This window comes from Rhinichthys klamathensis, unplaced genomic scaffold, assembly GCF_029890125.1.
Source record: "Rhinichthys klamathensis goyatoka isolate OS25496 unplaced genomic scaffold, OSU_Roscu_1.1 h1tg000262l_1, whole genome shotgun sequence".
Taxonomy (NCBI): Eukaryota; Metazoa; Chordata; class Actinopteri; order Cypriniformes; family Leuciscidae; genus Rhinichthys; species Rhinichthys klamathensis.
In genome coordinates, this window is record NW_026606783.1 from 2550777 (window position 1) to 2817766 (window position 266990).

At 39.6% G+C, this 266990-nt stretch overlaps 9 protein-coding genes and 1 pseudogene across 20 annotated transcripts; 7 read left to right on the forward strand and 3 right to left on the reverse strand.

Annotated features, from left to right (window-relative positions):
* The first annotated feature begins 17334 nt into the window (after positions 1 to 17334).
* Positions 17335 to 64782, forward strand: si:dkey-246i14.3 (ephrin A4). Of its 2 annotated transcripts, XR_008809067.1 has the most exons (6): positions 17335 to 17943; positions 46201 to 46496; positions 55788 to 55856; positions 57408 to 57513; positions 62670 to 62696; positions 64139 to 64179. XR_008809067.1 is itself a non-coding variant. In XM_056267754.1 (5 exons), the coding sequence occupies exons 1-5, from the start codon at positions 17825 to 17827 to the stop codon at positions 64234 to 64236; spliced, it is 609 nt and encodes a 202-aa protein (XP_056123729.1). In that variant the 5' UTR covers positions 17335 to 17824; the 3' UTR covers positions 64237 to 64782. The 2 variants fall into 2 exon arrangements, 1 of the variants encoding a protein (XP_056123729.1); XM_056267754.1 differs by lacking the exon at positions 57408 to 57513 and having other exon boundaries at positions 64139 to 64782.
* Positions 64783 to 75453: 10671 nt separating this feature from the next.
* flad1 (flavin adenine dinucleotide synthetase 1) lies at positions 75454 to 89501 on the reverse strand. Of its 4 annotated transcripts, none has more exons than XM_056267712.1 (8): positions 89100 to 89501; positions 86666 to 86815; positions 85681 to 86440; positions 85377 to 85524; positions 82032 to 82130; positions 81365 to 81554; positions 76699 to 76772; positions 75454 to 75802 (listed from the first exon to the last, which is right to left on the reverse strand). In XM_056267712.1, the coding sequence occupies exons 1-8, from the start codon at positions 89400 to 89402 to the stop codon at positions 75667 to 75669; spliced, it is 1860 nt and encodes a 619-aa protein (XP_056123687.1). In that variant the 5' UTR covers positions 89403 to 89501; the 3' UTR covers positions 75454 to 75666. The 4 variants fall into 4 exon arrangements, with proteins under 4 accessions (XP_056123687.1, XP_056123689.1, XP_056123690.1 ...); XM_056267714.1 differs by having other exon boundaries at positions 86666 to 86888; positions 89100 to 89240; XM_056267715.1 differs by lacking the exon at positions 89100 to 89501 and adding an exon at positions 88176 to 88493.
* Positions 89502 to 90883: 1382 nt separating this feature from the next.
* Positions 90884 to 135162, forward strand: shc1 (SHC (Src homology 2 domain containing) transforming protein 1). Of its 5 annotated transcripts, XM_056267826.1 has the most exons (14): positions 90884 to 91123; positions 104841 to 104882; positions 116969 to 117133; positions 118777 to 118847; positions 120781 to 120844; positions 122157 to 122276; positions 124298 to 124351; positions 129558 to 129609; positions 129883 to 130009; positions 131241 to 131400; positions 132016 to 132073; positions 132431 to 132553; positions 134551 to 134786; positions 134883 to 135162. In XM_056267826.1, the coding sequence occupies exons 2-14, from the start codon at positions 104871 to 104873 to the stop codon at positions 135009 to 135011; spliced, it is 1371 nt and encodes a 456-aa protein (XP_056123801.1). In that variant the 5' UTR covers positions 90884 to 91123; positions 104841 to 104870; the 3' UTR covers positions 135012 to 135162. The 5 variants fall into 5 exon arrangements, with proteins under 5 accessions (XP_056123801.1, XP_056123802.1, XP_056123798.1 ...); XM_056267827.1 differs by lacking the exon at positions 104841 to 104882 and having other exon boundaries at positions 90886 to 91123; XM_056267823.1 differs by lacking the exons at positions 90884 to 91123; positions 104841 to 104882 and having other exon boundaries at positions 116361 to 117133.
* A 3080-nt stretch (positions 135163 to 138242) lies between these two features.
* On the forward strand, positions 138243 to 139735 carry lenep (lens epithelial protein). Its single transcript, XM_056267784.1, has 2 exons — positions 138243 to 138829; positions 139507 to 139735. The coding sequence occupies exon 1, from the start codon at positions 138629 to 138631 to the stop codon at positions 138818 to 138820; it is 192 nt and encodes a 63-aa protein (XP_056123759.1). The 5' UTR covers positions 138243 to 138628; the 3' UTR covers positions 138821 to 138829; positions 139507 to 139735.
* Positions 139736 to 140035: 300 nt separating this feature from the next.
* Positions 140036 to 180303, forward strand: si:ch211-105c13.3 (uncharacterized protein LOC325758 homolog). 2 transcript variants are annotated; one of them, XM_056267687.1, is made up of 4 exons: positions 140036 to 140047; positions 173226 to 173270; positions 178706 to 178827; positions 179956 to 180301. In XM_056267687.1, the coding sequence occupies exons 3-4, from the start codon at positions 178708 to 178710 to the stop codon at positions 180121 to 180123; spliced, it is 288 nt and encodes a 95-aa protein (XP_056123662.1). In that variant the 5' UTR covers positions 140036 to 140047; positions 173226 to 173270; positions 178706 to 178707; the 3' UTR covers positions 180124 to 180301. The 2 variants fall into 2 exon arrangements, with proteins under 2 accessions (XP_056123662.1, XP_056123663.1); XM_056267688.1 differs by lacking the exon at positions 140036 to 140047 and having other exon boundaries at positions 173168 to 173270; positions 178700 to 178827; positions 179956 to 180303.
* Positions 140987 to 153658, forward strand: pbxip1b (pre-B-cell leukemia homeobox interacting protein 1b). 3 transcript variants are annotated; one of them, XM_056267680.1, is made up of 10 exons: positions 140987 to 141145; positions 142911 to 142999; positions 144476 to 144688; positions 144868 to 145147; positions 148266 to 148490; positions 149361 to 149384; positions 150788 to 150831; positions 150941 to 151057; positions 151477 to 151741; positions 151914 to 153658. In XM_056267680.1, exons 2-10 carry the CDS (start codon positions 142937 to 142939, stop codon positions 153257 to 153259), a joined length of 2577 nt encoding a protein of 858 aa, XP_056123655.1. In that variant the 5' UTR covers positions 140987 to 141145; positions 142911 to 142936; the 3' UTR covers positions 153260 to 153658. The 3 variants fall into 3 exon arrangements, with proteins under 3 accessions (XP_056123655.1, XP_056123654.1, XP_056123656.1); XM_056267679.1 differs by having other exon boundaries at positions 151474 to 151741; positions 151914 to 153657; XM_056267681.1 differs by lacking the exon at positions 149361 to 149384 and having other exon boundaries at positions 151474 to 151741; positions 151914 to 153657.
* LOC130101825 (toll-like receptor 13) lies at positions 161511 to 165775 on the forward strand (annotated as a pseudogene).
* Positions 180304 to 183396: 3093 nt separating the features above from the next.
* s100t (S100 calcium binding protein T) lies at positions 183397 to 185121 on the forward strand. Its single transcript, XM_056267686.1, has 3 exons — positions 183397 to 183536; positions 184483 to 184645; positions 184720 to 185121. Exons 1-3 carry the CDS (start codon positions 183457 to 183459, stop codon positions 184894 to 184896), a joined length of 420 nt encoding a protein of 139 aa, XP_056123661.1. The 5' UTR covers positions 183397 to 183456; the 3' UTR covers positions 184897 to 185121.
* A 12074-nt stretch (positions 185122 to 197195) lies between these two features.
* Positions 197196 to 240288, reverse strand: chrnb2 (cholinergic receptor, nicotinic, beta 2). Its single transcript, XM_056267682.1, has 6 exons — positions 239949 to 240288; positions 211676 to 211821; positions 209525 to 209569; positions 204873 to 204982; positions 202684 to 203827; positions 197196 to 198064 (listed from the first exon to the last, which is right to left on the reverse strand). Exons 1-6 carry the CDS (start codon positions 239992 to 239994, stop codon positions 197912 to 197914), a joined length of 1644 nt encoding a protein of 547 aa, XP_056123657.1. The 5' UTR covers positions 239995 to 240288; the 3' UTR covers positions 197196 to 197911.
* Positions 240289 to 245662: 5374 nt separating this feature from the next.
* she (Src homology 2 domain containing E) lies at positions 245663 to 264775 on the reverse strand. The gene is made up of 6 exons (XM_056267683.1): positions 263807 to 264775; positions 261196 to 261319; positions 249049 to 249267; positions 247389 to 247590; positions 246087 to 246206; positions 245663 to 245975 (listed from the first exon to the last, which is right to left on the reverse strand). The coding sequence occupies exons 1-6, from the start codon at positions 264281 to 264283 to the stop codon at positions 245792 to 245794; spliced, it is 1326 nt and encodes a 441-aa protein (XP_056123658.1). The 5' UTR covers positions 264284 to 264775; the 3' UTR covers positions 245663 to 245791.
* Between the last annotated feature and the right edge of the window lie 2215 nt (positions 264776 to 266990).

The window sequence follows — 266990 nt, forward strand, 5'->3', positions numbered from 1 at the left end:
GCATGTCCCGGGCGTCCAGAATGTGGGCGCGGATATGCTCTCAAGGGGCAACACTCCCCTAGGCGAGTGGTCCCTGAACCCTCAGACGGTCAAACTAATATGGGAGAGGTTCGGCGAGGCCGAAGTAGAACTTTTCGCCTCGAGAGCCAACACCCACTGCAGGGTGTTCTTCTCGAAAAACAGGGATGCGCTGGCTCATCTCTGGCCCAGCCGCCCCCTTTACGCGTTTCCCCCCGTCTCGATGATCCCACAGGTTATCGAGCGGGTCAGGGAGAGCGGATGCCCAGTCCTTCTGGTGGCTCCTCTCTGGAAATCCAGACCATGGTTTCCGGAACTGGTTCAGTTGTCGGACACGACCCCCTGGCCTGTTCCGATGAGGAAGGATCACCTCACACAGGCCAACGGAACGATGTGGCATCCCCGACCCGATTTATGGGCCCTCCATGTGTGGCCCCTAAACGGGTATCCGGGGACCTGCCTGACAGGGTCTTAAGCACTATCTCTGAAGCAAGGGCCCCGTCTACTCGGCGCCTTTATGCTTTAAAGTGGTCGGGTTTTTCCAGCTGGTGCTCGAGAAATCGTATTGACCCAGAGTCATGTGAGGTTTCAGTGGTGCTCGCCTTCCTGCAGGAGCTACTGGACGCGGGCCGCACCCCGTCCACGCTCAAAGTGTATGTGGCAGCCATCGCAGCGCACCATGCTCTGGTGGCTGGCCAATCACTGGGAAGGAATGACCTGGTGGTAAAGTTTCTGAAGGGTGCTAGGAGGATTAACCCCTCCAGGCCCCCTTCGGTGCCGCCTTGGGACCTCTCCAAGGTCCTTAGGGCCCTGAGGGGACCACCTTTTGAGCCGCTCCAGTCGGTTGATCTAAAACCACTTTCGCTAAAGACTGCTCTCCTGTTGGCATTGGCATCTATCAAGCGAGTGGGAGATCTGCAGGCCCTCTCAGTGAGTCCTGCATGTTTGGAGTTTGGATTGGATGACTCCAGAGTCATTCTCAAACCCAGGCATGGTTATGTGTCCAAGGTGCTCTCAACGCCGTTTAGAGCACAAGTTATTACGCTATTAGCCCTTCCCCCTTCTGCTGAGGATGGGGAGGTTAATCTTCTCTGCCCTGTCAGGGCGTTGAGAATCTATTTGGAGCGTTCTGCATCTTTTAGACAATCAGAACAGCTGTTTGTCTGCTTTGGGGGCCGATCTAAGGGTGATCCAGTCACTAAGCAAAGACGGTCTAGATGGATAGTGGATGCCATCTCTTTGGCTTACACCGCAGTGGGTCAGGTTTGCCCCATAGGTGTCAAGGCCCATTCGACCAGAGGTATGGCCTCGTCGTGGGCTTGGTCTTCTGGTTTTCCCATTCAAGATATTTGTGATGCGGCCGGCTGGTCCTCGCCTTCCACATTTATGAAGTTCTATAATATGGAGGTACCTTCCCTGCAGGCGAAGGTGCTTTCGGTATGATTGAGACCTGACAGTGGCTGGTCTTGTCTACAAAAATTACTGTGCATAATCACATACATATTATATAAACCCGCTTCGGCCGGTAATAAAGTTATACTAATAATCCCGACGGGGTCTGGTTTTGTTAGTATATTCTGTTAGTGGTGACTGACTTTATTATGTATATTATTCAGACCCGACTGTGTCTGGTCTGTTATATATACATGTATATGCATATGTTATTGGGTTCTGGCTTGTTCTGTTAGCTCAGGGGTCCTGAGTGGCAGGACAACCAGTTACTCAGGGTGCGGCGTTTTGCATGGTGTCCCCACTGCGTATAGCTACGCAATACGAAGTGACCGTTCGAAAGGGAACTACTCGGTTACTATCGTAACCTCAGTTCCCTGAGATAGGGAACGAGTATTGCGTAGCCGGCCGCACTATGGTAACTGGTGAAGTTGTCGCTTCGGTCGTATAAACCTGCTATAATGGCGAATTCGGGGGTCTATATAGGCGGGGCACGCCCCCTCGACGGGCTCTGACGTTGGGCTAGCTTATTGGTCGTGCGTCAGATTCACCCGCGCCATTGGATGTGCAGTTGCTGCAGCACAGCCTATGAGCGGGTCAGACGCTCAGGGGGCTGGCTGTGCAGCTGCAAATGCGTTTTACATATAGGCTTCAGTAAATCGAGGAAAGGGAGTTTCCCCACTGCGTATAGCTACGCAATACTCGTTCCCTATCTCAGGGAACTGAGGTTACGATAGTAACCGAGTAGTTTTTGAAGCTCCAAAAAGTGCATCCATCCATCATAAAAGAAATCCATACGGATCCAGGGGGTTAATAAAGGCCTTCTGAAGCAAAGCGATGTGTTTTGTAAGAAAAATATCCACATTTATAACTGAGCCTAGTTCCGGCTGAAAAGTGACCTCTGACCATCAATATGACAAAACAATCAACCTGAATATGACAATATGGCAATCAACCAGACTAAATTACAGAAACCAAAAAAAAGTTAAGGCAATTATAATTAGTTCTTTAAAGTAACTTTGTGAAATGTGATGGGTTAAAGTAGATCATGAAGGCCTATGGACTTTTCAGTGCTTTTTAAGTTGAAAGCAGTCAAATACCAAACGTGTTTTCACGGCACAGTACACCTGCAAAAGTGTGGGTGCATGTGATCTTGCATGTTTGTATTTAATTATTCCTCTAAACCCTCAATCGCTAATAAACAGCATTAAGGCCTATGAAAGGAGAACCATCCTCATAAAGGGCTAATGGATAAAAAGAGGAAATAATGAAAGGATAGAGTGGGAGAAAAGCGAGAGTGATTTCCAACACTAAAGGAAGACTTTATATAGAGGCCGATTATTCACACTGATCATTAGAGAGAGATATCACTTTCACTCATTTACTGAAAAGAGCGAGAGAGTGGGGGAGAGGAGAAAAGGGTAATCATTAGAATGATATCACTTTCCCTCTGTCTCTAATGAGCGACGGAGCGAAAGAGAGAGAGACAGAGAGAGAGCGAGAGAGAGCGAGAGAGAGAGAGTGTGTGTGAGAGAGAGAAAGCAGACAGACAAATAGAGAGAAAAACAGCCTGGGTGAATAGATGGACGAACGAAGCGAAAGGGAGAGAGAGCGAGAGAGAGAGAGAGAGAGAGAGAGAGAGAGAGAGAGAGAGCGCGAGAGAGAGAGAGAGAGAGAGAGAGAGAGAGAGACAGAGAGAGAGAGAGAGAGAGAGAGAAGCAGACAGACAAATAGAAAGAAAAACAGCCTGGGTGAATAGATGGACGAACGAATGGACAGACAGACAGAGTACATACTCAAACTCCTGCCTTTATTTTAATCTGTTTGAGTTGATGGATGTAGGCTATATATTATCTACATCATGACATGTAAACAAATAAGTGGAGTCGTATTATTATGTATCATCCCATTATACCAATCAACCGCCTTTATGACAGCATAATAATATTCTCTCTGCCCACACACCTCTGTGTCAACCAAAATGCAAATGTTTTTTACAGACACACACGCAAACAGACACAATCAAACACTGTGATTATGCATATAAGCCTAAATCAATCCGACTGCCTCGCATATTTACATATGCGTGAGCAATTAACAAAGCTTGAGGAGACAGACTTAATTACAATACATAAATTGGGATTAACAGAAACACAGCGTATTAGAGTTTTAATTAAACATATTTATTATTTATTTCACAAACACAGGAACAGGAATCAGCAGAGGAGACTGGGGTGAAGGGAACGAAATGAAGGAGGAAGAAATCTGCACCATCATCTCGAGCCTATCCCGTCCTCCAACTCTGCATGTGCCTTTGGGGAACAATTAACTTTTACTTCCCATCAGCACGAGCCGCCCATGCTCCCTAAACCCACTTTAATACATACAGCCACACCTACAAAAGATGTCTATCGCAATTTAACCATCCAAAATGATGTCTTCTATAAACATATGCCTTTTTCAAATCTCAAAAGACCGAAGATTCTAGTCGTTATGCAGTCTAATATATGTCCACCCTTAAAACCCTGGCCCTGATAAAGCTCTAAACCCCCCGCGGACCACTCATTTTCAGGGAAGACACAGCAAGATGAAAGAAGAGTCTAAATTAATTGCCTGAACACTACACTGGACTATGTGCTGACAATGCTTCCCAGCACTGCATGAACAGGATAGGGCTGAGAAAGACATTGAGTAGTTACTCTGTAGGAATCAGAGACTCCTGGGTAATAAACAATATGCCAGGCCTCCATATATACACAGAGTCTGGATGCTAACAACTGGTTCTCAACTGGTGGGTGGCGGACCTGTTCTGGGAATTAAGGAATGTAGGGAAAACAAAACGCAATTTTAAAATATAACCAGGTATATAATCATATTGGACTGCAAAGTAAATAGGCTTGTCAACATTTGGTAAAATACGCACCCATAGGTTTTTGTTGGTGTCAAGGCAGTGTATCCAATCAAATCATGGTCATGCTGAATATGGCCCAGCGTATTTACATGCGTTCACACAGGTTCACACACAATGTGTTTTTGCGTTTATCTGCGCTATTAGTAAATTGTTTTCTATGTAAATACACCCTAGATGTACATTACCCGCTTCCTTGTCTTCTCATTGTCTCGCGCATGTATCCACGTTTTTAAAGGTGCGTTTACACCATGTTGTAATTACCTTAATTACGAGATTTCAACTTGTAAAAAGCGTTTACGTTGCAGCTTGTAAGATGGGATTTTTTTGAGAGCTCCTACTTATACCACCTGACTGCTGCATATTCATTTAGGCATTGATAGTGTCGCCATAGAAATGCATCATTTCTGTTCCCACAACTTGAACAGCTTGTCGAACATTATATGCAGGGTTGTGACTTTTTTCTCTCGCAATTCCTAAGTCATAGCATAAAGCATAAAGTCAGAATTCCATAATATAAAGTCGCAATTAGGTGTTATAAAGTCAGAAATGCGTGATATAAACTTATAAACTCGCAATTGCGTGTTATAATGTCAGAATTGCGAGTTTACATCTCGGAATTCTGAGAAAAAAAGACTTGCAATTGCCAGTTTTATAAAAACAAGTCAGAATTGCGAGATAAAAAGTCGCAATTATCTTTTAAAATGTTTTATTCTGTGGAGAAAACAAGCTTCCAAAACACAGTATGCCACTTCCACACCTAAGATACATATTTTACGGTCACCATTATGCTTAATACACAATTTCAACTTCAACAGTCTGTTTTCATTAATGAGCTAAAAGGCAAGAATATGTCAAACCTCTAAACCACAGGTAAAATCAAACAGCGGCAAGAGTTTACAATTCCACAGTAAAACCGTGTACTTGGCAACACTAGTCATGTGTTGACATCTCGAAATTACGGTAATTACGTCATGGCACGTTTTTTGACGCTGTGTCGTGGGTCGAGAGCTTGCGTTTGTTTACATTCTTCAGTCTAGCATTTTTTAAATCGCATGTGCAGTACGTGTTCTTATGTTTAAAGGCAGCGGAGCCGAGAAAGCATCGAAGCGTGGTGCAACGGTCAAATGAAAAACAATTTAAAAGCGTAGCGGAATGCAAAAATTCAAGACAACAGCAGAAAAGAACTCTGGCTCTCGAGACGTGTTTCTAAGAATTTAACAACTTGACACAGTGTCTTTAAATCAAGTGTGTCATGCGTGAGATAAATATGTTAAAGACTTCTATAATTAACACATGTTTTAAAACAATTAAAAAGCGTTCTTTGTGAACTGGCCCTCGAAATTGCACTTATACTGTATAGGCTATATCTCGTGACATGCCATGCTTATTTTACATATTGTGTTAGGGCTTTTGAATGATAAACAATTTTGCTGCTGTTTGGGTAACCTTTTGTTGTCCAATGTAAAATCCAGGTCCTGTAGCAAAAACAGTTTAGAACCGTTGCTTCAAATGCTGTGCTATACTCGTGTGAATCACAAACTTTCTCTCTCAGGTTGTGTACTGTACTCTCAAGCTGCCATTATGGTGCACTTTTATTGTCTAAGCGCTGTCATATTTGAACAGCTCTGGCAGAAGTCAATCCCTGCCTGAAAAGTAAATGCCCAAAGAGGGAGCAAGAGAGAGAGATGAGATAGAATAGGAGTAGATCACCAAGGCAGCAAAGTGGAGCGATGAGAAGGAATTTAACAGGGGGGAAAAGGCAAGAAACATCCTCTGAATACACTGGGTACCACTAGGTTGGCAAAAACAAGTGTGTGGGAAAGACAAGTGTAACCTTGAAACAAACAGAGAAAGGAAGAGTTGAGCAAGGACAAGATAAGATGTGCAAGTAACATGATAATGGTTTCGATTCCCAGGGAAAACACACAACTAACATGGATTCCAGGAATACGCCACATCTTTGATTCAACTTTTTTTTTTTTTTATCAAGATTTTTGTTTAAAATGTATTAATTACGGTGGCCCAGTAGTGCACAACACAACGACATTTAAAAAGCAAACATATGTTCACAACACAACGAAAATAAGCCACAACACAACGGAAATAAGCCACAACACAACGGAAAATCTACAACACAACGAAATAAAGCCGCAACACAACGGAAATAAGCCACAACACAACGGAAAATCTACAACACAACGAAATAAAGCCGCAACACAACGGAAATGCTCCCGACCACTAGAGGGCTCTCGGGCGGGATAAAGTTAGTTTTCCTAGCCATTGTTCAATAGAGTCAGCAGTCTACATATATCAATACCACAATTAGTTTTAACAGTGTAACCATTGTATATCGATATAAAATATTACTTGAAAATAACCTACATGAATTACGTATTTATACACGAGAATGCTTGGACGCGCTTCCATAGCGCATGATCCCCAAGGGAACGTCTGCCAATTCCATCAAGTGGTTAAAACGTATAATTTATTATAATATAATTTACAAATAAATAAATAAAAACCATTTGCCGAATTGCAGAATTACAGGAAAGTAATGGCACAATTCCACCTGTAATAAGTCAGTCTGGTCACTATAGAAACCACACGCTTTGTGACATTTATTTTATTTATTTTTATTTACAGTAGGCCTAATGTGTATATATAAATATTGTACTGTGCATCCAGGGAGCTATTGGCACAATTTCACCTGTTGTAATTCAGTCTGATTAATAAGAACTACAACCGTTGAAACATGATAAAAGAAAAGAAAAACTTTTACAGAAATCTCCTAAAAAATAATTGTTTACTGTAAATACATAAGGTGTTGGAAAAAAGTCACCTGTATTAAGTCAGTCTACTATCAAATACAATCAAGCTTTGGATTTTGAACATGTCTGTTTTTGAATGTTAAAAGTAATTTTAATGAATACAAATTATAGCCTACGTTTTTAACAACTTGGAGGAATTGACAGACGTTCCCGTAGGGATCATGCGCTGTGGTCGCGCGTCAAAGCGTTCTATAAATATAAAATAAATATGCAGCTATAATGCATGTAGGTGTTTTTGAATTAATAAATGTCGATATACAGTGGTTAGCTACTGTTAAAACTAATCGTGGTGTTGATTTTTATTTTTTTTTAGACTGCTGACTCTATTGAACAATGGCAAGGAAAACTAATTTTACAGCGCTCCGAGAGCCCTCTAGTGGTCGGGAGTATTTCCGTTGTGTTGCGGCTTTATTTCGTTGTGTTGTAGATTTTCCGTTGTGTTGTAGATTTTCCGTTGTGTTGTGGCTTAATTCTATTGTGTTGTAGATTTTCCGTTGTGTTGCGGCTTAATTCTATTGTGTTGTAGATTTTCCGTTGTGTTGCGGCTTAATTCTATTGTGTTGTAGATTTTCCGTTGTGTTGTGGCTTATTTCCATTGTGTTGTAGATTTTCCGTTGTGTTGCGGCTTTATTTCGTTGTGTTGTAGATTTTCCGTTGTGTTGTGGCTTAATTCCGTTGTGTTGTATATTTTCCGTTGTGTTGTGGCTTATTTCCATTGTGTTGTAGATTTTCCGTTGTGTTGCGGCTTAATTCCGTTGTGTTGTAGATTTTCCGTTGTGTTGCGGCTAATTTCCATTGTGTTGTAGATTTTCCGTTGTGTTGTGGCTTATTTCCATTGTGTTGTAGATTTTCCGTTGTGTTGTGGCTTATTTCCGTTGTGTTGTAGATTTTCCGTTGTGTTGCGGCTTAATTCCGTTGTGTTGTAGATTTTCCGTTGTGTTGTGGCTTATTTCCGTTGTGTTGTAGATTTTCCGTTGTGTTGTGGCTTATTTCCATTGTGTTGTAGATTTTCCGTTGTGTTGTGGCTTATTTCCGTTGTGTTGTAGATTTTCCGTTGTGTTGTGGCTTATTTCCATTGTGTTGTAGATTTTCCGTTGTGTTGTGGCTTAATTCCATTGTGTTGTAGATTTTCCGTTGTGTTGTGGCTTATTTCCATTGTGTTGTAGATTTTCCGTTGTGTTGTGGCTTATTTCCGTTGTGTTGTAGATTTTCCGTTGTGTTGCGGCTTAATTCCATTGTGTTGTAGATTTTCCGTTGTGTTGTGGCTTATTTCCATTGTGTTGTAGATTTTCCGTTGTGTTGTGGCTTATTTCCATTGTGTTGTAGATTTTCCGTTGTGTTGTGGCTTATTTCCGTTGTGTTGTAGATTTTCCGTTGTGTTGCGGCTTAATTCCGTTGTGTTGTAGATTTTCCGTTGTGTTGTGGCTTATTTCCGTTGTGTTGTAGATTTTCCGTTGTGTTGTGGCTTATTTCCATTGTGTTGTAGATTTTCCGTTGTGTTGTGGCTTATTTCCGTTGTGTTGTAGATTTTCCGTTGTGTTGTGGCTTATTTCCATTGTGTTGTAGATTTTCCGTTGTGTTGTGGCTTAATTCCATTGTGTTGTAGATTTTCCGTTGTGTTGTGGCTTATTTCCATTGTGTTGTAGATTTTCCGTTGTGTTGCGGCTTAATTCCATTGTGTTGTAGATTTTCCGTTGTGTTGTGGCTTATTTCCGTTGTGTTGTAGATTTTCCGTTGTGTTGTGGCTTATTTCCATTGTGTTGTAGATTTTCCGTTGTGTTGTGGCTTAATTCCATTGTGTTGTAGATTTTCCGTTGTGTTGTGGCTTATTTCCATTGTGTTGTAGATTTTCCGTTGTGTTGCGGCTTAATTCCATTGTGTTGTAGATTTTCCGTTGTGTTGTGGCTTATTTCCGTTGTGTTGTAGATTTTCCGTTGTGTTGTGGCTTATTTCCGTTGTGTTGTAGATTTTCCGTTGTGTTGCGGCTTAATTCCATTGTGTTGTAGATTTTCCGTTGTGTTGTGGCTTATTTCCGTTGTGTTGTGGCTCATTCCCGTTCTGTTGTGGATTAATTTCGTTGTGTTGTGGCTTAATTCCGTTGTGTTGTGAACTTATGTTTGCTTTTTAAATGTCGTTGTGTTTTGCACTACTGGGCCACCGTAATTAATACAGTCTAAAAGCACAATGGGTTATATGTAACTGTCTATAGATTTAACAATTATATGTAAAGGATAATTTACATCTAAATTTAAAAAACAGAAAAACATTACCATGTAAAATATATAATAAACATTTAAGATTCTGAAATAGTTCTAGGTCCCCAATCAAACAAGCCAATTTGCCACATCAAATTATGTAAATAATGTTTTTTATGCTACTAATATTGGTAAATAAAACATTTTGCGTTAAATAATTTAATTTTCACCATTTTTTTAGAAATTTAAAATAGGTTTCAAATCAATTTTAGATCAAATATAGCATGTCAGAGCAGGACGCCACTGTTACTGCTTGAAGATTCATGTCAACTAAATGCATAAACGTAATATTTATACCACGATGGGTCTGTATACTGATTTTGAAATTGCACAACATTAGAATAACATAATGAAGAGAAATATGTTTCTTTTACACCTTTATTAAAAAAGACATTCATCATTTATGTCTCACACAGACAGCCGTTCAATATATACGCAATCCAATCATATTTTCATATAATTCACGCTCTTGTGTGCAAGTGTGTGTTGTGCAGTTGGGCATAGAGACAGCAGGCAAGAGACTAAGAAAGAAATAAAGAGGACAGGCGGATGAAGGCATCAGTCAGTACATAAGGAGACACACTGAGTTTGAGGGAGCGGCAGAAAATTGAAGGGAAAAATGGAGCGAGAGAGGGCAGAGGGGGGAGGAAAGAAAAAGGCAAAAAGAACATTTTGTAAACAGGTCTCTATAGTAACCAGTGCATAATTTGCTTGGTGGGAGCGAAAGAGGAAAAGAGAAGCGTTTACCGACTCGGCTTGAGCCCACCACTGTAATTACCCCTGAGAGAGAAAGAGAGAGAGAGCTTGAGAAAGAGAAACTGTGTGAAAAACAAAGGCTACAGCTCAACCTGAATGCCTGCGAGTGACGTGTCTTCCTGCTTGTGTGTGTCTGTGTGCTTTGTTTTGGCAGGGCAGTTTTCTTGGCTAGTTTTTTTACCTCGTTTGGCACTTTCCCTTTCATTTACATGAACAAAAGCTCATGCGTTCTCACCTACACACATAAACTGAACCTGAATGGATGCATTCAGTCACATTGTCTTTAGCTGTTAAGAGCCAACAATATGCACCATGTTAGGCCAAAAATAAAGCTAAGCATAAATGCATCAATCCCGGGTCTCAAATGTCCTTGCTATCACACTTTCTTCATTGAATTTATTATGCAGCGGGGCAGTTTAGAGTGAAAAGCGAAAGGGAACCGGTCTCTCTCTCTCACTCCCTTCGAGTTTGCATGTGGGCAGCCTAATTAATTGAGCAGTGAGTCTGTGTGTGTGTTACACTCCGGTTGAGAGGAAAGTTAATTATAGAGGGGAGAGTGGTGTGTACAGCCTGGTTGATTACAGTACGGTGGATTGGGAAAATGTGTGTTTGTGTATGTGTGTGAGACTGTCAGTCTGCGCCTGTACAGATAACAGGATTAACTCTCCCCTGACAGCTGGAGTACAACAGGGACGGAGAGAGAGAAACAAGAGAGAAATGAGGGAGGCAAGGAGGACATAAGTGACACTGATAGGGTTGAGGGATTTATGGAGAGAGAGAAAGACCCACTGCTGTCGTTTCTAAGAACACTTACTAACCCTATAAAAAGAGCTGTTCATAAAACTTCAAAAAGGAAGGGAAAAGTTTGCATCAAATTCTTCTACTTACTTCAAGTAAATGTTTGATTAAAAAAAAAACAGCCATAATTATAACAATAATCCATCTAAAGAAAATAGCTCTGGGACGATGTCAAAACTCAACTTGAGTTCTATGAAAATTGGTCCTATTTATACTGTTCATTTGTTTTTGGCGAGTACGATTTTTACTAATGCTAATATTAAGCAGCACAAATGTTTTCAACATTGATAACGAAATATTTCTGGAGTACCAAATCAGCATATTAGAATGATTTTTGAAGGATCATGTGACACTGAAGACTGACGTAATGATGCTGACGAAAATTCACAGGAATAAATTACATTTCAAAATATTTTTAAAAAGAAAACATTGTAATAATATTTCACAATATTACTGCTTTGCAGCCTTGGCCCTTGGTGAGCATAAGAGACTTCTTTAAAAACAAATCTTACTGACCCTAAACTTTTGAACAGTAGTGTACATAATTTTAAATTGTCCAATATTATGAACTTCATTTTGCATTGTCTTTGATAAAAGTGGATTTATGGAGAGCTAAGTGCTTAACGTTTAAAGGTTTTCAACCTTAACAGACCCATGGGCCCCCCAAAAAGGATTTTTCTGTAAAACATTAAAGGGACAGTTTTAAAACTATCGCTTTTACTACCATCTTTAATGCCATCATTTATCATACCATCATTTATAATGTTAGAAATTAGTTAGAAATGTAGTGAAAATTTAAAGGTACACTTAAGGAGGATTTCTTGTTAGTTTTTTTTTTTAGAAATGAAATGTGCAGATGTTATTGCCAGACTACAGTAAGCCTACACAAAAGATTTACATACATCTTCTGTCATTCGTGCATGCGTGTTTTGAAAAAAAGAAAGAAAAGAAGGCCTGACTTACTTGCACAGATGACATCTTTCATATGTCTCGTAGGACTTTCTTAGGTGACGCTATTTATATCCGCTCTGATATGCTGATCACAGGAAACCACAGGTATACCCCAAACCGTCAGATTTAACCAAGCCGAAGAGCAGCGCTAAAGCTAAAGGGAAAAACAAATAAATAAAACAATGTTCCTGCCCAAGAAACCATTTTATGTTTTCAAAGTCAATAGAGAGCTTTCAAAACGTATATCTTCTCCATAGTTCCATCAGAGACCCTAGTTTTAAATTAGACATCGCATAAATACGAATCACATGAACACTAATCACATGAACAGACAAAACCATGAATGACACCTCTTTAAACACACCACAAACAGACAACACTTGGTACGCGAAATACAAATATAACAATTAACGAATCAATCATTTTAATAAAGAAACAAACACATCCTGGCGTTACGATACAAAGACGCAAATAAGGCCGCAAACATTCAAAATGTTTCATTAATGTGTTGCATTTTCAGCATTGCCTCAAGGGGCGCTATAGCAAGGTTGTGTGTCTGACTACTTACGGTCAGTTTTGTCTGTCAGGTCAACTACTGTGTCATAGCAGAGATAAAGTTTATTAATATAGAGTTTATTAAATAGCGTAGAAAGCCATGGGTCTCATAATTACTAATAATTACACTCAAGAATGTCTCATGAAAAATGTCAGCACAATTCACAACATGTGCATACGCACATGAAGTTGTTCTTAACCTCTGATGTTAATGATTTAGATTGTTCTAAAAGAGCGGCCGCATGCCCAAGGTTAATCATTTGCATAAAACACGCCCAAACCATCTCTATATGTGAGCGTTCCACACAAACTTTCCTTTACAGGCTTTTGTCACTCTCTCAGCCAGGGCTGTCGCTAAAGAGGAGAATGGTGGTGATGATACTCGGGGGGGATTTCAACCGAGAGGGTCCCACAGCAAACCTGCACCGGGGCCCAGATACCATAGCTGCGGCCCTGCTCTCAGCAGCAAACATATGCACTCTCTAAAGACACACTCTCACCTGAGAACATGTAGGCCTACAGAAAGATTCTTGAGCAATCCTACGTTTGCTTTCCTCAAAACCAGTCCAAACACAATACACACTCTTTATACAGACATCTCATTAGCCAGCTGTAACATACACGTATCTGCGTTTGAATACAGAGAACTGTAAAGTTTGAGCTATTTTCTTGATGAAATGTTTAAGTCAAAATATCTATGTAAAGTTTCATCCTAACACAACTATAAGGCCAGAGTAAATGATTTTTGTGGACGTGTGGTTTTAGTTGTTCCAACATTTTCTTTCATATATTTAGAATACATTTTAGTACATAATTATTGGTGAATCATGATTTGTATGTGAAAATTTGGACAAACCCAACTGCTGGGTTTAAAAATTAATTTTAAAAAAATTAAACCAACAGTTGGGTTTGTCCGTATTTGACCAAACAACCAAGCTTTTTTAGAGTGTGTAACTGATGGTAACAAAAATATCAGACATGTTATTTATGGCTTAGCATCAATGTGTTCATCATTCTTATAGATGTACTGTTAAATAGTTAGATTGTTGTAGATGTTTTGGAAATACAAAGCATAATCTAATTAAATATCATTAAACTGTCATTTTTATGTGTAAGGGGATACTGCAGTGCTCTATTTAAGTATATAGCACAATTCACACATATGAGTGTTATACTGTATACATAATAAACAGTATGTTTTCTATCAGTGAGTATTATTGTACACTAATTAAAAGAAAAAGAAAAAGAAAGAGTGATAAATAGCGTGGATCACGGGATGATGGCAAAGGGCCCCTCACACACTGTCTTTGCATAGGGCCCAAGATTTGGTGCTACAACCCTGCCCTGGAGTACTGACGTTTGTTACCGGCAAGACCACTGCAAGAGTGTACGTTAACTATTGCGTACTTGCATAAACAATGTAAAAGTTTCTAGCCTAAAACAAGCACACGGGCTGTGTCCGATCATTTTCAAATGCATGATGGCTGCGCTCTTGTTCAGCTTGGTAAAACTACATAAAACAGGAGCAGGGTCAGGTGGGGACGCAAGTTTTGGAACAACACCTGATTGCAGGAGCAGGAAACACACTTTAGAGCGGGTCCTGGAGGAGCACAAGGTGACTGTTCCCCGTTTAGCCCCAATTCTTAATTACCACAGCACTGCTGAGACTCCCACACAATAGCCCAGACCCGGCCCACATGGACCACTGGCACCCAGATCTTCATTTATATAAATCAAAGCTCTGCTGTGCTGCAGATATGACCTCCACAAGGGCTCTAAGCTGCACTACACCGCCACAAAGACCTGAAAATATCCTGTTAATTCCGAGACAGGACAAAATCTGCGGTCAGGAAGCGACACGAGTCAGATATGAAGGCCCAGGCGTGAATATCTCTCTCTGGTGTATGTGCTGCCCATTATCACACTGCTTTATTAATTAGATAATAACTGAGGAGACCAATTCGGGCCTCAGTGGGTGAGACCTTTTGTGTAATTATCCCACGTTTCGTGAGAGCGAGGGAACGAGGAACTTCTGCTTTGTTGTCGGGGGACTGTGAATCCTCCAGAGGGACAAATCACACAGGGGAAGACGCCGGCGCACAATCATGTGATATTAATGAGAAGAGGACAGGGGAATTAATAGGTTGTGCCATAGCGAGGGGAAGACTTGGAAGAATTAGCCACCGAATATACCCACCGCCGCGCTTCCCAACGTCATTGGTGAATACTCTCCACCTGCCGCTAAGAGTGATGGGCCTGCCGCACCATTGGTCGTACCTGCCTCGCATTACTCACATCTTGGGCCAGTAATTTAACACGCGCAGATAATAACAAGGGACCACCGACTGTTGCCGCACATGGTGGCCACGTTATTGCTGCCTGAACACGTACTCTCCCGGGATCTCTGTCGTCAGCAAGGTGAATTAATTCTGCTTCTCCCTTACCTATCAACACATTCACACATACAAACACAAAACATGTAGACTCCCACAGAGATTAGCAGAACTAGAGCCAAAGTCTCCAGTCCAGAAGCTGTCGTGTACTTCAAAACAACTTTAAGGATACATCATCATGCACTACTACTAATGAGTGGAATAATGTCAGAATGATACTTCACTGGCTTGGGATTCTGAAGGAAGCAAAAAAGGAAACAATAAAATGAACAAACACATAAAAAGAAAGTATGCGGAAACAACACATTGAGCAGGACAAAAGACAGAAGTCCTTTCAGAAGTCTTATGGCTAATGCTGATAAACATGCTTAATTCAATCCCCAATGGTGAAAACAGCCATTTTTATGAATAACCAGTTTGAGGAGGAGAATTAGGGCGTGTAATAACTGTGGAGATTTCTCTGCCAAACAAATGTCCTTTATGTTCAGTGGGTTTTAAATGGATCTGCTTAAGTGTTGTTACTGAGCTAGTTATTCTGGTTAATCAAACAGCCCATTAATATCTTAACAAAAACAGGATTATTAAAGTGAAAAAGCAGATAATATTTCAAATACACACACACACACACACAACTCCATTCAAATATAACTATTTTCTATTGTAAACAGTCATTTATTTCTATAATGGCAAAGCTGAATTTTTAGCAGCCATTACTCCAGTCTTGAGTGTCACATGATCCTTCAGAAATCGTGGTGCGTTCAAGTCGGAAAGATCTTATTTGCCAGTTGAACGCCCAATGAACACCACCACAATGTCGTAAATATGAGTGGGAAGGAGTTGTTTGACCATATATGAGGGTGTTTCAGTGAAACATGGCGGAATACCACTATACTTAAATGTATTTTGCAATGTTTTCTATTTGCAACGAAGCTAATTGCCTGCACAAAATATGAAAGCATTGTAATATATCAACATAATATGTAACGTTTTACAGTGGCTTAATAAAATAATTACAAACAAAAAAGCAAAACACACCTGATGCACATTTTTTGTTCTTCATTTTCTAGAAGTAGATTTAAAAACATTGCTGTTTTTTTTGTTAATTAAGAGAAAGTACACCGCCATCTTACTTATGAACATGACTGAATGCACCTGACGTCGTAAACACAACTTCCTACCTCGTAAATCATTCTAATATGCCGATTTGCCACTCAAGAAACATTTCCTGTTATTGGCAATGTTGAAAACCGTTATGCTGCTTAATATTTTTTTTCATAATTAATAGAATGTGAAAAAGAATAGCATTTAATTGAAATTGAAACCTTTTGTAATAATGTAAAAGTATTTACTGTCAATTTTGTGGAATTAATCCTTGTGGAATAAAACCATTAATTTCTTAAAATAAATATAAAATGTATAATATATATATATATATTTTATAATCGGGCCCAGAATGGATCACTGCTGTGGATACTTAAGGTATAATTTGGAACACAGTAGGCATATACAGTTAAAATCTATTATGACTTTTTCAGTAGAATACAAAGGTAATTTTAGGCAGAATGACATCTCGTCACCACAATTTTTCAAACTTTTTACTGTAACAACAACAATAACATGGGGAAAGATGCCCCCCGGGGTAAGATAGCCTAACCCCACCTTAATTTTCAGTACCTGTACTTTTGATGAATGGCTGTGATATTTTAAATTTTGTCATTTCATCTGAATATCAACATTTGTGAGATTTAGTCAGCCAAAACAATTTTGTGTCTCTGCAAAATAGTGATCTATCACATTGTATTATGTTGAATACGTTTTTTGTGTCTATTTCTTAATGAGTGATTTGAAATTGGACATATTAATGTTTTTAGATTTGTGGAGTAAAAGTTGTTTTTTATTTTCAAGTAAAAAGATAAATTTAGACCCTTGGGGTAAGATGACCACATCTTAGACCCCCTGAGGAATGTTGTGTAGTCCCTACTACCAACCGTTTGTTGTAGTCCATAAAAAGCTATTTATTTAAAAGAAAATATTTCCCTTTGCTTTGAACTTTGAGCGTTGTAACTTTGCAGATGTTGTTTATGCTCAAACAGCAACATTACACACTAACTAAAGTTAAAAAAGTGACATCATAATCAACCACCCCTTTAACGGGGGCATCTTTCCCCATGTTCTTTCCCCCCTATAAAATGTTTAATTTGAAGAAAAATGGCTGCACGAGCCAAAAGTTCACGAGGAAGAAACTTACTTGAAAGACTTTTGTCCCATATGCAGCGAAAGTGGAGCTGTCAGGGCACTGTGTGTGCAGCACACCTTCAAAAGCTATGGAATGTTGGTCCCGCCCCTTAGATCATTGATTGGCTCAAAGTTTCAACGCTCACGCACCCGTGTCCTCCGCCCTGCCCAGAAACGCACTCCAGTCACTCCTAATCACTGTCAACTATCAACGGCCGTGATTGAGAGCGTCCCGCGACTACAAACAATTGTCTCCTCTTTACATGAGAAGTTTGGAGTTGCTGTCAAGCTTGGACCTTATAAACCAACACTGGATTTAGCCTACATTTGAAGAAAAAGAAGTTATTTTTATGTCAGCGTAAAGTGGAATGACTACTTATCAAATCTTCACAAGGAAATACTAAACGTCACAAAGAATCGCAAGGATGTTTCTTTATGAACTTGTCGCACACGTCAACATATGTTTTGTGACTTTATAAACTAAAACGTGCAACTTCTTGTTGCATTTAGTAAGCAGAATATGTCTCTCTTGTAAAAGAGTTCCTAACGACTTGGGAATTCTGTTTCTCTTCTAGCCCAGTAAAGTTCTTCTGCTGGGTTTTACTCAAAACTGAATCTCACCTCAGTTTAAACTCGTTTCATAAGCGGCCCACAAGGGCTTGGACGATTTCAGTCATGAACGTGCCAAGGTGCTCTGGAGTTTGCGCTATGATGAGACTTCTGGCGCTGGTTATACATGTTTTGTCAACCACAGCAAAGAGACACGTTGTATACTGGAACACTACAAACACACGGTAAGTTTACAATTACCTTTAATTCATACTCCTCGTGTTGATGGTTTCCAATGAACCTCATTACGCAGGATTGCGGTTGCCTTCCCTGTGCGTAATTCAGCGCGCGGTGCTCTTCGGGAGCTCAGCCCAGTGAATGTGAGGTGACTAAGCCCAAAAACGCTCCCAGATTTGTGTTGCTTCATGTCTGCAGCCTAAAACACACCTGCAGTTATTAAAGGGTTTAAATGTTGTAACGTGTCCTCCCATGCCTCACCGTTTCCACCATCCAAACTTTGGTGTATTAATCCTTAAAGGTACACTCAGTATTTTTTTCTAATTAAAGTTTTATGCATAAAGAAAAAAATGAACAGCGTTTCTACAAGTTAACGCAAATTATGTACAATCACATGAGATGAGAAGATTAAGAAAACATGGGGTGGTTTGCCACTAAATGGGCGCTGCCATTTTTAAATCACATGACCATGGAAGTTTTGATTATAACATTATTATTATTATTATTATTATTATATGTTTAATGTATGTGCTTTCATTCATTTTACAAAGCCTCAGTTAATAAATGTTGCAGCATTAAAGGCACAGTAAGCTATTTCTGAGAATCATTGTTGAACACTGTTGATATTTGAGGGTACCTTTACACGACAACGATATGATTAAAACGGAGAAGTTTTTCATTTGTATGTTTCGCATACGGACGACACCATTGTCAAACGATCCCCATTCAAAATCTGCATAAAATGACTTAAAAACTCTGTATTCTGCCAGGCCGTTAGATGGCGATGAAAAACACTATAGACTGAAAACATAATACGCATGACGTCATCGTCTTCAGCAATTCGCGTTTTTGTTTACACGGAGACCGTTTTCAAAAATTTGCACTTTGAAACCTGTTTTTAAAGGTTTGTGTTTTGTCGTGTAAATGAACGGCCAAAACGCATACGTGCATGTTTTACGTTTTTAGTTGAAAACGGTATCGTGTAAACAGCCCCTTAAATCAACCCCAAAAAAACTTTGCGCTGGAAAGCTTTTCTAATATTAACGTCTTAAAGCTCTTGACTGATCATAACCCTTCTTTTTCCATTGATATTCATCTGATCTTTTCTCTTTTAATGTCTCTCAGGCATCTCTTTTTCAACAGTCTTTCTTCAAATCTCCCTCTCACTCACTCTATCTCCTCTCCCATCATGAGTGGACACGCCCCCTATTGCTGATTGGCTACAAGTTTGTTGTGGTGCTCGGTCTAATCCACTTTCAACAGCGTTTTTCAGAAATCACTTACTGCACCTTTAAGTGTGGAAACTGTTCCCCCTGCAACGCTATCTCACGACCAATTTGTACAAATTCGTACGAGTGATTAAAAGGTGGCTAATTCGTACTAATTCATACGACCTCACTCGTACGAATTTGTACGATTTGTCTAAACCCACTTGATGGGTAGGTTTAGGGGCGGGGTCGGGGGTAGGTCATTCGTACGAATTCATACGAATTTGGTAACTCGTAAAATATGTACGAATTAACAAAAATCGTACGAATTTGTACGAGTGAGGTCGTATGATGAATTGGTACGAATTAGCCACCTCGTAAAATTTGTACGAATTGCCGTGAGATCGGGCTGGTTCCCCACATCTGAATATGCCTACTTCCCTATTATATGGTTGTCAAATGATTAGTAGTTTTGAATTCGCAATACTTATAAATCGGTATGCAAAAAAAATCTCAGATGGCTGAGATTCTGAAGTGCTAATCCATCGGACAATTTCTATCCTAAATGAGGCCATGGAAGAGGGTTGTCATATTTATTAATGACAGGGAATGACGATGCAGCTGAGGTTGTAGGTTAGATGGCATGACGGATGTCCAGATTGTATTCATACTTCATGCATACTTACTGTATAAAACATACTTTTAGTTTTAAAATGGTCAAAGAAGTTCTTCATCAAATGCGGAGTACTCTCACAGTGTGCAATTCCCAGTGGTTTTATTAACTAAAACTAATAAAAATAACTTTTTTAATTGAAATAAAATACAAATATTAGATGAGAAACGTTAAGTTTAATAACTAAAAAGAAAATTAGAAATGTTGCATTGGTAACTAACTGAAATAACATGAGTTTATTATTTTAAAACTGAATATATAATAATAATAATAATAATAATAAATTAAACTAAGACTAAACTAAAAAATTACTAAAATGTACTAAAATTGAAAATATAAAAATAAAGACTAATTCAAAAACAGTAATAAATACTAGAATAGTAATAATACGAAATTAACTGGCGATTTCGGACTCTGAAAATTTGATTGGGGAAAACAAACAAAGAGGATCAAAACAAAAGATAAACAAACAGCTTTGGTGTGAAGCGGCAGCAGTTAGTAATTATCGTGTGTATCTGTGTTCCAATTTCATTAATTGGGATCAAGGGTCCGAGCTTTTGTATCTCAGCTATATGCTGTAAAATCCAATGCCCTCCGGCTCCTTACAGTCTGGTGAACATTTTCTCCAGGTTTGATCAATTAGTGCTGAACGTAGCACTAATTAAATAAATCAATGTTAATGATGTGTGCTAATCAGCTCTCTTCCTGTAGTGCCACATATCTGTCCTCTGTCTTGCTCTATAATAGTTTAATTGGTGTCATTTGTTAGACTGATGGCACGTTCACCTGCCACTCCAGGTGTTATCTCGGTCTGGATTGGCTGTGCGAGTTTAGGACAGCCTGGAGGGACAGCTGTGCTCCGCCCCTCTCGGAACAACTCGGACATGGCAAGCTCTCCATATGGACATGTTTTTCAGCGACAGGCCTCATGTAGTGACACGCAAATAGTTAAACTTGAATCTGGTTTCTTTGTCATAGCTCATTAATTTCTCATCAGAGAAAGAGTTAAAACAAATAGGCATGCAGTTTATTATTCATATGATTGAGAGATTAATTTTCTTTTAGCTTGTGGTCTCACTGACGTACACAAACCGACACTTGCAGTCAAGGTTGGTGTGTAGTCGTGTTTAGTCTTGTTACGCATGATGTGGTTTATTAACACAGATTTAGGTAAAGGCATCTGCAGACTAAACTTCAACTCCTTTGCTTCAAGGTTCTCCAGCGCTTCAAACAATGAACACATTGCACAGACATTGATTTGCTGTTTACACCAAATAGTGCAATATAACCAGATTAATGAGGCTCGGTTCTGGATACATGAGCGCTGCAAGGTAGTCATGTAATGTTTCATCACATCAATACTAGAAAGAGTGGGAGAAATGAAAGACTTTTGGGTTTGTCTAGCTGTTGGTTTGGTGTGTATGTGTGATAAATATATATGTTTTTTATATTTTTCCTCCTCCTTAATCTCCACTCCTGCCTTTCAGTTGTAACTGAGCTGTGAACTGCTAAGAAACTTGTTGCTTTTCGTTTATCAGTTGACGTTTTAGATGGCCTGCCAGCCAGGTGGATAAAGCTTATAACGTGTGCTTTGCTCTTATCTGTCACGCTCTCTCTGCTCGCCCTTTTATTTCCTCATGTTTTCTTATGATCGTAACCAAAAAGTTTGAAACCTGATGCAACGACTTAACTCACACACACACTTTTTTTTTGTGCACCCACTCAATTTTTTCTTCTCTGGAAAAAAAACAAAAAGACCAAAAAGAGATATTCCAACGCTATCTCACGACCAATTCGTATACGAGTGAGTAAAAGGTGGCTAATTCGTACAACCACACTCGTACGATCTGTCTAAACCCACGTGATGGGTAGGTTTAGGGGCGGGGTCAGGTGTAGGTCATTCGTATGAATTCGTGCGAATTAGCCACCTCGTGAGATCGGGTTGGATATTCTGAAGACTGTTCTGGTCACTCTTACAATTCTATTGAATGACTGAAGCGTTCAAACTTCAAAAATGCATCATAAAGTAGTATTTAAGATGACTCATGCACTAATCTTTGTGAGAGATTCAGACCAAATATTTATTAATCACAGTTTTGTTGTTCTGTAGGGTATATATACAATTATTATTAGATGGAAAAACTTAAAAATAAGAAATGTTGCCTTGGCCACTAACTGAAACAAGACAAGTTTAAGTTGAACTCAAATGACTGAAATAAAAATAAAGATAAGTAGAAATATGAATAAAAGTAATAATAATGATAAATAAATAAAAATTACAAATTTTTTAATTAATATGAAAACTGGAAATGTGACAATCTAATTCTGAATATTAATAAATGCTGTAATAGTATATAAATATTAGCACTGCTTCATTGATCTTCCCCTCTAATGGGCTGTTAATCACTGTGACTCAATCGTAGAGTCAGTGAACAGAACACTAGGACTGAACGAATCTTTCAGACCTGTTTCGTGAACTGGATCAGCTACTGTAATTCATTGAAAAGATCCAACTCAAAGGAAAGATTTCTTCATGAATTGCTGCACTGATGAGATTTTCAGTGAATAAGTCTATTTTTTCCACACAATGTATTGTATGTCTTCAGAAGCCTGGAATATAGTATGGCCCACTTTTGTGATGCTTTTGCTGCATTTTTGAAACCTGAAAACTTCAATCAACTGTATGGAAAAGTGTGACCGGTGCATTCTTCAGAATATCTCCAGAGAAGAAAGTCAGGCAGATTTTAGAGTAAATAACGACAGAACCTTCATACATCAGTGATATTAAACCCCTGCATTGTACAAATTCAACTTACCTTTTACATCTGTAATGTGAGTGTATTCGTCTTTTGTGTGTGTGAGTCACTTACTCAACAAGTTCGAGCACATTTCTAATACTCTCGAAATACAGAGTGCCACGTTTTCAACATCTCCCTTTTATCTCTCATGGCTATGTGTTTTACTGCAACAAAAAAACAGTATTTATTTTAATTGCTCATCTTGAAATAAACCATCAATTAATACCCAAGGAACTTTGAATAATTTCAAACGCGTTTGTGCATAATGAAGGATTGTGTGTTTGCGTGAGTGTTAATTCATGCATACAAGCGCACATCAACCCCCCATACACACATCCCAAATACAACATAGTACGTTTTCTCCGTGTTTCAACAGCGAGAGGCGGGATCGGACCTCTCAGGCAGCACGGGGGCGGACGCACCCATGCGCATGCAAATTTAAATTAAAGCTTGAAGATCAACTGTAATTTTGCTCAATCAGGGCTGCCGTGATTGGACCCCTAAGCACGTCTGTGCTTGGCGAGGACTTCCACAGTTTTCGGATAATCTCCCTACTACTTCTATAAATCATTAGCTACGAGAACCTGTGAACTGTAATCAACAAACCTACTCAGAAATAATCACACTCAGGCTCGTATTCAGAAGGAAGTAAGAAAGTGAACTCCCTGCTGCTTTCGCTCGCTCGCTGGTTATTATGTGGTTGACTGTATAGCTTAATGCATCGTAGTGGATTATATAATTATCCATATGAGTGGAGCTATATTTACTGCATGTTTGTTTTCGTCTGTCCTGCCCAGCGCCTGCCCGTAACCTTCAGCAATCTGCAACGCATTGTCATGAACAGGCATTTCCCGATAATGTAGATGACCTAAGAAATAGTTAGGTTGCATAAATCAAAAGAAAATGTTGCGAAAACAGGAAATATTCCTCAACCTTGTACTCGACAGCCTCAACTATGTGCTTATCACATTTTTCCCTGCTGTGTAATTATGAAATATGTTCCGAGAAACATGCCCTCGCACTGCTAGATATAGCCTCTGCTTTTTAATTCGCATGTAACTTTTTTCCCATGGCACATTTTTCTCTCTTTGTATCGCAATATTTTTCTTGGCTTACATATGTGACTGAAAACTTACTTTTGAAATTGCTAAATTTGTAACTGTGCATCTTTCAGGAGATGTTCCTTTTTCTTCAGTGGTCTCCTATCAGCCTGTACTGTAAAGGCCACCTGGCCCAGTGGGTATGAAGAGATTTTGGCGCTTCATAGAGGGACTTTACACACAGACTCTGTCCTATGGCTTGTTCCCGATTCGCTGAGGTCCAATCGGCTTCTTTGAAGAAGTCCCAGCCGATATAAGTTGATGGACTGAGCATGAAACGGATATAATCTTATAAAACGGGTCTTGAGCGGTGGAATTTGGCCAGACCTGGTAGGGATAACCTTTCAGTCTACCTGGGAGAAAGTCATATTCTGTCATCTGTTTAATATTGTAATTTAGTGATTATATGAGTTTCAGATTTCTCTGTGTGATTGCGCAGGACCGGCTTCCCAGCCGTCCCGCTGCACACAGCGAAGAGAGAGTTTCTATATTTTCTGCCTTGCCTGGATATTTGGCTAATACCCACCGTACAGATGTTATCAGCAAATGCACTCCATTATCTCACACCTCCATATTGGCCAATAGCGCTTCTCTCAGCGTGACCACATCAGTATCACTCACCAGTTCCCTATCCTTTACATGCCTGGTTTTGTGCACAGATGTATGCGCATGCATGCTCCGTTCCGTTATTAGAGGCCGAGTATGTTGCCAGTCTGTATGCCAGCCAGTGGCCTGAATGTGGCTTTTGGGAGATAAAATGAAGTTTTAAGTTCAATGTGTAAATTCAAATTCCTGATGTCTAAAGAAATGGGTTCATATTTGTTAAAGGATTTTTGGAGCCACACAGAGTATTCTGCCGACTTGCAAGCAAATTGTGTTCTTGTGCCAAGACAAAACAGCCACTTGCTCCATAAATGAAACATTTAGGAGCTAAATTACTTTTTAGTTGCCAAATTATAGAATTGGTTTTGAAATACTTGGTGGTTGAAAAACTCTTCAGGTCATTGATTGCTTCTTATTGTATCTTCTAACAATGTTAATATCTGTTAAGTGCTGTGATAAAGGGACATTGTAATATAAAGACTAGACTATGATGATTTAACTTAACTAAAATGGTTTGTAGTTGTAGTGTACTTTTTCCAATTTGATGTCTCTCTTGTGATCCTGATTGTATTTGCCTTATTAAAATAAAAAAACATATTTTGTAAAACTATTTCTGACTTGATGGTTGTAATGATGTCCTTGTGCTAAAATATTAATGTTTTTGTAAATATATATATATATATATATATATATATATATATAATTTTTTTTTTTTTTTTTTTTTTTTTTTTATCATGTTTCAGTTGTGAACTTGATGGCTCTGAGGGATTCACTAATTGAGTGAGTTTCATTCAAATCTGTTTGAAAACTAGTTCATAACAGTCATTTGTTTGTTCATTGTTGGGTACAGAAAACACTGGAGGTGATATGAGCCACAAAGGGTTTTAAATGGTAAAGAATATTTTTTTTTTTTGGTTGCTTTTGACAAAAGCCCTGACAAAAGCAGTCTCCTTGCTTTTATAGGCCTATGTATAAAATATATTTTATTATGCACAGTAAGCAGCTCAACTGGTTCTCCTCCCTAATGCTATTGAAGCGTAAAGACACAGCATGTGGTGATTGCAATGCATGCATATTTTCACTAGGACAGGTTTTTGTAGTCATATTGTTGGGGAGTTGTTCACTCCGGTTAGTGTTTGATGAGGAATGCAGGGGTGAATATGGCCATGGTTGAGGATTCATAACTGAGAACAGTGTTCTTCTTTTTCCACGGAACTTAACCTCAGGGTGCCCTCTTGAAAATACCTCCAACTCAGTACCTGCGCCAACACTTCAGCAAGCAAACTGAATTATTGCGGGATATGTGGGTTTTACTGTGTTTGTGCAATCGTATTAGCCTGGCTGGGAGATATTGCGTTTCTAGCATTGCTTGTTGTGAGGCATCAAATGTGGACCGGAAATCTTATTGTTTTGGCTTTCAATATTACACATGCAGAATTGTTTAATGGAAAAGCTACTTTCTCTAGGGAAACACACACACACACACACACACACACACACACACACACACACACAGCTTCTTTCCTGTGTAGGATGTAAAGGATGCTCTGTCTCTTTGAGACTTTGATCTTGTGTGGTGTCCCCTTTTTGCTGCAAATGGACATGTATTATCTGAGAGACAAGGAGAGAAGTGCCCTGGCCTGATATACTGTTTAAGCTAGACCTTATATAGACCCCTGCAGGCTTGTGATGTCTGTCTGTGAAATTCCGACACTTTCTATTTCTCTTTTTCCTCCTCCACCATTCCATGACCATCATTTACTCATTTTCCATTTTCATTTTCTTTGTGTTGTTTTAGTTGTATCGGCATGAGCATATTTAAATTGTACATAATCGTTCAAAAGTTTTAGATCAGTCATTTTTTTAAAAAGTACTTTTATTCAGAAAGGATGCTAGCCTGATGTCGTCAGACTCAGATTCTAGTCAGAATATCTGATACTGCTCCATTGGGCTGTGATTATGGGGCGTTTCAACCGAACCAGGAAAGAAAATGCCTCTGCACTCAATTGGATCGACAAATGCCTTGATTGCGGTTTTCTGTTCCTCTTTTAAAATGAATGCGCTGTCTACATCTTCTATAACAGACGCACGCGATGGCTGAATCTACACATCTAAATTCTCCAGTGGCTGCCATTCTTTGTTATAAACGAATTCAACCCAAGCGCTCTTTGGTGACGTGGATGATTACGTTACGGTTGATCATCTGTCCATCATCGTATAAAGCCCGCTCTGACAATTTGATTGGTCCGAACAGCTTTGGTTCGGGCATACTTTCTTCACAACGGATCAAGTCCAGACCGAACTTCCCACCCTTAAATGTTGTGGGCGGCGTAGGTTTGATTTTGAAATTGGTGGGGACGGGGACATCAATATTTAATATATTTAAAGTTTTGATCGAAAATATTGCTAGGGATATATCAGTGTCACTGGATATTGGTAGGGACACGTCCCTAGCGTCCCTACTAAATTCTACGCCCCTGGGCGGGGCTAAGTTCTGCTGGCATCCAGGCTAATAGGATTAAAATGATAAAAAGTGATCGTGAAGACTTTCACATTGTTACAAACAAATGATGTCCTTTTGAACTTTCTATTTATAATTTCCACAAAAATATCAAGTCTTTTCAGACTTGATAATAATAAGAAATGTTACTTGAGCAACAAATCAGCATATTAGAATGATTTCTGAAGGATCATGTGACACTGAAGACCGAAGTAATGGCTGCTGAAAATTCTGCTTTGCCATCACAGGAATAAATTACATTTTAATTTCCCATTATTATGTTTTTTAACTATATTTTGGAATTATTATTATTATTTATAAATGCATCCTTGGTGAGCATTAGAGACTTATTTCTGAAACATTAAGTCTTACTGACCCCAAACTTTTGAACAGTATTGTATTTTGTATTTTTGGGTAATCTATAATACATACTCTATATTCTGAAAGAGAAGGCAATGAATGTGAAAATGAGTACATTTATATATCAGGTTTGTTGTGCTTTAAATACAGATGAATTGATAAAACAAACCTTTAAAAGGAATCATGTGTATTCTGTGAGTTTCCATTTTATAATAAACAAAATATTTATTGCAGGCAAGAATAGTTTTTGTTGTTTTCAATGTGAAAACTAAAGGGCCAATGATTGTTCACAAGATATTTCCGTAAAGTAGCCTTTTAGCAATAGAAAAAGTGAATCATATACCAACCAATAGTCCAGCCTTTTTAATTAGCCTTCTTAGTTACTCATTACCAGAAAGCAAAACATATCACTATTTTATTAGCTGTTATTCTGTCTCAATATACCCGAGTAGGCTGTTAAATGTAGATATGACTGAAGAATAGGACAGTGTAGTGTCCTAACCCAATTGATTCAATATTTTGTTTGTGAACAAACCAAGTGGACCTCTAGCTGTCATGTTTGAGTGTTTTTTTTTTTTTTTTTTTTTTTTTGGCTTTGTGTTGTGACCTCGCATGCATAATAGTTTATGAAGAGCGATTTGTGTCGGTGAACACATTAACATTTGTGGTTGACTAAAGGGTAGCAGTGTGTGTAAAGTGGCCGTGCGTGTTGATTTGTGGTTCAGACTCTTATCTTCCTGTCAAACCACTTCTTTATTCTTATCATAGTGTTTACGCTCCACGCTTTATCTTGCAACTTGAAAAGTAGCTATTTACTTATCTGATTCCTGCATCACCCCTTTAAAGTCAACATGAAATCAAAATTGACCCTGTTTTCTTAATCAATTCATGTTCATGGTCTTATTGTAAATGATTCATCAGTGCATGTTCTTCCAAACAAAAAAAACTAACTTGTCTTCATAATCATGTTCTTCCTCTGAAACTACTTTCCTTGCTAATGTCACTGAGGCCTTAGTTCCAGTCAATTCCCGATGGATAAAGTCTCACCCTAATTTCAATCTTGTTGAATACTGTCAGACATTACAAAAGAAAGATGGAACAACATTTCACGTTGGCTTGAAATGGGTACATTGTTAACTCCTATTTTATTCTACAATTTAATCATTCCTCCTCCTTTTTATAGTCCACACACTGGACATCCTGCTAATCCAACCTTCCCTGCATCATTTCGATCTGTCTTACCTCTCTCTGCTGAGAAGGAAAAAAACATTTATGCCCATTCTGAATGAGCAGAAAGGAGGCAAGCACATTATGTAGGGATGTCAGGAAGAGAATCAACAGTTTTCAGCGCCTGCATCGGTTGGGGAGCCCCTCTGGGGAAGAAGGGGTGAGGTGAGAGGAGGAGAGGGAGAGAGGAAGGCAGGGAGGAAGAGATGTCAGCAGGTATTACTATCACTGTCACTGTGCAGTCGTGGAAAGAAACACACTCGTCATGCTGCTTACCCTAAAGGGAGGACATTTCGGGAATAGTGTGTATCATAAAATTACCATATTGTGAGTTTGTAAGATTTGTGTGTACATTTCTTTTCAGTAAATAGGTGTAAATGTGAGCGGGTTTGGTTCGTTGTAGGTAAATTAGTGATCTTTAGATCCAGTATATATTTATCCATATATTGTAGATGGCACACGTACGTCTCCAAGATGTCTTTTAGGGGGTGTTCACACTTGGCATGTTTGGTTAGATTAAAACGAACCCTGGTGCGATTGCTCTGGTAGTGCGGTTCATTTGAATAAGTGTGAACACTGCCATCCGAACCCTGGTGCTCACCAAACAAGCGGACCGAGGCCGCTAAAAAGATGGGTCTCGGTCCGCTTCCAAACGAACTCTGGCGCGGTTCGAATGAAATATGAACGCAACACGGACCAAAGACATGTAAACGAACCAAAAATGGGACGTGATGTCACAAGATGCGACCCTAAAAGTATGCTCACGAATACCTGTTTTTTCTCGTCAGAGTCGGGATGTTGCCCATCACAGTTCGGTACAGGCATCAGAACCGCGTCTTCTCGCATTAGATCGTTTGTGTGTGTGATGGAGGGATTCCTGTCCAAAACAATGCCGACTGCTGATTGGTCAGAGAGAATCGTCACTATTCACTGCATCATCATTGCACGCGCCAGATGGAGTATCCAGAATAACCCCGCCATTTTTAAATAGTTTGGCCAGAGATAGTTACTAAACTTACTACTATTATTGTGGCAACTCAGAATACGCCGTGGTCAAACGAGGAGTTGCAGACATTCCTTTGTTTGGTTGCCGAAGAGAGGATCCAGCGAGAGCTTGATGGGGCAACGAGGAACGAAAGGCGTCGCTATGACGACCGGGTACTATTTGTGGCGGTACTTTCTGCAATGGAAAACGGAGCGAAAAGCGAGCCGAGGCGAGCCAAGGCGAGTCGAGCTGGCACTGGTAATGGAAAAGCGCCATTAGCCCAGAACACAGCATTGTTTTGGATGTTCGGTAAGTTCCGTCGTGAAATATACTCCATAAAAGCAGATCAGGTTATGAACATATCCATATGCCTTTAGGTTCGGTGTAAAAAAAATGCCAATCTGAACGCTAAGCGGACCAGGACGAAATTTATTTTTACTTTTTTTGGCCCGGACCAAACTAACCAAGAGTACTGAACTACTGAAAACATCTGTTGTGTACAAACATCTTTAAAAGAGCAGTTTTACACACATTCTAAATCATAAACATCTTAACAACATTTTCTAAATGTCTGGTTAACATCTGACAGGAATGACGTACTACGGTACTAGAGATGTATTGCAGATGAGCAAACAATCTTAAAAATACATCTTCCAGATGAAAACGCATCTAATAGACAATTCCGTGATGTGTGTGTCTGTGTGTGCGCTCAGCTGTTGATCAATTACAAAATTGTAATGACATTCCAATTTATTAGAGAAATTGATTTGAACTTGCTGTATATATGACTCTTTTTACTGTATATAGGTGTGAACTTTGTGTGTTGGAATGTTTGTTATTGTTTGATTATACATGTGGGAGGATGACTTGTAATGTTCTTTATATATTGGGGCGTGTGTGGGGTGTCTCTTCTTTCTCTGATTTTGAGTGCAGTAGGAGTTTAGGAGATACCTGTACAAGTGTCTAGAGTGGCATGCATGGAATGCTGGTTTCTTGCGCATTGCTCTAACGCTCGCTGTGGCGACGCCATGTGTGCCAGGGTTCAGCTTGTGTGCACGTGCTATTCTGGGTGTGTCCTTCTGATAGAAGTGTTTTGATAACCGTTTCAGTTCCTCAAACCGGCAGCTCACGATTCTCCGGTTATTAAACAGATTTGTCCTCTCTGTGTTGAAGCAGAGCACAATCAAAACAACCAGTGCTGATGATAACTGGGTCCAATTCATCCAGCAGGTCTGGTGGTTAGTGTCTGGAACACACTGAACAGATTTTCTGCAGAGCCCCCCGTACCGTTTCTCATATGGTTGGCAGCTTTGCCATCATTATTGTGCAGACTATGGGGTCAAATGTGCTTTTTTCCCTTGAAATTAAATTTATAGACATGTATCTGAGACTTTAAATATACTTCCACTACCAGCCGAGATTAGGTAGTTTTGGAAGAATTAATGTAATCTGCAAATTCTTTATCATTGTTATGATGCTTGTAAGATGGGGCATAGCATTATACTTAAAAGTATATTCATCCCACCACACTATTATTAGAAAACTATCGATTCCCATGCATCAATGTGTCACACGATTTGAATCCTTCTTACGCCCCCGCTTATAAGTATGAGGTGGCAGCTGTATTGAAGATCCCCCTTTGGATGAGTTTTGTAATGTTATCTGAAAAGACGGCATCATTGTTCTAGCAGTAGCTGCTTGTCTGTAATCCTAAATTAAGTGGATAATTCGCTCTCTGCATGGGGCATGGGAGAAGCCATGGCTACACAACATGTGTTCTCCTTGAACCCACCCTCGCCCTGCCTCCCCCACGGCTCGGCTGTTGTTCAGTATTGTGTGGGCTGTTTAAAAGAGTTTTGTACTTGAAGTGCGTCCTCCTGTATACAGACAGCTAATGGTGGCCTTGGTGCTTCACTTCAGCCAACTGATTCTGGATGAGTTTAAGTTCTTCTAATGTATATATATATATGATGAATAAAACAGTGCAGTAAACAGTAAAACTACTTGTGCTATAAACAATTGTTTAAATTAAAATAATATGATAAATGTCACTTTGCGATATCTAGCAGCTTAACAAAATGTTTTTGTAAATAGCTAAAACAACTGGAAGCGATGACACTGAGAACTTTGCTTTTACAATAAAAATAAGGTGGGTTATTTTAAATGTATTTATAATTTAGTTTTTTTTAGTTGTAACATTAATATTTGATTCATTATTTTTCATTACACTTTTTATATTTATTATTTTTTGTTTTATTATTTTCATTTTATCATTGTGATTTATTATTTATAGTTGTATTATTAATAATATTTTTAATTATGCTTTATATATTTTTTTTAATTTATTTCTTTTTAAATTTATTTGTATTTGATTTTAATTTTAATTTATTTATTTTATTATTGTCATTTAAATTCGGTTTATTGTTCTACTTATTTTATACCTTTTATTAGATCTTTTAAGGTAACGCTTTGCCTTTTTTGTTCATTGTTTTCATTTTCTTCTTTGTTTTACAGAAGAGTAATGTGTGGTTTGGGTTCTTGGGTTTTGTGTGGGGCGTTTTTGAGCCTTTTGTACCATGTGTGCCTAATGCAGGCTGTGGATATGCTGCTTTTTGTATGGAGTGAGTTCTGCTCTTTGTGCGGCTGAGGCCTTTGTGACCTGATCATGTTCAGAGGTGCTTGGCTCTCCTCGGGCTCTCCGCCTGGCCACCGCACCACAAAGCTCAAGGCTGCCAAGTACCAGCACTCTTTCATGCCCTTTCAGCTCACGAAAAACCAATCTGAATTTGAATTTGAAACGTTTTGACAGAGAAAGATGGAGAGTAGGGGCTGAGGGAGAGATAGAGAAGGTTACCAGGAGAGAATAGGATGAGAGGGAAGGAGCGAGTGTGAGAGAGAGAGAAAGAGAGAAGGAGTGTAAAAGAGAAAGGGCAGTTTTGTCCCATGAGATTACAATGCAGTGACCGTGAAAGTGCTTAAATAAACATTGTGTGAGAGAGGAAGAGCCAGAGGAGGAGAGACTGGCATTGGGAAATGGAGACGAGCGAGAGGAAGGGAGGGAAGGATGGAGAGAGAGAGAGAGAGAGAGAGAGAGAGAGAGACAGAAAATTGTTGACAAGGAAATCAGTCTAGTGAGTGGGGGAGGGAAGTAGAGGGTGAAGGGAGGGACGACAGAACTTTATTAAAAAGCTACAAATTCCACAAATAAGAGAATTAGTGAGAGAGATGAGCGGACCAATGTAGATGGATCCCTCCTCCACTTCAGGATGATTATGCCTATTCTAGTCGATAGTAGTCGTTCATTTAAGCCATTAGTCGACTATTCGCATGTTTATATTAATTTAATTACTTGTATAGGAGTGGAATATATGCCATGCTATGCGTAGTTTCGGTTCATTGCTGCTGTTCAGGGAGACCGAGACGGTTTATTAAATTTCAACTGATCCACAAGTTGCCACAAGTTAAAGTCTTTTAAGTTAAACGTAATGACAATGTACGATATACCATAAATCCACCCACTAACAACCACTGAGACTTTGAAAATTCATCTGAAGCAGGAAAGACAATAGTACCAACAGAGCTCATTGTTCTTCTATACAAGAGTGCACTGCACACAATGAGAAAGATTGCAGGACTACATTTTTACAGTTTCTAAGGGAAATATGAGATACTCGTGCACGAGTCTCAGCCATGATGCTAAGCTATTTGCCAGGGCGTTGCTATGTGGTTGCTAATGTGTTTTGAGAGGTTCCTAGGGTACCGGGATAGGATCATTGCTGAGTTGTTAGTTAAAGTCAAAAGTCAAAAGAGCCCATCAAGTTTCTTGTTAAACTGGTCCCTACATATGACTCCATTCCCTCCATCAATGTCAGATTAGGGAATGTTTTAGTGCTTGCCAAACTCCACAAGCAGTTATGAAGAAGAGGAATAAAGAGCTGGAAAAGTTGTTGCTTCACTGGTGGACTGCTAGTGAGAAAATGGACCAGCAAGTGAAAGCAACATGCAGCGTTAAAAAAAGTGGGAGAGAGCAAGAGAGAGGGACGTCTGCGGAAAAGAGAGGCAGAAAGAGGCAAGAGTTCCTAGCCTATCAAAACTGTGACCCACTTTCTCAATGATGGATGCCCAAAGCCAGCTCAGATTTATCGTTATTGCTTATTTGCTTAGCAGGCGCCCTTTTCAGCGTGGAGCGAGGTTGAACACTGGAGCATGTAAACTCCGGTGGCTGCTTGCCCTAACCCACTTACCGGCGACAGCTGGGCCTGCAGACCAGAGAGGGGCTCGTGCACCGCAGACCACTACAGCAGACACCTGTCTCTGAATGCACTTTCCATTGTGTGTGCTTTCCTTTCCTCATCTTTCCAGACCTTTTAAAGAACCCCCTCTCCACATAGGAAAGGCACTGTCGGCAGTACGGTAGCTAAAGGAGGAAGTTGTATTTAAAGCGAAGGCAAAAAGGTTTTTAAAACAGTCAGAGCCATCATTAGTGTGAGGTTTGGAAGTGGTGATGGAGGAAAGGGTGGGGCGCAGAGGTCCTGGCGTAGCTCTCGGCTCCAGTTTGGCTGACTCCCAAACCACTGCACCTCTGGCCTTACATACCCCCTGACACCCACATGCACAGATTCACATATGTTCATGTGCCCATTATAGTAAATACTGTATATGTCGCCTTACATTTAGGGCCCTATGGTTTCTGGGATGCAGACGAAGCATACATCTGGCATAAATGGCGCAGAATTTGGCGACATTTATTTGATTACCACCATTTCTTAATGATAAATATGTATTGAATCATAAAACAAAATCCAGAAATATTCATTCAGATAACAGAATTTCTGAAAAATGAAAACTAATTTCATTAGGCACTATTATTGATTACAATTTTAATCAATTAAGTTGTTACATTTTTATTGGGTCCATTGTAGTTTTGTTTTGGACCCCATTAGTATCATCCTCAGACATCAAGCCCATGGACTTCCTACACTCCATTCACTGAACGCCTGATGCATATGGCACACTAAAGTGGAAACACTTTCGTGAAGGCAAAAGTCTAAATCTGATTCGCTGACTTCTACAGTCTGCCAGCCAGGAAACAAAAGCAGCGATTACAAGTTCCGGGACTTTAGCAATGAGCGCTTCAGATGAGAAAACGGTTTAACATTTGATCAAAATCAAGCTCAATTGGAGTTGCAAGTTTTTTGACCAGAGAATTTCAGACATACGCATTTTGTCCATTACAACAGCCGCTTTTGAGGCAGTAAGTGTATCGCATCACGTTTTCATCAACTTTTTGCAAGCAAGTTTACTGTGCTTTGTAGGTGCTCAGTTTTTTTGTCATTTGGCCAAAATCTCATGTAATAAAAGTTGAGGCACTTAGTTGAATTAAAAAATAAAGATGTGTTCATATGTTTATCCACAGGGTACAGGAAAAGTACTATTTTCTGAGCTTTGCCGACCTTTTAGATTTCATTTTATTAGTTGTGTCTTGGTCAGTTTTGAGCATAGCATGTTATAACTGTGTTTTAAGAACTAGTACAAACAACTAGCAGTTAGTTAGGGGTAATCAGTCTTTCTTTTCGATCTCATCTTTTAGGTCTCAGGTTTTTATTTACTTTAAGACTGGACATACATTTTTTAAGTAAAAATTTGATCACTAACTTGTAAGACTAGTCTTAGCAGTTTATGCAACTGGCCTGGTGTCTTCTCACATCTATAATTAAAATTATAATTAAAGCTCAGGTGAAGTACTTTACTGAGAATGGAATATCTGTGGCATATGCAGGAAAACATGAAAGTACCGCCGGCCTATTATTTTTTCGACATTTACACACCCCTGAACATGCCGTTGAACTACATAAAGTTGTGAAATGATCACTTTACATGTCAGTCAAACAGCCTCTTCCTGACTAAGTGGGCGGACCTTAGCCAATTGCAGCGGCAAAGTGTCACAATGTCATCAAGCAAAGATCTGGCTACACGAGAATAGGACCCCATTTACTTTCCTTGTATAACCAGAAACAGTTCAAAATATGATCGTTTGTTCCACAGAAGAAAGTTAGTCGTGCAGGTTTGAAGTGACATGAAGGTGAGTCAATTATGACATGATTGTCATTTTGAGGTGAACTATTTATATAATGTATGCACTTTCCCAAATGATACTGTCTAATTATGGCTCTGTTGGTGTTTTATTAGTCTATAATGAGAAAATACTTTTTTTTGCTCTTGGGGTTTCTTTAATAGCCTAAAGTAGGTACTAAGTTTCTTTCATGGTATTAAATTGGTAAAAAAAAAAAAAAAAAGCCTATAAAGGAGCCTTTAAATGCTTTGGGTTATTCACTGAAAAGCTATTATTTTATGTAGGTATTAGCTTTATCTGTATTCAGCAAGAAAACCAGCCAGTGTCCACTTCAATAGTAAAGCATCAGCACCGAGGTTCGCACCGAGGCTGAGAAGGCCATTGCTAATCTTCCCCTTTCAGATCCTGACTTATGCACGCACATACCCGTGCGCACACACACACACCATGCTAAAGTCACCCCCTCCTGTTCTTTGTAGTACTGTGGGTCCTGCTGACTCTTGGTGAAAGGGGCGCTGTGCTAACAGGCAGAAAATAGACCCGGCTCTCTGTTTGAGCTCCGGCCTCAAGAGCCCCGGGCCGCACCGTTGCCCAGTGATAAACGCATTTGAAAACAGGGGGCACACAAAGTCTTCCAGTGCCTGGCTAAATGCTAAACACCCCCCTCATTCATCCACATACACACGGTGAATTCCTTTTTAGACGCCTTCACAAACCTATCTCCAGCAGCTCTGCTGAAGAGCAGCCAACCTCTGTGCCCCAAGCGAGCCTGAGCTTCTCTGAGCACAGAAACGGCTTTTCACACACGTTACACCGCTGCATGGTGATTACAGGAGCATGTAGGTCACTCTAAAGCATCTGCTCGTAATGTATTAGCTTGAATGGATGAACGAACAAGCCTAATGAATGAATTAATGAATTGAATTAAGGAACAAAGGGTCTCATTTGCTAACCATACGTGTGTATTTGAGCGTGAAACCTGTGTTAGAACGTTTTCATGCAGAAATCGTGATTCAATCAAGCTTGTAAACATTTCTAAATTTAAATAATTTCAGAAATGATTCAAAATGTACACAAAAAAACGAACCAATTCCTGATGCCCTTTCTAAAATGTGTATTTTTATATATTTATAAAATGTATATTGTGTCAGTACAATGACAAAATAAATGCAAAAGCAATTAAAATATTACATGGAAAATATTGTAAATATTTGCTTTTGCAAACCCAAATGCAGATTTTTAGTTCTTTCTTGGGCTGCTACAGAATAAAATATTTGGATTTGGTCTCAAAATAATTGTGATTCTTAAGTTAACAGTAACTTTGACAGATCTAAAAATGCATTGTAAATTTTCTTTGGACTTCCAGCACCCTGCAATTGTTTATTCATATTTGGCTATCTTATTATTATGTTCTTTAGTAAATATGATCTTTTTATTGTATATTTATTTTAATTCTTATAAATATAATTATGATTTATTTAGATGAGCACTGATCTTTTAACAGACCCAAGCCCACATTTACATACGCATTCATTAGGAAGCAGAAATATGGCATTTCCAGCATCATTTTTTTTTTTTTTTCACTGACCAAAAGAAATTCCCATGCGTTAGTTTTTATGAAATGCCACAGACGAACAAATACAGCTTAGCTCAGTCAGTAGCGTTAATCTTAGTCAAGTTCTCCTCCGCATAACGATAGAAATTAATTTTCTGGGGTGTAGTTACAGCTTCCCATGCCACAAAAGCCTTGTCCTGAAAAATGTTGAAATCAATATCTCGAATTGCTGCACCTGCAGAACAACCTTGTTCTGTCCTCGCAAAGGTAACTATGGGTTGGTGCTGTTCTTTTAACTGAAACTTAAGCGGTCCGTAGCTCCAAATGAACCTGCCTTATCTCACTCACAAACTTTTGTGCACCACAGTGAATAATACATTCCTAGCTTGAGTTTGTTTAGTGTGCGGAAAGCCAGCACCTCACAGGAAACAAACTAAGCCCCTAACCACATGTGGCCCCACACCTGGCGCCTTTGGAGAGATAGAAAGAGCCACGCAAAATGTTGGCACCAAAAAGGAAGCTTAAGGTCAGGAGTCCTGTTTGTTTTTGCGTGTGTGCGCGTTTCCTCCGCTACACTTTGGAATAACATCCATTAACAAAGGGTTTGGATCCTGCTTCCCCACACTTTTAGGAAAGAGAGGGAGGGAACGAGCCTTAAAGGAGACCAAGATGACCGATTCAAGAGCGTCATATAGAGTAACGCACAGGAAATGGTCAAAGAAAGAATGAGATTAAGGAGCAAACAGGGGGTACCAGATGGCCAAGGTGGGAGCCCAAGTAGGTGTTTGTCTGAAGAGCCTTAATAGTCAGGTTAGACACAACATGGCTGAATGAATAAACACGCACGCGGTCTGAAACGGTTGAACACAGAGCCGCGTGAGGAGCTTAGCGCCTGTTGGGCTAGCGCTGAGGCTAACATGGGGTTTGGGGATGCGCCACATGCTGAAGCTTAGGTGGGTTTATCGCAGGAGGGGGCAAAGGGGAAGGACATATTTGTGGCAGAGAGGTTTTTTATAGTGAGGCGGTTTGAATGTGTTTTGGGATTTGTGATGTTATGGAAAAGCTGTGCGCGGCTGCCTTCATCTGGTCCCTGAAGTCTTCCTGCTTTTCTATGCATAACTACTTTGTATTTAGTGTTTACTAATCCAAAAAGACCAAATGCACCATGAATAATTTGGTTTAATATATATATTTTTTTACATGTTTGTTTACCATGCTTTTACAATTCTCAATTTTCATTGTTAAATCACATTATAGAAAAATATTTATTCACTATTCTAGGAGTTAGTGGTTACATAAGTGTAATTGTGCCTCATGAACTTGCCAGTCAGATTGTTTCTTTGTTGATTCTGTTTCTTGTTCTATGTGACAGGCGTGCATCTTCAAATACTTAAATAATTAACCTATATCCACTGCTTTTGAAAACGTTGGGTTTACTATTAATTTCTTTAAATATAATTTTACTTTTATTCAGTAAAATGTATCAAAAGTGGCAGTGAATGCTTTTATTTTAAATCAATACTGTTTTGTTTTTTTAGCATATTCATCAAATAGTCCTGAAAAAAATAACCAGTTTCCACAAAAATATTAAGCAGCACAACTGTTTTCAACATTGATAAGACATGTTTCTTGATCAACAAATCCGCATATAAGAATGATTTTTGAAGGATCATGTGACACTGAAAACTGGAGTAATGATGCTGAAAATTCAACTTTGCCATCGCAGAATTAAATTACATTTCAAAATATATCTAATATAAATATACAAAATATATTAAAATAGAATATAGTTATTTTAAATTGTAATATTTCACAATATTACTGTTGTACTCATTTTTTTGATCAATTAAATGCAGCTTTGGTGAGCATAAGAGACTTTTCAAAAACATGAAATGCCGATTCTAAGTGGTATGGTATAATAATATATATGTGTGTGTGTGTGTGTGTGTGCCTGTGTGTTTGATAAATCATAGCATTTAAATTGTTCCGTACATGAGAGCATCTGTGACTGCTGGTCTTGAATCTTGTGGTGCTCGACTGGTTTTGCTTCAGGACCAGAATTTTTATTGGACATAATTTGGCAACCCACCACAACACCAAAATTGTTCATTATACACAATTGAATTTCAATGGTTTCATGCTTTCGGCAGCCAATAATTCACTGGAGTAGACTGGAGTAATGATGCTGAATATTCAAGTTTGCCATCGCAGAATTAAATTACATTTCATTTCAAAATATATTAAAATAGAAAATAGTGATTTTAAATTTGAATATTTCACAATATTACTGCTTTAATCTATTTTTGATCAAATCAATGCAGCTTTGGTGAGAACTTAAGAGACTTTTCAAAAACATTAAATACCGATTCCAAGTGGTAGTGTATAATAATATATATATGTGTGTGTGTGTGCCTGCGTGTGCATGCGTGAGTTTGATAAATCATAGCATTTAAATTGTTCCGTACATGAAAGCATCTGTAACTATGCTGGTTTTGAATCTTGTGGTGCAGTGGTGCTCGACTGGTTTTGCTTCAGGACCAGAATTTTTATTGGACATCATTTGGCAACCCACCACAACACCAAAATTGTTCATTATACACAATTGAATTTCAATGCTTTCATGCTTTCGGCAGCCAATAATTCACTGCACAAAACTCATTGCGGTTGTCAAAAACCATGTACCACATATTCATGTAATCTGCATCATATTTCAATTATTGGCTAGTTTTGTTCAAGCTTTTGAAGAGTAAGTGCATGTCCTGGTTGGAGACTCCATATTTTGAGTAGCTTAGCTCCCACAGTGACATATTTATTATGCGAGTTTGATTGGGCGCATGGCCTTTGGCATCATCAACAAAGCATTTTCTCCTCCTTAAAAACATATTTATTTGAACTATTAATGAATATGTCGCTAGTTGCATATTTCATTTGCATTTAGCAAAACCGGTCACGTCCGTGACCTTTAGAAAAGACCTGCGAGACAAGAACCTCTGGTGAAAGGTGTGGATGCGTAAACCCTTCAGTGCTGTAACGTTCCACAGTTTGTAATTTCTGAGTTCTTCACTGTTGGTTTTGAAGTCCTGTTTCAAACAGGCTCTAACAGGGCTGCATCTGCAGCGTGGCTGTCAAACCCCAGAGACTAACGTGACCCGATGAGAGGGAGAGAAAGAGAGCGAGAGATTGGCGGAGAGAAGGCAGAGATAGAACATGCAAGGTAGAGGGTTAATGGTGTATATGAGGACGACTTTGATACAGGTCATATGCACGTCACATGATATATTCCTGAGTGGAAAAGGGGATGGCACCTGAAGAAAACTGGAGTGATGAAAGAGCGCCATCTAAAATGATCAGGAAAGTGATATTCTTTTCCGAAATAAAATATTTCGGTTTTTGACTGAAATCACCTCATTTGCTCTTCCTCCCGTTACTCTGCGTGATGGAGGAATGAACCATTGACTGAAAGTGCAGTGGAGCGTTGGATCCCCTTTAGGGAATGAGTACGCTCTCTTTTTCTTTTGTTCTCTCTCACTCATTCTCTATCTCACCCCTCTAGCCCCCTCGACTCCCCTTGGATGCCTCGCCTGTTGCCAAGGTCTCTGACAATTTTTTTTTTTTTACTCTTTCCATTGCTCCACATCCCTTGTTCCCATGCTGGTGTCTCCCTTGGAAGAGTTCGGCTTGGCCGAGCATGCCAACCCACCTTGAGTCCTCACCCCTCAACCAAATCCTCCAACATTCCAATAACACTACAACTTTCTCTCTCTCTCTCTCTGTTCCTGTGTCTTGGCTACATATTGTCTTCTCAAACTTTCCAAGTCCTTGTCTTCATGTATTTTTGCCATTCTCTTATCAGAGCACCTCAGATAACCCTACTGCTGCTGGCCGCCCCAGGGCAGCTCCATATAAATATGCCCTTTTCTTCATTGGTTGGCTTTAGAGTTCTTACAAAGTTCCCTCACTGCCGAGTCCATCAGGACCCCCAACTCTTCCCTTCACCAGTCATGGAGTTCGAGGAGCTGATCAGCTCACCTACTCCGACCCCTCGCACCTCCCTTTCCTTTCCCAGCATGTTTTTCTGTGGATAGCCTAGCATTGTTGATCAATTATCGGGTCCATTTAGCAATTATGTTGCGGCGTACAGTAAGACTGAAGCGAGACTGCGTAGCTCATTTGGTATGCGCGCCTTGTCGAGGCTGCTCTGTATTCTTCCGCCGTGGTTGTGAAATTGTTCATGTTTTAATTATTCTCTTTTATAAAGGGATCAAAGGTGCTGCTGGCAGGGTCGGCCTCTATTTTCATTCATGTTCGTGCTCCGGCGTGTACTCCCACACAGACTTTTTTTTTGTTTTACTATGAATATGTTCTATTATTAAAACCGTGAAGCGCCTGCTGTAATGGTATAATGACTCCAGTTTGGCTCTAGCGTTGCAGGATTTAATCAGACACAATATATGTTGTAGCTATTGTATGGATCTTGTAGGATAATTTTCTGTGTCTGTGTTTAATCACCTAATGATTTAATCATTTAAGATCTCATGCCTCTTTAGTAGTTGTTCAAGCACAGCAGGTTTGTTTAAAAAAAAAAAAATTCTTTGTTAAAGGGATGGTTCACACAGAAGTAACAATTGTCATCATTTACTCACCCTTATGTTGTTCCAAACATGCATGACTTCTGTGGATCTTCTTTGAAGAATGCTGATTTGTTTAATGTTGAATTGACTTCCATTGCATGGATGGAAAACACTGAGACATTTTTCAGATTACCTTACTTTGTTCCACAGAAGAAAGAAAGTCATACAGTTTTGGAATAACACGAGGGTGAGTAAATGGCAGAATGTTTGTTTTTGTGTGATTTTTCAATTTAATTGAATTTATCACAATTAAGCCTGATAATTTAAAGACAAAGCAGCATTGTTGCAGATGAAAACATTAAATAAATGAATAAATACATATGTAACCTTTACATTATTTTAATTTAATTTATTAATATTTAATTGTATTTATAAATGATGAATTATTTATTTGTATTCATTGTGCATGACCCCATCATGGTCTAACTATTTTGTAGTTTGTCAGTCTGTCCGAGTTAGATTTGGGTTTGCACAGGATACATTCTTTTTATTCCGCCTTTCCCATATTAACTTACTGACAAAACTGACAACCCCAGTGCATAAATCTGTGAAGTATCTATCATTCTTCTTCAGTAAACTGTGAATTCTTCTTAATTATTATTGCATTAATGCATTCGTTGAAGTGTGTCAAGCCCAAGTCCATGACAGATCTCTGTTCGAGGGAAGCATCCGCATTATCATCCTGCTGAATATGACCATGATTACCACAGTTTACAGATCCCCGCACTTGTTCTCTCTTACTCAGGGCATTTTCATTTTTCAGACTACCTGACAGAGCCCGACACTTTAACCTCTCTCTGCTGATTGCTTTGTCCTCTGTCCCTTATATATCTTTCTTCTCTCTCGCTCCCTCACCTTTTCACTCTCAGTAACCCTCTGTAAAGTAAAGTCCATTTGCCAGCTTTTAGTAATGTGTGTATGAAAGTGGAGGCAATGTACTCAACATTAGTTGTCAATTCACTAAAACTTTTATTTACGTGTGGACATGTATTTGTGAGTATGTGGGTGTGTTAATTGAGATGTGTTATGCAGCTCGGGGGTGTTGGACACAGCGCAAAATTGATCAGAAGGCCTTGTCTGAGTTACGTTTGACTGACTCCTGATCGATTGGGCCTGTCATGGAGATTGATCACCAATACTCAGTCACAGCTATTGATCAGCTCGTCGCTCGAGTCGCTGCATGTGTGGAGGAGGAGAGGGAGCAGTAAACGCATTTCCTCCACCTCTTTATTGCACTTTCATCTCCGCCACTGCAACCTCAGCTACTCATAATTATCGGTGTCTGCAAATTATAGTGGTTTGAATATTATAACTACGGTATAATGCTGTCTGATACTGTCAAAGTTCAGCTCCAGTACTCGCATTTCCAAAATGCAGTAATTACACAATTTAGTCTTGCTAACCTATTTCTCCAGAAGGTTTAAACATTAAGGGTTCAATTCCGCATGCAGACTGTGGTTTTACAGCAGCTTCATCATAATAACTTGAGTAATTACAGCATTACTCCTTGATTTGAAAACTGTCTTTTTGAAATTGGTTTGAATTGATCTAGTCATTTGTCTGGTTACACCAACACAATCTCATGGCAATCTGTAACTATTTACATTTTGGTATACATTCCTCGTTTGATCTGCTTACGCCCCAGTGATGGGTATGTTTAGGGGTGGACCTTTATGCTTGCTTTTTTCTAACGATTCTCATCATACAAATTCATACGAAATCGCCACCTCGTAACATAGTTAAGTTTTCCTGTGAGATCAGGTTGGGTTAAAACTTACTGAACACCTACAGTATATAACGGAGATGTTAAATATTTAAACGTTTTTGTAATGTTTAAAACAGCTGCTTCATATTTTTGTAGAAACTGTTATTCTTATTCTTGATGAATAGATTTTTTTTTTTTTTTAAAGCATTTATTCGAAATGTTAATTTTTGTTGCTGAATAAAAGTAATTGTTACTGACCACAATAATCCACCAAAATCGAAGTTTTATTATTTTATTAAATTTTATTAAAAGCCCATATTGCCAGCAGTAAATTCCTCCTTTTAATGATTAAGTAATATCCAATGCCACTCTTTAATGCAATTAAACATGAAAACTGATCCTGAGATTAGATTCTAAATGTATTACCCTGTGGAAAACAAGAGGAAAGAGGAAAGGTCAAACAAACTCCATTTGTGCTGGTCCAGTGTTCATTTATTCAACTGTGACACCATGTACGGTCACAACATGATGATGATCCCTTCAAATGTGCCTAATTGATGAAAATTACATTAGCTTGACAGCTAATTAGCAACTTATAGATGTCTCCTCACTGGCCAAGCTTGCAGTATTTGTAAATGACATGTGCTGTCAGATCTTGGATGGAATATGATATAATAGTGTGATGAAGAGATGATGGTTCGATATGAAAGCTCATGGAAAGATGACCTCAGCCACACCACGTCTTGTATTTTCTGGCTTCTGTAGTGAGTTTACATCACAGGAATTGAGGTAATTTCTTAACTAGGGCATAGACTGTGGGTCGGATACCTAGTTTACTCTCTAACTTTCTCAGTTTCTCCCTCTGCACTCCATCTGCCTCAATCTGTTCCAATCGGCTCCCTTGCTCTTTCTGTCTCTGGTCTGGAGTCTTTCATTAGCCTTTTTCCGTCGTCTCTCTGTCCACCCACTTAACTCAGGATAACCCCCCTCCTCATTTTTCTGCCCATGTGTGTTCTCCTCCTCCTTCCTTCTTTCCTTCTCAGACTTCCTCTGCCTCCTTCGCTCTGTCACTTCTTCACAAAAGACTCCCGGTGACAGACCTGGACCGGCCGCCTTGCTCTCACATCCTGTCTCCTCTTCTCCTCCGTGGCCTCTTCTCATCCCTCGCTCGGTTCATTCTCTGGCACACACGCACGTTTGCAGTGAAGAAAGACCAATTAAAATCCATCTTGTCTTCTAGCTGTCTCCCGCCAAACTCTCTCTAGGGCCACTAATTAAAATAGAACCCTTTCTTTACCTCCCTCCATGTGTCTGTCTCTCCTCTCTGTAACCCTTCTCTCTCTGAGCCCCTCACCTCACTTCCTGTCTCACTTCATCTCCGCTGCTCCTTTGCTCTGGTTCTCACCTGTTTTTCCACAGTCTGTAGTTCATCTGCACTTCTTCAGTACCTGTGAACTTGACTATAAACTTTTCGTTCGTTCGTTGCAATAAGCATTGTGCCTATGTTTTTAGGATTTGTAGCTTGTACTACAAGTTGGTGGAATCTCTGCCAAAATGTATAGAATTATGGGGAATAAATGAAGTATTTTTGTTTATGTAAATCATTTGTAATTGCAAGCCTTTAGTAATAATAAAGGTGAACTTGAGAAATCCTTCCTTCCTTCCTTCCTTCCTTCCTTCCTTCCTTCCTTCCTTCCTTCCTTCCTTCCTTCCTTCCTTCCTTCCTTCCTTCCTTCCTTCCTTCCTTCCTTCCTTCCTTCCTTCCTTCCTTCCTTCCTTCCTTCCTTCCTTGCTTGCTTGCTTGCTTGCTTCCTTCCTTCCTTCCTTCCTTCCTTCCTTCCTTCCTTCCTTCCTTCCTTCCTTCCTTCCTTCCTTCCTTCCTTCCTTCCTTCCTTCCTTCCTTCCTTCCTTCCTTCCTTCCTTCCTTCCTTCCTTCCTTCCTTCCTTCCTTCCTTCCTTCCTTCCTTCCTTCCTTCCTTCCTTCCTTCCTTCCTTCCTTCCTTCCTTCCTTCCTTCCTTCCTTCCTTCCTTCCTTCCTTCCTTCCTTCCTTCCTTCCTTGCTTCCTTCCTTGCTTCCTTGCTTGCTTCCTTGCTTGCTTCCTTCCTTGCTTCCTTCCTTGCTTCCTTCCTTGCTTCCTTCCTTCCTTGCTTCCTTCCTTGCTTCCTTCCTTGCTTCCTTCCTTGCTTCCTTCCTTCCTTCCTTCCTTCCTTCCTTCGGTGTCTTGTACACATTTCCTTTTAAAGTCAACAGTGTGTAAACAAATTGGAAAGGGATTTTTTTTTTAAACCAAGCCCCTAAGGGCCATTCTATGCTAATTCTTCCCCTATTAGTGCAACTTGACTTTTGACTTTGTGTGTGTGTGGAAGAAGAATGAAACTCTCACTAATTAGCATGAAGCTGTTATTGAGAGCGAATGGTCCGTATCTGGTGCTGTGTGAATGTTTTGACCTGCTGAAATCCTCAGGGTGTCTCTTTCCTTTCAGTGTTACTGCAGTATCACTCGAGTAACATAAAACTTGCTTAATTTAGCTTGCCTAGCATTAATCTTTATTTTACAATTCACATTTTCGCTACATCCTTCTATCATCAGGTACTAACTAAATTTCTGTCATGTTAAAATATTTGTTTCTCAGCAGTGACTGACTGCTAACTCTTAATAATATCCCATGAAGCGGCCAAGCGAGCACCGATCCAAGCATGATTCAGTGCAGATCTTGCTGACACATCTGAAATCTGTTTTGTGGACTTGGAAGAATGCCATTTTTAGTGATTGTGGCCATGAATTTCTCTCATGATGGAAATACACCCTCTAATATTCCCCCTCTCTTTCTCTCTCTTGCTCTCAGGTTAACAGGAGATGATTACTCTGTCCAGGTCAATCTGAGTGATTATCTGGATATACTGTGTCCCCACTATCCTGCTGACCACCAGTCGAGTGGACCTGTGGAGAGTCTGGCTCTCTACCTGGTGGCTGAGCGCCAGTTCAAGGGCTGCGTGGAGACTAAAGAGGCCATTAAGAGATGGGAGTGTAACCAGCCGTATGCTCCCTATGGCCCTGTCAGATTCTCTGAAAAGATCCAGCGCTTCACACCCTTCTCCTTGGGCTTTGAATTCCTGCCCGGACACCATTACTACTATAGCTGTAAGTGAGCTGCAGTATTGGAGAGCATACACATGTCAGTCAGGGTGACAACATAACAGTGAATAGATACATTTACACTAAATACACCTTAAACTAGGAAACATCCTAGTTTACACTACCATTCTAAAATTTGGGGCTGGTAAGACTTTAAATATTTTTGAAATAAGTCTGTGATGATCATCAAGGCTAAATTTATTTGATCAAAAATACAGTATACCCATTATTTAAAACAACTGTTTTCTATTTTTTTTCCTATTGCTGCTTAAAGGTACAATATGTAAGAATTTTGTAATAAAATATCCAAAAATCACTTGCACAGTGTGATATATTACCTGCAGTTGTGTACTTACAATATCCCAAAAGTCTCCAAAGATTTTTTATTTCAGAGAAATTCCGATTTTAAATAAGTGGCCGTCCCGGAAAAAAATGTCGCCTGTCAATGACGCAATATCCGCGCTATTCTCGGTTTCCGTTCATACTGCCATAGCCATGACGTAACCATGGCGACAGACGTGGACAACTGCGTAGTGCGTAACGTTTAGCGGCACGCAGTTCTTGTTTCTTTCAAACATAGACCATGGCAAGCAGACTTTGGGACAAACAAGGAGAACTAATATCAGGATCAATATCAGCGTGGCGTTTTTGAGGTGCCGAGAGCTCCACGTCCACGACTAACTTGGACTTGACAGAGCTTCATGAGTCACGACTTGACAGCTTTATTAGACAGGTGAGCAAATGTACATAAAACAAATCAATGTTATATAACGTTAGCTCAACATGATGAAATGTTAGAATATGGTCAGTATGTTATTCTAATGTTGATCTAGCTCACTGCTAGTTTCGTATAGCAAACGAACTAACACGTAGTATAACATAACTTTCAACACGCATTTAAATGCCGTTTAGTGTGATAGTGTAACGTTAGACCAAGTGAAGCAGCGCTGCTTTACCTCAAGTTTAATTCGTCTAATAAACTGACCTGTGTGAGTAATCCAGCACTTGCGGGTAGTTCGGTAGAATTAAATGTCCTTATTCCTTTATATCCGCGGGACTCGCGTGTGATATCTGTCTCTTTAGCAATCGCGACCTGCTTCATACCACTGTAATGTTAAAAAACATGAATGTTTGCACTCATCCATAAACATTATTAGATCCATCAGCTTGACAGCAAGTCCCATCATTCAGCTCATCACTGCGTCATAAACCTACGCCTTTGTTATTGTTGGAAACTGCGCCCTCTTGTGGTGAAAAATTCTTACATATTGTGCCTTTAAGAAGCATTTCTTATTATCAATGTTGATAACAGCTTAATATTTTAGTAGGGACCTTGATACAGTTTTTAGGGGAGTAATGAATCGTAGTTGATTCATACGGACCAGGCCCCACGGTTCGGAACGCATGTGATTCGTGGATTAAATTGCTAAGTTTAACCATCATATTGTGAAAGTTTGTATGTGTTAAGTCCTGTCAATTTAAACATACAAGCCATTTTAAACCATTCAAGCGCAAGAAGACACGAAAGACTCCATTCGGCACTCACGCACTATTTTCTGTGTGCACTTGAACAGACATATACACACAGACACATACATATTATGTCAAAATACCAGTATTGGCGAGTTTCCTCGTAAAACACAGTCTGTTATGTCTTAAGTAAACGTAAGCAATTGAGAAAAAACAGATGCGTATCATTATAGTGGAGCCGTGTATTCGGTCTTAGACAGCATCAGGTATTTATAGGCTGCTGTCACTTTAATAAAACAACAAAAGACAAATAGAAAAGCACTTTGTAGCAAAAGATTAATTATATTTATATATACATGTATATTTTATACTGTGACGCCTATGCAGTGTTTTGCGACTGAGTTTTGTGATCTGTTGCACCCCTAATTGTTTTTAAGAATTCTTTGATGAATAGAAAGTAAGCTAATACAGCATTTATTTGAAATAGAAATCTTTTGTAACATTATAAACGTATGTACTGTCACTTTTGATCAATTTAATTCATCCTTGCTGCATAAAAGCGTTTATTTCTTTAAAAAAGAAACCTACTGATCCCACAATTTTGAATGGTAGTGTATGGAATCTAAAAAAAAATATGTACACCTTTTAATCTAGTTGCTACCTGGTGAGCAGGAGTTGGTATGCGTTTTTTGTGTTTATCTGCTTGTGTATCTTTCGTGTGTGTTTTTTATTTTATTTTTTTGTATTTTTATGAATATTTATGAGAACATAAGTGAAAATGCTCCTTTTCTTACCTTTGGCTCCACCCTCATCCTTCTCGCCTCTTCTACATGAAGCCCAAAAAGGAAGGAAGATGGTCTGTGGCCATTAAATTACATGACAGTTTTCCTGTTTTTTACAGCTTTGGTTTCAGGCCAAAGCTCTTCAATTCCCTCCTCTTATTTCTTTCTTTCTCTATCTCGCTCTCTCTCTCTGGGTAGGAAATCACACAAGGCATTTTTAATGAGTATGTTGCAAAAAAAAGCCTGAAACTCTAGAATTGAAGTGAAAAATTAATAATCTATATCTTTAGTTTTTATTTATTTATTTATTACCAGTGGTCAGTGAAAGGATGTGCTTAACCTTTAGAAAATGTTGACGTTAACCTCAGGATGTCAAACTAAATATATGGGCTGTTTTTTTTTCCTATTCATTTTACATGAGATTCGCAAGTGTTGCTACACTGTTACAGTTGTAAGCATGCAGTTATGTCTTTTGTAATGCAGTAAAAAGGCTGTGCACAAAATCTTGTCTAAATTATCAGGGTTTTGGAAATGAAATGGTTATTAAAGAATAGTTTCCAGTTGATTAAAAAAATAAAATAAACATAAAAATATAGTTATGATATTATCAATTAAACATATTAGGTCAAAATTACGATGTTGGATTATTTTAATTGTTGGATGCAATCCAGAATTCTGGTCAAGACCAAATTCACAATGAGGGTATAAGTGGGATACAGACATTTGATGTGTTTTGAACTAGCTGTATTTAAAGTCCCTGTAAAGGCAATTCTAAAAAAAAATTCTAAACCCATTATAAATGTTAGACATGTATTGCTAAAACATATTACAAAGACTGTGAACTGTGAATTACTGAATTGTGGAGTTAGACCGTTAAACAGTTTTTCACCATTGCTATTTTCCGGATTTTTTGGGCGGGGCTAAAACGGGGCTCAATGACGCACTGGAGCCCCTGAGCTCCTGGACACGCCCCTACTTGATGACGCACTGAGGCCACTAAATCGCGACTTACTGTCAGTACAAACTACAGTTTGCCAGCTAGCTATGCCTTCGACACGGAAATGCGTAGGCTACTACCTGGATGCGATCATGTACAAAACAGATCGGTGTCTTTATTTAAATTTCCTAAAAACGATCACATCAAGAAGAGATGGATTAATTTTGTGAAGAGCCAACCTTGATGGAGAGCTGAGGATCACCGCCAACACCCGCCTCTGTAGCGATCATTTTACACGGGATAGTTTTATAAACTTTCGTCGGAGACAACTGGGATTCACTGATAATCCGCTGTTACTGGTGAATGGGGCCGAACCGACTATCTCCCGCCTCGGCCTTCATCTCCCCGTCCCGAAAGCAGTATCACAAATATCACCGTCGGCAGCTTTCCCGCGAGTGGGCGTGGTTTCAGCGCAGCCAGCGGACACGCCCCCAGCGTTTGAGAGCAGAGAATACTGCTCATTTTTTCAAGATTTTGATAGCTTATTTTATGTACTTGCCGGCTTTTTTTATCATTCAAATTTGTCTGGGTGGCTAATAACACATTTTTCTGTGGTGTGACAAACTCAGAACACATACTTAATTTTGACTTTACAGGGACTTTAATATGAAATTAATTTTATGTTAGATAATAGTAATAGTTTATCTAACAAAACTAATTGTTTTTACAATGTTTATTTATTTATTTTATTTTATTTTATTTTTGACATCTGTTGCTTTTAAAATAGTTACTTTGGGAATTTACCATATTCAATAAATGTGCCACAATCAGAAATGCTATTCTAAAGAAATAGCATGATACAGCCAATAATGGAAAGAGTCAATTTAGGAATGCCATAGGGGCTTTCGTTTTCATATGGTTCCTATAACTATTGTCGGAAGTGTCTGCTTTGTTGGTCGTGTTTGCACCAAAGGAACGATTTTAGTTAAAGGAACATCTTTTGGGGGGACTAAATTATCTCAACCTAACCCAGCACAGAACTACCAGTGACGTACGCTGATTAGCCGAATGCATGCCATATATACGAAACTTATGGCACCCGCCATTTTTAAAAAGCCGTGTCAACACATTTACTCCACAAACTAAAGGCAGGCATGTGATTTTAGCAAGGTTACCAACTCACACTGTATGAGTAGATTGCATGCAATGTAAAGCCAAAGCTCACGATTTATATGCTTACACAATACGGTCCGATCGTCGAGTTGCGACCTGACTGCTCACGCTATACGTGTGAAATATGCGCGATAAACCCCCATGCCGGGTTGCGCCGATAGACCATGATACCATGTATTTAGAGATATTGTCAAAAGCATCAGCTGTTGATATCAAGAGGATTAGCATAATTTATGTATTAATTTTTTTTATTATTATTATTAATACTATTATTATTATTAGGGTAGGCGTACTTTTATTATTAAAATCATATTACAATTAATTTGCCCCACAATAATTTAAAAGCTCACCACCACATAACCGACACACTGTGAGGATAATAAAAGATTAGATAGATTATCTTACTACTACATTGAATAAAAAAAAAAACCATTTAGGTCTATTATACATCTATTATACATCTATTATACATCTATTTCTATTAAAATTATTAACATACTGTATGTATATAAGCTATAATACGTCTGAACACTTATTTGAAGTAGATTTATCTCTCGTTGTCTTTGAGAGAATATGCTCCATTAATGCAGCGTCAGATGCTGAAAACTCCTTTTTTACTTTCACTTTCTGTATAGTGAATAATTGACTGGGGTTTGAGACTTCTTCACCAGCATTAAAAAAAATTCCAATATTGTGACGTGACATTTTTCTTTAGCCTATCACCAATTGCAAACTGCAACGGTTCACCTTTCCAGTGAGAATAAAATAAAATATTAAATAAATTAGTAAATAAAGTGAAAAGTGAAACCAGTAGGCTAAATTAATGACCAAGTAAATTAATAAAAGAGGTGCTGGTGGCTTGGAAGACGTGAGTAATATGGTTTATCCTTATTGCAACACGAACTGGAGGTAAGCAACAGTAAATTACGGCGAGTTTGATAGCTTGAACGTATTGATATCCCTCTTTTCATTTTCTTTCATGCTGCAATAAAGATGAAATGGTTTAACTTCTGTTTTCGCACAGGCGCAGTGAAGGAAAAAACACTGAGTTCAGGGCAATCGTTTCGTAGCTCTGGTTCAACTGTGTGATACCCTCACGAGGGGCGACCAACATTTCTGACATAGACGGGCCGACGCCGAGGTCCAGCCACTTCACAGCCAATCACGGCGTCCTCTATCTTCCAGTTGTTGAATGCTTCACTTAAATGACTTCACTGTTGGCCAGCTTACGTCACTTCAGAGTCTCTACTGGCCGTGTGAATGCAACCAGAAAACTGGCCCTGGGGAAAAAAGTTCTTCGGGGACCGTTCTGGTGGCTAGTTCCTATAACTCAGTTCCTTTAACTACCCGGTGCGAAAGCCCCTCAAGTGAACTAAGAACACGAAAGCGTGGCATGATGCAGTCTTATAAGTTGAAGTAAAAGGGAGAGAGTAGAAGAAGAGGAAAGAGTCTCCTTGAAAGAAAGAGTGGGACAACAAAGGGCTTAAGAGAGGGTGGGAAAAAGAGGAAGAGACGGAAAGGGGGGAAAAGTATCTTTACATAAATTACAGCATTGCTGACCAGGACAATAGAGCATTGTTCAAGCATGAGAGCGTATACACAGCACAGAGCCTTTGTGTCAAACTTCACGAACCCACCCCTACCCTGATACGGTGTGAGTGTGTGTGTGTTTGTCTATTGTTCACTTCAAAGAAAGCGTAACAATGTGTCTGTCTTTTTAATTGTTTAAGCTCGATCCTGTAGCTGAAAACAAGGGATCAGTGTGTCCGATCTAAATTCAAGTTGTAGTTTGAGTCGGTATGTGTGTGTGCAAGAGCATTTGTGGATGAAACAGAAGAGATAACTACTAAAGAGTCGTGCTTTTAAAACAAACTAGACTTTAATACAGGAAGTACCTTTAACACTGACCCTCTCATTGGCTGGTTTCCTTTTAGATTGATAACATGGCTCAGGTTTTGCACAAACTTGTGAAGTTTATGCAGCTTGAGTGTGACTGTCATTAAATCAACGGGTCGACGTGGGTCAATGACATGATTCTTTTATTTATTTAAAATACATAAAAAGTGTACATCAAATTCATACATTGGCTTAAAGGGTCTGCTTCTATAATGAGCATGTTTTGCTTTCTGTATTTAAAATAATGTAACTTTTAACAAATAATCTTTTATTATTTCTTAAATTATAATAGAAATATAAAAAATATTGTAACACTTTAGTTTATGTCCAATTCTCACTATTAACTAGTTGCTTATTAGCATGCATATTAATAGGATATTGGCTGTTTATTAGTACTTATAAAGCACATATTAATGCATTATTCTGCATGACCATATTCTACATCCCTTAATCCTTCCCAATACCTAAACTTAACTATACCTTACTAACTATTAATAAGCAGTAATTAGGAGTTTGAGCCAAAAGTCAGTTAATATTTGGTTAATTGCGAGAATTGAACCCTAATCTACAGTGTGACCAAAAATTATTTTAACAAAACTGTTTAAAAAATGTTGTCTGCCAAATCAATGGCACATAGTGCAAATTCTGAAATATCATGTAATGTGCCTATCCAAAAACTTGATATTTATGAATTAATAATAATATTTTTAAGCTCTAAGGAAAGTATATTTGTTTTGTTTTTTTCTTGAAGATTACGCACGTATTATAATAATGAAATGTATACTTTTCTTGAAAATTATATAAATGATTTTCAAAACCATACGAAGAGTACATTTTCTAAGAACTTGGCACATGTTTTAAACTAGATTTTTTTTTTTCTTTTGTTTATCGTAGACACTCCTATATCATCGACCCCATAGCAAATACTAAGACATTTTTCAATTAAACTTCCCACTTAAATTTCTATGCTGGTAATATAATTTTAGAAGGAATTAAATTAGCTTAAATAAGAAAAAGAGTAGCCCTTTCGCTAATGGTCTCAGACTTTTGCTTTGAAATCCAGAGTTCTGATGCCATGAACACATACCCATAAGGTACGGCACAAATGCATATGGGGTTCAGAAAACCAAAACACACACTCACACACATACAGCCCCGCTGGAGTCAGCCGTTCACATTATTGTCAATGTGAAATTACTGCGCATGCTAAATGGATGTATCTGCTGTTGTTAGACGTTCAGTTAAAAGCCTTTCTACGAGATGAAAATGGCCGCTGCTGTGGTGTGTGTTACTGAAATGGCTGTTATGGATTTATGGTTATGATTAAATGTGGAGCCAGAGACGCTCTTTAAAACGGCAGACCCACTCAAGCCTGACTTTAAGCGTCTACCTCAGACTTGCTGCTCAGATTCTGGGAAGAGATTCATAGCTTTATAGCTGTTATAACATGGCCTGATGCTTGGCTAGGTATGCGTGGCATTATAGTACACACGCTGTGTTTCAGAGTGTTCATTTGTGTATGTGTACACGTTCATGTACATAAATAATGTCTGTGTGTACAAGTTAGACTTACCCTTCTTCATTTACATAGCATGCTAAAACACTAGAACATGCTCTAGCAGTAAGAGTCATCATTTTAAAGCTGCAGTGCGTTATCTTTTCTTCCTTTTTGGTAAAAATAGGTTATATTTTTGCCAAATACATTAAGATGATATGCACTCGTGAGATAAAACCTCACCAGTAGCCTAATAAAACTGTTTTATTTTACATGGATATGGCCGTCTTGTGGTGGCTGACATGTTGAAAACAAACATTTTGGTTTGTGCATATTATCATTGCCGCATTTGAAATATGTACCAATCAAGATAGGTTATTTTCTTTATTTTGTTACATATTAGACTATATATATATATTATACAATAATTTTACAAAAAAATTAAGTATTTTATTTAAACAGGGCTGTTCATCACTGTTTTCAAGTATAATGACTATTATAGTTTTTGTAGAGTTGTCGGTGATATTTGGAGGAAACTGATCTGTTCAAATGCCTAATTGAAATCCTGAATATTTTTTGTCAGATTCATACTGCTGTTTGAAAAAAGTTAATAAAATAATATCTTGAATATAGTCAAAAAATGCAGTAACACATTTTCTCAAAATTGTGTTACGACTAAAATTGGGTCTCTTATGATCTGTCAGACAGGTTCAGCTCAACTTGATGAAAAAATTGACATCAAATGACATCAAAATTCAACCATAAAACTTTGAGGCCTTTTTTTCAGATTCAGTGTTGGCGCACACTGCATTTTGAACTACTTTTTCAAAAAGCGTCTTTGACTGCAGTTGAACTACTTTACATGAGTAGCTTGACAAGCTACAGTTTTGCGATTGCCGTAAATTAACATCATTATATGCTAGAAACCGACTTCCTAAAAGGCTTTAAAAACCGACTCGGAGAACCTTTAATTTGCAGTCAAGAATAAAGCAAAAGTGTAGCGTGATGTAAATTACACACACATTATCAACATCCAGAATGTTTCATAATCAGAACAGCAACTCTTTTTTTTTTTTTTTTTTTTTTTGCGTTTGAGCGGTTTAATGCAACAATGTTGTGGAATTTTGCTCAAAATGAATATATGCAGTCATGCTTGGATCACACTTACGAGATGAGCTGAAAGCAAATATGACCCTCCAGGTGTGTAAATAATGTTGTAACGGTGTAATCATGTAAGTTTATGAAGTGTGAATGTTTGCACCGAGCCCATCTGACTGCATCAGAGTGTCCATCATTTGTGGAACGGCTCACATTCGGTCCTGCCGAGCTCAGCATTAACAAGCCCGTTACAGCTCCTGCTTGCGCTAATGGATTAGCCATTCCATCGGAGTCAAGCAGTCTTTTTATGGCCCAGGGTTATGTGTGTATTTGTGTTGTGTGCAAGCAGTCTAAAGCATCGATTTGGTGGCAACAAATTTAGATTTCTCTTTCCCAGTGTCAAAGACATCAGTCTCCTGTTTTACTCTCTCTCTCTTTCCTTCCAGCACTATCCTCAGACGATGGACCCCCCCTCCCCTGTATGAAACTACGAGTCACTGTGTGCTGTCCACCAAGTAAGTACAGTCCTCTCTTCACCCCCTAGTTGTTTTTTTGTCCACACGTTTTTTTTTTTCCTTGGTAAAAAAAAGCATGTCACCCCCCCACACACACCCTCTCACGCAATCAGACATGCCCCTCTCTCTGCACGCAACCGCTCTCTCGCTTTCCCTCCTTCTCCCTGCCTATACCTTCTGCAGATTTGTCTCTTCTGCTAATGCATTCTTCCTTTCCCTGGCTCATCATTCCAATTTTTTCCCGTCATTTTATTCTTTCTTTCTCAGCCACAATGCTTTAAGTGCAGAATAAAATAGTAAAATTAATGTTAAAGAATGTGTAGTAATTGTCTTGCTGTAAACTGCAGTCGCCTTCTGTTGTTGGGAAATAACACAGTTATTTTATATATATATATATATATATATGTATAAACGTAAAAATTTGTCATTTTTACATTTAACTGTGTTAAAACATTGTGGGTGAGAAAGAAAGAATAAAATGACGGGGAAAAATTGGAATGATGAGCCAGGGAAAGGAAGAATGCATTAGCAGAAGAGACAAATCTGCAGAAGGTGTATATATATATAATAAAAAACAATAATAACATATTTAAATGATAGTAAACATTTATAATAAAACAAAACGTTTTTAAAAAATGTGAATATTTTGTAGATAATAATAGATAGTCACTTTTTGTAAAATCTTGAATTTTACACACACATATATATATATATATATATATATATATATAATAAAAAACTAAATAAAAGATAATGTGACTTTTTGTAAATTCTTGAATTTTACATATATATATATATATATATATATATATATATACACACACACACACACACACAACACAGACCGTTTATAATAAACATAAATTTGATTTTGTTGCAGTATAGTTTATATCAAGTTTCAAAGCATTTTTAAAATATTTATTATAATTTAAATTAAAATATGTATGTTAAATATGTTTATGTAAACAGTGTGTTTGTGTGTGTATATAAATTATAATGTTTTTTTAAATATATTTTTTAAATACAATATTTTTTGTAGATTGTAATCAAACGGCAACAAAATCTATTTACAATTTAATTCTAAAATTCATTATAAATTTAATTTGACATTTTATTTATCGGTCTAATATATTAGTGCTGTCAAAACGATTAATCGTGGTGTGTCTGTGTATATATACTGTAGATATACTGTATATATCTATATACACAAATACGTATGTATATAGATATACATGCGTATATATAAATTATATAAATACGACTACTAAATAATTTATATAAATATAATAATATATATATATATACACATAATGTAAACACAACTTTTGTTAGATGTGACTAATATATGTGTGTGTGTATATATATATATATATATATATATATATATATATATATATATACATACACATACATACATACATATACGCACACACGCGAAGGAAAAAGGAAATGTATATATATTTCCTTTTGTTATAACATTATGTGTGAAAGCTTATTTGCGTGTGTGTGTGTGCGTGTGTGTGTGTGTGCGTGTCCTGTGCGTGGAGCAAGGCTGGCTCTCAGACCCCTGCAGTTATGTTGACCTTACGCTCGGCTTGGCTGATGCTGGATCAGCAGGGAATGCCGCCCAGTAAGAGTGGGAATGGCAGTCCAGTCCGTAAGCCGTCCGACCCAATTCCACCTCCTGCTTCACACACATGCACATACACGCGCACACACACTCAGAAGCTGTCTAACCCAATATCCAAGTCCTGCCCCGGCCCCAAACCTGCCTTCTGGCCTCTCACAGTTTCTCGGACTTTTCATGGAACTATTTGTCCAATTCAGCTGTGAAAACATGTTTTATGTTTCTTACAGGTTAGTTAGTTTGACTGGAGATCAATGGCATTGTATTTACATTTCTCAGTTGCTCAGTTAAGTGGGTACCATTGCATTTGTTCCACAAAAAAGTAAATCAAACAGAAACCATGTTGTGTGAAATCAAATTCTTGAAGTCTTTAAGGAGATGCTTTGCTAAATTCTGAGAGTTGTATAACCTTCAATGAGAAATATCTAGTTTGCAGTTGGGGCAGAAAATACTTGTGCAATTGATTTGAAATATTTGTAAGAGACATATCTGTAGCAGAGAATGATCTGAGGTGCATGTTTATTTCAGGAGCAAATATTTGATAAGAGATAATGGAGTTTTTTGTTGTATTGAGGCGGCAAAATATTTGACTAAAAAAGGACTAACATTTACTTTATCCATGGAAGATGTGAATGCGTGGAATGTCCACTTCTCCCTCTCGTCTTTGCACATTTTCCTCTTCTCATGCTCCCGCTTCAGATGCTCCATCTCTTTTATCCCTCTCTCTTTCCCTTTCTCTCTATCTATTTCCCTCTTTTTCTGTTCTCTGACCGAAACTAATCCAGACTAAACTGTAGCATCCCTTCTCCCTCCCTCCTTTTTTCTTTCTCCTCCTAGTGTGTAGCCTTTCCTGGAGTGGCACTAATCTTCCCCACTCTGTTTCTTTTAGTCTTTTCCTCCCGTCCCTCATTTTTATGATCTGTCGTTACCAGAGCAAAACTAATCAGAGTCTTATCCACTACACATTCACTGAGTTTCGTCTCTCTTCAAACCCTGTCCATTTCTGGAATTCTGCTCATCTTCTATTCCATCTGTCCCTTGCATCATGTTCCTGAATACTTATAGACGCATCTATTTATATATAAATATATTCGACAATTCTTAAGCATTTTGTTTAATAACTGTGATTGACTGGCCAATTAACATAAGTATTCATTCTACTTGTGTCAGTGGATAGTGCACATTTTCAGTTTTGAGGGATTTTGAGTATGTATAGGGATATGTGATATATCGTATAATTTAATATAGAATATTTTTAAAAATATATTTTATAATTTTTCAGCATAAATCGATTTTGAGTTGCTCTTATTATTCTAAGCAGTATGCTTTTTTTTTTCTTTCCCTAGAGCATATTTCATACTGTCGTCTTGTGTTCACAAACTACTTGTTTGAGTTTTTATTTAGTTTGATTTTTTTTTTAACAATGTATAAATTCAGGAAACAAAATGATCTGCATCGGCCATTTTATCTCTGTTGTCAAAAATAAGTGTTTTAAATTCAGCATTTTTGTGTGTATTTTATTTGCCTTTTTTGTCAACCCTTCCTGGCATCAGCTAAAATGTATTTAAGCTTACTTTTCTATAAGCCATTACCGACATTCTTCCAAATATCTTCTTTTGTGTTCAGCAGAAGAAAGAAATTCATGCACGTTTGAAACAACTTGAGGGCGAGTAAATGATGACAGAAACTATTCCTCTAACCTTTCAAATGAATATCTGCGCTTATTATCCTCATTTGCTTTCAGATATCTCCGCATTCTCCACCACTTTTTCACTTTCAGCCCCTCCTCCGTCTTTTCCGCATGCCTTCTTGCACACCTTTACAACATTTTCCCCTGCACTGTTTTCCTCTGATCATTTGTATGTAAAGACCAATGAAAGGAGAAGTGTTTGACAGGACTTTGCACCAGGGCATGTTTTGCACAGCTGGTGTTTGTTCCTCCTGGTAGTGCCACGAACCGACTTTGGTTCCTTCCTGTGGCAGGTCTTTTATCTGACAGTCCTTGTTCGACAGAGGGTCCTGTCAGACCCAGGAGCGTTAGCCTCAGAACCAGAGCGGTGAAAACAACACCACAGCAGCTAAACCTGTCACGCGGCACCAGTAGCAAGCTGTATTTAAAGTTTCATTAAGTAGAGCTTGTTTCGCTAGGTCATTTGAGCCTTAATGAGACCATGGCTCATGGGGAAACAGAACAAGCTAAGAACAGCACAGAGATCAGTAATACCAGAGAGAGTCGTGTCACAACTACAGATGCAACGTACTGTCTTTTGGAAGGTTGGTTAACTCTGTAAAATAAGCTTGCAATGTACTGACCTGTATGTAGATGATTGATATATAGACAATAACTGAATGTAGTGCTCATTATAGACCATGACTGATTCTGCTGTTCATAGAGTGTTACAGTGAAATGTTTCCCCCAGAACAGCAGCAGTGCAGTCTCATGCTCGAAGGATCCCCAGTAGCTGCCACTGTGTCGCAGTTAAATCCATCCCCCTCACTCGAATATATCAATACTCATCAAATATAGCTTATGATGTTTAAACCTGGATTTTGGAAGCTGAAATCATAAAAGTGCAACCAAAACAAACTCGCCAATATTCTGTCTTTTTTGGAGCGGCTTCTGGTGGAAAACAGCTCCTGTATGCCCTCGTCTTTCATCCTATTCACTTTGCTCCGCTCCTTGCTCTTACTCAGGGCAACTTGTCAAAACATTAATTCTGCTGTTGTTTTTCCCCCCTCCTCTCCCTCATTCACGACTTACTCGGTCCTTCTGTCCCCCGCTGTGAAAAACCATTTCAGTCAGTTCTACTTTCTCTCTAATTGATCCCTGTCTTTTTCGACTCTTTTTATCTCGCTCATTCCTGCTGTGAGCACACCATTTCCTTTTCCAGTTTCTGTCCGTTTCTCAATCTTTTAAATTGTTTTAAAAAGCCGAAACTCTGTCCGTTTTGCACTGCCCACCTCAGTGGATACCTCGTCCTCCCCCTTTTATTCACCTCTCTCGCCTTGTTAGTTTTGTCATTCACCAGAGCGTTTTTTCCAAAGCGCGTAGAGGAAATTTTTTTTTATTCGGTGCCTTTACACAAGTGTAGATTTTCCCTGCAGTGAACGTTTTTTGGGGAAATATAAACACGAAAACATACGGTTACATTTTCGGAATGTCAGCCGTATTTTTCCGTTTTGCCAGATCATGTCAAATTGAAGAAATGAATGAAGCAGGGAAGCCTTCTTTTTCTTCCTTTTCTCCCTCTCGTCTGTTTTCCATCTCTCGCATCCTTTTCCTGGTCGTTCTCTGCATCATGTCATGGCATCCATGTTTTATGCAAGGAAAGCGTAACTGCAGCCATTTTGTGCTTGAAAACAAAAAAACTGCCATTTTGTTGAAGCAGACATTTTATTTAATTTCAGTAAGAGAGAAGAATAAATAGTTTGAAATTTGTCACTATAATTATCTTTTCTTCTTTTTTTTTTCTCTTTTTAGTTTAAATGTTAGGTTCCTCTTCTATTTAAAGTGACACGCATACTGGCATAAAGCTATTTTATGTACACTTATATTCCTTATAATGGTAATTATAAAAGATAAGAAAATGTTTATAATAATATAATTTCTTATTCATCTTAGTTTTATTTAATGCCTGATTATGGTCTTGTTTTATTATATTCCTAAATTTACCATTACCTTATAAATGAACGCATATTTTGTATTTGTTCATTTTTATTTTATACTTATGATATACATATGTTTTATTAGATTTATTAAATAAGTTTATTATCTATGTTTGTAATTTGTCATATATGGTTTAATTGAGATTCCACTTGGTGTTTCTAAATCAATTTGCACTGTTTAATGTGTTTTTGTAAAAAAATAAATAATAATTATTATATTAGTGATGAATCCTAAACTTAATTTGAAAATAATTTTTCATGCTTTCCAGTATTCTAAGATTTGACGTGGAAAGATTCATGTGGAAAAAATGTATACAAAGAACATGATGTATACGTGAAGCCAAACAATGTTTCATTAGTGTTTCATTGTACATGCATGTTTATAAATATTGTTACAATTTTTTTACTTTACTTATAATTTACTGTGACTTTTATGTCTCTATGTTGTTTGTTAATTCCTTTTCTATTAAGCAGTTTCCTTTTTATCTATCTTGTCTAATTTCACGACTGTCTTTATCAGAGGAAGATATATTCAAATGAAGTCTTTCATTAGGATTTTCTCTCTCTGTTTGGTCAAGTGTTGAGGGGTAAAGTTAAAATAACTTTAATGTGTGTTACCTTGATTTTGTTTTATCTTGTTATACATGCAGTTTGTATGACCAGATTAACCGAAAGAAAAGCTGTTTTACTACTTGTTCTATAGTTTTAGTATTTCTGTTCCTGTTGAGTGTACTTTCCTGTACATCTTCTCTCTCTCTCTCTCTCTCTCTCTCTCTCTCTCTCTCTCTCTCTCTCTCTCTCTCTCTCTCTCTCTCTCTCTCTCTCTCTCTCTCTCTCTCTCTCTCTCTCTCTCTCTCTCTCTCTCTGCCATCTCTCCATTCATCTTTTCTCCATTATGTTTCTCAGTCTGACCCCCTGTTGAGAGAGTGACACTCAGACACAAACTCCCTCCCTCCTTCCCACTTTCGTCTCTTTCCTTTTGCCGTCTGACCTTCTTTCAGGCTCTCGCCTTCCCTGTGCGTTCTCCCTCTGCTTTTCTCACACTTCATCCTCTCGTCTTTTCTCTTCTCTGTCTTCTCCTGTGTTTCGCTCCATCACTCTATCTTTGTTGCTTTTGTGGCCCTTCTCTGTTCAGTCTTGTATCTCTTGGTCCTTTCCCCCCTCTAAATCTTTCCATTTTCACGGTTCTTTCTCTTGTTCATCCTTCCAGTCCACTTTTTTTGTTTCTTGCAGAATCTTTCATCTCCTTCCACCTTCATTTTTTTCCTCTATCTTTCTGTGTGCGACCTTTAAGAGAATTTGCATTGAGGATGTATTTTGGGTTGCGCAGCCGTTAGTAATTTTTCAGTATGTTTCTGCCTGAGTAATGGTAAATGTGTCTCTATGTTCGGTTTTCTCCTCATTTGTTTTCAAGAACGATGTTCCAAGTTGTAGTTATTCAAAAAAAAAAAAAAAAATTAGAAAGGGCTAACACCTCACATGTCTCTCTCTTTCTCTCTCCCTCTCTTTTAATTCTCTAGCAACAGCTGGATCATCAAGACAAGAAGGTTAGTGTTTATTGCCATACACACCTTCTCAAGTCCCTTGGTTCATTGTGTAATATAAAATTACACATTAAAAACAAATATGCTATATACTTTTTATATATAAATCTATACGTTTTAAATGCATATAATTCTATAAATAAAAACGAATTATTATATATTACTAAAAATGTCACATATATTACAAAAATATATAAAATAAGATTTGGGTATATATATATGTACACGAACATCATATTTTTATATATATATATATATATATATAAAATATGATGTTCGTGTGCATGTATGTGTGTATATAATATATATATATATATATATATATATATATATACATACACGTTTTAATGAAATTATTTCACATATAAATACGTACATACATAATACATATATATGTGTATATGTATATTTATTTATTTCAGAACACCACTGCACGCCACTCTATATATATATATATATATATATATATATATATAAATAAATATATAGAGTGGCGTGCAGTGGTGTTCTGAAACAATAAATATACATACATATATGTATTTATGTACATGTGTGTATATATATATATATATATATATAGTTACACTTATTCATTCAGTCATGTTCCTGGTTAAATAAACATTACTTTACATAACATAAAAAATAGCAAGAAAAAAATAAATCAAATACAATTCTATTTTGTATTTTTACATTAACAATGTAATTAATGTTCTATTAATTAAACCCAAGTAACTCTCATTGTTAGTGTGTTTAAGTATTTTTACATGTATTCCAAATCACTAACTGAAGGCAGTAACAATTTAAACACTATATTTTATTTTTGAACTGTTCAGCTGTTCTTTTCTCTGCTCGTAAACTGGTCAAAGACACGAAGATGTACCTTTTAATTTCACCAGGCTGATTGTGATTGCTCACTAAAAAAAACACACACACACAAAAAAAAAACATTTTCAAACAAAAAACTCATCCACCATTTCTTTCTTGGCATTTCAAAATGTGAAATGAATTAACAGCTTTTTGTGGTCATGTCACACCAGGAAAAAAATATCCAATTATAATATGAAAAATGTAGTTGTGTTTTTTGTGTATATATTATTTTAAATAGTTTCTATCGTTTTTTTTTTTTTTTTTTTACCAAATCAGCGTTGTTTTTATTCATCTAAAACTGCATTCTGGGATGATGTTAGGAGCCATAAAAGGGGCCAAATGTTCCTCACCCCTGTGCAAGATGATGGTGTGGATGCTAAAATAGGCAAAAACTATTAAAAATCCAACATGGTCGATACAGATAGGTTTACAAAATCTTAGATAGGGGATTTGGTGCTGATATACCATGCATCCCAAATATTTGTGCAAACATATATTTGTGTTTTTATTTGTATTTATTTATGTATGCATATATTTATGTTTATGTGTTTGTCTGTTTACTTTTTTGATTATTATAGCCACAGAGAAACCATCACGCAGCAGTTCTGTCCATCCTGTGACAATCGGACAACTTTCTCTCCTCCTCATCCCCCTCTTCTTGCCTTATTTCCTCTAATATCTCTTCTTAAAGCATAAAACCTAAAAACAAATGCTCTGTTGCAGCATATATTCCTCCATAACAGTTTGCATTACAGTAAATGCGTGTTCTACATCTGTGGATTACACACACGCACACACACACACACTCTCTCTCTCTCTTTCTCATACTCCTTTGCTCTGTCATTTTTGTCACGCTATTAATCTCCATCCCTCTGTTTCCTCTCTGGCAGTCTCTCCGTCCTCTCACAGCAGTCCTTATGCTGTCCGCTCTGATAAAAGTTCACTCTGGAACAGAGCGACACTAATCTACCTTCAAAGAGCTTATCTTACTGTTCAGTTTCTTTTAATCCATCTGTCTTTAAGAGTCAGACATTCCTTTACAAGCCTCTGCTCCCCCTCTCCTCTGTCCTACTGTACAACAAACTGAGCCAAAGACGAGGAGGAGGATGAAGCTCCCCGGTCCTGCTGTTTGTACTACTGACTGAAAGATCAGGGACAGAGTGAACATTCATGTGTGCGATCACTAACAGATGTATTGATCAATAGCTGGGAAAATATTTTTGTACTTTTTTTTTTTCCTTAAAAAAAAAATAGACATTGAAGCCAAAGCCAGACCACAGCATTTAAAAATGATTTTGCTGTATTGACTTTATGCAACCTGGCAGAACTCTGGAATTGCCTGGAATATCCTGGATTTTTTTTGTATCTTGAATTTGTTTTGAATTTATGTTCGGAATCGTGTGCGATTCATTCGCACATCTGTATATGCTGACTGAGTGACACGTGGAAAACACAGGAAACTAAATAACTACTTCCTGTTGATCTTTTTGTGGGATGTGTATGGTAATCACCTCCATGTATGGACTCTTCTGATTGGTCTGCATGTTTCTTAACTCTCTGTAAGTGTGAAAGCTATTGGATGTTTCATTTGGCACTTAATCAGTTCCTTCTTCCTTTCCCCCCTGCTCACATAATTATTTGTGGGTATGTGAATTATGTATAATGAAAGTGTTCATTTTGAACTTAATGAGGGAATATGCAAGCAGGTTTTTTTACAGTTAGTCTGAAATAATGCATTGATTATAGAGAAAACAGTATGCTGAGTATTGTTTTGTTTTTTATATATATATATTTGTATCAGTTTTTTAGGGGGAGAGGGTTTTTTAAGATATTTTATTTGCTAGACTTTTCATTTGTACAGTGAATTATTAGTTTTAGCAGGACAATAAGAAAGACTATTCTTTAGATGCTTGTATTCAGGATAAAACATTGGTATTTAAAGAGATCAAGAAAAAATAGCCCAAAATAAGAAAAAAATTTAAATGTTTCTATTTAAATAATTTTTCAAATGCATATTTTTTTTTAGTTTATTTCTTACTTTGTTTTTTAAATAATTGTTTAAAATTAATATTTTTAACTTGTAATTCAGTTCTGATAGAGAAGCAATTATGCCCCCTTTTTAAGTTCCAGAATCGAAATGCATATTCTGTGTGAATGAGAAATGTTTTGTTTCTGTTTCTCTCGCTCTCATTTCTGATGTTTTCTGTTCATTTTAGATTTTCAGATGCAAATACGGTTTGCCAAAACAGAACAATCAGTTTACATATTTTGTTTGTTTCTTTGTTTTACATGGTATGTAGGCATGTTGTTTCTTTGTAATTTGAATGTTTCACATTTTTGTGAAGTGGTCAGTATCTTCTGTGAAGAACTTTTGTCAGCCATTTTTCTACAGAAAAATGAGCTACAGAAATAAATAATGCTTTTCAAACATCTCTGTTTTTTAGAGTTTACATTCCAGTTATTTGAAGATGATCAGGAGCCAGTTATATAAGAACTAGTTTATGAAACTCAGCTACTGTTTATTAAAAAAATTATAATAATTATCATGTGTAGCAATGCATATTTAATTTTTTTAGGAATTTAAATAATTCGCATTTGTTAAGAATGAAATTGTTATTTTTATTATTTGGGGGATCAGATTAATTTCAGCGATTAACATGTTATATACCTTAAAATGAAAAATGTGTAATTTTAAATGTTTTACAATTCAAAAAATGTTGACATTCAGTGCATATCAGGTCTGTTTGTCTCCTCTAGATGGCATCTGTTCCTCACTGAGCCGCAGAAACTCTGTTTATGGTACAGTCACAGAGAAGAGAAGGTGTGTGGTGTTATGAGTCACCATGAATCATTCTCACGAGAGCCACCGGAACCAAAAACAACGCTGTCAAGGCCAGAGGCATGTTTCACCCAGTCATAATATGCAATTAGGTATCTTTAAGTAAAAGGTAAAAAAAATAATGGTGTATCTGACTATCATCATCATGGAAGCAAACTGTTAAACTTGTTAAAAATTCGAAGTATAAATAAATTCTTCAGTGTTGCTTCATGGTATCTCTAAAGGCATACATTTGGCTTTTTGTGTCTCAGGACCTCATTCCACCCAAACTACCTAACACCACTTTTTGGAGTTAGGTCCCCTCGTCTTTATTATTACTAAACCTTTTTTTTATGAATACCCTGTAAAAAAGAAAAAAAAGTCTCTGCCTTAAAATAAGTACAATAAACTTGGATGTTTAAGTAATTGCATCTTAAATTAAATTAAACTTAAAAAAAATTAGTTGAATCTTGAAACTTATTAAAAAAGTTGAAAATTGCTTATTTTGATGCGTTAAAGTAATGTAAAAACATGTCATAACTTATTGATCATATAATACAGTGTTAAACTGTTGTAAAAAAACTATTATATAGATCTCCATGCTTATTAATTTCATGAGCACATTCATTTCAAATATGTTATTTCATATGTAAACAAGTACTGTCACAGCATGACTGCTATTTGTTCAGACAAACGAGTTGTATATTAATTTGTCTGTGCTGCATCAGTGTTTCCTGTTGTTACTATTGACTTCACATTGAACATGGCTTTGTTTTTGATGAAGTCATTTTGAAGCAAACTATATATTATAGTAAACTATTTTATCAAAGAGATCATGCAACAAATATAGAACAGGATTCATTGTTTCTGCACTTATATTTAAAACGTTCTTTTAATTGTTCAATCGCTTTACAGCAATTGTTTTAAACATTGGTTTTGTGGTTATGGGTCAATGACTAAGGTGGACTAAGATGGTAAAAAGGAGAAATCTTTTAAAAACAAGTTCTAGAAATGTCATTTTCACATTCAATTTAGTTTCATAATAAAAAAAAAATAAAAAAAAAGGTTCTGTGAATCTTATACTGTACCGACCCTAATAATACGAAGCGGGTTAACCATCAAATAAAATCACTGAAAATACTTTTCAAAAAGTTTTGAATGCAGTGCTATGAAATTGGTTTTATGCTCAATGACATTAGATCCTGTTCACAATCCCTAATCAATACACATTAGGACAATAAATGCAACCAAAATGTTGGACAGAGAAGATTCATCCATGTGTTTCTTAGCAAACATGTGACAATCTTGTGTTTTTCTGGGCAATGGTTTTTAAAATGTGGCTCCTTTCCTACAGTAGTGGTCAGAATTATTGGCACCCCTGGTAAATATGATCAAATGCGTTGTTTATCCTTTTGATCTTTCATTAAATTTTTTTTGCAAAAATCTAACCTTTCATTGAAGTAAAATAATTGAAATTGGAGAGAATCATATTATGAATTTTTTTTTTCTCCAAAACTCGTTGACCACAATTATTGGCACCCTTTTATTGAATACTTTTTGCAACCTATATATATTAAAATATTTAATATGGAGATATGGCTATAATGAGACTATGTATGGCATAAAATGTTTTTAAAATAAAAATTCCTCGATCTTTTCTGGCTAATGCATCAAGATTGCAGATCACTAGAATGAAGTGTCAGACCCAGCCTCAGTCAGATCTACAGTAGCTGGCTTCAACCTTCGTCCCCAACACAGTGTTTGTTTTAATATCCAAAATAATCAGTAATCACCACAATAATGTAATAATAACTGTGGTAACAATTTTATAAAAAGGGAAAAAGGCCTCCAGAAAAATTGCATGGGGTGGCCACAGGGGGCCAGTAAAACCCTGGAAAAGGTTTTAGGCGTACCCTCTTTGCATATCAGTATAATGAAGGAGTGTTCAAATCATAGACTGTAAAAGGTTCAAATATAAATAAATAATAAATCGGAAGTCTCGCACATTCACAGAAAACACCTTACTTCCGTGTTGAAAAATAAGGTGGATTGAATAATCTATTCTGTTTGACTTTGTGAGATGATCAGCACATTTTCAACAAGTTTTATTATACCAAAGCAAATGCAATAGACAATTTCTGCTTCACGACACATCCAGTAAAGGCCCGTTCATACCAAGAACGATTAAAGATGATTATAACCATATTAGCTTATACGCCAGGAGACGATATAGCATTATGTCATCTGCCGCTTTAAATGTTTGCGCTCTTAAAGCAGAATGTATTCTGATTGGATTTCAATGTTTTTATCATTCATCAACTGGGGAAAAAAAAGTTGTGAACTCTGCTATAGCCTATATAACGATTTTTAGAACTGTTTTTATTATTATTTTTATTTTGGCATTGGTGTGATCAGGCCTTAGATGAATAATACAAAAATTACAACAATAATAAAAAAAGTATATAAATTAGAAAAAAACACGGGACGGCATGTGTGGCCTGGAGTTGATTTCCAGAGAATAAAATTTCAACTCATCCCTCAGTTTTTAAATAATGGAATAACTGCACATAATGTATAAACTACATAAGTATTACATTGTTGTAATAAAATGTACATAATGTAATACTTTTCTCAAAACCTAATATAATAAGTTTTACATTATGAGAAATGTATTACATTATAAACTTACCAAACAGTCATATGTCATAATTGTATTAGCTTTTACAACATAAAAAATATTAGTATAGATTTAATATTAGTAGCCTGCATTTTTTTTTATCTAAATCCTGTCTTTACTTGTGAAATGCAACAATTTAAATGTTCATGCAATTATTATGATTATTGTTATATTTTAATTAAACATAAAGCATTGGTATTACTTTACAGTACATTTAAAAAAATCTAAATCCAGTCTTAACCTGCCTACTAAATTACAATATTACTACTATTACTACTACTACTACTTACTATATACATAAGGTATGCATATTGTTAAATGACAAACAGTATTAAATACCAACACTGTACGCATACATTTCTTCACGTTAATAAGTTAAAGCAAAATAAAGCCTGAATATACAATGTACAATATGCAGTACAACTTAGAATCATATACAGTGGATATAAAAAGTACACACCTGTTAAAACAGTTTGGATTTGTGATGTAAAAAAGAAAGAAAAATATAAAAAATCAGAACTTTTGCACCTTTAATGTGAAATTACAATGCAATGTACATGTTTGTAAAATATAAACAAGTTTTTAAGACATTTAAATGACTAAACCCCTGGTTTCACAGACGGGGCTTAAGCTAGTCTCAGACTAAAATGCATGTTTGATCTGTTTTAACTGAAAGCATCACATGAAAGTATCAGTGCCATTGTTTTGTCTCAAAATGCACACCAGTATGTTTGTTTTTTCCAAGGCACGATTATAAAAAGCTACTTAAATGCCCTAATTGAACTAGCACTGTAAACAGTGTTCAGTTCACTTACTTATTTTTTTTTTTGTAAACTCTTGAAAAAGAATAAGTTATGTGAACTTGACAGGTCCACGTTACTTAATTTTTTCGATTATGTTTATTTACTTAATAATTTTAAGGCAACGGGTTTCCTCAAATTTTTTAAGTTGAGTCAACTGATCACTTTTTACAGTGCTGCTTAATCTAAGCCCTGTCTGTGAAACCAGGCCTTAATGTAATAGCTTATTTTACATAAATCTATTATTACATTTTGTGCTCACATTTATTACACTGAAAGATTGATTGAATACATTGATTTACTAATGTGCTGATATTATCTTATGAACTGTGATTATATTATAAGTTTCTAAAGTGTGTTCATAATGTAATACATACAATAACCTATGACATTATGTGAAAAAAATCGTTATTACATTGAGCTCAAGATTTTATTACATTTTGACAAAAATGATTACATTATAAACATTTTCTTAAACTAATAATGTAATGCCTATTACATTATGTGCAGTTATTACATTATGATTTGTTATTACATTGAGTTGCTACAAGCTTGTTTAATAATTTAAGTAGTGTAATTTCTGAGACATAATGAAAGTAACCCAGGTTTTTTTTAAGCATATAGTAATTTGCATCATAACCATTAATCCCATGTTTCATCTCACTTCATTCCTGTTCTGGAAGATTATATAACATTAAATTGTCATGCATGTTACATGCACAACGTTACTCACACAGATATGGCATTTTATGACTTTCTCCTTTTCCAAACTGGTCCTACTTTTGGTAAAAGAGAAATCCCTGATTGCAATTGAAATCTGTTAATGTTTCGCATTAGAATGAGATACTGGTTAGCATTCATGTAGATAGTAATGCATTTTCTATGATGGCATACATCAACCACAGATTCTTTCAAATCCTTCTTTAGGACACAGGCTAGGTGTTTCAGAGCCATTGTCAGAAGAGTTGGTGTAAGTGGGCAGCCTTCTCTAAGCTCTTTATACTGGCCTGTGCTTGGAAGCAGCTTTTCCACAATCTTGAAATCACGTGGGGGTGATGGATGGATGGGCTTCAGAGATTTTAAAGCTTGCGTTAAAAAATCCCTTTTGATTTTTTTGGGAATGCTGCGAAAGCTAACAATGATGAAGAGTTTGCAGCTCATTTTCATTGTTTTGCTTTTAAATGAGGGCTGAAGAAATTTTTCCACTCGCCTAAGAAGTATTGTGGCAAGTATCATGTACTCTTCTCTAAATTGGTACCTTCCGTTTTCTTTCACACTGTCAGTGAAGCCCTTTGGAATTCCTTCTCTAATCATTTGGTTAAAAAGCTCTTTAAGTTCTTGTGATTTTTGCTCTTTGTTAATCTTTAATGTTTGCACATTTTCTCCAAGTGGGGTTTCATATTCTCCAAGCGACATTAACGCTTTCAAAACTTCAGCTTCACAAATTTCACCTGGTCTCCTCTTATAAGGCCTCTTTTTAGTGACCGTACTCTTTAGGCCACTAGAACATTCTGTCAGGTCATTTGAGAGAACCGTTGTAGAGTTATCTGGTTCTGGCAAACACAGACTCAGAAGTACAGGTTGGTGATCTGAAATATAATGCCTTTGAACCTTTGAGATTTCACAACTCTCAGCAAGCCCCACGTCATTCCGTGGCATGAAGACCATGTCTAGTCTTGATGCACCTATCTTCTTCTTTGTTTTCTTCTGACCTGATGTTTTTTTGATTTGGTGTTTGGATGTTTTCCATGGAAAACGAGTGAATGAATCTCTCTCATAAGGATTGTTTTGTCCCCAGATGTCTACAAGCATTAAAGATGAGATGAATTCCTCGAGATAAGGTCTAAGGGGCTCTGTATGTCCAGTTGGAAACTCCCGGTCAAGATCTGTGTTTAGAACAGTATTGAAATCTCCTGCAACTATCAAGACACCTTTGGCAGTCTGACAAAGATATTCAGAAAGACACTGCAAGACCTTGTGTTCTTTTGCATGGTTATATACATTAACTAGAGTGAAGCATTTACCGTATAATTTGCAGATAAGTACAAAATAGCTGCCTGTGGGGTCCACATCATGTTGTATATACTCAAAAGGCAAATCATTTTTTATCAATATCGCAACACCTTTGCTACGGGGATGATGAACACTGTAAAAAGGTTTCCAACCGCGAATGTCTTCAACATGTCTAAAATTATTGATACCTATATGTGTCTCTTGAAGAAATGCAACAGATGCTTGTTGTCCATTTAGCCACTGACCAATCTTTTCTTTTTTCTGTTGGACATCGGCAGTGTCTCTAATTCCACAAGTGTTCCATGTGATAAGTTTCAAAGATCTGGCCATAGTCTCTAGATGAAAAAAATTCAAAAAAAGAAAATGACAGTTCTTTGTTAAATTTACATAGCCAGATTGAAGCATTTCTCATAGTATTTAATCTGAAATAGTTTCCAACCGTTTGTAACATGTTCAGCATTTTTTCATTTTAAATGTATCTCTTGAAGAAATTGTTTAGTAGCCTAAGTATATATTTTTTTCATGAGTGTTTGTGACAAAATTCGTCAAAAAAAGTTTTTTACATGTATTCTCACCAGTCAACTGCTAGATGAATAAAAAAAACTTTAAAGCTCACTAAACAGTAAAACTTGAAATTAAAAGTTCACAATAAAGGTTAATTTCAGCACTATAATAATGTCCAATGCGCTGTGTTTCCATTTGAGACAATAACATGTAAACTAATCTTTTATAATAATTGAAGCATCGGAAGTACAGAGAATTTTAAACCAATTTTAACAGTTTGGGTTTTAACAGTAAATTTATTTATCATGTTTTCAATTTTACCTCAATTATCAAACTAAATCTAGATATTCTATATCATCTCTATTAAGGAGTCTATAATAAACTAAATATAAAACAGTATTATCAAACTCACCTTTATGATGTTTGGAGGTTGCGAGAAGCTCAAGATAATTTTTTGAAGGATGATGTTGTACGATGTCAGTTGTTGTCAAGAGTCAGTAATTTTTCATTCTCATTCACCTTTTAATATGAGTATCTGTTGCCACTCCTTGATGAAAGTACATGAGTCATTCTGAATACATCAGCATTCAATGTGATCTTGATAAAGGGAAAATGTGTGACGCTTTGAAATTCTGCATCATGGTTTGAATGTGTGGACACCTGCTTCTTAATAATAGATATATTCCACTCATTTCAGTAATTAAGACACATAGAGATTGATAGAGAGACCGTGTTGGATTTATTAATGGCAGAATAAGAGCAATGCATTATTAACATTGACTTCATTAACTAAAACTCATTCAACATTTGAACCTCTATGTGCATGTGAGAGAGCTCTGTAAAACATTCTTTTCGTAATGAAATATATTGTAAGTTCTTTTAAATTGTAGGCAATTTTGACATAAAATTGTAATGTTTAACTATGGCTGTAATAAAATTGGTGTCTACCTTGGTGGTGGTTGTGTAGAAATGTGGTTAGAAGGGTGGGGTGTGGTCACAAAATGGAGGAAAATGTTTTCGATTTGAATCCCATTTTCTGCATTTGCATAGCCTACATTTAGAGACTATGGTGATACAAAATCCAGCAAATAATAAAGACTCTTGTTTCTCTCCCACCACACAATTTGAAACCACACCCATGTGATGATGTGACCATGTTAACAAAATATTCTAAACATCTAAACACACACTTTGGCTCCTACAATAACATTTTATTTGATAATATTCAAACTGTATTCACTATTTATCACGTAGGCCTACACTTCTTCCGTTTTATCACCAACAAATCAAAATCACCTGGCCCTTCATACAGCACATAACCTAACGCTAAGTTAACCTACAGCTTCTCCCTGTCTCACCCTCTCTGTTCTGAAGCAGCTCCACCACATCTGTTCTCTGATATGAAAACGCCTGACTTATGATCATATTTAGTCGAACATTAACTAGCAGCCAGAGTCAGCTTGTTATTGATGACAGAAAATGTTGTGGTTTAAAGTGGACTCGTCATGGTACACAGAATTTTCCATCAACATTAAATAGTTAGCGAACAGTAGGCCTACATGAAGTTACCTAGCATGTTAACGTTTAGTCAACGTTAAGCTAGATATGAGTATCCTGACCTGAGCTAATTTACTGAATCAACCGACTCACATCTCCTTTCTTTCTTTTCATTCACGATGACAAATTCATCTGTTGCTGTTTCTGGCGTTTCATCGCTGACGGTGCTGCCGCGATACCTGTTCATTAGAACTTTCCTTGAGCTTTTTTTAGTGTGCACCAAAAGTGGTTAAAGTGGGATTTGGCAGGTGGGGGAACCCTCAAACTTTGTGTAGGTGCAACAGGGGGAAATGACTCACAGTAGGACAACATATTGAGTATCGTGGTATAGCAGTACTTTTTGGGGCAAGAGTGTCACTGTGGCACCGAGTATCACTTATTTACTTAATATTTTAATGGTTTATTTTGGTCCATCTTAGATCTACTGATACGATGATGATATTAGGCCTATATTAAAATAGCTGAACACCAGAATATGAACACAACCTTGTTTCTCACAATGTAGCCTAAATTGGGCCCAAGCTTTAACCCCTGTGCACCAACGTTTCTGGACGCGGACGCGCGCATCGACACAGGCTCCCTTCTGTGTCCTGCTAACTCGTGGCGATTAAAAAATCACAACAAACGAATTTGAAAGTGAGGGGAGACACAAACGGGATTTTGAAAAGTAGGATGTCCCGCGCCTGTCACCAATGGATTATGCCCCTGTACAGAAATACTAGATGACTTTTTCAGGCGTGAATATTTTCAATATTTGAGCGGTTTTAATAACCATCAGCAAAACTCAAAAAAATGTCTAGTCAACTTAAATTAAATGTTTGTTTATAGAACAAATTAAGATTTAACTAAGTGAACAGTCAAAATAAAATAAAATAGCTTAAAGGTAGTTCACACATCTGATTTACCAGCAGCAGCAGCACCACCATCATCATCTGTAACAAGTAGCGCATGGACTGATGATGGTGCTGCTGCTGGTAATCAGATGTGTAACAGGCCGCGCGTCCGTAAACGAGTCGCTTTATTAAATTGCACAGCATCGATTCTCGTTGCCAGACCGCTGACTGATTTCCAGGTAGGGGAGGAGATCAATATTCGTGGATTAAATCTGGCCTGGATATCGTATTTATTATTGTAAATGTACAACGTGACTATATCGCACCCGTGAGGCCGGAAACCGCCATTGCATTTCATTAACTCGGGCTGCGTTGGGCACTGCGCGTGTCAGTTATTAAGATGTCTACGCTCTAGTCTAGAGAAGACTGCTCTGTGCTCTCCAGACGTCAACAAGTAAGTCCAATCGAGTGTTCAGATGTTTGTTTGCATGAACTGAAGCACTACATAATTAAATTATTTTAACTAGTTCGTCCTGTTTTCTAACATAAAAACTCGGAGGAAGTTGCTGCCAGTGATGTGCTAAGCAAATTCCCTCGCAGACGGTTACTCTTTTCTCAAAGGTAAGTTACAAAACACAAATCATGATGGTGTCCACTGATAATACCAGAAATGATTAAAAAAAGAACAAGACACTATGATACTGTTTTAATACATCTTAAATACAGCATAGTGACATCGCTTTCCTAGAGCTACATCAGTGGACGGACACTCTATACACAAACTACAGGTTTTTCAAGAAGTCTTTATCTGAAAGAATTTCAATTCTGTTCCTTCTTCAAAATGTCTTCAGTTGTACATTGTGTCTTCTTAAAATATTAAGACGAGTTTGTTTAGAGAAGTCAGTCATGCCCTGGAGTTGCGTTCCTCCTCCTCATTTTCCAGCTTGTAGGCGGGTTTGTAGCGGGTCACACCTTTCTCATCCACCACTTTAAGAGATGAATTCCTGCATGTGTTATCCATACTGCCTAAAGAAGTGTATCTATAAGGAAGAGAGATAAGGGCATAAGCAAAACCAGGAAGATAATCCATGGGCGTCAGTTTGGTTTGAAATGTGGTGGGGACAGAGACGCATTCGGAAGGGTATTTTCAAAAGTGCTGGGTACAATGACGCATTCATTCTTTTTTTCTCTTTCGCGCAGGTCATGTTTTGAAAGACGATGTCCTGTAGCTTACTGATGTAAATAAATAAATAAATAAATAAATAAATAATGTATACAAAGATGTGATGATGTCCGACCAAAAATGTGATGGTACTTTGGGTTTAATTGATCGTACAATGAGATCTAATATATGTTGTTAGTATCGTGAATTTTTGTAGTATCGTAATGGTCCAGTGGCAGAATTTTTGCCAAGCGTGTCGGAGGTTCTGGGTTCTAATCCGCACTCGTATAGTTTTTTTCCCCTCATCAAAACCGATAATGTTTATCAGTGGTTGTATATCAAGAATCTTGATATACTTTATCACTGATAAACATTATCGGTTTTGATGAGAGAAAAAAAAACTATACGAGTGCGGATTAGAACCCAGAGAAGCAGGGACATATTTGTGTGCATTTTGATTTGTGATTTCACCGGAACGAATAGAATCTCCGCAACGGATTGAAGCGCGCATCCGAGTGAAGACAACACACTTCAGCGCTAGATCGCCTCTTATTTAACAAATGAATGAAACGAATGCTGCTAGTTAACTGGATATGTTTTATTTGTATTGGTAGGCTACATCCATGCCGCGAGATGTTTCAAAAGTGGTGGGGACAATATCGACCCTGGCAAAAAGTGGTGGGGACATGTCCCACCCATCCCCCCCGTAAATGACGCCTATGAGATAATCTCATTTTGAAGAGTGCAGACAGACTGTGAATAGAAGCATCTCACCCTTTGTCATACAGAATACAGTAGGGCACATACAGGGTTCTCAGGAACTCCCAGATGTCATGATACGTCCATTCCTACAGAAAGAGAAGAGATGGTGGATATGACGCAAACATCTAAATGTAAAATAAGTTACACCGATCCGGGGTCATTTGAAATTCTAAGAACATGCTGTACTGCCGTGTCTTTTACATAAGCATCGCTGATTAGGATGATGGAGTTGCTGCGTAATGATCTTGGAGAGCCTCATTCATCATCATTTACTATTTCTTGGCTGTTTCTGCTACCAGCTTACATGAGAGCGAGTGGAAGACATAACAGTGATTTACTGACTGTGGAGTCGGTTTAGAGACAACAGGAAAGGAGGGAAGATGGGTTAAAACCTTTCAGCTTACACTACTGTAAGCTGAAAGGTTACCGTAGTCTATACACTACTGTTCAAAAGTTAGGTATCAGTATGATTTTTTTGAAAGAAATTAAACAAACAAACAAACAAAAAAACATTAAGCAGCACAACCATTTTCAACATTGTTAATAGAGCCCGACCGATATGGATTTTTAGGGGCCGATACCGATAAATCGGCCGATATTATTTATGTGTATATTATAATACAGTAGCAATATTATGTATGTGTATTATAGTACAGTACCAGTCAAAAGTTTGGACACACTTTCCTATTGGTGTGTACAAACTTTTGATGGGTGCTGCATATAGAATACACAGTATAAACAGAATAAATATATACACGTTTTGCAATGATCACTCAAATGTGGTGATCAAACACTTGTGTGACAAAGATATGTAATGGAGACAGGGTGAATAATAGATTGAGAATGATACATTTGAGCTGTAACCAAACTAGTTTGCATTGCATGTTCTATTATGTTCTAAATACTGTTGCATAATCTTCACTAACGACTTTGTCTTTTAATTTAGTCACGTTATATAAAACATAACATATCAATAAATATACCAAAAGTGTCACTGACAAAACCTTATTATTCAATTCAATTCAAATGTATTTGTATAGCGCTTTTCACAATACATATTGTTTCAAAGCAGCTTTACAGAAAGTGCATTTCAGAAATGTACATAGAAAAAATACAGTTAGTTAATCATGTATTAATTTAATGTAAACAGGGTCCGAAATTAACACCCGCCAAGCGCCAAATGCGGGTAACGTTAGATTTTCCGTTTGGCGAGTAAATCTCAAAAGGCTATCCGCCCCACTGGCGGGTGAATATTCATACCAAAATAGTAATGTAACGAGTTAACGTTAACGAGTCCTCTTATCGATGCTCCTGCTCCAAAGCGAATTTTTTGTCCCGCCATAGTCTTATTTGATCTGTGAGTAATGTAGACGACAGTAGTGCGTGTGACAGGGCGCAACTGAAGCACGAGCAGAGAGAGAGCGCCCCGGCCGGTCGCGCGCGCGCACTCTTTCTCTTAGCGCTATCTTGCTCTCTTGCTCTCTCTCCTTGTCACATATTAATCAAAATAAATCGACACGATGGTAAAAGGTCGGAAGACCATAGTTTCATGTGGAGCATTCGGATATATTTTTTCCTGAATTACCGCTGGGTGTGAATTGTGCTAAAATACCTTATCTTCTCTGAAGCGTTCCGCACATTCAGCTGACATAAACCACACTTTAAATGAACGAAAAAACCTATCCAGTGATTAAATGTTTTCTGTGTTGACACAAATCTTGTGGGATGTCCTAGCTGCCGGGATAATCACACAACGCGAACACGTCCGATAATGACACGTCCGATTCGCGAACTAATGACTCCTTTGAACCGATTCATTTTAATGAATGGTTAAAACAACTGATATTTCCAGTCCTTCAGTTACTGATCGGATCAGTCAGAGTAAATGGAGTAAAAAAATAGGCAGAGTAAAACTAAAATTTTTTTTTTTAAATAATTAGGCTATAATATATTATTATTGCATATATTTTATTAAATATACAATACATTTAATTTGTACAGAACTATTTGCATATAGGCACCACCACAAAAATATTATTTTAATGTGTGTAAATTGTGTAATATGTGTGTAAATAAAAGTAAAAATGGAAAAGAATAGACCAGAAATATGACAAAAATGTTTAAATATAGCCTATATATAAATTAATGTATATGTGACACAAAAAGGCTGTTTATTATTTTGGCCGGTAAAAAATATGCTTGGCTGGTGGATCTCTACCAGTGGAGGAAGAACTCAGATCTTTTTACTAAAGTAAAATTAATAATATCATAATGAAAACGTTTTTAATTACATATGTACAGTACTTTTATACTATTTTTAAATAAGTAGTAAGCAAAATGTACTAAACGTGAAACAGTGTTATAATTATATAAAGTATTGCTTGTGTAATGTAGCGTTAGGCAGAATGAGCTTCAACACTGTCTACACCGGACGCGGCAGTTATTGCTCGCGTCGCAACAGCTGTTAACCCGAGACGCGGAAAAGCGCCCGTTACAAAGCAGAATGGGGCATCAGTTTACTGTCGGAGATATGACGCTCGCGCAACGCATTTTAATCAATGTTTCAACAACCAATTGCCTGGATTTAATACATAAGTAAATATAGCAGACAATATAATCAGGACTTCTCAGCTGCGCGCTTTCCCTAGTCATCACAAGCTCACACAATACGTGACAGAGGCTGGTAGCAGAGAAATCAATTCTGTGAATTACACTGCGCAAATCAAAAGTAATAGGCTACTACCCACCGGATGAAGAAGGGTTGGCTCCAGGGCCTGAAGTTAACTTTTTTGGCCACCAGCCACTGTGGCAGGTGGATATCAAAATTCACCTGCCACAGAGACTTTTTACCAGCCTTTTTTTTTTTGCCTCACAGCCTAAAGGTGAAAAACGGGAATTTCACAATATTGTTCTTTAACTTGTACACATTTAAGTGCTGTCAAGTTATTAACGAAATCAATATAAGTAATAATAACTCTTAGAATATACATTTTTAAAAAATCTTTTTATTCATTGATTTTGACACACACACGCATAACAGATCTATAGACCTATCGCAGCTCGTATGTAAACAAATCACCCGCGGCTGTGTCGATGGCTGATTTAGTCACGTAGACAGCTAGGTCCTGACAGCTTAGTTACAGCGTTCAGGTACCGTTAAGCAGAACTAAATTACTGGTAAAGTTACCGGGTCCCGGACATTTTCTCACCGGTTCCCAACTCCCAACATGTACTACAGTTGCACACGCACACATCTGTGCAACTGTCATTGTTCTGGAGCCTACGTCAGCGTTACATTATCTCATCCCATCTCACCAACAGTTTAATACTCGCACATCCAAACGTAGTCAGAAAAGGGCCTCATCTTCTTTCTGATCGCATAAACGTTACGAAACAAGAGTGGCTGTCATAAATGAGCCGCTCACGAACCTTGCCGTTGTCGCCAATTGACTTTTTTTTTTATTAAAATGTCTTCTTTTACTTTTCTTTGACTCATCCTCATCTTTTTGTTGGTTGTTTGTTTCAGCTGGCCTTTTTACCCCAGTAATGTGCCGCCACATTATAGCTAAGGTCCAACGCAATGAAAATGAAAACGTAAAAAAAAAAACCTAATGAATCACTCAATTCTCATTGGCTACCTGCCAATGTGGCAGGTAGATTGACAGTGTTACCCGCCAATAGCAAAATTCACCCGCATTTGGCAGGTGGTCGGGTGTTAATTTCAGGCCCTGGTTGGCTCTCAACAGAACATAAAATATTCATTTTATTTTATTTTTCGTGTTCGCATTTATGAGGAAAAAACAACGGATGTGACAAGCTCTCAAAGCGGCACTAAACGACTTTAAAACTTTCACAGAGCCCTCAAAACAGAAAGCACAAAGCCTTTCATTAAAGTGAATTTCGTTTTGTATTAATTGTATCCTAATTTTAATCAATGTTTCATCAACCAATTGCCTGGATTTAATACATAAGAAGTAAATATAGCAGACAATAGATAATCTTGACACGGAGGCGCCGGCCGGCGCGTGAACTGCAACTCGTCTTATAAATTAACAAATTCAGCTGAAATATATCTATATTGAAATGTCTACTTTTAAACAGAACAATTTAAAACGAAAGACAGACTGCTCTCTGCTGTAATCCGTATGAAATGTGCATTTCTCTCTGGCCTGTTCGCTGAAGATCGCGAGTCAGTGTCGTCAACTTTGCAGCGACACTGACTGAAAACACTTGTTTATTAATAAAAAATTAAAATGTCTCCTTGCTATATTTGATGTATTCGCAATCATTACTTTTGCCAGTTCTTTGTGACAGCTTTTATGTGCTTTATTGGCAGCGCCACCCTTACATGAATCACCGCACCCGCATTTTTAAAAATATTTATTTATCGGCCATTATAAAGGCCGATACCGATAGTTAGGAAAATGCCTAATATCGGCGCGCCGATATATCGGTCGGGCTCTAATTGTTAATAATAAATGTTTCTTAAGCTCCATGCTACATTGAAGTCTAGAGTAATAGCTGCTGAAAATTCAGCTTTGCCATCACAATATATTTCACAACAGAAAACATTTATTTTAAATTGTAATAACATTTCACAATAATGTTTTTACTGTTTTTGATCAAATAAATGCAGCCTCAAGGAGCACAAACTTTTGAACGGCCCCCCTCCCCTCACCAGAAGTGGGTTGACCCTCATGTAATCAGGCCAGCCCGGGTCTGTGGGACATAGGGGTGTCAGCGTCTGCGAATAAGGGTCGGTCCGTCTTGTTCCCATCAGGACGGCCCGTAAATCCGCCCTCCTTTCCCGGACCTCATTCAGAGCCTGCCGAATACTGCCCTCCACTGAGATCAGCTCCAGGTCATATCTACAGAAGAGAGAGGAAGAGATGTGCCAGATAATTACACCTATGGAGCTTTGATGGACACTGATGAATTAATGAGGTTGGATCCATGTTCAACTCATCGTGGTTAAGTAACAGCCTCTGTACTGCCGCTGAAAAACCAGTCTGTTACAGTTTGCAGGATGGCACTTCTCGCTTTAATGTCTCTCTCACAAGTGAATTGAACTTGAGACTGACAGGTGCTAGATCCCATTTTATACATGTGGATAAACAAGCTGGTGATTCTAACATCAGTAACACATATCATAAGAGCTCAAAGCCTGTTTGAAAAACATCACAATTCAGAAATTTTGTCAGAATAGATTCCAGGAGAGATGCCAGAGCCACCAGTCTGTGATTTACCTACTCAGGAGGAAAGAAAACCGTTCCAGATTTCCATTTTCTCCTTTAAATCATTGCAGTACCTATTTTATTTTATTTTCGAAAGGCACCTTGTCTTACCTTTTAATGGTATCTTGCAAAAACCTCTCCATTTCTGGAAAAGGAGAGACAATTCGAATGTACAGAGCTTTCAACCTGTCTTTACCATCTGGATACCGCCTGAGAGAGAGAGAGAGAGAGAGAGAGAGAGAGAGAGAGAGAGAGAGAGAGAGAGAGAGAGAGAGAGAGAGAGAGAGAGAGAGAGAGAGAGAGAGAGAGAGAGAGAGAGAGAGAGAGAGAGAGAGAGAGAGAGAGAGAGAGAGAAAAAAAAAGTTAAATCATATTATCTGAATTCTTCAAACTAATTTACTGACGCTTGCATGTGATATTGTAAAGCTCATGTAACCAAGGCATGAGCACAGCCTGCTGTGTCCTAGTGTGAGTCTGGTGAAAGTGCCAGTAAACAATTAAATTAGCTCAGCGTGAGCTTTGGATATCTGTGAAACTTCAGCAAGTCCATTGCTCTTTCAAAAAAAAGAGACACTTACTAATTATACTTGGACATAAAATCTAACACAGAGCATTTATAAATGTCTCTAGTGCCCCAAAAAGTATTTGGACCCTTAAGCTACACTGAATTCACTGCATGCATAGATACAAATATCAAACCACATGACATCTGCAAACAATTGATGCTAGGCCTTTGGTCATATTTTATGGTTCCGAGCGATTTTCTGTTTGTTTGGCCGGAAGCTAGAATTTTATTTTGTAACGTGTTAAATATGAATATTTTTCTTACACAAACTCATCGTTTTGCTTCAGAAAGCCTTTATTAACCCCCCGGAGCCGCATGAAGTTCGTTTATGATGGATGGATGCACGTTTTCGAGCTTTAATTTGTTGGTTACAATCCACTGCCATTATAAAGCTTGGAAGTATTTTAAAAACTTATATTTTTTAATATAACTACGATTGTATTCGTCTGAAAGAAGAAAGTCATATACACCGGCTTGAGGAGTAAATCATGGGCTAATTTTCATTTTAAAGTGAACTAATCCTTTTTAAGAAATAATTCACCCCAAAAGAAAATGAATTTGCTCAGCCTCATGTCATTCCAAAAATATTAATTTATTTCTTCTGTGGAACGCAAAATAATTTGTTTTGAAAAATGTCTATCTTTTGTGCTCAACAGTATAAAGAAAATCATACAGGTTTATAACAACAAAGTAAATTCAATTAGAATTTTTGTTTAAATTATCACTTTAAAACAAATGTAATTTGGTTTGATATTTTATTATTTATTAAAGACGGTTAATATATATGTTATTGTTCATTAATTCAATTGTACATGAAGTGTACAAATAAATTGTACAAATTAGTTAATTTTGTTAGCTATTTTTAATTCAATCTTAGTCCTTTATCAAATGTACTTTTTAATTTTTATCATTTAGTCAACCTTGTCCTGTTTTTTCAAGTTTTATTCGACTACATGTCTGGCCCTTTTAGTTGTAGTCAGTAGAAACTTTTGTCTTGCTGCATAATGGTTAAATTGATAATCCAGATTATTTTGCTAAAAATGATAAATCGCAATGATTGTTGTCATTTGAGAAATTTATTCTTACATTTAATCAGAATTATTGCATTCTTTTACATTAGCACAAACCAAGAGAATGTCAACTCATACGCATGGTTTATTTTACCTCATTTAGTTTCCTGATTTTATTATTTAAATTAAACACTCTCTATGTCAGTGGTCTTCACTATTTTTTTCATGAGAGCCACACTGATGGGACAAATTCAGTAGGAGAGCCAATTTTACAGCAAACAAGTATCAAAAGTTACATCATGTCATAAATACCATGTCTGCTTATCAATCGGTCATCCCTGAACATACAATGTAATAAATAGCATTTATTGCATTGCAATAAATAGAAAAGGGCGGGAGAAAAAAACATTATTTTATGATTTACCAGTCAAATTTGTAACTGAGACAAGATGATTTCCCTTAATGACAAAAAAAGCAGGATTTCCAGAATATAATCATCCCAGAATTTAATGACCGTGAGTCATTTTTTCTACATTAGCCCATCATATATCTAACCATTCTGATTGATGAATCTGAATGTATTGTAGTTTGTATGAACGCTAAAAACGTGATCGGGTTGATGTGAGTGTTTATATGTCACAAGCTTCAAAACGGAATGAATTTGAGTTTCCCGCTGTTTGCGCATAATAACCATCTCCTAGATTGGTTCTTTATTTGTTTTAAACAGCGGACTTAATATTTATCCATTTCTGTTCATAATTTGGAGACTATGAGCATGAACCGTTGTGCCGTGCTGCTTATATTTATTATCTTGGGCGTAAATTTATTATCTTTTACTAAAGAGTTTTAGTAAAAACGCCCAAAACCAGTCGTCTGTTGATGAGAATCTAAAACAAGGACTGGTGGGACGTTGTCCTGCTCCACTTCAGACGCTGAGTAAAAGGAGAATTTTAGAATGACGGGACACTTATTTATAAGACACTTTATTCAACAGGAATCGTTCAGCACGTCATACGTCGTCCTTTCAGTTTCAGTTTTCAATCCGATCAAGATGTTCTCTCGATCGGATTAGAAAAGGAATAAACCACCCCTTTCAATCTGATTGAAATTATTTGTAATACAGCTGACACTGAGTTTTTAATGAGTTATGTTATAGCCCTGTTTTTAATGTTTTTATGAAATATCTGTAGTGACGGCATGATCATATTGTATTATTTACCGCCGTGCGAGCCACAAATTAAAGCTTGGCGAGCCGCGCATGTTATGAAAACAGGCAAAACAAGAAACTTCTTAAAAATTAGAAAGGTGAAATTCCTAATAGTACTTCTAATAATTCAAAATTACATTAATGACTTACTTAACAGCATACAAGACTGTAATGTCACATAGACATTGCATAAGTGCATTTATTCAGCATCAACAATCGGAAGTATAGTCGAGATCCATGTTTGGATTTATTACAGTTAATCACCAAGAAGGTTTGATCGCAGATTTAGTCGCAGCAAACAGCGCAAGCGGCAACACAGACTGACTGAAAGAACGACACTTTCATTTAAGCAGTATATCTCAATGAAGATCATTGAACTCCAGCTTACTTGTTTGTCTGTTTTGTCACATCACAGAGTGAGCATGTGCGCATGGCTGCCAGATTGCAAAGATTAAGCAAAACACCTGTCAGAAAATGTTTCCTTTTAAGAGAAAAGCTCTGATTGGGGGATTTAGGCCTGTGAAATCTGGCAACCACAAGCATGAAAGCTTGTGGTAAAGGCTTGTACAGCTGTCTGTAATATTTTCTCAAATACATTTATTTTGCCAACCATAATTTAATTCAGCCCACAAGCTCCTTTTTGTCAACCCCTTGTCTTTAATTTTGCCTCTTACCGTTTTAGAGCAGCATAATATAAATGCAGTAGAGCTGTGCAGTCCTTGCCACCGTTGAAGCCAACACAGAGCTCATCAGCAGAGTATTTATCCAGCGCCATCTCAATGATCCCCAATGCTGCAGCTACTTTCTTCCCCAGCAGTGTCTCTGTCAGATATTTAATGATAGAAGATTCTCTTACAGCTAAATTCACACGTTTTAACAAGGTTATTCTCAACTGATTTAGGAGACGTAAACTGGTCAAGATTTAACACATGTAACGGACCAACAACAGTTCCTAGATATGGCTAGAAAGAAGCTTACCACTTTTTGAGAGCGAGTACACCTCTTCAGTTGCGACTGACACCGAGTCAGTGATGAGAGGAACCACAGATCCATTAGGTAGCTCTTCTATCAGTTGAGTTTGTGCCCGTTCCACCTCCTCCGCACTGTCTGAGTCCAGAACCAGTCGGACACGATGATAATTACTAAGCCAGTCTGGGTAAGAGCCCAGAGAGACACGCTTCCCCCAACCTGCCTGCAGTTTTGTGAGACTCCGGGCGATCTCAGTCTCATCCGCATCCACAAACACCTCACGGGTGTGAAAGGTGATACCAGAACCTGAAAACAGATGGGTAAGTCCATTGAACGACCGTTCCAGCAAAGAGGGGATGCCAGGAAATATGTATACGTTGCGGACACTGACTAGAGGGAAGCGATTTCGCTGGCCTGTCTGAGGGTCTATGCCAAAATTGAGTTTGGCAGAAACGGGGACCATGGCAAGTTTCATGGGGGCGCTGTCAGGAGTGACCGTGCCAAAGAATCCCTCCACTAGCTTTGTCAGTTCAGGGTGGGCATGCAGACTTTCGTCAAATGCCATAGCAACACTTTCAAAAGTGACATCGTCATGAGTGGGACCGATGCCACCAGATGTGATGAGGTGAGTGACGGAGGACGAAAGCTGGGCCACTTCTTTAGCGATGACTTCCTGGACGTCAGGTACCACAGTGATGCGCTCTATGGTGACACCAAGCTTGCGAAGTCCACGGCATAGGAAGCCACTGTTAGTGTCGACAGTGTGACCCTGCAATGTAAGCATATAAACCAAAAGTTTTTAACATACTGCTTTTTAAGTAGTTCTAAAAGTTTCATTTCTGCTTAAAACGTGGAAACCTTCCTGTATCTGTCAGAATGGTCAGAAAACAGGTAAGCAAAATCCCTATAGAGCGAATATAAAAGTCATACAAATAACAGTACATACAAGACAAAGGGTTAATTGTGACTATTATAAAAATAAATGGTCATTTACCTTGAGGATCTCATCTCCTATGATGAGAATAGCTGCTGTAACAGCACCATCTTTCTGCGTGGAGGATGCATTGCAGTTCTGAGCCATTGGGATGATTTGGGCACCGATTCGCTGAACCCTCTTAACTGCTCTCCTAATCTTAGGCAATGCCTGCAGCATTTAGTCGAAAATGATGACAGGAGAAAGGAAGTGAAAGAAAAAGGAAGAGACAGAAGGAGATGGTCTGTTGGGAACAAGCACAAAAGTCTGAGCAATAAAACTACTCTTCTGACTCTTCTGCTCTTCTGAATCCACAAATTACAGTGTTTGACTTCAGGAAAACATGAAACCGAGAGATACCTTTAATAAAAATAAATAAATAAAGTGATTTTCTGAAATAAACTTATGGCTGCACGATTAATCGAAATAAACCAAAGAAGTCACAACATGTCTTAAATGCCATTTAAATGAATATGCTCTGAATGTTTCAGAGTGAAGCACGACACTGTGTTCATTTACATGCAAGGAGCTCATGATGATCCAGCTTTTTCAGCGTCAGAGCAGCTCAGTTATTGACGCTCCACACGATCTCCTATCTGCAAGTGCTGAGTTTGGTTCGCTTTTATACCGTAAATTTGGAAAGCTAAAATGCACCAACCATCTTCACAAAGTTGTAATGATAAACGCTTACAAACCGGCTGTCGTCAACAAAAGAGAAGCTCTGAGGACTCCCTGTGGTTTTCTATCAATATAAAAGATTGATGGTTTAAAGTTACAAAAAGAAGAAAAATAAAAAGTCATGAATATTAGGATTGTAATTTAACAGTTGTTGTTGTACTATATAGAAAATTATTATTGTAATATTTTTCTTAAATGCTCAATTTGCCTATTTTACAGTGAAATATTACAATAGTACCATTATTTATATTTATTATTAATTATTATTATTATTGTTTTGCTAAATATTGTAATCACTAACAATTATTATTACTATTATTGTTGTTGTCATATTGATATATAAATTAAACACTTATGGCCAAATTCCGCAGTACTACAAACATGCACAGGAAACCTGGGTCTTTAAACAACTGTATTTTTTATTTGCAAATTGCAATTTCATCATAATAAAATTGTGCAAATCGAGCAGTCCTACCTTAGATGTCAAGAACAAAATCATTACACAATTTACACCTCATAACTGCTGTAATTCTGCTACAGTAGTGCACTTCCATTATATTTCTAATTCAACATCAGTCTAAAGCAGAAACAGCTGTCACTGCATGTTACATGTCACTGCTATATTTCAGTTAAACTAGAACTTGCTCTATTTCTGCCAGCTCTGTCTGTATTGATAAGCATGCCATGACTATAGAATTACTTCACATGCCTAATGAAGAAAAACAATACATTTTTAACGATTAAGAGTCCCACGGTTATCTACTGGTCTGACACAGCAGCTGGATATTATAGAAATATCTACTTTTTCCTATGCAGAGAAACGTTTATTAGCAAAATGGTTTACTTCCCTTACCTGTAATGCATGTAACGAGATTCTGCAGTTAGTCCGGATTGCGTGGTCACCTAAATGCTATTCAAGGAACCACTTATCTCATTCAAGACTGCGTCAAATCAATGAAAACATTACAGTCGGCCAAAATGAAGTTACAGTCTCCTCTGTCACGGTCATGCGAGTAAAGTCCCAAGTGCTCCGCAGGTTCGTTGGGTGAAGGCTATTAGCAAGTCAGCCGTGAACATTGATACTAGCTAAGGACACTAGCTAATAAAACGTGCAACTATAATGACGAATCGTGATTCTGCTTTTAAAAAGTTGCTTGATTTGTAAATACTATCGAACAAGAACTCACCCTAACCACGCGAGTTACATATCAGTAAGCAAACAAAACTTGGTTGCGCTTCTTATATCACGTGATGCTTGTTAGCCAGTTGAAACGAGGCGTTGCATTACTTCCTTAATAAACAGACCATTCAGCGCAAAGAGGGCGGGAACTTCCTCGAGAAGTGAAAGCAGACTATCTGCAGATATTCTTTATAAAATTGAATCGTTGATTCTGTTGTACATGCGGCTAGGTGTTCCTTTGAAAACAGAAGACTAAACTTTTTTTATTGTGAAAATACAACAGTTTTCGTCTGTAGTTAGTCATATGTCAAACTGAAAGCAGCTTTGACACAAAAATGTGTCTGACGGTTAAATTTTTTTGCTTTTCTGTCATTTTAATAGTATGTGTACCATATTTATACGGGCAGTCTACGCATACCGCACACTATACTAAATGTACTGCATTACTGCTGGGGATTTATGATGTAGCACCCATTGCACCAGTTAAATGTAAAGCTCTATAACGTTAATTACATATTTTTTTAAACATAAACGAAAGTCGACCCCACTTGAGATGCTCTAAATATGATTATGCTAAATCTTTATTTCCACACCTACCTTAGTTCGTTGTCGCACGAACTGCTTAGGTACAGCTGTTGATTTCAGTCGTCTTTTATTTCCTTTGGCTACACTGAAATCGTCTGGTGAAAAATGTTCGCTGCACACCCTCAATCCACGGACAGACTGAATGGGTGATCCACTATCTCGACGAAGAGCGAGTAGCCACCGATTCAATCTCTTTACATCATTTAGGGGCAATGTGTGAAAAGTCAAACTTTCCTCCTGCATCGATGCCCACTGACGGAGTCTCAGCGATTTCTCTTGATTGAAGCATCCAGGAAAAGCACACACGCGCACCATTTTTAAAAATATCTACCGCCACGGGCAACCAATAAAGTTTGCGTGCTCTTTCTTCTGTGTTGTGGAAAAGCTGTTCGGTTCCTAGTTCAGTTTGTAGTCCTCAAACCCAGAGGAGAAATAGCAGCTTCAAACCATGGGTGCCCTCTAGCGGTGGGGATTTTAAATCATTTTAGTAATTCGAATCTTTTGAATCGGTTCAACACAAAGATTCTTTGTCTGATTTATTTAGTCTGCATGTTACATCAGTAGGTGGCGACACGACACGAGTGTGTCTCATTTGACGTATTTGTTTTTATTTTTCATACCAACTATTTAAAATGCATTTAAGCAGCATATGCATTTAAAGTGCATTTTAAGCATCATATGCATTTCATAGCAACTAGCAAAACATCAGATGTCAAAAAACAAACAAAAAATCTCTCCATTTCTCCTCTAATCGAATTATCGCCCAAACCTGGCATTGTAAAGGCTATTGCAAATATTGTTGTCTCCCTGACTAATTGCTTGCTCCTCTCTTGTAGATCACTTTGAATAAAAGTGTCTGCTAAATGGATATTTTTTTTATTTATTATTTTTTTATAACTGTATGTTTTAATCTTGTCAACTGCAGGGCATGATTGATTGATTGATTGATTCCGCAAAATTTGTGAGAAAACAATGCTGAATACCCCCTGCTGAAGACCCCTGACCTAGTTTATTCAGTTTCAGTTATCAAAAAAAAAGAAGAAAAAAAAAGAAGAAGTTATAGTGCTGCTGTAAATGTGGTTCACACATCTTCAGTAGATTAAACCAATGCTCCTTCACAGCACTCACTCAAATGCTGGTATGACTTTCCATATAGCGAATGATCCTATTCCTATTGGACACTTTTATGGGCTACTTTTTTATATACAGCGATTTATCCTTTTTGAAGCTCGCCCAAGTCACCATTCATTATTGTCACTGCATTTTGAGGCATTATTAATCACACTTTTTTCTTTTTCTTTCGCAGAAAATATAAAGTCATATTGGTTGGAAAATCCGTGACTGAATAATATAACTATCATTTTTGGTTAAACAATCTCATTAATAGACTACTAAAAAATACTCGGGATTGCACATTAAATTGATATGAGATCGAAGACTATTTTCTTTTTAATAAAACATAAGAGAGACATTTAAACTGTTGTCACACTCGCTTCGTGTTTTGTAAACGGCGAACAGTAGCCTATATGTTTTATGTAGTAGCCTATTTTGTTTTATGTCCTCCGTAATTTAATTACAGCTATAGTTTCCTTGTCATTAATGAGTTAATGACCATAAACGCCCGGGAAAGTCCATGAATGAGTTCATATCCTTGTTTAGGGACATTTTAATTCTTCTTCGACTGTAAATCGCCGTCTCTGAATGTAGAAAACAGGTCAAGGGCGCGCGCTGAGAGAACCAGGTGCGGGCGCTCTCGTGGACGACAAACCACATGATACAAGCAGCAGCCATCAGATCGCGGAAGTGCGACTTTTTTTGGACCGTGGAAAAAGGGGGGTAGACTGGGTGAGGAAAGGAAGGCAGAGCCGAAAAGAAAAGTTTCATGACATTATTCGTGTAAATGAGCCTGGCGAGACCCGTTCTTATCCCGTTATCTGGACTGACTTTGTTCCTCAAATGTGATATTTTCAGGAGTTGATCTGAAAAGTGTTTCGGAGCGCAGGACCGGAATCGAGCGGCCGAGAGGAAGCGAGCGGGTAAGTTCAGGCAAAAGTTTACCACAATCATGACTGTTTTATGCGGGACAGGAATCCATACTGCTCCGTACTGGAACGAGCTCGAATGCTTGTGTCTCGTGAAATCAAGCAGTTTCAACTTGTTACGGCGTCTTAGGTTTTGAGTCAGACTTGACGCTACTTTTGTTTTAACTGTCTTTCTATTTATCGCCCGTTCTGTATCCTTCATTGAGGATAATTTTGTCTCATTATTACCCAGCGTGCTTACTGTAAGACCACATGAGAGCCTTTCAAGAATCGTTACGAGTAACGTTAGCTATAAGTTGTATCCTTACTTGAAACAAAATGCGATCAAGTACTTAATTTAGGCTTTTATGCATATTATGTTTTAGAAATACACCGATATTATGTTTTATTGTGGCTTCGAAGTTAGCTTACTCTGGTATTCAGTCTAAAATATTAATAGGCTATATGTTTTATTTTAACACCTAATCTTTATGCAAAGTTTTGGACTGTCTAATTAAGACAAATGCTACACATTTCTTAAGAATAAATGCAAGTTAGGTAAAGGTTCATTTTACTTAAGCTAAACCATGTATTAACCAGCAAATGGCATCATTAGACCAGATATATATATATAAGTTAATATCTAAAATATTGATCAAACTGATAATCCGTCTACCTCTGCTATGTTGTATTGTTACAGTGACAGACACTAATATAAATAATCTCTTGTTGTGAAAAGCAGTTGTCCTCAACATTATGGCCGTTTATCATGGACTGATCTGACCAGCTGCGAATCCTACACCAGCATGAGCTCTTATCTGCTGCATGAGCAGCTGTCGCAGACATTTGGAGCAACTGAATAATGATTCAGTCCAACACAAGGGACGATCCTATTCCTATCAGATTCAGATGTCTGACTGTGACATTAGACCGAACACTGTACACGAGATCTAGATTGTGCAGTCATTTATGAAACAATGCCTGTGATGCCAGTCTCAGGAAACTGAGTCAGTGGTTTTTTCACTGATGGAATAGTATTCGAGATGAGTCTTTTTTTGAAGGCCTCTATTTCATCTTACATCAGTATCGACAGGCCAGCTGGCCTCATTCAGTTATATTTTGCTTCATGTCCATGTGCATAACTTAGGAGGAGCTCTTTGAGCCTTTACTTTTTACGGACTGTTTTGGGCTTCAGTGAGAAAAGCTGTGGGACAGTTAAAGTTCTGATTATTTATTAACTTGTAATTTAAGAACTTAGTAATCAGAAGGTTAATTTCTTCAAAATCAGAACCAGTTAATTTTGTTTTCCCCTTCTTAGAGCATGATATTTGTAGCAGGATGAATGATGGTGGTGTCGAGCCATACAGGATTTATGATGAGCTGGCAGGCTTTCTTTGTAACTCTCTCTTTTTCTCTTGTCTTCTAAGTAGCCTAGATATGTTATCAGGTTGCCTACAGATGACACTAACTGGTGAAGGAAGCACTAGATGGCTCGCAATTTAACCTGATTAGAAGCAGGATGAACAGGCCGATAGTGAATATTATTACTGCTAAATTGACTCTTTGAGATGGCCTGATATATCAACACACACCTGCTCAATCTCAGATGAAAAAACCCTGTGCTCAGAAAAGAGTCATTTTTGTTTCATTCTGAGTAGTATTGATGTGTCTCTGAGCCAATCTATCAAAACACAGTAAATTCTTATGTTGTCCCTTTTGAGGCCTCCTCCAGACTAAATTTGTGAACTTCTGTGGAAAGTCTTCCAAAAGATGGAGCCAAACACATTAGAAATTTGCTTCTGAAATAAATAATACATACTGAATGATGTTTTGCCAGTGAATTGCATTGATGAAGTGAGAGCAGGGCAGCAGGCCAGATGAAATGGGACATTTTATGTAAGAATGTGAACAATTCATTCTGTTTTGTTATTGTATTTCATAACTAAGGCCCAATGCGTGTTTGGTTTTTGTGATGTTATTGATGTTTTCCACTGTCTGGCTTCCTCTAATTTATATCAAGTTTAGAAATACGCCACTTTGAGGCACTGTCCCAAACTTCCCATCTATTCTCTGAGGAGCACGCGACAGGATATCATGTTCCTGTGCTATCACAATGTCCCACTGAGTAGTTTATGTTTTCGATGGCCCAGATGACGCATTTGTTTGCTAGACAACAGAGAATTATAGTTTGTCTGGTCAAGTTGACTGCAAATTCCCATGTGCAGTTGTTCCCAGATCTAGTCCTTTACCCTGGGCAGGATGTCAAATGGGTTTTTCCATGGGTTTCAGATTCATCTGTGGCATATCTGAACGCAGTATTCACCACTTTCAGTGACTGCTGAAGGCAATGGCTCTGTCCCAGTCTGCCCTCCGTCTCCTATCATAAGGCTTCAGTGTTGTGATCCTGAAGGTTTCTTTGTGAAAATACCTTTGTGCACAATGTGCAGATGGTTGGTGAGAACTTTGGCCAGACCTAGAAGAACTACAGCGGCAGTGTGTAGGTGGTCAACTCTTGAGTCAACAGGATGTTGGTTTGGTTTGCAACAATGCGAGTAGTTCAGCTGTACTTAGAGCAACATGGTCAGGTACTGACGCCACATGGACGATAGACATCGATAATTCTCTACATGTGGTGTGTAGTTGAAATGTCATGCAGCATGCATTGCCTTTTGTTTCTTTATCTTTCTCTCTTTCTCACCACTTGATTGGTTGTCGTAAAAGTGGGGAGGGTGCACTTCCTGTTCAATTCTTACCATGTTCTCTATTGCCTTCAACACACACACACACACACACACACACACACACACACACACACACACACACACACACACACACACACACACACACACACACACTAGCTATGTTTCCATCCAAGTTGTAAACTTAATTTATGGCAAAATTCTTAAATCAGTTGTTTAAAAATTCTGTAATTTTAAATTATACACACAAATTTAGGCTATAATGTTCAGTATATTGTATTGATGTATTGATTTGATATTCATTTTGAAATCTGGTAAATATTACATTTACCAGTGTTCTTAGTGTCTTTTTTTAAGATGAACTTTAATTGAGCATTAGATGATGGCAAAGGTAATAAAAATATAAAAATGGAAATTAGCATACACAATTAAAATCCAATATCAATATTGGCATTTAGCTGATCTTTTTTTTTGGTTGTTAAATAAGTTAGCACTGATATATGGAGCACGCCTTGTAACATACTTTTCTGATGCACAATCACATCTAGGAATTTATTCAGTAAATGTTTTTTTATTGTAGTTTGTGGACAGAATTCGTTCACCTCAAGTAAGCATATAAGTTTTTTTTTAGTTTTTTTGGGATACATTTAGAAATTTCACTAACTGGTTTCAAATTTCTTGTTGTTTTCATCTAGCATTTTTGATTCGATATTACATTTTTAATGAAAATATTCCATTTATGACCCAAATATGTTACCCAACTTATCTACTGACACAATACAGATACAACCACGTTCTTTGTTTATAACTGAGTTATCTGGCTCTTTATGATCCACAAGCAGGTAGTAAAATAGACCAAAGGTTCTTTCCAGTCTGTCTGTCTCTCTTCATGTCTGACTGGCACATTAGTCAGCCTGTCTCTTCACAGACCAGCTTGTCTCCTCAAGTTCACACCCTGTCTCTCTCTTATTTGACATGTTTTGTCGTGGGGGTAGTGACAATATTGTCAGGTTTTTGCTAAAATTCACAAACTGTGAAATTTCACTCCAGAAAGTGAAGATCAACTGAATCTCATCTTACATGGTAGGCCTCTAAATTCCTTGTAGGGATGTCAGTTTTCATAAATTCCCATAAGCGATCATTGTTTAAAGTGATGATCAGTTAAAGGTAGGGTAGGTCGTTTTTGGTCTAAAAAACTTTTTCCCAAATTTGTTTAAACTTTCTATATATATCAATGCATAATTAAAATGTAAGTACTCTGATAAAAAGAGTATAAAAATCGAGTGACTCTAGACCGTTTAATCTGCACTAAACACAGCTCATTATTTCCTTCCGGGACGAAACAATGGATTGGCTTAGGCGACTGTCACTCTCTCGCAACCATGGCAACACCCCCGCTGCTACATGCGCTGCCCACATGCGCGCACTCGTTTGACTCGAGGAGGGCAAGAGACTAGTAAGAGACACAATTACATGCAAAACACGGCGTATATGTTATGAATCTTACACGAAATTCACCTTTATCACAGTGTAACTGATTGTAATGGGAAAACGTGTATCAATGCAACCTGTTTTTAGCTTTGCTTTATGTTACTAGCTCGTTAACGAATCAAACTCAATATATTTTAAACTTTACCAGTATCGATATGCTAGCTTGATAGTGAGTACTAACAGCCATGTTAGTTGTTTATATTCATAATGATAAAGTTAGGTATTTTATTACATGTGAGTCTGACATGATGTCACTACATGCACTGCTCCTCTCCGCTGGGCGCTGGTAAGCGCGTCCTCCAGCTGTGAGCTGTCGGCATCGCGCGTTCATGTGTTTTGGGGGCGTGGTTTTGGAAGGAGCCCAGAATGGAGGGGGTGGAAGTGAATGGAGATAAGTAGCTGTGTTTATTACAGCCCTGAGAGGACTACAGACACTCGATTTTTATACTCTCTTTTCCAGAGTACTTATATTTTAATTATGCATTGATATATATAGAAAGTTTAAACAAATTTGGCAAAAAGTTTTAAAAAGAAATTCCTACCTACAATACCTTTAATTGAATAATCATTAACCAACCTCTTAACCACTGCATATTACTTAACCAACAGAAAATAGGTGTCATTTTAAAGCTTAGAAGCTTGGCTTTACAGTTAATATACCATCACTTAACAAGTGCTTTTAAATTTGCTGTCATTAGGAGTGCTCTATTTTCATAGCTTAAAAAATGTTTTACATGAAAATGTGATCTGTAAAATCATTGTGCATAACTTGTCATATTGTTGAAAGGTCTCAACTAGCAGAATACAACAAGCATATTTGTTTCGGTTAGATACCAAACTATACCAAGTATTTGTATAAAAAATAGCCGCCAATACACATGTAAACAGTATACACATGATGCCATGTATACTCATTTTGCGCCACATTTTTTCTTGTAACTTCGCGAAACATTAGTTGACCATAGATTGCATATCATTATTTAGAGCAGGTCGTCTCGAATGAACCCAACCACAACATAAGACAATGCGTAGTGTATTCCAACATCATTTGAAAGTTCAGCTAATGGAAACTGGATCTCGGGTATGGTGGTTGGCTATAGTGGGTAGAGACCAATCAGACCCTGTTTTACAGCTGGAGCGCGCTTGGATTTGTTTGATTGCTCAGATTGACAGGACTTGATTTACCATGAGCTTAGAATAGGAGTGCACAGCTGAAACAGCGCTGGAAGATCATCGCACATCAACCAGGATCTTATTACTTGTTGTTTATTCTATGTACTTTTACTGTGGCGTCGTTTAGTTCTTATGTTCAGTAAAATCACTTGTTTGTAGGTTTTTTTGGACCCTTGGTTAACTATATTTTGAAATGAATGGCTAGCCTACCTAATCCATTGCATGGCTTGAAGACATTAGGTGTGTTCGACTTGAAGTGGCACTGCGCAGACCGATCGGTATTTGACATCAAAGTACCGCGAGAGCAATTAGAGAGCAGACGCCTTAATAGGCGACTACGGTGCACATGGTTCATTTTTCCATGTGTGTCTGCTGCACGTGTTTGCTCATGAGTTGCACGCACTAGGGCTGGGTTTCATTCAAATTTCAAGAATCGATTCGGATTCTCAAGATCTTGAATCGATTATCATTATTCGATTCGATCCGATCCGATCTGATCCGATCTTCGAGATTTAGATAAGTGTTTTCGAAAAAAGCATTTTTTTTTCCAGCTGTTACCTGAATTACAGGACTGTAGTTATGCAACATATTGATACTATTATTATAGACATTTAACTGCAAATTAATGGAGTATTGATGGTTGTAAAGAACAATCCCCCTTCCAGAGTGTTGATACAACTGCTTTCACAAACTTGCACTGGTGTAGACGACAGAGGACGCAGAGGTATATCAGCAGCAGTTAGGGCTGTCGCGATTACCGCAATCTTGTAGTACCGCGCTACTGACAAGTCAACCGCAGAGGATTGCAAATAACCGCAGCAACCGCGATATTCACGTATTTTTATAAGGCTATACCCTTCTTGTTTTGAACTTCATGCATGTGTATTGAATGTTAAACAAGTTCATAATGATAACAAACAAGACTGTTTATTATCGTGGTGATGTAGCTAGCCTACAGAGGCTTCGCACAGACAATGAGAGAGATCGGCAGAGCGCGTGCGATTACCTGCGTCTGTCTTTGAAGTCATATGTATTCGTGAAAAAGGTTGCCGTGTCAAAGGAAAGCGAAATATTTGTCGTATCATCCTTTTAACGTTCACGTCACGGGTATTTACCATAAATGCGCGTCAGCAGCAGCGCTGGTCAGGATTCCACAGCGCGAGGAAGCCGCGGGGAAATAAAATCAGCGAGTCACGCATTGAATCAATGCCATATTGGTCTCTAATAAGTGAAGCATCAGCTTCAGCGTTACCCATGCGATGCATTGCTGCTCAGCTGAGCCTTGAAAAGTGGAACTCAAAGTTAAAAATAATTAACACCTTGTGCTTGTTTCATCTCTTTTAATGAATCAGCTTTTTTGAACGTGTTCGTTGAATGAACGGTTTAATGACTCACTCAAAGCCCGTTGTCGTAACAATGTGCGCGCTGAGTGAAAGCCTTTCAATGCGCATAGGGATCTCCCAGTCGATCGCGGCAAGTTAAAGTTCACGGGGAAAATTGTAAGCCTATTATTAAATCGATCCTCTGAGTTACGGATCGATCTTTAGAAATTCATATGAAAATCGATTCAGAATTGGTGAATCGATTTTTTCAACACAGCCCTAGCACGCACCTAAAAACTATACGCACTCTAACGACGACCTTTCGATTAAATGATTATCGACAATTGATCGATCGTCGATTAAGCATTAGCATCCCTAATTTCAAAAATGTTTTACCCTGAAATTACAAATTTGTTATCATTTACACACCCCAATGTCATTCCAGCCCTTTTTTGTGGCTAGTTAGTCACACTGAAAAGTTAATATAATATCTTCTGAAGCCCTATAATTGCATTGTGAGAGGAACATACTCATATTCAAGATGTTATTCACTGATAATCTTCCAGTCTGACACAGTGCTCAAATATTTTATGAAAGAAAGAAAATAATACCAGCTCAGGGTGAATAAATGACGACGATGTTCATTTTCACCTGAACTATCCCTTTAAAATTCCCTAAGTTTGGGTGTGTGAGGAGTGTTACAATGACCCCTGACTACTTCCAGTGGTGGGATCTTCTCTGATATCACCGATATCCTGCTCAGTCCTGATGAGCTGTTTGTGGTTCCTGTGAACTTTTTTAACACAACCACCCCCTGCTGGGATGCAACAACCTTTTGTCCAAATGGTTTCGCTCTGAGTAAACCCACACGTGGCATACCCACTGTGAGAGACACACAAGCTGTTTCTCAAATCCTGCACTTGTGTCGCTGATGCTCAGGCATTTGGTAATGTGAGCTTGCAAATGTTTTTCCCAATTGAGATTTTGACAATGATCCGGGGATGACCGTGAGTTAAAATTTTGGAGATTTTTGACCTACTTTATGAAATCAGTTAATGAGAAGTTAAAAAAAAATATTATTTTTTTCAGGAAGGACACAAAATATTTCTTTTTAAAATAAATGCTGTTCTTTTGAGCTTTGTATTAATCAAAGAATCCTAAAATATTCAGATTTACATAAAAAATATTAAGCAGCACAACTGTTTTCAACATGAATAATAACTAAGAAATGTTTGTTGAGCAGTAAATCAGCATATAAAAATGATTTTTGAAGGATCATGTGACACTGAAGACTGGAGTAATACTGCTGAAAATTCAGCTTTGCCATCACAGGAATAAATTAAATTAAGTATAAAATAGTTGTTTTGAATTGTAATATTTCACAACATTACTGTTTTTCTCTATTTTTGATCAAATAAATGCAGCCTTGGTAAGCTTAAGAGACTTCTTTCTGACCCAAACTTTTGCATGGTATTGGGTAGTGTACATTATAGAGGACAGCTGATGAATTTAGGCAATAACATAAACGGGCTGATAACCAGCTGTTAGTTTGTAGAATCAATCATATGAATGAGAAGTTTTGCGTGCTTACATGTTGCCATTTCTGATACATCTAGTTTTCCTGTTCGCATACAAAAGTTTCTTGTGAAAGACTTTTTTTTTCTGCAAATGTCACTTACGGGCTCCATAGTATATTATGGAAACTGTTTTGTCCGTTTGTTTGATCACAGCGGTTTCTTTAATGAAAAGTGAAAAAGAACAAGATGTATTGTGTGGTCGAGCAGTTCTTTAAGATTGGCTAAACAGAACAGTGAGTTTTTTAGATCTATTTTCTGCTGAAAGAGAGTGGAAGTTGGTGTTTGAGGAAGCGTCAGCACTGTGTATTTAAGCAAGACAGACTGCAGTAGTAGTTGGAAAAGAGAGAAGAAGGGAGAGAGTCCTAAAATAGATAGCTCACACTTCTGTAGTCTAGAAGCCTGAGTGAATGTTAATCTATGTCCACTCAGGAAAGCCATTGACAGATTCCCACAATTCATGCCATAATGGCTTTAATCTTGTAGACTTGTAGACCGTCACATAGCTGTGCATTGATAGATGTACAGTATTTATCTTGGTAATCTTGTCAGTGTGTGACAGCGAGAACCATAGGGCTATGTGTGTTATCTGGGATTGCTAATAGTTCTGGTATGTTGTTAAAGTTGTATTACATGTCATTTTTGCTGATTTCACAGTGAACAGGACACCTGTGTGTGTGTGTGAGTGTGAGAAAGATGGGCTTTTCATATTGTATGCATGCCTGAGAGAATCAAAGATATCATAAGACCAATATGAAACCACATGTAAAAGTTCAATCGGGCTTTTTATGTTGGTTTCCTGTTTCACTTGAAAATCTTCTGTTTTTTTTAGTTGATAATTTTTCTCCTGTCATGATTTGCGTTAGATCCCGCTGAGGTCACACCTGGGTCAGAGGACTCCGGTTCGGTCTGTATGTATATGGCTGTGAGTCAGACAGAAAGTGGCATTACTTGCATCTCCAGGCCTTTACCTAATGTTTTATGACTAAGACATGCGGTTTCAAGGACATGTATGGGCTGCTAAGTCTGAAACATTGAGCCTCAGTGTACTTCAGCTCAGTCCTCCGGTCAACCCTGTTATTATGGAATGGGAAGAAAAAAACTGAGGCTATGTTGGGCCTCTGTCCACTCCCAGAAAGAGAAATGCAAACACGAACACCTTCCCCTAATATCAACAGTCCACCTCAGGCTGATGCAGAACTGTGTACTTGTGGGACTGGCAAAACAAGTTGCTTGTTGTCACTGCAGGGTTATTATAGTTTTAAATTTAGAATTTCTGTTTTATTTTTAGGTTTAGTTTGTCCTTTTCAAATAGCTAAGTTTTGGTTAGTTAGAAATATGTTTTATATTAGATTTTTTGTGTTTTTCACTCAGTTTATTTTGATTGATGCAATTGACCCTTCGCTAAGCCCCGCCCTCCCTAGTTACTGTTGCTACGCCTGTCAAGCTTTCGTGCCTGGCACGTCTATTACAGTGTGTATGCACCGGTGTCAGACATTCCCAAATGAGATAATTAGTCATTTTTGGCGAACGTGAAATATCTGAGAGAGCAAGACAAAAGGGACTGCAGTATGCATTCGAGGGATATATCCACGACATAATATGCAACCGATTAGAAAATAATTTCATAAAAATTGAAGCTAAAGCCTATAGTCCCAGCGCAAGGCCTCATACGCTGACCATTCAAATGGGAAACACACAAATTGAGGAACTGCTATGTTCGTGCACAGCAGGGAAAGTGATGTGAAAATAATCTAATAATAATAAATCAAACATGAAATAAATCTTGTGGAATAACACTGGGAGAGCCGCGTTCGGATTGGGTTATAGTTAACGTTACACAGTCAGGGGTAGTAGGCTGTCGATTAACAAAATGCTGAAATATATTTTAAAGTATGTCAGTGAGCCTCCATCTTGTCTTTAATCGTCTTATTTTACGTTAAAATATATGCATTATGAACAAAGAACCGTCATTATTTCCAACTTCCAAGCAATAGGTGTTTTTGTTAATCCTGTGGACATGTTGTTGTGAATGGGGTCTCACACACTGCTTGATCCACGCCCGGCATTTCTCCCTTCGGCCTTTAGATTTTCGGGAAGGAAAAAAATTCCACTCCCCCGTCCAAACTTTTAGGATACCGGGTATCAGATTTGCACAATCCATACGCACAACGCTTCGGCATGTTTCCCTCGCTCGAAAGCATGCCAGACCTCCAGCGCCTAGTTACGGTTGCTAAGACAAGATTGGCCAGTGGCGGTTTTCGGGTGTGGCTTAGCGAAGGGTCAATTTAAGTGAGCATCACTAAATTTGGCTCTTTGGATTTGGCTCTATAGCGATTTGAGGCGGTAAACTACAAGTTTCTTGCGGAGGAACATTGTTTTGGTGATTACTTGAGTTGGACTTCGGTTAAGCTCTTCTGCGCAAATAAATATGATGGTTTGTTGCGGCGTGACGGTGTACATGTGCTTACAGGACATGATTTTTTTTAGTGCAAATATCACCAATCACGTCAAAACTCACCCCCTTTTAAAAGAAAAGAAAAAGCAAAAAATACTGCACAAATATCTGTAACTGTCTTCCACTGTTTTTTTGACTCCCTGACTACAATAATAAATAAAAAAAAGTTAACAAAAAAGCATGCAAAAACAATTGACATCAAACTGACATTTTCTGTGAAATCCAACCCAACAGCTCAAATTATAAATCATCATTATTATTATTAGCTTACCATGGTTTTGTGCGTTCTGCAGAGCAGTATCATTGATAAGCAAAGAGTGCATTGTTACCAAAGTAACACAAAGTGTTCCAGAGGAGTTGCTATTGGTTACTTACCGCAGGAACAGTTCTATTCTGGGTGGCTGCTTTAAGAATGTTACCTGCTCTGACCAACTCCCAGCAGGCTGGAACATGTGCACACTGTCACAGATTCAATCTGCTGTGTATTGGAGACACAAGCATACATGCCCATTACCCGTCCTGCCTGGTCATTCCTTTCATTCCATGGTTTGTCTGAGGATGACCGCAGACATTCTTTAATGTGCTTTTCTCTTTTTTTGGGAGGTATATTTTAATCTTGAACCAGGGCTCAACATAAAAAAAAATCCCCACTGGCCCCCAGGGCCAGTAGATCAGAGTTTTACTGGCCCCTTCTATATTTTTACTGGCCCTGAAAGAAATAGAAGGAAAAGCACTTTTCCATTAAACTGTATTTATTGTATACATAAGGATTAATTTTTCTTGTCCCCTCACAATGACAGTAAACTAATTATTACATTACATGAGTGATGAGTAATATTACATAGGCCTATTTTCACTTCAAAATGGCGAAATTAGACAAAAGTATATTAGTTTGCCTGATTATTTTTGTCATTCGTTTAACATTTATGACCTAAAAAACTGTCAATGAAGAAAAAATGAAGAACGCGCTGAATCTGATTATAACAAGACTGAAGCGAACACAAATTTGTGTAGCTTACACTTAATCACACATTTTTAGGGGGGCTAGGCAGAAGTTTAGGGGGGAATTTGATTACACTTTAGATAGCCCGTCGGCAGGCCGGTTATGCATTTTGGTCGGCTTTTGTTGGAAATTTCCGGCAAACGAAACAGTACATGCCCTCATCGCCTTTCTCCACCCAGGTATACTGTGTTTTCCATGACACTAGGAATTAGGACTGGGCGATATGGGCAAAAAAATCATATCTCGGTATTTTTGGGTTAAATGGCGATATACGATATATATCTCGGTACTTTCTACGTTTTTCTATTTGGATAAAGAAAATCTGTATTTATTTAAACAAAAAAAATGTTATTTCACATCCTGCTCAATGATATCCAAACAATATTGATATTGAAGGATATGGAAACAAATATAGGGAATGTAATGTAGGCTATGCAACATATAATGTGCAAAAAGGTTGTTAAAATCATATTACATTCTAACATTGTAACATTACAATCTAAAAGCAAAAATAATGCTTTTGTTTTTAAAATGACTAAAGGCTAAACTAAAAATGAAAATAAAAACAAGAGCACAAACTAATTATATTAGCCTGTATTTGATTACTAATGCTCACTTTCATAAAAACATACTTGTAGGTTTAAAATTCCACATATGGCACATTTATTGTCTCCAACAACAAATATTTTAGAAATATGTATCTTTTAGTCAGAATTATTGTGCTACTCTTCTATTATGCTCGTCTGTTTGGCGCGCGTGCTCGCGCCGGCGCTCATTCACGGGAGCTTGAATATTAGCGGAGATTCACTTGCAGAAGCTCGTCCTCTCCTGACAGTGAAATGGACATATTTGTTTGACTTTCTAACATTTACAGATGGAGAATATACCTGTGAAATGTAAGTTAAGCACTGAGGAAAGCACCACGTCTCAAACGCATTAAACAGCGCAAGTATTTATCTCTCAGCAACAGTATCTGTCAAAGCATCTGACAGGGCAAGCTACTTTAAACTTGTTAACTATATCTTACCAGTATAAGCTTGTGTCATGTTTAGGACAAATTGTACTGACAAATTGTCACTGCAGGAGCTCACACTGCGTACTCCGCTATTTTTTCAGATGTGCTCGTATCAAACTACTGTATCGAAACGGTATTGCCTCATTCCATATTATCGTTTAAAAAAATCGATATACTGTAGCCTACAAACTCGATTTACCGCCCAGCCCTACTAGGAATGTCCTCTTTCTCGTATCAGCCTCATAGTTCTTTGACATTTTAACACGTTATAAATAACCTGAAGTAACATTGACACTCTTCGCGCCACTGTATATGACGTTTGTTGTTTGTTTTGCTGATGGCCAGTCGTGACTGGCCAATCAACTAGCCCGACATACTCTTTTACTGGCCCCGGGCCGCGATATTTTTTTTCACAGGATGGTAGGGGAAGACTCATGAATATTCATTAGGGAACTCATCCCTGATTGGTCTGATGACCTACCCCTAACCCCGCCCCTAAACCTACCCGTCACTGGGGGTCTGATGACTTACCCCTAACCCCGCCCCTAAACCTACCCGTCACTGGGGTTAAGACCAATCAGGGATGAGGTCCCTTAATGAATATTCATGAGTCTTCCCCTACCATCCTGTGAAAAAAAATATCGCCCCCGGGCCATCGGGCCATTGCTTATGTCGAGCCCTGCTTGAACGCACATGCATGCGTGCACAATCAAACAATATGAGTTGTAGCCAGATGCACTTGGGAATTGGCTCAAATGAATTCGGTTCACTGCCATGTGATGTTTTTCTCCCAGGTGCTACAAAGATAATAAGATAATCCTCGATTGAATCATGCATAAACGCTTACCTGACACAACTGAATGTTTTAATGCCAATATTTCTTTTATATGATTTTGCCCCTCAGGCTAATCAAAGGCTTGCTGTGATTGGTGGCTTTGCTGATGTGTCATGTGATTTCGTGTGAACATGCTAATATACGTTTACATGCACTTTCTAGGAAAAGTGGCACACAAAAGAGTGTTTTCCGATGGAGTATGTGGTAAGCGTTCCCAAACACACCTGCACGTACATATCCTGAGGCATGGAGGCTGGTCACACATTACCGAAAAACCTGACACATTTCGGCCACTTCTGAGTTTGTGTTGAAGCCAGTGGGTTAACTTATAAACCTTGCCGTATGCTATTACTTAGTCGGAGACCCAACCGACAGGAATTTTTGTCATTGAACATTTAGGCGAAATTACATTAATTTGTTGGGTGTGCCTTGATTAACTAGTTGTTAATTAGTTACAAGCCTCGTGCTGAATAATGCTGCACTTTTGCTGTGTACCATTTAGTCAATTATTGTTAAAATAGGCTTTGGTTATTTTAATCTAGGAGTCTGTTCTTTGCAGTAACATGGCAACAAAAGTTAGTTTAAAAGTTTTAGTACAGTGAGCCAGGTCAGAAGAGAACATCTAGTGCCTTCTATGAATATCTTTTACTGCATTCCGCACATGCACGCGCACTGTGCTTTATACACAACATAATGTTTCTGCAGGGAGTTGAAAATGTAGGTCATTAGATTTACCATAATGCCTGGCTCTGCATTGCTCTGTGTTAGCTCACTTCCTGTCCTTCCGTTCTGTGGGTATCTAGTAGGGCTGGGTAAAAAATATTGATTTCTCGATATTAATCGATTCTCATTTTTACGAACCGATATCGATTCTTAAATCTCAAGAATCGATTAGTCATCCTGTTTTCATTTGATGAATGAATGGAACATTGTAGCGCGCATCAATAATCTTTGTGCTTTGTGATTATTATTATGAAATAAAGTTTCAAATTTCGAATTATGTCCCTTTTCTTACGAAATTCAAAAACATAAATGGCGTTTTGTGGCTGTGGCGTGCGTGAGATCGCTCTGGATCTCATCGAAATCCATATCATGTAACGTGGTATTGCTCAATCAGTGTTTCATCCGTGGAAAGACGTCAGTTAAACAGCTTGTAAACAATGTCATGTAACGTCACATTTACCTAAGAAAAACCATGTGATCATAAACTTAGTCAGTGAGAAAAATGAACTCTAGAGAGGAGAATTTTGCTAAATATACCGTATGCACCAAATTACATATTCATTTGAATTTTTAATGCTTCAATATTTAATGCATGTTTGAATAAATCTGGCAAGATTTTATGACAGCCACCATTAAAATTTTTATATTTCATATAACTTTCTTATTATAAAAATAAATAAAAGTGTAATTTAAGTGTTTGTAGCTACAAATCAGTTCTTTTTTACCTTCGACATTATATGAAGCCTAGTAGGCTACAACGGACTCCCATAGTTTACGGCATTAGTTAAGAGATTTGTTTTCCTTGAAAAAATTTGCCATGTATTGTACCTGATATCCAAAATAATCTATATTGAATCGTAATCGAAATCGAATCGAATTGCAAGCTTGTGAATCGAAATCGAATCGAATTGTGAAATTTGTGTCAATACCCAGCCCTAGTATCTAGGAGGTAAAACGCCTTCATGTTGTCATTAATGAGAATCATCAGCCTCTATGCCAAGGGATACACTCCCAAAATGCACCAGGTGATGGGATGGGTTTCTGGGTCTTCACTTTCCCACACGTGTGCTCGCCTATTCCTTTCTTTCTTATTCTTTCTGAGGCATGAATTTGCTTTTTCATATCTGAATGTGTTAGAGATCTTCATGGCACTAGAATTGTAAATTAAAGCGGGAGTTTGTTCTTCAAGCTTGGATTTATTGTATTTCTTCTTACCTGCTCTGGGTTCCTCTTGGGAGAGATATTTAGATTTTTTTTTTTTTTTAGAAGCTTGCATTATGATTAATTTTTTTTTTAGTATGGTTCTTGTTTATCTCTCACATTTAATATTTGCAGCTCTCACAGGGCTCAACAATAAGATTTTTTTTTTTTTTTCTTACCTCACCCCAAGTGTTTTTATATATATATAAAAACCTTTTTTTGTGTCAGGAAAAAATATGTGGAAACAATGTTTTACATAGAGATTTGTAGCTTTTTGCATATAGTTCAAAACATGATTTGTTTGTAATGTTTCAACTCCTGTTATCACATTTTCACGTTGGGAATTCTGGCCAATATTGACAAGCTGTATTATCATGTTTTGGCTCATAATCGATAAATGACTGATATTAAAATTCTGTTGTAAACTAAAAATAAAACACTAAATATTAAAGTCAGTAATTTTTTTATTTATTTAGGCCTTACAACATTTAAATGTACAGTATGAAAAATGTATATTTATTTATAAATCTGCTAAAGATTTCTTTTTACATTTTTTGAATAAATTAGTGTTTTTAAATACTCATTTATTAAATGATGGCAAAGGTAAATAAATTACCTTTAAAGGGTTAGTTCACCAAAAAATGAAAGTTACTCACCCTCATGTCGTTCCAAACCTATAAAATTTTCCTTCATCTTCGGAACACAAATAGATAATATATTTTTGATGAGAGATTTCTGTTCCTCAAATGCAAACTACAACTTTGACACTTCAAAAAGTTCATAAAGATTCAAGAGATTTGTAAAATGAATCCATATGCATTTTCTGAAGAGACACGATCGCTTTATATGATGAACCGATTTAATTTATGCTTTTATTCACATATAAACATTCATCAACGAACTTACACATCTGTTATAGTAAACGAAAGCTCAAGCATGTTTGCTTAACGTGCGAGAACCAACGAGGTTTATTCTTGTGTTACGCAGCATGTTTGAGTTTCCGGAAGAACCAACGAGGTTCATTCTTGTTACGCAGCACGTGTGAGCTTCCGGAAGAACCAATGAGGGTTTTTCTCGCGCGTCAAGCAAGTTCATTTGAGCTTCTGTTTATGTCTGCTGATCAATGTTTATAAATGAATAAAAGCCTAAAGCCTCAAATCTGTTCATCATATAAAGCATTTGATACTCTTAGAAAATTTGGACTAAACGGTTTGATTCATATGGTTTTCTTTATGAACTTTTTTTAATGATCAATGTGGTAATTACATGGAAAAATCAAGAAGCCTGTCAATAAGGAAAGGCACAGTGCAAGTCCAGGACAGCTTCGTCGTAGGAGGGGAGCCCATTCCACGGCTGGACGAAAAACCACTGCGAAGCCTGGGGAGGCTTTACATGGCAGACTTGTCAGACAGGCAGATGGGAAAGACAACTAAACATCAACTCGCAGAAGGGCTGGCAAAGATCGAGCAAAGTCAACTGCCCGGGAAGCGTAAAGTGTGGTGCTATCAGCACATCCTGTACCAACGCATACTGTGGCCCCTCAAGGTCTGCGAAATCGCTTCATCACATGTCAGCAGAATGGATAGCCTAGCCAACAGCTACATCCGCAAGTGGCTAGGCTTGCCCCCATGCTTTTCAGACGCAGGTCTCTTCGGTCGAAGCGTGCTCGAGCTCCCCTTCAAATCCATCAGCTTAGGATATAAGCAGGAAAAGGCTCGCCTTGTGCTGGATCTAAAGAACTCAGCAGACCCGCTCATAAGGAGTGCGAATGTCCCCATCCGCACAGGCCGCAAATGGAAGGCGCAAGCAGAAGTGGAGCGTGCCATCTCCAGTCTGCAACACCGAGAAGTGATGGGGGTGGTCCAGACCAGTCGTGCTGGGCTGGGCTGGGGAGAAGCGCAGCAATTCTGGTCCAAAGCCACCAAGAGACAGCAGAAGACAATGGTGGTGGACGAAATCACCAGACTGGAGAAGGAGCGCTTCCATCTGAAGGCAATATCCCAGGGCACACAAGGAGCCTGGACGAGATGGGATGCTACCATCAACAGGCGTATTACCTGGGCGGATATCTGGAGGACACCTCAATCCAGGCTCAGTTTCCTGTTAAGGGCGACCTACGACACCCTTCCATGCCCCAGGAACCTCACACTGTGGTATGGTGATGAAGTGGGCTGTCATCTGTGTGGGAGCGCCAAGGCAAGTCTCCGACACACTTTGTCGGGATGCAGAGTGGCACTGACCCAGGGACGCTTCAGGTGGCGCCATGATGCAATCCTGACGAAACTGGCCGAGATTCTGGAGGGTGTTAGGGTTGCAGCAAACCAGTTACCGGCAACAGAAGAGCATGCCCTGACAGGATTTGTAAAGCCTGGCGGTATACACCAATTGCCTGCCCAGAAGAAGATCAGCATGCTCGCACCTGGTAAAGAGTGGCAGATGCTGGCAGACCTTAGGAAACAGCTGGTCTTTCCAAGAGAGATCATGACTACCACTCTCCGACCAGATATAGTCATGTGGTCAACAGTGGCGAAGCGAGCCCTCCTCATCGAGCTAACCGTCCCCTGGGAGGAGAATATGGCAGCAGCCCACGAAAGGAAGCATCAGAAGTACGCCGAGTTAGCAGCGGAGTGCAAAGACGCTGGCTGGAAAGCAACTGTACACCCGGTGGAGATCGGCTGTCGAGGCTTTGTGGGCAAAGCAGCAGTCCAGCTGCTACGTGGAGTGGGCGTAACAGGCTCAAGGCTGAGGAAAGCCACGGGGGTGCTGGGAGAGGAAGCGGAGAAAGGGAGCTACTGGCTTTGGTTGAGGAGGAAAGAGATGGGGTGGGGATCATCACCCCAGTAATGACAGCTGCAGGGGGTGGCGGGGAGACGTCCCCAGCATGCCACCGGCCCCCCCGCCTGGAGATGTACTGGTCGTGGGGGCGAAACATCTATGAACGGCGGTGTCCAGCTGATGACCCTGCAGCTGTCCCAATTGGCACCGGAGGAGGTGCGTCAGGCTTGAAAGCCAGAGCAGGTAATGCCACCTCACCTGTACAACAAACTGGACTCAGACTGTCAACGGAGGGACAGAAAGCTCTCAAGGTGATAATACATTTTGAGCAATGTTGCTGGGCAATCTTGCAGAGCGATTGTTGCTTGGGCACTTTCCCATTGAAAATGGGCAATGAATTTCTATCTGGATAATTTAGATTGGTCAATGGGCCCTGTGACTCTTCTGGTTGTCCGTTGACGGCAACATTGCCCAGCAGCATTGCTCAAAAAGTTGCCCTGTGTATCATCACCTTCAGATTTCATTTAAAATATTTTAATTTGTGTTTCGAAGATGAACGAAAGTCTTATGGGTTTGGAACGACATGAGGTTGAATAATTGATGACTGATGAGTTTTCTTTTTTTCATTTTTGCGTGAACTAACCCTTTAAAAAAAAAGACACTAATTCCAATATCGACCGATACGGTATACCTATAAAGAAATCATTTGTAATATTGGCTCATAAGATCGATATATTGTTCATCCCTAACTTTCACCAATAATTGTTGCAATTTAGACAATTCCTCATCTATGTTAGGCATCTATAAATAACTTTACCTTGGTGACCTATTTACATCAGCACAAGAACAGTTTCGAAAGCTTAAAACATGCACATCACCAATAAACGTAATATGTATTGGCTCGAGATTGCAAGTGAAAGTTCTGTTACTTGGCTTGAAACACTTCCTTATTATTGAGCCCTGCCATGTTTGTCCGTCTGTTGTCTTCAAATTTAAATGCGTGTAATTGAATCTGTTGTCCTTTTGATGTGATCATGTTTGATTACCCTGTTGTCTGCAATAATTATTTTCTTGTGATTTGTCTAGCTGTGTCTCTTTCCTATATTTGTGTTTTGCATACTCTCTCTTTCTCTTTCTCTCTCTCCCTCCCCCTCTGCCTGTCTGCTCTGAGTGTGTGTGCTTGCCAGACATGCCCATGCCCTGGAGCCAAGGACCATGATGCAACCGTGTTTAAGCTCGAATATTCCCTCCCTCCAGACGTTACTGACGGACATTTCAGCACAGAGAAGTGACAGGGAAGAAGCAGCAGAAAAAAATAAATCGATGCACCTTTGCAGCATTTGCAGTCCCCTGTGTCCTTAGAAAGCAAGAATACAAACAGAGTGCACTCTGGGATTTGTAGTTCAGCTGACTCTTCCCCATAACCCTGAATTCAGGTCACTCGACTGAATGAATAACAAATCAACCCTCTAGTTATTTGCACACATCGATTAGACACTTATTGCATGGTTGATCTGAACGTGTAAACGAGTACACTAAGATAACCTTGAGGATGTACCATATGACCTGCATTTTGTTTTTGCATTGGTTTATTGATGTGGTTGAGGTTGGTTCCCACAAACATGCAAATTCTTTCATCATTTGCTCATCCTCATGTCATTTCAAATTAATTTTGGAAAATGTTTCAGTTTTTGTTTTTCACACAATGAAAGCCAATGGGGCCCAATGTTGTTTTGTTTTGGACCCCATTGACTTATGGAGGTATGGACAAAAACGTATGGACAAAAACAGTTCTTCAGAATATGGACAAAAACAGTTCTTCAGAATATCTTCTCTTGTGTTCCACAGAAGAAAGATAGTCATACACGTTTGGAAAGACATGAGGGTGAGTAAATAATGAGGGATACATTTTTGGGGGATAAATCCTGTTAAAGTGTCATGAAGATGGGGAAAAGTGGTAGTCTCCGTTGAGGGCAGACTTTTTCCCTCCATCCGTGAATATTCTCTCTCTCTCTCTCTCTCTCTCTCTCTCTCTCTCTCTCTCTCTCTCTCTCTCTCTCTCTCTCTCTCTCTCTCTCTCTCTCTCTCTCTCTCTCAGCCCCTCTCTCTCTCTCAGCCCCTCTCTCTCTCTCAGCCCCTCTCTCTCTCTCTCTCTCTCTCTCTCTCTCAGCCCCCATGATAATTGTGTGCATTAGAGAGAGAGGTGCTCGGCTGCTTGTGCATGCATGCACACTCTCATAAATGCATAGATGACTGATGCTGCCAAGGAGAGAGAGGGAGGGAGGGAGGGAGGGGGCAGGAGTGCAAAGGGAATCAGCGCTAGCATCAGTGAGAGAGAGAGAGAGAGAGTGAGAGCGATAGACCAGACAGGGAGGAGAGGAGAATAGAGGACAGTCGGCTGCATCGCTCCTCACACACAGACGGAGGTGGAGAGAGGAGAGGATGAGAGACTGTGGGGGAAGGAGAGGACAAAAGAAGACCGCTGTGCCATTCATCACGACGTTCCACAGAAGTGAGGCTGGACGAGACTCACTCTAAACGAGGGAACTGGCGTGACTTTGTGATTTTGAAGAGAACCCAAGAAAACGGATTTGAGAAAAGAGCGTGTTTTTGTCTTTCAGGGAGGGGACTGAGACAGAAAGCGAGTGAGGGAGAAAGAGGAGAAGGAGGAGGATTGTGTGACACTGTTTAAATATTAACGTGATTATGATTTGAACATGGAGGTCATTCAGTTTTACCTAAAATGTGGCACTCTCACTCTCTTTTTATAATCCAAGGACTTGGGGGATAAAATATTACTTTTTCATTCTGCAACAACTAAACCGTGAGGACAAAAAAAGCTCTTTAAAGCTCCTTAAATTCTTTCACTTTGACTTTTTTGGATGGCAGCTCACAAACTCTTATATTTCTAATGTACATAGTGCTGTCTGTTATTAAACCAATGTTTTTGGTGTTACTTAAGAGATATGCAGACAAAAATCAGGTTTTTTTTAATGCAAAACATTTAGATGTCTTTATTTGTAGTGTATAAAAAAGGTGCTTTTGAATATATAGATAGATATTTCATAGATTTCAGGAGGACTTTTTAGTGTTTGCTAGTTGTGCTGTCTTTAACCCGGAAGCGTGCACGAGTCTGTCTTAAGTGTGTGTGTACTCTTGAGTAATATTTGATTTCCTCATTGGACTGGTGCCACAACTGCACTCTGTGCATGTTCGGATGTGTGTCTGGTTCATTTTACGTTCTGGTGTCAACACCAATCACCAGTGAGGTGTTGTTGGTGGCGGCAGCAGCTGAACTTTCCCGTCCTGTGCCAGCGATTCTCGCTGGCTCTGAGCTCTCGTGATTGGACACGGAGAGAGTCGACAGGTTTTGTGTTGGCGAAACTTGTTGGCTTTTGTTTGGGTTCTTTTATGACTCGGTCTCGCACACTTTTTCCTCAGTCTGTTACCATGGCAACAGTTTTATTGGCATGTTAAGTTCTCACGCTTTGTCTTGTGTAACTTCAGTGCAAGTGTGTTGCAGTGTCCCAAGTTACGCTTTAAATCGGACTTTAAGTTCAATCTCGTCAGTGTTAGAGTCAAAGAGTCGAACCTTCGGACCTTATGAGGGTTCAAGGTGCTTTCTCTGATACTTTTTGTTCATTCAGTCGATCTCTAAATCCGATTTGCCATATCTAACATTGGCTTTTTTCACTGACCATCAATATCATTGAACTATGATGTTATAATTTGAAAATGTTAATTGAAAATGGTGTAGTTTAACTCAGGTTTTGCCATCTGTGCTGGAGCTCAACTGCACTAATTCAACATCCGATTTACCTTTGAGATTAACCGTTTTGCTCAAATAATCATAATGTCTTAAAGACAAGGAAGCTAGTCTGTTAGCTACTGTACATCTGTGATTGACAATAGTCTCTCTATGTGGCTGGTTTACTTGCCTTTGGTTTTACTTCAGATGAACAGGAACCTCTCAACCTTTAGATACAGTTCAGCCAGTGTTTGATTTTACTGGATTCTGAAACAACTCGTCATATCAAAACAGGGATTTTGCCATATTCCTAACCGACAGGTGCTACACCTATGCTAGGTTACCATTGTGTGTTAAACTGTTACTGATATTATTTAAATGTTTATATATATATAGTCAGCTTGATTTCTACTGCTCTGTACAGGTTCTCCTAAACACTGTGCTACTTCTGTGCCATGTTGTGTTGACGTCAATAAAGTTCATGACACGATGAGCAACTCTTAAATACAGCTTGGACACTTCTGTGTAAGTGCACAAAAAAAAAAGAGACAGTGAGCTCTGCAGTGCTAAAGTACTGATTCTGTGCCATTTCGTTGTGATACAGTTTACGAACTTGCAGCACTGGCACATAACTTATTGTGCTTTGTCAATCGGGTCCGAGCGGTTCTCTTTACAGGTGCTCTGAGAAATTTCACTGCAAGAATGGCCCAATAGCACCACTAACATGATGCTTTGTAGATGAATTGCAGTGCAGTGCACATAAATCCCCCGGGTCCCTCTGGTCTTGTTGTACTTCAGCTGAGATAATAGGGACCGCCTTGTTGTCTTTGACTTCCAGTCACATCTGTTGGAACAACTTGAAAAGTGTTGCATTTGTTCATGCACATCCGAGGCAAGACACGCTTTTCCCTTTGCAGCCCTGAGGCTTCTTTGTGGTCACACACTGGTGCTAAAAAGACAAAAAATAAAAAACACCTTAACGGACAAAGTAAGCCACGACAATAGAAGTTCAAATTGTTTTGTGGTAGCTTATGTAAAATATATGCAGCAGTAAAAACCGTTGTAAAAAGAGCAAGACTGGATTTGACCAAAGTCGGCTGGACTTTGCTACAAACTGGTGTTCTTAGCAACAGTAGAAACTGTTAATGGTCTACAAATGCTAATCATTTGTGAGTTTTAGAGTTACCCTGGTGTGTTAGCTCAGACCTGTAGGAGGTTACAAGACTGTTACCTCTCTATCAGAGGTTTTTAAAGTGCTTTACACTGGGGAAGTGCATTGGTGCGGTTAAATTGGGTGTTTGACTTTGCTAAGTGACATTTAGAGGGTAGGTTTTCACTCAGGAAACAGATCTATAAAGAGCTGCTCCATCTAACACTGTTTGCCTGATTTTAAGGTGTCATTTAGGCTAATGAGCGACTGATTGATTTTCCAGTTAGCATCTAATGAGCATATCTCTGGAGGCGGTACTTCAGATTTGGCCAATCAGGTCTCATTATCATCACCCTGACAGTGCTGGAACGTGCTTGTTTTAGGAACATCATAGTTTCCTTGCAGCTGGATTGCCACACTTTAACTTCTTCACAGATCACACCAAACAATCAGTGGTTCTCTAAATGGTGCTCGAACCCATGTTGTCTTCTATACAGCCATATTTATCTTTGACTTAACCGTTTCAGGGCTTTCCAAGTCTAGTTTGTCCTTTTCTAAATCATATTTCTACAAATTGTTGTTTATCAGGGTTAATTATCTGGGTATAATATAACATTTGTTTGTCGATTCAGTGAATTATTGCAAGATTACAAAGAGGCGCAGGTGTTTTTTTTAAGGCAAAAAGGAGTAGCAGGACAGCCTGGAGAACGGGAAAGAAGACGAGGGAGGGGGCGTGGAGGAGAGAGAGATTATCTGGAAGAAGAGAGCGAGTGTGTTGGAGAGGGAGAGAGAGCTGGAGAGGCAGAAGCTGGAGGAGGAGAGGAGGAACGCTGTGCAATACACGGTGTGGAGGCTGAGGGAGGGATTCCAGGAGAGGAAGGATAGAGAGGAGGATAGACTCAAAGAGACGAGTGCAGAGGGCGCAAAAGCAGAGCAGCCTGAGGTGATCTGGAAAAAACGAGAGGAAGAGGAGGAGAAAGATAAGGATAGAGCTCGGCTTGGCGACAGAGGTCCCAAAATCATCTGGAGGAGGAGGGAAAGGGAGTGACGGGAAAAGATGGGTATGTGTCAGCGCTAAGCGTTCTTAGATGTGACAGGAAGTGAGGTGGCAGAGTTAGACTTGCGGTATAAGTAAACCTGCATGTACTCAGACTTCCTGTAATCTAGGTGTTGTATAGCACACATCAGGGGTCTTCAAACTTTTTAGGCCCTCTATTATTGTACGGAATTAAGTGTTTAATTTAAGCCTGGCCTATAATAACGTGTATAGTTTCATATTAATATACCTTGTTTATTGAAACCCATAAAAATCATCACTATTAAGGTACAGAGTAAATCAACTTGTATAGTACTTTATAGATTTACTTAATACATTTTAATGTTGAAAGAAAAATGAAACATTTAACTGCACTTTAGCTTAATATTGTATGCATATTTGCATTTTTTCCCCCCACTAAAATAGGATTGTTTCAAATCACACTATAGTTAGCGGACGTCCGCTTAGTTACTGTAGTCACGGACCCGCTGTAGAAGATCCCTAGTGTACATCTTTTTAACACCTGGACTAAATTAAGTCTTTAAACCAAACAAAGAGGATTATGTTGATCGGTGCCGGTCTAATCGTCAGTGAGCGAAGCAGTTTGAATCATCATTAAATGATCCACATTCGCTGGATCAGTACTTTAGCATTTTCCATCCATCTCTTCCCGCTCTCTTCCTCTCACTCTATCGATCCGTCTGTCTGACGGAAGCCTCCTCTCTCAAAGTCTCAGCTGCAGCTAATAGGCTTTTTATGGGACTCTGTCAGACAAGAGCTTGTAAAGTGGAGCCCAGCACATGCAAAGACAATGAACACACACATAAACACAATTGCATGCATATAAAACACAACATCTTTTGAGATGGATTGTGTCTACGACACTTTTATAAATATACCAATAACTTCATGACAATCATACTATATTTAGTGATTCATAATGTCCTAAGAAGCTCTATGCAGACTTGAGATCTGATGCAAAACCTTCTACATGCTGTGTATGACAACAGCAGAAAACTTTACTTTTCACATCCTGTTTTTGATACTTCCCGGACTAAACAGTCAGCGCACTGTCATCTCTCTGGTGCGATGATGAAGGAATCAGTGGATGCCGAGAAAAAGAGGACTATAAAAGACAAGGGAAGACAAGTTATTGATTGTAATAGAGCAACGTAGAAAGACATTTAAAGACGCTTAGTGGACACTGAGACGGCTGAGACATCATGGAGCTCGTCCCCAAAACCAAATACACGCCCTTCAGGAGCGACTCCTTCAGCTCAACAGACGAGACGGTGTCCAATCCCTCCCTCCCTTCTTCTGCTCCTCTCACTCCTCTCACCCCTCCTGGCATCCCTCCTTCTCTCTCCTCGTCCTCCCTCACCCCCATCCTCCCTCCTTCGTCTCCACGGCAGGCTGAGAACAGCCCCACCACCCTCTGCTCCTTCTTCCCCAAGATGGGAGCCCTGCGGCTGGGCGTGTCTTCCACTCTGCTCCCAGGCCTGAAGGCCTCCAGCAAGCTGGCGAGCATGCCAGGTGGTCAGGGAGGTTTGAGAGAGTTTCAGGAAGACACTAGGACCTCCGCCGCCAGCTCTTCTCTTCCTCCTCCTCTTCCTCTCCTTTCTCTAACAGCCCCATCTCCTCCTCCTCGTCCCCCACAGGATATGAACCGGCTGGGCGGGGCCTCGCGGAGGGCCCGTGTGGAAGGGGGCCAGCTCGGCGGAGACGAGTGGACACGGCACGGCTCCTTTGTCAACAAGCCCACCCGAGGTTGGCTGCACTCGGACAATGTGGTCAGCACCAGTGGGGTCTCTTACTCTGTCAGGGTAAGATGCATGTATGGGTCTTGGGTTGGGTTGGGTTTCCCTTTTTTCCCTTTTTCTATTGATTTAATTAGTGGTGAATATGCTAGAACAAACTCCTAAACTTAAGTATTAATCTTTGCCGTATAATTCATAACAAACTGTTTGTGCTACAGACACAATGTTTACCTCAAAAGCAACTTGAGGAGTGGTGTAGGGTCGCAAGTGGTTGATTATGAAACGGACAAAGAAATCTCATAGACTTACACTTAACAAGAGACTTGAGTCACATCTGGGGTACAGGATATCATAGGCTACATTTACACTGGAAGTGCTTCATTTTGATTAAAGTTTGATTTAAGTGTGAACTGGTCACAGCCCCAAACAGCTGTCCAAACAAAGATTGCACACAGCACGTAAGTCATATGTAAGTAATATGTAAGTAATCATGGAAGCAGGCTATCAAAGACAGTGTTAAGCCCCGTTCACACTACAAGTGACTTTGTCGCTGCATGTCGCCAGTGGCTGGCGATGAGGTCGCTAGTGGGAGTTCCCACTACTGGTTGCCTTTATGAATGACATCCAATGATGTGGAGAAGGATCATACGCGCTCCGCTCCTATTGGTTGTCGCTCCCGAAAGTCGCTCTCCATTTGCATAAAGTTAAACAGATCTCAACTTTGTCGCGTCGCCAGACATGCCCCATCTGGTCGCCAACGGTCGCTGTCGCGCGTGTCGCCGGAAGTCGCCCACTCACCATTGAAATGAATGGTATCGCGTCGCTTGGTCGCGTGTAGTGTGAACGGGGCTTTAGAGGGCGATTTCAGACACAGCCCAGAACATCAGAGGTTATATTTTCTTTTTATGTCTAATTTATGCTGTAATTATCTCATATTGTTATACTATTACTATTGTACTGTTAAAATCAATTCCTCCTCCTAATAATAATAATAATAAGAACAACAACAATATTAATTTATTAAAACAAATAGGAATGTAAAGTGGACTTTCGAAAAAATAAAGTGAAATAATTTGTATTTACTTAACACTTATATTGTAAACTTTTTGGTCAAAGAAAGAAGCCTAACTTGGTTCTTTTAATGATCATACAGAAATGTAAATATCTTTGAAGAGTTTGGGCAAAACATTAATTTGAAGACAAAGGGCATTGTCTTTAAGATTGTAGTTTTTGCAATTTCTCTGTGGAAATAAATTATTATTATTAATATTTTGCCTTGATGTCTAAACAGCAATGTTTTTTTTTTTATAATGCAACCCTAATTTTGACAAAGGTTGGTTAACAGCTTGTAGTTCTTTTGCTTTTTAATTTTCTCAGTGAAACAGTCTGTTTAATATGCTTAATGTATTGTTTTCTTTAATGTGTGGCATTTTTAGATGAATCCAAGTCTATGGGCAGGAACTACATTGAGAACTTCTTTATTTGATTAGTGCTTCATAATTAGAGCATCAGTTCTCATAAACTGCACACACACACACACACACTCACTTAACCACATGCAGTACAGATGTGTTGCCAAGTCAATAATCTAGACACAAGGCAACTGGGCAACACTCAACTGTATTCTGTCTGTGCTTTGAATTGTGGTTGGAGGTATTGCACAGTAAGTGCATTTAGTGAAGGTTTTGTCTTCTTTGTCTTTGCTGCAGTATATGGGCTGCGTGGAGGTGCTGCAGTCAATGAGAGCACTGGACTTCAATACCAGAACTCAGGTTACCAGGTAACACACACACACACACACACACATACACACATAATGACTGTCACCTTGCACTTCCTCTCATATTCTCTCAAATATCCAGTGTAAGTATATCCACGGCGTCCCACAGGAGTGATTTAGTCGTACATTCTCCTCATATCCTAATGCACATGTGCACGAACATACACTCTCTCGCACTGGTCCGGATGAAAGCCGCCCCTCTGATGAAAAATTAATGTCCCTCTCTCAAAGAGTGTGACAGAAAGAGAACGCAGGAGATGAATGTTAAATAATGACATACACAGCCATTTTCTTATTCTCACAACAATTCGGTTTCTTCCGTTCTCACACTTCTTTGAATAATCTGTATGTATATGGGTACACATATGGAGTGTCATGAAAGTGTTTTTAATAGTTGTTATCTGTAGGACTAAGAGGCTGCAAAACATTTGCCGTATTAAACCACATTATTTGCTAGTCCACATTGCAACATGCAACACATTCTACAATTAAATGTTGTGCTTTTGTTTGGGAGAAAGAGATCAGGGAAGAAGGGAGGCATTATAATAGCAGCAGCCCTGCTGTGTAACCACAAAGTCTTTTAATAGAATCCTCTGGAACCCTCAGTTTCCTCCCTTTTCTCAGTGTTGACGTGTGTGTTTGTTAATGGATGTTACACACATTTGCTTCTCAATATTGACAGTAGCAGCTGCTCGATAAACTTTTCATGCATAATCCTCGATTCTCACTGGAGGGTGAAACGCATTCAAGAAAAAAGCATTAAGAGGGTGTGTATTGAGTTATTGTATTTTGGACGAAGTAACTCATTTTTATTTATTTATTTCATATTTTAATTATAATTTTCACTTGGTTGTATTAGTTTTATTTGTAGTTATGTAGCCTATATGACAGACTTGCGCTGCATATTTTGCACTTGACTGTATTTTCCTTTTTGAAGGGATTTTCAATCATATTTCAAGCAATTCAAAACCATGGCGAACAGTGCACATCTGAAGTGTCTCAGCTGAAGGAAATAATCCATTATTTATCAGCTTTAATATATCGGCCAAATTTTCTTATTGGATCAATTACAATAACATTAAAAATGAACTTATATTGGCCGATACTGATATGGTGGCCGATATATATCGTGCATCCCTATAATAAATCTATAAAAAAAATTCTAAATGCTTTTTTTTTTTTTTTTACGGTAAAAACTAATAGCATTCATTTTAAATGCTGCACTTTAGTCATCACAAGGCTGCAATTTAATCAAATAAATATGTGTCGTCCGTATTTCAGAGTAAAGCACAGCACTGTGTTCACGATTATAAAATGCATTTGGATTATCAACTCATTACCGTCTTCCCTTACTTTCTAATAAGAAGCGCTTATAAACCAATTTCAAGATTTTCCTATGGGGTTTTATAATAGGGTTTTTCAATTTGTGAGTAAAATAAATAAATTAATGTTTCTTTTTTAAAACTGACGTTTTTAATAAGTAACTAAATTATTTTGTTGTTTTTATTCATATTTTAGTGAATATTTATAACTTCAGTTTGGTTTTCATATATTTCGATGTTTACATTTTTATTTTAAGTTTTTATTATTTATTTATTTATTTACTACTAATAGTTTTCATCTTCGTTATAGTTTTTGTTGACAATAGCGATATTAATAATAAGTAAATATTAATAAGTGAACAAGAACATTGGTGTATTTGTTTGCATGTCTGCCAGCTTGCATGTGTGAGATGACAGGAAGTGGAATGACTGGACCATTTGTCTAATGTAATTGTCCCTCAGCCATATGAAATTTGGGAATGCATGAAAAGGAGTGTGATGGAAACTCTCATCTAACAATCTGATTATGTTCTCCTCACTATATGTAGCCAGTGTGTGTGTGTGTGTGTGTGTGTGTGTATATGTTTATAACCGTATGTTTTGTATTTCAGGGAGGCAATATCAGTGGTGTGTGAGGCAGTACCAGGTGCCAAAGGAGCTCAGCGAAGGAGAAAGGTATTCAACACTTTATCTTATCTTACTTCCTCAGACACAGACTTTCAGCCTTGAAATATATTCACACTTTTGTTAGTTACAGTTACAGCTCACAAACCTCATAGTGTTCTACGGCCTAACCAGTTTCCAGTAAAAATGCTACTGTGTTATGTTCAACAAACACACACACACGTTTGTTCAAGTGTTGTCTCTAGGCTGGTCAGACTGTGGTATTTCAGAGGTTGAGTGCTACACCACAATTTGCTTACAGGGTTGTGATCAAGTTGTGTAATAGGGTTGTGTTCAAGGGTAATGATCAAGACAGGCTTGTTTAATAAAACATAAACATAAGTAGTGTGAAAGCGGAGCAGCAGCGTAACTGTAGCAGACGGCTTGTGTTGTGTTCTACTGCAGCTCTGTACAGAAAATAAAGTGATTTCTGGGTTATCACATTTATTTATTTATTTTTTCACTTTAATAACAGCTGTTCATTTCAAATGGTTATCAGTTGTATGCCACTCAAAGTCTAAACCAGACATTATCATCATGAAATTTAATTTACATGAGGAAGAGGTTCGTATTCATATCCAAATGGTAGTTCATTTACCCAAAACTGAAACTAAACCCCAAAGTGTAGTTTTAAACGTCTTAAATCTTCTGGATTCCGGCAGATTTACTGAATAGTGTCTGTTACTGCATGCGGAACTAGTTCATTCTCGTATTTCTCATTTCTTTTTGTAAAGCCTATATTACAAAAGATTGCATTTTTATCTGCATTTGTAGTTGCATTTATTTATATAAGGCATCAAAAATACAGTAAAAACTGCAATATTGTGAAATATTACCCTTAAAATATTTTCTATTTTAATATGTTTTAGAATGCAATTTATACTTGTGATTGCAAAACTACCATTTTTATCATTCATTTCTCCGGTCTTCAGTGTCACATGATCCCTCAGAAATGTTTCTAATATGCTAATGTGATTCTCAAGAAACATTTCTTTTTTTGCTGCTTAATATTTCGGTGGAAACAATGATAACTTTCAAAAAATAGAAAGTTCAAAGAAACAGTATTTATTTGAAATAGAAACATTATAAATGTCTTCGTCACTTTTGATTAATTTAATGCACAATTGCTGAATAAAAGTATTAATTTCTTTAAAAGAACTGTGTGAGTTAAAACAGGCCTTAGACAGACCAAACTATGTTTCCCATTAAAATCTCGTTTCATAAAATATTTAGTTTTCATCATTTTTGTCATTAAATTTTTAGCTGAACTTTTTTTATCTGTTGAGTGGTGTAAATAATGAAGTGTGTTTCTGTCTCTCTCCAGCCCTCCTCTCGTTGTCTCTCCTCCATCTTAGGGAAGAGTAATCTCCAGTTTGCTGGAATGACAATCAACCTCACCGTGTCGACCAGCAGTCTGAACCTACTGGCAGCCGACTGCAAACAGGTTAGACGTCACACATGCACACAGACATTAATATGGTGCCTTCTTTCCTATATGAGATTCACTGTTACCCTCATCTAATGATAAAAGCAGCCTGCGTCATGTAGACGGTCTTCACAGCAGGACGGGTTGGATTGAATTATGCTATCTCTTCCGAATATAAATGTTCTTTTTGCGATGTTAAAATACTTTCTCATATCCTGGTTGTGCTAGTATGTGCAGAGACAGCTATAAGCAAGCCATTCAAGTAGGTTGATTTCCTTGAAACACTAGTTTGGCTCTGATCGCAAATTGTGAGTGCTAAATAACCTAAGAAAGCAAACAAACTTGTCAATCATCCGTTGCGCTAAAATACAGGTTTTAAATGAGATTTTTCTGTGTGGATTGAAAAGAGAAATCCAAGAATGTGGAGTAATTATTATTTTTGTTTTATGAACATTTTACTTTTTGCACTTTATCAACGCGCAGTGGCACGTGTCTCAAATGTGTCTTCTGTGACCACTTGCAACAAAATGATTTGTCTCGCCTAGAGCTACACAATTCTGGCTAAATTGAGAATCACGATTTTGTGGCTAAAAATAGAGATGACAGTTCTCCCATGATTCTGAGTAGTCAACTAAACAAAAAACGTAATTTACTAGAGGTTCTGACAAAAATTTTATTGCTGCAGACTATATATATAAAAAAGTTAAATTAATTTTGAAATATATTTTTTTAAATTTGAATGATTCAATGACTCATTCATAAAGACTTCACTTGTTTCATTACTGGATGAATCAGCATTTTTGAACGAATCTCTTGATTGATTCAATGACGTTCATATTTTTGACAGTCACTTTTCGGCACCTATTGGCGTAACAATGTATTTGATACAATCATTTTTTGAGGCGTCAAATTGCTTTCAAAAGGTGATTAGTCTATTTTGATCTCTATATCCTAACTATAAACTTTTACAGAAATGATGATACTGTGTGGTTGAAACTGTTTGATAACTATACATGACAACTGCTCTCTCCGGGTCAGCAACAGGGCCAACACAGATCTGAATGTTCGCTGTGATCATAAAAGGATTGATAGACATAGGCGAATCGTTGACATTTAGTGATAAGATCACGTGGGTGTTTGAATCAAGATCGCGATCTTTTAGCGATTAATCATGCAGCCCTATTCTTGCCTGGCCTGAAGTGTTAAAACATTTTGTTGATTGAAATTAAATGTAAGTATTAGATGAAACATGTAGACTAAATTAGATTTTTAAAATCTTGCCTTGGCAACTGACTGAAATCAGTTTAAAGCACTAAAATTACTAACTGGAAATAAATAAGAACTAAAGCTGAAATAAAAAATGAATTAAACCTAGTAAATAATATTCAAAAAAGCACATGTCAAAACTACTATATATATATATTATTTTTTATTTTTCCTTTTTTTTTAATGTAATTATTTATTTTATTTTTATTTATTTAGTGTATCTAAAAGTAGAAATAGTTAGAAGTATTCTGCATTAGGTCTTCCAAGGGGCTAATCTTCATATATTTGTCGACGTTTAACTAAATAAGTGTGGTACCCGGAGGCCCTATAGATTATGTAAAGTTGGCGTATTCGGCAGGAGCAGATATCCTCTGGCTTGTTTACAGCTGCACCACAGGACTTTCTTTTCCTCGCTAATAATTCTTCAGTTATACGCCAGTGTGTTTGGCATTAGCGCAGTGAGGTTTATCAGCGTTCGGGCTGCTCAGCAGGCAGCTGACTGGAGCCCAGAATAGGGCCTGGAGTAATTGCCCTGCTGATATGTGTTTATCTTAATGAATCTAAACCATGCAGAATTACTGCACACAACTGCTCTGTTCCTCTATGTTGGACCGCAGTCTCACCACATCATTTCTCCCCTTGTCTGTCCATCCTTTGCTTTCACTCGTCCTCTGCCACTTGCAATGTTTGCTCATTCTTCATCTCATGCCCACTGCACTTTTTTTGTCTTTTTTTGTCACATTGTCCTCTTCTCCATCCCTCTCTCCCTACAGATTATCGCCAACCATCACATGCAGTCCATCTCTTTTGCATCAGGAGGAGATCCAGTGAGTCAGACCCCGTCTCTCGATATCTTTCTACTTGTCTTTCTGTCTTTACTAGGGATGTTCATCAGTAGTCGATGACTGTCATTGTTAATTTCATTGATTAAACTAATCAGTTGTTGATTTAATCAACTGCAGCACAAATCCGTTTAGTAATTAGCCTAGCTGATGGCCATGCAAAGCCAGAGTCCACAACACACACACACACGCGGCCTTGGATCGCTTTTAAAAATAAAATGTCTCAATGTGGTCATTGTTAGAGCATTTCTCTTTAAATAACGCTTGCATTCACTGCGAAGACCTTGAAAGTGTATTGTAGTACAGCATGAAGGATGTGTTTTTATAAGTAATATATAAGTAATTATAATTATTTTCAATTGGTTTATTTATGGAATAATAAAGTATAATTTTTTTTAGAATACATTGTTATTTGATTTGATTATTTATTTTTATTTATATTAGTGCTGGGCAACGATTAAAAAATTTAATCGCGATTAATCGCATGATTTTCTTGCAATTAATCGCGATTAATCGCATTGTTACGCGCAAAATTGAATAATGAATTCTAAAGTAATGTATTGCGCACATTTGATTTAAATGTACTGCTACAAAAGTGCAATAACATGTGGTTTGCAAAAACTTTAAACAAATAAGGTGCTTTTATACCAGCAGTATTCCCTTTACACAGTATCAATAAAATATTTCTTGTAAATCTCAACTTAAACATTAATGTAATCAAATCAAATATTTAAACAAAGCTATTTGCCACTGCCAGGGCATTACCTTTTATCTAGCTTGTTAAAACGAGTCCAGTTTTCTTGTTTTTTTTTTTTCTTTTCTGAACAGGTATCTTGTATCAGGGAGCAGCAGAAACAGTCTATGTAGTCAAAGGGTCATGATCACTACTACAGATATAAGTCGACCAACGCCTATGATAGCAGCTTAGGTTTGGTCATGGCATGCCATGGTTTCCCACGTAAGATTACATTAAACAGAGGTAAAGCCAATTTATACTTCTGCGTCGAAGTCACGCCTTAGCTGTGTAGCGCGCGTACCCTGACGTGCATCTCTCCAAAAATTGAACGTCAATTCAGCGCTGTGATTGCTAGAACCGCTCCCCGGGTTTCACACTCTCCCTCTGCATGTGTAATTGCGCGTCAACGCGGACAACGACGCAGATATAAAAATGAAAACCAACGCGTAGTCTATAGCGTTGAGGCTCCGGCGTAGGTCCGACGCAGAAGTATAAATCAGCCTAGAGTGAGGTTAAGTGGTCGAGCACAGGTGGCAGCGACAAGCGGGTGCGTTCCTGTGAAATAGTTGCGGTCATACTCGCCTCACGCACGCGCCCGCGCGTTGCCGAAGTTGAATTGTCTAACTTTTTGTACACGACGCGTCACGCGCAGCACAAATCATTGGAAGAGAGACTGATCCTCGGCTCGCTGTTTGCGAGTTTCCAGAATCTAAATAGTTATCAGGACATCAACAGGAGGGAATTCACATGGCAGAGCACCCCCGCTAAACTAAACGCAGGCCTATCAGGTAAAGTTATGTATAATTTTAATTTAAGTTAAAAAGGCTACAGCTGCGTAGCGCACAGAAGCCGTTGCCATGGTTACTATCCATAGAGCGCCTGTCATTCACTCGCGGAGCGCTGTCTCCCTTTCTGTTCACCTGAGAGAACCTGCCAAAGCCTCTCCACTGCTTGTTTGGGTGGGTTATTTGCTGGCTGACCAACATCCCACCCCTCCTGTGATCATGGTTTGACTGTAGGCCTATGTGTATTCAGAGCCAGTGAGCAACGGACTTTCAAAATAATAATAAAAAAAAAAAAACTGCGTTAACGCGCGATAAAAAAATTGTCGGCATTAATTAATAAATGCGTTAACGCGATAATAACGCGTTAACTTGCCCAGCACTAATTTATATATATACACTCACCTAAAGGATTATTAGGAACACCATACTAATACTGTGTTTGACCCCCTTTCGCCTTCAGAACTGCCTTAATTCTACGTGGCATTGATTCAACAAGGTGCTGAAAGCATTCTTTAGAAATGTTGGCCCATATTGATAGGATAGCATCTTGCAGTTGATGGAGATTTGTGGGATGCACATCCAGGGCACGAAGCTCCCGTTCCACCACATCCCAAAGATGCTCTATTGGGTTGAGATCTGGTGACTGTGGGGGCCCTTTTAGTACAGTGAAATCATTGTCATGTTCAAGAAACCAATTTGAAATGATTCGAGCTTTGTGACATGGTGCATTATCTTGCTGGAAGTAGCCATCAGAGGATGGGTACATGGTGGCCATAAAGGGATGGACATGGTCAGAAACAATGCTCAGGTAGGCCGTGGCATTTAAACGATGCCCAATTGGCACTAAGGGGCCTAAAGTGTGCCAAGAAAACATCCCCCACACCATTACACCACCACCACCAGCCTGCACAGTGGTAACAAGGCATGATGGATCCATGTTCTCATTTTGTTTACGCCAAATTCTGACTCTACCATCTGAATGTCTCAACAGAAATCGAGACTCATCAGACCAGGCAACATTTTTCCAGTCTTCAACTGTCCAATTTTGGTGAGCTCTTGCAAATTGTAGCCTCGTTTTCCTATTTGTAGTGGAGATGAGTGGTACCCGGTGGGGTCTTCTGCTGTTGTAGCCCATCCGCCTCAAGGTTGTGCGTGTTGTGGCTTCACAAATGCTTTGCTGCATACCTCGGTTGTAACAAGTGGTTATTTCAGTCAAAGTTGCTCTTCTATCAGCTTGAATCAGTCGGCCCATTCTCCTCTGACCTCTAGCATCAACAAGGCATTTTCGCCCACAGGACTGCCGCATACTGGATGTTTTTCCCTTTTCACACCATTCTTTGTAAACCCTAGAAATGGTTGTGCGTGAAAATCCCAGTAACTGAGCAGATTGTGAAATACTCAGACCGGCCCGTCTGGCACCAACAACCATGCCACGCTCAAAATTGCTTAAATCACCTTTCTTTCCCATTCTGACATTCAGTTTGGAGTTCAGGAGATTGTCTTGACCAGGACCACACCCCTAAATGCATTGAAGCAACTGCCATGTGATTGGTTGATTAGATAATTAATGAGAAATTGAACAGGTGTTCCTAATAATCCTTTAGGTGAGTGTGTGTGTATATATATATATATATATATATATATATATATATATATATATATATATATATATATATATATATATTAGGGGTGTAACGATACACGTATTCGTATTGAACCGTTCGGTACGAGGCTTTCGGTTCGGTTTTCAGTACGCATTTTTAAACCGAACGGTTCGTTGGACCATTTTTCCTGCCGACCAACATTTCGTTATTTCAAATGTAGGACGCGTCGCGCGTGGCAAGTGCACTCATAATGTAAGAGACGCTGTCGTGACCACAACATTGCGCAACATCAAATGGTAAATGTAATGTAATCGGAACGAAACTGAGCTACTCGTTAATGTGTGGTTGACGGACCGTTTATCAGTTTGGACCAATGCAGCGCGAGCCGATCTTAATCAAGCAGCACTGTTACTACACACCGAAATCCAGTAAAGAAAAAAATTTAATTCGCCAGTGAAGTAGTAACATCGCTGCGAGATCTAGTGAGAAACATTCACATTTCTCCGTTATTAACGGATCAAACAGTGCTGACATGGAAACCAGGAAGAAACATTAGCCGCTTTCCGACCAAGTAGTTACAGGAACTTAGTTATAGGAACTGTCCACTTCTAAACAGTTCTAAGAACTACTCTCCCCCAAACTCGGTTTTGCTGTTTGCGTTCGCACTGGCCAAGTGGCCATAGGAACTGGTAGGAGGGGTAAGGGAGTGACGCAAGCACGGCGGCGGCGGCGGCGGCGGCGCCACATACAACAACAACAAACCAGCATGGAGGAGGCTATCGGAATGTTCCTGTTCTGCCTTGCCGGGAGCTTAATAACGAGTATGAACGGCGGCGTTTAAAGACTATGCTTGAGTTCTGTACAGAGAAACAAAGAAGACGAAGGCTCCAGCGTAATATGATCTTAAGTAATATAATGGAAGAAGATAGAAGAGCAGAGCGCAGGAGACAAACAAAACGACGGGTAAGTTTAGCAAGCATAGCAATTAGCTGGTTGAATGCGTTATGTTATGAGTTAGCATAGCATACATAGGCGAATTGCAACAGACAGTGAATAAAATGTGTTGACACTGGGCGTGACTTATAAGTTGAACCAATCAACGTAGACCTAGGGAAAGGGAACTAAAAAAGTCCTCGCTCTAGACTAGGTACTGAAAGAGTTATAGGAACTACGGTCTGAGGAACTAAAAAATCCCCAACTTTTAATCACATCCAAAATAAAAGTTTTTTTTACATAATATATGTGGGTGCACTGTGTATAATTATTTTGTATATATATAAATACACACACATGCATGTATATTTAAGAAAAAAAATATTTATATATAAAATATTTATATATAATATAAATTAAATATAAATCTATATATACAGTATATACATGAAAATATTTCTTAAATATATACAAGCATGTGTGTGTATTTATATATATAAAATAATTATACACAGTGCACCCACATATATTATGTAAAAAAAACTTTTATTTTGGATGTGATTAATCACGATTAATCATTTGACAGCCCTAATATTTATATATATATTCATATATGTTAAATGAAAATGTTTAATTTAATTAGAATTAATTTAAAAGAATAATTATTTAAGTTAATTATTGATTTAAATCAAATATTTAATTTAAATTAATATTACATTAATTTAATTAATTAATTAGTATTTTAAATAGTAGTAGTAGTAGTTTTATTACAATTATTATTTAATGGTTAATTTAAATTATTTACATCTTTCTTTAATCATTTAGTCGGTTATCTGATACATCCCGACATTTCATTTCCTCATTTTCATCTCGAGCCTCTATCAGCTTCAGTCTCATTCTGTCATTCCTCGCTCATTTGTCTTATTCATCTGTCTTGCTGTCTGTAGTCATCTGTTCTTTTTCTCCCACTGTTTCCTCTTCTGCTTCCTGCCCTTTAGTGAATAGACTGCTTCAACTAAGGGTTACTTTCTTCTGCTTATCCCTTTGTTCTGTGTGTCTATTCTCTAATTTTTCTCTATTCTCCTGTTCATTCTTTTCGTCTTCTCCATCCCTTTTTTTTTATTTCTCCCCAGGACACAGCAGAGTATGTTGCCTATGTCGCCAAAGACCCCGTCAATCAAAGAGGTAAAAACACTTTCAAATTGAATTCTGTCATATCCTTAAGTGAAATGTAAATTACTGCTTTCATGTACAATTTACTTGAAGTGATGTTAAATACTGAATTACTTTGTTTTGTGTGGCAGTATTTATTAGGGCTTTAATTAAAGAAATCGTTTACCCAAAAGATTTGGAATGACATGATGTTTAATTTTTGGGTGAACTCTACCTTTAAGGAATGACTACATGATGTCTTGATTTACAATATCTAATGTTTGATGATCACTTCCTGCCTTGTAGCATGTCATATCCTGGAATGCTCAGAGGGCTTGGCTCAGGAGGTCATCAGCACCATAGGTCAGGCTTTTGAACTGCGCTTTAAACAGTACCTGAAGAACCCCCCCAAACTGGTTACCCCTCATGATCGGTAAGAGTGTGTGTGCGCCTGATCAAACAAATAGTGCAAACATTTACATTTATGTCAGTGTATTTACATGAGTGTATGTAAATGTATTTAATCATAGTACCTCCCTAGGGTCATAAGAAACCCCCTTAATATCATACTTGTGTGTGTTTACACCATGCATTGACAGCGCTAACATGATTATCGAACACAAGCTTTTGCTCTTTTGTTTCTGTGTGTAATTCCCTATGTAAACAAGAGTCTTAAATACACTTAAGAGCCTGAAAAATATGTTGGTATAGACTTGTTGACTATGTATGCTGAAACTCAATGCCAATGTGTCTATTTGCACTGCTTACCCACATCATACACTGTGAAACATCCCAACAAATGAGTTTTCTGCCAGATATACCAAATGTACTTTATTTTCAACATACTACTATCTATGGAAACTAGTATTAATATTGTATGCATTGTTGTATCTCAAGAAAAGTGTTGATATTGCTAACTATTTATAAGCTAAAACTATTAAAAATATTTGCATTAATTAAAGATTAAATTAAATAAAATAGCCTATCCCCGGTTTCATAGACAATCTGTGTAAGTTAGTAAGCAGTTTAGACTAAAATGCACGTTTGAGCTGTTTTAACTGAAAGCAACTTGCACTGACATATCTTAAAATATATCAGTGCCATTGTTTTGTCTTAAGATGTGCATCAGTCCTGTTTTTTTTAAGGCACGGTTATAAAAGCTACTTAAATGTCCTAATTTAACTATGACCCTAAGCCTATAAGTATTAGGTGCAATATTTAAGCTTAAATGAAAATGATATGTTGCATTAACAACTATCTGAAATAAGTTTAAGTTGAGGAACTAAAATTCAACTTAAAAACTGAAATAATTAAATGAATGCTTAATAGAAATATTTAAAAAACAAAAATGACTAAAACCTAAAATAAAATTTAAATGAACTAAAAATTTCGAAAGCTTTCAAATTATTAATAAATACTGTAATGGTATATGTAATACTAAAATAACACTGCTCAATAAATGATGTGTGTTGTTTTAAGGATTTGTAAAAATTTTGACTAGAAAGAAATGTCAAAAAAGTTCAGATATTTTTTGGCGTTTTTTTATTATTTGTTGTTCCTAATACTGGTTGTTCACTGCTGGTTTCATAATAAAGCAATACATCATTTAACATCACTCAAACAGCATGCCCATGTAAATATAATAATGCTTATCTCTCTCTTAGGATGGCTCCTTTCGATGGGTCAGCCTGGGAGGAAGAGGAAGAGGACTTGGCTCCACCCCCAGAGGTTCCATATTACAATAACTTCCCGGGTAAACAGCCTCCCCCTGGAGGCCTTGTTGATATGAGAAACCGTCCTGGACACAGTACAGGAGCCACGCTGGTGAGACACATTTTTACGACCATGTGTTAGTCAGTTAGTTTGATTTGATCTTGAGGCTTTTGAACCTGTGCACAAATAAATTGTTGTTCAGTGACCATTAAATTGCAACAAATGAGTGTCTTTTATGTGTTATGAGTAAATCATTGAGTCATTGAATTGATTCGGTAAATAGAACGTTCTTCGAAACAAATCTAAATTTTGTGTATTTACAAATCTATGAAGACATCATGTAAGCATCATAAGCGTTTTCATTACAAATGACGACTGCTACGCAAGTTTTGTTAAGGTATACAAAAATACAATTATTTATTATTATTATTTCCTTTTAAATAATTTTATATAATCTATTAAATGCTATTAGCTGATGCTACAGTAAGTCTTCACAGGCTGAAAAGCCACCAAAGCCGTCACGCATTTCAAACTAGAGCTCATCGTCTTCAAAAGAGAGAGACTTCAGTGAACAAGAACTATGATTAAGTGTATAAACATGATTTAGTGTATAAAAGGGATTTTCATTAACTTAAATATTTATTCAAAAACACAGATTCATTCATTAATGAAACACGACTAGTGAATAAATGTAAGTCAACACTCTAATGCGATATGTCTCCACAGCCCTATGGACAGCCCAGCCAGAACGATATTCACAAGCAGCCTCTACCTCCTCTACCAGGTCAGGTTTACACACACACACACACACACACACGCTTCACACTAATAATCCCTGCCCTGTTCCTTTCATAGTGCCACATAGTATTTGTCAGTCTTATATTGTCACACTTCCCTACATTTCATTTTCCTCTCAGCTGAGACTGTCATTGTGCAGAGTGAGTCAGCGGTTTTTCTGTCACTGTCCATTGCTCTCTGTTGGACGCTGCCCAAACCTATTACACAGCTCCTTTGAGAGGTGGCTTCTGGATCGCCGGCCTTGCTGACAATAGGACTCAGAATGGCACCGCTTAAGCACACTCACCTGAAGGTTAACTCAGTTTAACCTCACTGTTAGCCTCTCTTTCTCTCTCCTTTTCAGTGGGTGTTAAGGAGGGAGGCTTGTTTGATGACCCCTCATACGTCAATGTGGATAAACCCCGCCTCCCAGCAGGGGCGGCAGCAGCAGCCAATGGAAATGCTCATAGAGATGCGTTTGACATGAGTGAGTAACACTTGCTGGATGATATAGTGTAACAAAAAGACATTTTGATGATATTTGATATTTATGTATCTGCTCTAAAATGGCTTAAAGTAGCACATTTTTAAATATTCAAAACATGTTCTCCATACTTTTTCAGTAAATGAACACAAGATTTTTTTTTATCATTTTTTTGTATGCATCACTATAACAATAAAATACAGCAAAATATATAAAAAAATAATCTAAGAATTTTTCCACAATGTTTCATTAATTGAACACAAGGAAGAATGTGTTATTTATTTATTTTGTGTGTGCATCAATATAAGAATAGCAATAAACAGCCGTACATAAAAACATTTTAATACATTACAAATTCCACTCAGGCTCTTTTATTTTGAAATGATGACGCATACAAATGCTTGAATCAATGTTTTCAATTAATTAATTCGTACAGTCTGATTTGTCAAAAAATTAATCAGTTGTTAACCCCACATTGCAGTGCCAAACTTGTACAGTGTAAAACAATGTGATCATAATCATACACTGTTCGTTCGTTGGCCAGAGGAGAACTGGCCCCCTGACTGAGCCTGGGTTTCTCCCAAGGTTTTTTTTTTTTCCTCCATTCTGTCACCTGATGGAGTTTTGGTTCCTTGCCACTGTCGCCTTTTTCGCCTTTCTTCACCTTTGTTGCCATTGGCTTTTGGCTTGCTTAGTTGGGGACATTTAATTTTATATTTAACAATATTATTACAACATTATTTTCCTGTTATCTCTGTAAAGCTGCTTTGAAACAATCTGTATTGTAAAAAGCGCCATATAAATAAAGGTGACTTGACTTGATGTTAGAATGTTACAGCTAGATGCTTAGCAACCGACAACCATTTGAGACTCGTATTTGCGTGCTTTGGACAGTCACGGAAACACGATGAAATAGACGATTTAGGGTTTTTCGCACTTGAAATAGTGGATCATTTTAAACCCCGGCTAAACAGAATCCTGGGTTATCTTTATTTACTTATTTCAAGTTTCACACTGCTCATATATACCCAAGGTTAAAAGTTAATCCTGGGTATTCATAAACTGCCGTTTCACACTGCACATTCCTTAACCCCGGGTTAAAGTCCTTATTTGCAGTGTCAGTGTTACTGACTGGACAAACGCAGCACGTGATCTGTTTACATAAAGGCTCTAGCCTTGCGCATCCTCATATTACACGTTGCTGAGTGTAATATCAAGTTTTTTTTCTGAGTGAACTTTTCAAACTATAAAGGTAAGAATGAAACGGTCTCTTCTTCACTCAAACTGTCGCGTTTTCTATCGCCGTTTGACACTTTTCCTATCAAACGTAGAGACGACTGTTTATATACATCGTGCAGTGTTTCCGTGACTGTCCAAAGCGTGTGAACATAAGGCACGCGATTGGTTATCGGTTGCTAAGCATCTCGTAGTAACGTTTCAACACCGCATCATTTCACACTGTACAAGTTTGGCACCGCAATGTGGATTTAACACCGCAAAAGCGGTGCTGACCCTACATCTAAATTAAAAGTGTGAAACTCTCCTTTACCTGGGTTTAAAAGCTGTTTCTGAACGACGATAACCCGGGGTTGAGCAGTGTGAAAAGCCCTTTTGAGTGAAGACACTTTCATTCTTACCTTTATAGTCCAAAATGTCCATTCAATATAAACTCGATAGTACAGTCGGCAATAATGCTAGAGCTTTTATGTAAACAGGTCACGTGCTGCGTTCATCCAATCAATGACACCGACACCGCAAAAATGCAAATAAGACTGTTAACCCAGGGTTTAGGAATGTGAAACATCAGCTTATGAATACACAGAACTAATTGTTAACCCCGGGTAAATTAAGAAGCAGGATAACCCAGGATTCCGTTTACCCGGGGATTAGAATGATCCAGGGTTAACTATTTCAAGTGTAAAAGACCTTTTTAGTAGTACAGTTATAGATGCTAGATAGAAAAACTGAAAGTAAATTCACCAAAGATTTCGGTCTTTTAGAGCCATTTGATGCTGCTTTAGGAGTGTCGGGAGCAGTGGCGCCCCCTCTGGCAGAGCAGTTGCAGAACGAGCCCTGGTTCCATGGACCTCTAAGCCGCAGGCAGGCCGAAAGACTCCTGACCAAGGATGGAGACTTCCTGGTGCGGGAGTCAGGCACCACACCAGGCCAGTACGTCCTCACTGGACAGCAGGGCAGCCAAGCCAAACACCTGCTTCTGGTGGATCCTGAGGGAGTGGTGAGTAAGATGATGGTCCTTATTAAAACGTTTTATAATTCTTTAACATTAATATGACTATTTAAATTCTGTATCTTTCCTTTCACAATTTTGTAGGTGCGCACCAAAGACCACCGCTTCGAGAGTGTCAGTCACTTGATTAGCTATCACATGGACAACCGCCTGCCAATCATCTCAGCAGGAAGCGAGGTGTGTCTGCAGCAGCCAGTCGATCGCCGAGCTTGAGAAAAAAGGCCGATTTTTCTCCACCACCCTTTTTAGAGAAAAAAACTCCTCCCTTTCCCTCTCCCTTTTTTTTTTTTTTTTTAGCCAGACTCTTTTAGAGAAATACTTTTTTCCAAAATGGGAGTGTAAGCTAATCATATCTTCACAGAAACACAGAATTTTGTACCGCATCAACCACCGGCCATGAAATTAAGAAGCGATGCAATCATTCTACTTGAAATAACCGATTACAAAAAGCCAAACGATAAGGCGTCTGAAAGAGAAGCTGAAGCGTAATGGATATGACATCACTTCCCCAACACAATATCATGTCTTGAATTAAGACTGGGGTGCGTGCACCTGTAACCATGGCAACAGCCCCAGGCATTTTTAGAGTCGAGAGTTGATGTGAATGTACTAAAACTGCAGAACCTTTATAGCACTCTAAAGATTCACATCTAGTGCATTGGGCGAAATCCAAAGACTCGAGCTTCATATTGGTCGTTCATTTTCAGAGAGCCGTTTTGTTGTGGTCGGTTTGTAAATCCTCGCATTGCCGTGGTCTCAAGACTGTTTGATGAATATGCAAAACTTTAAAGAGAATACAGCACTCATTCTTTCATCACAGATGTCACCGTCCACATCAAATTAATCTCATCCTTTGTAATTCCTTCCGGAATTTCCAGTGTTCCCATCAAGGGATAACACTCAAAATGCCTCTTATTCTCACCCTCACAAAACCCTTTACAGAATTCCGAACATGATCCCCTAGGAAAATTGGGAATTTGGGCTTTTTTGGGAACACCCCTGAACATATGTGAAAGCTTTAGCAGCAAGGAAGCTGTGTGGATTTTTCCTTATGCAATTAAGCAGACGCTGTGAGGAACTTTTGCTGCCCGTTATGAGGTAGTACGAACTAGTGTGTGGAAAAAGGGAACATTCCCTTTCCACATAACATCATATATATATCAGCCTGGGAGAAAAGGGACAAAAAAAATTATGAAGTGCAATCTGTCAACATGGATGAGTAAGCCGGAATGGGACTGAGGGACTGCGGTTTGATATCAGACAGTTTAAAGCCTAATTATGATGTAATTTTAACCAGGAATTTATATATTTGTTGCAATGATGTAATCTCGTTGATCAGCTGACGACATTATCGTCCGGATGGTTTTATTCTGGGAAATGGAGGTTCTATTTTTCTTTGTCTTTTCCTCTATTCGCATTGACTATCAATTTGCACGTGTATCGGAAGTTTCAGCTGCTTCAGTATGTTCAGAGCCTTGTTACAAGAGAAAGTGGGAGGATATGATGTGTATCTTTTTTTTAAGGTTCACTATAATTACTCTGCATTTGAATATTGCAAGGGGACAGTCCATCCAGGAAGAGGAAGAGCACTCCAAACGAAATTTGAACGTGTCTTTGCAGCCACAAGTGCAGTTTTTTGTTGAAGCCACAAACAGGAAACCACTTTTTTTCATCTTTGTTTGCCCTGAAATTGATTGTGCCTTTTTCACCGAACACAGACACAACGATAAAACACAGTCGCCTTTTGTGGTCCTATGGGTAATCATGACACTTGATTAATCATGACACTTGATAGAAGTAATTCTTTTCTGAAAAAATAATCAACTGCAAAAATGACACAAGTTAAGTGAGGCTTAGTACAGATTTTGGGAATGCAGTCTTCATTTTCTTCCGCACGTTAATTCTGCTATGCTACTGTGCTTAGTTTAGTGCTGTACTGTGGGTTAAATACATTCGGTTAGTATCACGTTATGTTGCTTAAACTTGCGTTTGTGAATAAACACCTTGTTCTGTCTCTTATTCGGAGACCAACATTAGATGCCCTGTAAGACAACATGTAAATAAGCTTTGCCTATGCTAATAGCTATGTCTAAAACCAGTCATTTACTTTGTGGATCTGTGTCAAATGTATCCCTTGGGAATTTGCAAACTCGCAGGATTGTACTGGGTAAAAAAAAAAAAGGTGTAAGATTTGACTAGCTCCCCTGAAGACAACGCCATCACATTGTGTTTATCACACACGTCTATGTAAATGATGAGGATTTGCTTAGTCAGATATACAAAGGCCCTTTATCTGGATGCTTTATGAATCAAAAATGGGCAACTTGTATTTTTAGCCTTTTTAGTGGATGTAAGTTGTGTGTTTTGAGTCACTGGTCAACATTCATTCCACATTATAAAATCCAGATGGATTCCAGCTGCAGCTGTATGTGACCAGCCCTCACGCTTAAGTGATTTTTAGCCTGTTCTAATTCAAATTTATGCATTGAATGTTTTTTTTTTAATCATTTGATGTCAGTTTTTATGTGCTGATGGCACCACAGATCTGGTGACTCTGGTAATGGAGTTTAAACAAAGTGTGTTTATGAGTCTGTGTGTGCGTGGATGCGTACATACACAGGGCTGGAATGGTCTGGAATAATCTGACTATTACAACTCTGACTCGCCACTCAACAGTTTGCTCATTTTCATATTTCACAGCGGCCTTTTGTTGCATGGAAACCCTTCCTGTTATTGTGGTAATGGTGACTTTTGTGTTGTGGTTGGTTGTTTGCCATTTTCGAAGCCAAAGGCTATCTTTTTCTTATTTGCTTATATAATTGTTGCCTCTTCTTTTTTTAAAAACAAAATACATGTTTTTGATTATTTTAATAATTTGTTTTATGTTGTTGTTCTTTGGGGAAAACATAAATGTTTACACCTGTATCAAACGATAGATTACATATATAAATACATATATATCATTCACCTTTCTGCATTTCATTTTTACCTATTGCCTTGTATAGCACAAAATCCTTTTAAATGATAAAACGGACATTTATTTGAGCGGCTCTGATCTAGATCCCTTTTATATACCAGACAACTTCAAATAATGTGCATAAATCTATTGCTCAAGGGGTTCACAGGCCCTAAATGTGTCAGATCTCAGATTCTTATTGCTGTAATGGCCGTGACATTATTCTGTAATACTTTACATTAAGGTTTCATTTTGTTAAAATTAGTAAACTATGTGAGTTAACATGAACAAACAATGAACAATACTTCTACAGCATTTTATGTTAATGGTAACTAATACATTTACTACACTCTTAATAATAAAGGTTTCAAAATGAGGTTTTTCTAATGCAACAAACAAGTAAAGAAATGAACAAATAGATTTTTACTAACTTTAACAAAGATTAATAAATGCTTTGAAACATATATTGCTCATTGTTAGAGCACAGACTATCTGTATTTGTGTGTGCACTATGGAGCAATATTTTGACAGTCATTCAGGACCTTTCAGTGAACAGTAGAGGAATTAGAGATGAACAATAGGTAGATGAGAGATGTTGTGAGGCCATTGTGTAATGGCAGGTGAACAGTTAGCTGGCATTTTCCACAGCTGAATAAAACCTATTTTACTGGGGGCACTGGGGTGTATCCCTGTCAGAGCATAGAGTGGGAAGGCAGTTCACTTCAGGGTTTCTTCAGAAGAGAGGTTACGGTTGAAGGAAAAAGTGGAGACCCACAACGCGCAGCGGCAAACAAGGACCTGGCCCGCTCTCCTCCAGTCCCTCCCTTCAAGTATTGCTCGCGCTCTCCAGTCGGCCGTGGAGCGTTGGAGAGAGATGAATCCAGAGCGTCCGCTGCCCCGGGCCATGCCCTCCTCACTGGGCCAAGATCTGGGAGATGCAGCCATGAGGATGGGCCGTGACAAAGGCATGCAGGGAGGAAATATGGCATATGGAACTATCCAGTCTCTTAAAGACTGCCTCTACTTCCTGCTCTGCTGCTGGTGCATCAAAGAGATCCTGGACTGAGAAAGAAAGGTAGAACCAATTTTTTTAAGAAAATAAATGATTGTGAGTATGTACCAATTATAGCATACAATCAGTGTTATTTCAGTATTTATATTTTATACATATTTTAAAATTGGCTACCAGTTTTATATTTTCAGTCATTTCAATTAAGTTTTTGTATTTTTTTATTTAGCTTTAATTTCTTTTTATTTGAGTTTTAGTCATTTTAGTTGGCCTACTTAAAAATATAACATTTCAGTTGTCACGTTGCAACATTTCTAATTTTCATTTAAGTTTTTCATCAAATATTTATAATTCGTTATTTCAACTACGGAAACGGTTTTAAAAGTTTTAACTTTGTTTTAATACCAAAATGACTACACACAATGAAGTAATTGAAATGTCAGGTTTCAAGAACTATAAGATAATAATGTTAAGCAATATGTAATGCTCATTTATATCGATGATTCAAACATTTATTGAAACAATAAATGTGAGCGAGGGCTCACAAACATTTAGCCTTGACCTTGTTTAATTGTGTGCAGTCTACTGATGCTACCGTTAGGGGGCGCCCCATGCAACCCCAAAAATCTGCTGAATGTATTATTCTGAATACTAGTACATGGCACTAAACCAGTATATTAATTGCCAGATCATATCTAAAGCAGATTTACATTGTTATTTATTATGTCTTTTTCTTTTTTTAGAGTTTTTGAGCCAATGGATGATTCATCACAGCTGTGTTGATGATACGTTGGCCTGAATCCAGATCTCTTCACACATGCATAAACACACACATGCCTAACAAGCATCAGAGGCTGCTGTATTAATGCGCTTTAAAGCAGTATTGTTAAATTGTACAATAAATAAAAATAATATAGAGAAAAACTGATTGTGTATAAACAGAAAAAGGTGTTTTTCTTTTTAATGGTTTAAAATGGTATAAACTGTTATTGTGTAATGAAATAAAAAAAAACAATACATATGCAAATACAAGTTGAACAAATACAGTATGCCATAAATATGCTCATTAAAATACATACTAAACATTTTACATAAATGGTTACAAAATGTGTTGGTGAAAAAAATGCATGGTGAAGTAGCATAAGTAGCATAGCATATCTAAAGAAGTAGCATATCATATGCTTTATCAGAATAAATAAAATAAACGGACGTATTACACTCAAGGTCAATGTAGAGTCACTTATCTATCTGTACACTGTAAAATAATATTGTTGGTTTAACTTAAAGTAACCTGGTTTCCTTAAGATTTTGAGTTCATTGGAATTAAAAGTTTGAGTTAAAACAATGAAGGATATATCAACAGAAACTCAAAATATTATGTTATCTGAACCACATGAATTAGAGTTTCTGAAGAAGATGTAGGCTGTGCTCGCTCGCTATAATGCTAAACCCGTCACCATGCATAATGTCTGGGTGTTTTGGGTGGTTGATATGGCATCATTTTTGTACAGTTGCTAATGACGTAGTTGTAGCAATGTTAATGTTGGGGTATTCTGAGGTTGCTTGCTTACTTACTAAAGTCAAAAAGTGAAATAAGCACATGCACAGTGATATTAGGGTGCCTAAATATGGCTCAGATCTCTTTCAAAAGTCCAGGGCTATAGATTTCTTCTTTTTTTTTAAATGTCATTGTATATTTTTTGATAACTATAGTTTATAGTAGTTTATAGTCACTATAGTTTATATATAAAATTGTAGTCTCTTTTTTATTTATTTTTAAAAAAATCAGTAGGTTTTCGAGACAAACAACATGAATCCAAATAAGCAACCAATAGTAACTATAAAAAAGCATCACAAACACGAAATTATTTTTTTAAGAGACATATGTTGTTGATCTGTTTTTATTATTAGGAAAATATTATATTCATCAGAGCAAGTGACTCAAACCACTATTTTGCTAGAAATATATTTTGAAATTGGTTTTGAATCTGTAAAATTGTCAAAAAACAAAAGACACCTCTATGATTTTACGTAACCATACGTATATACCAAGTCTACCGTAATACATTCGGATGGAGGTTCGGATCCTTTCCCCGTTTGTTTTAGCATATGCTCCTCATTTTCATGTCACCTGTGTTTGTCAGTCACAAAAAAAGGTGTGCTTTGAAGGACGGAGGAGAAAGTATGCTGTCATTGGTGGAGAATGCAGCATGTGGGCGGGACATAGCTGAACGGCAAGCGCTGATTGGCGGAAAACTTTACTGACAAACACGACTCCAAGACAAAAATGCACACTGGAGTTTGCAACTTGGCACAAGACACGAGAAAGTGGTGGAAATTAAACCTGTATTAAAGAAAGGAAAGGTGCCTCAGAGTTACCAGGTATGGTTCTGTTTGATACTTTTAGACATTTTTTATTTTAACCAAACTCACATTTGTGAAACCCGTCGGCTTGTTTTTTGTTTCTGTATTTCCGGCATGTGCATGTATGTAAACTGCGCCTCGGACATTTGCTTGAGGGTTTTATACTGAACACTCCTATTTTGACCGCTGCCTCTGCTTAAAATGTACACCGAAGTGTAGCGTGTAACAAAACAAACACACAGAGAACATATGGCGTGCAGTATACTATTTTTGACGCATGAAAGTAATAATAGTTGTGCGGATGTTTTCATCTCGTCAAGATGTGTCCTTGTATGGGCATTTTATTTAGGATGAGGTGATGGGAGAGATAAGACTGACAGACGAACTGATGAACGAAGCTTTTCCTTTCAAATCTGGGCTAACATGGTTAAACTCAGGGATAATCTAACAGTTCAAACATTTACCATGGTACTCATATTTTTCCACAAAATGCCATTGTACAGTTATTGTTACTTCTGTAAAATGATAACCAGTAATTGTTATTATTCATAATTACAGAGTATAATTACTTTTATTGTATTACATTAATATTTTAAGAAGCCTGTGAAAGTTAAGCTTTTGTCTGTGAACTTAAAATGTGATATTAAATAAATTCTTTACAAAAAATAATGTATTATAATATACTATTTATAATTATTTATTTATCATTTATATAAATATTAAATACCAGTATTTTCAGTTTTGTAACAGAATCCTCGGATAATACCAGTTCATTTAGGTGCACTTTGTGCTTCTTTCTGTGTTATTTTTAGCTGTTACCATCTATTTCAGACATTCTTCTATATTCTCAACAACTCTCATGGCTCATGGCTACATTGAAAAAAAACTCTCATGGGAGTCACATTATTAGCAGACCCAAATTACTGCGAAAGGAATAAGATCCTTATTAAAGAGTGAAGTGTGTCACAAAGTGGTTCGACTGTGGTTAGGCCTCTTTCATTTTTGACATTTGCTTTTAAGATTCACCATTTTGGCTTAACAGGGTCCCATTCTTGCTCGGTCTTTTTGCCAGATCTTAAAAATCTGATTACTGAATATTCATAAGATTTAGCACAAATGGAAAATGTTTGAATAAGTTGCTGTAAATGATTGTTAGACTTTGGCCCACTTGGAAAAGTAGAACACATCAGTCTTGGTTTTCTCACTGGTATTCTGGTAGTGACAGTAGGTCCATTGCTTTGTTTTTGTCGGTGCTGTCAGCAGGAGTATAACTCCACCATTCTCTTCTTGCATTAATGCCTTTAGTGCTGTTTCTCTTGACATCCTTAGTTACACAGTTCTGTGCCAAGATATTTGCCAGCAAGGGAACCGGTGGTGCAACCAATGGATAATACTAATGAAGTGAAAACTCTTTCACTTCACCTCCAGCTTTTCACTGTTTCCTTCTCTACTTTTTTCACTCATAGAGGCCTGTAGTGGAGTCACCGTCCTCATTGAACTCGCTCTCCACCATCTCTATTATATAAACGTTGTTCATTTGGGGTTACGTGACTAATGTGCACAGACAGCATTTGTGATGTATGCAAAACAGTAGTATAATAGGCCTACATGTTCAAAGTCTTTTACATGTCCTTTAAGTATGTTATTGTTTTGGACTCATGCAATGAAACTCAACACATATTAGTTAACCCTTACATTTTATTATATTGCCTGTTGATTTGTCACTGAAATAGAGCTGATGACTTTCTGAAGTGTTTAAGAACACTTACTGTGTGTTTTGCAGTTGCTGGACGGAGCCGCTAGGGGGCGATGTCTGAAAACAGCAACAGTGCCAGTGGCAACAGCTGGACTCTTCTTACCCCAGGGGTAAAGGTGCGTTTCAGTGTCAGAAGCAGGGGCAGAAGTCTCTGAGGTTTGAAAATTATCATGTTGTTGCATGTCTTGATACAAGGGTCAGTGACGTTACGTTGAATCTATCGGTTTATTCAAAAATAAAATGCAAATCATACATGCAGTGACCTTAAAGCTACAATATGTAATTTTTTTCGCCGCTAGGGGTCGCTAACCTCTTAAAACAAAGGCGTAGGTTGATGACGCAGTGAATAAGCAGAATCATGGAACTTATCGTCATGCCAATGGATCTAATAATGTTTATGGATGAGTGAAAACATTCATGTTTTTTAACATGACTGTGGTATGAAGCAGGGCGCGATTGCTAATAAGAGACAGATATCAGCGCCACACGCAAGTCTCACGGATATAAAGGAATAAGGACATTTCATTCTACCGAACTATCCGCAAGTGCTGAATTACTATCACACTGGTCAGTTTTATTAGACGAATGAAACTTGTGAGGTAACGCAGCGCTGTTTCACTTGGTCTACTTCACTATCACACGTAACTGCATTTGAGTGTGTTGAAAGTTATAATGTTATTCTATGTGTTAGTTTGTTGGCTATATGAGACTAGCAGTAAGCTAGATCAACATTAGAATAACATACTGATCATATTCTAACATTTCATCATGTTGAGCTATATAACATTGATTCGTTTTATGTACATTTGCTCACCTGTCTAATAAAGGACATGCAAGAGCGGCGTCCCGGTCAAGTCGTGACTCATGAACCTCTGTCAAGTCTAAGTTAGTCGCGGATGTGGAGCTCTCGGCATCTCGAAAACGCTGTGCCGATATTGATCCTCGTTTTATTTCTCCTTTTGTCCCAAAGTCTGCTTGTCACGCTCTATAATGTTTAAACGAAACCACAACAGCGTGAGTGTGCCGCTAGACGTAACGTGGTTGTCCACGTTTGTCGCCATTGTTACTATGGCAGTACAAGCGGAAACCAGGGTTAACGTGGATATTACGTCATTGACAGGCGACAAGTTACAAGGGACGGGCACTATTTAAAATTGTGAATTTCTCTGAATTTACAAATTCTTGGAAACATTTAGCATAATGTAAGCACACAATTGAAATAAATAACACTGTGCGCAAGTGGTTTTAGGATATTTTGATTCTGTCTTCTGCTGAACGCAAAGGAAGATATTTTGAAGAATGTCGGCAACCAGACAGTTGATGGGCCCCATTGACTTTCATAGTAGGAAAAAAAATACTATGGAAGTCAATGGGGTCCATCAACTGTTTGGTTGTAGAAGAAATTCATATAGATTTGAAACAACTTGTGGGTGAGTAATTGATGACAGAATTTTCATTTTGAAGTGAACTAGGCTATTCCTTTAAGTTCACTGACCCACAACCCAATTACTCTCGTTGTAGGATATTGTGTCAAGACGATGCTAAAATTATAGAGATTAGGTTTGTTTGACAGAGACACTTTTCATGTGCAGGAGTCTGGAGCTGAGAATGTGGGTCCGGTAGCTGAAGGTCATAAGGTCGAGGGGCAGCTTTCTAAAGCACCTGAGCCCTCATCGGAGGCCAACAGTGACCTGGAGAAGCACTCCTCTGAAGTATCTGCTCACCAGCCAGAGACAGAGACATCATCACAGTTGCAGTCTGACCCAGCTCTCACCCATGGGTCAGAGCAAGCTCAGGAAACTCAGGTGTCCTTCCTTGAATAAATGCTTTAGATGATCTCATATCCTAATTGCCATAATAAATATTACTTTATGACTTTTAGGTCACCCAAAAATGACATTTCGGTCATTTCCTCATGCACTTTTCTTATTCCTTTAATGTCAAATAGTAACAGAATTTTGTTGATCTACCAAATGTTTGCCAGGTAACGTCTCCAGAGACGAATGATGGTCGGGCCCAGCTGAATGCAGCACATGTCAATGAAGACCCCATCTCTGTCAGTGCCACTGTTGAGGATGTCAGCTCCTGGACCCCTGACCATGAGGAACGAGAGGCCCTTACAGGCCACTCGGAGAGCCCAGTTTCTCCTGGCACTGATGTTGATTCATTCTCTGACTCATATACTCACATAGGTCCTACCTCTGGATCAAGTCCACTTCCTGCTTCAGTTTGTCAGGAAAGAGAGTCTCTGAGGAAAACTGAAGGTGAGTTATATACAACATAAATGGTAGTGCCACATACTTTTTCCTCAGTATATTTATATTTGATTTCTCTATGTTTTGTGTATGTGTACATTTGAAAGTGTTGGTGGTGGTCAAAATGGAGCTTAACTACAGTTGGCAGGTCTGTTATGGAATGATGATGGACTTGCATGATGACTGGTGGCAGCTTGACAGCTTGATTTCTGTTTAATGTTGTTCTTTATATATACAGCGTGTCAACTCTGATTACATTTCGGATGCATCATTGTCTATGCTTTTTCCCTCTGGTTTAAGAGAATGTTTGCTTGTTCCTGCATCCTGAAAACACTACGGACTTCATTCTGTATTTATTGCCCAAATCTTTTTAAGTGGTCTCAGATGGTGCATGATGGTTTGTCTTTAGTTTATTAAATTTACGGTCTTTATAAGTCATTTGAAGGAAGGATATGGCTACAGAAAAAATCATTGTAGGACTGCTTTAAGCAGCTTGTGTAACACAACATACAGTACACATACCGTTCAAAAGGCTGTTTTTGAAAGATGTTTTTTTTAATACTTCCAAAGGCTGCATTTATTTGTTTAAAAATACAGTAAAATAGTAATATTGTGAAATATTACAATTTAAAATGATTATTTTCTATTGTAATACATTTTAAATTGTAGTTTATTCCTGTGATGTCAAAGCAGATTTTTTTTCACATGATCCTTCAGAAATCAGTCTAGGTAACGCTTTACAATAAGGTCTCATTTGTTATCATTAGTTGATGTATTAACTGCCATGAACTAACAACGAGCAAATCGTTTGTTACAGTATTTCATTTATTCATCTTTGTTAATGTTAGTTAATAAAAATACAGTTGTTCACAGTGCATTAACTAATTTTAACAAAAAACAACTTTTGATCTTAATAATGTATTAGTAGATGTTTAAATTAACATTAACTAAGGTTAATAAATGCTATCGAAGGATTGTTCATTTTTTGTTTATGTTAACTAAAGTAGGTAACTAATGAAACCTTATTGTAAAGTGTTACCTCATTCTAATGATTTGCTGCTCAATTAAACAGTTGTGCTCATGGAAATCATGATACGTTTTTTTTGTTTCAGGATCCTTTGATGGAAAGGAAGTTCTAAAGAACACTATTTATTTGAAACAGAAATTTGAAATATGTGACCCGATCTGGCGAAATGAGTCGGAAGTCGCAACGTTCTATTTTAAGATATGGGCCGATTATGTGGAAAAACAATTAAATAATAGAATTTTTTTTTTGTGCTAATTTCAAAGAACAGACATTCAAAAATAATCTCCCAAAGTTTCGTAGTCCAGATAATTGAGTAAAGGTATCTAAATTACTATTAAAGTTTACAAAGTTTTACTAAATTCGCTGGAAATGAACATTGCTTTTCTCAACTCCTCGCGTCATCTCTGAGCATTTCCCGGGTATCCCCTGAAACGTCACTATCTCTGCTCTTTAAATGGTGTTACACGTTGTATAGAACCAATCAAAAAGCTTAGAAATGTACACCAACGCTGATCATTTGTCGATGGGAAGCCGTTTCGACTGACCGGCACGCGATTGGTCCAGCCACCCTCCTGTCAGACTCGCAGCGAGCGCTCTGTGTAATAAACAAGCTAGCAGATCTCCTCAGAAAGATTAAATATTATTAATTTGAGAAATGTCGCTGTCAAAAGCGAGCAAAGTTGCCAAAGCGTCATCAAGCCCCCTGGCCATTGCACACTGAGTCCGGGTTTTTTTCGTATGCGTTTTTTCGTATTGATTCGGTGGCTCCGAATTGTCAAAACACCATTCAAACTGCTTGCTACGGATGCGAAAAACTTACGATTGTTTTTATATAACGGATGAAAGTGTCGTAGTGTGCACGCGTGATTGACATAACGTGATTGACAAATGTGAATGAGTGTAGCTATTTATCTGCAAGGAGAATTCATTAATGTGTTTGATTAACCCAATATTTGTTGGTATCTCCGTTATAAATTTGTTAGGCTGTTATTGTCAACTAGCCTACACTAAGATATAAATTGCATAGACTAGCATTATTTGATCTGTTTCCTTGTCTCTCTGCCTCTCACTTTCTCTCTCACTCTCTCTCTCACACACACACACACACACACACACACACACACACACACACACACACACACACACACACTCTCAAGCAATGTAGCACCTCTGTTCAATCTTTCTGATTTTAGTAAATTTTTGTAAAAGGTAGGCCTACTGTTAAATTATTTATTCAAATAAAAACTTTAAAATAATTTGAGCTTCAGCCTGGTTTAATAGCATTTATATATTAATGTCTTTGGTCAAATTAAGCTGTAAAATAAATAGTTTATCCCTTTAAATGTAATGGATTTTGAAAGATATCAACAAAAAACGGGCAAAAAAACTTTAAAAGCGATTTTCTCAGGTTTTCAATTGGAAAAAGAGGGCAGACGACCATAATTCAAATGTGTATATCTTTACAACCATTCAAGGTATGACTTTGACTAGGATATCAATTGAAAGCTTAAGGTCTCCTCTTTCCATTAATACCAAAATCTCAATTTTTTAATTTGGGTCACTGTGACTCATTTTGCTGGATCAGGTCACATATTATGTCTTTACTGTCACTTATGATATATTTAATGGATCCCTGCTGAATAAAAGTATTAATTTCTTTCCAAAAAAATCCCCCCCCCCCCTTTAAACGGTATTGTAAATGTATGATAATCTCATTTGGAAATGCTTCAGTATGGCGAGTTTTAGTCGTCTTGCTAATGTGCAGTGACTGAAGCTGCAGACCAGACTGATGAAGTGACTGTGGGGAGTTCCAGAAATAGAGCCTTCGCCTCAGTACACGAGTAGAGCCTCGATTCACCAGACATCCCTAACCCTACAATCAGAGGACAGTGAATAGTTAATCATAGTAGTTATACCTACTTGTGCAAATAACGTTAGCTATTTTACACACACATATAAAACATCCATAAAGGCCCCCCTAAAAAACAGACATGGCTGCTGTACTAACCAGCTGTATAAAGATTGCTTTTTTTCGTGTTTAGAAAAAAATCATGTTTTTAATATCTACTGAATATAATCGTATGTCCTGTTTTTGTGTAGAGCCTAAAGGAGTGTTGGAAACAAACAGGAAGGAGGGGGATGGTTTACGAAAGAGAAAAATCTCCCACCTGGGCTCTTTGGACAAGACCGAGGCAGAGGATGATGAAGAGGGAGAGGAGGAAGACTTTCAGCTCCCTCAAAGAGAAGAGGAAACCGTCTTTTCCTTGAATAAGTGCATCCTTGCATCTGTCATTCTTCTAGGACTAGGAACCATTTTTTTCTCGGGTGAGCATGAGGCTCCTGTTTTCACACTCTTTTTAAAAAAAAATTATTTGAGGCTTTTGGTCTAAAGATTGCTGTATTCTCTGGATTCATTATAAATGCAGTACCTAGCATGTTCAGATAATCAAATAATAATAAATGTATATTTTTAATACTTAAGGCTAATTCACACCGCATGGACAAACGGCAACATACACGTTTGTTGGGTTTTGCTGGATCATTGTGTTTCCCCTGTCGGCGTCTGTTGGTGTTGTTTAGTGGGGTGAAAACAAACCCCGACCATGATCAATCGGCATGTGTCGGTGTCTGTTGGGGCTGTGTGAACGTGACAGTTATTTTTTCAGAAAATTCTAAATCCAATGGCCAACTTGTTTGTTGCCGTTTGTCTGTGCGGTGTGAATTGGCCTTTAGAAACTTATTTAATTACCATATTCAGCACTAAAATTTTAAATAAAATGTATCATTGCAAATTAAAATTGAAAAAATAAAATTGAAAAATGGAAAATTGGAAGAAAAAAAATCCTAAAACTTTCTGTTTAAGTGTGAATACCTTTTTTTTTTCATTTTTTTTTTTTTTTCATTTTTTTTTTCATAAGTTGGATCATCTAGTAAAGACGATGCTGCAGTTATTAGTACTACATATTAGAAATGTGTTTGTTTGAGATAATGATGGTCATCATTTATAAATGATGATACCACACATTCATAATGATGGTTATAGTCAAATTCTCCAAAGACTCCTGGACAAACTGATATTGAATATGGTTTCATAAAAGGGGTCATGTGACCGAAATGTACCCATGCAGTGGCCTAAATCAGATAGTGAATTTGAATATGTTCCTGTGTCTGAGACTGAGGTGTGTTGTTCCACAGGTGTTCTCATGGACCTGGATGATGGTAGGAAGAGAGAGAGTGTATGCAAGTGTGCGTGTGTGAGCGCCTGGTATTCCCTACGTTATTGGGACCAACCAGGATAGTAATACCAGTCAATTTTGACCTTATGGGGAATTTTTTGGTCCCCATGAGGAAAGCTGCTTATAAATCATACTAAATTAAGTGTTTTGAAAAGGTAAAAATGCAGAAGGTTTTCTGTAATGGGTAGGCTTAGGGGTAAGGTTAGTGTGAGGGGATAGAATATACAGTTTGTACAGTATAAAAATCATTGTCTAAGTCCCCATAAAACATGGAAACGTGTGTGTGTGTTGAGCTGAAAGATAATTTATCTCAAAGTAATTTGCTGTTGCCGCTTTTGTGCTATAATGAATATTTGCTAAATATAAACCACTGGTTCTCAACCTTTTTGACTCCAAGCCTCCACCATCAGATTAAGGATAAGGAATTTTTTCTTCTTTTTTTTTAATGGCAAATTTCTACCTGATAAAATATTTTAGAGCTTAGCAAATCTAGAAAGCTTTATATTCTTATTATGCATTAAAATGCCCATTACAGGTTGTATCAATATACACTTTTCAATGTCTAGAAATCAGATATTTAAACTTAGGCTGCCTCGTACTGTACTGTACCTGGCAAGACAAAAAAAGACGGTTAATTCATTATTATTATTTTGTTTTTAGCTTATTTTAATGATTGTTGTCTTATTTTCCATCATTTTGAGATATCTTGAAGCACCATAGTGTGCTCCAGCGCCCTGGTTGAGAACCACTGATACAAGCTCATTATATCTCTCACTGTATGTGACTCAAAATATTTTATAGCCTGAAATATTTTCACCACCCCACAAAACATTTTAATAACTGCCTATATTTTTTTTATATCAGACATTTAATAAAACATTTGAATGCTTCATTACATCTAATAATAAGTGCATTATTTTTTGTGTGCTTAATATTCTTATTTTGAATAATACTTAATGTTAAATTGAGAGTTTTTTTCTTGGCACTAAATAATGTTTCCATTTTGAAGTCTCTTTTTTTTTTTTACAGTAACGCCTGGCAGTTGCGTTTGAAATTGTTTGTGCAGCATTTTAATATCCTGCAATGTCAGTGGATGCACAACAACTCTGAACAACTTTGAAAGATTGAAACACCATATCAGATTAGTGACATGAATGATGCATACATTTAGAAAACTAATCGGAAGATTACAGATTCAATTCTGAACATTGCATGCAGTGCTGCAACCGCATGCTTTGTGTGATCCTTCTATCCCTATTGTTTGAATGTTACGGCTTCATGTTTCCTTCCCCATCTTCTTCACATTGATGTGTTGCTTTTTTTTTTCCTTTTTTTTTTTTACGATGTATTATCAAGTGAGCTTTGGTCATGTTGTTTTCCTCTCAGAAGCAGACATGGATGTTAAAGAGCTGAAGGATCCAACAAATCAGGTCTGATCATTTGCTCTTCTGTTTTATGTGTGATTTTTCAGACCTACAATTTATATCTTAGTCAGTATTATATAGCCTTTTGAATTGTGGATGTATTTGTGTGTGATAGGAGTGGCTGAACCCTGAAGTCTCCAGAGACACGCCTGTTGATCTTCAGCCTCCAGATATTTTAAGCAAACAGGCAAAGGAAGATCAGCAAATATTGGTACTACAGGCACAACTTCAGGTACAGACATGTGCAGATCTGCGCTAAATAAAGTCCAAAAAAATCCTGAAGTCCATTTATAATATTTCTCAAGGTTTTTTTAACCAATAACAGTTCTAATTTTGTCTTGCATGAATGTTTTTTTCACTTTTTCTTTGACCCTTACAAGTAAATAAGCTGTTTTAAGTGCACTACATTTATGTGTATACAGTATATGTAAATCATCTCTTATTCTGTTCCTAAAGGTCTCTGGGTACAAACGCTGTTGCAATTTACTTTTGAATGACTGTTACATGTAATAAGGCTATTTCTGTATTGCATCATTCTCTTTTATAATTCAAAGGAGCAGGGAAACTTTAGATTTCCAATGTATGACCCCTTTAAAGTGTTTCAGTTGTTCACTGTTCATCATTTGCCCATTTCATTTGTAAACTCAGCAACATCAAGGTGAACTGAAAGCAGCGCAGCTTCAGGCAGAGGATGGAGAGAAAGAGCGTGTGAGGAGAGAAGAGCTGGAGGAGGAGTACCAGAGGATAAAAGGAGAACTAGACAGGCTACCTGCTCTTCAGAAGGAGCTGGAGCAAGAGAACAAGAGAATGAAAGAAGAAAATGTGAGAGCAAAGAAAGAGCTGGAGGCCCTGCCATCACTGCAGAGTGAACTGGAGCATCTGAGAGCAAAAGTTTCACAGCTCACACAGAGCACAGGTGCGGTAAACGCACATCAGCAACGATCCATCACTGAAACGCATGTGCTCTGTGAATTTACAATCCAGTAGCATATGCATCTCTTTAACTTGATGCACTTCTTAAAAATGCAATGCTCATGAAATATTTAATCCAACATATTACTATAAACTCCATCTTAACTCTCTTCCAGAAAGAGCAGAACCTGTGCATCTCGTTGCAGCCTCTCGAGTTCCCCCTGCTGGAAACAAAAGAGATGTACTGCCCATAGACAGACAAGACAAGAAGTACAGGAAGACTTGGGACAAAAAGAGTGTGGAGAAAGAACAAAGCAATGGAGACAAAGAAAGGAAAAAGAAAAGTGGAAAAAAGGAAGATGACAAAGAAAGGAGCAAGAGAGGCACTGAGGGAGAACATACTAAGGAACAGAAAGACTGGAAAAAAGATAAAAGCCACCAGGAAGAAGGTAAAGCTGGGAAGAGAAAAGAGTGGATGAAGGACAAAAAACGAGGTGATGGTAAAATAGGGAAAGAAGGTGAAGACAAGAAAAATTTTAAAGAGTGGGAGGAGAAAAAAGAATGGAAGGAAGATAAAAAGGGGAAGAAAGACAAACATGTAGGACAGGATGAGAGGAGGGGAGACAAAAAAGACTGGAAGGATACTGGGAAAAAGAAAGGGAAAGAGGAAAAGGAATGGAAACCCAAAGGGGAATGGAAAGAGGACAAAGACTGGAAAAGCGATAAACAGAGTGTGAATGATCATAAAGAATGGAAAGATGAATGGAAAGGTGAAAAGGAGTGGAGAAAGGAAAAGAGTGAGGGAAAACACAATGATAAAACGGAGAAAAAACGGAAAGGAGAGAGAGAGTTTCCCAAAGAGGATGGTGGAAAAGATAAGGAAAAGCATTGGAGGGAGAAAGAAAGGGAGTCAAAAGATGAAGAGTGGAAAAAAGAGGGAATAAAGGAGGAGAAAAAAACCAAGGCATTCTACCATCAAAATGAGGGGAAAAAGAGTCCTAGTGAAAAGGAGAAACAGCGGAAGGAGAAACCAGACGAGACAACCTCCCATCACCACTCCGAGCATGAGAACTACTGGAGCAAGCAGAGAGAGCGGATCCAGCACTATAACGGGCAGCGGGACACGTGCAGCGGCGTGGCAGACTGCGCTCGAGTCGAGGGACTCGCTCCTGTCGGCCTGCGGGACTTCCAAACACTTCTCCAATCCTACATGAACAAGCTCCCGGATCCCCAGGACCAGACCTCCAGGGAAGAAGAGCTCCATAAGCTGGTGAAGGAGTTCTTCACGGATGGAGTGTTCGCTCATGATCAGATTCCGTTCAGTGAGTTCGTGGACGACGTGGGGGACATTCTAGAAGACCTGGCGGAAGGTGAAGAGAGCGACAGCGAGGGAGAGGAGAGCGATGAAGATGATGACGATGAGATGGAGGAATTTGAAAGGGAGGCGATGGAGAAATTTGCACTTCCAGAGGAATTGAGGAAGGGAGAGCAGAAGAAAGAGAGCGGAAGAGTGAAAGGTTGAAGGTTCTTTAAGGTGATTTGGAGGTTTCAAAAAAAGGTACATCTGGAAACTATCAGGCCTGATTTCCTGCTTAATCGTGTGGAGTGTCATTTCTAAAGAGCATATTCATTTTGATCAGTTAGGCTTTGCCTTTTCTTTTAATAGATAAAGCAATACTGTAATACCTTCTTCACAACATGACAGCTGTTTCTGCTCACTTTTCATTTTTTTTACCTTTATTTGAACATGTACATAATATGCCCATTTGACCATTCAATAAAGACTCTTGAGTCGCCTGCTCAGTCATCTAAAGATCTGGGGCTGGATTCACGAAACTTTCTTAATAAAACTCCTAGCTTTTATTTTCTCCTTATTTTCTGTTTTAAGGTATGTTAAGAATATTGTGTCTTACCAACAAGAATTCTTAAGAATCTTTTTTTCTTTTCTTTTTTTCTTAAGATGGTTCTTTAGAAAAAACTGACGAAGAATTCAAATATTTGTAATACAATTACACAAAATTGTAAATGTTATCTTCAAATTATGATATAGACTACACAGATGTTTAACAAATTAATTGAACCATTCAAATATTATAATATTAAACATTATAATACTAGATACAGAATACATATTACTACTATATTTTACTTTTATAGTCTAGCATTCTTGTAAATTTGTTGGATGTTTGTTTTAGATTAAAAAACCTTGGGTTATCAGCGGAGAAAGAGACAGAAAACTATTTTAGAGATAATGAGGTGCTTGCTACTTAAAATGAATAGATGAATACATTTATCTGTAAGAGTTATTGTATTATATGTGTAGTAATATGTTAGTATACAATCAATCAAATCATTTTATCATTAAAATGATTGATATTTTATCAAGATATTCCTGAATCCAGCTCCAAGAAAACATGCTGACAGAGGGAACGATGTCAGGAACTGAGTTTTTTGGGACTGATCTACTGTTATGGCACATCAGGTTAATGTTGAAGACCTGGCACATTTCACACGAATATAATTTGTCATAAGAATGAATATTCATCAGAAGAATGTAGTTCAGTGTTGAATGTGAGAGTTACAGTCGAAGCTCATTTGTAATAATATTCTTATTTTGTCTTATCTTTTAAAGTAGTCATGTAACTATCCATTTGCATTTTAAGATCATACTTGACTTAAACACTGTACAGATGTTAAATAGAGTTGTACTGATAGAGTAGTTGTATTAATGCTCATCATTTTTGTTATGATCTGCTTTTTTAAAGTCTTTAATTTATTTTGTTTGTCATTAGGGTTAGGACTCTTGGCCCATTGTTTCTGATTTGTTTGAGAGTTTCACTGTTATTTATACATTTTAATGGAGGATACCTTTAGTAAACAAAATGCCTGTATTGTCTGTAATTCTTAAAAAGTGTTGCTATTTAAAGAAAAGTGCAGGCCATCTTAGTTGTATGTAATGCAGTAAGGTGAGTGAAGGTTTGTCATTTTAAGGTCTGTAATATGTGTTTTTGATCTGAATCATATTGCAATTGTGTCAAACTCTATGCTGTCAGGCAAAACTGCTTGCACATTTAGTTTTCACAGACCCTGTGCTTTTTTGAACTGTCCAATGCAAAAACTCTAGTACACTTAACTACTTAACTAAGGCAGAGTGCAGAAGTTTGTCACTGACCACTAAATTGTAACAAAAAGTGCAACAGAGATAAATGTAATAATGAATGTATTTTGCCTTTTTTTAAAGTTTTAATGGCTGAAGTTCAGATGGTAATGGTAGTGGGAAATGTTTTTGCTGTAAAACTGTTTACAGAATAAAGAGGTGCATACGGTTATGCATGAAGTGTTTCTTTTCAGTGATTGTTATTTGCCATACGATTTGTACATTTTTAGGGAACCGTCTAAATGAGGCCTGCAACAGTGACTCTATCGCAGCTCACAGCTGGTAAAACTACCTTATCTTTTCATCACATCACTTTATAGTTACTAAATAAAAAAAAGGTTTTCTCGGTTCCTCCTGTGCTGCACTATATTTGAATATACAGAGCCTGAATTTCTGTATGAATGTCAAATGAACTGAATTTTTTGTTGTTGTTGAATATTTTGTTAATAGTAATTCTGAAGAAAATCAGATTATATTTTATAAGAAATTCATACAGAAATCGTCTCGGTTACGGATGTAACCCTCGTTCCCTGAGTAGGGGACGGAGACATGACGACGAATGGGGGTTTCCGCTTAGGAAGCCTATCGACTTCGAGTACTACAAAACGAGCCAATGGCAAAGAAATGCCATGGGTCTGCGGAATTTGCATAGCGTAACTCCGCCTCACCTCGTGGGTATTTAAGGAGGACGCTGGCAGCAATTCAGGCATGTTTCTTCGCTGAGGAGCAGGCGATCCCCGAGGTACAGCGGAAAGTGGCAGGAAGACGGACCGTCTCCATTCCCTACTCAGGGAACGAGGGTTACATCCGTAACCGAGACGTTCCCTTTCGTTGTCACTCCGAGTTCCGTCGGATGACGACGAATGGGGATACCAGTCTAATCACGCCACCTTCTCAGCTGTCTTCCAGTGCCCTGTGTAAATCTGAGATCCCTGTCGTGAGACTAGCACGGACGAAGGACTCCTATTTAGCACAGGAATACCAAGGTACACTGGGGAGCATATCCCAGATTTTAGGGGAATATGCAATTACTGCCAACCCAGAGGGGGGGACTTAAAGAATACACATATGACCCGGAGGGATGCATATGGAGAACACTGGGGTGTCCAGCCGCAGGTGGAATATTTCAACCCCAGGGGTGGCAAGGTGGCTTGCCGAGGGAAAGACACATGCTCAGAGAGGCTTACAGTGGAAATACACATGTGGGGGTCACTCAGGGGAGGGACCATGCACACGGAAGGCACCTAGCCGACGCGCAGGCAATAGACACTGGCGCCGACGTCAGGAGTGCTGGAGGAACTCAGGGCTTTCGGGGAAGCTCACCTGAGGAGAATATCGCACGTATCCAGTCCGTGGAGTGGAATGGCGAGCAAGCGAAGACATCTGAGCGGGTCCGGTACTAGCTGGTTGAAGCGAGTACATGAGAGGACACTGGCTCCACTCGGAGATTGTAGAATCTGGCGAATGTGTTGGGTGTCGCCCAGGCTGCAGCTCTGCAGATGTCTGTTAGCGAGGCGCCATGCACTAGAGCCCAAGAGGACGCCACACTCCGGGTGGAGTGGGTGGTCACACCAAGGGGGCACGGTCGACCTTGCTGCTGGTATGCCAAAGCAATGGCGTCCACTATCCAGTGAGACAACCTTTGCTTGGAAGAGAGCCTTTCCCTTCAGCTTCCCACCATAACAGACAAAGAGCTGGTCTGAGGTCCTGAAACACTGCGTTCTGTCTACATAGATGCGGAGAGCACGTACTGGACAGAGCAGTGCCAAGGCTGGGTCTGCCTCCTCCAGGGGCAGCGCTTGCAGGTTCACCACCTGGTCCCGGAAGGGAATGGTAGGAACCTTGGGCACATATCCAAGCCGTGGTCTCAGGATCACGTGAGAGAAGGCCGGCCCGAATTCCAGGCACGCTTCGTCAACGGAGAATGCGTGCAGGTCCCCTACCCTCTTGATGGAGGCCAATGCAGTCAGAAGCGCTGTCTTCATAGACAGGAAGTTAAGCTCGACTGACTGCAAAGTCTCAAAGGGAGCACTCCGCAGGGCAGATAGAACCACTGCGAGGTCCCAAGAGGGTACGAGAGGAGGGCGAGGAGGATTCAGTCTCTCGAACATCTCCGGGGGTCTACTCGGTGAGAAGAGCACCAGTTGACGAAGAGGTTCCACTTCAACGCGTAGACGTGTCTCGTGGACGACGCTCTAGCGGAAGTGATGGTAGCCACCACCGCTGGTGGTAGGGTACTCAAACCTGCCTCGTCCCGTCCAGGAGCCACACGTGGAGCCTCCAGAGATCGGGACGAGGGTGCCACAGGGTGCCCCGTCCCTGAGAAAGTAGGTCCTTCCTCAGAGGTATGGGCCAAGGAGGTGCTGTCGCGAGGAGAATGAGTTCGGAGAACCAGGTTCGGGTGGGCCAATACGGCGCAACCAGCAAGACCTGCTCCTCGTCCTCCCTGACCTTGCGCAGGGTCTGCGCAAGAAGGCTCACTGGGGGAAATGCATATTTGCGGCCCCGCGGCCAGCTAAGCGCCAGTGCATCCGTGCCGAGTGTGCCCTCGGTCAGGGAATAATACAGGGCGCAATGGGTCGAGTCGTGAGAGGCAAACAGAACTATCTGTGCGTCCCCGAACTGGTCCCAAATCAGCTGAACCGACTGGGGATGGAGTCGCCATTCTCCAGGGAGGGGCTGAAACCGTGAGAGCTCGTCTGCACAGTTCAGGGCTCCAGGAATATAAACGGCACGAAGCAACCTCAGATGCTTCTGACTCCATAAGTGGTGGCGGGCGAGTTGCGACATACGGCGGGAGCGCAGACCACCTTGACGGTTGATGTACGCTACAGTCACGGTATTGTCTGATCGGACTAGTACATGCTGGCCCCTGAGCACGGCTCAGAAGCGGCGCAGGGCGAGCTGTACAGCCAGCAACTCGAGGCAATTGACGTGCCATAGGCGGTGGGGTCCTGTCCAGGAGCCCGCGGCAGCACATGCATTGGACATGGCGCCCCAGCCCGTGGCAGAGGCATCTGTTGTTACAACAACATGCCGGGAAGCTTGTTCCAGGGGCACTCTGGCCCGTAGAAACTGAGGTTCGACCACGGGGTGAAGGTTCTGACGGCAGGTCGGAGTAACTAGTACTCGGAGAGTGCCGTGTTGCCATGCCCACCTCGGGACTCGGTCGCGAAGCCAAAGCTGAAGCGGTCTCATATGAAGCAATCTGAGCGGCGTCGCCGCGGCTGCAGATGCCATATGCCCCAGGAGCCTCTGAAAAAGTTTCAGTGGAACCGCACTCTTGCCCTCAAACTGTCTCAGACAAGTCAGCAGTGACTGCGCGCGCTCGCTAGTAAGCTGCGCGGACGTGGCGACCGAGTCGATGCCCATACCGAGAAAAGAGATCCTCTGCACGGGGCAAAGTTTGCTCTTCTCCCAGTTGACCCGAAGGCCCAGACGGGCTAAGTGCCGGAGCACTAAGTCCCTGTGTTCGCAAACCTGGTCTCGAGAGTGGGCTAGGATCAGCCAGTCGTCGAGATAGTTTAGGATGCGAACCCCGTGTTCCCGAAGGGGAACAAGGGCTGCCTCGACGACCATCGTGAAGACGCGAGGAGACAGGGCTAGTCCGAATGGGAGAGCCGCGTACTGATATGCCTGCCCCTCGAAGCAAACCGTAGGAACGGTCTGTGTCGAGGGAGAAAGGAGACATGAAAGTAGGCGTCCTTCAGGTCGATCGCTGCAAACCAATCCTGTGGCCTCACACATTCGAAAATGCGTTTGGCAGTGAGCATCTTGAACGGCATCCTGTGAAGGGAGCGGTTCAGCACGCGCAGGTCCAGGATTGGCCGAAACCCACCGGTTTTCTTCGGGACAATGAAGTACGGGCTGAAGAAGCCGGACCTCATTTCGGCTGGAGGGACAGTCTCGATCGCACCCTTCGCCAGCAGGGTAGCAACCTCCGCTCTCATGATAGGGCCATTGCCACCGACCATAGTGGAGCGGACTCCCCTGAAGCGGGGAGGAGACAGCGCGAACTGAATCGCGTAGCCGAGCCTGATCATTCATGCGACCTAGCGGGACAGGTTGGGAAGCTCTAGCCAGGCTCCCAAGAACTGTACCAGCGGGGTCACGCGAACCACAGACTTCCCGTCGGTGGGGCAGAGAGGCGGTATGACTGGCCCGGACGTGGACGGCATAGCGGCCCGGTGTGGGGGCACAGTCATAGATCGCGTCCTGACAGAGGAGACCAGGGAAGGACGAACGTTCCACAGGGGTCTGCTCTGCCAGGGGTCTGGCGACAGAGGAGGATGAGAGCGGCACGGTCCGGGGACGGCGCGCACTGTCATCCGGCTCTGGGACAGAGGAGGACGAGGGGTGCACGGCCCGGGGGCGGCGCACCGTGTCGTCCGAGAACTCTGTGTGCTCAGAGAGGGGAGAGTCAGTTCTTTCTGGGAATAAGGATTCTTCCCCGGCCCTCCACCAGGGAAAGGAGTGGCCCTGCTACCAGCTCCTGGAAAGAACTGAGTCTCATCTCTGAGCAGCCCATCTCAAGAGTGCCGCTTAACCCGGCGTATAGCGGGGGGCGGGGCTGGAGATGGCTGTGGCGTCCCCCTGCGGCTTCCAGAGCCAGCCCGGGTGAACGGGCGGGGTGGGAGCCACAGGAGGGCGCCTTCGGCGGTGGGCAGACTGAGGGATCTGCTCGGACGGTGGGCCGTCGGGGCAGAATAAGCCTCAGTCTGCTCGTGGGCAGTTGAGAACTGTTGGGCAAAGCCCTCAACCGCACCGCCGAAGAGGCCGACCTGGGATATGGGGTCCGCCCGACATCCTGCACATCAGACAGCTTCAGCCACAGAATGGTGGACATCACCTGACCCAGGGAGCGTACGGCCACTTTCGTCGCTCGGAGAGCAAGGTCAGTGGCAGCGCGCAGCTCATTGAAGAGCCCTGGGTCAGTCCCGCCCTCATGCATGTCCGTGAGCATCTGGGTCTGGTAGATCAGCAGAATGGCCATGGCATGCAGTGAGGCGGCTGCCTGTCCTGTAGCGCTATAGGAATTCGCCACAAGTGTAGACGAAAAACTACAGGCTTCGGACGGGTGCTTAGGATTGCGCCGAGAGGAAGCACTCTGAGGACACAGTAGCATTGCAACAGAGTGTTGAACCGGGGGGACCCCGGCCCAGTGTACCCATGGGCAGCGGCCCCGTCGAGGGAAGGAAGGGCGGAGGAGATCAACGAGGGATCGCTGGAAGACATGGGGGGTCTTCGAGGATTTCGAGATCTCCTGATGCACATCCGGGAAGAAAGGCATTGGAGTGGACGCCGACAGGAGTCAGCGACCACACCCAAAACCAATCGCCCAGCAGCGAGCGCTCGGACAGGGTGAAAGGTTCCACTCTAGTCCGATGCTCGTAGCGGCCCGGGAAAGCATGGCCTTCATCTCAGGATCTGACTCGACAAATGCCATATGCACACTCGAAAGTGGCAGCACTGTCGAATCTTCACTTCCTGAAGATTCTAGCCCGCCCTGTGATGCTGCGATGGACAACAGATCCGATTCTGGAGCGTCAAGGGAAACCCGCGGGGCATCCGAAAATAGACCCGGGGAATCTCCTGAACACTCGCGGATTGCGTCACTGAAGAGGGGGGCGTGGTCCACGGACAAACAGTCGGCAGATTTGTTCCACACTCACACCCTCAGGTCACCCTGGCCACCAGCCAAAGTAGCACCTCACGTGGAGAGTGTTAGATCGGGGTGTGGATGAGGGGACTCTCTCTCTAACGAGATCATTGAGTCTCGACCGTAATGACGCGATGGTCACGTTCCCGCGGGGAGAACGTGAGTCATCCACAAACGCTACTCTAGCGTGATCAAGCCCAAGCACGCAGAGCAGAGAATGTGCCAATCAAAATCGGAAATGAGTCGACCGCAACCAGAAATGGACGGGCGAGCCGTCTTTAAAAAGACGTGCCGCGTGCGAGCTCTTTTGTGAGAGGAGAAAAAAACTCCGTGATGTTGAAGCGAGCAGGGAGAAACACACTCATTGGCAGATCACTGCACAGATCAGCAGGCAATGTGAACTCGCTGCAGATCGCCGTCACACCAACACCGGAGAGAGTGGCTCGTCTCGTAGAGTGAAGTCAGAAATGGCTGTGGAGTAAAGAGATGCTCTTGGCTCCGAAGCGAAAACATGCCTGAATTGCTGCCAGTGTCCTCCTTAAATACCCACGAGGTGAGGCGGAGTTACGCTATGCAAATTCCGCAGACCCATGGCATTTCTTTGATGGAACTCGGAGTGACAACGAAAGGGAACAATGTCCCACGTGTCCTTATTGAAAAAAAGTTAGTGATTTTTTCAACTGTTTTTTTTACTTTTTTTCTTAAGTCAGTTTGATGGAACAGTTTAAAGAAATGTCCCATTTAAGAATAATTAAGACAAACTGGTGGTTCCATGACAAAAAAAGTTACACGGCAAAGAGGCGGGGCTTAAAATTATTTTTTTAAGAGTGAAAAAAGGAAGTGAAGGAAATAATAGTTAATGCAAGGTCTGAACAAGTATAGTGTGAGGTTAAAAGCGAATGAAAAACCTCTGCAAAGAAGAGGCATAGGAACAGGTTTGTTTAAAGTTGCTCTAAAATGAGTGTGACTGACTCGAATTACTTGAGCTTCTGGTGGAGATTTGCACTAGGTTTAAGTAGCTGCAATGTTGTTTTTACTCTTATAACTAAACGCTGCATAACCAGAGAGGAGCATCTCCTCAGAGACATGCCCAGGACTCCGTACTGCAACCATCGACCAGGAAGAGGTCCATACACAGACTGCAATACTATAGACCTGCACACTGATCTGTTGGAGGTAGGCCTTGAGGTTACATCCCTTTGTATCTTCAGCGATATAGCAAGCATTCCTGCCAATGCCTTTTCACACTTACCTTCTTTGGAGGTCCTTCAAATAGTTGGTGAAGGCCTTGAGAATGTTCAATCTGGTGCCTTTTCAGGACTCCCCAATCTGAAGTATCTGAGGCTGCTAATCAGTGATCAAATTTGCAGTTCCATTGCCATGGAAAGTCTTGCATTTGCTGGTTTGACAAATTTAGAGGAGTTGACACTGGAGGGTCTGAATTTAGCCAACGTTTCCATCAATATTTTTGATCCATTGGTTAGTGTAATCAAACTAGACATTATCTTCCGGTTGGAATGTCCCATCTGAAGGACCTGAATGTGATAGACAGCGGGATTTCAACGATTGAGACCAAAGAATGTCCAGGGGGATTAAAGACCTGGCCTGTGACTGTTCTTTCTGGGATTCGAAACCTTTACCTAATAGGGAACAGTATCAAAATCATTCAAGCAAACTCATTAGTTGTGTTCCAGAACCTTTCCAGCCTTTTTCTGGAGTTTGCAGGCCAGTCTCTGGATAGTATTTGGGAGTCTGGGATTGGAATGGTCGGTGAGTTGAGTTTGGCAGGGACTCCAGTAAAAAAATACTCAACAAACTTCAAAGATTTGTGTCATCTCGTGTCCAACCTTCATCTTCAGTCCCTCAGTCTCGTTTTTATATCAACAGACAGATTGTCTGCAAAGCACTTAAAGGATTGTGGGACAACATTGACCAAGTTCATCATCAGCAGATTGGAAGTAGAATACCTGGACTTTAGTTTCTGGACAGGAAACACAGGTATGCAAGCACTGCAGATGGTCCAAATGAAGTTGACAGAAGCACCGTTCTGTGTTGCTGTGAACGGGACTGTGTCGTCCTTAACCTCGCTAGACCTCACCGGAAACTCAATTACATATATTGCCGGAGACCAGTTTGCTTGTATGCCTCTTCTCGAGCAGCTCTTACTCAGTAAAAATGCGATAAAAACCCTACAGCTGAATGCATTTCGTGGTTTGCATCACCTCAAAATTCTCAAGCTTGACTCGAACAAGATCTCGCAGCTTACTGCAAAAGATTTCAGGACCCTTCAGGCTTTGGAGGTCCTGCTTATCGATGATAACATCATTAAGACTATTGAGGATGGAACATTTCGGGATCAGTGGGGGCTTCGTGAACTGTCATTTGGTAGATTGGAGTTTGTTTATGAGTTGCATTTAAATAGGATTTTTTTATGTGTTTCCTCCGAAAATACAACGACTAAGTATCGATGCAAATTATGGAACAACTTTTTTCCTGGGAAGTACACCACAGCCCGAGGGAACGTTTCTTCTAGAGCTAAGTGGAGACAGGCTGGATTTTGTGGACTGTAATACTACTGTTTTCACAGCAGTCCGAGAACTGAAAGTGAATTGCACATTTTTCATATGCAAGAATGACTTCATGGCACCTTATTTCCCAAACCTGGAATCTTTTGAGTTCTTAGTAGAATCTGAAAGAGCAAGTCTCAGTTACACTAAAATCAATACACTGCACCGTCTCAAGCGTCTCAAGCTCATCGACTTGAACTTCTTTAATTATACAGAAGCTGGAAGTGTCTACAGGAACCTAACGCAACTCCAAACCCTGGTGCTGGTAAACTGACATCTCAGCTTCCTGACCGAGTGTATGTTTCGAGACCTGACGTCTCTGCAGCTGTTGCGTCTCTACAGCGACAGTCCTCTGGTCTTGATTGATGGTGTGTTTGAAGTTTTGCCAGCACTAACAGCATTTGTTCTTGACAGAGTGGAATTCCAGTGCAGTTGTGAAAATGGCTGGATTCTTGATTGGGCGGAGAGCACGGAAAAAGTCCAGGTTATCTACTTGCAGAAGCAGAATTGTGTATCGCATTATAAGAAACTCAACTTCTTGGCGACCATGGAGAAGCTGTGTCAGACTGATTTACAGTACATCTGCTATGTAGCCACAGCTGGCAGCGTTTGTCTTCTGCTGTCGGCAGCCGTTGGATATCGCTTTGCTTGCTGGCCTTCCATAGTCCTCTTCTTCCGCCTGAGAGGATGGGTGGAGAGAAGGTTTGGTAGGCAGTGGCATAGGAGGAGGAGGAGAAGAGTCGAGGAGCCTTTGTGTATTTTTGTAGCCAAGATGAGGCCTGGGTTCTGGGAGAGATGGCTCCTCGGCTGGAGGAACAAGGGAACCCGAGACTGAGGCTCTGTTTGTACAACAGAGACTTTGAGGTGAGGTTATAAATGAACCAATGTGATCTGAAGTTAAATGCAATAAAAAAAAAAGTAGTTGTTGAGGTACCTACTTTTAATAAGCATTATCAGTTTATCCATCTCCAAGATGTAGTCTCACTGTGAAAAATATCTTGTGCAACATCTTGTAGGTGGGTAAAGATATCATGGACAACATCACCGAGAGTATCTACAGCAGTCAGTGTACCGTGTGTTTGATCAGCCGCCTCTATCTGCGTAGTGACTGGTGCAGTTTGGAGATGCGAGTGGCCACACACTGGCAGCTGGAAGAACAGAAAAACCGACTCATCCTCATCTTCCTCGAACACATCTCTCCTTTTGAGCTCTCTGCTTTCCATCGGTAAGTAAGGGAAGATGGAAAATGCCCCCTTAAGAACAATGTGCGAAACTGCTAAATATTTAGAGATTAGTTTAGGAACAGGGTGACAATGTATCAGCCAATATACACTCAAAAATTTGAGGCCCATAAAAAAGAAATTGGTAACACTTTACAAAAAGTCTCATTTGTTAACATTAATTAATGCATTACCATGAACTAACAATGAGCAATACATTTGTTACAGTATTTATTAATCTTTGTTACTCTCATCCTTCCCTCGCACTTTGTAACATATCCTTCCCTCATGGGTCAAAATGACCGGAAGCCCTTAAAATGATACTTAATTTCATTTTGATAATATTTTTTTCTATTTTTTAATGCAATTGTTTTGAAATTTTTTATTTATCATTGTATTTAAATTTAAATTACTATTTGTTTATTTATTTATTACTATTTTATCAATGAAAAATATAAAATAAATGATAATCACATTAAGCACATTCATCACATTCTTTCAACTTAAATTCAAAATAACACAATTTCGTACATAACCCTTTTAATTCAGCTCAAAATATCTTACATTTGGTGTTTTTGCCGACCTCTTGTGGAAAAAATAATATAACATGATATTTCATGACTCTTGCCACTAGATGGCCTTATAGCTTTTCTATGTGTACTGAAGCATTCTTAGCATTCCATTCATTCCTAAGGCAGGCCAAGGGGGTCAAATTCACCGTGAGGGAAGAATTTGTTACTTTTTAAAATTTCAAACACAAAACTCCTAACTAATATTTACTAATGAAACCTTATTGTAAAGTGTTACCATAAATTAATACTTGTATCCAACAATAACACGTTAAATTGATCAAAAATGACAGTATTAAAACTTTTTCAAATAAATGCTGTTTCTATTTGTGAAAAAAATCTTGGAAAAAAAAATTGGTTTCCACAAAAATATCACAGCTCACCAGTTTTCAATTTTGCAATATATTTGCTAATCATTGAATATGATTAAACTAATTTAACTTATTTATTTATTTGAAAAGAGCTGTTAATAATGTACTAAATCAAATATGTAAATTTGCATTTTGGCAATTTAACTGTCATATTTACTAATGTAGATGTTCAGATGAAAAGTTTAATTTAATAATAGCATAATAATTCAATAAATGTTTTGAGTTTTAGTAATATTTATGGTCAAGAGGAAAATTAAAGGTGGGGAGGACATCTTACAACATCTTACTCCGTTGCTTCTTATTTTATTTCTTTAAAATAGACACATTTTCTCATGTTATAAATTGTATAATACATTTTTCACTACTTTCCACAGTTTGGGCAGACTGGTGAAATCCCGCACATATCTGGACTGGCCAGAGGATGAAGCTGGCAGAGTGCACTTCTGGGATCGTTTAAGGAGGAACATTGCAGAAGAAGACACTGTGAGATCATAATATGACAAACATATAAACTGAAGCTTAAAAAAAAATCATGTTACAGGTGTTAAAAATAATATTTGAAAAAATATCTTAATTGTTTTACAGGAAGCTTCTTGAAACTACACCGTTAAACATCTCGTGCATTCCTACTTATTGAATGAACAAAAAGACTGTGGTCATGTTATGCTTATCAGTGCTAATTCATGAGTATATTGAGCTTGACATATGGAGACATATGGTTGACATATATGGTTGTTGATTCATGCTTTTTTAAAGTTGTCACTGCTGATTCTAATCCTAACTTAGTTATTAATATAATAAAATGAATACATTGCTCTTATCACAATCTTTTTCATCAATGTCTGCACATAAATTTACATTCTAAACAGAGTGCAGCTTTCGCAAGTTACAACAGAAGAGATACTCTTGCAAATAACGGTAACACTTTACAAGGTACATTAATTAACATTAGTTAATGTATTAACTAACATTAACTAACTATCAGCAATACATTTGTTACAGTAGGCCTATTTATTAATCTTTGTTAATATTAGTTAATAAAAGTACAGCTGTTCATTTTTGTTCATATTAGTTCACAATGCATTAACTAATGTTAACAAAATACAACCTTTGATTTTAATAATGTATTAGTAAATGTTGAAATTAATGTTAACTAAAATGAATAAATGTTGAAGAAGTATTGTTCATTCTTAGTTCATGTTAACTAAGGTAGTTAACTAATTTTAATGAACCTTATAAAGTGTTACCCAAATAACTTTATTGCCATTGTCACTTAAAGCTGTTTTCCTCATCTGTGCCATTACTATCTTGCTATTATAAATATCTAGGAGGAAAGACAGAGATAGGAAAAACATGTTTGAGTTCATAAACACTCAAGTGCAAAACCACATTGTATATGGTGCTAAAAGTTATTTCAGCATAGAAAACGTGTTTTCAGTTCCAATTATGAATGTTCGTTTAAACTTTAAACACTCTTAAAATAAAAGGTTCCAAAAAGGGGGGTTTCACATTGATGCCATAGAAGAACCATTCTGGGTTCCCCAAAGAACCTTTCAGTGAACAGTTCTTAAAATAACCTTTTTTTTCTTAGTGTGAAGAGCATTTTAATAATCTAAAGAACCCTTTTTCCACAATAAACAACCTTTTGTGCAATGGAAAGGTTTCATGGATGTTAAGGGTTATTCATGGAACCATAGATGCCAATAAATAGGCCTAAGTGTATATTCATTTTTACACCAGTCAAAACATGCTTGAAATTAGTTTTTTAGACAAACATATATATTGTACCTATGAATGAATTTATTTACAGAACTTCAGTTTCATTTTCAAAGGCTGCACTCAAAAGATGTGCTCTCTTTTTTTTACTGCAATACCTCAGCAAAAAAAATACGTTTTTTGTAAATCTGACAACGCCTTCTTTCAAACATAAAAGGGCGCTGTTACACAGATAGTTTTTATGGGGACTTTCCATAGAGACATAATTGTCTTTTAAAACCGCATATTCCATCTCCTGACCCTACCCCTAACCTACCCACCAAAGAAAACTTTCTGCATTATACATCACTTAATATAATTTATGAGCTGTTTTCCTCATGGGTTCAAAAACACGGACAAGGATTTTGGATATTGCCGCGCGCACGCACACACACACACACACACACACACACACACACACACACACACACACACACACACACACACACACACACACACACACACACACACACACAGACAGATGGTTTAAATAATCTGAATATGCACAGAATTTGGCATGTTAACATAGGTCAGTTTATATTTTAAGTCTTTACATCAGTGACATTTTAGATGAGATTTACAAATCCACATGTGCTCAGGGACGGACTGGGACTAAAAAACGGCCCTGGACTTTGACTAGGCCCGGCCCAAAGCAATCGGCGCGCGGAAACTCGACAACAACAACAATAACGCCTGCCGCCTGGCATGAGTGTCACAAGACTTTAATTGTGGCTCATAATACTATACCTAGCTAACAGCAAATTATACAATCTATTCCATGCTGTCTTAACATGAATTTATTACTTAATAATCTTAATTAATTTATGCAGTAATTAATCTTAGCTACTGCACAAATAATAATACCACATCTAAATGAAATACCATTACAAATGTAACTTCTGTATTCAAAATCTTCAAAGTTTGTAAGCATTAACTGTAACGTTACCAACATTTTTAAAAGTAAAAGCACAACATATTTCTTAATATTAGCTACTGCATGTGGCATTTTACAGCTAAAATTAGCTGTTTTAACTACTGTAATCATTAAAAATGTAGCAAGCTGAATATCACTTCCTAACATCATCCCTAGCAAGTAACTTGCAAAGTAATTTCTGATTAATTCGGTTCGTGAGTAGTAGAGATAAATGCGCTTCGTGAGGCACGCGCACACTAGCACACACACGCAAGGTCTCTAGCTCGCTCCCTCTCTCTGCCGTGCGCGCACTACGCATGTGCGCTCTTATTCGCTCTAGATTCCAAGAGATTTTAACTCATTTGCGGGCATCAGTGAGCCGCTATCAATATGCGGGAGACTCCCGGAACTTCCGGGAGACTTGGGATGTCTGACTGCGTGTGTGGCGGGTGGTGGGGTGGTGAGCCGGTGGGCCGGCCCGCCGGCCGTCCTGGAGTACCGGCCGTTCTGTGATTCTCCAGATCACACAGATGGCCAGTCCGCCCCTGCATGTGCTTGAAACATCAACAGCTGTCTTTGTTTAATTGCCACTTAACTGATCAGTCTCAGCTCTGTGCAGCAGATAACACAAACACACAACTATTTCAAGCTGTTCAGAGCCCTCATGTAGCCGGAATGCATGCCTGCATCAGAATCACTGTCAACATAGAAACCCCACAATCAATCAGTCCATCGTTGTCATGATTATGTCACCACTGATTGAAGCTAATCTGCAAACCAGTTCTGAAAGCTTCAGTCTAAAATGTTCTTTTCACATCTGCGCTTGCACAATACATTTATTTCTGAAGATACACCTATGAAGTTGAGCAATGAGCAACCTTCTTTACCTTGACAACTGGAAGAAAATATTAACTAAACGAATGCCTAATAAAATATAAATAAAAGATTGCCTTCAAAATATATTTACAGGTTATGTTATATGTTTAATTCTACTATTATTTCATTTTTGCAATTCCAATGCGATACAGCTCATATAGAGGTAGGATTAAGATTTGGGCGTGTCCTGCTTTACAACATGTGCTACTCATTGTTTTAACACAGCATTTTCTGCCTGATACAGTGATACATTTGACATTTTATGCCTTTCAAGATTTATCTTGATCCCAAAATACAACCCATGGTGCTACCCGTGTTTTTAGAATGGTGGTAGTTAGCCATATATCCTGATATGTGTTTTCTAACTAAGAAGTGCTACCCATGTTATATTAAAGATGTTATACTGGAAACAGAAGGTCTGATTTTCCACTGGCATGATATATTCTGTCAGAGGGCCTCAAATTAGTATTTACATTCAAATTATAATGGGTAAAGTATAAAATAATGTTTTATACTGTGTATATATATATATATTATATACTTTTGACGTTTAAAATTTTGCATTGTAATTAAAGTTTTAATGCAGTGACAGCAATAAATGATGTTGTATTGTAGTACCTGTCACAGTGTCTGGTTGTGTTCCCTTGTTTATCACTAGAGGGCCTCATTTTCACGGTGTCCTTCACATTTGACTTCAATTCCCAGCATTCTGTCTGTCACTGTCACTCATCAGTTCATTGCACTCAGCTGTTCCCCGTAATCATTGTTCCCAGCTGTTCTGTGTTAGTCTTGTTAGATATGTGTATATATTCCCTGTCTGTGTTAGTATGTGTACGGAGTCGTTGTTAATGTCTCACACTTCTTGGTTTGTGCCTGCCTGTTCTTTGTGTTCGTTGTTCTTGTTTGGATTGCTTGTATGGTATTTGACCCTTGCCTGGACTGGATTACGTTTCACGGATTACCCAATAAATATCTCACTGCACTTGGATCTACTGTCTCTCTCGTGTGTGTCGTGACAGAACGACTCCGTCCCGATGAATAGATCCAGCAGTTCGAGATTCCATAACCCTTCTCCTGTGTATGGGGAAGGAAGGGGACCACAGAGACGAGGTTCGCAGGTCGGGGAGGAAGCGCCTCGACTAAACATTTTTCAATGTTTTGGCATATGGGCCCAGCAGACTGAGGAAGCAGCGGCGGCTAAGGCTTCAGCGAACTCGTCCATCAGAGATGGTGAGTCGTTTCTGGGGACTCGTCTGGCGAAGTTCTCCGGAACTCGGGGAGGTTGCAGGGGAGGAGGTGGTCGACAAATTCCACGACACCGTCCTCCGCTTTGCCATTCTTCTGATCCAGAGCCGCCGGACTGGTCCAGTACAAGATCCTCGCCGCTGGTTCCACCCCGCACAAAGTCATCATCGCGGGGCTCATCTAGCACAAGGTCCTCACCACTGGTGCCGTCCAACACAAGATCCTCGCCGCTGGTTCCGCCCAGCACAAGATCTTCGCCGCTGGTCCCATCCATCATAAAGCCCTCGCCACTGGTTTCGTCCAGCCCAAGGTCCTCACCACTGGTCCTGTCCAGTCCAAAGTCCTCGCCGCTGGTCCCGTCTAGTACTGAGGCTGCACCTCGCCATCAAGGACGGAGGAGGAGAAGGGCCTCTTATCTCCCCAACACCCCGGTGGTCGTCCCTGTGCAGCATGCGGTCATTTCAGAGGCTGTCCCTGTGCAGCGTGCGGTCGTTTTGGAGGCCGTCCCTGTGCAGCATGCGGTCATTTCAGAGGCCGTCCCTGTGCAGCGTGCGGTCGTTTTGGAGGCCGTCCCTGTGCAGCATGCGGTTATTTCAGAGGCCGTCCCTGTACAGCATGCAGTCATTTTGGAGGGCATCCCAGTGCAGACCGCTGTTGTTCCGGTGGTCCCTGTTCCGGTGGTCCCTGTTCCGCTGGTCCCTGTTCCAGTGGTCCTGAGTCAGGTGGTCCCAGTGCCGGTGGTCCCGAGTCCAGTGGTCCCGAGTCAAGTGTCTGCTGTTCCAGAGCCGGAGCCAGTGTCTGCTGTTCCAGAGCCGGAGCCAGTGTCTGCTGTTCCGCAGCCAGAGCCAGTGCCTGTTCCAGAGCCGGAGCCTGTGTCTGCTGTACCTGAGCCGGAGCCAGCGCCTGTTCCTGAACCAGTGTTTGTTTCTGTGTTTGTGTCTGTTCTTGTGGCTGTTACAGTTTTGGTGTCTGTTCCTGAGCTGGTGTCTGTGCCTGAGCCGGTGTCTGTTCCTGAGCTAATGCCTGTTCCAGAGCCGGAGCCAGTGCCTGCTGTTCCAGAGTCGGTGTCTGCTGTTCCTGAGCCGGAGCCAGTGCCAGTGTGTGTTCCAGAGCTGCAGCCAGTGGCTGTTCTAGAGCCGGAGCCGGTGCCGTCTGTTCCAGAGCTGATGTCTGTTGTTCCAGAGCCGGTGTCTGCTATTCCTGAGCCGGAGCTAGTGCCAGTGTCTGTTCCAGAGCCTCTGCCATGGTCGTCCGAGTGGTCTTCATCACCCTGGCCGCCTGAGGGGACTTCACCGCCCTGGCCGCCCGAGGGGTCTTCACCGCCCTGGCCGCCCGAGGGGTCTTCACCACCCTGGCCGCCCGAAGGCTCTTCACCGTCCTGGCCGCCCGAAGGTTCTTCACCGCCCTGGCCGCCCGAGGGGTCTTCACCGCCCTGGCCGCCCAAAGGTTCTTCACCGCCCTGGCCGCCCGAGTGGTCTTCATCACCCTGGCCGCCCGAGGGGACTTCACCGCCCTGGCCGCCTGAAGGGTCTTCACCACCCTGGCCGCCCGAAGGCTCTTCACCGTCCCGGCCGCCCGAGGGGTCTTCACCGCCCCGGCCGCCCAAAGGTTCTTCACCGCCCTGGCCGCCCGAGGGGTCTTCACCGCCCTGGCCGCCCAAAGGTTCTTCACCGCCCTGGCCGCCCGAGGGGTCTTCACCGCCCTGGCCGCCAGAGGGGTCTTCACCGCCCTGGCTGCCCGAAGGATTCTCTGTTTTGCCCTGGTCCCCGGTTAAGCCCTCACCCCTTGTTCCTGTCTCCCTTCACGGACCTGGCCCACCATCCCTCCCCCTGATCCTCCACCGTTCCACCTCCCTCCTGAACACTTGTATCATGTTTTAGTGTTGTCGTGGAGCGTCTGGTAGCCGCTCCGTAGAGGGGGGGTTATGTCACAGTGTCTGGTTGTGTTCCCTTGTTTATCACTAGAGGGCCTCATTTTCACGGTGTCCTTCACATTTGACTTCAATTCCCAGCATTCTGTCTGTCACTGTCACTCATCAGTTCATTGCACTCAGCTGTTCCCCGTAATCATTGTTCCCAGCTGTTCTGTGTTAGTCTTGTTAGATATGTGTATATATTCCCTGTCTGTGTTAGTATGTGTACGGAGTCGTTGTTAATGTCTCACACTTCTTGGTTTGTGCCTGCCTGTTCTTTGTGTTCGTTGTTCTTGTTTGGATTGCTTGTATGGTATTTGACCCTTGCCTGGACTGGATTACGTTTCACGGATTACCCAATAAATATCTCACTGCACTTGGATCTACTGTCTCTCTCGTGTGTGTCGTGACAGTACCATAATTATGGCAAACAATACTACTCAAAGGCAAACAAAACCTACATTAATGTTGCATAGTACACCAAACAAACAGAGAGTGTGGGCTTAGAGAACAGGCTGGAGGAGAATCACTGGACTGTGGGGGTTTTGTCTTGGTAATTGGAAAGCACATGTTCCTGATAATTGTGTTCTGGTATGCTGTGCTTTCTCTCTCACATAGCTGCATTCTTTCTCTCTTCCTCCCTCCCTCACAAACATATACTGAAGAAAGAAAGTTACCCGGTAAAGAAGACTTCTTAAATGTATATTTTGATGAATGTGGCAAAGCATGTTGGCTGAAAACTTGGGAAACGGTATGACTAAACTCTCAAGGTGTGGCTATGATGATCTCACTATGCTAGTGTCTCACTAAGCCTTTGTGCAACAACCAAATACATGCTCCTACTTGTGATAGGCACACACTCTCTCAGGTCATTTAGACATGGGCCAGGCAGTTGGAACAGAACATAATAAACCAGAAAGCAGAAAATGTAGGTAGCCTACCTACCATAAAAACCTACCTAAAAAAAAAAAAAAAAAAAAAAAAAAACGATTGAAGTGGTATTATTCACTTCCTAAACCATTTTCTCACCTCTCACCTCACTTTCCAGCTAGGTTATGAGAGTAGTAGACTACACTTTATGGGGAGTTATGTCCACACAACACCTCTCTTGAGTAATATATCCTGTTTACCCCACCCATAAAGTTCTGGGTATACGCCCAGTGATTTGATGGGAAAAAAAAAGCTACTTGGGAAGATTGGAATTCACAGAAGAGGCATTGTATAGGCATTGTAGGCTTAACTTGGAAGAGGCAAGAATCAGCAGAAGAAAAGTTTTGTTGCAAAACTAGGTAAGCATTCCTATTTGATCCTATTAGGACAAACTCTATTGTTTTATTTGATAATACTAAGTCGGTTTAGAATAAAATGGGATGGCTTTGTGGGTATTATAACACATATGTTTCTGTGTTTAGAATAATTAATAATTTATTTAACTTGCTTTGTCTTGATACCCTTGCTAAAAATAGTCTAACGTGGTTTTCTGGTCGTAGTTTGGTCTCTCAGCCTGGTGTGTTCGCTTGTTTTAGGGAAGTTTGGGGCATTTTTCAGCTTGTAAAACTGGTCTGTTTGCTGGCTGGAAGACACGAATACTGAACTTTGGCATCGAGTGAACAGGGTTCCATAAATAAGTTTTCGTGCCCAGTGCAAATGTGTCACTTTCCGTTGGCGTTTAATCCTCCTACTCTGCCTAAATATTTCAGTCCTTACGCGCGACCGTAGGCTCACTTGTCCGGTGTCTTAAAGGTAGCCGATCCAATTCCCTGTAGATGTAACGCAAGCCCTTCTCCCTTTACACCAAATAAGAAACCAGAAACCATCATTTTATTAATTCAGACTGAGCGTTTTCTCGGAGCGCGCGCGCGCGGCTTCTGCCGCAAATCCTCCGCGTGATGTGAATAGATTCGCTCATTATTATGCGTCGTTTGCGGGGATAAGCAATGCAGTCGACCTTACGAGCGTTTGGGGGAAAGGCTCTCGATCATCTCAACCGTACGAAGCACGACCTCAATGTGTCAGCGACGACACGGCCACCAGAACGGCGTTAATAATGAATACAGAGATAAGACAGCGATGGTGGGAGCTGTCCGATAACCCAGAGCTTGAGACAACTTCCTCAACGTTGCCTTCAAGTGCTGACAACCTGGTACACGATAAGGAAACTATTCACCTCACGGATAGAGAGCTTCAACATTTCAAGGCATATACACTGGAAAAACACCACCACTAAATGAATAAAATACTGAAAACTGCCCTTTTTTGGACAGTCCAGCCCAAGATTACTCCCACGCGTTGCTCCAAATCATTCACTTCATTGTAGAAAAAATATTATTAATATTACGTAGCCTATTAATATTACAAAGTATAAATTATTTAACACTTTAGTAATGAAGTAGCTAGCTACAATTACCCAAGTATACTTTACTGCATGCATGTTTGTTTGTTTTTAAAAAAACATTTATTAGAAAATATATATTTTAAGTCTATGATGTGTCCTGTATCCGCTCAGTTATTTTAGGCATCAGATCATTCCAGTCATGTTAGGGCAACGAGTTAAGTGTGACAGCTATTAACTATAGGTATGCCCTTACAGGAACAATAATATATTGACGAAATGCCTGCTCAAGTATTTACAAGTATATGTGTTTTGTGAGCTGAGCATGATAAATGTGAACAGTCTTATTCATTTATTCACTTTCTAATCCACATTCTTTACATTTTCAACTAGTGATGCAAGTTTGGCATTTTTTAGTCACCATCAGGAAACAAGGGTAGTAAACCACAAGTAGCCTGGAGGGACATCTAGAGGAGCAAGAATGGAATGCAGTTCAATAAAGAAAACTGGGAGGAAAGCACACTGAGACTTAATTTTGCCACTATTGTATTTTTATTTGCCCAAGTGAACAAATAAATCGTCCCATTGACCTTAGGGTAGATGCTGTATTTATTTATTTATTGAAAAATGAAAACAAACAGTCCGTTCAATTGGTTGCAATGTTGCATGGCCTATCTGGTGTCAATATGTTGAACCTATTGAACAGACTATATGTCCATTCTTCAAAGCCTAATTTCATATGCACAAAATGAAATATTGTCAATACTGACTAAAGACTGTTGCTATTCACAGTGTCACCACAGAGCAATTTGGGGAAGCTACTTTGAAAGTGTCTCTTGCCAAGCTACAAGCTTAATAATTTGAAGTAGTCAAGCTACTACTGATACAACAACTAACAGTTAAAGGGGCAATTTATTTATTTTAAATAAAAAATATGTCTATCCAATTATAATATATATGCAATTTATAATGTAACCATAGCCACATTCACAATGAGTGATTTTAAATGAATGAACACACAATTACAATTAACAATATTAAACTTGGGTTACACTTTATTTTAAGGTGATGTAGTTACATTGTACTTATTTAAATAAGGTACTTACTATGGAGTTACGGTTAGGGTTTGTTTTAGGGTTAGTTACTTGTAATTGTGCATAATTTACTGTTATTACTAGTAGTAAAGTGTAACTACGTCACCTTAAAATAAAGTGTAGCCTAAAACTTGAACAGGTAAATTTAGAAATAGAAGTAAAATTTGCATAAGTGAGTCGAATAATATTTTTTGTAAATCTGTTAATTTACAGGAAACTTCTGAACAAATCGATTCACTATAATGAATCAGACTTCACTGCATCCATCAGAATCCAGCACTGCAAAAATAATGGAGGACCGTTTAGGACAAACCGAATCGCAGTATTGATTATCAAACTATGAGAACAGTTTGTTTATTCCTTCAGCTCAGCATTTAGTTGCCCTATATACTTTTGCTAAAGTAACTTATTAGCTTATTAGTAGAAAAGCTACACTACTGTCACGCTTCTGAATTTAATAAATGTAATAATAAAATGAGTTGCTCCTCAACAATGGAGCTATTGTGTTGAGAATTTTGTGGCACTCACTGAAGTCTGAAGTCTGTTGCAGTGCTTTCCAGCGTGCTTTTAGTGCTCATTTCCTTTTGGCAACTGGCATGTTTTGCCAGGCTAAATGGGTTTTGTTGACTTCTGAATTTCACAGCATCTGATTACATGACAGTTTGTTTAGGTTCTTTGGGACTAATCACTAGGAGCATCTATCCATCATCCTGCCTGATGCTTCTTTCTGTCCCAGTCTGAGCTTGAGTATCACTCCTAATGAATAGTGTCCCATTTAGAACAATGACAACATATTTAAAGACAAAGACACTTCTCTCTGCAACAAACAGCAGATTCTCACAGCCACACGCATGACCTTATTCAAAGAATCTGTCTTTCCACGTCTGTAACTACAGTAATGCAATGCCACCTTGGCTGCTCAGAAGAGAAGGGAATAATAACCATTATATATTCCACCAGGTCTACCTCCAGTCATTTTCACCCAAGCCCTGCCCAGGCTTCTCTATCTAATTAGGTTAATAGAGGTCCATCAGTAATTGGGAAGACGACAGGGCAGTGGTGTAATGTACTAATGTTAGTGGTGTAGTGTAAGTATTCAGGTGTGACGTCTGTCAGATGGAAGATTTACTTGAAAGGGGAGGCCTATAGAATTACCCATACGTCACACCCACATTAAAATCAAATTCATGTTGTGTGTGCATGTGAGCGTTGTACCTGTCTCAAAGGAAAATGCAGGCCTTGTTCAGTCAGGCTGCAAAAAACAGATTTTTTTACCTACCCGTTTAGTTTTTTTAGTACAGAAAAAAAAACTAGGAATGCATGATATATTGGTACAATATTGGTTATCAAATATTAGAGTTTTTTTCTATATATTTTTTATTGTGCATTGTCTTTTTTACCTTTAGATTTTATTTGCTGTCACACTCTCTAAGCTAGTCTGTAAAGACACTAATAATTTAATAAAATTGTAATCTTTAGCAGGTGAATACCAATTTCATACATTGTAATGGTGTGATGTGTAAACTTACTTGTATTTAAAATGATGAATTTAAGGCTTTTATTTTCATTAGACAAACTAGTACAGAAATTCAATACCATTATCGTCCATAACATAAAAATGCTTTTTTTTTTTGTAAAGTATTTTGTGGGATTGTGGCCTCCTTCATTGGTGCTTTACTGTACCTTGTGTCTGTTGGACTAGCCAGCTAAATGTCACTGGATGGAAACCCAAATTAGATCATTAATTATTTGTTAGTGTCAAATATGCGATGGGATCTTATACAGTACAAGAATTTGAAATGCAGTAGGATACACTATATTGCTTCACTTTGTGTGTTTGTAAGGAAAGGTTTAAAGTGGTACTCATCCAAGAGGAAAGACCTGTAAGAGTGTGTATGGGCTTTTGTGTATTTTTGTTGTTGGATGAGATAGAGAGAGTGTAACAGACATGTAGCAGGCAACCCCAATGGTAATGTGAGCCTGTGGATTGAATGTCCGTTAAAGATCACAGGTTCCATTGTCTTGGTATATATACTCTACAGCTCTACACACTCCTCCTCTGCTCCTTTCTCTCGCCTCCCTTCTTCATGCTCTTTAATTATTCTAACATCATCCCTCTCCTCAGGTCACTCATTTTCCAGTACCTGCCCTTCCTTTTTGTTATCCCAGCTGCTAAAACATCACTTACTAACACTTACTAACTAAACAAACAACTGAAAATGATGTCTCATTATAGACAGGGTACGTTTACACAACAATGATGTACTAAAAACAGAGAAGTTTTTCCTTTGCGTTTTTCATGTACAGACAACAAAGTTGTCAAAACGATCACGTTCACACGTATCCGAGAAATGACTAAAATGCTGCATAATGCATGCAAGGCCAGCATTTTGTAAAGAAAAACTAATATGTGTGATGTTGCCGCTTTCAAAAGTGTGCATTTTCAGGCCCCCAAAACTTTGTCATGTAAATGAATGGCCAAAATGCATAAAAAGTTTTCCATTTTTAGTTGAAAACGGTGTAGAGTAAACGGCCACTCAGTGAAGGGAGATTAATCAATTAACAAATGAGTAACTATGGAAACAACTGGCTTAGAAACCATGACTAACACATCTAACTAGGAGATATAAACTAAGGGGCAATTTACACAACACCATTTTTAACTAAAACTTTTTTAACTGAATTTGTGTAAATGTGGCCTAAAACAGAAACCTAATGTCAAGTCATGGAACCAAAATGAATTCCTAAGAGCCTATTACTGCTGGAAGAAATGGCCTTCCAAACTGACCTTAAAATGATATACAGCATCTTGATCAAGTCTTGACTAACTTTTGATGTCAAATTGATATCAAGGTGCCCGCTGGGTGAAACAAGTAAAAGCCATAATTTTTTACTAATGATAATGAGAAGAACATCAGATGGCTTTTATGGCAGGCAATTATAAAGGGTAGTGAAAGATATATATATCTTTTTTAATTATGTACATTTTTACTACATTATATTATTTGTGATGAACTGGCCATCCGACCAAAGTGTATTCCTGCCTTCAGCCTGCAGACGTTGTTAGGCTCCAGCATCCCTACAACCCTGATTAGAAGAAGTGGTTTGAAAAATATATGATATAATATAAAAAGTCACTCTTACTGTTTTACAGGCTAGGTTTAACAAAGCTAGATCAAAATACCAAGTACCCCCTGGAATTATCCCATGAGGTACACATATTGTCAGAGGATGAAAAGTGAATCAGTTTGTGTTCTGTATATTTACGTATGTTGTCCTCTCCTTTGTACAGTTACAGATATGGAAGGTGCCATTAAAACAGTTGTTATGCAGTACCTGTCTTCAGCACGGGGAAAGGAGAGTCTGGGTGGGAAGAACTTCCAGAAGTTAGTCCAGAGTCAGCTGGGCAGCATCCTGAGTGTAAGGAGCTGAGTTCCTACATGTGACCAGATGTTTTTAACAAATCTCTCATTTTGCTCCATTTAGTTGACACATAACATGTCCATCTTAAAGATTTTATGTTAAAAATGTTAATTAAAAAAAACGTAATCATCTTTTTGCCTTCACAGACATATATCTGTGGATTTCTTGAACGCAATTGCCAATCAGAGGTGTATTAGAATCCACTAACCGCTCGAAACAAAAGTTTTTGTTCAGTTCTGTGTGCTCTCAAATCCTCTCATTGTAACAAACCAAGTGTAGACGGTCTGTAAATAAGAGATTCATTGTGCAGTGTAGAGAGCTTTATTGATTATAATGGAACTTTTTGATATTTTTAGTGATTATAAAGGGAGCTCTCTTTATGCGCTTTATAGGTTATATATAATCCATTCAGAATATGAATAAAAGCCTTGTTTTTCATGCTGCTAAGAGGACCAACAGCCACGTACATGCTGAAAAACGTCAGGAATGACATTCGCATATAAATGTCAAAACTAGACGTGGACATAACAAACTAGACTACCCTCACCGATTTCAGAAGCCCCGTTAGTGTTTTGATTCTGGAACGGGGCCTGCACGTAAATGCCAAAGAATTCATTATAAATAACAAAATTATTCTAAAAAACAAAACGATTAAATGTTTAGTTTTAAATTATTAAACTGAGATATAGCTTACTCTACATTATTTGTTCACGGGACAACTGTCTAACTCTCTCAGAGAGATATTCACCTCAGAAAAGAAAGTATAAATATACATCAGGCTCATATGCATTCTTCTTTTATGATCTAAAAAAAAAAGTAATACAGCTTTAGAACAACATCAAGTTGACAAATTATTTACTGCATTTAGCTACACGATCCCATATAGACCCCATACAAACTACGAGAGAGAGAGAGAGAGAGAGAGAGACAGTTAAATAATTGTTACAAAAGTAAAAGAGCACAGTTGGTGTGTTGGGGCCCATACCTGGAATTTGCTTAGGGCCACCAAATCACTAAGTCCGCCCCTACTATGCCTCATTACGCGTGTCCATTCCTGACTGGGCTAAGCTCGATTGAGTAATGCTTAATAGTTGAGGATTGACACATTCTATCTGTCTCTCTCAGGACACTGACAGTTCCTCAGCAGTGAAGGATATGATGAAAGGACTGGATGACAACCAGGATGGGAAAGTGAGTTTCCAGGAGTACCTGACGCTGGTGGGCTACCTGGCGAACTCAATGAGTGAGCAGAAAACCACAGCCAATGGTGCAGAACCAGCCCCAAAACACTGATGACAGTTGATTACACTGACACTAATTTGTAATGCTGGAGTATTACACCAGTAATCGTGGTAAATAAGGGAGAATAGGGCTAGTTGTCACACTTTTTACTTACTAAATTGTAAAAGTCTGTATTGCACATGTGTGTTTTTGCCAACACACAATGTATTGATAAATTGTGTGAAATTACAATATATGAAACTACTTTTGACTCAAAACCACACAGTTGCCGAGATTGAGCCCTTGTGACTCCCCAGTGTAACAACTAGCCCCGGTCTGTCTCTAATGCACTATACAATCTGCTATTAAACCACAACGATATGAAAGGCTTTTACATTTTAAATATATTACAGTGAAATTATAATACTGTTTACATGTATTCACATTTTATGAAATTATGAAACAGTGACCTGTGGCCAATACAAGTGCTAAAAAAACTGTTGTACAAGTTCCTGCTTTTTTTCCTTTGCTTTTGCCTAAATTCCATGTAACAGGTTTTCATTTCAAGACTCATAAAGGATTTAAAGGTAGGGTAGGCAATGTTTTTCATAAACACTTTTTGTTAGAAATAAAAAAATAGATAAATAATCAAATAAATAAATACTAAAAATGTACAATATATCTTCTGAGGAAGTCTCAGGACCAAAAAATGTTCGTCCAATCATTGCATTCGTTCCAAATGCAATAACAGGATGTCATACCTGCCTGTCAATGTATGTATTTGCATACCTCCGCACACCCTGCTCGCGTAGACATCACACGTCATCAAAACAACGAGCTTATGCTGCGTTCATGCTGTAATTAAGGGATGGCAACATCAAAATGAATCTGCAGCAGTCAGGTGGTACAAGTCAGAGCTCTTTAAGTTGTTTATGTTCATTATTGTAATGTTATGTGCTTTGAGACATGAGGTCATTTAAAGCCATGCATCTCTCGTGAAGCTTCTGCTCTGGCTGTACGCATTCATGTATTTTTGGAGGAGACGAAACTCACTCTGAAGAGAGGGTGGGATCTTATGCTTTCAAAAGCTAGCTTGCTATAGCTAGCCTTTCCGAAATTGCCTTCCCTACCTTTAATCGTGTTTTTACACAATGATTAGTGCTTTTTATGCTTGCTAGATAAACAAAACAAGGCATAAGAATTTAAGCCATACTGCATTTATAGATTTACTCTTCAGCTTTGTCTATTTGGAAGAACGATGAGGTAAAATAGAACATGTTACACTACTGGAGGAACGTTTTGTATAATCTTTCAATAAAATATGGAAATAATGTCAAAATAGTCATTTAAGTCATTTTCAGACATGTAATACATGCTAAACATCATGCTTTATGTACAACCTGAGCCCTAGCTGTTATCTAGCTGTGTTAGTTTTCTTTAATTTTGCCTATTCTGTATGTGTGTGTTCTTATATGCGGAATTGTGTATGTGTGAATTGTGTTTTATGAAGACACAAATGTGTATAATGACATGGGTATTACAATGTAAACATGGTTCCTGTGTTCTCGTAAACCAAAAACATACTAAACAGTGTTTAGATTTCTGTGATGATAGGTATACAGTATAAAAACCAATTACGCATATGGAAGGGCCCCGTAAACCGCATGTAAAAGTGTGTGTGTGTGTGTGTGTTTGTGTGTGTGTGTGTGTGTGTGTGTTGAGTGAGCATCTGAATACATTTGGTCCTGTCACACCTGATACTGTTGCACAGGTGTTAATACATCATTAAGCAAACAGTGTCCATACACATATGGCAGCCAACTGAAAACACACACACACACACACACACTCACAGGGACTCTCCATATACGTAATGGTTTTTATACTGTACAAACTGTATATTCTGTCCCCTTACACTAACCCTATCCCTAAACCTACCCATCACAGAAAACTTTCTGCTCTTTTACATTTTCTAAAAAACATCATTAAGAATGTTCCTTAATCAATTTCCCTTACGTGGACCATTGGCTAGTCCTCACAATGTAGGTGATTTCACGTTTTACTATTCTTGTGGGGACATTTGGTCCTCACAATGTAATAAAAACAAGAGCACACACACACACACACACACACACACACACACACACACACACACACACACACACACACACACACACACACACACACACACACACACACACACACACACACACACACACACACACACACACACACACACACACACACACACACACACACACACACACACACACACACACACACACACACACACACACACACACACACACACACACACACACCCTTTGAGAGTAAATCAGCACCTCCAAAGACCCTTGGGCTGTTAATAACCACATTTGTGCCATATGCTTTATTGGCCTGCAACATAATCAGTCCTCTGGCACCTGACCCCATTTCATCTTATGGCATATGCCTTTATGTTAATAAATTGTATAATTAATATTATTTTTATTCATTTTTAATTTATTTTAAAATAATGAAGGGGGGGGGGGGGGGGTGTTTGTACAATTGTATTGTATAATTATATACAATACAATTATATTGTATATAATTGCTTTTACGTTCATTCTAATTATAGACTTAGGCCTACATACTAACATATAATAATAATAATAATAATAATAATAATAATGCATTACATTTATATAGCGCTTTTCTAGGTCAAAGCGCTTTTACAAATGGAAGGGGGAATCTTCTCAACCACCACCAATACATGTGTATTTTATGTATTAATATATGTACTTAAGTGTAAAATTTGAACATAATTTAAAATAAAAGATAAATGATTTTATAGAAAAAACATATTTTAAAGCATAACTGCAAATACTGTAGTATTTCTAGAGCTGACTGTTTTTTGGGACAGCTATGTTTGTGTCTAAGTCATCAATTACAGGAGATAAATGATTTAGTTCGGGGTGCTGAACTATCACGTCTCTAAAAGTTTAATGTGACAAGCACAAGAACATATAACTAACCTTTAGGATCAAACATATCATTTTACCCAAAAGCTCCTCTTTCAGTAAAGTCTTCAGAGCATGTTTATTTACATGAATTTCATGTTGTTCAATTAGATAAGTAGGAAAGTAAATCAACAAAACAAAACAGAGTATCTGGCTTGTTTTCAATTGCTCAAGTTACCATCTAAAGTAGAAAACTTTCGCTCTTTCAGTTACGTCACTGAGTGTCAACATCACGTTTACTCTTTTATGCAACACTGTTTTTGTATTTTTCCCTTAACATTGTGAATGTGTAAACAGAGAGAACAAAAGGTTGAAAATAGGTAGGCAGAAATAAATGAAGGATGGATGGAAGGAGGGAGGGAGGAGTGTAAGGTATAATGGGAGGAGGACCAAGTAGGTATATAAGATGCTAGCCATCGCCTCCTGTCTTCACCAGCATTCATCTCTCCTCAAGGAACAGAAGAGCAGCAATCATCTAACAGCAAGGTAAGGGAAAGCAACGGATGGATGGAAGAACAGACTGTAATTGTGAATTTTAGTGCTTTATCTTAGGTAGCTTTTGTGCTGCCTGATGCTCCTTTTGAGCTTTTGGACCAGACTGGAAAATAAAGACCTTGGCGTCTTTTGCACAAAGAAAATCATGTGCTAAATAAAAGTTTGGTGTAAAAATCAGCTGCCACTCCTGAGGACAGAGTGTCAGTACAGGCAGATGAGAGACTAAGGTGGAGCCCTAGGGACAAGTGAGCCTGGTGGAGCCCAAGACAACAGCGGAGCTAAGGGAGTGCAGAGCCAAGGCGGAGCCGAAGGGCTGATGGGCCGAGGTTGAGATATGGGCTGGAGGCCAGAGGATAGCTGGAGGGAGTTGGTTTTAAAATGGCTTTTCTGAGGCTCCCCGGCTCAAGTTTTGCATGGCTTGTGACTCATCTCTGTAGAAGTATCTGAGGAGGATTTTCTTCTCCTCTTAAGTTATTTTTTCCAACCCAATATATTTATCAGTTCATCCTTCAGGACAGGGCACAGCTCAAACCCAGGGCAGTGTTATGTGTGTGTGTAGTGAGTTGTGGGCACTGAGATTGGCTCGGATTACACTTGGCCGAGTAACTTCCTCCCCAGGTTCGGAGTGTGTTCTCCAGTTTAGGATTTCACTCTTATCTGGCGAGTCACATTTCCCTTCTGTAGTTAAGTTAAGCCCCCTGTAGGATGATCTGCAAGGGGAAGTCATTATGCGTTTTATGCAGAGAATATATTACTGCTTCTTTTGCAATGTTTTTACTGTTGCGGTCTAAGAATATAAGCCTGCCTCGTGCTTTTAAATATTTAACACAAGCCAGAAATATTCCCCCTAAAGAAAACCTTTTGTGCATCGTTGAGTGCATTTCATAAATCTAAATACAGTCACTTGCTACAGTGACCTATAAATGTTTTTCTCCAGAATGTCCGCTATAAACTCAGAGAATCCCTCCACGCTGGAGAACGCCATGCAGCTGATGATCCAGACGTTCCACAAGTACTCTGGGAATGAGGGCGACAAATATACTCTCAGTAGGCAGGAACTCAAAGAGATGCTAACGCAGGAGCTGGGCAACTACCTTGGGGTGAGGAGAAAGAGTTTTATTTTCTTTGCGAAAGTCAAATGTTTCTAATAATCTGCATCTCTCTTGCTCCACAGAATGCACAGGATAAGGATGCGGTAGATAAAGTTATGGGAGACCTGGATTCAAACAATGACGGTGAGGTGGACTTCACAGAGTTCGTCATCCTCGTGGGCGCCCTCACCGTCGCCTGCAATGACTTCTTCCTCGAGTATCACGAAAAGGATGAAAAGAAGAGTGACAAGAAAGAGTAGAGCTGAATTTCTCTGAACAAAAGCCAACACATGACCAGTAAATGATGATGAGGGGGAAATGGTGGGAGAAAGGGAATATTTGTGTGTATGAATCTTGCTTACTGAAAAAAGTTCCACATCATCTCTTCATCCACATTCAGTGCAATCCTTGGTTCACAAAATACTCCATCACGAGATGCAACATGTTTCCAACCCCTATTTGAAATAAAAGCATAAGGAATGAGATTGGGAGATGGTCTTTGTTGAATATGTGAATATGTGTTTCTTCCTTTATTTTTTTTATTTTTTTAACAATTGGAGTTGTTCATTTTAAAATAATCTCTCCATATTACAATAAACTGCAGATTTAAAAGAAATAAATGGGTTTGGTTTGCTTTTTCAGTTGTGAATGAAGCAGTAATGCTATACCACTGGATAAATCTTTTAAAGTTTTTTTTAATTTCGTCAATGATATGAGGATGAAACATAAATGGGTTTGAAGAAAAATCTATAAAGAATGATTATTTAAAATGTATAGTCAGTTACAAGGGGATTGCCCATGTATTCAAACGCAACATAACATATAGGCTAATATTACAACTTATAACTGAACACACTTTTTCAGTGGCAACTAAAATAGGTCTAAAACATTCAAAAATTAATAATTTAGAGAGGTTCTCAAATGTGGAGCAGGAGACTGAGTTCTCAGACCTTGTACACCTGCAAATATACTGTACCTCGTTCACGATAGACGTGTGAACCCGTGAGTTGTGTGGAGTTTATTCTTCTACGTACATCAATGCACGTCCAAATCCAATGTTAGCTTCACTTCCTGTCTCCTGAGATACATTCATCTTATCGATTTTTTAAGGCAGCATAGATGCAGAGATGGTCTTATTATTGGGAGATACGAGCATAGATATCCATAATAAAGGCTAGATGTCTTACGGTGGAGTCTCTATCGTCATCACCGGCGGCCATCTTGTCACAGGCAAGCTTTCTGGTGGGCTCTGTGGTACCTGATGTAAGATGAGTGATCAGCACAAACACAAATACGCTTATCTCGTTGAAATTTGCAAACGGTTTGGTTTCTTACAAACGTTATTAACGTGGCTATAATTCTGGATGATTACTTATTGATACACTTATTATTCATAAGTGTGCAGTGTCATAAATACTGCTCTGATGTTTATAACAAACCAAACCGTTTGAAAATCGGTAGAAAATTTAGCAAGTTATGGTTATTTAAAAAGTACATGCACCATTAAAACACAATGTTACGAGTGAGCAAGCTGCCTCTGACAAGATGGCCGCCAGGTGTGGACATCGACCTCCATTGGCCAGCAGCACGGACGAGACATCTAGCCTTTATTATGTATATCTATGGATACGAGGGTCAGTGGCTCTACCATCGGAGAAAGCGTAACGGCTAACTTGGATCACGTGTGGCTTGATAACCAATCACATTAAAGCATTGTCGTCATTACATTTTGTTCAGAGTTGTGCGACAGTCAGTTCCCTTTCGTTGTCACTCCGAGTTACGTCGGATGACGATGAATGGGGTTTCGCTTAGAAAGCATATCAACTTCGAGTATTACAAAACGAGCCAATGGCAAAGAAATGCCATGGGTCTGCGGAATTTGCATGGCGCAGCTCTGCCCCACCTCGTGGGTATAAAGGAGGACGCCGGCAACATGCAGATATGTTTCCGCTTCGGAGCCAAGTTAATCCTTCGCTCCACAGCCATCTCTGAACTGTCAGCTTCTACGAGACGAGCGAGATTCTCCGGTGTTGGTGTGACGGCGATTCCCAGCGAGTGCACACTTCCTGCTTATCTGTGCAGTGGTTTCCCAGTGAGTGTGTTTCTCCCTGGGCGCTTCAACACTGAGTTTCCTTTCACAAAAGAGCTTGCACGCGGCACGTCTTTTTAAAGATGCCTCGCCCGTGCACTTCTGGTTGCGGTAGACTCGTGTTTGACTCTGATGGGCACGAGCGCTGTCTAGTGTGTTTGGGCATTGATCATGCTAGAGCAGCGCTCGTGGATGACTCATGTTCTCTCTGTGGGAACATGACCATCGCGTCACTACGGTCGAGACTCAATGATCTCGCAAGAGTGAGAGTCCCCTCATCAACACCCCGATCTACTTCCTCTAAACCTAGAGCTAGTACTTCGGCTGGTGGCCAGGGTGACCTGAGGGTGACGGTGTGGAACAAGGCGCCGACTATTTGTCCGTGCCCCGCACCTCCCCCTTCAGTGACGGTGCCCGTTAGTGTTCAGGGGATTCGGGTCAACTGGGAGAAGAGTGAACTCTGCCCTGTGCAGAGGATCTCTTTTCTCGGTATGGAAATCGACTTGGTCGCCATGTCCGCGCAGCTTACGACCGAGCGTGCGCAGTCACTGCTGACTTGCCTGAGACAATTTTAGGGCAGGAGTGCGGTTCCACTGAAACTATTACAGAGGCTCCTGGGGCATATGGCATCTGCAGGCACGGCAACGCCGCTCGGATTGCTTTCAATGGACATGCTGCCGCGGGCTCCTGGACAGGACCCCAGCGCCTACGGCAGGTCAATTGCCTCGAGTTGCTGGCAGTATGTCTTGCCCTGCACCGCTTCCGGGAGTTGCTCAAGGGTCAACACGTACTAGTCCGATCAGACAATACCGCCACTGTAGCGTATATCAACCATCAAGGTGGTCTACGCTCCCGCCGTATGTCGCAACTCGCCCGCCACCTCCTCTTATGGAGTCAGAAGCATCTGAAGTCGCTTCGAGCCATTTATATTCCCGGAGCCCTGAACTGTGCAGCCGACGAGCTCTCACGGCTTCAGCCCCTCCCTGGAGAATGGAGACTCCATCCCCAGTAGAGGTCTGCACGGGCTTTAAACTGAAGCCCGAACCCGGCCCGTACCCGCGATCATTTAACCCGACCCGACCCGACAATTACATTTACATATTAAGCCCGAACCCGACCCGAACCCGAGGTCCATTCTGTTTCTCACAGCAAATACCATTTTTTCACGTCTGCTGTCTGTCTGTATTGTCACTGAAATAGCGCGCGAGAGCGGTAGCACATGCACAAAACAGTTTTGTGATATAAATGATATGATAAAATAAAACAAATAATTAAATATAAAAATTATATTTATATATATATATAATATATATATATATATATATCATTATCATTATATTTGAGAGAGAGAGCCTGTGTGTCTGTGTGTATGCACATATTGCACATCTGCGCACGTATGTAGGCTACTTTCTCTCTCTCGCGTGCCGGTCACCACAACACAGCAAGCAGGCAAAGCACACAGCACGCAAACTATATATAGCCTATTTAGTTTTTCTTAGTTAAACCCGAACCCGACCCGAACCCGAGGCTGTTCATTAAACATTAACCCGTCGGGTAGCAGACCTCTAATCCCCAGTCGGTTCAGCTGATTTGGGACCAGTTCGGGGACGCACAGATAGATCTGTTTGCCTCTCACGACTCGACCCATTGCGCCCTGTATTATTCCCTGACCGAGGTCATGCTCGTCAGGGATGCACTGGCGCTCAGCTGGCTGAGGGGCCGCAAGTATGCGTTTCCCCCAGTGAGCCTTCTTGCGCAGACCCTGCGCAAGGTCAGGGAGGACGAGGAACAGGTCATTCTGGTTGTGCCGCACTGGCCCACCCGGACCTGGTTCCACCGAACTCATACTCCTCGCGACAGCACCTCCCTGGCCAATTCCTCTGAGGAAGGACCTCCTTTCTCAGGGACGGGGCACCCTATTGCACCCTACTCCCGATCTTTGGAACCTTAACGTGTGGCTCCTGGACGGGACGAGGCAGGTTTGAGTACCCTACCACCAGCGGTGGTGGCTACCATCACTTCCGCTAGAGCGTCGTCCACGGGATACGCCTATGCGTTGAAGTGGAACCTCTTCGTCGACTGGTGCACTTCTCGCCGAGAAGACCCCCGGAGGTGTTCGATCAGTGTCGTGCTTTCCTTCCTTCAAGATGGGTTGGAGCGAAGGCTGTCTCCCTCCACCCTCAAAGTATACGTTGCCGCTATTGCTGCTTACCATGATACAGTGGAAGGTAAGTCCGTAGGGAAGCACGACCTGATCGCCAGGTTCCTGAGAGGAGCGAGGAGACTGAATCCTCCTCACCCTCCTCTCGTTCCCTCTTGGGACCTCTCAGTGGTTCTAACTGCCCTGCAGAGTGCTCCCTTTGAGCCTCTGCAATCAGTGGAGATTAATTTCTTGTCTATGAAGACAGCTCTGCTGGTTGCACTGGCCTCCATCAAGAGGGTCGGGGACCTGCACGCATTCTCCGTTGACGAAGCGTCCCCCCTCTGAGTGACCCCCACATGTGTATTTCCACTGTAAGCCTCTCTGAGCGTGTGTCTTTCACTTGGCAAGCCACCTTGCCACCCCTGGGGTTGAAATATTCCACCTGCGGTTGGACACCCCAGTGTTCTCCATATGCATCCCTCTAGGTCATATGTGTATTCACCCCCCCTCTGGGGTGGCATTAATTGCATACTTCTCTGAAATATGAGATATGCTCCCCAGTGTACCTTGGTATTCCTGTGCTAAATAGGAGTCCTTCGTCCGTGCTAGTCTCACGACAGGGATCTCAGAATTACGCAGGGCACTGGAAGACAGCTGTGAAGGTGGCGTGATTAGACTGGTAACCCCATTCGTCATCATCCGACGTAACTCGGAGTGACAACGAAAGGGGACGTTACGTCTTCCTACCACTTCCGCTGTACCGCGGGTCAGTCTTGGCTCCTCAGCGAAGAAACATATCTGCATTTTGCTGGCGTCCTCCTTTATACCCTCGAGGTGGGGCGGAGTTGCGCCATGCAAATTCCGCAGACCCATGGCATTTCTTTGCCATTGGCTTGTTTTGTAATACTCGAAGTTTAAAAGGCTTTCTAAGCGAAAACCCAATTCGTCGTCATCCGACGTAATGTCTCCATTCCCTACTCAGGGAATGAGGGTTATATACGTAACTGAGACATTACTTTTGAAGAAATAAATGAGAAGTGCCGTAAACTGAATACCTTTTTTCGGTGTAGACTCTAAAAATAGATAAATCTTCAAGAGTAAACATGTTGAAGCTTAGCTGATAGACTGTCGATTCATTAAATGATAAGCCGTTTTTTCCCACAAAAGCAGTTTCTTCAGCATAGTGAAGCCTCTCCTCCATTGACATCCATTAAAAAAAACGGCCTCTGGTCTCTTTATACCACAGCGTAGCAGGCGTTACGTTTTGCTAACCCTTGTGGCTTTTATATGTATCCTTCACTGGTTTTGATATCCCACAATCCTGTGCTTTCCATTCTGTGACAACTGATCTAAAAAAATAAAGATGGCATCTGAAAGTTGCGGTTAGCGGTCAGTTTGTGTGTAAATGTACGTTTTTGACTAATGGTTTCCACTTTTGATGTAATAATTTCCAGCAAAAACTTACTATTGTAGTAATAACATATTTGCTTATTTATCACCAAAGCTCTGTCTATTTGCTGTAGATCATTAAACCCTACACTGCCTCAGAAACTGGCCCGAAATCAGTTTTGTCAGGTATCTTCTTGCACAAACGAAGACTACATAGTCATTGTCTGATAGGGCAAAAATGTTTAAACTTTGTATGCATTTTGGCTGTTCATTTACCCGACAACAGCATTTTGGGGGCCTTGCAAACGGAAACTTTTAAAACAGAACAAGTTTTTGAAAACAATAGCCTACTGTTATAGTCTCAGGGCCCTATTTTAACGATCTGAAATGCAAGTATCAAGCGTGAAACTCAAGTAACTTTGTGGGCGGGTCTTTGGCGCTGTTGCTATTTTACCGGCGGGATAAATGACTCTTGCGCCCGACGCAAGTTTAGAAGGGGTTGGTCTGAAATAGCTTCATTATTCATAGGTGTGGTTTGGGCGTAACATGAAATGAACCAATCAGAGCGTCATCCAACATACCCTTTGAGCAGGTGCGCATGTTGCATGGCGGATTGTTATTATAACGGCGGATTTACCATGCGCGCGCCAGGAGCGGTTCACAGCCGAGGAGACCGACGTTCTTGTCAGGGCAGTGAAAGACAGAGAAGTGACGTTGTATGGGGATGGGAGATTTTTTTTTCATGGTTCTTGACGGACAAACTACTTTGTCAGATGTCCTTATATACATACAGGTCCTTCTAAAAAAAAATAGCATATTGTGATAAAGTTCATTATTTTCCATAATGTAATGATAAAAATTAAACTTTCATATATTTTAGATTCATTGCACACCAACTGAAATATTTCAGGTCTTTTATTGTTTTAATACTGATGATTTTGGCATACAGCTCATGAAAACCCAAAATTCCTGTCTAAAAAAATTAGCATATTTCATCCGACCAATAAAAGAAGTGTTTTTAATAAAAATAAAAATAAAAGTCAACCTTCAAATAATTATGTTCAGTTATGCACTCAATAGTCAATACTTGGTCGGCAATCCTTTTGCAGAAATGACTGCTTCAATGCGGCGTGGCATGGAGGCAATCAGCCTGTGGCACTGCTGAGGTGTTATGGAGGCCCAGGATGCTTCAATAGCGGCCTTAAGCTCATCCAGAGTGTTGGGTCTTGCGTCTCTCAACTTTCTCTTCACAGTATCCCACAGATTCTCTATGGGGTTCAGGTCAGGAAAGCTGGCAGGCCAATTGAGCACAGTAATACCATGGTCAGTAAACCATTTACCAGTGGTTTTGGCACTGTGAGCAGGTGCCAGGTCATGCTGAAAAATGAAATCTTCATCTCCATAAATCTTTTCAGCAGATGGAAGCATGAAGTGCTCCAAAATCTCCTGATAGCTAGCTCTATTGACCCTGCCCTTGATAAAACACAGTGCACCAACACCAGCAGCTGACATGGCACCCCAGACCATCACTGACTGTGGGTACTTGACACTGGACTTTAGGCATTTTGGCATTTCCTTCTCCCCAGTCTTCCTCCAGACTCTGGCACCTTCCGAATGACATGCAAAACTGAGCAACAGTCCAGTGCTGCTTCTCTGTAGCCCAGGTCAGGCGCTTCTGCCGCTGTTTCTGGTTCAAAAGTGGCTTGACCTGGGGAATGCGGCACCTGTAGCCCATTTCCTGCACACGCCTGTGCACGGTGGCTCTGGATGTTTCTACTCCAGACTCAGTCCACTGCTTCCGCAGCCCCTCCAAGCTCTGGAATCGGTCCTTCTCCACAATCTTCCTCAGGGTCCGGTCACCTCTTCTCGTTGTGCAGCGTTTTTTTGCCACACTTTTTCCTTCCCACAGACTTCCCACTGAGGTGCCTTGATACAGCACTCTGGGAACAGCCTATTTGTTCAGAAATTTCTTTCTGTCTTACCCTCTTGCTTGAGGGTGTCAATGATGGCCTTCTGGACAGTAGTCAGGTCGGCAGTCTTACCCATGATTGCGGTTTTGAGTAATGAAACAGGCTGGGAGTTTTTAAAAGCCTCAGGAATCTTTTGCAGGTGTTTAGAGTTAATTAGTTGATTCAGATGATTAGGTTAATAGCTCGTTTAGAGACCCTTTTCATGATATGCTAATTTTTTTAGACAGGAATTTTGGGTTTTCATGAGCTGTATGCCAAAATCATCAGTATTAAAACAATAAAAGACCTGAAATATTTCAGTTGGTGTGCAATGAATCTAAAATATATGAAAGTTTAATTTTTATCATTACATTATGGAAAATAATGAACTTCATCACAATATGCAAATTTTTTGAGAAGGACCTGTATGTGTCTTGCCACTATTGGGCAGGTCTGATCCGTCATTACTACAATTAGCCTGAAAATTTTGGGTAAATGTGTAAGCTAGATTTAGGCCTACATTTTTTTACATCTTCATGGACACCACAATGATTTCCCTCATGTGTTAATATTTTTCCTTATAATGTATAATTTGCAAAAATAAAAACTGCTGCATTGTGCACCCGCTACATTATGGCCATGGGCGCTTAAAATAGCATTATGAACAATGTGCAACGCGCCACTGACTTTAGACTAGGTTTTTTTCTGGTCAGTGGCGGAATTGTTTTCTGGAACTGCAAAATAGCACTAGGGATTGTTTGCGCCGAAACACGCCTCCTGTTTGCACCGACCTGCCCAGGGAGCGCAAGTTCATTTCCTAGTTTACTGACGTGCATCTGTGGAGGGAAAAGCCCGCTTTGCGCGGGTGCAAAATAGGAATGATACATGCGTCAGTGTCCAAAGTCATTTGCGCTGGGTGCAAGATAGGGGCATCGGTGTAAAAACGTGAATTTGTGAAAACGGTGACGTCATGCACATGTGTATCATGTTTTCAGTCTATAGGTGTGTAGTAGTGTTTCTTTACAAAGTGACCTCGCTGGCATGGCATGAATATAATACTACATTTTTAGTCGTTTTCGCGGATCCGTCCCAGACATAGATAGATAGATAGATAGATAGATAGATAGATAGATAGATAGATAGATAGATAGATAGATAGATAGATAGATAGATAGATAGATAGATAGATAGATAGATAGATAGATAGATAGATAGATAGATAGATAGATAACATGGTTTACAATTTTGTACTCATTATGTTATTGTAGGATCTCAGGATAGTTATCAAAAGTTGTTTATACATATTGGTTAAATGTATGTTTTAATTTGACATTTCTCTCAGTTAATATGATATTCCAAAAAAAATAGATGTTATTTTTAGTAGAATTGACTAAAATGAATGAATATGAAATAACAAAATATTGACTAAATTGAGGATATTTTCGTCAAAAGACAAAAATGACAAAATACTGCGCATATTGAACACTGATAGTTCGTTGAGTCTTGTCCATTAGAGGGCAGTATTGAATCAAAGCTGAACAAAAGGTCTCGGGATGTCCAGAAGGGCAACTTGATTCTTAGTGTTTGCAGACAATAGACTGTAGACAGTAGCTCACTCATTTAAGGAAAGACTACATGATAATGCTCATTTATTATTCAATAAAATTATATCTTCTTGCTTTCTACATGAAGCATTCACTATTTTTGTCACCAGGGATGTTGGAACATACAAAAGCAAGGTCCTGTTTTATGTAGCATAAACTGAAGGTCACATTAATATAATATGTGGACGTGCATTTCCTTTCTGCTCTCATGAAAAGTTAGCTTGAGGAGCTTTCATAAAGGAGGATGCGCAGCCAACTTGAAATAAGACATGAATTTATTATGTTGTCAGGAGGTGGCAATGCCAACGGATGTGAGTTTAGAGACTGGTGAAGAAGTCCTTGGGCAGCAGAATAGTACTTTCAACCATCTTGTTTGAGGATTTAAACAGAACTGACATTGCATTCAGAGCAAAACATTTTCAACTTTTCCTAACAGAGAAACACAAGTGTGATTTGTGTAAATAGGCCAAGAATTGTCAAACACAAAGATCTGATGAATTTCTAATCTTTATTGGACAGGATAAATGTGATCAGTTAGCCAAGGGAGGGAGGTGAGGATAGGAGGCGGGCATTTAAGTGCCAGTGTGAATAAGAAGGTGCACTCCTATTGGCCAATGCACAGATGTTTTGACACAAGAACCATTGTGATGTCACAGTTCTGGATTATTGCAGTATTGAATAGGCTGACTTGATCGTGACTTGGCATAACATATACGTATAGGGAGATGCTTTGTCTCTTCCCTTCCTTACATTTTTCCTCTGATGAAGTAGAGATTTCAGCACTTATGGTTATGAAAGCCGATTCGCTGAATTCTTTCATGGACAGAATGCTTTAATGAACAGAGACACCACCCTGTGTGGTGAATACTGACTTTATGTCCTGATGTCACACAGTGAACACACAGATATGGTGAGTCACTGGAAACCTCCTGCCATTTGGGGCCCAAACAAATACAAAAGTAATGCATTTATAGCTTGATTTCTGCCTTTTTTGTTTTTAAGATAACGGTCAAGATAATGTAATAGAGCAACTGTACTATGCAGGTTTTTGGGTTGTAAAAAGGGCTTTTTTTGCAGAGCAGTGCTGGTGAGAGAAATATGAGAGGAGTAATGAGAAAGACTAAAGCAGAGTGCGAGGTCATTTGAAGCGCTCAGGAAATATAGTCGAGAAAAAAATTTAATCCATGGGTGAACGTTTTTGCATAATCTGCTTTCTGAGAGATGAGTTTTGGAGATTCCCTGCTTAATGAACCGTATGGATGAAACTGATAGAGAAATACACTTAAAGTATTAACTGCCAGCTAGTGGCCCTCGAATTCATTAAGGTCAAGTTATGATATATGCAAAATAGGAAGAAGGATATGGAGGCTCAATTAGCAGAGGAAATAGCTAATAATGCTAGCATATTGCTTCACTTTGTTTTCATGAGCAAAAGTTATTTTAAATTGTAAGAATATTTAACAATATTACGGTTTTACCGTATTTTGGATCAAATACATAAATGCAGCCTTGGTGACAGTGATAGACTTCTAAAATCTTACAGACCCCAAACTTTGAATGGCACTGCGTATATATAATCTGATTTTATTTAATCTCTTTTTACCTGAATTGACCTTAATATCAAATGTGTTAAACGGAGCTGAGAGTACTGTACTCTTGTTAATATCTGAAGCATAATCAAATTAGCCAAAATAAACAAACAAGCACAGAATTTGTGAATGACAAGCATTCAAACTGAAATCTGCCAATTTGTAAGCACATGGTCACTGATTTTTACATCCAGTAAATAATCACCTAAAATCAAGTATAATCCAAACTTATGTTAAAACTTAATGGGCCCTATTTTAACGATCTGAAACGCAAGTATCAAGCGCGAAGCGCAAGTAACTTTGTGGGAGGGTCTTGGGCGCTGTTGCTATTTTACCGGCGGGATAAATGACTCTTGCGCCCGACGCAAGTTTAAAAGGGGTTGGTCTGAAATAGCTTCATTATTCATAGGTGTGGTTTGGGTGTAACGTGAAATAAACCAATCAGAGCGTCATCCAACCCTTTAAGAGCAGGTGCGCATGTTGCATGGCGGATTGTTATAATTATGGCGGATTTACCAGGTGCGCGGCAGGAGCGGTTCACAGTCAGGGCAGTGAAAGACAGAGAAGTGACGATGTATGGGGATGGGAGTTTTTTTTTCCTGGTTCTTGACGGACAAACTAATTTGTCAGATGTCCTTATATACATATATGTCTTGCCACTATTTGGGCAAACAGGTCTGATCCGTCATTACTACAATTAGCTTGAAAAATTTGAAATGGTCCTCACTGCAGAACATGAAATCCACGGGGAGGAGTCGGATCCAGATCCAACTCCTCCCACCTTACATATACCTAAACCTACCCATCTCCGCCCCTGATCCCTAAACCCACCCCTAATCCTACCCAGCTCCACCCCTTGGATCTGGATCCGACTCCTCCCCGTGGATCTCATGTACTGCATTGAGGTGCTACTGAAAAATTTGGGTAAATGTGTAAGCTAGATTTAGGCCTACATTTTTTTACATCTTCATGGACACCACAATGATTTCCCTCATGTGTTAATATTTTTCCTTGTTATAATGTATGATTTGCAAAAATAAAAACTGCTGCATCTTTGTTAATTAATGAGAGAATCAAAGTGTATGCGCGTTAGTGCACCCGCTACATTATGGCCAAGCATGCGCGCTTAAAATAGCATTATGAACAATTGTTTTCTGGAACTGCAAAATAGCACTAGGGAATGTTTGGGCCGAAACACGCCTCCTTTTTGCGCCGACCCGCCCAGGGAGCGCAAGTTCATTTCCTAGTTTACCGAAGTGCGTCTGTGGAGGGAAAAGCCCACCTTGCGCGGGTGCAAAATAGAAATGATACATGCGTCAGTGTACAAAGTCATTTGCGCCCGGTGCAAGATAGGGCCCAATGTGTTTTTGAATATGGGAATGGTCATAATCAATGGCTTTATATTTTCATGAGAAGCTATTATGTATTTCTGAGGCGCAAGTAATGTGGTGTGAGAGGACTGATAGGAACAGGATATCTTTCTTTCTCAGAAAGAGAGAAAGGGAATGAAAGGAAGATAAAGGAGGCCATACTGCTCAGAATTTCATCATGACAACTTTTCATGTCAGTTTAGTCTCTGTTTCTCAATTTTGAACTCTCAGATTCTTTAAGACTTCTGTCTGTCTATGTATTTACCATTCTGTCCGACCACGGCAGACCTCAGTAAAGTATTTGGGAGCAAAAGGGACTCATTGAGCTCATTGCTTATCTGTTCAGTGTTGTACTAAAAATTCACATGTTTATGGATAGGAACCCTCTCCCACATCACAGAGAGCCTTTAGTGGGGCTTTTTGGGGGGCAAATTTAACTGTTTTCAAAGTGCCACCAATCCTACAGTCATTGTCTATTAATAAGCTCACTCTGATCTCATCAGGCATCCTCCCTCTTCATGTTGTGTGTTGTAGTAATACAATTCACACATTAATTATGAATAATAATACAATGCTGCATCAAAGCCCATTTTCGAAGGACTAGACACTCGTTTTCGCACAGAAATGAGAATGTTATTGTTTTTGCAATACATGGATCATGACAGGTTTCTAGACCGTAAGAAAGAAATAAGACAGATTTAATTATAAAAAAAAACTGATAGAAATGATGTTAGAGCAGACATTTAAGTTCATCCCTGTCTGGCTAGCTTGCATGTACAGGTAACAAACGGAAGTCATGTGACTCTTGCTTGTTTCAGAGCTTGTGGGCTGTGGATGGCTTTCTATTTGCAGAAAAGAGTGCTGATTGGCTGCTGAGCAAAGCAAACGGGTGTCTCCTTTCTCTCCGATTGGCTTGTGTGGTTTTTCACCTAAAAGGAGGGGAAGGTGGACTGGACGAAAGGCCTGAATGAGAATCCTGGACACTTACCCACTCTGCATGATATTCCAAAAAAGTTTCATAAGGTTAGTCCAGAGTGACATTTGCCCTCCCCTTCGGCAGACCCCCCCTCCTCCTCCCTTCGCCCTCCTGTCGCGACTGATGGTGGGTAGCTTCCATTGGTGTGGTGAGGGTTGGTGGTTAGTCAGCCAGGTGTGTGGGTGATAGTTTTGGCTGTGTAGTTTTGGAACAGAGGTTGAAGGAACATTCCGATTGTGCCAAAGACACACACAAACACAAAGATCCAGAGGAATAGACGATCGATCACCATGGCGACGTACTTCCAGTCCTCACTCACCTGTAAGATAAAAAGAACAGCAGATGAAAAAGGAGTGGAAGGATGGATGGATTGAAAGAACAGTGTTGTTATTGTTAGCTAAAACTAAAACTATTAAAAATAGTTTTCATTAATCAAAATAATGCTGCAATAAAATACAAATATTAGTTGAAAAACTTAGCTTCAATGAAAATTAGAAATGCTGCCTTGGCAAAAAACTGAAATTAATTTAAATTATATATAATGTCATTTAAATTTAATAAACTTGTAAACTTAATAAAAGTTAAAAAAATAAAATATATTAAAAAATATTAACAAATACTATAATATTATATGAATAATATTAAACGAACACTTATGTACAGTACATGTGTTAAAGTAAAACTGAGGTCTGAGAGAAAGGGTGAAAAAGGGTGAAATTCTTCCGATTATTTACTGAATACTGTAAAAAAAAAATTATCTTATCCGTGCTTTCCTTTTCTCTGTTCTCTAAAAATAACAAAAAATGCACAACAAAAGTCATTTTTTTGTAGTTCACATATCTCAAATAGAGAATGCTTTTACAATTACACATTAATTCATGAATTTATAATGAGGAAGCAAACAGGAAGTAGAATTGAAATCTGTATTTGAATGTAAAGATGAATTGCAATGGAAAACAATTAATTTGAACCGAATTAGTCATTTTTAACAAGAACTGAAAACTGAATGTTGGAATGAGATGAGAGTCTTAAAGTTTGAAGATTTTATAGGCCTTCATATAAATTTATGGACCATTTCCCAGACCTTTTCCCTATTATATTTATTTGCCCAACCCTGGTATAGGCTGCGTTCGAAAGCTTAAGCAGTAACTTGTTGCCTGACCTATCAGGCAATGACTTTGTAGGCAACATTTGCGCACGAAGGTATCTTATGAAACGGATTTCAGAGAAACTTCTGAGGCATTGTTATACGGTTTAATGATCTACAGCAAAATAGACAGAGCTTTGGTGATAAATAAGCAAATATTAAATCACTACAATAGTAATTTCTCTCTAGAAATGACATAAAAAGTGGAAAAAGTTGGTATACATTTATATACAAACTGACCACCAACTGCAACTGTCACAGAATGGAAGCACAGGATTGTGGGATATCAAAGGTAGCAAAGGATACATCTATGCCACCTTCAAAAATCAATAAGATGAAGGTATCCTTGTTCATACTATGCAATGTGTCCTCCGAAGGCAGCATTTTTAAGCTTTCGGATGCAGCCATGATGTTTTTCATAACCCCATCCCTAAATAATTGTGATTGATCTCTATACATGTCAATCAAGCTGCTCTTCCTGTGGTTCTTGACCAGAATCTGCTGCAGTATGGACAGACCTTATGAAGTCTATTCAAAGGTCTGGTTACATGAGACTGTGACCATACGTCATGGTGTTAAACCTGGGCCATAGATGCCATATTTGATTTGAGAGCTGCAGCAGAGAGGAATGAATAACAATGAATGAATCAGCGAAGAAAAGTGTTCTTTTTTTGGAGCTTTGAACTCATTACATTGCAAAAGGCAGCAAGACTCTTCAAAATTCCCCCTTTGAGTTCCATGGAAAAGATAGCAGCAAATGACTTTAGAAAGACTGAGAGTGAGGGAATAATGACAGAATTGAAATATCCCTTTAGAAAGGCAAAATGTCAAAAAGCAAGGAAGATGTCAAATGTAAAAGAGAGACAGGACATATATGAGTCAGATATCAAATGTGAGGGTGGGGTTCAAAAGAAAATTGAGAGGTAAACATAAGATGGGAAATTGAATGCGAATGTGTGGGAGCGAGTGAGAAATAGAGAGAGAAGGGAGGAGAGAAGAGGGTGAAGGAAAAGGTTAATGTGAACAGAGACTTCATTCCGCCACACTGCTCTGATGAGGTGAGACACAGGGGACTTGAACCGTAACCACGGCAAAGGCTGCAAGGGAGTTGGCATGGAGACGCCTTGTTACCATGGGAATGAAACTGTGTTCAGGTCGAGATGATTGACAGAATTACTGTGCTGTTAATTTCACCTCATGTTGACTGTATTCCTGCTCTTAAAGAGAAACCAACTGCTCAAGCCCACTTAAAAATATTGCTGAGTTATAAAAATATATTGCTGACTGTTCGAACTAAACAATATCATCAAAACAATGTGAAAAGATAAAAAACAACAACTCACTAGCCATTAATCTATAATATCTCCACTTATTCAGCAGTTTTCATGCTATGAAAGTGGCCCATTTAAAAGATAAAATAATATAAATATGTATCGAATGAACCATAAAATAGAATCAATGTAATTGAAATTTTAAATTAAATATTTTCAAAATGACAATAATTAATACATTACAAAAATAAAACAATTAAGAAGTGTGTTTATTTATTACTGATTATATTATTAATAAATATATTGTATTTTATACACATTATCTTCATATGATCTATCTTTATATTTGTATTTACTTGTGTGTATACACACACACACACACACACACACGCACACGCACACGCACACACACACACACACACACACACACACATACACATGCATGCACACTCCCACACACACACACACACACACACACTATATCTTATACATTACAGGTAAACATTTTAATATATCTATTTTCATATATTTTCATATATCTATTTTCATATATCTTCTGAGATATTTTCATAATCACCTTCGACCTAGACTATCTACAAATAGATCATCTGGCTTGGCTATCTATCACTTGGCTTCTAAAATGCACATCTTTGTTATAAAAAAGAAAAAAATCACCTCTCGTATCATCCAGCACAACTGCTACTCTCGTACGTGAGTAATGCTGAGACTCAGACGGTGTTTGACAGAATGGGACTGTAAGCCATTTAAATGCCAACAGTGAGTGTAGTGCTGATGTGTAGCTGTGCTTTGGCTAAAGACCACATCTCTTTTTTAATGCTTTAGGACTTGCCTGTCAAAGCCTCCACATCAGAGATTATTAAACCACAAGTGTGGAGCTGCATATTGATCCGAGTGTGTCTGTAGGAACGAGTGTAAGCGTTCACTGAGCTCATAATGAATGCCAAGTTTTGAGTCAGGGCTGCGTAATCTATTGCACACTCCTAACAGGTTTTTGTATAATTTCCAACTTTCTTTTAGTTGTAATTGCAGCAAAATAATTGCAATACTGACATAGAAATGACTACAAAGTGACTGGAACTGCGGCTTGGTTCAGCTCAGCTTCTATTATATGAACTTAGCACTTTTGTATCAACCACAGTTATCTCTTCATTTGTACAGTTCAGCAGATACAGGTCCAGTTGTGGAGTAAGCTCAAAAGAAATGGGATCAAATACTGGTGTTACAGATATGTGCCCAATTCAAAAAGTTTGTAGGTAATGTTGTCTGCATGACTCAGACAAATAGGCCTGGTTTCACAGTCAGGGCTTAGATTAAGCCAGGATTACGCCTTAGTTTAATTAGGGCATTTAAGTAGCTTTTATAAACGTGCCTTTGAAATAAAGCACTTTCTATGGAGGGACAAAAAAATCTCATGTTTCATTAAAAAATATATTGTGTTGAAGATATTCAAAGAAAAAGATGAACGAAAGACTAATGGGTTTGAAATGACGTTGGTGAGTAATTGATGACAGAATGTACAGTGTGCCATTAAATATAATTATTACGGTTATCGGTTATCTATCACAGCAGCCATGATTGTATGATTATTCAATTAGTTGTGCAGGCCTAATACATTAGCTTCTTAGCAACAAAGTTTTTTGTTTGAACAAGAGAAAATGTTTTCATCTCATATTTCTAGTCTCAGTCACCATACTTCTGTCAGTGCCACTACTATCATTTAAGGTACAACCTCATCGACACAACAGCCATCAGCAATGATCCTCAACAAACCCGTCTCCATACCGGCGTGATGACTCTGATCTTAGACCAGATGGAACTGGATAATATTCTGATTGTTCCAAACCAATCTGACTTCTGACCTATAATGGTGCCTGAATCATAATCATACACTGTTCGTTCATTGGCCAGAGGAGAACTGGCCCCCTGACTGAGCCTGGGTTCTCCCAAAGTTTTTTTCTCCATTCTGCCACCTGATGGAGTTTTGGTTCCTTGCCACTGTCGCCTTTTTCCACCTTTGTTGCCATTGGCTTGGCTTGCTTAGTTGGGGACATTAAATTTAACATTTAATTTAATATTCAACAATAATATAGATCTGCCTGCATTGACACTATTATACAAGAACTGAACTGAGCTGGACGATGACATCACGGTTTACTCCAGAGCGGTTATATATATATATATATATAAATGAACTAAATTAATAACTTTTTAAAACAAAAATGAAACATTACTGAACTTACTTAAGCTGGACTGTGACACTATTTTCTTCTGGAAACAACCTTTTTTGCATTATTTTTTTCTGTTATCTCTGTGAAGCTGCTTTGAAACAATCTGTATTGTAAAAAGCGCTATATAAATAAATGTGACTTGACTGACTTGACATGAACAGGAAGCATTATTTAAACTATGACTGCTATGAATGATAGCATGCTATTGTTGCTAATGTGAAACTACTCATCCGCACATTCAGAGATGTGATTATGAAAGAGAATGACTCACACTCCGGTCGTCGTCCTCGCTCTTCATGTGGTTTGCGATGAAGCGGACTCCATCTACAGCCTCCTCGAACCCTGGGCAGGCCTGGGCCAGCAGAGCCTGGGTGAGGACCGTAGGGGGCTGCTGCTTCCCCCGAGGTAGAGCAGAGCTCTGCAATGGATTCGAACCTCCTTCCCTGGCCTCTCTCCCCCCTTCCCTTATCCCGTTTAGTCCATCTGTCGAACCCCCTCCACCACCCCCTCCACCTCCACCTCCACCCAACTCTGCCCCAAACTGTTTCACTGAGGCTCGGTTCACATAGCATGTGCACGCCTCATTGCTCTCTTTATTCCCTGACGAAGAGCCGCTCAGGCCCAGTCCCGCCATGAGCCCGGCAGCCAGACCCCCTCGCCCACCTTCCTGCTGTTCATTGGCACGACGGCGTTGGCGCAGGCGTTGGCGCTCGCTGCTGTTTCGAGGCTGCTGCATGAAGAGCAGGGTGGGCAACTTGTTGAGGAACACCAACTTCACCCACGGAGGCATAGTGTGTGTAGTGGGTGACCGGTGATGCACGTTCAGCACGCACACGCTCGTAACAATGGAGAACGTGACCAGCACCATGGTGAACATCAGATACTTCCCGACCAGAGGGACATCGAGAGACGTGGGTGGCACGATTTTGGAGATCAGCAGCAGGAACACAGTGAGGGCCAGTAGCACTGAGATACAGAGCGTCATCTTCTCCCCGCAGTCTGATGGCAGGTAGAACACTAGGATGGCCAGCGAGGTGATGAGGATGCAAGGAATGATGAGGTTGATGGTGTAGAAGAGGGGTTTGCGGCGGATGATGAAGTCATAGGTGATGTCTACGTAGGTTGGGTCCAAGGGGTTTTCGTTTCGACGGCCGGGCAGTGCGATGATGTCCCACTCGCCACTGGGCGTGAAATCGTCCATGCTAGCCACATCCGCGCGCAGAACCAGGTCCACTTCTGTGCGGTCGTAGGTCCATGAGCGGAAGCTCAGAGTGCAGTTCTGCTGGTCGAATGGGAAGTGCTTCACCTCAATTTTACAGGCACTCTTATAGATTGCTGGTGGCAACCAGAAGACACTTCCATCATAGGAGACGACAGCATTGGAGTAGAAAGACACCTCATACATGCCGTCAGCACTGATGAGGAATGAGACAAAGGGGTTATGAGGTGGTTTATACTTTAAAGGAAGCTCTATCAACAGCAAATGTGCCATAATCATGATCATGTAAAATAAATGAGCCTTGTCTCTTTTTAAAGGCACAAACGGTAACAGTAAATCTTACAATGGATATACTATTTTTACTTAAGAAGGTTTAATTATAGAGCTTTAAAGTTGTCTAAATTGTCCTTTTCAGGTGGGAATATTTTTCTAGGTCGATATATTTTAGGTTATGCATTACTGATTTGTAGATAGAGATTGCTTCATGTAAATAGTGCATTACAGTTTTTAACTTAACTTTGCACATATTGTGTGAATGTTTGAGGGTTTACGTCATCATGACAACAAACATTTAAACATGCACATTTTGCAGATGGCGCATTGAATTCAAGGGACACACTTTATTGGCTTGTGCATTTGCTACGAATCCATCCCATGACCTTGAAAGCTTACCAACTTTACCATGGTGCACCACTTTAACAGCACTTTAACTAGGTGATTAAATGATTTTAGCAAATAAGTCACGTGACAATACATTGTGCATCCCAACGTATAATGTCATAAGTCATGTGGCTATAGTTTTAATAGTGTTTTTAATATTTACTGCCTGACCCTGTTACTTCAAAAGTATCCTGAAGTTCTTGAATCTGCCAAGAACATTTTGTTAAATCTTAGCGTTTAGGGCCTGTTTGTGGGTGTGTCTCACAAGGTTTAATGATACATACAGACAAACACAGGAAGGATGCTAGTATTAACTAGTCTGAATTTAAAATATCTTCTACCACGTGACATGACAGTGAGAGAGGAGGAACATGCTTTATTTGCAGTGAGGTCATGTAATGCGACACAGGAACACTGCTAATGAGATGAAGACTGATAAGCAGGGATGTTATCTACCCTCCACTGACATAGGAAACAAATGGGTGATGAAAAGAAAGGATAAGATATGATAAAGACAGTAATAATCTGACTAGATAAGTAAATACTCCAGAGCCAAAAATGGGATGATCTTTGAGACTTACTTGTTGTAAAGAACAACATCAGGTAACCAAATATGTTTGGAGGGAAGACGGACCTTCTTCATGCCGTCAAACTCATCTGGGTTCCATGTTAGCCGATAGTCCTGCCACTCCTGAGGACAGAGTGAAAATAAATAACCATGATAGACTCAAGTAGCCCTTTGATACCTGGAAAAAAGCAATCTGCTAGCATTCCCATTCATTTCAATTGCAGAATAAACAGCTACTTTTGAATGGCTGTCAATGGAGAAAAATGCGTTTTGCAGCCAGATAATGTAGTTACAACACCTACTAGCAAAACCGTGAAATACACTCTAAATCTATGGCCTTCTTCCACACATATTTCTCCTTATGACATGAACCCGTCACTTCATGTTGACCTGTGAACAGGCAGTGTAACCAACCCTCACATGCTGTTAAGATCATGTTCATCTGTCACACACACCACTGCTCTCAGTTAATTAGCAGTATATTTAGCGTATGTATTAATGCTCTGTCACATTTCATTACTAATAGAATGTCTTAATAAACTAGATTAGAAAATTTGAAATAATTACTTGAGGTCATAAATGCTGACAGATTAAATAGACTGCAAATGAGAGCTGTCAAAAGGCGTAGCCTAACTAATGGTAGGCATCTTAATACACACAAAAAAGAGTGCGAAATGTCTAATGATGGTAATTTAACACACTTCCTGTTGGGTTTTGACCAGATAGTGACCACTAATGTAATTATATTACATTCTTTACTCTGACACACCAATCGCATACACACACTCTAGCTAGAAAAGACACACAGTTGCAAAGTTTTATGGGTAACCTGTACTGACAGCGGCAATAACTCCTGCCAACTGACATCTATGGTCATAGTGACCATGAGCAGATGATACAGAGAGGGCGTGACAGAAAGATGGAGAACGAAACAGAAAAAAAGAGATATGTGTAAGAGAGTACTGTATCTGTACAAACTGATTTTGATGAGTAGTTCTGTATATACTACACTGAAAAACGTTGCTAGTAAATTTCACAAATAATTACAAAGAAATGCAAGTAACACATTGAATTAAATGTAAAATTAAGTAGAAAGACATAAATAGTTTTTTTCTTGTAAAATGTACTCCAATAATCTTTGTGTCATGTTATGTATGGCCCAATCCAAGACGCTTGACACAGGTACTATACTATAAAGTCTTTAATCCACACAGAGAATCACATAAAAGAAAATCAGGAGAAGTAGCAGCATAATCCACACACTTACTAAAGACAATAAAGTCTTTAGTAAGAAGTCCAAGATGGAGACAGTGGCTAGTAGAATCCAAGGTGGAGACGGGGGCCTGGCAGAACGGGGCGATGCTGGAGGGAGTGAGGACCAAGGTGGAGCCGGAGGGAAGGGGGAGCCAGGTGGAACCGAAGGGGTGGCGGGTTGAGGTGCAGCCGGAGGCCAAGAAGTCTGCGGCGAAACTAGAATGATGAGAGACTAAGGTGGAGCCCTAGGGACAAGTGAGCCTGGTGGAGCCCAAGACAACAGCGGAGCTAAGGGAGTGCAGAGCCAAGGCGGAGCCGAAGGGCTGATGGGCCGAGGTTGAGATATGGGCTGGAGGCCAGAGGATAGCTGGAGGGAGTTGGCAGTATGGGAGGAGCCCATGGAGAGTCTGCGAGGCACCAGCGCAGTAAGTAAATCCAGATGAATGAATGAAGCCAGCGGAGAGGATGGGAACAAAGGAATGGGGAGATCACAGGTTGGGCTAGGTCATCAACAAAGTTATCAGGAACAGACTGAGGGATACTGAGTTCAGGGGCGGGGATGAGGGTGGGGAGTCTCAATGTCAATGAACCAGTGCTCCTCCACTGGCTCAGGGGTGGATTGCCCCAACGCCTCCGACTCTGGGGTGGACCTGGCGGTGGGCTCCGGCCTAAGGACGGATATGGCATCTGGATCTGGCTCCGGGATAGACGATGTGGCTAGCTCTGGCTCCGTGGCTGGAGGTGGCTCAAGCTTGTGGTCCATTGTGGGCAATGGCTTGACCTCTGGTTCCGTGGCAGGCTCAGGCGTCATCACTGGGTCCTGGGAAGATGAGGCTTCCTAGAACGGGCAGGTAGATGGCTGCTGGGGATGGTATGGTATGGGAATGGTATGGGGATGGTATGGGCTCTGGGAAGTCGGAGTTGATGCCGTCTTCCCTGATGACACACAGTGTGAAGGAGGATCCAGACACCCACAGGAGGGTGAAGTTGAGGAAGTCAACGAATGGAATATGGTCCACCTCCACAATGCAGCATCTGGCCTATGATGTCATCCATCCCACTCCAAAAGAGCCTTGAGAGTTGTCTCAGCGCGCCTCATGGTACAGATCTAAGATCTCTTCAGCATACTTCTCCCCATTCTGTGAAGGGTAATCTGTTAGTGAAGGGTGCTTTTGAAACACTGCTTCATGAAGCTTTGAATCCTTTACAAATCTTTTGTATGGAATCAGTGGTTTGGAGCGTGTATCAAACTGAATCAGTGATTTGAAGCGTGTATCAAACTGCCAAAGTCACGTGTTTTCAGTAAACAAGGTTTTGTTACGTCATAACTTTTTCGAAATGTTTCGAAATTTCAATGGTTCATCGCTGGGGGGGCGATCTCAGTGAACCCATGAATCATGCAGCTCCACTGAGATCGCCCCCCAGTGGCGAACTATTGAAAAATTGTCTATAGTTTTTACCTGATCTCTGATCAGTTTTATACATTTGTAGACATTTTAATGAGACATTAGTATAATTAAAATGAATAATAGTAGTTAATAGTCTCTTATTGGCCTGTTTAGCAAAGCCATCCATGGAACAAGCAAAACAGCCCCTGAAAATTTATAAAAGACCACATATTATAAACACCCTTATCTTGCACCCAGCGCAATTGACTTTGTACACCAACGCATGTATCATTCCTATTTTGCACCCGAAGCACAGTGGACTTTTCCCTTCACAGATGCACGTCGGTAAATTAGGGAATGAACTTGTGCTCCCGGGGGCGGTTCAGTGAAAAGAGGAGGCGTGTTCCGGCGCAAACGTTCCCTGGTACTATTTTGCAGTTTCAGAAAACAATTCGCCACAAACCAGGAAAAACCTAGTCTAAAGTCAGTGGCGCGTTATTCAGATGCTATTGGCCATAATGTAGCGTGTGCACAACGCGCATACACTTTGCTTCTCTCATACACAGACGCAGAAGTTCCCATTTTTGCAAACCATACATAATGGAAAAATATTACCACACGAGGGAAATCATTGTGGTGTCCATGAAGATGTGAAAAGAAATAGGCATAAATCTAGCTTACACGTTTACCCAAATTATTATACGCCTGTTTAACCAAAGCTAATTTGGGTGGGTTTCTCCCATCCCCATACAATGTCACTTCTCTGTCTTTTACAGCCCTGACGAGAACGACGGTCTCCTCGGCTGTGAACCGCTTCTGTCGTGCGCCTGGCAAATCCGCCAATATAATAGCAATCCACCATGGAACAAGCGCGCATGCTTTTAAAGGAAATGTGAGATGATGCTCTGATTGGTTTATTTTACGTTACGCCCAAACCACACCTATGAGTAATGTAGCTACTTCAGACCAACCCATTTTAGATTTGTGTCGGGCACAAGAGTCATTTATCCCGCCAGTATAATAGCAACAGCGCCCGAGATCCACCCACAGCATTACTTGCGTTTCGCGTTTGATACTTGCGTTTCAGATCGTTAAAATAGGGCCCCTTGATATTTAATCTTATTAGATGATTAGTTAATTGAATTTGATAGATTTTACTTTTAATAAAATATTTGCAATGTGTTTGTAAAAGGTGTTTTTTTGCATGTTTGGCCTGAGTTTTTGTTGTTCACCAGCGTGTGGCCTTTTGAACGCTTCAAAACAGTGAATCATTTTGCGAAGCAATTGGTTCAATTAATTTGAAGATATAAAAAGCTTTGTTTCTACCATCACTACAATCCATAGTATTACTCATAGCTGAGGGTCGGTTATTCTGTCACGTTGTGTTTGGTACAGTCCAAAGCTCTTGACACGGGTACTATAATATAAAGTCTTAAATCCACACAGAGAATCACATAGGAGAAAACCAAGAGAAGTAGCAGCATAATCCACACACTTACTAAAGACAACAACCAACAGGGAACAACTGAAACACAGGGCTTTATATACAGGGGACAAACAAAGGCAAATAAACTAGACACAGGTGAAACTCATTAGTAACTAAGACAACAATCAAGGGAATTAACAAGATAAATTAAAAGGAAACACAAGAAACACAGACACATGAATGAAAAAACAAGAACATTGAGCATAACCCTGAAACTTTGTTATATTTTCAACTTTGAAAAATCCTTTTTACAGTGTAGTAGCTTTTGAACCACTGATGATATAAATTTATTTATAGTGGGAAATTTTTAATTATTGGTACATGTTGATATTAGATATTTTATTTAATTATGAATGCTCACTTAAACGTAATCTTAAAAAGATTAATAATTTAATAAAAGTTTTTAAATGTAATCTTTAATAAAAACCAATGGAACAGCTACATCATGATAGAAAAACAAATGTGTGTGTGTAAAGTGTAAAACACTTTACATCTGGAAAATAAAATGGAGCATAAATAATGCAAGTATAGACTGACCTGTGTAAGCCAGACATTGGTGGTCATGATCTGTTCTCTCTCATGCTGTGTAGAAAAAAACAGAGGAAGGTAAAAATTTACACAAACTGCATAATCAATTAAAATTTTATAAATAAAGTAGTCTTTTAAGCCCCTATTATGCTTTTTCAGATATTACCTTTCATGTAGTGTGTAATATAGCTGTTTGTGAATATAAAGGTCTGCAAAGATTTAAAGATCAAAGTGCACGACAAATAAAGTTAAAGCTGCAATCCGCAGTTTTTCCTCTTTGTCGCCATCTCTGTTCGAAATTTGCAATTGCAGTCATTCGCGGAATTATCAATTTTACGTGAGTTGTACTTCAACACCCTCGACAAGGCACAGCGCGGATGAACACAATGTTTGAGGAGACTGTGAGGCTGTCAGTCACTGCGCCGATGTGGATACTGGCATTCAGAATCACAGATAATTCTTTTTAGAAGTATGACCAACATAAGAATTTTCACCGGAAAATGTCATCTGAACTAGTAAGAAACATCCACTTTTGTTCTGGTTCTGACATTGCAGTAAATCGTGCTGATTAAATAAAAAAATATAAAATATTTTACAAAATACAAATATGTATTTTGGATAATTTTTAACCCAAAAAAAGCTACGGACTGCAGCTTTAATAACTCCCTAAAAGAAAGAACCGATTCTGGACTGTCTGAAATGATATTTCAGTCTTACTTCCAACATGAACCTAGGTAGCTTTGTAGTAAATTTGCATAATGCCAGCCTGGTCTTCATTGGCTGCCCACGAACAACATTTATTTTGACCTGCCTTCAAACCTTGTTAGTTATAGCTGAGGCCTGGAAGAGTTTGGTTCCTTTTATCGCTATGCCGAGAAGATGCTGTTTTCTGCGATGCGAGAACAAATCCACCTTGCATGTACTTCCAAAGGATGAGGACTCAGAATCAAATTGATACTGTAAAACCTATGCCATCTTTACTGTTCGTATCACTGTGTATCAAATGCTAATCAGCCTCTTGAGCTGAAATTCAGATATGGTAATGACCGTTTCGTTTCCGACACATGCTGTAAGCAGTAGGCCAATCATAACAGACTGGGATATCTGACCAATCAGAGCAGAGTAAGCTCTTGTAAAGAACGGGTTCAGAGAGTCTGAAACCTTTATCGAACCTTTTCAGACGCTGTGAAAAAAGAGGTGATGCTGCAATGTACATTAAGAGAAAATTAAAGCCTATTTAATTTTGGAAAATTTAAAAAAAGGAAAAAAATTTAACCTATTGTAGGCGACCTCCAAAACAAATTAAGGAACATTAAAATAGCATAATAGGGGCACTTAAAATGAATTATGATTCTTTTATGTTCCTGAATTCATTAAAATGTATTAAATATAATATATTAAATATAATAAAATATATAGTATAATACCATGTACAAAAAGTTAGATGATTTGAAATCACTTTTTATTGATCAAAGGCTACATTCTTGAGCATAAGGGTTATTTTATGGATCAAGGAGATTAAGAAGCCCTTGCCGGCCCCTCCAGAGATAAATTACACAGGAATGACACTGCTTTTCTCCAGCTTTCAGCCCAGGTACATGAGCTGCTGATTTACAGTGCATTACAAGCATGAAGGAAGCATGTAATTCGCTGACAGCTGAGTGGTAAGCAATGATGAGTGGTCAGAAAGCATGGGTAATTTGCTGCACCTGTGGGAACCGAGATGGCTATTTCCTGTTGTCCATATTCGCTTCCTACAGCATACTGACAACATTTTACTGAGAAAAAACAACAACAAAAACATGCTAATACTGAGGCCAGAGCTAACTGCACTATGTCACCGCTCCATTTTAGACCTAAGTGGGCTTACTGAACTAAGAGGCATAGTACCACATTGAAAACTGACCAAATCTGAAAATACAAGTAATTTTGATTAGACAAGAGGCTTTTGTTAAATGCTCCATCTCAGTCACTGCTAACTCTTTTCAAGGTGACGAGTCGACTAGTGTCATGATTTACTGTACAATTTGTAAGCACTAAAAAAACAAAAGAGGCGCAGTATTTATTTATACAAAGCTATAGTCAAAACATTTTAGTGAAACCTTTATTAATATGCATACTGTATTTAAATATGAAAGAACAAAAGTAATCATCACTGACCACACTGATGAGCTGGGCCAGCGAGACCATCAGCTGCACGGTCACCAGTTCTGAACCATTAGTCGCTGGTCGGATGAGTTTGTTGTAGTGGGCTGGATTAAGAAGATGCTCCACCAGTCTTTCTTCTGTATCTGCCCCATCACTGACTGTAAGATATATACAGTAGATCAATTACACATCCCACATTTCAAAAACATTCCCATTTTTGGACGTGGCATCTGTTGTGAAGTTTTGTTTAAACCAGAGATACAGCTGCAAAACACAGAAAACATCCTCTATGGAGAACAGCTATATGAAACAAAAATCTGTTATAACAAAATTCATGTTACTTTGCGTGGAAACCATAGTGTAAATGATGCAAAGCATGATCAAGCAATTTCATATTTCTTAAATGAAATGTATTATTTATTGAAATTTTGATCATGTAAATTATCTAAATATTTATGGTAATATATTTTATTATGATTAGGCAATACAAATTATTACAAAAAAATAAAATATTTTAATTTACTGCAGTTTCAATCCCTCCAAATAACAAAAAAACACTAAAAACGTACTCGGTTACTAACGTAACCTCGGTTCTCTCTAGAAGAGGGAACGAGTACTACGTAATATCTTACGCTAGGGGAAAACCTCTTTTCCACGAGATATTGAAGCCAAAAATTATCCTTAATTTTGAATTAATGTAAAACGCGTTGCGGCAGCAAGCAGACATAGGCAAGACGGCTCGCGTGCCTATTGGCTGTCCTGCGGTAACTGCAGCAGCCTATCGAGAGAGGCCCTTGGTGACGTCAGATCCAATGGGGGCGCTTCGCGCCCACTACGTTACCTCCCGCCAAAGCGGGCGTGGCCTGGGCCTATAAATATAGCTCGATGGGCTGATATAATCTGGTTTTTCATCGCCGAAGCGAATCAGAGCGTGTTGCAGGCACGGCAAAGATACGCAGTACTCGTTCCCTAACCGAGGTTACATTAGTAACCAAGTACGTTCTCTTACTAGAGGTTCTCTCCAATGCATTCTCATCCTAGGGCGTCATATTTGACATATTTTGACATTTCGTCTACATTCAACGCACATGGCACCCTTTAGCGTCAATATGAGACGCAGATAGATATGGGTAGGTTTAGGTCTGGGGTAGGGTTAGGGTTAGACCGCTAGGAGGCGCCTTCTGTCCCATATCTATCTGCGTCTCATATTGACGCTAAAGGGTGCGGCTAAAAAAAACGCGCGTTAGCCTAAAGGCTCATGACATACTGGCTGTGTGGCGTAAGCGTCTCAGCTGCGTGGCGTGTCCGTTTTTATTTTGGCTCCCATGTTAACAGGTTAGAGCTTGCACACTGCCTGCGTGACACGCGCGTGCATGCTAGAAATAGAACCGACGCCTATTTTTCACGCGACACGCAAGCGTGTTGGAAGCGTTTCCAGGCAAAATAGAATAGGAAAAGATGTTTATATGTTATTTTGTACACGAATGCATATTAATAAATTACATTTTGATGTTTGAAAGTCTAGGTTTTGACATAAATTCAGATATCAATGTAATTTAAACAAATAATAATAATAATTATCGATTTTCAAATATTGCCATTATTTTTGCCTATATATAATTTCATGTCATTTTTATTGTTTAAACAATCGAGTCCTGGTGTCCACTACAGAGGTCATAGCATAACATATGAAAAAATATCTTTTTTTTTTCATTTGTTTCTTATGCTCTTAACAATGTGATTACATGAAGAAGAAGAAAAAAACTTTTGAAAAAAAAACGTTCTGGGCCTCAGGAGGATAAAGATAGGATAGGCTACTACAATAACATCATAGTGTGTCTTCTGAGACTGAAGGTCCACCATCAGGCTAAATATAGGCTCTTTAAAGCTACACACAATTTGTAAATGTTATTGAAATAAACAGACAGCCCACTTCCCTATTTTTCGGATTTTGGAAGATGTGTGATAACAGTTGAAATTGTTGTCGTAAAGGCAAGAGCAACACACCGCTAATCCAAATGTAGACTGTCCCTCTATCACCTAGCAGCAGCAGCGCAGGTGACACGCAACAGAAACGCCATGCTCACGCCACGCAGCCAGTGTGTCTCCGGCCTAAGCGTTTTAGATGTCCCCGATAGCCTAGCCAGGCTACTATTCATCTTCCTGATCAGTGCGTCAGAATAAATGCAGGCCAGGGAAACGAAACAAACAACCCCATGAATCTCTTTAATAATAGCAATACAAATACGTGTTTTTTCCTGCGGGACGGGAGAAGACACAAAATCAATGCATCTCTATTATTGTGCGGGAATAAATTCTCAGAGTTTTGCGAGTGCGGGCAGGAGTGGACATACATATTGCGGGAGCGGGCGGGAGTGGAACACATATGTTGCGGGAGCGGGCGGTAATGGTCAGAAATCCGGCGGGCGCGGGCGGGAGCGGGATGAAGAAAACAGTCCCACGCAGGGATCTAATCCGTGTCTTGGTTTAAGTATGACTTTCGAGTCATTTGGCCCAAATTCCATACACGTCACGCTTACTGAGAGCGCTTGTAAATCTCCTATGCGCTTCACTGAAGCAAGAGCCATGAGAAACACTGTCTTGAACGACAGATGTTTCATGTCTGACAAATGGATTGGCTCGAACGGGGCACCTTTCATGCCAGATCGATCTTCCCCAGTGACTGGCCAGTAGCGGGTTTTGTAAACGCTGCTATGGCCGCCACATAAACTTTGAGTGTGGATGGGGTTCTGCCCTTATCCAGTAGCTCTTGAAGGAAGGAGAGAACTTCCGTAACCCCGCAGTCTAGGGGTGAAAAGCCTCGAGCTTTGCATCAGCTAGAAAACACAGACCATTTTGAGGAATAGAGTCGTCTAGTAGACGGCGCTCTAGCCTGCGTGATCGTGTTTAACACTCCCTCCGGGAGGTTTGCGGGTACCCGTTGATGACCCATGCGTGCAGGGACCACAGCTCCGGGTGAGGATGCCAAATCAAGCCCTTGGCCTGAGAGAGGAGGTCTTTCCTCGTCGGTATTGGCCATGGGCCAGTGCTTGTCAGCTGCATCAGAACTGGGAACCAAGCCTGGTTTTTCCAGAGCGAAGCAACAAGTAGCACTGAGCATCCGTTTTCCCTGATTCGTTCCAATACCTGAGGCAGGAGCGATACGGGGGGAAAAGCATAGAGCGGGGCCAGATGTGGGCCAGCGCATCCCTGCTCTTGGAGAAAAACTTCGGACAGTGAGCGTTTTCTTGGGACGCAAACAGGTCTACCTGCGCTCTGCCGAATGTCTCCCACAGCAGTAGGACCGTCTGCGGGTGCAGAGACCATTCTCCTGCTGGAACATTGTTTCTGGACAGTCTGTCTGGTCCCAAATTCAGGTGACCAGGCACATGTGTTCCTCTCAATGAGCGCAGATTGTGCTGAGCCCAGATCAGGAGGCGTTCCGTCAGCCTGTAAAAGTTTCGGGACCTGACGCCACCCTAGCGATTTATGTAGGCCACCACTGACATGTTGTCCGAGCGGACCAAGACGTGGTGACCTTTTATTCGGGGACAAAAACGACTCAGCGCGTTGTTGACTGCCATCATTTCTTGACAGTTTATTTGTAGGAGCTTCTCCCGTTCTGACCACTGGCCAAAGAACGGTCTGCCCTCGCGCAGCGCTCCCCATACCGAGGTGGAGGCGTCCGTGGACACCACCTTCACACTCGAGGAAGTCCCCAGGTTTACACCTGACTAATACCAGTCGATTGCTCTCCAAGGTTTCAGAGCTGAGACGCATTTCTGATCGACCTTGGGGCGAAACAGACCGGAGGCCCATGCACGAGGTGGTACTCGCACTTTTAGTCATAACTGCAGCGGGTGCATGCAAAGCAGACCCAACTGGAGTACTGATGATGCCGAGGCCATGAGGCCCAGCATTTTTTAAACCTTTTGAGCAGGACTATAGTGCCGCAGCGGAAGGATTTCGTGATGCGCTGAATGTTCAGTCTGTGCTCTGGAGACAGTCGCGCTGTCATAGACATCGAGTCCAGTTCTGTGCCCAAAAAAGATATTCTCTGACTGGGAGACAGCGAACTTTTCGCCCAATTGACTTTGAGACCTAGATTCTCGAGATGTTCGAGTAATATGGTCCTGTGTTCTATGAGCTCCGAGTGTGATCGAGCTAGAATCAGCCAATCGTCCAAGTAGTTCAAAACTCGCATCCCCCGAAGTTTCAGGGGTGCGAGAGCCGCGTCCATGCACATTGTAAATCTACGGGGTGCTAGGGACAGGCCGAACGGTAGGACTGTGTATTGATATGCCTGGCCCTCGAAGGCGAATCTCAAGAATCGCCTGTGACGTGGCGCTATTTGTATTTGGAAATACGCATCCTTCAGATCTATTGACACAAACCAGTCCCCTTGGAAAATCTGCGCGAGGATTTTCTTGGTTGTGAGCATTCTGAACTGGCGTTTCACAACCACTTTGTTCAGTTGTCTTGGATCTGGAATGGGTCTGAGACCCCCGTCTTTTTTCGGTACCAGAAAATATCTGCTGTATAGGCCCCCTTCGCTCTGAGCTTGAGATAAAGGCTCTATTGCCCCTTTGCTCAATAGTTTCGCTATTTCGGCTAAAAGTAGATGGTTTTTACCGTAGTTTCGACCCGCGCCGTGTAGCGGCGGGGACGTCGAGCGAAGTGCAGCGAATATCCTCTTTCTATAGTGTTCAGCACCCATTCTGATACCCCGAGAAGATTTGCCCATGCATTTGCATGAATAGCTAGGGGTAGAATGAGATCTGGGCTCTGGCCGCAACATAGTGGCGACCAGAGAGCTTCGGTGTGCTGTAATGTGAACGCTGTGCTTGCAGCGTTTGAGGCAGGGGGCACGCCGATCACGGCGGGCAGCCTGGCCGTGCTCGACTCCCTTATGGCAGTTTGCTGAGAGAGAGCGAGCGGGGCGAACCCTGTGGGGCTTAACATGTCTGTGAGTGAATGTGGGCGCGGGACAGCGGGCACATTTACTGCACTGAAAACACTTTCGGCATGAGCTGACTGTATGTGTGTTGGTTTCGTTTTTACAGAAACTGTGGGACATGCAGTGTGTAGTGTTTGTGGGCACGTGGTTGTGGGCACATTCACTACATTTAATGCACAACCGACATGAGTCGATTTTATTTGTGCGAGCCCTGTACTGTGGCGGGCTGTGTTTGTGTGTAGAAATGAACACTGGGCTGTGGGCATTTTTATTACACTCATAACACCATCGGCTGTGGCCGGAATACCAGAAATTACACTGTTTATGTGATTTATCTGGGTCGCCGTGGAAACGGCATTTGTGTGCAGGCAAGCGGGCCGTGGTACCGGCTTGTTTACTGCAAAATACACTGGAACAGTCGCATTTTCTGGAACTGAACGAGCTAAAAGTTTCGGTGGAAGTCTGGCCGTGGCGAGACTTAAACACCGTCGTTTTCCTAGGAGGCCTCCGGTTTTATCTCAATCTTTTGCCGGGGCCCACGCGGAGGGGGTCGGCGGCTGGCAGAGCGAGAGTGTGGTCTCTGGTCCCGGGCTTGACGGCGCTGTGAAGCGGCAGCGGGCGGAGGCTGTGGCTGGGAGCTTCGAGCAGGTGGCTGTTTTGGGTGATCTGCTGCGAAGCTAGAGCGCTTTGGTAAGAAGTGCTTCATAGCCTGTGACGTCTTCTGAACCTCAGCGAATCTATCCGTGAAATCTTTGACGGATGATCCAAAGAGGCCAGCTGGGGAGATGGGCGCATCGAGGAACACGGAGCGCTCCGAGTCCGGCATCTCAGATAACGTCAGCCATAGGTGTCTCTCAGCAACGGTGAGAGAAGCCATGTTCCGCCCAATGGCCTGTGCAGCGGATTTCGCAGCGCGAAGAGCCAGGTCTGTAGCGCTCCTCAAATCCGGCACGCTGATAGCTTCCGGTCCTTCCTCATCCAGTTTTCGGAGAAGGTCGGCTTGGAAGATCTGCAGTACGGCCATCGAGTGTAATGCCGATACAGCCTGCCCAGCGGCGGTATAAGCGCGGCTGTGCATAGCGGAAGTAGTGCGGCAAGCTTTAGAATGTAGTGCCGTCTTAGCTCGCCGTCCAGCAGAGGGCAGGCAAAGCTGTTTACAGCTTCTTCTCCTGGAGGAAGAGAGTGGTATCCTCTGTCTTTAGCACCGTCCACCACGGAGAATGCTGCTGAGAAAGAGGTTCGCGGTCCCTTTGCAGGAAACATCCATCCAGTCGGTTGTGCACGGGCTGCGCGGGCGCCGCCCACTCAAGGCCGAGGCTCGCCACGGCCTGTGAGAGCAGACGCATAAGCTAGGATTCGATGCTGGCCCGTTTCCCTGATGACTCGCGGGCAGAGGGGGGGGAGGTCCACAGAGCTCGCCCAATCCTCACTGTCCGAAGCCAGGATAGAGCAGCTGGCCTCCTCTACAGATGCAGCTATCTCGTTGTCATTAATGGCGGAAGCGGCGGCGGACAGCGGCCGTTGTCCGTCGGTGATCGACTCGAGTGAAGCTGGTGAAGCTGGCGGGTGAACCGGCGAGCTTTCACGGGCTGGAGAAGGCTCGGGGACCCGCTGAGTACGGCGCTTTTTATGGCGCGGCACTATAGCGGGCGGAAGTGCAGACTTGGAGAAAAATGCCAGGCGAGTCCTCAAAGTCACCATGGCAATAGCTCGCAATGATGGCAGCCGCCGTCAGCGAGCGCGAGAGCTGCATGATCCTTACCCAGGCAGGAAACGCAGATGAAATGGCGGTCCCCGTCGCTGAGTCACTCTGCACGAGCCACAGGAACGAGGCATCTTTAAAAAGACGCTGCTCTTTTAGATAGAGAGAGAGAGTGTGAGTCGCAGCGGCGAACACAAACTCGGCAGAGTAGAAGGATATAAACGCCGGAAAGCGTAGCAGGTACGGCGACTGAAGGCGGCGAGATGAAGGCTAGCGGCTTGTGGCTCGTCCCGCAGAAAGCTTTTCTTAGACGGCGCGGCTTCTTCACTCCGGATCCAGCGATGCATGAGCTTCGCTGAAGAGATGAAAAATCTGATTATATCAGCCCATCGAGCTATATTTATAGGCCCAGGCCACACCCGCTTAGGCGGGAGGTGACGTAGTGGGCGCGAAGCGCCCCCATTGGATCTGACGTCACCAAGGGCCTCTCTCGATAGGCTGCTGCAGTTACCGCAGGACAGCCAATAGGCACGCGAGCCGTCTTGCCTATGTCTGCATGCTGCCGCAACGTGTTTTACATTAATTCAAAATTAAGGATAATTTTTGGCTTCAATATCTCGTGAAAAAGAGGTTTTCCCCTAGCGTAAGATATTGCGCAGTACGAGAGAACCTCTCGTAAGAGAACTGTTTACATAAAAACTGTTTACACTTAATTTTTGTTAATAATGTATATTCTTTTACATTGGTTAATAATTTTGTTAATAATGTATATTCTTTTAAATTATTTAAAATTTTGTTTCAAGATCACATTTGTGATTGGACAAAATAGACTGTGTAGCTACAAATGGCGGGGGCCTTGAAAGCTGATATTGGTCTGATAATTCCCAATAATGCTCACTCGTCAATCATTTGTAAACTGTTACATTTAGGTTACTGTTACTGTTCCTCATATTTAACGCATGTTTCTGCTTGCTTTAGGTAGCTAAATAGCTAGCATTTATTTTATTTATTATTAATTTTGGCAGGACAGCAGAAAAGCACTGACTCAAATCTTTATTTTTGGGAGTGACATACAAACACCCATCACCTGCTTATAAAACCCTTGTCCCATGCTTACAGCAATTGACTAATAGCACCTACAGATCAATCCAGCGGGATGGCTTTATCCATCAAATCAAGTAAAAGCTGTTTTTCCCTACTTCAGTCTATTAGTAATAGGGCCCATATATTTGTAGGTTAATCTTCACTACCAGATGTGAATCAACACAGAATGTGACACATTTGTAATCTTTACAAGATAGTACAATATAAAATGACTCTGTATACTTCTCTAGTTCTTATAACAAGCAAGTCAAATATTCTCTTTCATATTCCCCTTTGCTATTCTGTCTTCTGCATGGATGTAGTTTTCACTTCTCCCGTCTTGTTGTTTTCTCCTTTCTCAGGGTCAGCATAATAAATCTCCTCTTTCTCTCTCTCTACTCATCCATCCCGTTCTCTCTGTCTGTCTCCCTGCCTCTTATTGGCTTGTTCTTGTTGTGTTCAGTGGACAGGAATGATGTTTCTACAGCACAGATCAATGAAGACTCTAATCACACACCATAAACTCTCTTTCTCCACTGCTCTCCTCTGTGCACATGTCCACCTGCACATCCCTCTAAATCTCTCTGTCTCTATCTAAATGCAGCATCTCTTTTCTGCTCAGTTTTCCTTCTTTTATTGCTCCTGTCTTTAAAAAAAGACCATGCAAGAGTGAGATGAATGATTTGGTGAGTTGTGTGCTTGTTTGTCTTTATTTAGGCTATATTAATGAATATGGTAAGTTTTACCATTACTTTTGTTAACGTTAAGGTCCAGCTATACAATTCAGTTTATTTAATGTGTTATTTGAAGAGTACAGTATACCAATAAGCATTTTGAGATCATGTACTCCAGGCAAATGTTTTTCAGGTAAAGTGGGCAATCCTTGATTTGTCAAAAAATTAGAAATGATAAAAACACATGGTTTATTAACACATATTTTCAAACAAACATATTCAACAACATATTTAACAAATCCAAAAACATATAGCCTAGGTTATGAGTAAGATTAATAAATTCACTCAATTCATGTGCAAAATTCAAAATGAATCTATTTGTCACGTTATATTCAGTTAGTTTTGGTTTTCATGTAGTTTCTGTTTGTTTTCATTAGTCACACTCACATGTCTTCCTTTGTTCAGTTTTCCTGCTTCTCATTTGTTTATATTGGTTTCAGCAGTGTTTAATTAATTATTCTCATTTGTGCTCCTACTTAAGTTGTACCCTCACATTCATTCTCTGTTCGGGCTTGTTCATGTTAGATGTGTATCTCTGCCCTGTATTTGATTATTTCCTATTTACATGAATATCAGTCATATGACCTCTTACGTCATCCGCTCTTTTTCCAGTTGACTGCCGCCATCTTGAGTACCTGCCGAGTACTGTCTACAATACTGACGGCATTAGCTAGGAAGCAGATTTTCTCTGTTTGTTTCACTTTATACATATCCAACTTTATGTAAACCCTGTGTGTATTTGACAGTATTCGCGCAATAAGACTAGAAAGATAACTTAGTTCAGTAACCTGTCGCTGTTGTTAGACAGGCTTAGTGCGCGTGCGCTTCGGGTATGCGCTCAGAAAAGCGCTCGTTAGAACATAGCTGTCAACCCTCCCGTTTTTTCCGGGTTTCTCAAGTATTTTAGCTCGTTTCCCGCTGTCTTCCCGTTTTAGTATTTTCCGGTAAAATATCCTGTATTTTTACGCTCTGATTGTGTGAGACGTACAAGCTCGGGCAGATTCGGCTTGAAGTCGTTCATCCTCGGATGCGGCGCCGCGCGCTGTTACAAAAAAAGCTGTGCACACAGCCAAGCGAAATGGGGTCTTGCCGGTCTTGCGCACCCAACGCGTCATTTTTGCCGCGCTCGTGCGGACGCGTCGAGTATAAACAAGGCACTCAGGTACTCAAGATGACAGGATGGCGGAAGACAAGTTTTAGAATTGAGCGCTCTGCTTAAGCATTTCTGCCTCTGACCCTTCACTTTGTGAATGTAGGTTTCTAGAAAGCATCCCTGTATGACAGTGTGGTGAGGGGGGCGTGGTTCTCGCGGCGTCTGTAGTGAGAGACGAGTCAAATGAGCTGTGCGGTGAGTAAGTAGGTCAAGTGCAGATGATGAACACCTGTGTCTGATTGCAGTGATTGGCGTGGGGAGACCGATAAAAGCCACACAGTCGGTGAATGCTGGAGAGAGAGAAGGGACTGGAACTCGTGCGAGAGCTGTGCAACCGAGAAGCTGAGACCTATATGGACGTGAAGAGAGTTTTTGTGGACTTTGTTGTGCTGTAGCCACGCTACGGTGAATGCGCTGTGTGCGCGCCTTTTTGTTTTGTATGATTCTGAGTAATAAAAACCGTACGAGTTCCAGTTTCGCCAACCCTGTCTTCTTCTTCCGACAACACTACTTTGAACCGTATTACAGAGAGCCTCCTCCCATGGGAGTCGTTAGGCCAAGGCCCGCCCCCTTCTCTGCATTCTGGGGCGACAAGAGTAATGCAGCATGGTGCAGAGGCATGGTTTATAAAGATCCTGGGTTAGGCCTTAAATAGGCCTCCCCGGTACAATGTGTCTTTATTGAGCAGGGTTAGGTCGTCTTTCGCCTCACGAAGAGACTGGGTCGTCTGCCCGACCCTGCCGTGCAGAACTAGGATACGGAATCTGGGCCGTAGGCTTCGCTTACCTCGCTGAGCTACTGCTCGGGCTTTAGGTTGTAGGTGGTTTGGCTCACAAACAAGCCCCACTCCCCTAGGTTGGCCACAGATAAATTTTCTGTCACCCCCAGAGCCGCTAGCAGGCCCGCACCCTGGTGAACCTCAGGGTGAGGTGGGAGTATTCCCCTGTGATACAGGGTAGGTCTGAGTACTTCACTTTCAGTTCTGTATTATCCTACCTCGCACTACTATGGCTCGGGTCGAGCGGGAAGTTCTAGCTTCACTTCTTCTTTTGTCGAAGTACGCTCCCCTGAAGGCAGAGCATTGCCATGAGCTGACGCCCATGCGTACAGATGGTTGGCCCCTGACTCTGGGGCCGCCGTTGAAGCAGAGTGGCGTATGTTGTACTCCCCGTGTTTTAAGGGTACTAGCTCTCTTGCTGAGTACACTGCCATGGGCAATGTGATTAGGCACCAGGATGCTGTAGGCGCTGTGTAAACAGCTTATCAGCCAACGAAGGCTGCACCGTTAGGTAGTAGGCCTCAGCAGGCCTCCTTGAATGGGCAGCCCCCAAGAGGGCGCTGTAGGCCAGCTTACTTCAAAAAAACGTGGTTGGCCTTGGTGGTTCGGGCAGTTGACTCACTGATGGGTAGTAGGCCTTAGACAGGCCTCCTCGGAGGTGAGTCTCAACATTGTGGGACATACTTTTCGCTACCAGGTAGCTAGCCGTATTAGGCCTCCTGTGAATGGACCCAATAGTTATGTTGGTGTAGTATGGTTCCCAACAGTGTACCTTTGTAACAGAATTGACTTGCTATCAGCTAGTAGGCCCAATCAGGCCTCTCTGATAGGCGAGTCCCCAGCTGGCTGGCCTTAGCAGGCCGCCTTGGAACTATCACCCAGACTCAGGGCTCATAGTTACCAGTTGCTATCAGGTAGTAGGCTTCTCAGGCCTCCCTGAAGGTGAATTCACACTTGAGATGGTAGTAGGCCTCACCCAGCCTCCCTGAAAGTAAGTTCTCCACATACTGTGGTGGTCAGGTAGTAGGCCCCTCCAGGCCTCCCTGAAGGCGAATTCCCACTTACGCTGGCTATCAGGTAGTAGGCCTCACCAGGCCTCCCTGGAGGCAAGCCCAAGGACAGGCAACTGGACAGCTAGCCTGACTTACGATCAGGTAGTAGGCCTCACCAGGGCTCCCTGAATGTGAGCTCCCAGATATTGTGGCTGTCAGGTAGTAGGCCTCACCAGGCCTCCCTGAAGGTGATTTCCCTCATGCTGTGATTATCAGGTAGTAGGCCCCACCAGGCCTCCCTGAATGGAAACAGTCAGGTAGTAGGCCTCACCAGGCCTCCCTGAAGGCGAGCTCCCACAGACTGTGGTTATCAGGTAGTAGGCCTCACCAGGCCTCCCTGAAGTTGAGTTCCCCACATACTGTGGTAATCAGGTAGTAGGCCCCTCCAGGCCTCCCTGAATGGGAACTATCAGGTAGTAGGCCTCACCAGGCCTCCCTGAGGGTGAGTTCCCCACATACTGTATCACCACTAACAGGGAGGTCTGGAGAGGCCTACTACCTGATCAGGTAGTAGGCCTCTCCAGACCTCCCTGTTAGTGGTTTCCTAAGCGGTGCTGGGTTCAGGAAGCTAGTGGCCTCTTGCTATCATTTCAGCTGGCCTTATCAAGCAGCTGCTGAAGGCGAGCTTGCGCCCTGGCTCGACTAAAGTGTTCATTCTCTGCTACTGGTTCCCTCCCGGAACCTCTTTCCTGGCTACAGCCTGGTTTGCCTACCAGGCAGACCATGTGCTCCCCTCACCGAGGGTCACTATGAGCACGCGGACTCCTGAGTCTGGTCAGACGGTCGTAGGCCTCTCGTGAGGCCTCCCAGTTAGATCAGCCCTTAGGCCTTCACAGGCCTCCTCAGTGTTTTGAAACACAAACACTGGGTAGATCCATGGATCGAGTAGAGAAACTCCCCTCGCTGACAAGGGTTGGAAAGCACTTGCTGAATCATACCCTCCGGGATATCCCGTCTCTGAGATCCGGGCCGAGTGGTTCACTGCCAGCTTCGCAGTCCCTCGGGTTGGATGCCTTACCTAAAGGCAAGTGTCCAGAGGCTCTGTCTTCGGACAGACAGGAAGTGGCCAGACTAAGTGTCTATGTAACTGACGCCAGGTCAGGCCGTCCTGGTGGCATTTCGGGGTGAGTACGTTCCCCTGAATAGTGATTGGCTGGGGTTCCTTTGGGTTCCCTAGCCACATTCCCTAGAAGGGACCCCTTCTAATTGAAGTTGTGGTCCTAGGCCTTTGAGCAGGCCCAGGTAGGCCTTTCATTTAACTATGTTTATGGAGGTTTTCCTGTGAGGCTTATAGCTTGGGCTATGACCATAGGGAATGCTGTCACTGACAGCCCAGTGTGACCTGAGGGTGAGTGGTTCTAGCATTTTATTTGAATTTGCTGGTTCGGACAGTTGTCACTGCCAATTGGCATGCACTCCCCTTAGCATGGCGGCGTGGGTATATCTTTCCCCAAAGCGTCATTCGACGCAGTGCGAGTTCCCTTTCGAAAGGGAACGTCTCAGGTTACGACTGTAACCTATGTTCCCTGAGAACAGGGAACGAGACACTGCGTCTCCTTGCCATGCCTTGGGGCCTGCCTACCGAACAGTCCCTTCAGACGAAAGGATATTGTCATGTTTGCAAGGCTCCCTTTTATACTTCCAGGTTGCATGTTAATCATTCACATTAATGATTCACAGGCTGTCGCCGGTCAATGTGATAGACGTGATTTAATTGTGATTTCAGACACCTGTCACGCCTGAGGCGTTCCCCAAAGCGTCAGTGTCTCGTTCCCTGTTCTCAGGGAACATAGGTTACAGTCGTAACCTGAGATGTTTCTTGAGCACCAAATCATCTTATTAGAATGATTACTGAAGGATCATGTGACACTGAAGACTGGAGTAATTGGTGGAAATTCAGCTTTGCCATTACTGTCACAAACTACTCTGAGACACGAAGGTTGAGATCCAATTGCAGCTTTAATTAAGGGGCAATCCAGACACGTAATCCAATATACAGGCAATAGGTAGGCAGTCCAAACAACAAACAAACAAACAAAACAGGCAGGGGTCAGAGGCAAAAGAGTAATCCAAGGAACAGGCAAGAAATCCAAAAACCAAGAGACATAAACCAGGGAAAACGCTCAGAAATGCAGTGCAAAAACATACAAAACTTCGCAGTGAGTGAATGAGTGGCCGTTTCTCAATATGCGTTCTTGTCTGTACTTGTGTTCTTGTGGACTTGTGAAACGTCATCAGTCGCTGCCCAAGTACTGTCCCAATTCAAAGTTCACATCTAGCCAAGTCCAGTTCAAATCCCCGGATGTGTTCTTGATCCGCCCCGTTTACCGAGTATGCATCGAGAGGTGACTTGTGCGGACTTGAGACAGCCAGGTATCCCAGAATGCATCTCGCACCAACCAGCAAGCGTCAATACCAGAGGAGAAAACCCGCGTAATATCAAAATACTACTGTTATTGTGTCATGAAATGTAATTTTAAGAGTGTTTCAGGCGAGAATGTAGTTGTTTAAAGCTCAAATCTGTGGTTTATTTATAAAGATAGCGCCTATTTGAAAAATTGATCTGACGCTTTCGGAGTTGTGAGATCCAGGTGATCACCGGGTGTTCAACGCTCATTAACCCCGACTGGAACAGCTTTGCCTCGGCTAGAGCTTCTGACGTGTGCCGCTGGCTCTGGTGTCTCTAGTCTAGTGGATAAACATGACGGATATTCGTCGTGTCGATCTTTGGTCTCACTCATTAATCTATATTTGTTCCATGGCAAATCGTTTTGGCTGAGGGCATAGTGAAGTTTCATAACTTTATATATTTAGGCTATTTAACTTTAACTTTGTAGCCTAATTGTTTGCTTAATTTCTCACCTTTATACTGGATATTATTGATCAGTAAAAATTACATTTAACAAAAAGAGACAGGGTTGTTTATTTTATTTTATATACTTTAAAATAGATATATATATTTTTATATTTATTTTAACATTCTCTTCACTATATGTAAAATAAAATGACACAACCCTGTCTCTCTTTGACAAATGGCAATACAAATCAAGAATGTTTCATATTTTTAAAATAAAATAAAAAAAGAAGCAGGGTTGTGTTTTAATATTTCATGTTGTTATAAATATGCAGTGAAGATAATTGATGTACACGTTGCCTGAACCACAATTGTGTGGCCATTTAGGCTAATATGTTTAAGATTTTTTTTATTTTATTTTTTTATGAAAAGAGGCAGAGTGGTGTTTTCTAAAATATTTCGTTTTATTGTTGACGAAAAGAGGCAGAGTTGTAGCATATTTCGTTTGATTGTTGCCTAAAATATACAATTTCGTATACTATTTCATCACTCAATTCACTTCTGAGAACATTTGATGCGAGAAATCAACTGTGAAGATTTCAAATATTGGCATTTTTACGAAAATGTATGGCGAGTCGTAAATGTTTGAGTTCTGTATGAGGGTATTGCGCAATACCAGCAAGAACACATCGTCTCAAACTGTCAGCAGCGTTCTGTGTGCTCGTCACCTTGCAAGTTCATTCTTCCAAGAACAACTAGCAAGAGCGTTCTCCCCAAGAACACAAGTCCGTTCTTTGCATTCTTGGTTTTGAGAAACACCCAGTGAACAAGGTGCTGAGACTAACAGGGTAATGAGACACAGGTGAATGCAATCAGTGATGATGAGTCCGGGCAGTGAGTTATGAGAAAAGTAGTTTGTGAGGGAGTGATAATAGTCTGTGTGGAGTGCCCTCTGGTGGCTCTCAAGGGCACTCCAGCTGGTGACCGTTACAATTACAGTGTTACATTACTATTTATAGTAAATTAAAATAGAAAACAGATATTTTAAATTGTAATAATATTTCATATTATTACTGTTTCACTGTAATTTTGATTAAAAGAATGCCTTGGTGAGCATAAGAGACTTTCAAAAACGTAAAAAAAAAAAAATTACGAAGTGAATGAGACCTCACCACGCAACTGCAGCTGAATTCGCCTTTGGCTAAGCCCCGCCCCCCTTAGTTACTGTTGCTACGTCCGACAAACAAACTTCATCTGGGCTCTGGTATCAACATGGCTTATGCTGTGACAGCTCTTCCTGCTGAAATTTTATCAAACTTTTATAAAGCAGCAAATAAAGTGTCCGATAGAAGTAGGCAAAAGGGGCTACAATATACGTTCGAAGGCTATATTCACGACATACAGGTGAAACGCAAGGAACAACAAGGCATCCAAATAGAGGCAAAAGCATACCGGTCACAGTCAAAAAATGAACCACCGCATATCCTACTAATCAAGACAAAGGCTGGGACTAACAATATCAAGGAGCAACACTGTTCATGCAAGCTGGGTAGGTCTCTATTCACTTCTATAATCGTTATTACAAAGCAAACGAACTACGTGAGTATAACGTTGTATTTATTAGAAGCGTGTGCTAGATGACACTTGTCAGGATTTGACTTCGGTTTTGGGAAGGTTAAAAAACGGACAACCCCCTCCATCCTCTCTGGGAAACGTGTATCTGTGTTACAAATGCCCCAGACACAACGTTTAGCATATTTTTGATAAAACTACGACGGTAATAGCCTGCCGAGACCAAAAATAAGAGACGCCTGTGTTAAAGTCAATGGAGCGCTGTGAAAAAGTGTCGGACCTCTGTGGGAGCTCGTTCTTGGCTGCGCTGTGATTGGTCAATCTACATTCTAGGGTGTGGCTTAGCCAAAGGCGAATAGGAGCAATTTCCTTCATTCACGTTCCATCATTAAGTGTGAAGCCTTCCCAGAAAACAGGAAGCTATTATAACAGCAAACAGAGGATCCACTCGAAATGACTGTAAATGTTCAGCAAAGGCCACAATGACTATCCTCCTTCCATTCCTCGCAATCCTCCATTCTTTTCTCTCTCAGTCCATCCATCTTTTCCCCTTTGGCCTTTTTAAGACAATGTTGTGAGGGCCTGTGTTGAGGCAGAAGGTATTTTAATAAATCAGCATGTTTTCTCTTCTTCTTTGATCCTCTCTCTCAGACTCTCTGGGTGTTTGCAGAGCTATATAAAGCCAAGCAGTAGGATGCTGTCTTCTCCAGCTCTATATAAGTGCTTATAATGTTTCCTTGCTGTGCTTTCACTTGTGTGCGGATCTACTCTCATTAAAATATTGTAGGAGAGACCGGGGGCAATTGTGAGATGTTTTGTATTTTCTCTCTTTTACATATCTCTTAGTATGGAAATGCTATATGTGTGCCCAAATTGTCCATTAATAGACTTATAATGAGAATGTAACCTGCCATGAATAATGTTTTCAAAGCAAACATTGAAATGTTATTATTTTAAATAATTTAAATCGTGTATAACTACCAACTACATTGTCATTCGTCAATGCACTTATGGTCTGTCAATCATATTAACATTATAATGTAATACTTTTGAGTTCCCACATTTTTGTTAAATTCCTCACAAAATGAAATAATCACAATCATTTTTCTACAATTCTTTCTCCCCTAAACATGTGGATCAATTTATGTGGATTCAATAAAGAGATAGACCACCCAAAGAAATCACCCTCATGTCATTCCAAACCTGTATGACTTTGTTTTTGTGGAACACAAAAGAAGATATTTTGAAGAATGCTGGTAACCAAACACTTTCAGTTCCCATTGACTTCTATTATAATATGGACAAAAAACACAATGGCCAATGGGAAACAAAACTGTTTACTTACCGACATTCTTCAAAATATCTTCCTTTGTGTTCCACAAAAAAGAAAGTCATACTGGTTTGGAACAACGTGGTGGTGATTAACAACATGGTGGTGGACAATCCCATAATGACAGTCCACAAACATTTAGCACACATGCATATATTACATATTTTAATGAATGAATAAATGGACGAAAAATGGACGTATATTAGATACCATCTAAAGATGTCAGATACTTTCTAACATTAGATTTCAGAGAGTATATTCCAATGCCAACATACAAAAAAGCTCATATGAATGTGGTGTGCATTCAGCTGTGAATAGCTTATAAATTAGGGTAAATATCTACAGCACAAAATAATTCTCTCCTTTCAGGCTATTACATATTTGTGCTATATTTATGCACTGTATTTCTGCAGTACATGCCTTTCGAAGAGAAGAAAGAGAGAAGTCATATCAGGAGGAATAGGACGATGTGTTTTAGACAGATGCCTAGAGCTGGTGGTATTGATCTCAGCATCTAAAGTACACTCATAACGGTGAAAGCTTCCAACGACAGGCCAAACAAATTGCTGGCCATAGAAAGCTATTGTGTTACCGCACATCGCATTGCATCACACATACTGCAATCCATTCCAAGGACACAAAAGGGAGTCGGCTTCAAAAGCTCATTTGGCTGACATTGTCTTCTTTACAGGATAATCTTGCCTGACAATATGTCCCAAATTATACCTCTCAGAATATGGTTTCGGTGTCACTTTTTCGTTTACCAGAATTAGAAATTGCTCCTCAAATAAGAATGCTATTTCAGAATATTATATTTTATATCATATAATGTCATAAAAATCATTACAGCTATAGACTGTTCTTTTATTCTGTGCAATAAAACTGCATTACAGTAGCATTGCTGAATGATTCCTGTAATGATGTAATCAAAGCATTTGTGATTATAAATTTGATCACATATCTAAAGGCTGAAAAGTCTTGGATCACAAAATCGGTATTTAAGCAGTTCAACAACACTCTTTTTCTTCTTTGAACGTATACACCGCACTCTTTAAATGGGCTGTAAAAGGAATCGATAGCACTCTGAACCTGTTTTATTGTTATGCTTCCCTGCTGTTTCTGGGTCTGTCTTCCTTCTGAACCATCACAATGTGTGCTCCATAGACATAAAAACTGGTTCTGAAAATTGAGTGCTAACAATTAGTCCAGCTTATGTTGGCAGGTTTATGTCTGGCTGATTTGAAATGGCTTGCCTGAGCTTGTTTGTGATCATCAAAAAGGAACATTGGCTTGGCAACACATGGGCACATCTGGATTAAAAAAACAGCAGCTCATCTGCAATTAATACCTGACCATCATCAATGCCCTGTTGCCCTAGTGTTTTATTTAAATATTTAATTTAATGAAATGTACTTATTATTATGCATTTACCATTATAAAATGTTGATTTGTTGATGTGTTGAAATGTGTTGAAATGTTGATGACAAAATAATTCATTTATAAGTGTTGAATGTTTTGTTTATTTGTTTAGCTGCAGAGGTGTAAAGTCCGGGTTCAGAAAGTAAAAGTCCTCCTCAGTATTTAGTTCCAATCACCAGGATTTGCTAAATAGCAGTTTTTCAGCCAGGAGAAATCAGCTGGCTGAGTTCATGGGTGGAATAAATATATGGCAGGACTTTTCCTTTCTGACCTCTAGACATTACACCTCTGTTTAGCTGTGAGCCTTTGCTTAACTTTGCTTTTAGCTGTAAATAATCAGTTATTTTAAATTAGGGTGTATTCACACCATGAAAGTCGATAGTTCACTTGCTTTGGTCCGGACCAAATCATTATTTTTTTTTTATTTTTTTTTGGTATGGTTCGCTTTCACACTGCTCTTTTTGCAAGTGAACCAAAATTTGTAAACAAAACCACACGTGTGCTAAGGTCGTCCATTCATTGGACAAGGATTCTCAAGTAGGGAAATCAGGAAGTGCAAAAAAGGCTCAGCATGGAGATATTTCGTACTGCAATATTTGTTATTTTACTAATTTTGTGTTATTCTGTACAAACGCAATATGAAGAAACTGCGCAGAAGACGGATAAGGTATAAAGTTTTGATTCATAGAGAGGGGCTATGTTCACACATTCAAATAATGAGATTCTTATATACTGCTAACAAGTGCTCCCATAAGAAATTTTACCATGGTATTTGTACCATGGTACAAATACCATGGTACTAGTACCATGGTATTTTTGACAGTACCATGGTATATTTATAGTACCATGGTACATGTACCATGATATATTTATAGTACCATATTACATGTACCATGGTATATTTATAGTACCATGGTACATGTACCATGGTATATATAATAGTATTTGTAATAGTACAATGGGACATGTACCATGGTATATTGATAGTACCATGGTACATAATAGCTATTTTTAATAGTACAATGGGACATGTACCATGGTATGTGTACCATGGTATTTGTACTATACCTACAACTGTCAAATTTACAATGGTACATGAAATAAAATATTTAGCTCAGGCAAATAAAAACACATAGTAACTGTAATTTTTTTTTACATTTTATTATTTTTCCCCCCGTAGATTTAGCAGGATTTTCTTTTCACTATCTTGGCCGCATTAGACAACTTCTGGCGGATGAATCCCTTTATTTCAGCATCATTCTTTTCGGGGAAGACAGATTTAACTTCTAAAGAGAGAAAATAAGTAAAGGAAAGGAGAACAGACAAGTTTGTAACTTATAATTTATTACATGGCTTGAATTCAAATGTAGAATGTGATGTAAACGTAATAATAACACGTGTTATTTCTTGAGACCGCTGCTAAAACACACCGTTGCCATGGACACTGTGTTCTTTAGCGGAAGCAATACAATCGTTTTTAAATCAATAAACTCCTTTTTAAATCAATATTTTGTGTAAAATTATTGATTTATTTGGTAGGTAACCATGAAATAAGCTGGATAATGTAGATGGAGGCGGTTGTTATAGCGAATACAACCCATTCAGGATCCGCTTTGGCCGAATTTATAATAGCTGCTATATTATGGAAGCCCGGGTTCGCTAGCAACCGCCTCGCTACATTATCCCTTACATATTATATAATATTAACTTTAATTATATTTTATCCGCTATAATTATATTTTATTAATCTCTATTTAACTATATATCGAATCTAAAGTTAGATTTGCCTGATAATATCTAACGTTATGCTGAGTGAAACTATAACTATAAGTTATTTACCATCATCAGTTGCCAATATCTTGGCAGTCCAAGCAGTCGTTTTTCCATTTTTAGACCACCATACCACATATTCTTTGTCCACATCAGGTTCATAATCACCCTCAATAAGGTTCAACCGGCCAACTTCAACTGTACGGTTACTAAATTCATAAAGAGCGTACATATTTCCAAAAAGATTGTTTGTTTACAATTCCCACTGCGTCTGTATCCTAGGCAACAAGAGAGGAAGCGCGAGTGCGAAGGTTGCCAACACAAATGCGCTATTTAGGTAGGGTATGTACCATGGTAAATCTGAGGTACCCACTATGTACCATAGTAACAGCTACAGTACCATACAATGTACCATGGTACCATGGTAATATCTGAGGTACTGCAGAATGCACCATGGTAATATCTGAGGTACTAGGGTATGTACCATGGTAAATCTGAGGTACCATACTATGTACTATAGTAACATATACAGTACCATATATGTACCATGGTACCATGGTAATATCTGAGGTACTAATGGTATGTACCATGAAGGTACCATGGTACTACTATGGTATACCATGGTACTACTATGGTATACCATGGTATGTACTATAGTTTATCATGGTAAACTTTCTTATGGGCTGTCAATGTTAACGCTTGCGATTTGTCCAGTTTAACGCAGCGTCATCCTTGTATTGTAACTATCGTTACATTATATGAACTGCAAAAGCTTTTTTTGCATCTATGCGCGATTAGACTAAAGAGAACGCGCTGTATGTGAATGTCCTGATGCACACACTCATTCATTCATTCCATTCCAATGATGCACACACGACGCGCAGAAAGACGCGCAACAGTATCGTGTGGCCAGACAGCGCGCCGAAATGGAATTCTCTTTCGCACTTAACCAACAATAACACAAACCATTATGCCAAAATCTCCGACTACGGAAGCCTTTTAACTCAAAGGCGCAGTGCTTTCTTGCAATTGGGTCGGTTCATGTTCACACCATAAACGAACCGTACCAGAGTTCGTTTGGAACCGTACCGAGACCACCTCTTCAGCTGGGTCTCGGTTCGGTTGTTTGGTCCGCACCCGAGTTCGATTGCTGTATTCACACCTGCCCAAAAGGTTCGCACCAAGGGGGGAAACGAACTAGAGTTCGATTCAATCGAACCAAACAAGGCAGGTGTGAATACACCCTTAGATTTTATTTATCTTCATATTTTTTTGTATTTAAATATATTAAATTTCAATTTATAAAATGTATTTCTCAAATCATAATATAATGACAGAGGGCGGTCAACACAAAATAAATAAGGTAGCATTATGAATATTCATATTGGTCTTTGCTAAGTCATGCTTTTTACATCTCTTAGCACATCTGACCAAAGCTAAAGTAAAGAAGCTAAATGTAATGCTCAAGTACAGAACAGTATTTGATTATAATGATTATTTTAATGTCTTTGGAATGTAAATAGCTAAAAATAGCTGCTCCAAATGAATTTATTAATAGCACAACGTTTCGTCCATCAGGTCTTCATCAGGCACAATTTTCAGTATGCAGACTTTTTTCTACACAGTTATCATGAGTCAGCTTTAAAATGCAACTCTCGCTCTGTGTGTGTGACTATGGGGTGAAAAGGTTGAAGACCTCTGGTTCATAAGCTTTTATGATATAGATATTCCAAACTGCTGCAGAAGATTAGCATGCGAGACATGCTGGTTGGATATCTGTGTGAAACTGAAAAACCTCCGGATCATTTGTTGGCTGCTGAAACGGTCTGTGGATCATATATATGAGAGCGGACCTGAGTGCCAGATCACTGTCTTATCTACATGGGCTAAAGTGTTGAGCCAGCATGACTGACATACAGATCAGATGACAAGAGCGCAATGCAAGCATGTTATATGCACATATAAGCTATCTACATGAAACAGCAAAATGGAGAGGAAAATAAGATAAAGAGAAGGCAAGATAAACAAGGTGTGTGTGGGTTTGTGTTCAATACAAACTACTGCTCAAAAGTTTGAGGTCTGCAGAAGTCTCTTATGCTTATCAAGGCTGCATTTATTTGATAAAAAATACAGTAAAAACAGTAATATTGTGAACTATTATTACAATTTAAAATGATTTATATATATTTTATATACTTTTTCGGTATGTTTTGATTAATAGTATTCAAAAGAACAGCATTTATTTGAAGTAGAATTGGAAATTGAGTAGGATTTATCAAAGACTGTCATAATTTACTCACGCTCATGTCCTTCTAAACCTGTATGCCTTTCTTCTGTAAAACACAAAGATCTTTTACATGCATTTACAGTAAATAAAACAATGCAAAAAAGCACAACAAAAATAGCATTGAAGTGGTTCACATGGCTTATATCTAGCTCTCCTTGGTGTGTTGACAGTAATGTACGATTTGTGAACGAATCTTCTTTTGAGTTAGATCATTTTAACCAATTGGTTGATCCTGTTTAGAAACTCACTCAGAATGATTAGTTCATGAATTGACTGATCTAAATTACTTGAGTTGCAGCTGTTCTCGGGTTAACAGCTCACAGAATATTATCAGTGACAGAAATTATTTTGGTCTGTTTGTCAACCACAGCTATTGTATGGCTTCAAAAAGACAAGGAATATAGAGCACAAGTAGTGTGGATCATCTTTACAATACTTTTATGCTGTTTTGTGCTCATTCTTTTAGCTTGGACGCTGCAGTATTTATTGTAATTGCATGGAAAATATCATATTATGTTCCACATAAGAGAGAAATTTATACAGGTTTGGAACGACATGAGGGTGAGTAAATGATGACAGAATGTTTATTTTTGGGTGAACAATATATTTGATGACAGTTGACCTGGATAGGCAGCTGAACATTCCAGCACACATCACCCAGTCCACGCATAGACCGGACATCATCCTGGTCTTGGAGTCTACGAAACAGCTTATCCTACTGGAGCTAACTGTGCCTTGGGAGGAAATTATGGAAGAGGAGCATGTGAGAAAGAGGGACTGAGGGACTGCTGGAGGCCTGACGCTGGAATTGATGGAAAACCAGGTGCATGCCAGTGGAGGTGGGTTGCCGAGGATTTGAAGGACATTCCCACAGCAAGGCTTATGGAATGCTGGGAATAACTGGTGCAAGCCGGAGAAGAGCCATCAGCAACAGCATGGAGGCTGCAGAGCGGGTATCAAGATGCCCTGTTGAGACCCCAAAATGCTATTTGGACACAGGAAAAGGCTTGATCCACCTCAGACGCCAGGAAACAACACTGATGATGATGTGTCAAAGTTTGTGCATCAGAGGTGTGGAGGGGTTTGGAATCGGTAGATGTGTCCTAAAAGAAGAAGCCAGGACGTCCTTGAAAGTCCTTTGAGAGTCAATGTGTTTGACCAATAGTAAGGGAGAGACACAGACTCTGTGAGGAGGAGTGTGTGTGTGCTGAGGTGTGAATAATAAACGCTAAAAATAGAACAGGAGGTGAACCTCCCATCCGCACCTACACTCAGTGCTCTTTATTGACCCCTCAAAATATGCATCTCTTTATGCATGTCTGCAAATGGGAAAGACAGTGATACACGCATGGGCAGGTTTGTGAACATGTAATTTGATTAGTATGCAAGCCTGCAGGTTTGAGATCTGTCTCGTTCTTGAAGCAACACACCAAACACTGTTTTCTGATTTTTGCCCTGCCTATTCCATGTCAAAGTCCGCCTCCACCATCCGCTTCCAGCATCACCGATTATTCCCTCTCTCAACAAGTCAGTGTGCTCTGTTTGAAAACATCCATCCATCCATCTCATCTTTGGCTTATGTAGTGGTATGTTTTAAAAGTCTGATTCCTGGGTGTTAGTTTGTAGCAGATCTATAATGCAGGAGGTGGAGAGGGTTTGACCCACTATGTCTCCACCATTGATCAGCTGGTAGATAAAGGTGGACCATAAGTCACTCCACAACAGGCTTTGTCTGTTTTTACGGCTCCCTCAAGACTGAGGCTGTATTTAGTCCAAAATCACTGCCAAATCTGCTCCTCCTTGATAAAGAGAAGCCTTACGGCAAGAAGCTAAGCAAAACAGAGCCAGGACAGAGTTGCTGACATTAATTACAGTTAATGCGTGGGCAGAATGGATGAGGTGAGAGGAAATTAATATTGATTCACCATATATTTCGGCTGGGTGGGTGCCTACGAATACCGTGTTTTCCTCTGCCTGTATAGCACTTTTTAATATGTGTGTGTGTTATATAATAATACATTCAAAACTAGGAATTATGTAAATATCTAGATAAATATAAAAAAAAGTTTAATATTACTGACTCAAATTAATTATATTAGGTAAACGTAATACTATAAAAACTATACTAACAATACTATACTATAACTATACTATTGAGTAAAATGCAGCCTTAAAGCAATAGTGAAATGAAATGAAAATTCTGTTCTCTATTTACTCACACTGTCATGTCGTTCCAAATCCATAATAAGACTTTCATTCATCCATCTTTGAACACTAATAGAGATATTTAATCTTTAAACGCTAAGATATTTTTCTTCTTTCCCTCCATTTAAAGTCCAGTACTCCACAACTTTGACACTTCAAAAAGTTTATAAAAAAGATTGCAAAAGATATATATAAGCAGTTTTAATACTGAAGAGACACAATCGCTTTATACGGTCAACAGATTTAATTTAGGCTTTTATTCATATACAGCCTAAACACTGTGCCTCTTCAGAAGACTTATATTAATCCACTCTTACATGGATTACTTTTTCAATGTCTTTATAAACATTTTGAAGTATCAAAGTTTTAGTGGAATGGACTTTCAATGGAGGGACATAAAACAAATTGATTTGTGTTTCGAAGATGTATGAAAATCTTAAGGCTTTGGAATGATATGAGAGTGAATAAATGATAACAGATTTTCATTTTTGGATGAACTACCTTTTTAAAGTCTAACTTCACCGATTTTATTGTTACAGTATTGGTAGTATGTAAATAAACTATTTTTACTCATTCTCCGTGTTATAGGCCTACCTGGACCGAGAAATTCCTGCAAAAAGACTTTTGACAGCTCCAGGACTTTCGTGAAAACTACAGATTATACTACCGCGTTTTTGTATCCCCGCCCACGGGATCACAGAAAATGGTAATGCAAAGGATGGTGGCTTTTATCCGTAATGGTCTTTGTAAATAAATACCATAAGAGATTATTTCCCAAAAGATGATCTCAGAAGTATAGAGTGTTGCATTTTAGCTGAACAAAAGCTCAACATACAGGTCAGACTCAGAGCTTCTGACTTGATGCCACTTAATGAGAGAACAGGCCACAGACCATTGCTATAGTCCTTGTGTGTATTACATAACCTTAATCATTCACACACTGGATGTATGTCTGTTCATCACCATAACAACCGTTAATGATTATCTAATATGACTGGGTGGGTTACTGCGTTGAATGCCTAGAGTCTAAAACACACAGATGTAGTAGTACTATATCTATCCTTGCGTTGCTGTGTAAGAGAATCCTAAAATGCTTATACCATGAGCTCAGACGGGAAAAGAGGGCTATTGATGGATGTAGATTGGTGGAGAGAGGACCCTCCTCTTTCTGACCCTAGCAAACCCTTTCACCACAAATCTGACGGTCACTCGTTCTTTTACTCATTTGCTTGTAGTCAGAGTTAATTAACTGAATTAGCCTTCTGGGGTCTGACACTTATAAAGAAGGACCTAAGTCAATTTTCACCAGCCCACAATGTGGGTGTGTGTCCACTTTTTTTTTTTATTTTTTTTTTTTTTTATTCATGTTCAATCAATATGTTTCTAACAGGAGAATTGCAACAATTACATCATAAAAATTGACAGGTAAGGTAACCTAAAACGTAGTAACATCTAAATGATCTGATTTCCAATAAAATATATTATTTAAAAGGACTAAACAGACTACATTAGGTCACAAAAACAAAAGATGGTTAAAGATCACTTTTCTGACTGAAGGAGATTCTGACGGGTAAACATTTTTTTAAAGAATGGGATCTTCTTTTCTTCTGACATTATTTGTAATGTCTCCTGTTTGTTTTAGTTTACTTCCCACAATGAAAAATACATATGTTCACTGTATTGGACTCCACAGACTAAAGCGTATTTCATGATAAGGTGTAGATAATGTCTAAGATGTTTTTTAATTAAATAATTTTATGCGAAAATAGAGCAACAACATTATGGATTTATATTAAAAACACACATGATATGTGTGAAAGTGTGTTATGTTATTTATACTATATTTTATGCATATTTTCTGTTTACCAACAAATTGCCATTTAGTTAAAGGGAGTTCACTTTGAAATTAATTTTTGGTATGTTTCAGCTTACCTCAAGGACAAAGATGTAGGTGTCTTTGTTTCCGCAGTAGTTTCAATTCTGATATTTTTAGGTCAAACCGTTCTTGTCTGTCATTCATATAATGCAGGTCTATGGTCACCACCTCAAAGAGCATGCACAAAGTAGTCCAAATTAAACATGATTTAATGACTCGTAAATGTAAGTACACATTGATGCCTAAGACACGAAACGAGCGGTTTGTGTGAGAAAACGAACAGTATTTATATCGTTTTTACCTCTTGTAACCACAGCCACGTCCAAGTGATCTGAGGGCGCGGGCGCTTCGGTCTGCGCAAGCGCCGGAAGTGATCTCTCGCGCGGTTGCGAAAAAAATTAAACGTTGTCTGTTGATATATCGAAATCGTCTTCCATTGCGATTTCCTGTATATCTAAATATGTTTAGATCTTCACAGTGAAAGGTAACACTTCTGAAATCTGTGTAAACAATGAGTGACATACACGCGCCCGACCAAAGCGCCCGCGCCCTAAGATCACTTGGACGTGGCTGTGCATGGTTACAGGAGGTAAAAACAATATAAATACTGTTCGTTTTTTCACACAAACCGCTCGTTTCATGTCTTAGGCCAATGTGTACTTACATTTACGAGTCATTAAATCATGTTTAATTTGGACTTCTTTGTGCATGCTCTTTGAGGTGGTGACCATAGACCTGCATTATATGACTGACAGACAAGAACGGTTTGACCTAAAAATATCAAAATTGAAACTACTGCGGAAACAAAGACACCTACATCTTGGATGCCCTTGAGGTAAGCTAAAACATACCAAAAATTAATTTCAAAGTGAACTATCCCTTTAAATTACTTTACAATACAACCCTCAATTCATGGTGATGACAGATGTGTAACATCTGGGTGGGAATCATTATATTCTTATTCTGAAGTAAAAAGAAACATTAAACTTTCTTTTCCCGTAGAGATTTAATAACATGCGTCAGGAGGTTAAAGACCCATGCCATATGTTTCTCCATGCACACTTCAAGCCATTTCAGCAACCTCGCTACATGAACATATCGATTTATCACAAGCGTTGCAACTATCAGATCCATTCCTGCGAGGTATTGCTGAGTGATCCTCACAAATTAAATGTTATCTTCTTCAAGCGGCGACCCCAGAGAGCCTCTAAAAATCACATTTCAGCAGTTGCGACGGTTGCGGCTCATTGCAGTAATGATGTGTATTATCATTTCGGTTTAGGCTACAGTGTCATAACCGCTGCTCAGCACTTCTGCGCACAATGAGAAACAGCCCAACATGCCGCCGCCGTGATTCTATATTAATGCGCTACGGCAACTTACAGGACGACAAGAAAATATAGACATAATATAAACCAAAAAATTCAGGTCACAAATGAAATATTAACACTGTTTGTATAGATGTAGTCCACCGCCCAGCATCTCTCCATCTCCAAAAGAGCTCATACATCCCTTATTCTATGGCAAGCCTATATGTACGACTAGTTTCGCGAATAAAAGCCACATAACTTACTTTTCACAATGGCGAGGATGCAGAAGAGCGTCCACAGAGCCATCATCTCAGCGAGGACGGGGAAGCATCTGCCGCGCGTGAACTGCTCTCTCCCGTGGGCGCGTGTGGTCGTGCGTATCGGAGCGTGACTTTGTCGAGGTGTACACGCGCGCTATGGTTAAATGAAAATTTCTTGCTTCTCGGCGTTATTCAGTACCTGGCATCGTTACGTCAGCGGCTCTGGGTTAGTGAACGTGTAGTTTCCCCCCGCGAGCGTGAGGGAATGGTTTTATGAGCAGCCAGGTAAGGTGAAGGACTCGTCGCGGTGCGCGAGAGAAGATGTGACGAGATGACAGAAACAGCAGCGCAGGGGAGGGGAGGGGAGGGGCGGGGGAGGCATACCTCAGATTCCCCTTCACTACATCCGGTTACATAGAATGTGTTTTTGTTACTAGGACACTTACTATTTCCTTTACAAGGTCATTTGGTCCACCTGAGGATTCATAGTGCATTCTGCATTTCATAGGGGGCTTGGCTTTTACTTTACAGTTACAGCACAATATTCGAAAATATTTTCTCCGTCTATATAGGACTTCAAAAGTAATAAAAAAATTGAGATTACAATTATAATCATTTCCAAAGTTCGTAAGAGTTAACATCATTCCGTTTAGGTCTAGCCTACTTCCAAAATGGTCATCAAGTGGTTGAGAATTGCAATCCCCGACATTTATGAATGTAGAGGTGCAGTATATTATGTGAGAGCCATAATAGATCTTAAGCTTTTTTTAATATGTTTGTGTGATTGTAAAACTATTTTTTACATGTTGAATGTCATAAAAGCATGCATTATTCTTAACTTTAAGAGTAAAAAGAACCATCTCACAAAGGTTCTTTATAGTGGAAAAGTTTTTTTCAGATTATTAAATAGTTCTTCACTCTAAGAAAAAGTAATTATTTTTAAAACTGTTCCATGAAGGGTTCTTTGGGAACCCACAATGGTTCTTTGATGGCATCTCTGTGAGAAAAAAAATGGGAACATTTATTTTTAAGAGTGTGTAAATTTTACAATGGATGAACACATACTGTAGCCTCTACATCAGTGGCACCTCTTAAGTTAATATTATTCACGAGAAGCTTGGTCATTACCCTTTGGCCTATGAAAATTGAGTGCTGAACAGTCCTGTTGGTCTAGATCTCACATAGGCTACTTGCTCGAAATGTGGACCTATACGCTGTAAGTGAACAATGCAAAATTGCTGAATTCTGTTCAGTCACATCAAATGTAAACTTGCATTTATACTGTTGCTTTGATGATTATAAGCGAACAGGAACATTATAGAATGTGTGATGTAACTCGATTTCTTTATATAATCTATTCAGAATTTGAGAAACAGTTTTGTTTTTCATGATTTTACCAGTTTATTGTGAAGTTGACCTTTTAGGCACTTGATTTACTGATGTATAAAACAGTTTTCAAGTTGTATTGGATAGACTATTAAGTAATTGAAATTAATAACTGTGATTACAATATCATGGGGAATAATCATTAATTATTATTATTATTATTTTTTTTATTGTGCAGCACCATACTCACCTTCAAATATCACACACACATTTTGCTCCCAACAGCTGTATAAGGCAGCATCACCCTATCCAACAGCAGGGAGTAAAGCTCGTTCTGCATGGTGACTTACGCTTCATTTGTTTTGCCCCAGGGGAGCGGGCGACTGGGTGTGAGGTTTTCAAGGAGAAGGGTATCGTCTCTCCACCAGTCAGTATCGGTAACATCACCGTATGACTGAGTACTGTCCCCACATCACAACCACTCTTGTCAGTCACTTCTGGCCTTTCAACCAGTGGTTCTGCAGTTGCTGTGTGTCAAAACTCAGTGCTCAGCGTTCCAGAAATAACCATCGCTTCCGGGGAGATGATGGGGTCGCCAAGCTCTCCCCTTCTCCTAGTTCCCTCTCTCCGTGTCTCATGCACTCACACTGTTTATGGCTCTCCTGTCTTCCGTTACACATACACTTACACCCAAAATGGCCAAAAATGTCTATTTCTTCATGTTCTCTGGAGGGATCCCTATATAGATGACCTTGGATTTACATCCCTAGTGGGAGGAGAAAGGAAGGAATGACGTGAAAGCATTACAAGAAAGGGGATGAGAAGAGAGAATGGATTAATAGAGAGAAAGAGAAGAAAGAGAGAGCAGGGAGGTGGAATTAATGTGGAGGAAAGCAAAAGCTTGGTCACTGGTGACTCACTGGTTGACTGTTACGTATGTATTCATATCCTATTCACACCATAGTGTACTGCTATGCTCTTTATGAGCAGTGAGTCACACAGAGATGAGGATTCCTCAAGCTTCCTGGAATATAATGGCTTCCATATTCTGACTTACTACAGAGTGTGTGTGAAGAAGTGTGGGGAAAACATTGTAAATGGAGAGATGAAAGGAATTAAATGTAAAAAAAGACATGCACATCATCTAAACAACAACAATAATAATATATTTGTCATCGTCATCAGGTCATGGGCCTGACACTTGGGCCACAAGCATCTTCCAACGTGTTCGATCTGTGGCCACCTAATATTTGTAGTTATGCAATGTATTATTCCTATATATATTCAATATTAATAAATGATTGTATATATATATATATATATATATATATATATATATTTATATCACATATACTCACACAACATGCAATATTATATAATATTGTTATATGATTCAGATGTTTATATATGTTAAATGGATTATAAATTGTTTTTGAATATACTTCAAATTAAACACAATACAGTACTAATACATTACCAATTAATCTTCTACAATACAATTTATATATATATATATATATATTAATATGTAATATTGTTAAATGCTTCACGTTTAGAGAAGATCATGGCTTCTTTTTTTGGAAGAAAATTAGTTTTTAATCACCTTTCTCTATTGAACCACTTTTTTTTCAACCTGCCTTCCACATCACCTTGTTCATCACCTCCAACTACAATCTTTCCTGCTGTTATTTTTGTTCTTCTCTTAAACTTCCGCCTCTCCTCCATGTCTTCCTCTATGGTTTCCCTCACAGCCTTCCACTCCTTCCCTCAGTTGTTCTCTGTCTTTCCTTCTGATGTCATATGTGCACCTTTGTGCTCTCTATCCCCTTCTCTCTCTCTCTCTCTCTCTCTCTCTCTCTCTCTCTCTCTCTCTCTCTCTCTCTCTCTCTCTCTCTCTCTCTCTCTCTCTCTCTCTCTCTCTCTCTCTCTCTCTCTCTCTCTCTCTCCTCTCTCTCACACACACATTTGTATACTTTCTGCCTCCCTCTCTCTATCTCTGCAGAGCTAAGCTGACAGGGAAACTTCAGTGCTGCAAGTGCTCGGAGTCTCTTCTTGAATTATTCACGTACTGGGACCCCCCCGAGTGCTTATCTCACCCCTCCCTCCCCCTTACCCCACCCTCTCTCCTTCCTTCTCGGACTCCTGCCATTTGCTGCTGGCATGCTTTCTCTAACTTTTGTGATTTTGACACACTGACTGACTTCAGCTGTTGTGAAGAATGCTTTTCTGAATGCAATGTGAAGGAATAATGATAGGGAATTCTGTGGTCTCCGTCAGCTATTAGGAAATGAAAAACAAAATAGATATTTTCTTTGGGAAAAGAGGTGACAATGAAAGAAATTCACACACCCATAAACACAATATATAATGCTCAGTTAGAGCTATATGAAGCTTGAAATAGCAATGAGGTTGAAAGAAAGTAAAGCCTGATAGCTTTCAGAGCAGATGAGTGTACATTTATAATTATTATGTATGTATTATGGATAATTAAATGCTTTCCTCAAAACCGACTTCATACAATGCATTACACTATCAGACAAAAGAATACACTAAAAAAGGCTGCATTCATCTTGTTAAAAAAGGCACTAAAAAGGTAGTAATATTTTGAAAAATTATTACATATCAAATAACTATTTTATATTGTAATGTATTTTAAAATGTAATTTATTCATGTGATGGCCTGTGATGAATGTCCATCATCATTATGTTACATGATCCTTCAGAAATCATTATTTTACAATCATACTTTGCTGATTTTGCTGCTCAAGAAAGCACCTGATTTCTGATTATTATCAGTAGATAACAGTTGTGCTGCTTTATATTTTTGTGGACAGTGCAAGGCCTACTTATTTCAAGATTATTTGATGAATAGAAAATTCAAATAGATTTGTTAACAATATAAAATTCTTTAATGTCAATTTTGATCAATTTAATGTTTCTTTGCTAAATAAAAGTATTCATTTCTTTAAAAAACTTACTAAAGCATACACTTATGGCTTTAGCGCAGTAGATATGTTGCGTGGTCCTGATCTATTGCATTTTTCCAGGAACCTTTGTGTGTGAATGTGAAAGAGACAAAGAGATTTAACAAATTCAGCATTATCTGCTTTATTTTAGGCTTTGCACAGTCTTACATTGTACAAAGGCAAAATCTTCAGAGAATGTGTTTTTCCCTCTCTCTCATTTCTCTCATCTAGGTTAAAGCAAAAGTTCATCCAAAAATGAAAATTCTGTCATCGTTTACTCAACCTTGTGTTGTTCCAAACCTGTATGAATTTCTTTCTTCTGCTGAACACAAAAGAAGATATTTAGAAAGAATGTCAGTAACCAAACAATTGACGGCACCCATTGCCTTCCATAGCTGTACATGTTTTTTCCAACTATGGAAGTCAATGGGTGATGTCAACAGTCTGGTTACCAACATTCTTTAAAATATCTTCTTTTGTTTTCAGCAGAAACTCATACAGGTTTGGAACAACTTGAGGGTGAGTAAGTAATGACAACATTTTTGGGTTAACTACCCCTTTAAAACAATAATTAAAATCAAATTTAGCATCCTTAAAGATTCAAATGGAACATGTTACCTTTAAACAAAAAGACACATATTTAAACGTAACTTCCCATCACCAAGAGAGCAATGTCACATTCGGTACACCATGAATCCAAGCATGACTGCGCGGTCAGTAAATCCGCTCAACATCCCACTATTCCCAAACGCAAACCAATCAATAATAGTTTTATCACTGACAGACAAGAACATTGGCCAATCAACGGCAATGACTCATTTATCTGATGAACGAGCCAGCTTCAATTTGCTGTATTGATCCGAGCTAACGATCTAACCTCAGCTATCCAGGAACTGCCAATGTGGGGTGAAATGTTTTTCTCAGAGGATACAATAAAATGAGGATTCAACAATTAATTCTAAACTTAATCTATACTAGGGATCCTAAAAATATTAACTCTGCCAATTCTGGCCACTTAAATGCACAGTCGTTCTTGTAGGGATTCAAATTTGTGTCTCATCACCAGGGAAAGTGACAAAATTGGCATCAATTGCATGAGTGATTTGGAGTTTGGAGCAGCTGCCAGCAGGGGGAGTTTAGGAGTAAGTTACCCCTTCAGGCACATAGTTAGATCAGTAGCATAATTGGAAGTGAACTTATGAGGCTACAGTCCCAGGATACTGAAACAAGGGATGAGGAAATAGCAAAACAAAAGTCAACAACAGATACACATTACTGTGGCGTTTAAACCACAGGTTTTGTGAAACATATTTCCTCCCTTGGTCTCTCTGGAGGGTTAGGGGCCTGGTTTCAAAGGGGGTGAAAACTCAAATATGAAAAGTCCCAATTACTCATTTCCATTCGCACATATACATACAGTACATACAGTAAGAAAAAGAGTTAAACTGTAATTTGCTGGCATGCGATTGGCAGGCACCACGGTATTACATTCATGTCTTTGCACCAGAGAACGCTGTGTATATGTATACGTTTAGCATGTGTGTGTGTGTGTGTTCAGTGTGTGCGTGGTACGGGGTGTTGTAGGGTCATGTGTTCTGCCCCGGTGAAAGGTAGGCGCTGGGTACAGTAGTGGTGCACCACTTCTGGGATGCTTGGGAACACACAGCTGCTCTTTTCCAGCGTGTAGCCGCATTCTTTAGTCTGCGCTACGATGATGTGCACACATCCTTGACTCGTCCTGTAGAGAGAGGGAAATAAGGATCTTATATCATCTACATCAGCTTTTCAGGACTGCCAACTCATTTCTTGTTCTCTTGATATCAAACATACACCAGCAGCACGCACTTACTTAAGGGCGATGGAGTACTTGCTAGTAGCCGATTCGCTGTCTCGCACCAGGAAGCTGGCCTCCCTACAGTGCTGCAGCTGAGCCTCCGCCTCCTGACGACTCACACTGCCATGATACCAGCTGGAGAGAGAGAGAGAGAGAGAGAGAGAGAGAGAGAGAGAGAGAGAGAGAGAGAGAGAGAGAGAGAGAAGGAAGGAAAGGGGAGGAGATTCTTATTTACATTGCATGATTATGTAATATGAACAGTACTTTGAAAACAGATTAGATAAAGTTTGGGGATTGAGAAAGATGGACAGACAACTGTGCAAATGGATAGATCTGCCACACAATTTTTGTCCATACAATTAAAGTCAATGGGGTCCAATTTTGTTGTGATTCCCACTGACTTTCACGGAATGGACAAAAATATATTTCGGAATATTTCACAGAAAAAGAAAGTCATACATGTTTGAAACGGCATGAGGGTGAATATATGATTTTTCACTTTTGGATATGGGAGGCTGTGCTTTTTTATATATTATAAATAAACAACAATAAAAAAAGCAATAATAAAACAATAAAAAATTAAATTATAAAAAATTATAAAATAAATAAATTAGAGTAAATATTAATAAACTTGTATACGTATTGATATTTATGTTTAATTAAAAATAGTTTTTTTATTATGTGCAGACATTATTTTATTATTTCATTACAACATAAATTTAATAAATAGTCAAATGTACATAAAATATTAAAAATATAATACTACATGGAAAAAAAACATTAAAAGGATAGTTCACACAAAAATGAAAATTCTGTCATCATGTATGCACTCTTATGTTAAACCTGTATGAATTTCGTTCTTCTGATCACAAAAGAAGATATTTTAAAGAATGTTGGTAAACAGTTGATGGTATTTTATTTCCACAGTCAATGGCTACCATCAACTGTTTACCAACATTCTTTAAAATATCTTCTTTTGTGTTCAGCAAAAGAAAGTAACTCATACAGTTTTGGAACAACATAAGAGTGCACAGAATTTTCAGTGTTGACATTATTTTTGAAGATTATTCTCTGACATGCAAACTAATATTAATTTGGCCTCTATTATAATTGCCAATATACACAGTAGCTAGGTGATCAGGTGTTTCAGGTCATAACTGTTAATATATTGCATATTTTAGCACATACATTTCCACTACTATTTTAATCTCACCATTTCATTCTTAAGTTTTTAAGTTTCAGGTAATCTGCTTAAAATAACACATTCACACATTAGCAGTAGTGTCTAAATCATGTTTTTCATACACAAACACACACCTCTGTTTCTCCAAAGGCAGGGTGGGATCAACTATTGGTGTCTCACTGTCTGGGATAATGCTGGGAGACGATGGGGAAGTCGGGGAGGGGGGATTCGGTCGAAGAGATTTGGGGGTCCAGCTCTTATGTCTCAGGGTCTGCTGTTTTACAGTAGGAGAACCTGATTCTTCCTTCGACACGCGCTCCACTCCATCGAACTGAGCTGTACACAGAATGAAACATATCAATTGCCACATATTTTATGATGGCACCTGGCAAAAATGACCTCCCCTGTTATCCCAAATGTTTGGAACAACTGCTGCATCATAAGCAGTGTTGCGCAAGTTACTTTTAAAAAGTAATTAGTTACAGTTACTAGTTACTACTTCCAAAAAGTAACTAAATTAGTTACTCAGTTACAAATTTTAAAAGTAACTAGTTACTTAAGAAAGTAACTATTGCGTTACTTTCAAGTAAAATTAAATTTTAAATGCTCAAATGTGACCCCACCTCTACCCCTCTTTAACGGAACTTACAATACATGTGCATTTTCAATTATTTATGATAAATCTGAATATTATAATGAAATGGACACTTAATACAATACATTATTAACAGAAACATGAAACATTGTACACACATCTAAAAAAAAAAATGTTGCTGTGGGACAAAGTGAGACTAGCCTCCAATCAAATGCCATGTAGATATTATGTTTATATAGTGGATCAATGCAAATAACACAATAGATGTTTTGGAACTTTTGATATTTATTGCCCCTCAACAGGCCACAACTGGGCAAAATTAAATTAAGCTTGTTAAGCTCGTCGCGATACCTGTCTCTCGTTGACTGACTGGCTTGCTTGTGTTGTTCATTGTGTGTCCTGTCCTGTCCGACTATGCGTTATGATGGGTCGTTCGCAATTCATGAGCGTTAGCCGTTAGTGATGATGGATCGACTCGTTCGCGAATGAGCTTTTGATGGGTCGTTCGCGATTCGCGAATGAGGCGACTCTAAGAGCCGGCTCTTTTAGGTGAACGTCGGGAGCTGGCTCGCATATCTGAAGAGCCGACTCTATTTTTTACAAATTTAGCCTATAGAAATTAAATAATTATGTAAAAAAAAATATATATATTATAGTCAAAGTCATTTAAAGAGCCGTTTGTGAGCCAAAAGAGCCGGCTCTTTTCAGTGAGCTGAGTCAAAAGTGCCGAATGCCTATAGGCCTACTATGCGTGCTTTCGAACACCCGCCCAACTCTACCTCTGATTGAATTACAATGACATTTTACTCTACCTCAGTCGTCAGCATTTATGCGCTTATTGGCTCGTGCTCTGTCCACTAACCAAGGAAGAACAGTAAAAAAAAGTAGGCCTATTTGCCTCTCGCTCAGAGATCTAGTTGGTCTGATGAAAAAAAAAACCCAGCTTCATCAGTTATACGTAGTAACGCGCCGCATTTTTTGGCGGGAACGGCGTTATTAAGATGAGAAGAGTAATCAATTAGATTACTCGTTACTGGAAAAAGTAATGCCGTTAGTCGTTATTCCCATCACTGATCATAAGCACCCTAATATCATTACAACTAAATTACTTTTAAATAGTTTTTTTCTCATCACTGTGTTTATGCAATGGCAATGCTAAATAAAGAAGATGCTAGTAATATGAAAGTGAGGGATGGTACCTGACAGTGCTCTAACAATCTGCTCCTTCTTCCACTCCCAGGGCAGCTCATACTCCGCCAGTGGTCTGGAGTCGGACTCAGGTCGGGTCAAGGGAATTCCCTCCAGAACCTCTTCATATGGTACATCATAAATCTGTGGGGGTCCAGACCCCTCACTCTCTCCTCCATTCAACACTACACACACTTTCAGCAGGTCCTTCGAGCCTCGCCGGCGAATCTCTAGATAAGGGCACACATTTGTAATTCACAATTATTTCCACAAAATAAATTATTGGATAAGAACAGTATTTAGAAAGTTATTTATAGTACATTGCCCAATTAAACTAGCTATTTTTAGGCTATAATTACGGTACAGTCACATTAATGCTTCCAGCTTACACAGAAGTCACCTTCAAACCAAGCAGTTTCCTGCTGGTAAACATGGCAAATTTGAGCATTCTGTGTGGGCAAAACGTATGGGTTCCCAACAAAATGACTAGATTTCGCCCACAAGCATTCGCAGAACAACAGTAAATGTAACCGTGCCTTTAGTCTCAAACTTATCAAGCTTCCACATATTCTTATATTTACAAACTGTTGAAATTAATATAGCAGATACTGTTATGGAATTTGCATCTGTGTGCAGGTGACCACTGTACGGTGGCCGAGAGAGCTCAACGCGCTGCAACTGAAGAAAACACATGCAAATACAAAAAAACACATGCAAATAAAATAAAACGCATGCAAATAGAAAAAAACGCGTGCAAATAAAAAAAAACACCCGCAAATTAAGAAAACATCTTCATCAGTTTCACAACACACGTGTGCTCCAAATACTCACAACACCACCAAATACAAACGCGCTGCAAAAGCTCACAACACAAATACAGAAAACGCGCTGCAAATAACACAGAGCACAACGGAAATGTTTCCAGAGGAACCAAATAAGTGACGAACCCGGCTGGGACGTGCGTGCTGGCAGTGGCATAGATATCCATAAATCTATGCGTGCTGGTGCTTACAGCTTAAAATTATACTTTATTTATTTATTTTTGCAAAACATACAGAGATTAAATTTTTTTTATGACATACAACTTGTATACAATGTACAAAATGTATTAACAATGTGTTCAATGTCATCAGAATACAAATGAGAAAAGAATGAGCTGGAAACTAAAATAAATAAATAAAAAAGATAAAGAAGAAAATCATGAAGGAAAGATATTTATCTATACATCTTTTACAGTGTACAAATTGTTTCATGTTATTACATTTTCATAAAGAAAAGTTTCGTAAGAAATGTTAGGTAATGTAGGGTCCAAAATTTTAAAGTTGAGACACACAGATATAACGCATATTTTAAAAGCTTTTTTGTAAACTAAAAATAAAAATGTATTTGCATCCGTTATGTTGACAGCATTATATTTCTGTGGTAAGAACAGCTCTTCAGCTGATGGACGCTGTGCTGCGTTGTCATGGGAACATCCCAGGTGAAAATAATAAGGAAATTAATTTCAATTTCAATTTTATTAATGGATAGCCCCTTGAGATGCAACATCTCATTTTCAAGAGTGTCCATACATATAGACATAAAACTATATGTATGGACGCATAGATTTATGGATATCTATTCCAGCACGTCCCCTGAGCACGTCCCAGCCGGGTTCGTCACTTATTTGGTTCCTCTGGAAACATTTCCGTTGTGCTCTGTGTTATTTGCAGCGCGTTTTCTGTATTTGTGTTGTGAGCTTTTGCAGCACGTTTGTATTTGGTGGTGTTGTGAGTATTTGGAGCACACGTGTGTTGTGAAACTGATGAAGATGTTTTCTTAATTTGCGGGTGTTTTTTTTTATTTGCACGCGTTTTTTTTTCTATTTGCATGCGTTTTATTTTATTTGCATGTGTTTTTTTGTATTTGCATGTGTTTTTTTGTATTTGCATGTGTTTTCTTCAGTTGCAGCTCTCTCGGCCACCGTACCACTGCCCACTTTCTCCATATGTATTATTGAGAAAGTGGTAAGGGATGGCCTTATTTGTCCCCAGAAATCAATATACTGTATGTGTAACGGAGTTTAAATTAATGTTTATAAATTCATGCTTTAAATGGGCAAACTCGACATTGGCTGTTGCGTCACTTGCATTTGTGTGCGTGACATTGTGGGCGGAGTTACGTCACCAGCAGAGTTTCACATCTCTCCTGCTGGTAAGTCGCATCAAAAAGTGCTGCGTCATTAAAAACAGAGTTTATGTTTTATATTGCAAGTATGGACTTTAATACTGCACACAAGTTTACTTCATGTATCTGTCAGTCCCTAGCTCTGTCAGTTGAGTCAAATGTGTTATTTGCGATGGTGAAATGTGATGACTGTGTATGTTAGTCTGCTTGTGAACTCCCGATTCTCTGTTGATTCCATTTAAGATCTGAGCAACATTGATGCGTGAATGCACTGCCCACTAACCAGTTTTTGGTTGTTTGTCTCAGGTATGTTTTTATATTCGAATTTGTCATGTTCTGTGTATAAATGTATTAGCTGAATTGTTAGCATTAACACACGTGCTGTGTGCTCACACGTGCTGTGTGCTCACACGTGCTGTGTGCTCGCACGTGCTGAACTGAGTAACGACGCCATTTTAGGTGGCTGTTCTTTTCTTTCTGTATTCCATTTTATACCAAAAATATGAAAATGATGGTTGCTCAAAGTTATTATCTTTCTGCAATTGTAAATTGATGAGAAATGAGAACAGAGACAGTGAGTTGTACTTTATTTCTTTAATGTATGTCTTATTTTTAGTTTAATTCCACTATACGATCACTATGTAAAATGTTAAGAGCAGAGTTTCACATCTCTCCTGCTGATCTGAGCAACATTGATGCGTGAATGCACTGCCCACTAACCAGTTTTTGGTTGTTTGTCTCAGTTCTGTCTGTCTCAGGCCAGTAAAGTGAATTCATGAGTGACCATCCACCTGCTTCCAGTGTGATTCCATCCGCACAAACACACACAGTCACATTGGTGCCGTGACCCGTTGTTTCTTCAATCAAGATGGCTCCTGAAGCGGCCGAGGGTTCATCTTAGAGCTTGCGCTAGAGTCAGGTGGACACAATTTTGCTCAGGAACGTTTTTTTTCGTAAAGAAAAGAAAAAAAAGAGACTTTTTTATCTTTATTTTTTTTTAGTGACTGCACTTAAGCAATTTGCAACATTTGCTAAGGACAATTTGCTATACAGTGAACAGCGAATTCTGAGTTTTTGATTTATTGTATTAATTTTTTTTACAAGTAGGCTACTGTTATTCATCATGAGTGGTTTTGATAACTGTCACACTCCAGTCTGTGGTAGTAAAGGTAGAGGATGGGGTTTATTGAAAGTTCCAAGGTCTTTACAGTTCAGTGGGCCTGATGTACAGAGTGATGCTCATGTAATCATAGACAGTCACACTTCCAGTTCAGATCCATTAGTTTTTGAGGGCCCATCCACAAGTTATGAATCTGATGCTTCAAGACAGCAACAGTTTTCGTCTACTCCATACCCTAATGCACAGCCGCCAAATGTAGTCACTGCAATGACTGACATAATCAGCCAGGTTGGTCAGCAAATTGCTGATAGCATAGTCAACAGACTAAGCCCAACACATAAAGTTGACTCGCATTCAGTTGATGATTCCACCAGAAATGTAACTGCAGATGGTGCAGCTTCACAAATGATGGACCTGATGCGAAGCCAGTTGTCCTTTTCCAAAAATGTGAGAGAACCTCCTAGCTTCAGGGGAGAAGTTTCTGATGCTGTTGACTTAAATGAGTGGATAGATATCATGAGAGACTATATTAAACGCAATAACTTGAGAAAAGAGCATCAAGCGGAGGAGATTATGGTCCATCTAAGAGGCAAAGCAAGAGATGTGGTCAAGTTTGGCATAAGAAACTGTGACATTGACATTGTGCATAACCCTGATGCAATCTTTAGTATTCTCAGGAAACACTTCGAAGCTGCTCCTTGCTCTCCTCTCCCACTGGCTGACTTTTATACCACCTTACCCAGACCAGATGAGGATGCCTTCGAGTACTGGATTAGGCTAAACCGTGCAGTTGACATCGCTGCTGAGCGCTTGAAGGAACAGGGTAAAGTACTGGATTGTCCAGGAACAGAGGTAACCCGCATGTTCATCAGACACTGTCCGTGTAAAGAGCTTGCCATCACCTTTCGATCTAAAACAATTGGCGCATGGTCTGTGCGAGAAGTTCAAGATATTTTGAATGAATATCACTCTGATTCCAGCCTTGTATCTGCAGTAAGAAATGCAGCACCCACTAAAATTCCTGTGAACAGAACTGAGGTGGAACTGTCATCTGCAGCACTTCCAGCTTCTTCTGATGTCCAGCAGTCCAGGTCTCTGGAAGTGTCTGCATTGGAGCGAGTCATGAGCTTGTTGGAGAAAGTCCTGTTAAAAGAGTCTGTCAGCAAAGAGCCAAGTTCACGTGTGAAGCCCAAAGTAAGCCTGCCTCGAGTAAAAGGCCTCAATGACCTGCCATGCACTGTCTGTTCGAGCCCTGATCATTCTGGCCTCACGCATTGTCTTGAGAAAAAGTTGTGTTTCCAGTGTCACTCTCCTGACCACTCCCGCTTTGTCTGTCCTGAGAGAGTGAAGTCTCCGTCTTCTCAAGGGCTGGGAAACTAGAAGATCTGCACTTAAGGGAGGACCGTGTAGATCGTGAGTTTATTCCTCCAAACCATTGTTGTATGAATGACCCAACCTCAGTTTATAGTCTTTCTAGTTCTGTTGAGCCTTCAGGGAAAACTGTAATATTTCAGAACACTCACAGAGTACAGCGAATTGATAGTCTGTTTTACACACCATCGACACTATGGGATGACCTTCAACTGAAAGCTATGGTTGACAGTGGCTCCATGGCATGCACGATGAGTGAAGCTGCTGAACGTCTCTTGTTGCAGCACAAGCCAAATTTACAAAAGTTCCCTGCCAGTGATGTTGTCATAATTGGGTGTGGCGGACAGCGTGTTACCCCAAAATTGATGTATGAACTTGAGCTTTCAGTTTATGCCTGCAAGATGGTAGTCCCAGTTTTAGTAGTTCCAGGCCAAACTGACGATTTGATTCTGGGCAGCAATGCTATCAAGTGGCTGATTCAGAAAATGAAAGAGACAGACGGATACTGGAGACTTGTGTCCGGGCCAGTTAACTCTGATGACGTTGAATGTCACCAATTCCTCTCTCTACTTTCAAATGTTGAACGATGGAAAGGTGAAGACATGCCTGATAGAGTGGGGACCGCTAAGTTGAAGGAGAAAATAACTCTAGAACCGCACCATGAACATCTCGCTTGGGCTCAGCTTCCTGAGTCTACATCTGTTTCTGTGGGGAGCACAGTCATTGTTGAGCCAACCCTCTGTAAATGCCGTCCAAGGAACGTGATCATAGGGAGAGTCATCACACCTATGTGGGGCAGTAGATGGGTGCCGTTCAAAATAATGAACCCTACAGACAAAGTAATCATTCTCAAGAGAAACACAAAGATTGTGGATGTTTTTACTTGTATTGCTGTGGAAGAGTTGTCTGCAGCTGAGTCCCTGAAGAGTAACGTTCAGTGTGCTGCGAGTCCTGTAAGTCATGTGCAGACCAGTGATGAAAGGAGAAACGTGCTGGATAAATTGGAACTGCAGGATCTGGATCTGGATGCTTGTGAAGTGTCAGAGGAGTGGAAGGATAGACTTCTGAATCTCATTGAGAAGTATGAGTCAACCTTTTCTCGTGGAAAAATGGACTGTGGGGAAGCCACTGACTTTGTCCACAAAATCCACTTGGTGGACGAGAAGCCGTTTCGACTCCCTTATCGACGTGTAGCCCCCAGCCACTATGATAAGCTGCGCACTGCCTTGAATGAGATGGAAGTTAAAGGCATTATAAGGAAGTCTCAGAGTGAATATGCATCTCCGCTAGTTTTAGTGTGGAAAAAGAACGGTGACCTTCGTATTTGTACAGATTTCAGATGGCTGAATGCGAAGACAGTGAAGGACGCTCACCCACTCCCACATCAAGCGGATGCACTCGCAGCTTTGGGAGGCAACGTTTTCTTTTCGACCATGGACTTGACTTCTGGCTTTTATAATGTACCTTTGTTTGAAGAGCATAAGAAGTACACTGCCTTTTCCTCTCCTTTCGGCCTTCATGAGTACAATCGTCTACCTCAGGGTTTGACCAACAGTCCAGCAACCTTTATGAGGATGATGATGTCCATTTTCGGGGATAAAAATTTCACAAGCCTTCTCTGCTACTTGGACGATCTGATGGTTTTTGCTCCAAGTGAGCAAGTAGCTCTTGACCGACTGGAACTGGTCTTCTCTCGTCTGTCCAAGCACAACTTAAAGCTAGCGCCAAAGAAGTGCATGTTCCTCAGGAGATCTGTCAGATTCTTGGGACACATTGTCACTGGGAATGGTGTCCAGACTGACCCAGAAAAGGTGAAGGTGATTAGTGACATTCAGACTACCGACCTCATGGAAGCGGATGGCGTAACTCCTTCTCAGAAGAAGATTCGTTCTTTCCTGGGTATGATCTTGTATTATCAGCATTTCATTATAGATTGTTCTGCTAAGGCAAAACCTCTTTTCAGTCTTCTATCAGATCGGTCACAGAAAAGAACTCAGAGGAAGTGTGGTCGGATGAGGAAGCCACTCAGTGTCGTGAAGCTTTCACCCGAGGATTGGACTAGTGAGTGTTGTACTGCTCTTGAGACTCTAAAGCAAGACCTACTGCACAGTGTAACTCTAGCACACCCGGATTTCAGTCATCCCTTTATTCTCTCTGTTGATGCTTCATTTGATGGCATAGGAGCTGTGTTATCTCAGGTGCCCCCTGGTGAGAAAATTGCACGTCCAGTTGCTTTTGCCAGCAAAACACTCTCCAAGTCTCAGATAAACTACCCAGCACATCGACTCGAATTCCTGGCTTTAAAGTGGGCCGTTTGTGAGAAGTTTAGCCACTGGCTAAAAGGGACACATTTCACTGCATGGTCTGATAATAATCCTTTGACCTATATTCTAACCAAACCCAGACTGGATGCGTGTGAACAGCGATGGGTGGCGAAGCTCGCTGCATACGACTTTGACCTGAAGTATGTGCCAGGCACAAAGAACATTGTTGCAGATGCTTTGAGCAGAGAGCCCTTTGTCAAGTCTTGTGTCAGCCATCGTCTGTTGAAAGAACCATACGTTTCTCTCTTGGATGAGGTGAATGGTGTTGTTACTGGAACCGTGCAGGATGCCTTTCGTGTCACTAACAACTGTCAGAATGTGCAGTCTAGCAGTGATGACGAAACTGAGAACGAGATGCAGGATGACGTGAATGACTCATGTCCAGGATCTATTAATGCTGCTGAAGTTTCTGCTTTTCTGGGTGCTCACTGCGATGGTGGAGTTAGTCCGTTGCCCATGTCAAGTCCAAAGTCACTCCAGCTCCCTGATGAAGATCCATCTGTTGCAATCCCGTTTTCCAGACTTGCAAATCTCCAAGAGCAGGACAACATAGTCAGTAGAGTCATCAACTATGTTCTGAGACATAAACGTCCTTCAAAGAGTGAGAAAGCAAAGGAGCCTATCCCTGTGAAAAATCTTTTGAAGCACTGGAAGAAGCTAAAGATCCGTAATCATGTGCTGTACAGAGTAAAGAAAGATCGACTGATAAATAAGAAACTCTTCCAATATGTTGTACCAGATTCTCTAAAGCGTGACGTTCTCTGTGGTGTTCATGACTCAGCTGGACATCAGGGTGGTGCAAGAACTCTCTCTCTAGCAGCTGAAAGGTTCTTTTGGCCAGGAATGAGTAAAGACATCAAGCTCTATGTGGAGAACTGCCAGAGGTGTGTTGTTGGAAAAACTCCTGAGCCAAATGCTCGTGCGCCCCTTGAACATATTCGCACCTTTGAGCCTATGGAGCTGGTATGTATAGACTTTTGGAGTGCTGAACAGACTTCAGGGAAGGTCGTTGATGTCCTAGTAGTGACGGATCATTTTTCTAAGATGGCACACGCCTTCCCCTGTCACAACCAGTCAGCTAAACAAGTTGCCCATCGCCTTTGGAATGATCTCTTCTGCATTTATGGATTTCCAAAGAGAATACATTCGGACCAGGGTGCAAATTTTGAAAGTAAAATCATTAAGAATTTGCTTGAGATGGCTGGTGTTAAAAAATCGCACACCACACCGTACCACCCTATGGGTAACGGTCAGGCAGAACGTTTCAATAGGACTTTGGGTAACATGATAAGAGCTCTCCCAGTGAAATCCAAGGCGAGGTGGCCACAGCTTCTGAGAACATTAACCTTCAGTTACAATTGTACTGTGCATGAGACAACCGGGTTCGCCCCTTTTTATCTTATGTTTGGGCGTATCCCGAGGCTGCCTATCGACATCATGTTTCAGCATGTCCTTTGCGATGAGAAGGTGGTCAGCCACCATGAGTTTGTCACTGCACTGAGAAGAGATCTGAGCGCAGCTGGAGAAATTGCCCGGAAACACAGTCTCAAAGAGCAGAACCGTCATGCCATTCTTTACAATCGGAAAGTCAGAGGTTTACCCTTAGCAGTGGGAGATAGAGTTTTGCTGGCTAACCGTGGAGAGAAAGGCAAAAGGAAAGTCGCGGACAAGTGGGACTCTGTTTTGTATGAGGTTCAATCAGTGAGACCAGAGATTAATGTGTACGGGATTAAGGATGTTCAGACTGGCAAAGAAAAAGTAGTGCACAGAAATCTGTTGCTGCCAGTTAATTTCTTATCCTTGGATGATGGTGAAGAAGAATCAGTTCGATCAGATTCCACTGGTGCTACCCGTGGCAGTTCTCTTGACTCTGCTCTGATGAATGATCCTGATCCTGTTTCAAAGACATCAGAATGGTTATTGCAGATGGATGGAACACGTGCTAGTGACGACATGCAGGATGCCAGTTGTGGTGAAGTTTCAGACATTCCTGATGAGATGACTCCTGAGTGCCCTGGCACTGATCAGTACAGTCCAGAACCTGAGCATGTTCCTCAACCTGCTGAGAGCACAGAGAGTTTACATGCAACCAAGCCAAATGAGTACCCCAGTTGTTTGCCAGAACCTGATAACAGACTTGCCCCTGTCATTTGCAAACAACCCACAAGCACACAAGGCCACATCACTACTCGATTAGGGAGATCAGTTAAGCCCCCTAACAGACTTATTTGTGAAATTGATGGTCAGAAAATTGTGGAAAGGGATTCACGTAGTGATGCACAAGTTATTTTTCAAGGAACTAACTTTGTTGTTGGGTTGATAAGGAACATTTTTGTTTAAAGTGATGATTGAATGATGATTCTAATCTAAGAGTGAACTGTTTAGAGAATGACTTTGAAGTGAGTTTTTCTTGACTTTGAGAAGTTTGTTGTTTCCATCAAAAGATATTTGAAGAGCAGAGATACATTTGTAATCACTAGGAGCGTGTAGGCTGCACCTCCTATAGTCTGTGTTAAGTGTGGAACCTGGTACCATTCCATTCTTACACACTTCCTGGGGAAGAGATAAATTCTGACATACTGTATTGTAAAGCTCTTTTACTCACACCTGTTTTTTGTGCAATCTCTACTGTATGTTTAGTTTGTTACATATGCTGGTTCTAGCCCAATTTAGCAGAATTTAGGGGGGTGTATGTAACGGAGTTTAAATTAATGTTTATAAATTCATGCTTTAAATGGGCAAACTCGACATTGGCTGTTGCGTCACTTGCATTTGTGTGCGTGACATTGTGGGCGGAGTTACGTCACCAGCAGAGTTTCACATCTCTCCTGCTGGTAAGTCGCATCAAAAAGTGCTGCGTCATTAAAAACAGAGTTTATGTTTTATATTGCAAGTATGGACTTTAATACTGCACACAAGTTTACTTCATGTATCTGTCAGTCCCTAGCTCTGTCAGTTGAGTCAAATGTGTTATTTGCGATGGTGAAATGTGATGACTGTGTATGTTAGTCTGCTTGTGAACTCCCGATTCTCTGTTGATTCCATTTAAGATCTGAGCAACATTGATGCGTGAATGCACTGCCCACTAACCAGTTTTTGGTTGTTTGTCTCAGGTATGTTTTTATATTCGAATTTGTCATGTTCTGTGTATAAATGTATTAGCTGAATTGTTAGCATTAACACACGTGCTGTGTGCTCACACGTGCTGTGTGCTCACACGTGCTGTGTGCTCGCACGTGCTGAACTGAGTAACGACGCCATTTTAGGTGGCTGTTCTTTTCTTTCTGTATTCCATTTTATACCAAAAATATGAAAATGATGGTTGCTCAAAGTTATTATCTTTCTGCAATTGTAAATTGATGAGAAATGAGAACAGAGACAGTGAGTTGTACTTTATTTCTTTAATGTATGTCTTATTTTTAGTTTAATTCCACTATACGATCACTATGTAAAATGTTAAGAGCAGAGTTTCACATCTCTCCTGCTGATCTGAGCAACATTGATGCGTGAATGCACTGCCCACTAACCAGTTTTTGGTTGTTTGTCTCAGTTCTGTCTGTCTCAGGCCAGTAAAGTGAATTCATGAGTGACCATCCACCTGCTTCCAGTGTGATTCCATCCGCACAAACACACACAGTCACATATGCATATTCAGATGCTTCATTTACAAATAGTCTGTGTGCTATAGGTTGTAGAACAAGCTGTGAACTTTTTCTCTATCTTTCGTCTTTTTATCACCTTTTTTGCTAAATATTGCAATAATTATTGTTAAATAATTATTTAAAGTAATAACTTCAAAGTAGTTACACATGTAATATGTAGGCTAATTTAATTAATAACAATTTCAGTAATGTCACTATTGTCAGTCACTTTATACAGCCGAGTGAATGTTTTTCTACACTTTCCTAACAAATCACCATATAACTGTTGAAAGAGCCTCTAGAAACTTAGTCTATGAAGCCATTATTTGTTTTGAGATCACTTTAAATGTGAGTGAAACCACAGGAAATTATGACCATGTCAAAGTTGAATCTGTACCAACAAATAGCATGTCAAGTCATAAGTCTGTTCTCTCTGCAGCAAACTAAATGATGCTGTAACAGGTTTGCTTCTTTAAAAGATTATACTTTATGGGAGCAACAGGCAGTAGAACCAAAAACAGGGTTCAGAATTCGAAAAATAATTATGATGATGCGCTTACGTTTGAAGGGCATGAGGCCGATAAAAAAAAAGCAGAAATGTGCAGCTAAACATTTCATGAGAGAACTTACACCATTTTTCTGCTAAAGCTGTAAAGTTTTTCTTTATACACAGTCTGCTTTACCGCCCATGAGTTTTTGTAATCATTTGCCTTTGTGTATTAGCTAACTATCTGGTTCTAAGTTTAGATTTTACATTTCCTGAATATTAAAGTATGTTTTTTTTAACTTTTGAATGATTCAGATACACATATAATAGGAAAATGAAAAAAAAAACGTATTACACAACACAAAACATATCTGATAAAAAAAGAAACCCATCTCGTATAAATCTTTTTAAACTGTGAGGAAAAGAAAAAATCCATTCTCAGATATAACTGTATCATACTACATTTTCAGTTAGTCTAAATTAATTTCTCTATATTTGTCTACCTAATAATGCATCTATTCATACCTTAAGATTTAAAGTTCAACAAACATCAACAAAACTACGCCTGAAGCTCCATCGTTCTTCCCTCTCTCTGTTTCTTTGCTGTCACTTTGTGTCTGGCCTATTGTGTGAGAAAACAATGGTCATACCAGGGGAAAGTCAGACCGAGTCTATGATTGGCTGGCTTAGCAGGCCACTTCCTGAGTTCTGGGAAGTGATTGGGGGGAGAGGGGAGTGTTGGGGGGGTCTTTCTCACATAGCCAGGCATACTGGGGGGACGGCAGGGGTCAACTTCCTGTCCATAGAATGGGGCAAAGGAAACACAGACAGGAAACAGGAAGCAGAAAGAGGAAACTGCACCCATTGTCCCAGCACAACACTGTCACCGTGGAAACCACCAACGAGGGGAGAGAGAGAGGGAGCTATGATTTTTCATACTCTTAAAATCCCTGAAAATCTGCTTATTACACTGACAAAACATTTAAGATGAGTAAATGATTAAAAGAAGGAGAAATAAAGGAGAGAAGAGGTAAATAAATGAGTGATACCTGTAATAATGAGCTGGGCATCATAAGGTTCCATGTAGCCATCATTCTCTCCTTCTCTTTCAGCCTCTCTCTGTTCCCTTGTTTTCTCAGCATCAAATGGGACAGCATAATCCTCCAGGATGATCTATTAAGAGTGAGAAGAAAAGAAGAATAGAAAGCGATATCAGTGATTTGTGTTAAGGACTATAATAGAACCCAGTTAACAGGGAACAGCCTCAAAACTTTTTTCATAACATAATGGGAATGTTAGCAAAACATTCCTAGAATATAATTTTGTTAGCTAGGAAGAAACACCTTCATTAGGTAAGGAATGAAAAATATTCTGTTCAATAAAAGTTTGCAATTTGTGGCGTTAGATATCACAAGAAAACGGACTCTCCCTTCTTTATCTTTAAAAAACAGGAATCAAAGGTGACAAATAAAGTAAATGGGGTACATTTTTTGCAGGATTTAAAAGCAGAAATGTGAAGCTTAAAATACATAGAAGTAGCCTACTTTAATTTATTATGTTAAAACAACTACAAAGTTGTTTTCTTAATTTTTTATCATCATTTTAGTGTTTAGGCGTTCCATTGACATGGTAATGAACTTGTAAAATTGGAAACAACTCAACAGAACAGGTTAGTAAGAGTTTTTTTCACACTAAAATTATGTTTGTTTGTTTTTTTGTTACCATTTAAGGACTTGCCCCATTCCCTTTCATTGTATATATATATTTTTTTAAGAAAAGGCGGAGGTTGAAGTAATTTTTTTCTGGTAATCAACATTATGCCACAAGGGCTATCGATTGGGCTTAACTTGTACTGAACCTGGAATAGTCCTTTAATAATATGATGCCAACATATTCTGCAATGATCTACTTCAGAAATAGTGCAAACCCAGCTAAAAAGGGCATTTAGTCAAAACCTGGAGTTAAATTACATCTTATTGGGTGGAATTCTTTGTTCCATCTTGTTAAAAAAATTCAGTATTAAAGGGTTAGTTCACCTAAAATTAAAATGCTGTCATTAACTACTTACACTCACATTGTTCCAAACCCATAAGTCTTTTGTTCATCTTCGAAACACAAATGAAGATCTTTTTGTTGAAATCTGAGAGCTTTTTGTTCCTTCATTGACAGCTACACATCCTCCACTTTGACGTTTCAAAAAGTTAAAACTATTTTTTATTTATACGTTTATTTGTATAGGGACAGTACAAAAAAACATGATCCCAGTCAAAACTGGAAAATATGTATTGCACATATAAAGAGATAATTATAATCATAAAGCGATCAAGTCTCTTCAGAAAATTTGGACTAAACTGCTCAATTCATGGATTAGTTTTACAATCTTTTTATGAACTTTTTGAAGCGTCAATGTGGTAGTTGTAGCTGTCAATGGAGGGACAGAAATCTCTCGGATTTCATTAAAAATATTTTCATTTGTGTTCCGAAGATGAACGAAAGTCTTACGGGTTTGGAACAACATGAGGGTGAGTTAATGACAGAGTTTTCATTTTAGGGTGAATTAACCCTTTAATCTTATTCTCCGGCTCATCTTTTCCCATTCTTTCTCTGATTCTCCCTCTGGACGTCGTTGTGTGTGTGTGTGTGTGTGTGTGTGTGTGTGTGTGTGTGTGTGTGTGTGTGTGTGTGTGTGTGTGTGTGTGTGTGTGTGTGTGTGTGTGTGTGTGTGTGTGATCTCATGAGATTCTGATTTCTGTGCTATTATGTTCAAAGTGTAGCTGGAGGGGATGTCCGTAAATGGGATAGGATACAGCCTATGTATCAGGTGACATAATTCTTCAAACACTGCCTTCACCAGGGACTGGAAGAATGGGATAGAGCCATTGTGTTATGTATGCATTGTATTCTTTGAGTATTTGTGAGCAAGGGTGTGTGTGTATGTGAGCACAAAAGTGTGTTTCCCACAATGACAGAGTGCATAGGAAAAGAGACAGAAAAAGAGGCAAGGAAATGTCTCTCATTGTGTTTGTTGCTTTTCAGCTCCACTGTGTCTGCTTATAATAAAGCAGTTCAATGAAAAGAGAATATAGGAAGAAAAAGAAAGATGTGAGGACGGAGGAAAGAAAGATACGAAAGAGAGAGGAGGGGGCTGAGGGAGGGAAAAATAAGATATTGCTTAAACAAAGAGCTGGAAGAGAGATACTGATCTCAATTTTCAAAACAAAGACGTGTGTTTGGTTCTCACAGTCAACAGAGGGACTGGAATTAGAGAATGCATGTATTAAAAAGAACTCATCTGTCTCTGAGGCCTGCTTTATCACTCAGATCAGGGATATTCTTTCTTTATCCCATCTGAAAAACCCACCCTAAACCAGCCTGATGCTGATCTCAGTTGGTTTGAGCAGGTCTTAAGTTAGTTCAGCTGGCCAGCAAGTAGACCAGCAGAAAAGTGCCCAAAACCCTACTAAAACCACCTAAGACCAGCAAAAAAAAACAGCTTAAGGGGTTAGGTTTTTTTTCCAAAAATGAATTTAGTACATTTTCAGAAAACAGTTGTCACCTACAAATCTGTCAAGAAAATACATGACATTATTATTAGCAAGTCTATATTATTATTATTTATTGTTAGTTTACATTGTGGTGTTGGCTCATTCTCAAACTTACTGTTTCGGTTCTGATTGGTGACTTGGCCCTCTCGCTGTCCGGGGATGATCCTCCTGGACTGGATTTTGGATCATTAACCTTGATCATTCTGCTCATGTACGCGTCAGCGAGACTGGTGGTCCGCAGGGTGCGATGGTCTTCAAACCCTTCCATTTTTGTGTTTTTCTTACTTTTCCCAGGGATCAGAATTTCCCATATCTTCCCGTCTTTCATCGAGCCGGTGCTGGAGTGGTTTCGTCCCAGCTCGATGGCCGAATTTTTACGATTTCTCCCGTGGAGCAGCGAACCCACACCACCACCACCACCACCACTACCACCGTTTTCAGCTCCAGAATTTTTACGCAGACTTCCCTTCGAACCAGTACCAACGGCCAGAACCGGTTTGGGGCGGGACTGGGTTCCCGATTCCGAAGCAGAACGGATCCGATCGGATCCAGTCTTCAAACTAGTTGGGAAATCTTTAAACCACTTCGCCATGACGAATACAGGTGTCTGAGCTACTCTCCATACACACGCGCAACTTTGGAAAACCAATCAGCTTCTAAAATATCACTCACTATGGCCCCTATAATAGATTTTTGCCTTAATCAACAACACTTTAACGTGCAGTTCAATTGACAAGGTTGTTGTTATTTTAAACAAGAGCTCTTTTTAATTTATTTAATTTTGAAAATCTGTCAAATTGATTTAGGGAAAGGTTCCGAATATTAAATCCCTTTTACTAATCTTGATCACAGAATTTATCCCATTCGTATTTCTTTTCAGGAAACTTCTTACACTCTCAATTACGATTCTTCACATTGGAAAATAATGTCTTGTTTTTTGTTTGCTCCCAATTATTCCCGCAAGATAAAGAGGAGTCTCTGAAGGGCATAAACGCGGAAAAAATTAAAGTTTTTCTTAGCTCTCGATGAAGATCCCATTCCCGGTATATCCACTCCAAGCGACAGTCTAAATGAAGTGAAGGGGATGTACATGTATACGTGCGCTTGTGCTGCAGCTGTGTGGGTGGGGGTGGTTGCAGGCAGCTACTGTTCCCCTAAATGAGAACTTTTCTTTTGCTGGGCGCTGCCCACCTGTGGACGCAAACCATACTCTGGTGCACAGCAAATAGATTATCGGTTTTATTTAACGTTTCTATTTATTTGCCCAAGGGGTCTAGTTACACTCTTTACTCCAGTGAATAGGCTAGGCCTATTTCTCAAGAGTATGTTTTGAACAAAAAAACTAAACAAACAAACAAACAACGATTTAAAATTTTTTTTAACTATTTAACTTTTGCCACTAGGTTACACATCACTGGACACGTTGAGCAAATCTATTCATATAGTCTTCGCAATGGTTTTCAAATTACCCCTACTGGTCGTGTGTCGGTTTATGAAATTATTGTATGGCTCTATTTTAATTCGATAATGTTTTTTACTCGATATATTCTTATTTTAGGTGATTTATGGAAACTAAATTTGGCTATATTTATGCAGTAGCCTAGTTATAATTCATTTATTCACTTTTTGAGCATGAACCTGAGAATATAGGCTACCTTGAACTTAATGAAGTTTAACCTTTCATAACTCGATAACTTGAATGCTTTGGAGAACAGAGTTAAGTTTGGTCTCTGCTATGACACTTGTCAATTGAGAATGTAAAAAAAAAGTGAACTTGAAAAAAGTTATAAAATGTTACATTTATTGTTATGAAAAATGCAATGAAATATATTTTCCAAAACACATTTTACTCTAAAACTGTGTGGAAATCAAAGCCATAAATCTAAACAAGTGTTCCAAATTCGAGGTTGATATCTCAAAAAATTAGCTTTCAGTTAGAATTTGTTTGTGCGCAGTATGCTACCAAACCTTTCCAGTATAAAATTCGTCACATTTATTTCCACTGCTCATTTGTGACCGTGGACAATACAAGTATGTGAATATTTTTTTTTCAGGACGTTTAACCTTTTCAGATCATGTTTTGATTTGTGTGTGTGTGTGTGTGTGTGTATGTGTGTGTATGTGTGTGTGTGTGTGTTCACATAGTAAGTGCAAAAACCTTTTCCAAGTTTCGTACCATTCCGATAAAGTAGGCTAAACAATTCTAAAAAACAAAACGTAGGCCTATAGGATACATATTTTCAGTCAAAAATGAGTCATGACCGAATGGCACCAGAGGGTTAATTTAAACAGTAAAGCAAATATGAAACAAATAAATTATGACAGCAAAAAAGGTAACTACAAATCTTATCTATTTGATGTTCTTAATTTAAAAAAGGGCTTACCAGACGGTTCCATAAAAATCTAAATGATGATTTTTTTTTTGTGCAAGACACTACCACTACCACAGTGGGGCAGCAGTTCACACCAGGTAACTGGGCCAAGTCACTTATAGGGGCAGACACTTGGGCAACTTAAAGTCATTTATACTGCCTCCATAGTGGCTAATTAATAAAACATGCTAAATTCATTGACATGTAAACATGAATTATAGTCTATTTATAGCCAATAGCCTATAGCCTACCTAATGTCGGTTTGAAAAATATTTCTGAAATTCCATAATGTTAGAATTGTTCTTAGAGTTTCATGCTTGCCTACTTATACAAACAATTTTACATGGTTCTGGAAGCAAAACTACTCGAAATTTAAATAGGCCTACTAGTGGAAGCTAAGCTGTGATCACACAATACTGTCTCTGCCCACACGTGACTATCATCATTATCAAGTGTGTTTATCACTCTATGGTTTATCAACACTGTCAGTCAACCCAGCTCATCGTGGAATGTCTTGCTGAATTTATTCAGCACCTGGACCTGTTTTTCCAGTTATTGAAAACGATAGAAAAAAAAAAAAAGACACAGCACACAAGGGACATTTACTCCCATCTGTGGACCAACTACATTTACATTTAATCATTTAACAGATGCTTTTATCCAAATAAGCGACTTAGGCTACAAATTAGGAGAGCAGGAGAGCAAATGTTGCAACAATATGCAAGTGCTTCCTGAGTGTGAGTCCCAGTTAGTCGTCAGAAACAGTAGGCTATACAGAGAAACAGACCTTTTTATAATACATACAAACTGTTCTCCACTGTTGATTATTACTTTTAAGATTTCATTTATATAGTCTACTACGAGATCACGCTGTAGCCTATGCTATAGCCTAAACAACCCTGTCAACTATGTACATGCATATGGAAA

Coding starts and splice junctions, on each gene's coding strand:
- si:dkey-246i14.3 (XM_056267754.1), top strand. CDS start 17,825: ATGAACGTGCCAAGGTGCTCTGGAGTTTGCGCTATGATGAGACTTCTG. Junction 55,857..62,669: donor CACTGTGTGCTGTCCACCAA/GTAAGTACAGTC, acceptor TTAATTCTCTAG/CAACAGCTGGATCATCAAGA. Junction 62,697..64,138: donor TGGATCATCAAGACAAGAAG/GTTAGTGTTTAT, acceptor TGATTATTATAG/CCACAGAGAAACCATCACGC.
- flad1 (XM_056267712.1), bottom strand. CDS start 89,402: ATGGTGCGCGTGTGTGCTTTTCCTGGATGCTTCAATCAAGAGAAATCG. Junction 86,441..86,665: donor TAGGAGATGAGATCCTCAAG/GTAAATGACCAT, acceptor CTTACATTGCAG/GGTCACACTGTCGACACTAA. Junction 75,803..76,698: donor TGTATTCTGTATGACAAAGG/GTGAGATGCTTC, acceptor TCTTCCTTATAG/ATACACTTCTTTAGGCAGTA.
- shc1 (XM_056267823.1), top strand. CDS start 116,534: ATGGAGCTCGTCCCCAAAACCAAATACACGCCCTTCAGGAGCGACTCC. Junction 117,134..118,776: donor GGGTCTCTTACTCTGTCAGG/GTAAGATGCATG, acceptor TCTTTGCTGCAG/TATATGGGCTGCGTGGAGGT. Junction 118,848..120,780: donor ACCAGAACTCAGGTTACCAG/GTAACACACACA, acceptor TTTGTATTTCAG/GGAGGCAATATCAGTGGTGT.
- lenep (XM_056267784.1), top strand. CDS start 138,629: ATGAATCCAGAGCGTCCGCTGCCCCGGGCCATGCCCTCCTCACTGGGC.
- pbxip1b (XM_056267679.1), top strand. CDS start 142,937: ATGTCTGAAAACAGCAACAGTGCCAGTGGCAACAGCTGGACTCTTCTT. Junction 148,491..149,360: donor AGGAACCATTTTTTTCTCGG/GTGAGCATGAGG, acceptor GTTGTTCCACAG/GTGTTCTCATGGACCTGGAT. Junction 151,058..151,473: donor TACTACAGGCACAACTTCAG/GTACAGACATGT, acceptor TTGTAAACTCAG/CAACATCAAGGTGAACTGAA.
- si:ch211-105c13.3 (XM_056267687.1), top strand. CDS start 178,708: ATGGAAGGTGCCATTAAAACAGTTGTTATGCAGTACCTGTCTTCAGCA. Junction 178,828..179,955: donor AGCTGGGCAGCATCCTGAGT/GTAAGGAGCTGA, acceptor TGTCTCTCTCAG/GACACTGACAGTTCCTCAGC.
- s100t (XM_056267686.1), top strand. CDS start 183,457: ATGCTAGCCATCGCCTCCTGTCTTCACCAGCATTCATCTCTCCTCAAG. Junction 183,537..184,482: donor AGCAATCATCTAACAGCAAG/GTAAGGGAAAGC, acceptor GTTTTTCTCCAG/AATGTCCGCTATAAACTCAG. Junction 184,646..184,719: donor AGCTGGGCAACTACCTTGGG/GTGAGGAGAAAG, acceptor CTTGCTCCACAG/AATGCACAGGATAAGGATGC.
- chrnb2 (XM_056267682.1), bottom strand. CDS start 239,994: ATGATGGCTCTGTGGACGCTCTTCTGCATCCTCGCCATTGTGAAAA. Junction 211,822..239,948: donor CATCCTCGCCATTGTGAAAA/GTAAGTTATGTG, acceptor TATATCTTACAG/TCAGTGATGGGGCAGATACA. Junction 203,828..204,872: donor GATGTTGTTCTTTACAACAA/GTAAGTCTCAAA, acceptor ATTCCTCATCAG/TGCTGACGGCATGTATGAGG.
- she (XM_056267683.1), bottom strand. CDS start 264,283: ATGGCGAAGTGGTTTAAAGATTTCCCAACTAGTTTGAAGACTGGATCC. Junction 246,207..247,388: donor CTGCCTTTGGAGAAACAGAG/GTGTGTGTTTGT, acceptor CTCTCTCTCCAG/CTGGTATCATGGCAGTGTGA. Junction 245,976..246,086: donor AAGTACTCCATCGCCCTTAA/GTAAGTGCGTGC, acceptor CTCTCTCTACAG/GACGAGTCAAGGATGTGTGC.